Raw genomic sequence first — 288,358 nt, forward strand, 5'->3', positions numbered from 1 at the left:
TCTACTCATTGGTTGATGGCCATTTAGGCTGGTTCCATATTTTTGCAAAATTGAGAATTGTGCTGCTATAAACATGCGTGTGCAAGTATCTTTTTCATATAATAACTTCTTTTCCTCTGAGTAGATACCCAGAAGTGGGATTCCTTAATCAAATGGTAGCTCTACTTTTAATTCTTTAAGGAATCTCTATACTGTTTTCCATAGTGGTTGTAATAGTTTACATTCCCATCAGCAGCGTAAAAGTGTTCCCTTTTTACCACATCCATGCTAAGAGCTTTTATTTTTTTGTTTTTTAATTTTGGCCATTCTTGCTGGAGTAGCCTGCAAGAGGTGGTATCTCATTGTAATTTTAATTTGCATTTCCCTGATAATTAGTAATGTTGAGCATTTTATCATATGTTTGTTGGCCATTTGTATATCTTCTTTTGAGAATTGTCTATTCATGTCCTTCGCCCACTTTTTGATGGAATTTTTTTTTCTTGCTGATTTGAGTTCCTTGTAGACTCTGGATATTAGTATCTTGTTGGATGCATAGTTTACAAATATTTTATCTGCTTACTCTGCTGATTATTTCTTTTGTTGTGCAGAGGCTTTTTAGTTTAATTAGGTTCCATCTATTTATTTTTGTTTTTGTTGCATTTGCTTTTGGGTTCTTGGTCATTAAGTCTTTGCCTAAGCCAATGTCTAGAAGAGATTTTCTGATGTTATCTTCAGAGTTTTTAGGGTTTCAGGTCTTAGATTTAAGTCTTTGATCCATCTTTAGTTGATTTTTATATAAGGTGAAAAATGAGGATTCAGTTTCGTTTTTCTACATGTGGCTGGCCAATTATCCCAGAACCATTTGTTGAATAGGGTATCCTTTTCCCACTTTGTTTTTGTTTGCTTTCCCTGAGATCAGTTGGCTGTTAGTATTTGGCTTTATTTCTGGGTTCTATATTCTGTTCCATTGGTCTACATGCCCATTTTTATGCCACTACTATGCTGTTTTGGTAATAGAGCCTTGTCGTATAGTTTAAAGTCAGACAATGTGATGCCTCCAGATTGGTTCTTTTTGTTTAGTTTTGCTTTGGCTTTGTGGGTTTTTTTTTTAATTTTTGGCTCCATGTGAATTTTAGGAATTGTTTTTACTAGTTATGTGAAGAATAATGATGATATTTTGATGGAAATTGCATTGAATTTGTATATTGCTTTTGACAGTAAAGTCATTTTCACAATATTGATTCTACCCATCCATGAGCATGGGATGTGTTTCCATTTGTTTCTGTCATCTGTGATTTCTTTCTGCAGTGTTTTATAGTTTTTCTTGTAGAAATCTTCCACCTTCTTGGTTGGGTATACTCCTAAGTACTTTTTTTTTTCTTCAGCTGTTATGAAAGGTATTGAGTTCTTGACTTGATTCTCAGCTTGGTTGTTGTTGGTGTATAGCAGTGCTACTGATTTGTAGACATTGATTTTGTATCCTGAAACTTTACTGAATTCATTTACCAAATCTAGGAGCTTTTTAGATAAATCTTTAGGGTTTTCTAGGTATATGATCATATCATCAGTGAACAGTGATAGTTTGACCTACCCTTTACTGATTAGGATGCCTTTTATTTCTTTCTCTTGTCTGATCACTCTGCCTAGGATTTCCAGTACTATGTTGAATAGAAGTGGTGAAAGTGGTCAATCTTATCTTGCTCAGTTCTCAGGGAGAATGCTTTTAACTTATCCCCATTTAGTATGTCGGCTGTGGGCTTGTCATAGATAGCTTTTATTACCTTGAGGTATGTATGTCCCTTACATGCCAATTTTGCTGAGGGGTTTTTATCATAAAGGGGTGCTGGATTTTGTCAAATTTTTTTGCATCTATTAAGGTGACTGTGAGATTTTTGTTTTTAATTATGTTTATATGTTGTATCACATTTATTGACTTGCATAGGTTAAACTATCCCTGCATCCTTGGTATGAAACCCACTTGATCATGCTGTATTATCTTTTTGATATGCTGTTGGATTTGGTTAGCTAGTATTTTGTTGAAGATTTTTGCATCTATGTTCATCAGGGATAGCGGTTTATAGTTTTCTTTTTTGTTATGTTCTTTCCTGGTTTGGGTATTAGGGTGATGCTGGTTTCATAGAATGATTTAGGGAGAATTCTCTCTTTCTCTGTCTTTTGGAATAGTTTCAGCAGGATTGGTACCAGTTCTTCTTTGAATGTCTGATAGAATTCAGCTGTTAATCCATGTGGTCCTGAGCTTTTTTTGTTGGTAATTTGTCTTATTACTGTTTCAATCTTGCCACTTGTTATTGTTCAGAGTTTCTATTTCTTCTTGATCTAATCTAGAAGGGTTGTATATTTTCAGGAATTTATTGATGTCCTCTAGATTTCCTAGTTTGTGTGCATGAAGGTGTTAATAATAGCCTTGTGTATTAGTCTGTTATTATGTGCTAATAAAGACATATCCAAGACTGGGTAATTTATAAAGGAAAGAGGTTTAATTGACTTACAGTTCAGCATGGTTGGGAAAGCCTCAGGAAACTTACAATCATCATGGAAGGGGAAGCAACCATGTCCTCCTTCACGTGGTGGCAGCAAAAAGGAGTGCAGAGTGAAGGTTGGGGGAAGCGCCTTATAAAGCCACCAGATCTCATGAAAACTCACTTGCTATCACGAGAACAGCATGGAGGTAACTTCCCCCCTCATCCAGTTACCTCCCACCAGGTCCCTCCCACAACACCTGTCGATTCTGGGAAATACAATTCAAGATGAGAGTTGGGTGGGGACACAGTCAAATCATATCACCTTGAATGATCTTTTGTATTTCTGTGGTATCAGTTGTAATTGTAATATCTCCCATGTCATTTCTAACCAAGCTTATATGGATCTTCTCTTCTTTTCTTGGTTAATCTCACTAATGGTCCATGCATTTTGTCATGATTTGCAAGTTGGTTGGCCTCCAAAACATAACCAGCTTTTCGTTTCCTTTGTTGTTTGTATTTTTTTGTTTGTCCCAATTTCATTTAGTTCTGCTCTGATCCTTGTTATTTCTTTTATTCTGCTGGGTTTGGGTTTGGTTTGTTATGGGTTTTCTAGTTCCTTAGCCTGTGAACTTAGATTGTCTATTTGTGTTCTTTCAGATTTTTTGATGTAGGCATTTAATGCTCTAAACTTTCCTCTTAGCACCACATTTGCCATATCCCAGAGGTTTCAATAAGTTGTGTCACTATTATTCAGTTCAAGAGATTTTTAAATTTCCATCATGATTTAATTGTTGACCCAAAGATCATTCAAGAGCAGATTATTTAATTTCCATATATTTGTATAGTTTTGAGTGTTCCTTTTGGAGTTAATTTCCAGTTTCATTCCACTATGGTCTGAGGGGATATTTGTTTATAGGTGCCTTCACACTGGATTCCTGTGGGGGAGGCCCCAGCTGTGTCTGCCGTGGAGTGCCAGAGGAGAATAAGGACCCCTTCTCCAAGGCCCTTCACAATCACAGAGGCTGCCTGCCTGTTGGAGTATAGGTGCAGCCTTTCCCTACTGCTTCCGGCATTACAGTTGTGTCTCTGCTGTGAGAAACTACCCACCGGTGGAAAGATCTGGAACTCAGGGCCTGCTGTTCAGATTCTCTTGTCTCACAGGGTGATCCCTTGAGGTGGTGCTCTCACCCTTCCCCTATGGATGGGGCTTCCTGAGAGCCAGACTGCAGTGATTGTTATTGCTCTTCTGAGGGTATAGCCATCTAGCAGGGCTACCAGGCTCCAGGCTGGTGTTGGGGATTGTCTGCAAAGAGTCCTGTGATGTGATCTGATCCATCTTCAGGTCTTTCAACCATAAATACCAGCACCTGCTCTGGTGGTGGTGGGAGGGGAGTGAAGTAGATTCTGTGAGAATCCTTGATTGTAGATATGTTTATGGTGCTGGCTTTCTTAACTGCTGTTTATGCTAGCAGTGAAGTTATCACATGGACAGACTCAGGACCTCTGGTTAGCAAGGATGTTGCAGGCAGTGGTATTAGCTGCTGTTTTCTCCTTCCTGGGGGCATGGCTATTCTGTCATGAGTTGCTGTAATGGCCTGGGTTGGTTGGCCTATAGCCAGAAGGTGGCACTTGCAAGAGAGCACCAGCTGTGGTATTAGCAGTGGGATATAAGCTTGCCCTAAGTTGGCCAAGAAAGGTATTCTGGTTTCTCAGGTGATGGGCAGAGCCATAAAGCTCCCAAGAGTGTATGACTCTTGTGTCAGCTACCAGGGCAGGTAGAGAAATATCGTCATGTTGGGGCAGGGTTAGACAGGTCTACGCTCAGACTCCCCTTGGGCCGGGCTTGCCATGGCCACTGTGGAGGATGGGGGGATAGTTCTCAAGCCAATTGGGTTATGTTCCAGAGAGGATTATGTCTGCCTCTGCCGTGCCATATATTTCACCAGAGAAGTGAGGGATAGCTGGTAGCAAGATATCTCACCCAGCTCCCACTCAGTTGGTAAGGCCGGTCTCACTCCCACAGTGCCCCACTCACAGCACTGAGTTGAGATCCAGGTAGCCTGCACATCTTGTCCCAGGCCTTGTCCCAGGTTTTGGGCTTCCCTGCTGAGCAAGCAAGCTCAGCTTTCAGGCCTCACCTCTCCCCCATCTGCCCACAGTGTTGGCTGTGGCTCCTGTCCCTACCTGAAGCAGTTCTTGTTTCCTCCCCCGCTCCCCACAACCAATAGTACCCAGTCAAAATTATTCTAAAATTTAGTTTGTAGTTTCTTATACCCTCTGACCCTCCCTAATTCCACTGCCTTCCTTCCCCAAGGGTCCCTGTGAGATACAGTCAGGATGGCTTCCCTGGGCTCCAGCTGGAGAATGGGAGTGCCTATAAGCACTGCTGCTTACTTTTATATTTCATCCATTTCAGCTCCAGGTAAGGTTAAAACATTCTGCTGTGATCTGGATTTTCAGATTTCCCAGTGGGAATGTGTATTCAGAGGCAGCTTCTCCCCCCGCTCACATTTTGGGAGCTCTCAGTTTTTCACTTGTCTCATGAAATTTGCAGTGGCATGCAGCTTCTTTCAAAGGATCTGTGAATTCTTCTGGTTTTCCCAGTATGTTCCTGTGCTGGTTCTTGGAGCAAAGGTTTGCAGTGTGACTCTCCACATACTGGTCTGTCCATCCAAGTGGGAGCTAGCTGCACATTAGCTGTCTCCTATCAACCGTCTGTTCCCAGGATCTGCATTCGTTGTTTACAAAGTGATTTGTGGACTAAAGTTTACATTTACTTGTTTACAAAGTGATTTGTGGACTAAAAAGATTGCAGTGAAGTTTGTGTTTCATTTAATCTTTCACAGCTAACATACTATGGTTATTAAAATTTGAACTGTGTTGTTAAGATACCGGTATTATTTAATTAAACATGATCATTGAAATCCATGTATCTCAGCACTATGAAAAATGAGGACTGTGGGTACATTGGTTGTCCAGTTTGCCTTGGAGGACAGATGACCTAAGGTATAGATTGGTAGTGATCCTTAGGCACAATTTGGACATACAGAGACTCAGAAGGAAGGATTTTTGCATATTAGAGATTTGGGGAAAGTTTATGTGGATAGCCCTTTCAAAATAGGCCCAGGGTGAAACAATAATATGTGTGAATGTTCACTGAAGCTCCCCTCTGTAGAACAGTCTCTCAGTAACAGGAACAGGATGATTCATCCCATGTATATTAAGTTATTCTTATTCCCAGTCTCCCTAATGATTGATCAGTAGATTCATGAACAATGTGGTCACAAAAGCAGAAATGTATTTTATGCAACATAAGTTGCTCTCATCAAGGCTGGTCAGATTGTTCCTTCTTCTGGGTAGTCAATATTCTGTAGAAACCAGTATCAAATCCCTGGAGTGCCAGCTAGCTATCTGGTAGAATGCTGATTATATTGCAGCCGTACCTTCATGAAAGAAACATGATTTGTCTTTATGAAATAGATACTTAGGCATTTGGATTTGCCTCACATCACCACCCAAGACTTCTGATGAAAATAACATGCATAACTTCTCCTGTTAGAGTTTTCTGCATGACATACCTTGAGCAAGACACCCATCTTGCTCAAGCAAAAGTGGGCCAGTGGGCTGATCCCCGTGGAGCTCACTATTCTAACCATGTAGCTCATTACCCACATAAAACAAGGTTTATCAAAGAAATAATTATGGTGCCAGCTAGTGGTTAAGACCTTACAAGGTTGGGATGCAGCATAAACTCTGACGAGGGACTGATATGAGATGCTACTTCTCCCACAGTTATAACACATGGGTCTGGAAATCAAGGGGTTGATATAGATGTGACATCTTCCATTATTATATCTTATTAACCACTTGCAAAAATTCATTCCTGTTTCCAAAATTCTGTGTTTCGCTGGTTGGAGAATTTAGCACCCAAAGAATTGCTTTCACAATGGGACATAGCAACCATTGCATTGAATTGGGAGCTGAGACCGATCCCTTGCCATTTGGGGCTTCTTATGCTACTTGACAAATAGAAAGAGAAGGATATCCCACTGCTGCCTGGGTGATTGATCCAGATCAAGGATCTACAATTTTTTTTATGAAAGGACAGATAGTGGAATGTTTTGTGGCTCTGTAGGTCATATGTTCTCTGTCACAATGGCTGCTGTTGTGATCTGAAAGCAACCACAATTAATACTTAAATGAACAGGCTTGGCCATGTCTTTTCCAGATAGGATCAAGGAACAGAATCAGAAAATGAAAGGGTCTCTTCCTCCTTCTGAGTCAGCCTCATTTGATCATATGAGTGTAGGAGTAGACATCCCTTCAAATTATCTGCATTTCTGCATGGCCAATAAAACAAGAATTCCTATCCCCTCAGTTGAATTGGGAAGAAATGTTCTACCATTTATTTACCCATTCTTCATTCATACTTCTCCCCAAAGCTTGAGGAATGTCTGAGCACTGTGCATGTGAATGTCAGCTCCATCTGTCCTCTTTCTGTCATTCAGGGAGTTTCATACCTGTACATTCCTCCAAACACATGCTTTTCTGCTCTGGTCTCTTGTCTGTAGAAATTTAGAGAGAGTCTCAGAGCTTGCAAGGGCAGGTAGTTGTGAAGGTGAGGAAGTCTGCAAATTTGCAGCTGCTTTTGTCTGCAACTTTGGGTAAACTCAGCTTCTACTTTAATATCACTAGTTTGCATGTACCCATTTCTGTTTTATTCCCTGATTTCTCTCTCTTAAACCTCTGCCACATTCCAGGCTAGCCAAGAACAAACTTAAGACTCCTCAAATGATAGTTATCTATAATACCTAAAGTGTCTTGCTATTCTAAATAATAGTTGTTTATATGATTTCTAAATCTCAAGATCAGGAACATCCTTTAGAGCAAGAATGAGAGAAAATAAATTTCCCATGTAATAAGAAGGTCAGGAATTCTGGCAGGCCAGAAACCGAATAACAATTGTTTTGGTTTTTATTCATTGTTCTAGCCAATGAGCCTGAGCACTTTAGATGTATTATTTCATTTAATTCTTATAACAACCTTACAAATTAAATATTACATTCTCACTTTAGATGAAAATTGAGTAACCAGAGATGTTAAGTAATTTAGTATTGTTCACAGAAACTAGTAAGCAGCAAAACCAGAATTTAAAACGGGATGTCTTTGACTCCCAAGCCCATTCTCTTAATCACTGTGCCATATTAGTAAATAGCCAGAAGGGAAACTGTAAATGTAAGCCATGATGTTTTTTGTCTATCTCCTTTCCCAAGACAGGAAATACTTCAAAGTAGCAGAAACTATCCAAGAAGATAGTTTGTTTGTGGCCATTCCTAAATGAGGATGGAAGATTCTGGTGATCAAACATCTTCTGCTTTATAGAAACGTAAACCCAGAAATATTTAAATCATTCCTTACCAGGGATGCAGTTCCTGGCTTTACACAGTACAGTGATCCATTCATGGCTAGCATAACTTATTAATGAACTGACAGGATAAAAGAACAAGAAATGGGATTTTGGTATGAAGAAACCTGAGGAGGGATAGCTTTCATGGTTCAACAGTTCAGTTTCACATCTTACATACTCTCTACAATGTCTGCTTAACGGGCCCCCTGAAAATCCATGATATGTACAGTTTAGCTGATATTCCACAATCTTTTTATACATCTTTTGCTGGCTTAAGTACCCTCCTCCTCCATAGACACTATACCAAACCTTCACTCTCCTCAATAATTTCACACCGAACAAATAACTTCACCTACTCTTACTGAGAACTGAGCCATGTGATATATTTCTTTATTTATCCTCTTCAAAATATCTCTGTCTGAATATCATATCATTAGAGAATTTGCTTTGTAAATCTAGAATATTTACCTTGTAAAATAGAAAGACAAGGGGGGTACACAATAGATAATTACAATGATTTAAGTTACTTTGGTTTATACAGCTAAAAATTTATGTAACAGTTCAGCCATCTGGCTCACACATGGAAGAGAGTAGACTAACTGAATTGGCTGAGAACACAGGAAGAACAATCTGGTCATCCAGCTAACATTGCCTGAGTGCCTACTCTGTGCTAGCAGCTGAAATCAAGGTCAAAGATAATAGTTTGTTCACATCAGGCTCAGTACAAGAAAGGCTTTTCCCAATTGTTTGAATTCTCAGACAGTGAAATAGGCTATCTTGAAAACATACAAATACTTCATTTGTTAACCAAATACTTAATGACCACAGCAGATATAAAGTTTTACTTTTTTCCAACTGCAGAAAAGATTAAAATAATTTAGTTACCTTAAACTCAGTGCTTCCATGGAATGACAATCCTATGTCCTTTTCCCAGTATTTATTTTCTACTCAGCATTTCTTCCACATATTTTAAAAAATGTATCTACTCACAGATTTACCTTTTTGATTATGATGACTCATAAGCAAATGACTCCCAAGTATGACTCCAAGCCAGTCATACTTAGCATACCTACTGGTCATTTCCATTTGGACATCCTGCCGCCTGCCCAAAATTATTTACTCAAACTTGTCTTTAACTTAAAACTAAGTATTATTCCTGAAACCTGCAGTTCTATCAGTAGTACTATTTTATTCTCAGTAATTCTGGCACAAAATCTTGTAGCATCCGTTGATGCACAATGTCTCTCAAGCATTTCGAATTAGTCAATCATCAAATCAGTTGCCTCAATATTTCTAATGCTCTCTTACACAGAGCCCAGAGATAAGGCCACACTCCTACAACCATCTGACCTTTGACAAATATGTCAAAAATAAGCAGTGGGGAAAGGAGTCCCTATTCAAAAAATGGGATAACTGGCTAACCATATGCAGAAGATTGAAACTGGACCTCTTCCTTATGCCATATACAAAAATCAACTCAAGATGGATAAAAGACTTAAAACGTAAAACCCCAAACTATAAAAACCCTGGAAAACAATATAGGCAATATCATTCTGGACATAGGAACTGTCAAGGATTTCATACAAAGATTCCAAAAGCAATTGAAACAAAAGCAAAAATTGACAAATGGGATCTAATTAAACTTAAGAGCTTCTGCACAGCAAAAGAAACTATCAACAGTTAACAGAAAACCTACAGAATGGCAGAAAGTATTTGCAAACTATCCACCTGACAAAGGTCAAATATCCAGCCTCTTAAGGAACTTAAACAAATTTGTAAGAAAATAACAACCCCATTAAAAAGTGGGCAAAGAACATGAACAGATGCTTTTCAAGAAAAGACATACAATGCAGCCATCAAGCAAATGAAAAAAAGCTCAATAACACTGATCATTAGAGAAATGCAAATCAAAACCATAATAAGATAACATCTCACACCAGTCAGAATGGCTATTAGTAAAAAGTCAAATAATAACAGATGCTGGCAAGGTTCCAGGGGAAAAGAAACACCTATACACTGTTGGTGGGAGGATAAATAAATTCAACCATTGTGAAAAACAATGTGACAATTTCTCAAAGAACTGAAAACAGAAGTACCATTTGGCCCAGCAATCACATTAGTGGATATATACCCAAAGGCATATACATCATTTGTCATAAAGACACATGCACATGTATGTTCATTGCAGAGCTATTCACAATAGCAAAGACATGGAATCAACCTAAATGTTCATCAGTGGTAGACTGAATAAAGAAAAAGTGGCACATATACCATGGAATACAATACAGCCATAAAAAGGAATGAGATAATCTCTCTTGTGGGAACATGGGTGGAGCTAGAGGCCATCATCCTTAGCAACTAACACAGGAACAGAAAACCAAATACCGCATGATCTTACTTATAAGTGGGAGCTTAATGATAAGAACACATGGATACAAACAGGTAAACAACAAACCCTGGAGCCTACTTGAGGGTGGAGGATAGGAGGAGGTAGAGGATCAGAAAAATAACTATTGGGTACTAGGGTTAGTACCTGGTTGATGAAATAATCTGTACAACAAACCCCCGTGACACAGAATGTTGCATTTAGTAAATTTGTTCAATAAAGAAACACTAATCTTTTGCTCTGTGAAGGTATTGCTAAAAGAATGAAAAGACAAGCCATATATGGGGAGAGAAGAGTGGCAAATGACATATCTTATTAAGCAATTGTGTCCAGACTACATAAAGAACTCTTACAACTAATAGAAAACAAACAATCCAGTTTTTTAAATAGGCAAAATATTTGAACAGACACTTCACCAAAGGTGACATAATAGCAAATAAGAGATGAAAATATGCTAACAGCATACAAATTAAAACATGATCATATATCACTACATATATATTAGAATGTCTAAAATTAAAAGGACTGACTGTATCACATGTTAGTGAGCATGTGAATAAACTGGAACTCATATCTTTCTGACGTGGATGTAAAATGGTACCATCACTTTGAAAAATAGCTTGTCAGTTTTTAAAAACCCTTAACATACATCTACCATGCAACTTAATCCTTCCACTCCTAGGAATCTCCCCAAGAGAAAGGAAAGCACATGTCCTCACAAAGACTTATACACACATGTTCATAGCAGCTTTTTAGAAAAGCCCAATACTGGAAATGACACAAATGTCCCTAAACTGGTGAATAGATAAACAAATTGTGGTATATTCAAATGTGGAATACTATACAGCAATAAAAAGTAATGAACTAATTATACATATGACAACATAGGTAAGTATTTTTTTTAAATTTTGTGGGTTTTTTTTATATTCTAAAAAAAAAACGGATACATATGCAGAACGTGCAGGTTTGTTACATAGGTATGCATGTGCCATGGTGGTTTGCTACACCTATTGACCTGTCCTCTGAGTTCCCTCCACTCACCCCCCACCCCCCAATAGGCCCTGGTGCATGTTGTTCCCCTCCCTGTGTCCATGTATTCTCATTGTTCAACTCCCACTTAGGAGTGAGAACATGTGGTGTTTGTTTTTCTGTTCCTGTGTTAGTTTGCTGAGGATGATGGCTTCCAGGTTCATCCACGTCCCTGCAAAGGACATGATCTCATTCCTTTTTGTGGCTGCATAGTATTCCATGGTGTATATGTACCACATTTTGTTTATCCAGTTTACTATTGATGGGCATTTGGGCTGGTTCCATGTCTTTGCTATTGTAAACAGTGCTGCAATAAACATACGTGTGCATGTATATAGTAGAATGATTTCTGTTACTTTGGGTATATACCCAGTAATAGGGGTTCTGGGTCAAATGGTACTTTTAGTTCTAGATCCTGGAAGAATCGCCATACTGTCTTCCACAATGGTTAAACTAATTTACATTCCCATCAACAGTGTAAAAGTGTTCCGATTACTCCACAGCCTCACCAGCATCTATTGTTTCCTGACTTTTTATAATTGCCATTCTGACTGGCATGAGATAATATCACATTGTGATTTTGATTTGCATTTCTCTGATGATCAGTGATGTTGAGCTTCTTTTCACATGTTTATTGGCCATGTAAATGTTTTCTTTTGGAAAATATCTGTTCATATTCTTTGCCCACTTTTTGATGGCGTTGACCGTTTCTTGCAAATATGTTTAAGTTTCTTGTAGATTCTGGATATTAGCCCTTTGTCAGATGGGTAAATTGCAAAAATTGTTTCCCATTCTGTATGTTTCCTGTTCACTCTGATAGTTTCTTTTGCTGTGCAGAAGCTCTTTAGTTTAATTAGATCCCATTTGTCAGTTTTGGCTTTTGTTGCAATTGCTTTTGGCATTTTTGTCATGAAGTGTTTGTCCATCCCTGTGTCCTGAATGATGTTGCCTAGGTTTTCTTCTAGGGGTTTTATGGTTTTGGGTTTTACATTAAAATCTTTAATCCATCTTGAGTTAATTTTTGTATAAGGTGCAAGGAAGAGGTCCAGTTTCAATTTCTGCATGTGGTTAGCCAGTTTTTCCAGGACCATTTACTGAATAGGAGATCCTTCCCCCATTGCTTGTTTTTGTCAGGTTTGTCAAAGATCAGATGATTGTAGATATGTGGTGCTATTTCTGAGGTGTCTGTTCTGCTCCATTATTCTACATGTCTGTCTTAGTACCAGTACCATGCTGTTTTGATTACTGTAGCCTTATAGTATAGTTTGAAGTCAGGTAGCGTGATGCCGCCAGCTTTGTTCTTTTTACTTAGGATTGTCTTGGCTATACAAGGTCTTCTTTTGTTCCACATGAAATTTAAGATAGATTTTTCTAATTCTGTGAAGAATGTCAGTGGTCGTTTGATAAGAATAGCATTGAATCTATAAATTACTTTGGGCAGTATGGCCATTTTCACGATATTAATTCTTCCTATCTGTGAGGATGGAATGTTTTTCCATTTATTTGTTTCCTCTCTTATTTCCCTGAGCAGTGGTTTGTAGCTCTCTTTGAAAAGATTCCTCACATTCCTTGTTAGCTGTATTCCTAGGTATTTTATTCTCATTGTAGTGATTATGAATGGGAGTTTATTCATGATTTGGCTCTCTACTTGTCTATTGTTGGTGTAAAGGAATGCTTGTGATTTTTGCACATTGATTTTGTATCCTGAGACTTTGCTGAAATTGATGATCAGTTCAAAAAGTTTTGAAGCTGAGATGATGGGGTTTTCTAATATAAAATCATTTCGATTTTCTATTTGTCATCTGCAAACAGAGACAAGTTGACTTCCTCTCTTCCTATTTGAATACCTTTTCTTTCTATTGCCTGGTTGACCAAGCCAGAACTTCCAATACTGTGTTGAATAGGAGTGGTGAAAGAGGGCATCCTTGTTTTGTACCGGTTTTCAGAGGGAATGCTTCCAGCTTTGTCCATTCAATATGATATTGACTGTAGGTTTGTCATAAAGAATTCTTATTATTTTGAGACATGTTACATCAATATGTGGTTTATTGAGAGTTTTTAACATGAAAGGATGTTGAATTTTATCAAAGGCCTTTTCTGCATCTATTGAGATAATCATGAATCATGTGGTTTGTGTCATTGGTTCTGTTTATGTGATGAATTATGTTTATTGATTCACTTATGTTGAACCAGCCTTACATCCCAGGGATGAAGCCGACTTGATCGTGGTGGATAAGATTTTTGATCTGCTGCTGGATTCTGTTTGCTAGTATTTTATTGTCTATTGATAAGTCTTAATTATGCTGAGTGAAAGAAGACAGATATAAAGAGTATATACCATATCTTTCCATTTATATAAAATTCTAGAAAATGGAAACTAATCTGTAGTGTCAGAAAGCAGATGAGTGTTTGCCTAAGGACAGATGGGGTACAAAGAAAGTTTACAAGGGACTACAAGGAAATTTTTGGAGGTGATGAATATGTTCAATATCTTGACTGTAGTATGATTTTATGGGTGTTTACATATGTTAAACTTTATCAAAATACATTTTAAATATGTGCAGTTCTTTGTATGTCAACTATACCTCAATATAGCTGTAGAAAAAGTAACCAAGAGAAAGGAAGGCGAGAAGAGAAAAAAACCCTACTGTTCGCTGTATTTGAATACACTGATCATGTGAATTAATACAGTCTTAGAGGAAGTCTTGCATGTTTTAAATTAAAAATCTGGTTAAGGATTATTGCCACAAATGTAAGATGGACTTAATTATTCATTCATTTATTTAACATATATTCATTTGGGACTTATTATCATCTAGGCACTATTACAGGTCCTACGAATATATCTGTGAACAATGCAGGTGAAGTTCTCATCCTTTATAGAGATGAGGGAGTCAACAACTGTCCACAGATTACATTTTATGGAGAAAGGGGGAGACAGGCTTACCACAGAGATAAATTGATTCTACGTGATTGTCAGGAAGAGTAAAGCAGAAAAACAAGATAGACAGGAATATTAGGGGAAGGGTTGCTATTTTAGATTGGATGGTCAGGGAAGGCCTGGCAGGTGATATTTTAGCAGAAAACCCTTTTTATAATGTTAATGCTTTTATTTCATATGTGTTAATAATTTTATCTTTTTAAGATTTTGGATAACAAGTAATGATCTGAATAGTAGCTGGTAATTCTTGGACTTTATGTGACTCACCTCCTCAATCTTAAGAAAGAACTTGAGGGGTTCATCGGTGGTTGGGGTGAGCTATGAAGAGTTAAGCAAAATATATATAAATTAAAGGCCTGTGAGATTTCTAAAAGCCAAATACCCATGAGAAAACCAGTTTCAAATTAGAATCATCTCCCATAATTACCACTTTGAAGGGAATTACCTTAACCCCGTAATAGAACATGTAGCTCCCTTTCATTTTGCAGCTGAGCCCAAGTATTCTGTTTTTGATATACCTTTTCTCGTCTGTGCTGATTTTTACATGTGGAAATCAATACAGTCATAGCAATGAATGATGAGGTCATCTCTATATTATCATATTGCCCCATTTATGTTATTATCTGTTCATTCACTCACCCAGCGTGTATTAAGCACCCATTATGTGCTGAACACTGACCACAGCATGAGGCTAGGACAATGAATCAGACATAGACTTTGAATACTTGAATAGCTTATTGTCCACTAGTCATAGACAACCATGAAAATGAATGAGAAAGGAAATTGCAAAAGGCAGTAACTTACGATGTAAAGCAGAAGAAGGAAATCTTGTCAGGACCTCTATTATGGGGTGTCCTCAATAATTTTTTCTGGGAGCTGGAGCTTTTTCTCCTCTCTTTGGAATCCTGGGTCTAGTTCTTTGGAGCCAATTAGATTGGCCAAATCCCTCTTGTACCTTATACTTCAAAGTCTTAGAAAAAATTATGACATATTTTAGATACAAAAAAGTGTAAATAATATAACAATAAACCCAGCTTCAGAAATGAAGCATTATCAACAACAGTTGACATATGCTGTGTATCTGATGCTTGCATCTCCCACCTAGCCATATCGGTTTCCCAAAGAAGTAAATTCCATCTTGATTTTGGCTTCTATCAATCCCATGCATTTCTTTCTAATTTATATATATATACATACATACATATATTTATATATATACATACACACACACACACAAATACATACTACATATGTATGCAATGTTGCTTTTTGTTTTTAAACTTTACGTAAATGATGTCATACTCTAGGTATTCTGGAAACCAGATTTTCCTACAAGTATATAAGATTCTTCCTTGTTGATACGTATAAAGCTAGTTTGGTCACTCCTCTGTTCATGTTCTTCCATCATGTGAGCACTTCATGACTTATTTCTGCTGTGGTTGCTAGACTTTTAACAATGACACTTCAACACCACCACTGTAAACATTCCTATACAGAGTGCCACATGTACATGTGTGAGGGACTCTCAGGAGTATACTTGGAAATGGAATTATTGCATCATCAAATATGCAAAACTTCCATTTTATAGGTGTCACCAAATAGCTCCCCAAAAACTTTATAGCAATGTAAATTTCCACCAGCAGCATATAAATTCCTATCTTCCACATTCCCACTAATTCCTGGCATAATCATATGTAAAAATGCTTTCAAATGAAAGGGTGTGAGATGGTACTTCAATATGGTTTCAATTTATGTTTTCCTTATTACCAGTGGAGTTTAGCATCTTTTCACATGTTTAGTGGTCACTTGGATTTCCTCTTGTGTGAATAATTTTTGCTCATTTCCTCAAAGCATTTTCACATCAGAATAACTCGCTTTTTTATCTTCTCCAATTTAAAATGTATTAAAGTTTTGATAGGATATACTCGAGCTTTTTTGAAATCTTAAATAAAACTTTTCTTACTGCCCTTGTTCCCAAACACCTTGTTTTCCTCTTTGTCATTAACTTTTCTTCAAATTTGAAAACTGAGAGCAATTCATAGAGTAGTTTTTCTTTAATTATGGCTGTGCATTGAGGAAGAGTATAATAGGAAGAGTAAAATTTAGGGTCTTGTGGAAGTTTTTGAAGAGAGAGATCAGAACCAATCAAGAGGCTTTTGTTTCCCTTGAGCAGAGAAAAAAATATAGTTGATGCTGGGAGGTTGCAGAGAAAATTGAGAATGGATGGTTTCAGTCATAGAATGTCTCAGGCTAGGGCTGTTCTTCCATATAGCTGTCTCAGGAGCCATGGTCTTATGAGGTGAACCTGTCTGTCATCATATGGGGTCCTGAACACAAGCTTTACAGAGATGAGGGAGTCAGGACCTTCCCACTAAAAATGTCTTATGAAGCCTGGTCAGTCATGCGTAATGCTGGACATTGCTTTAAGGTTCTCTGACATTACAATACACAATATACTGTATTGTAAAAGTATTTATTCCTTTTTTTATATTTATTAAATGTTTGCTATGTAGAAATTACTTTACACTTTAACTCACTGCATTTCTCAACACTCCCAACAGGTTATTAAACCCATTTCACGGATGAGAAACCTGAGGTTCATCGTGGGAATAACCTACTTATAACCATAGTCCCCCACGCCATCATCCTCAGCCATTCTCCTCTGGATATTGGTAGGGAGAAAAAGGCACTTTTAAATAGCAACCCTCTGTGTTTATCACAGAAACAGTAAGCTCAAGATTTGGGTAAATTGTGAGCAAACACTTTTCATTTCCTAAAGGAACAAAGAAAAAAAGCTAGGTCTGGAATCCTAGCTTTTCATGTGTTAGCCAAAATAATTGTCTCTAGGATTTTCTTCCAGAGCTTCCTAAAATATTCCCAGCTCTTCCAAGGTCTCCACTCTCAGAGGCCATGAGTAGTCTCATGTAACCTCAAATGGCCTAACTCCCAGTGCTTGAAGGTAAATTGCCCCTGCCCCTTGAAGAAGTTTCTCGGATGAAAAACTCAATGTCTTTTATAAAGGAATTAAGCGTTTGTTTTAAAAGGTGATACGTTCCCCCTGAAACACTTTGTGCTTTCAGCAAAATTAGTCCAAGCCAACTTTTTTTATTCCAGTCAAGGGTTTTACTCAACCTTAAAACTCCTATGGCCACTAATCCACAGAAGCTGTTTACTCCTTTGAAGTTTCCTTTTGCTCAGACTTGACACAGTTTTCGCCAAGTTTGTCTTCAGGAGACATTTGGAGATTGTTCTCTCACCAGGTTATGTCCTGTTTGTGTGGTGGTTGAGCCTGAGGCTTAAATTTCATGAGGAGGACTGAGTTGCTCAAGTCCAAGGAAGAGTGGATAAGTACTTCCAGCACAGGGGAAGGTTTGTGAGAGGGTTGTATATGTGTGCGTGCGGGAGTGCGTGTGTGTGTGTGTGTGTTTGATTCGGTTTGGTTTTGCTGAAATGAGCCCATGAGATGCATATTGAAAAAGTTAAATTGTATTTAGTGTGTTCTAAACATTTATATTTATCAGATCTAGAAACAACTTTGTTTCAAAATAGTCACAACTATACAATGGTTATTCTCCTATATCATTATTTTCCAGTGTAATTATTAGCTAACTTGAGATAATGATAAAATGATCTTAGTAAATGGTCTAATAAAAAAAAATCATGTCTGCCAAATTGACTGTGAGCAGCAATGAAAAAGTAGCACATGAAAGTGGTTAAGTGTATTACCCAAAGTTCCCATTACTGTATTCAACCATCTCGCCTTACGATGCACTAATATTTCTCTTAAATAGGGTCATGGACCATTAATTTCCTGGCCTTGAAAAGTCTTATTATTAAAAGTGTTACTTAGCAACTTTTAGACATTGAAGTTAATCCAAATAAGAAAAGCCAAAAGGTCTGTTGGTCTGTTCACTCTTATTGTAAAAAACGATTGATGTCCTGTGCTGGAATATTTTTCATTTGCTTTCTTAGAATTATATTGTCTTGTGTGGGTTAGGGGAAAAAAAGTACAATGTGAGTTTCCTTGGCTCCCATAGATCAGGGAACAAAATTACAAACATTTGGTGTTCATCCCCTATGTCCACCTCACTATTCTTCATATATGAAAATGACTCTCTTCTCTCCTCCAAATGTTGGATTCAGTCTCTGAAACAATACTTGCTACCTATTACCTGGCTAGGGGGTGCAGCAGGCCCAAATAAGTCTATTTCATTTTTTTGCAATTAAGTTAATTTTTTAAATTCATTGTCTGCATTTTTTTGCTAAAAGAAGTCAGATTTATGTTGATCATGCAAATTGGCAGAGCTGCTAGAACTGTCAAGATGAAAGTACCACTTCCATTGTGTTCCTATTATAATTTAATACACATTTCCATTAAGGCATTTACCATCTTGTACTGACTTACATTGGGCTTACGTTCAGGACTCGCTTCCTGGGTTGGTGACTTTTGCATTTGTACAGGACCTATGCTTCACAGGGCTCCAGCCTTGGTTTTATTGCATGCTATGGCTGTCTTTTTTTTTTTTTTATCCTTTAAGTTTTAGGGTACACGTGCACAATGTGCAGGTTTGTTACGTATGTATACATGTGCCATGTTGGTGTGCTGCACCGATTAACTCGTCATTCAGCATTAGGTATATCTCCTAATGCTATCCCTCCCCCCTCCCCCCACCCCACAACAGTCTCTGGAGTGTGATGTTCCCCTTCCTGTGTCCATGTGTTCTCGTTGTTCAGTTCCCACCTATGAGTGAGAACATGTGGTGTTTGGTTTTTTGTCCTTGTGATAGTTTACTGAGAATGATGTTTTCCAGTTTCATCCATGTCCCTACAAAGGACATGAACTCATCCTTTTTTATGGCTGCATAGTATTCCATGGTGTATGTGTGCCACATTTTCTTAATCCAGTGTATTGTTGTTGGACGTTTGGGTTAGTTCCAAGTCTTTGCTATTGTGAATAGTGCCGCAATAAACATACGTGTGCATGTGTCTTTATAGCAGCATGATTTATAGTCCTTTGGGTATATACCCAGTAATGGGATGGCTGGGTCAAATGGTATTTCTAGTTCTATATCCCTGAGGAATCGCCACACTGACTTTCACAATGGTTGAACTAGTTTACAGTCCCACCAACAGTGTAAAAGTGTTCCTATTTCTCCACATCCTCTCCAGCACCTGTTGTCTCCTGACTTTTTAATGATCACCATTCTAACTGGTGTGAATTGATATCTCATTGTGGTTTTGATTTGCATTTCTCTGATGGCCAGTGATGATGAGCATTTTTTCATGTGTTTTTTGGCCGCATAAATGTCTTCTTTTGAAAAGTGTCTGTTCATGTCCTTCGCCCACTTTTTGATGGGGTTGTTTTTTTCTTGTAAATTTGTTTGAGTTCATTGTAGATTCTGGATATTAGCCCTTTGTCAGATGAGTAGGTTGCGAAAATTTTCTCCCATTTTGTAGGTTGCCTGTTCACTCTGATGGTAGTTTCTTTTGCTATGCAGAAGCTCTTTAGTTTAACTAGATCCCATTTGTCAATTTTGGCTTTTGTTGCCATTGCTTTTGGTGTTTTAGACATGAAGTCCTTGCGCATGCCTATGTCCTGAATGGTAATGCCTAGGTTTTCTTCTAGGGTTTTTATGGTTTTAGGTCTAACAGGTAAGTCTTTAATCCATCTTGAATTGATTTTTGTATAAGGTATAAGGAAGGGATCCAGTTTCAGCTCTCTGCATATGGCTAGCTGGTTTTCCCAGCACTATTCATTAAATAGGGAATCCTTTCCCCATTGCTTGTTTTTGTCAGGTTTGTCAAAGATCAGATGGTTGTAGATATGCGGCATTATTTCTGAGGGCTCTGTTCTGTTCCATTGATCTATATCTCTGTTTTAGTACCAATACCATGCTGTTTTGGTTACTGTAGCCTTGTAGTATAGTTTGAAGTCAGGTAGCGTGATGCCTCCAGCTTTGTTCTTTTGGCTTAGGATTGACTTGGCTATGGCTGTCTTGAATTTCCTAATTTTTCAAGAAGGGGCTCGCTATGCATTTTTACTTTGTACTGAGCTCCACAAATTATATAGTTGGTCCTGTTTACGTGTTTATCTTCTCTACTGGAGATGAGTTAATTGAGGGAAGGAATTCTATTCCAGGTCCAGTTTGGTGCATGGAGTGATTAAGCTACATGGACATTTAACAGAAAAGCACTGGAATCAGTTTAAGTATGTAAGAAATGATTTATTTTAAAATAATATCTACATGTTAACATTGGTAAATGTCCGATACAATATGTTTTTAAAATAGTTATAAATCGTATCTAAATCAGTATGATCTCAATCTTATTTTTAATGCATGAAATGAATTAAAAAATAAACACATCAAAATGTTAAAAGTAATGACCTTTTGGAAGAAGAGAGTATAGATACATTTTTTAGCATTTCTGTATTTTAAAATAATAAAATGTCAAAATATTTGTTTTTGATAATTTTAAGAACACTTTCACCTTTATTAAAGGTAACCTCAATTTGCATGCATGTATATCAAAGATTGCATTTCATCTTTAAAACCTCTTGAGTTGTATTTGAAATTTCCAAGAAAAGATGTAATGACACATGAATCTTCAAAAGCAATGATATTGAACATGATATGTGCTTCCTATACTACAGCAGTCTTTCAAAAAATATAGCTTGGGAATCCATATTGTGAGCAAACAATATTGATCCAGCTCTGCAAATCACATTGCACCACCTTGGGGTGCAGTAAAACAACAAATCTTCCCTAGAAGGAGGGCATGAGAGTGGCAAATCCTGCAGAAGTACATTTATAAGACTGTGACTACAGAATTGATAAAATCTCACAATAGAAATGGTGGCAGAATATTTTGTTCATAGCCCTATTTTAGCATTTTGTATTCCAAGTGCCCAAGTGTGCCTTTGCAGCTCTGTTTCAGTTACTTTGATGCTGCTTGAGGGCATGGACTATGTATTTTTTTTGGAGTCTTTCCTCCCAATGTATGGTAAGACCTGGCATACAGTAAGACACCAAAAGTGTTTTGAAAATGAATAAGGAATGTACAAAGTCAAGTTTTATTTATCTTAATCAGGGTCATATTGCTTGACGTTCAATATAGAATATGTTTTATAAATGTTTTTGATGAAATTATTTAAATTAAGCAGAACCACATTTTGATGTCAAAACGTTGAATGAGTTGATAGAAACATGCCTTCCATTTAGTTATGATAGTAATTTAGTCCTGGAGGAAACACATTGTGAGACCTTTTCACAGACCATTTGGCCACCCATTTCAGGTTCAGTTATTGTTGAGCAAACACTAATTGATATATAGTCTTGTATAAAGAAAACTGTAGAACTAGGATAAATTCACTCACTCAACCTCAATTGCCTGTTGTGTAAAATGTAATAGCGCTGCCTGCTTGTTATACCTCACAATTTGTATAGAGGCCAATTTACCAAAAAATATATATTAAACACTGTACATCACTATGGAAATATTACTTATTATATGCAAAATACTATATTAAGTGATCTCGGAAAACAGTGATTTAAACCAAAGAGCCCTGTCTTCAGAGAATTTATCATATAATCTATGTATGAATTCTTCAGTCTAGTAAAAGGAGCAACCAATGGTTTTTTGAATCACAGAGCAGAATTATCACCATAATGAATTTACCAATGCTCCCATCCTATTGTAGACTTTATGCACCTGCACCTTTAGCTGCTGGGACTTTCAGACACTTTAGAAATTTAATTTTGGTTATTTCGCACATTTACCACAGTGACAAGGGGCAAGGATTTTTATTGTTCTTTTTAGTTTGTTCTGCTGTGAATAACATCATTTCCAATGAAAATCATGGAGTCTTACTTCCCCTAAATTGTATTTCTCAAGTTGAAACAGCCAATGAGCAAGCAAAAAGAGAAAGAAAAGGAGAGAAGCAGGGAGTAGAGCATTTGGAGGGAAAGAGAATAGAGCCAAGACCCTTTGGAAAGGCCCCTTTAGCAACTCACTTTCCCCTTTTTTTCCTAGGCCGCAACAATATTCACCACTCAGTTTATTTCCTGGATGAGGACATTTGTTAAAGATTTCAGTATCTTTAGGGGAATAAAAGGGGAATAAAAGTTATAATAATAATCTCTCCCCAAATCATCATCATCAGCAGCAGCAGCAGCATCAATACCAACCAAAAAGAAATGGTGAGATTATATTTAAAAGGTCCACACAGTAGTATAGAATGGACACAGCTAAGAAATCCTGCCACTCTGGGTAAACTCAAACATGCCCAAGATGTAAATTAAATCTGCCTTGAGCTTGGACAATTTGAGTTTTGCCTGGAAGAACACAGAATAAATTGCTCAGGTAATAACAGCCTGGGGATTTATGCAGGGTAGATGTGGGATGCGAGGTAGAGAGTGAATCACTCCTGCCCTTCTTTTATCTGGGCCCCAGTTCCCTGTAGCTCCATTGTCTGGGAAGTCCAGACCAAATTGTGGACTTGCTATAAACTTTACCCAATGTTCAGCTATACTCATTTTTATGTAGTTTCATATTAAATCATCTAAGGCCCTCAGAGAATCGTAGAGTGAGTTTGTGGTAGATTTTCCCCCAAATTATTCTGGGATGTGTTTAAATTGGCATTTGAGTACCAGTTTTATTTGTTACTGAGTATAAATCAAAGAAATAATTTCTGGATAGATTCAGACCCAAATATCTCCAATACAGCACAAGTATATATATATAGCCAGTAGAATGTTATATATTTTAGTTCACTTTGATAAAATATTGTTTGTTCTAACATCAAGAACATGTTTTAAAACAAACAATTTCAGCACTAAACTCAATCAGTATTGTGGAGCAAAAAAAATCATATAATCAGAGAAAATATATTTAATAATTGGTGCCAATTTTTAGATGGTAGTCTTTTGAATTTTCTAAATTTCCTAATTAGGGTGTAGGAAATTTAATGACAAAGAACTACACACAAGCACCTAATTACAGTGGAACACCACCGATATTGAGGAGGTAAAGAAAGGGTAACTAACATACCATCCATTTTGTCTGTTGTTATCCCACAAAACACATCAGAGTTCAAAACTATAAGATGAAACACACTCAGCCAGCCTATTTTCAAAAGCTCAACTGTCTGTTTTTGAAATGCACTAATTTAAATTTAAAGACACATATTTAATGTTTTCCCTTTGTAGGTTTTCAGCAGCATACACACATGGAGTCACCATCTGTTTTCAGCCTGGTTCATTACCAATTCATCCTCCTGCTCTGTATTATCAGATCAAGAGGGTGGACATAAATTTGGCCACCTGGGCACTGGTGTCATTAACGTGCACCGCAGCCACACTCATAAAGTGGTTTTGCTTGGAGCTGTAACTCGGTGGTGCTTCCTTTTTCCATTTGATCAATGTTGAGATTTGTTCAGTAAGCTCTTAATAATATAATTTCAGAACAAACTGGAGGACACTAAGAACTTTCAGGAGTATTTTGCCTAGAAATCCAGGCGAAAACAGCTTCTGTCTTCAGGAACAGACACAGGATGGCAGGACCAAAGGGGCAAGGATAGAATCAGAGAAGAGAGAAGAGAAAGGCAGAAGGAGATATATGAAGACATGAACACAGAGTTAAAGGAATACACATAGGATCATTTACTTATTTTAATGAATGCATGCATGAAAAAGCTCAGAGTGGCTCAGTATCATTCTGAGTATAGCTCATTATTAAATGTGGGTGAGCCCACTTTTTTTCCTTCTTGTGAAGGAAACCTATATTGATTCATCCCAAGTCACTTAGTTCATCACAAAATTGAAGTGTTTTTAAAATTAAAACAGAAGCTTTACTTCCCTAATTAAAACGTTAACTGACCATGTGTCACCTTGCAAACTACACTGGATTGAGAACTCATCTGATAAATATGAAGTAAATTTAAACAGATAAATTGCCCTGGTTCCTCTTTACTATCCCTTTTAAACATTGAGCAAAATCAGATGAGTACATTTAGGTTATAAAAATAATAAGAAGCAATGTATTGTGTAGTAGTCACATCTTTTAGAAAAATTTAATATTATAACTGAAAAATAGTATAAAAAATAAAAAATTGTCTCTGCTGACTCTCAAAGCTTTCTTCTTGGGATTCTGGGCTGATTCAGATTTTAGAAATAACAAAAATAAGAAAGGTCTACAGCCATACCACCCTGAATATGCCTGATCTCACCTGCTCTCAGAAGCTAAGCAGGGTTAGGCCTATTAGTACTTGCGTGGTTGACTGCCTGGAAATAGTAGGTGCTATAGGTTTAAGAAAAGAAATCAGGCCAGGCACAGTAGCTCATGCCTGTAATTCCAGCACTTTGGGAGGCCAAGGCAGCTGGATTACCTGAGGTCAGGAGTTCTAGAACAGCCTGGCCAACGTGGTGAAACCCCATCTCTACTAATAATACAAAAATTAGCTGAGCACCGTGGAGCACACCTGTAATCCCAGCTATTCGGGAAGCTGAGGCAGGAGAATCACTTGAACCCGGAAGGCAGAGGTTGCAGTGAGCTGAGACCATGCCACTACACTCTAGCCTGGGCGAAAAGAGCAAAACTCGGTCTCCAAAAAATAAATTAATTTTTTAAAAATCCAGAAGAAAATATTGAACCATTAGTATCCTTTCAATCAGCCAATAACAAAACCTTTACTTAATTGCTACAATATTTGCGATTTTGAAGAACAAAAAGATGGAACACAAAGCATACAGCTCTCACTTTAAGGGGTTTACAGCTCAGGATGGTGAGATAAGATTATTGAATATAAAAGTTGAAGCATGTTAGTTTTACTAGGTATCAAATTATATTCACTGCAGAAATTCAGAGGAAGATATCAATGATGATAAGTCAGGGCAGTAAGGCCACATGAAGGAGGTGATGGTTCTAGGGAACCTTGTGAAGGATGGTGCATTAGTTTGCTATGGTTTCCATAACAGAAGACCACAGACTGGGTGGTGTAAACAACAGAAATTTATTTCTCATAATTCTGAATGCTGTAAGATCAAGTTGTCATCAGGTTTAGTTTCTCCTGAGACATCTCTCCCTGATTGTGGATGACCATCTACTCACTGTGTCCTCACAAGGCCTTTTCTCCATGCACCCATGCTCATGGTGTCTCTTCCTTTTCTCATAAGAACAACAGTCTTATTGGAAAAGGACGCCATCTTTATGACCTACTTTAGCCTTAATCATTTCCTTAAAGGTCCTATCTCCAAATACAATTGCACTGGGAGTTAGGGCTTCAATAATGGGTTTTGGAGGGTGAAGAAGACAAATCAGTCCATGACAGACGGAATTTGGATGAGGCTATGTTTTGTAGGGAGGGCAGGCAGTGATATGATATGAGAGAATACAAAGATAAGCCTCATTAACAGAATAATTATCAGCCATCACTAATACAATTTTGTAGGTTGCCTACACCTGCTGCATAGAATAGGCACATGGAAAAAACATAGAAATCATGTGTTCCCTTGCTCATCTAATGATATATGAATCTTTAAAGAAGTTTGACAACAATTATATCACTGTTATCAGAATATTTGTGTCTTTCATCAAAATTAGATACTTCATTAAAAATAAATGGCCTTGTTCAAATTCTTTTATGCGTATTGATTATCTGGTGAAATATCCTTTGATTCTTCTGCTATATCTACTGATCAGATTTCAACTAATAAGTCATACAGTTTCTTGATCCCAAGAAAAAGCAAATGGAAAAACTGTAATACAGAGAATGCAAAGCCCTGTATTGGGTTATTAGTTACAAAGGTAACTAATTACTCCAGAATTTCAGTGGCTTAAAATGATAAGCGTGTATTTTTTTGCTCAGAGTTCTATTTGGTTTGGGCAGCCATTCAAGACAACATTTTTTCCTGCAGTAACTTAGAGATCCAAGCTGCTTTCACCCTGTGGTTCTGTCTTTGTGGTCACAGCCAAAGGAGAAAAGAAATCATGTAGAACATGTCCCTGCTCTTAAGTGTCCTAGCCCTGAAGTGACACACATGGTTTCCCATCAAATCCCATTGGTTAAAATCGGTCACAAAGACCCATCTAGTTGCAAAGAGATTGAGAAATGAGATGTTGCTCCGTTGTCAGAGAGGAGAGAAGTGAATGTAAACAAGTACAAGAAGTCTCTGCCATATTTAGTTTTCCCAGATAGTATACAATGGAGACAGGAAACTCAGGTGAAGCATGTGTGATGGAGAAAAAGATTAGGAACATGTTTATTTAATTTAAAAATGAAATGGAAGTACTTAGAGCTTTAGTTTTCCTATTTTACACAGCAAACACTGAGAAAGATACTTTACTACGATCTTGCTTTCCAGTTAAATACCATGATTGCATGTGTGTACAATACCTAACTGTTCAAACACGTATGCCCTCACATCAGAGAGCTGCTACCAAAGTACCTCAGTAATTACAAGTTTAAAAAAGTCCTTGTGTTGAAAATTACAAACCCAAGGACCTATAATTCGCAGAATGCTTGTTTTGTTGTTCACTTGATATATTTTATTAAATTTGAAAGAAAAAAATGTGTAGGGTCATTAGATAATTATTTCATCATAAATGTGGATGACATTGGTAGGTGATATGGTAACCTTAAATTAAGTATCATTAACACATTTATACAAAGAGCCATTTCTAAGGTTTTTGAACATTGAATTATTTTATGTTCTTTCTACCTCAAAACCGTTTTCATGGCGATTATAAACTATTGTTAAGTTTCACTCCTGCACTGTACAATGAGGAAATGAATTTGAGAAGACCAAAACCTGAAGTCATTATAGTTTTTTTCTAATTGTCTTTCACATCTTCTGATACTTTCATTGTAAAATAAAGGGGAAGGCAATTATGTAAGCCTTGAGTCCCAGCTCTTAGTCACTCTTAGTGAGTCCTGGCTCCTGGTTTTCCTCTCTAGACACTTTTTCAATTTCTTTACTAGTGCCTCATTTGCTGGCTGATGTCTAAGCTTTGAGTGTCCCTAAGCCTCTCCCTTGAATATTCTCTCTCTGGGTCATTCCATAAACTTCCATGGTTCTAAGTGTCATCTGCACGCTGCTATATATACCAAAGTCGTATCTGTAGCCCTGATCTTTTCCCTAAACTCCAGATTTATATCCAGCTGCCTTCTTGATATCTCCACATAGATATCCAATAGGCACCTCAAACTTAGCATGGGAAAAATGGATTTATTTATTATCCTTTCTTCCCTGTGTCCCCTGTATACTCGGTTGCTCAGCACAAGAAGCCTAGGAAACTTCTTTGGTTCCTTGTCTTTCTTTACCCCCCATCTACCTCATCAGCAAGTCTCATGGGCTCTTCTGCCAAACTATTTCCTGAATCCAACCACTTCTTTCCTTCTTTACCACCATCAACCAGCTCATGTCACACTAATTCTCATCTGATTATTGCAATAACCTGCCAACTTGTCTTTCTGCCTTCACTGTGAAAACCCACTTTCCACACAGCAGGAAAAGTAAACACAGCATGGGAATCAGCACATTGCTCCCCTGCTTAAAATCCTCCCATGCTTCTCCAAGCCCATAGACCAAATCCAAGTTTTCACTACAGCTTTCATGGCCCTTCATGACCTTAGTTTTGATTACTTCTCACCTCATGTGGGTTCCATTCTCCTCCTAACTATACTCCAGCAACTCTTCCTTTTTGCCTGTACTTTGATCTTGCTGACCCTGTTTGCACTTCAGGACCTTCACACAGGTTGTTTCCAGTGTCTGGACTGTTCTTAGACTTTTATACGTTCATTATTCAGACTTCATGCAAAGTCACACTTCCCCAGAGATGCCTTCCTTGATGCCTTCTCCATCATCACATCACTTATTCTACTGTCTCTGTAGCAGAAGGGCTCAAGATGACACAAAACATTGGCCTAAAAATTACTTAGCAGATGAAATGAACAAGCTAGAAAATGGAGGTACTGCTACCATTATCTACAAGGTTTTACTCTTGAAAGGCATTCAGTGCGTACTCAATTTTCATAGGCTAGGCATAAAATAGGGGCCAGACTCTAATAAGGAAAAGATAAGATAATGGGAAAAACAGGTAAGGAATTACGGATGCCAGAGGAAGTAAGGAAGCCAGAAAGGGCATTCAAATACTTATTTTTTAAAAGAGTTTTCTTGGCTGTGTATGAGTCCATAACCTTAATTCATGTAAATTGGGCTACGAGAGCAAGGGAAGACTGCACCCTGACACATATTACAGAAAGGATGGAGTGGTCTTGATGAAAAAGAGATACAAGCTATTCTCTTATTGGAATGCAGGGGTGTATGGTACACTAAAAGGCAGTGGTACTACTTAATGAAGAAATTAGGAGATAACTTATGCAGAAAAAAAATTCACTTTTTAAATTTTTATCATTTCACTTAAGGTTTGGGCTCAAAACAAATATAATATCTTATGGCCAGGAAGAATCAAAATAAGAACTAGAGACTTCAAGAGTGGCATTATAAAGTTGGAATTTATTTCCATACACAGGGTAGTTAAAATGGCATCTGCATTCAACACAGTTACTGGGCTCCTACCAGAAGCAGAGTGTTTGTAGCTGAGACAGAGTTAGAGATAGGCTTTCACAGTTTGCAAAGACATTTCATGAGCCACCAAGTTATCTTGTACACCAAGGGTCAACAAATCCAGTCTGTGGACCAAATCCAGGCTAGCCACCTATTTTTGCATGGCTGATGAGCTAACAATTTTACACTTTTTAAGTGGTTGCCAAGAGTCAAAAGTATCAGGGGAACCCACCCCCGATAATTAAATGTTATTTCACGTAGGTTCTTTTCCATTTCCCTAAGTTTTGGCCGGTCTGAGAAATAAAGGGAAAGAGTACAAAAGAGAGAAATTTTAAAGCTGGGTATCCGGGGGAGACATCACATGTTGGCAGGTTCCGTGATGCCCCATGAGCCGTAAAACCAGCAAGTTTTTATTAGCAATTTTCTTTTTTTTTTTAATTATACTTTAGGTTTTAGGGTACATGTGCACAATGTGCAGGTTTGTTACATATGTATCCATGTGCCATGTTGTTGTGGTGCACCCATTAACTCGTCATTTAGCATTGGGTATATCTCCTAATGCTGTCCCTCCCCCCTCCCCCCACCCCACAACAGTCCCCAGAGTGTGATGTTCCCCTTCCTGTGTCCATAAGTTCTCATTGTTCAATTCCCACCTATGAGTGAGAACATGCGGTGCTTGGTTTTTTGTCCTTGTGATAGTTTACTGAGAATGATGTTTTCCAGTTTCATCCATGTCCCTACAAAGGACATGAACTCATCAGTTTTTATGGCTGCATAGTATTCCATGGTGTATATGTGCCACATTTTCTTAATCCAGTCTATCGTTGTTGGACATTTGGGTTGGTTCCAAGTCTTTGCTATTGTGAATAGTGCCGCAATAAACATACGTGTGCATGTGTCTTTATAGCAGCATGATTTATAGTCCTTTGGGTATATACCCAGTAATGGGATGGCTGAGTCAAATGGTATTTCTAGTTCTAGATCCTTGAGGAATCGCCACACTGACTTCCACAATTGTTGAACTAGTTTACAGTCCCACCAACAGTGTAAAAGTGTTCCTATTTCTCCACATCCTCTCCAGCACCTGTTGTTTCCTGACTTTTTAATGATGGCCATTCTAACTGGTGTGAGATGGTATCTCATTGTGGTTTTGATTTGCATTTCTCTGATGGCCAGTGATGATGAACATTTTTTCATGTGTTTTTTTGGCTGCATAAATGTCTTCTTTTGAGAAGTGTCTGTTCATGTCCTTCGCCCACTTTTTGATGGGGTTGTTTGTTTTTTTCTTGTAAATTTGTTTGAGTTCATTGTAGATTCTGGATATTAGCCCTTTGTCAGATGAGTAGGTTGCGAAAATTTTCTCCCATTCTGTAGGTTGCCTGTTCACTCTGATGGTAGTTTCTTTTGCTGTGCAGAAGCTCTTTAGTTTAATGAGATCCCATTTGTCAATTTTGGCTTTTGTTGCCATTGTTTTTGGTGTTTCAGACACGAAGTCCTTGCCCACGCCTATGTCCTGAATGGTATTGCCTAGGTTTTCTTGTAGGATTTTAATGGTTTTAGGTCTAACATTTAAGTCTTTAATCCATCTTGAATTAATTTTGTATAAGGTGTAAGGAAGGGATCCAGTTTCAGCTTTCTACATATGGCTAGCCAGTTTTCCCAGCACCATTTATTAAATAGGGAATCCTTTCCCCATTTCTTGCTTTTGTCAGGTTTGTCAAAGATCAGATAGTTGTAGATATGCAGCATTATTTCTGAGGGCTCTGTTTTGTTCCATTGATCTATGTCTGTGTTGTGGTATCAGTACCATGCCCGGCCCACAGGCAGCCAGACTTTATCTCCCTTGTTCCCTGAAAATCGCTGTTATCCTGTTCTTAAGGTGCCCAGATTTCATATTGTTCAAACACACATGCTCTACAAACAATTTGTGCAGTTAATGCAATCATCACAGGGTCCTGAGGTGACATACATCCTCAGCTTACGAAGATGATGGGATTAAGAGATTAAAGTAAAGGCAGGCATAGGAAATCACAAGAGTATTGATTGGGGAAGTGACAAATGTCCATGAAATCTTCACAATTTATGTTCAGAGATTGCAGTAAAGACAGGCTTAAGAAAATATAAATGTATTAATTTGGGGAACTAATAAATGTCCATGAAATCTTCACAATTTATGTTCTTCTGCCATGGCTTCAGCCGGTCCCTCCGTTCAGGGTCCCTGACTTCCCACAACACAAAAGAAGATATTATGACATGAAAGAACTATGAAATTCACATTTAAGTTTAGATAAAGTTGTATTGCAACATAGTCATGCCCATTCATTTACATACTGAATATGGCTGCTTTTCTGCTATAACAGCTGAGTAGCTGCCACTGAGATAGTGTGGTCCACAAAGCCTAAAATATTTACTCTCTGGCCCTTTACAGAAAAAGATTGCTACCTCTTTTCTCAAAAACAGACAGAGGGAAGGCAGCTTGTGACTGAATCATAACTAAAGTAGAAAGGAGGAGAAAGGAAGTCAGTAGAAAAAGAATCAAATTAAAGTTGAATGTGCACCTGGGGAGCCTGAGGTCATAAAACCCAAGGAGGAGTTAGTTGGTAAAGCCATTTGTGAACACTACCAAAGAACTACTGTTCAGCTTCTTAAATGAAGATATGCATTTTTCCAGGGACAAGGAACTACTTGCCAAGGAGTATGTAAAACCTAGGACTGAATAAACATGGAACATCTTCCTGAAATGTGATTTTGCTCCAAGGTTTTTGAAGGGAATGTCAAAGGATAGGGGAATAATTTTGTATTTAAAAATAGCCATTTTATTGAGTAGAATGCAATATTTGCATGAATTATTTTAAAATCAGGATTAAAATGAGGCTGCTTCAGGTTATAATTCCAGAGTTATGAATTTGTTCTTCTCTGCCTGTAAGGATATTAGCGGAAAGGTTTGAAAAATACGTCATGGAGTGCTCCAAAGAGGGTGTCTGGGTGAAGTCACTCTCTAGGGCATTAAGTTGAACCTGGAAAGCAAAAAGTTATAACTCCCCTGTCAATTCCAATCTATTGGTAATGTTTTCTTGGAACACTTTTGTTGGGAAGGATTCTGAATCTACATGTGTTGCTCAGAGGTAGAGAGAGAGTGAGTAACAATGTCTGCTGGAGCAGGAGAAAATGGCACATGGCAGTTTGCTGTAATGATTCATCAGAGATGAATATGGAAATCCATCAAAATCTTTATTCATCACACATTTTTCAGCTTCTTCAACCTCTCAGTCAAGGGAATGCTAGAAGGTAGTGGTGCTACCCACATAAAGGAACCTAGAACTGTATGTAGAAAAAATATTTGCTTTTTGAATGTTTAATAAATATTTCACTTTAGGTTTAGGCCTAAAATAAAGATCTATTTTAATAAGAAGTAAAACAAGAATTGGAGATTTCAAGATTTAATGTTTATCACCTACTTTTTATCAGAAACCAACTCATGCTAATATCATCTACTTTTAAAGCCATGTCTGCCGTTGCATTTCTGTCTTTGTGATTCAAGGGGTATCAACTAATACAGTGAGCATGTCTGAGTTTACCGTCACGGAACCCTTGAAGATTGTACCACAGTCTTCCACCCCATCCAGTCTTTTGTTGATCTCTGTAAGATACACGGGTGAAGATGACATTAAAAGGGCACTGAAGAATTGTAAAATTTTATTCTATAGGGAATGGGAAAGTATTTTTTTAAAAAAAGCAGTAAAAAATTGTTAATAGAAAAATAAGTGGTAGAAATACAAAGGAATAATTGGAGTGAGTGAAGGTGGGGGCAAGAATGATGTCTAGGAAGAGTGGAACAGTCCAGAGAAAGAGACAAAGAGGACCAGCCTTGGGCAAAGAAAGTAAAGGGGTAGGGAGAAAATCAAGAGATATTTCCAAGGTAAACTCATTAGATATTAGTAACTGACTAGATGTAGGGAACAAAGGAAGTAAATGACGAATACAAGAGCCTTTAATCAACTAGGTAAAGAATTAACTGTCCAATGGGAAAAGCAGGAAGGGGAACAGTTGAAGGCCGGTATCAGTGATGATTATGTGGATCATTTGGTTGCTCTTAGATCTACCCGCTGCCCTTCCCTCAGGCTCTTCTGAACCACAGAAAACTCTGTTACCCAGACTCCCTTGCCTACTGGCTTCTGGGCAGCTTTGGGCAACAGCGGGCACTGGTGGAAGACTGGAGGTTGGGAGATAGGGAGAAGCCAGGGTATTTCCTCCTCTATGAATTTGCCTCAAGCAACATTTCTCACAGCAACCAGATCATCTCCAGTATTTTAGCCCCTACCAAACAAGTTTTCTGTCCTCAGTTCCAGCTCCTTCTGTGGTTATAGCTCTAGCCTCCGCTATGGTTCTAAGTCTAGCTGGGCACCCTTGGCTTCTAGATTTTGTAAACTCCACCTCTTCATGTAATCCCTCTTGCATTAGGGGTAAAATAGTGCCTCCTGCTGTTGCTAATCTCTGGGTCATCTTGGCAACATATTTTGGCTTCGTGTCTCCTTTATCAATCACCTGCATAACCAATTCCTGGTGTTAAATTCACCATCTGAAACACCCCGACTAGTTTATTTCCTTGATTGCACCATTATTGATTGATTGATAGAGGAATGAATTCAGTTTTGTGTGTATCTGTGTGTGTATGCTGCTTATATCAGGGAGACTCAGAAATCAAGCAGATGTAAATGTTTTAGCAAATAATGCCCAGGCACCAAGCAATAGATTGATACTTTTCATAAATGTTCTATTTTGTTAATAAGGAGAAATCAATATTTTTAAAAGAATCTAAATATCCAATGAAAGATATAATAGGTGACCAACTTGTATAGTACTTAGTATATAGAATGCTGTGCTGACCATACTTTACACATTTTACCTAATTATATCCTTAAAGTACAACCCTGTATATATTTCCCTGTATATATTTTCATTTGGTCCTTAAAACACAGCCCCTAGAGGCAGATGATAATGTGATCCCCATTTCACAGATAAGGAAACTGAGAGTGGAGGGATTAAGTAATTTTCACAGGCCACTCTCAGTCTGGATTAGAACTTGGGCACTTGGACTCTAGTTTATAGTTATCTAGTTTATCTATAAACTAGTTAGTGTTCTAGATGTAGTTACCAATACAGGTTTTTAAAGATTTGTCTGTCTTTTTTAAAGGGCCGTTATTTTGGGGGTAGAACAAAGTACTGAGTTAGTTATTTCTAAATGTATCTATCTCTAAAGTAAAAAAGAAATCTCCACAAAGAATAATTTTGAAGTTTTTAATGCACAAAAAAGAACATCCCAGGAACAACAGGTATTGACTTATTAACGATGAAGCACTATATAAGGAGACCCCTCCCCCACTTAGTAAATGGGAAAATAGTGTAAATAGACATGAAAGGAGGTAATACTTCAGGATTAAATGCAAACCCTAAAGTTGTATACAACATTCATATGTGGCTTATTATCTCATTGCAATATTTTCATAATGATGTATATGATATTTATCCTTATCAGTAAGATGCTTTTGAATCAAAAGTTAGTTAAACAAAAACACTGAAGAGGTAGTTTTGCCAATGCAAGGTGGAAAAAAAAAAAAAGGCTTTACCTTGCTTTGTTTCGAAATCCACAACCATTATTTTTCTGTTCTAATCTTCTCCTGGATCAGCCAGGAAGATAATAATGCTTTGTGAAAACGCCAATTCACAACCTTCTAAAAACTGGTTCCCCTAAGAGGACAATGATGTGTTTGAAACAACTGCTCTGAAAGTCACCTGGGAAGTTCCCATAGTGTTCCTCTCCATCTTGGATCTGAAACAGATTCTGGCTCAACAGAGACCTGTTAAGATCTGACCGGCAGTCACAGAAATTCATCCTTTTATCTCCTAAAATCCTATGCACAGGCTCATGGTAGTACCTTCTTCAGTGACCCAAGAACATTGGTAGGTGCCTTGTCATTGAAAGTCAGGGATTGCTTTAAATTGGCGGGAAAAAATTGCAGTCAGAAATAATGTTTGGACAATTCTGTAGCTGGCCTGTGAAACCGGCTACAAGTGACTGGATATAGTCCCTCATGTTTTCAGTTGTGTTTCATCAAAGTCATCACATCTTAGACTCAGAGGCAGTTTGGGCTTCTGATTGCCAGATGCCACCTGCTGCTTTATCTCTGTGTGGGACATGTGGAGTGGAGAAGTTCTATCCAATATGCAAACTCTTTGACACTGGTCATTTGATTCTATATACAAAAACTAGTTTATCCTACCCTTACAATGAGAAATAAGCCCACGATGAGGGAAAAAGAAAAAAGTTTCAAGAGGCAACAAAACATGTGTCAATTCCCCAAACTAGAAAAGTCATTTATCAGACAATGGGTTAGGAACCGCTAGAAACAAAGTGACATCATAGTAATCAGGTATGACTTGTTACCCACAAGAAAGCATAAATATACAGTAAATGAGAGCTTTATATGTAGCTCCTGCAGTATATGTACATATTAGGGCTGCTATGAAACTGATCAGGAATTTCCAGAGCGTACTCTCAGCTAAAAGCAGTTTCATCGTACAACAGTGTGAAGGTAACATGCCGAGAATACCATGTGGTAACACTAAGCAGATATCCACATAAACATATCCTTGAAAATGCACAATGTGAAAAATAAAGGTCACGAGTGAATAGCGCATTGCCTGCCAAGCATCTTCTTTCACATAAATAGGCACAAGTCCGTCCTCCAGCGGTGGTCTGCAGCCTCACACCTCTAGCGTGTCCATGGTGCCGGGGACGGATTCTCTCAGCACGCACTGAGCCAAGTCACGGGCTGTGCACTTACTCCTGCCTTCACAGTCTCCGGATTCAAATCAAAGCATAAATAACACAGGGGCCACGCTGGTGGTGCTTCCTTTCACCATGTTACTGGGAGCAGATACTGGGCAAAGCAGCACAAAGGCTGCACACCAGTGTGCAGGAGTGGCGAGTAGCTTTGTGCACAATTGCAAAACAAAAACCCCTAAAAATCTACCGGATCTCTTGTTTTATTGGTTAGCTCTGTCTGTAGCTAGGAAGACGCTGTGTTGCTCCTGGGCCCTTTCTATCAGCTTCCTTTTCTTTTTCTTGTTCCTCTTCTCCTTCGCCTTTGGTGTTCTCTTCCCTACAACGAAGGAAAGAAAGGAAGAGATGTCAGAAATGGCTCGTTCTCTAGGAAAGAAAACACAAAAACATCGGGAGTTTTGCACAAAGCCCGTCTGGAAAACATCACCTATGGAAAAAGCCTCAAAGAGAAAATTGTTCACATTAATTTTGACAGAATAATAATAATTTACTAAATTGGATATGCTGTCTAAAACAGAGACTGATCTTCCTGTTACAGGGAACTGGCATATTGAAAAACCTCCCAGTGGCCTGATCTGTCTTTCAAATATCATCCTGCCACAAAAATTCCATTTATTCCCTCCTACTTTTAACAATGCTACCCTTTACTACACATCTTTACATCTTACTACTGCTCCACATGTCAGTGGGTCAAAAGAAAATAAGCATCTATCTATAGCAAACATACCAGAAGTTTCAAACTCCTCTCTCCCTTCCCCATGGGGGAAAAAGAGTCTTGCTTTTAACATTATTTCCTCCATAGTCCAAATACCAATGTATAAAATGACATATGTGCAATCCTTTATTTTCTATAAAAATTCATGAGGACATCATTCATTATATAACTTATGGCTTCTTATCCAAATCCCCTGGACAAGTTGTTGTTATTAATGGAGAACAAGAAGAATGCTTATTTGTTCTGATGAACCGGTGGTATGTGTCTAACTACCAGACGATCATACCATATTATTCTATTTCTCTTCTTTGCCTTAGCCACTAGGAAGCCCAGGCTACAAGCTAACTAGTTGAGGTTTTCCTCCATCAGGAATTTTTTAAATGCTGTTTTTTTCTTTGCCTCTGCTATATTTTACTTCCTCCATCTGTGGTTATAGTTTTATAGTCTTACTTTATAAGGTCTCAACCTTTCTAAGTATGTATACATAAGATTTTGAGAAAAAAGAATAAAGAACATGAGACATCTGTCCTAGGTCCATCACCCTCTTTGAGTTCTAAACACACGGAAATCAGAGGATTTTTAGAACAGAAAAGGGCTTTAAAGGTCTCCTGCGTTTTACAGAAAGTAAGTCACCCCTACACACCTTCAATACAGGAAGACTTTTGTCTCAACGAACAAGAAAGGATCCTGTTGGCTGTTCTTCCTCTCTTACTTTCCCTACTTCAAATTTTATCTTGTAGTTCTATAAAGCTTAACTTTTCTCTTCCTGTAAGGTGTAGCTTTTGACAGCACAGTAGTCAGTACTACGAATAGGGAACAGGACATTCAGTTTTGTGCTCTTCATCCTTCCCATACCTGTAAAATTACATAACCCAGACCCTTTCATTCCAGGCATATAGCTGGCCAATTTTTCAATCTAGCTTATGGAGAAGGAGGCTGATGTCAAAAATGAAAAGGAAACAGACCAGAGTCTAGGGAGATACATGAATTAGGAAACCAGAGTCATACAAGGTTAAGGAAGACCATGAGATTTCTAAATAAGGTAGATGTTTCTTATTTCTGTTCTTTCTGATCAGAAAGGATCTGTTTTAAGGATGGAAAACAGGCTTACTCTTCAAGACCCTAGCACAGTGACTGGCACTTAGTCAATAGTCAATAAACATTTGCTGAGCAAATGTTTTTACATCTTTTTATCACAAGAAAAAAAGATTTAAAAGAATAACTTGTGTTTAATAGGACATTGCATTAAAACAATGAGAACATGATCATGCCCCCATATTAAATTATAAAGGTCCTTAAAGCTAACTTCTGGTTCTCATTAAATTCTGGCATTAATGTTATAATGGCATTTTGCCATCTTGAAACATAGTTAATCCTACCCAATGAAACCTTAGATCAAGCCATCATTAATCAAAGCATCTGTAAAGTTACAACTATTTAGTAACATTATCTCTAATGATGACACACAACAAAGGAGGGCAGAAAAAATGAAATACTTAATACAAAATATAGCATACTTTAAAAGCTTCAATTATAAAGTGTTATGAAGAAGTTTTTGTTCTGTATTTTCTGTAAACAACAAAATCCTTAGTTTAAAAAATCATTACTGACTACATTTTAAATTCATTTGGTTTATGCTTAATTGATATAAAGCCTGGAGTTTCTTTTAAAAGCAAATTGAAATTAAGTGAATGGAAAAATAAAGCTTATCTTACTAGATTTTAAAAATGTGTTCTGCCAGAATAAAAATAGACTGAATATATGTTAAAGAAAGCTTTTCACATTCACAGGAAAGCTTCGTGTAAATTACGTACTTGCGAGTTAAATATGTACTACTTTCACTAACAGCAAATCCATGCAAAATGACGGGAAAAGCTCATTTTAAGATGGTCAATTTCATGTCACTTACCCAATATATTATACTGAAGTAATTGTCAATATTAAATGGTTTTGGGTTTACTGGCTGATATGATATTGTGTAATAGGGAAGTTACTCAATACTTGCATAAAACAGTTGGTAATCCTGGCCAAAAATTCAGCAATGCTTCTGAAAGCTTACTTATGTAAAATAATTTTTTAACTTGTACAATTACTCTGTTGGCAATAAGCTATATGGTACCAATTCCAACAAGCAATGTTTGGGGGCCCTAATTACAACCCTAAAGATTTTCCTCAGAAGTCTCTCTTGAATGACACCTCTTTGCTATTGTTTGGTTGGTTGGTTTTGCTTTTGGCCAGTCCCATTTCTCACATAAGACATATTGCAAATACCGAGGAATTAAGATGGTTAGCCAAGATTTGACCACAGACAGGCCTAAATTAACTGAAAATATTTTGTGGTCCATACTACGTTGTTCTGACTTCAAGCCCAGCTCAAAGCAGTAAAAGAATACTGAAATACAACAATGTACAGAAAGGGTCTTTCATACATATGCTTTTTTCATGTTCTAAGATTTTCAAACATGAGAAAAGAAATCAGTAAGATTAAAGCTAACAAAAAAATCCTTGTTTTTATCTATATATTTGAAAATAAGTTGTAATAGACATACAAACATGCTAATTTCTGTTTCTGCTTAATTTCTTTACCTCTGTGGATGCGGGATTAGGCTTGGAGAATGACTTCTAGACTTCAATTGCTGCACATTCCCAAGCACATATATGCTATACGGGAAGTATTTAAAGGCAAATATGATGGCAGTCACCCAATGCATAATTCAAGTCATGAATTTAACTTTACTTTTTAGTTCGCAAGAGAAGACTTGGAATAGATACTGCCCAGGATCTTTAGAAAAAAAAAAAAGTTTGAGTTTTATGAGGGGATTGTCAACATCCAACATATCCAATTCTAATGACAAATTTTGCATATCCTTATCCCTAGTGTCTTGAGAATGCAGTGGCCTTGACACATCATAACTAAGGGAATCTCTTCAAAATCAGGTAGAATCAGGTCCACAGGGCAGATCTTTTCAGCACTGTTATGCAGATGCAAGGAGATGACTGGTCCCAATTATTACCGTTTTTAAGGAAGGCAATGCAATGTGGTTTAGAGAAAGGCTACTTCTGGGAAGAAGAAAACCCCGTAGCTAGGCACAGTCTTGTAACTGAGATGTCAGTAAGGCATATGCCCGACTCTTAGTCTCTATGTCTATAGAATGAAAATACTACAGTCATCATTCACTAGAAAGTTATGAGACACTGTGAAAAAGTTGTGGCCCTAGGATGAAAGGAAGATGTGTAGAATATCACTGGCAAGACAAGATTATCCTCAAAACGAACAAAATTAGAAAGATACTATCAAAGCCACATTCTAACTAATGTAATTACATTGACTTGCTCACATGTGGAAATGGTCCAAGAGCATAACCTATCAACTCTTCTGCAGAGAAATATGAACAATTCCTTATGGAAATACTGCTACCATCCAGCTGTGAATTGCTGCTATTAAAATCAGAAATAGGGTAGATTATTTTGAACCAAGATATAGGCAGACTCACAAATTACATGAAGCTGTGCAAATGCCAACTCCACTGCCAGTCAGACAGTGATTTCATACTTTCATAAACTCTCAAAGTCAAAGGTCTTCAAATGCTCTCTCCTCTCACTGGGTATAGGTAAGAATCTTTCCATCACTGGAAAAATGTTTCTTGTACATCCCTCAGAGTAAGGCACAGAGGCTGTCTAGAGTTTCCATAATGCTATGTGTTTTAAGAAAGTCTTTTAATGGAAGAAAACTAAAGAAAAATTACAGTAGCTTCGACTAAAAAAGAGATAAAAGCTTCTCTCTCTCTCTCTCTCTCTATATATATATATATATATGTATATGTAATACATGCACATACCTACATACATACATAAACACACAGCTGCAGAAAGTAAGCCACAATTATGACAAATGTAATTAACTGAAATTACTGTTGTAGCCACAACTGGGACAAAACTAGGACTGAGTTTTACTGATTTTTCAGTTTGTAATGCTCCAACTTGAAACCTGTGCTTCACTGCATTATAAAATTCATCATGGAGATTTTGAAATCACCTCAGAGAGATTCAGTCATTCTTCAAAGCCGCTAAAACTTAGGGACAAGAAGCCTGTGTAACCACCAACCTGGCAGATATTGTCACATTTCAGAGAACACTCTGGAAGCAGAACATGAAATGCTCCTTTCACATCTAAAGTCAGAAGGACTGAGTTGTAAATGATGAGTAGTACTGGACCATTTTTTTTTTCCATATGGGCAACTTGATTTTGCCCAAGAATGAGTAGCAAGAGAGATTTATTTAAGATTAGTGATTGTCTAGAAAACACCAACTGGTTTCTAAAATATTTTTAAAAGTTCATTTAAAAATAGATGAGACCTAAACAATTCATAAAGGAAATAAAAATAGCTAATAAGTATATTTAAACAATCAAATCTCACAATTAAAACTTCCAAATAAGATAAGATGCCACTACAAAGATCCTTAAAAGTAAAAATACCTAACACTTGTAAGAATGTCATGAGACAGCCAACAGGATGCATTGAGAATATAAAATGGATACAGCCTTTCTGAAAAGCCATCTGCCAATGTGTACAAAAGTATTAAAAATATTCTTAACTTTTGACTCAGATCTAGGACTCTATCCCTCAGAACATAATCTAAACTTGGACAAAGATTTATGCACAGGGATCTTTAATACTGAAAAAATTGTAACATACTTAAATGTCCTGACTACACTTTTCATGACCTCTTCTTTTTATGATTACTGAGGGAATAAATTGTGTTTTCAACTATGAATACAAGTATTTTATATTTTAAGTAATAGCAATTAACTTTATATCCAGGAATACTACTGTTGGATATCACTAAAACTTGTCTAAGAAAAAGCCTGTTATACCAAAGCATTCCTACTGTGATGGAAATGATAGTAAGCAGATTCTTTTGCAGAGTGATCACTTGTAATTAGATCTGAAACATAAAAGCTTAAAAACTATTGACCTAAACACTTCAGACACTAAGAATGGAGGTTTGTTAGTTCTTGAAGCTTTCTTCCCTCCAGAAAGCAGTTCAAGTGGGCAAATATGATGAGCAGGACTGGGATCTACCACACTGTGTCCTATGTAGCCTAAGATAAAAATCTTTCTACTGTCCATATAGTTCAGAATAACACATTTATTTTAGTTGACAAATAAAAATTGTATAGTGTATAACGTGATATTGTGATGTATGTACATAATGTGATATGGTTAATCAAGCTAATAATCAAGCGAATTAACAAATCCATCACCTAATATGCTTTTTTCTTGTGTGAGAACATTTTAAATCTACTCTTTGCAATTTTCAAGTATAAGTTACATAAGTAAAACGTACAACAAATACATATTATAAGTAAAATGTATATGTTATATATGTGTATTAAAATGTAAATTTAAAAATTTATTAAAAAATAAATTTACATCTTATTTACATAATGTAAATGGGCATATTTTAATTATTCTTATTTTATTTACATAATGTAAAATGTAAATAAAATAAGAGTTACTTATTTACATCGGCTGTGGAGTCAGAAGTGAGGGTAAGGTGGAAAGAATAAAGGAATCAATTGTGGCTCTTTACTGAAAGCACAAAGTGTCGTTAGTTCCTTTTAAGGCATTTTCAGTAACAATCATTTGGTTTCCTAGAAATGCACCTCTTCTTTTCACTAAAAAGATTTTACAGATAGCTGTGTTTTGAAAGGACTGGCAACATCTAATCTTTCCATAATGGTTTGCCATCATTTTCTTTAAGAAAAAATAATCTAGAGACAAAGCAATAAACGTTAAAGTGTTGAAAATAATAACAAGCCACCTACTAAGGAGAGTTTACTTGAATGTCAAGTAGTAACTTAGAAGATTTTTCAAAGGGTCACTTAGTCATTTCATCTTCATAAAAGAGCATGTGCTTTTAAAATCTACACACGATCTAGAGATAACTTACAAGAGGTGTTCTTCTTGCAAGACTAGTGATAGAGAGTGACAACTGTCCAAAACAAATAACGGACAAAATTTACTTCTCTCAACATACAAATGTGACAATCATTCAGAATATCAGGATTCAGACTACTTACTACCTGCACAGGTTTACACTAATTTGTAAAAGCTATTTCAGTCAGCCAATTTAAATGGGAAGCCTCTGGCTGTTACTGTTCTTTCATCTCTAAAAATGTACCGTATTTTTGATCTAAAATAGTATGAAATGGCTTCTTTAAGACTTCAATTTTTCTCATAGAAGACATTTTATTAGGAGTCAGACCTGTTACCCGTTTTGTTGACAGGAAGTCCTATTTGGTTTTAAAATTTTATTTCATGTTCAAAACGATGGAAATGGAAGAAAAGCTAACCCTGAAGATCACCTGAACCTTTATAAATGAACTGTATTACCACTACGGTTTCCTGCACGTGGTATTTCAAAAATTCTCAGAAATTCCTCATTTTACAGCTCTGAAGAAAATCTGTTCTTCGAGTGTACGACATGGCTTTTAAAGGGGCAGTAAGAATATTCCATAACCTCTTTCAGCTTTCTTGAAGCAATAAGGACTACAACAAGGTAATCTGAATGAGATTTGGGCTTGTTTCTTAAATCTGTAGTCCGTCCAAGAGAAACACAAAACAGTTTGAAGACAGGATTCTGTGGTGTTTCACATAGGTGAGCACAAACAAGAAGAGATCGTTTAAAAACTATCTAAAATTATTTTCATAAATACTTTAGGTTAATTGTAAAGGACAAAGTTTTCAGAGTAGTAGAAACTGTAAAACACAACTATTTGTGTGAAGGAAATAAATGCACAATTCTACCACAAGGGGGCAATAATTCACTTTTACAGTAAGAGTACTGGTTAGGAGATGGTTTTTTAAAACAATGTACAGGGCAACTTTGGGGCTCTAATTTCTTAAATACTTTTTGTTGAAAGCCCATTGGAGGCTTTTGATTTCTTTCTAACCATAGGTAATCTCTTTAGTGGACTAAAGATTAACAAGACCCAAGTACTGCACAAGGTAAAAATATAATTGTACTGCTGTTAAAAAGATATTTGGGCTAATGAGAGAAGAAAAGAAAATTAAGAAGGAAAATCTGCTATTCAAATACTGATTTAGAGAAAAAGCATTATTCACAAATTCTTGTTGTCACTTTCTTATGGGAAAGTTAAACTACCTGCAAATAACAGGTTCTTATCTTGGATTCCTTATTTATAAGAATAGAGATGTAAAACTGCAAATGATCCGCACTATCTTCTGGTGCAGAAAGTCACATAGATTTGACATCAAGGGTAAAAGCTGTTTGGTGGTGATTCCTGACAAGTGGCATTCCAGCACCACAAGTTGTTGGCTGCACTGGTGAGGGTGGAAAGACAGCAAATATACTAGGCATTTGCTAGGCTCTGCTGTAGTCCACTTCTGCAAGGTGGTTTAGCTATGAAGCAACTGAAGCACAGAAGATCTAGAGTGACCCCTACCCATGCTTCTACAGCTAATTAGAAGGGGAAACCTGTGCTCTGAGCCTAGTTTAGCTATTCTCTCATATGCTTTCCCAGTTGTTGTTGTTGTGGTTGTTGTTGTTTTTGAGACGGAGTCTCCCTCTGTCGCCCAGGCTGGAGTGCAGTGGCACGATCTTGGTTCACCGCAACCTCCGCTTCCTGGCTTCAAACGATTCTCCTGCCTCAGCCTCCTGAGTAGCTGGGATTACAGGCACATGCCACCACGGCTGGCTACTTTTTGTATTTTTAGTAGAGACAGGTTTTCACCATGTTGGTCAGGCTGGTCTCAAACTCCTAACCTCGTCATCCTCCTGCCTCGGCCTCTCTAAGTGCTGGGATTATAGGCATGAACCACCATGCCCGGCCACTTTCCCAGCTTTAAAGGTCAATGGATAAGGATAGAGAGTCATTTTTCAAGTTATTGAGTCATTTTGCAAGGAAGGCAAAGAAGCACCGAAGACAGTATTACCCTGACTGAGTTCCACATAAAAAGTCATTGACCTCATCCTAACTCTGAAACCCTGTATGAACAGGTAAATTCTGCATAAATAACAACTTCTCTGTAACTTAGATTTTCTGTAAATTTATACTGCATTGATTCATTGCTTATTCTTTTTCTTACATTTTAGCAAGATGCAGGCTATAAAGTTTCCTGAGTAAGGTGAGATGGTGAACATTCCTACTTTGTACCAGGCCCAGTAAGTGCTTTACATCCATTTTCATTTAATTGAATGTTTTGGGGGAAAAGGTAAGTACTCAAACTGTGCTGCCAGGATGTTGTACAGGTGCCTGCCCTAAATTTACTCAAAATAAATGCAGATAAATATCAAGCTCATCTGGCACTCCTAAATTAAGTCAGAAAAACCATCAGGTTGGCAGAGAAAATGATTCAGCTGTTTTCATTTGATTAGGAGGTATGGGATAACCAGAAAAGAATTAAGTTCCTCCATAGCTGACTTCATACTATAAGGAAAGGTACCTTTTAAGATAATTCCATTAGAACAAGAAGATGTAATACCTTCCTCTTCGTCTTAAATCAATAACCATTAACTAAATGAAAAACAAAAAGTAGTAGCCCAAGAAATGATATTTAAGACCGTCGTCATATGGCAAGCATTTATTTAATTTGGATTCAACACCATTTCTATGGAACTTGACACACAAGTGAAAAGAAAGTAATGGTTTATACGTGGCAGCTATATAAGATAATGAGACTGGGCATGGTACACACCTATAGTCCCAGCTACTCAGGAGCGTAAGGTGGGAGGATTGCTCGAGTCCAGGATTTTGAGGCTGCAGTGAGCTATGATCATGCCACCATACTCCAGCCTGCATGACAAAGCAATACCCTGTCTCTTAAAGAAAACGGTATAGGTTATTGGTCCAAGCCAACAGCTCAGTTAAGTGGCAGGTCTTACATGAACACAGTTAACACAAGATAACATGAGGGGATGTATGCTCCCCAAAGAATCATAAATACATTCCCCACTCTGTGCCCTGTAGCACTTTGAACCTCTCTCATTGTAACATTTACCACCTTCTATTGCAATTTTGTTTGGATGTATATCATGGCTACTAGTTTGTAAATAATTAAAAATAGGTTAGGCATGGTGGCTCATACCTGTAATCCCAGCACTTTGGGAGGCTGAGGTGAGAGGATCACTTGAGGCCAGGAGTTCAAGACCAGCCTGGACAACATAGGGAGATCCCATCTCTATTTTTAAAAAATTTTTAAATATAATTAAAAACAGCTACAATGTAATGTGCCATAGCATCCTGGTTAGAGTCTTTCCAAAAATCGAGTTACAGATATTCAATTACACTCATGTCAACTGAGAGTTGGAGCAAAGATATAAGGGCTACATCTAAACACTGCAAGCGGTCAGGAATGAAAGCCATACTTTGTCATCTACTGTAAAATGAACTCTCCTGTTCTTCCCAGGCTCCCCCACGGCTTCTGGCCTCAACTTCAGCTTTGTACATGGTCTATGTAGGCTACACCCTATCCCTGATAAACCCTGTGACTTTTTTGGCTTACCTCCCTCTTATAATAGCCTCAGTCCTCTTTTGTCTCAACTGCATATTCTCTAGAGAGGAATTCAACATGCCTTAGTCGCCATAGAGCCATGGATGCCTGAACAGCTCTTGGATGGATCACTCCCAGGCCTAACCTGGAGAAGCAGCGGGGTACAACATGATACTAGCCTTGGCAGGCATCTAGAATACAAGGTTAAGAACATGAGTCTGGGGAGTCAGACAGCCCTGGATTCAAAGCAGAGTTATGCCACTTAGAAACTAGAGATCTTGGACTAGACACTTTTTCTAAACTTTAGTTTTCTCAATTCTAAACTGGTAGTAGCAATGATGCCTGCTTCAGCATCTGTATAAGGAGTGAAAGAGAATATGTATAAAATTTCACATATTCCTGGCACACAAACGCTAAATAAATGATAGCACTATATAAGGTGCCCTACTTGTATTATTTCTAATCCTTACAGCAACTTGCAAAGCAAGCATTATTTCTATTTTGCCGATGAGGAAATAGGTTTCGAGAAGTTAAGTAAATAACACAAAATCACATAGCTCAGCAGTGATTCAAACCAACATCTGGCAGATTCTAAAACCTGTACTCTTTCCACTATAGTCTTTGGATCCCTTGTGCCCAGCAAAATGCCTTTGATCTCGTAATCATTTAAATGGCTGCTGAACAAACAAACATACGTAAATACTAGGCTGGAGAAGGGCATCAGCCCCCCTGCTCAATCCCACACAATATCAGGGTCCCCTTGGGTCCCATTAGATCCCTGATGGGCCTGGCCTACAACTCATGTTTCTCAAATCAGTTATTCCCTGGGGTTAAGACATTCAAAGCCTCAGTTTCCCAGAGTCAAGCAACACATTTAGCAGCTCCAACTCAGTATCAACGGTGTGCCTATGGCAAAACTCAAGGAAAAAAACAAAACATACAGGATGCTTATTTTCAGCTGAGTCGAGAAAAGTTTAAACCTGTGGTTCCAAAAGCCAGTTCACAGGCCAGAGGTAAAACAATCCTCCAGGGAACTTAGAAAAGATTCCCTAGCCATGCACCAACTCCTGAAAGCCCAGAATATTTTTTAAGCTTCACAGATGACTTAGTGCAAAGTTAACTGCATGCAATTCTAGAGCATAAAGTACTGCTGAAAGGGTGTGCAAACCTCTTTCTGTCTGGACTCCCTTCCCTGGGATCTATTTGTAGGCAATCCCCCAAGAAGCAAGCAGAAATTAAGCTTCCAGTGTGGGGAGGCACACCCATGGGTACAGACCCAGGGGTAGGGCCCTTATCTTTATGTTCTGGCCAAGGTGGAGCAGGTCACTTGTGCTACAGCAGATCCATCTCTCCTGTGGACATATTCCAGAAACTAGAGTTACTCTACAGAATATCTCTATTCATGAACAGCTTTTTGAAAGCCTGTCTAGTTCATTTGCAAAAATTCTAAAGAGACCAAGAAAATTGCAGTTGAAAAAAAATCAAATTGATAATCAAGTTTGGGGCTTCTGCCTAACTAGGGGATGCAGAGTTGGCACTTCAAAAACTAAAAAGATGAGAAAAGTACCTCTCAGTCCAGGTGACACAAATACCAGTGGTATCAAGATACTTGCTAGATTACAGAAAAAAGGCAAGAAAGTTTTTCTTTTCTTTTAGAAAGATGCTGAGTTTCTTCCAAATTACTAAAATCAAATAAGTATAAGTAGTGTGCCAAGTAGCAAGTGCTGAGCATAACTCATTTCATATTAAAAATATCCCTATGAAATACTTTATTCCTTTTTTATTTTGTAAAGTTTTCTTATTGATACATAAGAGCTGCACATATTTTCATGGTACATGTGATAATTTAACATTCAAATAATCAAAGAAATGTAATTGGGATAAATATTTAAGGTGAAGGATATCTCAACTTTTCGGAAGAATCTGAGGATCAAAGAGGTAAAGTAAACCTAAGATGCCACAGGCAGTAAGTGGTAGAATTGGGATTTGAGCTCATGTAGTCTGGTCCCAAAGCTTACCCTCTTGTCCATTATAAGACTTACATAAGTATAATCCTGAGTGGGAGGAGAGGAAGGAAATGGCCAGTGTTACTCTCTTCCCTTCTGTCATAAACTCCTGCAAACCCCATGAACTGGTCATTCCTTTAAGTGGCTGAATCTTTAAATTCATAAAATGAAGCCTGGGGCCATTATTGCTTTGATACAAGACGAGGATAACCAACGGTGTATTTTGTTATTCTTACAGGACAAAGAAAGTAACAAACATTTGCCAAAATAGTCTCTATCCACAAGACCAGACAAATATTTTGGTCACTTTAGAATCTTTGTCTACTACCCAAGTAGAGGCAATGGATTTCAATTAGGGGAAAAATATTCGAGAAGGAACTCTAACATGTTTGGCATACCTCATGATTATTAAAGACAGCACATTTCCAAAGTTGTAAGAAATCTACAGCCTTGCTGGATTATCTTGATAGTAAATATCTTTGTCTGTAACTACCAAATATTAAAACAGGAGAACATAGTTAATTATCTTTTACAAACAGCCTCATATTTAATGAAATGAGTTCATGTCTCCTCAACGAAAATGGCATTCTACTCTCCAGAAAAAGTATAGAGACTGTGAAACATACAATATAAACTAAAATCAAAGGAAGCTACTACACGTATACACACACATATAAATGCAACAAGTATCTGTAATAAGTTTTCCAAGTATTGCTTATTGTCATGCTTCTATCAGTATGTTCTTGTCAGTTTTACTTAACTCAGGCGTTAAAGCATGAGAAACCAACAGTTTAAAAATAGCATTTAGAAATTTTAAATGTAATGAAAATTATTTAAAATGAATCATCAGTGAATCAGAGGTATCCAAGAAGAGATTCACAATCCAAACTACCATAATTTTAGTAAAAGACATTACCTGGAGATTGACATATAAAGAGTATCAGTGACTTATGATGAATACAAAACAAACTTTCCATGATCTTAGCAGGGCAGGCTCAAGGACCTGTACTGAAACTTGAGCTAAATTGGTGAGTGTCTTTGAGTTGAAGTCTATGCCAGTAACAGTGAACAGGAACTGTAAACATAAGATGGCCACTGAATATTTACTGTGCTCAAATACTGCATTCTATTTGGCTTTCGCTGATTTAAGGCAGCAGATCCAAATAAGAGTTCCAAAAAATCAAAATAATCCTAGGTACTTTGAGAAGACTACAGAGAATGCATTGTCAAGAAATTTAAAAAGATGTCAATGCTCACAGAATAGGTAAAAAAAAAAAAAAATTACCTTTTAACATTTCCATTATAAAAGTAGAAGTGTTTTCTACTGTTTACTATGTCACTAATCAAAAACAGAATTGCAACTACAAAGCTATAACATAGTTATAATAATCCCTTCATGTATTAGAAAAGCTAGACACTGAGTTATTGAGAACAGATGTAAAAAAAAGCTTCCTCCTTTAGAATTTTCAAAAATTAGTTACCTATTTTCATTACAGTAGCTTAGAAATCAGAAGGAATTAATGAATTAAGATACTTCTGGAAATTCCTTCCAATCAGTTTGATTCTAATACAAAACAGACAAAATTTGTGGGTAATAAATTGTAAAGAATATCAATTTGTAAGTGTATTTTATGTGCCTTTGTGTGTTTTCCTAATCTTCCTGTAGAAAAAAAATTAAATTCCAGTAATACAATGCCCTGGGCTCATCATCTAAATGTTTTATTAATAGCCAAATTGGTTCTAACATATATCTTCTTTGAAAGACAACTGCAGCTGTTTTAATGACCTTTCATTGAATCTTAAATTCGGGGTCACTGATAGTTTCAGTGCAATGAAGTAGGCCACCTGAAAAATTATGGAGACTATGCACAATTTCCCTGAGATGTGTATGTTTTCGTGTCTTCATATGTGCATGTGTATCTAAAATATACTTTTCCATAGAACACATCTAGGCACATTGGTGAGAAGACAGTTTACTTCTACATAAATGCGTGTTTATCTTATAGTACAGAATTATATTTTTAGGATTATGACTAACAAATTGCAAATATCCTTAAATATAAAGCCAAAAAACCTGGAGATCTAAAAATTATTGGAGACATCCCATAACTGTAGCCATATTAAAGGGAGTCTGTCTGTAGCTCCATTTTGGGGTGTCTGGGTTAGTGAGTATCCTAGGGTCTGCCAATACCTTCTTCCTTCTCCCGACTGGTTCTGTAGCACCGTGGTGGGGTCTCTGTCTTGGTTTGGTTTCTGGGAGGTCTCAGTTGGCTCTCCCTGACTAGTAGAAAGAGTCTTGGTTTGGGAGACTTCTCAAACAGGAAGATTTCAGGGAGATTTCTCAGATGGAGAATAGGAGGATAGTTTGGAAGGTATACTCTTGGAGTTCTTGGTTAGGGATCTGATTTGGAAGGCCTTCTGTCCTTCTCGTCTTTGTGTGTGTTTGTGTATGTGGAGTGGATCTCAGAAGGAATTGCTGAAAGTCCAGCAGGTCTAACTCAGAGAACCCTCCTTATTTGTCTGGTCACATTCGGTGAGCCCTGAAGAGAGTTCAACAGGCCTGTCTTGGGATGACTATCCACTCTTCGCAGGTGACTAGTGTCTGTTTTGTTATGTGTATTTTGCTGGGATGAAAAATGTTAATTTGGTTCCCCTGTGGCCCACTGGGCAACATCTTGCAAAATATGGTTCCATCAAACAGAAAAGGGTGGGTTTGTCTTTGGGGATCTGGCTTTGCCCTACAGCTGTGTCTACTCATTAGGCCCTAGAAACTGCATGTTTTCCTGGCCCTGTGCTCCAAGAGCTTCACCCTGAAGCCAGGAATCCAACTAAGAAACTGGCAAATGAAAAATTGTACAACTACTATATCTTCTGTCTACTTATATGTGTTGTATATGTGATGTTTATATATAAAAGAGCTCTGATTAATTGGCTTAGAAAAATAAGTTCTTAAATCAAGTATTTTGTCAGAGAAACTTTAATGACTTTTTCTTCATGTGACTTCAAAATGTAGACATTTGGTCTAAATTAAGGTCACATATCACGTTTTCTAAATGCTTTAAGGTCATAAACTGCCTCTGACTTTTAAAAAATTGTTCAATTTACCTACTTTGGAGCACTAGACTCTAGATAAGACCTGGGGACATGTGGAGTTAGCCATGCCCCACCTAGTTACTATCCTGGGAAGAGTCAGACCTTATTTGCCTGATGGCCTAGACTCCATACCTAGTACATAATTAAAATCACTTACTTGTCAGGTTTTCACCAAAAATAAAGGTTGCTAACAGTTAACATTTTAACATGTAATTGAGACTACTGGAGAAACAGTTTTACATACAAAATGCATATGAAAAGTAGAATATGTTTTTGGTAAAAGATTGTAAGAAGGCATGGGAATATGGCTTTTGTTAAAGGAAATGTAATTTTTTCTACTTCAGACAGAGTAACGGAGTAACAGAGTAATGGGACAAAACTGAAGACTTAAGCAAGAGAAAAGGGTTGGTCTTGTAATCAAAGTTCTGTGGGTATGAGCAAGTTGGCTAAGATTTGAAGGGAATTATTTAATTGTGTTTCCATAGGTTAAATATTAAAAGCACACTAATGAGGGGCCAGAATCTCAGTCCATGTGCCCAAATAACATGGTTTTCTTAGAAAATTAATCTGTTGTTTAACAGAAAATTGTAAAGCATCCTAAAAAGTTTATGAAAATGTTACCTTATGGTCAAACTAATTAAAACTGGATAGATTTGTAAAATTTTATTTAAAAACTAGCTTTAGCATTAAAGATGCACTAATGCAAAAATGCCATTTTGTTTTCTGTTTTGAAAGATTTTTATGCGATAATTAAAGATAATGAAAGGTTTTTGTTTGTTTGCCCTTTTGGGTAGATAACAAGGGAAAGAAAGAGGAGAGAGAAGAGACAGATTCCACTGGCCTCATGCTATCTTCATTGGGTCTTGTTTGGAAAGCCAAGTTTCTTCTATCAGAGTAAAGGTTTTTGCCTTTAAAATTTTTTTTGAGGCCAAGCAGGTGGCTCATGCCTGTAATCCCAGCATTTTGGGAGGCCAAGGCAGGCAGATCAGCTGAGGTCAGGAGTTCGAGACCAGGCTGGCCAACATGGTGAAACCCCATCTCTACTAAAAATACAAAAATTAGCTGAGCATGGTGGTGGGTGCCTGTAATCCCAGCTACTTGGGAGGCTGAGGCAGGTGAATCACTTGAACCCAGGAGGTGGAGGCTGCAGTAAGCCAAGATCATACCATTGCACTCCAGCCAAAAAAACAAAATAAAATAATATTGAGTTACCATTTCAGATAAAGGAATAATCTGTGATCCTATTTTGTGATATCCAGTGTTTTAAACCCTTGATATTTGACAAACTTTCCAAAATCAAATTATTAAGTATGTCATTTTCTGGCCTAACTAATCCTTTAGACATTAGGTCCCCTGAAGTCTAAAATCATGTGTTTGCCTTATTTGGTATGAAAGTCATACAGGTAGCATTGTCAAATATGAAATGGTGTTTGGCTTTCTTTCGACTATATTTGTATAAATATGTTACTGGTGTATGTTCCAAAATTATGTGTAACTCCCATAATTCTGATGACTTAGTGTATGTTATTAATAGTTATAATTGTCATGTAAAATTGTTGTATGCCACAGAAGTAACCAAAATTCCTAGTCAATTGTGGCTTTAATAATGGCTGTTTTGTCCTCCACAGACCATTGTTGTCTTGTTTTGTTCCTCTTCAAAAGGTGGTTTAGAATCAGCTATAGGACTTTTTATGGGTGCTATTGAATGCAAGTTTCTAATAACTTTAGAGAATGTGACATTAGAATAGAGAAAAAGACTTTTGGGACTCTCATGGAGAGCTGAAATCTTCATAAATATCAAGTATAATAGGAGTTAATTGAATGGACTGAACTAATAGACAAGTAATATTTTTTAAAAAACTTTTTTGCTTAAAACGTTGTTGATCCTTTTTGTTTTCCAGGGCCAAGAAAATGTCTTTTGAGCTATGTGCAGCTTTTTTAACAATTGAGTAAAATATACTCCTATGAACAAAATTTTGAGCATATTTATTTTTCTCTACCTGATTCTTCCAGAATTTGGAAACTATTTTTGAGTATTCTCAATTTATGGCAGTGTAGTTGTTTGCATAAGTGCAATAATAATCTGTTTTCTTTGTAATGAGACACAATTGGAGAAACTGGTTATTTTACCAAGGCTTTGACTGGAATGGTATGCCTTCTTTAAAGAATCAAAGTTGACTCAGAGTCACTAAGAGCCTCTTGAGACATCTGTCCTCATGTCTTGTCTGTACAGTCCCTGTACAAGGTTCCTGACCTGTGGTAACTAAAGAATATCACTTTCTAACAGACCCAGGAGTCCCAAGTGATCTTAGGACCTCCAGAGGAGAGGAATTTACCCAGCTCATAAGTATTCGAGGATACAAACCCATGGCTGGCCTCAGCTTTTAAAAAGTCTTGTCTGAGATTCCTTATGGAACAGAGTCCCATCACAGCCAATTTTAAAAGCCTATGTGAAAAAATAATTATTCTTGCTGCACTTTATGCACATAATCAGGCCAAGTATAATAAGACTATAGTTAATTTTTTAAACAATTCAGTTCTATCATGATTTGTTTTTAATAGAAAATGGGGACTGGAGAGAGAAAAAAACATGCTTCAAAAGAAAAACTATAGTATATCTGTTGTTAGCTGTTTTTGAATTTTTTCTGCAGTTTGGAGTAAATCCTAAATTCTTTGTGGGCTACAAGTCCCCAAACTAATGCTTTCAAATATTTACTTTTAAAACTGGGAATTGCACTTCTTACCCTAGTCGGTACTAAAACTATAGATAACAATACTATCACCTTTGCCATGTAAGTCTTGGAACCCCAGCCAGGCCTGCATGGGTATGCTCAGACAGTTGTAAAGCAGTTTCACTCCTCTTACCTTGGGGTCAACACCTACCCCCACTATTCCCCTGGTCAGCACAAAGAAGTTACAGCAGTTGTCACCCTTTTTCCACCTTCTTTAGCCAACATATTAAGATTTAAGGTGTTATAAAACCCAAAGGGAGGGATTGAAACTACCACTGCAAAATTATAACTGAGATAGTGAAAGAGATTTGACTTAACCAACTCTGACTTGCTTCTAACCTCCAAGCTGTCTTTGTTTATTCCTGGGCCTAGGCTGAACTAACTTTGGGATGAACTTATAGTTTAAAACAAAGATGATAACAGCCCTTTCACAAAACAAACCTCCCTCTTGACTGGGGACTAGACTGCCTTTGTATGACCAAGAAATTAGCCACAAGATTAGAAATTATGATTTAGGAGTCATGCAGCTGGAAGCTACAAGATTCTGACCCTCTGTAAACTGCTCCTAAGATCAGTGCTTGAGATATTTTGCAGACCCTGCACTTGACGGATCAGCTGGCACCAGCCAGATTGATAAACTGGCTCATCTGACCTTGTGGCCCCCACCCAGGAACTGACTCAGCACAAGATGACAGCTTCGGCTCCCTATTATTTCATCTCTGACCTGACCAATCAGCACTCCTGGCTCACTGGCTTCCTCTCACCCCTCAAGTTGTCCTTAAAAACTCTGATCCCTGAATGCTCTGGGAGACTGATTTGAGTAATAATAAAACTCTACTCCTCTGAAAAGAAAAAGTTATAAGAATTAAAGAAATAAAAATTATAATAAGAGTTGCAAAATTGCTATAGTAAAAGTTTATGGGTTAGAGTCAAAATGAATCACTGCTACTTTTCTGGCTCTGATGAAGAACATTTTTCACTGAACAGAAAAGCTTCAAGGGTCCAGTTTTTTATGCCACACAGAATAAGGTGAAATAAAGTCTATTAGCTAGGGACAGGGCAAGACTTCTCTCTCTCCAAGTTCCTGTATATATGAACAAGATATGGAAATGACCAAAAATCTGGATGAGGCAGGTTATGTGTTAGAAGGAAGAGAGAGAAGGAGGGAAGAATGATGCCTGCCAGATGTAAACAGTTGATTCTCTCTCTTTCTTAAGGATGAGACTTTAATTACTATGGCTACCACCTAAATACACATTGGCTTAGGGGATCATTTTATAAAAACCTTCCCATTTAATAATAATTCTCACTGAGATCACAAATATGGCAGGTAAACATTTTATTCATGATAGGATATGATTTTTGAAGCTACTTGTTAGAGCTTATAAATTGGTATTAAGATTACTTTGTCACTGATCCTATCCAAAAGGTTTCTATAATGCCAATTCCAAAAAAACTAAATCATAAGGAGGTTCTAAAAACATGATCCTCTAGGGAAGTCTGCAATGGAAACATTAAATATGGCAATATTTGGATCATATGCCACTTTAAGTCATTAAAGTAAAAAGAAAAGTAGGATTCAAGCATAAATCCCCTTCCATATTTACTCCATATAACTCCGTAAATGGTGCGTTTCACAATTTGAGTACATTGATTGATTGAAATACTGTGGTTCTTCCATTAAAATCATGAGTGTTTCCCAGTACCAGAAAGACTTTATTTTAGAAGTAGAAATTAGACAAGTTCCCATTAAGGATTATATGAATGCATAATGTTATTCAGGTAAAGAGTTCCTTCCCCAAATGTCACTATGGGAATTTTATATATTATCAATTACAACAGGTACATACCTGTATATGTATACATTCAAACTTAAGTACAAGAAGTTAAAATGTAAAGTAGATTAAAAATACTGAAGTGTTCACGTATACATCTGGTTTAAGTGTAAAATGGTACAACCTGTCTGGAATGCAATAGACAGCTGTTTTAAACTTCTTCAAAAAGTGTGTACCTTTTGATTCTTTTAATGCAATTAGAGGACTAACATGAGAAAAATATTTGAAAGGCAGAAAAGGATGTTAGCACAGATAGTCACTGCAGATTTATGTATATAATTAGACATGGACTCAACCTAGAGGTTAAACACTGAAGGAATTGTCTGGTGGGTACATTATACCCTAAAATAGATTATACAGCTATTAATGTTGTCTGTAGTGACTTTTTAATGACTAGAAAACACACTTCTGATAGAAAATAAGTTTTGAAAAGTTTCTAAGACTATAGAAAATTGTTTTGATTAGATTTTATACACACACACACACACACACACACACACTCCCCTTTAGAAAAAAAGAAGAAAAAATTTATTCTTCCATGATGAGGTAAGAGGCAGTGATGAGTTTTTAAGTTTCTGTACTGTCTAGAATCCATGTAAGAATGTAAGTTATTCTTACATGGATTACTGAATTTTCAACAGTAGAGGCCACAAAATCTAAGTACTGAAAGTAACTATCAACTTAGATTTGTATAACCAGCAAAACTATCTTTTAGGAGTGATGGTAGTATTCCCACTGAAACTATTCCAAAAAAATTGAAGAGGAGGGACTGACTCTTCTCCAACTAATTCTATGAGGCCAGCACCATCCTGATAACAAAACCTGACAACAAAAAAGAGAAAACTTCTGGCCAATATCCTTGAGGAACATTGATGCAAAAATCCTCAACAAAATACTGGCAAACTGAATCCAAAGCATACCAAAAAGCTTATCCACCACAATCAAGTAGCTTTTATCATTGGGATGCAAGGTTGGTTCAACATATGCAAATCAATACCAGTGATTTATCACATAAATGGAACTAAATACAAAAAAAAACATGATTACCTCAATGGATACAGAAAAGGCTTTTAATAAAATTCATTCATTCACAATAAAAACTCAATAAAGTAGGCATTGAAAGAACATACCTCAAAATAATAGGAGCCACCTATGACAAATCCACAGTCAATGTCATACTGAATGGGCAAAAGCTAGAAGCATTCCCCCTGAAAACTGGCACGAGACAAGGATGTCCTCTCTCACCACTTTTATTCAACATACTATTGGAAGTCCTGGCCAGAACAATCAGGCAAGCAAAAGAAATACAGGGCATCCAAATAAAAACAGAGGAAGTCAAACTATCCCTATTTGCAGATGACATGATTCCATACCTAGAAAACCCCATAGCCTCAGCCCTAAAGCTCCTTCACCTGATAAACAACTTTAGAAAAAGTCTCAGGATACAAAATCAATGTACAAAAGTCCACTAGCATTCCTATACGCCAACAGTCAAGCTGAGTGCCCAATCAGGAATACAATCTCATTTACAATAGCCACAAGAAGAATAAAATATCTAGGAATACAGCTAACCATGGAGGTGAAAGATCTACAAAACACTGCTCAGAGAAGTCAGAGATGACAGAAACAAATACAAAAATATTCCATGTTCATGGGTAGAATGGATAGGAAGAATCAATATCATTAAAATGGCCATACTGTCCAAATCAGTTTATAGATTCAATGCTATTCCTATCAAACTACTAATGACATTTTTCATAGAACTAGAAAAAACTATTTTAAAATTCTTATGAAACCAAAAACAGAGCCCAAGTAGACAAGGCAATCCTAAGCAAAAAGAACAAAGCTGGAGGCATCACACTACCTGACTTCAAACTACATTACCATACACTACAGGGCTGCAAACAACATGGTACTGCTACAAAAACATACATGGAAAAATGAACAGAGAGACCCAAAATAAGACTGTACACCTACAAGCATCTGATTTTTTATGAAGCTGACAAAAACAAGCAATGGAGACAGAACTCTAGTCAATAAGTAGGATAATTGGCTAAGCATATGCAGAAGACTGAAACTAGACTCCTTCCTTACAGCATATACAAAAATCAACTCAAGATAAATTAAAGTCTTAAAGGTAAAACTACAAACTGCAAAAACCCTGGAAGACAACCTAGGCATACCATTCTGGACATAGGAACAGGCAAAGATTTCATGAAGACAGGAAAAGCAATTACAACAAAAGTAAAAATTGACAAATGGGATCTAATGAAACTTAGGAGCTTCTGCACAGCAAAAGAAACCATCAACAGAGTAAAATGGAGAACCTCCAGAATAGCAGAAAATATTTGCAAGCATGCATCTGACAAAGGTCTAATATCCAGCATCTATAAGGAAATTAAATTTGTAAGGAAAAAAACAACCCCATTAAAAAGTGGGCAAAGGACATGAACAGATGCTTGTCAAAAGATGACACACATGTGGCCAACAAGCATATGAGAAAAAGCTCAACATCACTGATTAAAGAAATGTAAGTCAAAACCACAATGAGATACCATCTCACACCAGTCAGAATGGCTTTTACTAAAAGGTCAAAAGATATCAGATGCTGGTGAGGTTGTGGATAAAAGGAAACACTTATACACTGTTGGTGGGAGTATAAAGTAATTCAACCATTGTGGAAAGCAGTGTAACGATTCCTCAAAGAGCTAAAAACAAAATTACCATTCAACCCAGCAATCCCATTACTGGGTATATACACCCAAAGAATATAAGTTGTTTCATCATAAAGACACACGCACTCATATGTTTGTTGCAGCACTATTCACAACAGCCAAGACATGGAATCACCCAAAATGCCCGTCAATGATAGACTGGATAAAGAAAATGTAGTACGTATATACCATGGAATACTATGCAGCCATAAAAAAGAACGAGAGCATGTTCTTTGCAAGAACATGGTTGATGCTGGAGGCCATTATCCTTACCAATCTCAGCAGGAACAGAAAACCAAATACCTCATGTTCTCAATTATAAGCGGGAGCTAAATGATGAACACACATGGACACATAGAGGGGAACAGCAGACCCTGGGGCCTATCAGGGGGTTAAGGGTAGAAGGAGGGAGAGAGTCAGGAAAAATAACTAATGGGTACTAGGCTAAGTGCCTGGGTGATTAAATAATCTGTACAAACAACCCCCTTGACACAAGTTTACCCATATAACAAAGTTGCACGTGTACCCCTGAACATACAATTTAAAAAAAAGGCAAAAATGAGTGAATGTAACCAAGATACTTTAAAACATACAAAAACTGAGGTTACTACAAACAAACCCTCACTAATGGGAACATCTGAAGATGTGCTTCAGAAAGTAGGAAATTGGCCACAGAAATAAATTGAGACACAAAAAGGAATGCTGAGGGGGAGGGAGACATGAACATATGGATAAATCAAAACAAGCATTGCCTATATCAAACAATAAAAAATGTGTAATTATGAGGTTAAACATAAGGGGGAACTTAGTACTGCACAATATTAACATATTCTTTGAAAAGAGAGAGGAGGGGATCAGTATTAAACTCTTTGAAAGTCCATATATTGTCTGGAAAATGGATGCAATTCCAATAAAAATTCCTCAAGGCTTTTGTGTACCTCTATTGGTTTTAACATTTTTGTAAAAGATCAAGGAGCCAAAATGGCCAAGATACCTCTGAATTAAAACAAGGTGAGGTGAGGAACCTTGTTCTACCAAATTTTAAATTTATTATTATTAATGTATAGTAATTAACAGCAGTAGGGTACTGATGAAGGGATTGATGAACAAACAAACTGAACAGAAAAGAGACCATACCCATACATATATAGAAACTTCATATGCCAGAGCAGTGGAAAAAGAATAGGATCTTAAATCAGTCATGCTAGGATGTCTGGTTTTCCAAAAAGGAAAGCAAATAAATTGTATCCCCAGCTCTCACCTAACACGCACACACACATACACACACACGCACACACACACACACAAAATCAGTTCTCAAGTAGATTTATGGTTTAAATATGCATGCAAAAAAATGAAAGCTTTTAGCACAAAATACAGGAGAATACAGAGGTAGAGAGGTATTCTTAAAATCTCCATAAAATATCAATATATATAATTATAATAAGATCACTATCCTGCACTCAGATAAACATCATAGCTATCTCCCATTTATAAGTGATAACATATGTTTTTTTTATTCTTGAGTTATAAAGTTGTCTTTTCTGAATGCATTTTTGAATGAATTCAGAGTGATATGATGGATTTAGAGGCTTGGCAGGGGGTTAAGGTTGAGAGGGGGTGTCAGGGGTAAAAGACTACATATGGGAACAGTGTACACTGCTCAGGTGGCAGGCACACTAAAATCTCAGAAATCACCACTCGAGAACTCATCCATGTAACCAAAAACCACCTGTACCCCAAAAACTATTGGAATAAGAAACAACTTTAAAAGAGGTATAAAACAAACTGTGAGAAGGTATTTGAAACACACAAAACTGACAAAGGATTTGTGTTTTTTTTTCTTTTATATATTTATATATATTTTATTATACTTTAAGTTCTAGGGTGCACGTGCGCAACATGCAGGTTTGTTACATATGTATACATGGGCCATGTGGGTGTGCTGCACCCATTAACTCATCATTTACATTAGGTATATCTCCTAATGCTATCCCTGCCCCCTCCTCCCACCCGACATCAGGCCCCGGTGTGTGATGTTCCCCTTCCTGTGTCCAGGTGTTCTCATTGTTCAATTCCCACCTATGAGTGAGAACATGCGGTGTTTGGCTTTTTGTCCTTGCGATAGTTTACTGAGAATGATGGTTTCCAGTTTCATCCATGTCCCTACAAAGGACATGAACTCATCATTTTTTATGGCTGCATAGTATTCCATGGTGTATATGTGCCACATTTTCTTAATCCAGTCTATCATTGTTGGACATTTGGGTTGGTTCCAAGTCTTTGCTATTGTGAGTAGTGCCACAATAAACATACATGTGCATGGGTCTTTTATAGCAGCATGATTTATATTCCTTTGGGTATATACCCAGTAATGGGATGGCTGGGTCAGATGGTATTTCTAGTTCTAGATCCCTGAGGAATCACCACACTGTCTTCCACAATGGTTGAACTAGTTTACAGTCCCACCAACAGTGTAAAAGTGTTCCTATTTCTCCACATCCTCTCCAGCACCTGTTGTTTCCTGACTTTTTAATGATCACCATTCTAACTGGTGTGAGACAATATCTCATTGTGGTTTTGATTTGCATTTCTCTGATGGCCAGTGATGATGAGCATTTTTTCATGTGTCTGTTGGCTGCATAAATGTCTTCTTTTGAGAAGTGTCTGTTCATATCATTTGCCCACTTCTTGATGGGGTTGCTTTTTTCTTGTAAATTTGTTCGAGTTCTTTGTAGATTCTGGGTATTAGCCCTTTGTCAGATGAGTAGATTGCAAAAATTTTCTTCTGTAGGTTGCCTGTTCACTCTGCTGGTGGTTTCTTTTGCTGTGCAGAAGCTCTTTAGTTTAATTAGATCCCATTTGTCAATTTTGGCTTTTGTTGCCATTGCTTTTGGTGTTTTAGACATGAAGTCCTTGCCCATGCCTATGTTCTGAATGGCATTGCCTAGGTTTTCTTCTAGGGTTTTTATGGTTTTAGGCCTAACATTTAAGTCTTTAATCCATCTTAATTTTTGTATAAGGTATAAGAAGGGATCCAGTTTCAGCTTTGTACATATGGCTAGCCAGTTTTCCCAGCACCATTTATTAAATAGGGAATCCTTTCCCCATTTCTTGTTTTTGTCAGGTTTGTCAAAGATCAGTTAGTTGTAGATATGTGGTATTATTTCTGAGGGCTCTGTTCTGTTCCATTGGTCAATATCTCTGTTTTGGTACCAGTACCATGCTGTTTTGGTTACTGTAGCCTTGTAGTATAGTTTGAAGTCAGGTAGCATGATGCCTCCAGCTTTGTTCTTTTGGCTTAGGATTGACTTGGCAATGCGGGCTCTTTTTTGGTTCCATATGAACTTTAAAGTCGTTCTTTCCAACTCTGTGAAGAAATTCATTGGTAGCTTGATGGGGATGGCATTGAATCTATAAATTACCTTGGGCAGTATGGCCACTTTCACGATAGTGATTCTTCCTATCCATGAGCATGGAATGTTCTTCCATTTGTTTGTGTCCTCTTTTATTTCGTTGAGCAGTGGTTTGTAGTTCTCCTTGAAGAGGTCCTTCATATCCCTTGTAAGTTGGATTCCTAGGTATTTTATTCTCTTTGAAGCAATAGTGAATGGGAGTTCAGTCATGATTTGGCTCTCTGTCTGTTATTGGTGTATAAGAATGCTTGTGATTTTTTCACATTGATTTTGTATCCTGAGACTTTGCTGAAGTTGTTTACCAGCTTAAGAAGATTTTGGGCTGAGACAGTGGGGTTTTCTAGATATACAATCATGTCATCTACAAACAGAGACAATTTGACTTCCTCTTTTCCTAATTGAATGCCCTTTATTTCCTTCTCCTGCCTGATTGCCCTGGCCAGAACTTCCAATACTATGTTGAATAGGAGTGGTGAGAGAGGGCATCCCTGTTTTGTGCCAGTTTTCAAAGGGAATGTTTCCAGTTTTTGCCCATTCAGTATGATATTGGCTGTGGGTTTGTCATAAATAGCTCTTATTATTTTGAGATACGTCCCATCAATACCTAATTTATTGAGAGTTTTTAGCATGAAGGACTATGGAATTTTGTCAAAGGCCTTTTCTGCATCTATTCAGATAATCATGTGGTTTTTGTCTTCGATTCTGTTTATATGCTGGATTACGTTTATTGATTTGCGTATGTTGAACCAGCCTTGCATCCCAGGGATGAAGCCCACTTGATCATGGTGGATAAGCTTTTTGATGTGCTGCTGGATTTGGTTTGCCAGTATTTTATTGAGGATTTTTGTATCGATGTTCATCAGAGGCCAGTGATCATTAATTCTATGTTCAAATACTCTGTATTACAGATGTGCAACTAAGGTTTATATAATGGAGAGCAACTCACATGTCCAATTCTGTTTTGTTTACACCAATGGTAACTGGCAAATTCTAAAATCCCTAACTAATCAGAAATATTAAATATAGACCAAAAAAAAATCACTGTGCAGGTAAAGACCTAGAGGGCTCATCTGCTCTATATATATGCCTTAAAATCTGTCTACATGCATTTATCCTGGAAAAAGTATTTTAGAGACCCATGAGAATACTTAAGTATTCTTAATAACCTTAAGTGCTAAGGAGCTCTTGATTATTTGAACTCTGAACCCCCTTCTGTGGTTACTTCAGTAGTTTCTGGGAGAGAAAAATAGCCACCAGGTTCCATATAATCTCTACATTCCTTAAACCTTATTAGATCATCCTTTACCCTTTTAAAAAATATATAGTTAACAGATGCACTGCTTAGCTGACAAAGTTTGAATAATTAGCTTTTTATATAAACACATACTGCCTATTCTTCTTTTGAAATGTCATTTTTATTTTAAACAAAAGACTAAAATTTAGTCTTGCCAAAGTATTACCAGATTACACTGTAAAGACTTCTCCAACACTGTGCTTCTAAGCCTAACCTTTTGATTCCCTTTAGTAAAGGCACTTAGATTACATAAAAGTAACAGAACTGGGAGAAATGCCATTCCAAATTTTGATGTATGGAATGTTTAAAAGTGGTGAGTTACTAAAGTGTACTAAAGTGGATGCTTTCCAACAATCATCTTAATTCAGGAGAGCAATATAACAGACAAGTTTAGAACATGCTCTTTGGAGACTGAGCCTTGGTTTCAGCCTTAGCTCTGCCACTGTAACTTATCCAAAGCTTCATAGCAGGTATCTTCTCTAGGGCTTCAGTTTCTCATCTGTAAAGTGTGAGAAATAGTAGTTCCTACCAGATAAAGTTGGCATTATGATTAAATAAGGAAATTAAGTAAAAGTTTAGTCCAGTTCATGGTGCATTGTGAGCATCAGTACATGTTAGTGGTGGTGGTGATGGTAGTTGGTGCTGATAATAACAATGATAGTGACGGAGAATGTCAATGAGACCAAAAGAACAAGAACATATTTTCTTAGCCTTCCTTAAACCAACCATATAAATCAATCTAACTCAGAGCCAAACCACAAGAAAGGCTGGACCGCAAGCCCTGACACTGTTGCAAGGCCAATGCCATGGCTGCTGCCACAGCTCAGTCACACCATGGACTGTGAGTTGTCTGACTGGTAGTAGAAGTCTCTCTTCCTACCTCTGATGGATGGTAATGGCTGCTTTGGATGGGATCCATTTTACATCCTCTGACTTAAACAGCTTTGCAAAAGTAATTTTTCATTGTTTTGAGAGGATAAGTAACACTACAGAAGTACTCATGTCCAACAAAGTGAGGATCATGCAACAAAAGGAAAACACCCAAAGGAAAACAAATGTGTAGAGGAGATAAATTCACTTCAGGATGGATGTTTACCAAAAAGAAATTACATCCACAATTCTCTCAGTTGGGGACCAATGGTAAGTTACATGCCCCCTGTTTAGCAGCTGAAAGCCAGCCAGATCCTGTGGCTTGGCTCTCTCACAAGCTTTAAATACATGAACTCGCATAACAGCACCCAAGCAAGCAAATAATATGCACACTGCTCTTGGCTAAGAATAGAGAGAGAGGAAGGACAGAGAACTTTTTCAGTAACTACAAGCTTGGAGAGCTTATACAGATAAATGGGTTCAGTTTCTGCTGAGGAAGAAAACATTCAATTAAGACTTCAAAATCGCTGAAGGATACTTTAAAACACAGTGTCAGTGTCTGTCTCTCTCTCTCACCTTAGAACTATCTAGGATACATTATAGAAAACTTAGAACAGATAGAGATTTTAGTTTTTCAGTAACTTCTTTTCTTCTACTTCTTCCACCTATCCAAATAGGTTTTCTACCATGAAGAAAAATGCAAAGCAATTCTGTCTGTATTTATTAACTCTAATTTTTAAAGAAGTAACAGTATAAGGCACAATGTCTGCCAGACTGGATTACCTCACCCCAATTCAGTTCTAGTAGTCATAGAAAAAAATCTATGCATCTATTTGCCTACTTAGTTTAAGATTTTCAGGTGATTCTGATGTTCTCCTTGGTTTAAGAACCACTTCTCTAGATCGGTACCGTTAAGATCATTTTATCTATATTCCTTAGTGGACTGACATTATCAACATCATTGCTAATTACCATTAATATGTGCCCATGTACAACATCAAGCATTTCACATGTATTTACTTACTTGGTATTCATTACAAGTTTTGAGGTAGGTATTATTTTACAAATAAGGAAACTTTTGGGTTTGTAAAGGGTTGGTGAAGTCAATCGCAAAGGTCACGAAGGTACTAAGTAGAGAGGCTTATGAACCCCAAAGATTTCACTCTTTAACGATGTGTTGTATTTCCTTGGTTATATAAGAGCTGAAAGCGTTAGCAATAAGGTATAAATGGAATATAGGGAACTAGGTTTGCAATAAGGTTGAAGATAAAGAGAAATTAAATTTCACAGGCTCTATTAATCAGATCTCTGTCACTATAATGTTCACTACCTCCAGTTCTGAAGCTGCAAGCCTTCCTCAACTGCTGAATAACTGATGAATGTTGTAGGTTTACTCATTCATCTGACCTTTGTTACACCATATTGCCACTAGGATTTTTCATGATATGCAGATACATTCTGAACCACAAGGTTGAATAACACACCAGTGCAATAAAATTATATAGTCATGGTTTTGCAATGATTTCAAAGTATGTAGTTTCATCTCTAAATAAATCATCTAACTCATGATGGGCACTCAATAAAGCCTTATTAAATATACAACTATGATCTCACACTTGGAGAAACTGGATTATTGTCAGAAAGGCACACATACCACCCCCAGATCAACAGTGGAGTCAGGCATTGAGGTTTGCCCAATTACCAGACACTTGGCTTAACCACTGTGTGTCATTTTTCATCCCATGACCATATAATATGGTTCGAATCCTTACTTAACTGACATGCTAAACTATCAAGTAGGATTTTATAATCCAATTTGCTTCTCATCGTTTAGGCAGCTGTTTTAACCAAACTGTGCTAATTTGTTTCAGGGAATACATAAAATCCAGTGTTTTTCTACCCGGGCTGGAAAAATAATATATTTTGCTAGTGAATTTAGAAGTGTAGATTACTGCCATAAAAACGTATGATAGGAAATTAAGCTAATTACAAGACGTAAAATTTAAGGTTTAAACTGCTTAGTAAATTCTTATTAATCTTGCACTAAAAATTGATACTAACAACAGATGAGAGTTACTTTGTGTAAACTAGCTCTCCTCAAATTAGTGCTATTTCTTTTCTAGTTAAAAAGAAGTATTAATATAAAGTGTGTCTTTATTCTCCCCATATCCTCCAAATCATATCAATATCTTTGTAGTACTTCTGGCTCCATGATAGACAAAGTCCAGTAAAGCCCTTGGTAATTTGAGACCTGCAGTACACATTTGACAGAAGCTCCCTTTATTTTCCTTTCCGTCAAAACACATGAATGTTATCACTACATGTTACTTAATGTTTGGACACTTAGTGGTCACAAAATTAACTGAATCATTTGTATCAAGGCACAGGAAGAATTATTGTACTAAAAAAATAGAAAAATAAAATCAAGTAAAATAGAATAAAGTCTGTGGACATCCAGTCACACAAAACTAGGAAGAACTAACATGAAACAACCAACGGATGTAAGTTTCAGAGTATTTAATGGCACTCACTACATAGTAGTTATGTACCATAAGAGCAAGGAAAATCCTAGGTTGTCAAAAGTGCATTCATCTAATTTTCATCATCAAGCAGAGAAATTTCCATATAGCCAGATATTAAATCTTAAGTTCAACTCTGACATTCCTAAGAAGATATTATACACACAAAGGTAAGCTGTTCCTTGTGTTATGTATGGGGTATATTTAATGGAGAGGGGATTAAGAATGACAAAAGACAACCCCATATTATACATTAGCATGTGCATCTACCTCCACTTTGGTTTACTTCATTAACAAGAAATTAACAAGTTACCTGAAAATTTACAGTGAAGTGACCACCATAATAGAATAAATGCAATATATTTTTTTTTAAAGACTATCTCCAAAATACAGTTAATGCTTAAGATTTTGGCAATATGATAAATATAGGTGCACAATTGGTTGTTTCAAGGTAATACCCAGATGAAGTTAAAGATTATAATTTTGCATAATAAATACCTACTCTTCTAGAGTTGGTCTTAGAAAGAAGATCACTGAAGAGACCACTAAAGTAGTCAAGGTAGGCAAAGAGAGGAAAGAGTAGAGCTGGGTTAAGAGAGGAAGAAGCCAACAAGTTGTAAAGGTGGTAGAATCCAGTGGAATTGGTGACCAAATGTATATGGGAAATAAGGATAATCTCAGAGGAGTTTCAGGTGACTTCTGGGTTGTGGCTAAAGTGAGTAGGGAGGTAATGCCACCTTCTAAAATAAGGCATAGCAGGCTGAAGAGCCCATTTGAGCAGATAATTAGATGTTATTTTAGATATTTTGAATTTGAAATACATGTGGAATAACCAGGTGGAAATGTGAAGATTAGGTGCTGGAGTAATGACGACATGCAGAAAGAGCTGGTAGAGAAAAGGAGGAAAGGATAATAAAGAGAAGGTCATAACTAGTAAATAAGATCCTCTTGGAAAAGAAGAGCTAAGGCCTAAGAATGTTTTGGGTAGCCTTAAAAAAGTTTGTCTCTTTCACAAGAAAATACAAGTCGGTACAATATTTAAAGATATACAGATGGGCAGAAAGGTGAGGGCGCTGACTTCCAATTGTCTGTCATAAAGAGAAAACAACATCATCTACTGAAAAGAAACAGTCAAGTTTAGGAATAACTACTGTGCCAAATGAGAAAGAGAGATAGCAAGGTAACCAATCGTTAAGCTGGCCTGAGGGATCAGCTGAAATTGTAAGGACACTCATCCACACAGTCTGTAATTTCTGAAACCTTACACTAAATCTGCATTGGAAAACTTTAATGTACTAGAAGGGGATGGGATAAGAAAGTGGCAGGAAGATAGAGAACTTAGTATGCTTTTCATGTCTACTTTATGTGGGTGGCTGAAGGGACAGATCCTGGAGAGCCTTCTCTCTATCCCTACAGAACACCAAAGCACCAGCCTATCTTCCTTAGCCTGTTTATGTTATTCCATCATAAAAAGACTAATAGCCATGATGCAACTTTCTCATCAACACTGCCTAATGGAGTCTTTCCTTATACATATGTACACCTCTCCAATCTGATGCGAGTTTAAATTAACCATGTCACTATCAGCATAAGAAATCAAATGGCATCATTTTTCTAGCATTACAACCTAGTCCATGCACATGTTGAGCCTGCTATAAAAGTAAAAGAACACAAAAATAGTCAACTTTTGAAAAGTAACTGGCCAAAAGGATTGCATACGAAATATACACATATTTAAATTATCCATTCTCTTTCATTTACTTCTATGCTCATAAAAATGTTGGTCTTAAATTTATCACCCATTTATATATATAAATTTGTCACCCTCTCTCTATATGTGTGTGTGTGTTTATGTAAAAAAATGTTTTAAGTACTACCACATTAACAACGCTAAAAAATGATGAAACCCATGAACAGATTTCTGGTGGAGCACATATGCCAAGTTTTACCTCAGGAATATTTAAAAATTCTTTTTCTTAAAGCAACTTTTCAAAAACAAGTTGACATGTCCTCAATTCTATTTGCCTTAGCTGGCAACACTCAAGACAGAAAGCTTAGAAATCAAGAACAGAAGCTAAAACTATCATTGTACAACACAACAGTCTATAAATTCAGCATTTTTAGTATAACTTTGGATTTATTTCAATCCATCTAAAAATTAAAGACTTTGTACTTGGACTCAATAATCTAGTTTTAAGTTATCCAACTCTGAAAAGTTCAAAGTTCCTTGTCATTGTGGAAGTCTTGGACACTCATCTTAAAAAATAAAATAACCACATTTTTAATATATTTTTTAAACCTGTTAAGGAATGCATGTTCTTTGCCTATGGTGGGCAAGAGTTCCAAAGACAATTCACAAAAAAAGGAAGTGCAACTGGTAAAGAAATGAAAGAGGAATCCTCCTCATTAATAAATAAATATAACTGAAAACAGATCAAGTATTGTTTTATAAAATTATGTTCTACAATACAAAATTTAGTTCTGGCAAGATGTCATAAGTCTAGTACTCACACTGGTAGCATAATGAACACAAGCTTTTTGGAAAGCCATTTGGCAATATAAATATGTTGGCAAAAAATCATATCCTTTTATGCAGTAATTCTACTATTCAATCTATTGTAAGAAAATAATCCAAAATACAGAATGTACTAAAATCTTTAAAAATTTTAGGTATGGCTTAAAAAAAAAAAAAAAAAAGAGACTCATTACATAGAAAGCATCTTCTCATTTCCTTTTTATTTATTTATTTTTTTTAAGACAGAGTTTCACTCTTGTTGCCCAGGCTGGAGTACAATGTCATGATCTCGGCTCACTGCAACCTCCGCCTCCCAGGTTCAAGCCATTCTCCTGCCTCAGCCTCCTAAGTAGCTGGGATTACAGGCATGTGCCACCACACCTGACTAATTTTGTATTTTTAGTAGAGACGGGGTTTCTTCATGTTGGTCAGGCTGGTCTAGAACTCCTGACCTCAGGTGATCTGCCTGCCCCAGCCTCCCAAAGTACTGGGATTACAGGCGTGAGCCACCGTGCCTGGCCCTGTTGCGGGAAGTCAGAGACCCTGAACGGAGGGACCGGCTGACGCTATGGCAGAAGAACATAAATTATGAAGATTTCATGGACATTTATTAGTTCCCCAAATTAATACTTTTATAATTTCTTACACCTGTCTTTACTGCAATCTCTGAACATAAATTGTGAAGATTTCATGGACATTTATCACTTCCCCAATCAATACTCTTACAATTTTCTATGCCTGTCTTTAATCTCTTAATCCCATCATCTTCATAAGCTGAGGATGTATGTTGCCTCAGGATCCTGTGATGATTGCGTTATCTGCACAAATTGTTTGTAGAGCATGTGTGTTTGAACAATATGAAATCTGGGCATTCAAAAGGAACAGGATGGCTGCGATTTTCAGGAAACAAGGGAGATAACCACTGGGCATGACTGCCTGCAAGGCTGGACAGAACAGAATCATATTTCTCTTCTTACAAAAGCGAATAGGAGAAATATCGCTGAATTCTTTTTCTCAGCAAGGAACAGCCCTAAGAGAATGCATTCCCATGGGGAAGTCTCTAAAATGGCTGCTCTAGGAGTGTCTGTCTTATACAGTTGTAGATAAAAATTACATACTACTGTAAATCTTCAAGCTAATTTTTAAACTTTTTTCAGAAGATATATATTAATAACCCAATAGTTATGCATTATGAGATAAGAATAAAATGGATATAATCTAAATATTACCCTAGAATTTTGTAACCTCATGGCTTCCTACTGGGTCCTGTAAAAAATTCTTATCCTCCTGGGAGGATTGTCAGGTATTGGGGAAACCATGGCCAGGTCTCTAACAGAAATTAGAGACAACTGCCCAAGCCAGTGGGGACAGTAAGTCAAGCAGATAGGAAGAATAAGAAGACACGAAGGCTCAGGACAGATGCACCAAAGCCACAAAATCGTGCTCTACTGGAAGGTAAAATGGTACCCTTCATACTTCATGAATAAAGGACCTAGGTTCACTTGTCTAACCAAAGAGCTAGGAATCTGGAACAGTACTACTTTACGGAAACTGAAGAGCTCTAGTGTCTTAGCAAGCTGCTCAGGGTCAGCTGAAAGAGTTGCCACACACTAATTAAATAGCCAGAGGCATTTGGCAAATGGTGCAGACACCATTTTTTTTTAATCGATAATAAAATATTTTACCTATCTATGGGTACATCTGAATATTTGTTACATGCATAGATTGTGTAATGATCAAGTCAGGGTATTTGGGGTATCCAACAACTTGAGTATTTATCATTTCTATGCATTGCTAACACTTCAACCCTCTCTTCTAGCTTCTTTGAAATATACATATTGTTAACTATAGCCACCCTACTCTGCTATCAAATATTGGAGTTTATTTATTCTACCTATGTATATTTTTATACCCACCAACCAAACTCTGTTATCTCCCTTCCTACCCACACATCCTTCCCATCCTCTGGTATCCCATCATTCTATTCTCTATCTCCATGAGATCAATTTTTTAGCTTCTATATATGAGAACATGTGATATTTGTCTTTCTGTGCCTGGTTTATTTTATTTAACATAATGACCTCCAGTTTTAACCATGTTACTGCAAAATGATGATTTCATTTTTTATAGCCAAATAGTATTCCATTGTGTTTATATACCACATTTTCTTTATCCTTTCATCCATCCATCCATCCTTGGGCACTTGGTTTGATTCCTTATCTTTGCTATTGTGAATAGTGCTGCAATAAACACGTGAGTGTTGATTTCTGAAGAAAAGCACACAGAAATCCATTGATATTCTGTATTTTCTTTGAATAAATACCCAGCAGTGGGATTGCTGTGTCATATGGTAGTTTTATTTTTAGTTTTTTGAGAAATCTCCATACCGTTTTCCATAGTGGTTGTATTAATTTACATTTCCACCAGTGGTATAGAAGCATTCCCTTTCTCCATATCCTCACCAGCATCTGTTATTGTCTTTTTAATAATAACCTTTCTAACTAGGGTTAGATCATATCTCATTTTGGATTTTTTATTTTTACATGTTTTTAACTTGTAAATTTAGAGGTATAAGTACAGGTTTGATTTGTATTTTTCTGATGATGAGTAATGTTGGTATTTTTTCATATACCTGTTGGGCATTTGTCTGTCATCTTTTGAGAAATGTCAATTCATGTTCTTGGTCCATTTTCTAATGGATTTATTGTTGTTTGAGATCTTTGCATATTCTGGATATTCGTCTCTTATTGGTCAAATACTTTGCAAATATTTTATCCCTTTCAACAGATCTTCTCTTCACTCTGTTGTTTCCTTGGCTGTGCAGAAGCTTTTTGGCTTAACGTAGTCCCATTTGTCTATTTTTGTTACAGTTGTCTGTACTTTCAAGGTCTTAGTCATGAAATCTTTACCTAGACCAATGCCTTGAACTGTTTTCCCTATTTTTTTACTACTAGTTTTATGGTTTCAGGCCTTAATTTAATTCTTTAATCCATCTCGTTTTTTTTTTTTTTCCTATGGGGAGAGACAAGGTCCAGTTTCATCCTTCTGCATATGGATTCTCAATTTTCCCAGCACCATTTATTGAAGGGGCTCTCCTCTCCCCAGTGTACGCTGTTAGCACTTGTACTGAAAAATCAGTTATCTGTAAGTCTGTGGATTTATTTCTGGACTATTTTGTTCCATTGGTCTATGTGTCTGTTTTTACAGCAATACATGCTATTTGGATTACCATGGACTTGTAACATATTGTGAAGTCAAGTAATGTTAAACCGCACGAGCCTGCAACATCAGTTCCATAATCAGTGTCCACAGTCTCAGAGATGTGTCCAAGTCCACATAGTTATTAAGTGGTAGTCCTGGGGAGAAAATCTGAAGGCATTTTTTTTTCCTCTCTGTACACTGCTTTGCTGCCCTTGCTCTTTTTATTTCTTTGCTATTACAACTTCCATCATTTGAAGGCAAAAAAACAACAACAAAAAAAGAAAAACACCAACAGAAGAAGGTGGCCAGAAGTGGAGCCCCAAGGTGGTGTCAAGATTGGTACAGATTGGCATCAACTAGAGATGCCAGGTCATCAAGGAACTGATCACAAAAGAAGCACCATAATTCTTACCCCAAATATCTAAATTTGCAATTCTACATTATGGCTTTTCTAAAAAGTTACTCTCACCAAAACTTTTAGTAACTGAATGCTTCACCAAATGAATTTGATCCATATACAGGTAGTGCTCCCCATCAATATTTTTAGCAGACCAGTTATGAAAATATACAATTTGCTCATATACACACACTGAACAAATGGGGTATATATAAATATTTCTTGTTAGTCTACTGACAATCCTAAACCTGTCCACAATAATATCTTTGAAATGAAATTTCAGCATAGAAGTGCTGTATCAAATAACACTCTGATAATGTAAAAACTTAGTGACATTAGAGTTTAAATTTCAAGTTAGGATAAAACATTCAACAAAATTAGAAGTCTTATTGCCACATTAAGCTAAAAATTTTAGTTTCGCTACATTTCTTGGCATGTTTATCAAATATTTTGCATCTTTTTAAAGTCTTTGTGAATTTAGAGTTTTTAAAATATTAATACATTAAAATTAACCCAGAAATACTCATGTAATTTCAGCCTTGTGATAGTTCCTAACTATCTACCTTTTCCCAGGCAAATGCTTCAGCCTCCCTCCTTCAAATACGTTATCTTAAATCTTTCATTTATGAATTCCTACAAGAATTACTTAACATATTGAAATAAAAGCTTTTCTTGTCAAAATATACATTCTCTCCGCTCACAACACAAAAGGTCATTTATTAAAGCTGTAATATCCCACCCACTTAGTGAAAATAAATAAATACAATAAAACAGACTGTAATTCCCCAGCCCATCAACCAAGTTGATTAAAAATTGGGTGGCTCACCTGGTGGTGGCTATAGAAACATGTAAAGTATTTGGAAGCTAAACATAAAGCACAGATTCAGTAAAAAGGAGTCCCTCCCAAGAGGCATATAACCTCTGAGGAGACAGGTGACAGATGTGCCTTTGCACCAAAATAAAATAAAGATCTGGCCAGCCAAGCTGGGAAGAAATTTAAACACAACAAAAGCTCATGTTAGCACATGTTGGTGCCAAATGCGTTCTGCAACCATAAAGAGTAAAGCATTTTGATGAACTGAGGCAGTTAAGTCCTGGAATTAAAATGAAAACCTTCCAAACATCAACCTTGGACTGCCTATTACAAATGCTACCCATATTTTGCCGTAGCACAGGCTAACTATGGCAAGAAAAATGAGATTTTTCTTTTATTGTATTTTTAATGAATAGTAGGAATCAAAATAAAGCCTTGAATCAGCACAAAATACATTTTGAACATCCCTCCAAGAGCGAAGCCAGGTGTCAGGAGAGCCTCAAGTATCTACAAAAGATGAGGAAAGGGATTGTGAAGAAAGGAAACATGTTTATGAGCAAAAATAAGATAATTCTTGTTTGTTATTAACTCTGGCCAAGTCTAAACAAACATTTTTTTCCTTCCAGTTATTATTGAGTCATATGGCCACCGGCAGGAACTGTTATCACTTCATTTTCTGCAGAATGTTTCAGAAACTTGAAACCTCCCACACTTTCCCCATGTGAATACTCTGGATTTTTAAACAACCGTGAAGTGTTTTCTTCTAAAATTGAATACATTTAAATGGCCTAGTGGTATAGCTGATTTATCACATGCTGAGAGAACGAGCGAAAAAATACAGAAAAGTTACTAAACCAAAGGGCTCAATGATGAAAAAGTTATTATGGGACCATTATACCAAACGACAATTTAAATAAATTATTATTTTTTTTACATTAAAGCTGTCTCTACTGTGCTTTTGCCTCTGGTTCTGCTGTTCAATAACTTAAAAATGAAGAATATTTGCAAGAGCACAGCTTGAATTGCTGAGAGTAAAGTAGTAACAGCTGAGAAGTTTGTTGTAACATTTATATTACTGACCCCCATAAAGCACCTTCTCAGCTTGTATAGGACCACAGGCAGAAGATGGCAAGTTAAATGCCAAGCGTTTTGCCTGCATTCTGGCAACATAACAAGGAAAAAACATCTAGAATCTCAAAGTCTAGTGTGTGTTACTAGCTTGGTAATTAAAAAAAAAAAAATCCTTGATTTTTCTGGGACTGTCTGGCAAGTAAAATGCCTATTTTAGCTAAGTGTGGTTTATTTTAAACAGTATCTCTCCTAAAAATTTATAGTTGCTTAATATTAATATCATCTTTGAACCAGAGGTAACATCAAGGAAATATCTAATACCAACAGATACAAACTGATGCCCTATAAGTCAACAGAGAAGAACATAGCTTCTTCAAAGTTATAGACTGCAGCCACCCTAGATCCCTTTGATTTTGCTATTATACTATAATCATCAATTTCACCAACCAACAACTTGAAGAAAGTTCTGCCTTTGCCACTGAACTGGCTAAGGGCTTCGTCTCAAGCGGATTTCCTCTCAAACTAGTCTACTTCTTCCTGTGCTGAGGGCTATTTCTTAAATTTTCTCAGAGGTGGTCATTTCTGCTTAGCAGATAAAGTGTTGGATTTTGCCTTAAAGGAACTCAAAATGTAAAACACCAGGTTTCATAACTCCAGCCAAGTTAAGTATGTGTGTTTTATAACAGACACTAGCCAGAAATGCAAATTATTTCTACAAAGTTCTAATCCTGTTATCAACCCCTTGAGACATACCCCCTTACCCTTCCATCCCTCCCCTGGCTATGGTTCTACATTTTTATTGCATGTTTTAAAAAAGAAAAACACTAGTAAAGCTACCCTAGATTCTGGTTTAGGAGTCCCAAGAGATGACACTGAGGTGTGGACTGGAGCAGTTTTCTAATTAAAAAGTCAGATGGTCTGTTTCTCTAAGGAAAGCTTCAACTCCCAGTGAATGCTTGGCTCATAGCTTCTTGGCCCAAGACCATTTAGCATCTGCCTCAACAAACCTCTTCCTGAAGTAGAGTCTAGCAAGCAATGGAGATTCAAGTCCTCAAAAACCAAAGAACTTGGAAAGCTAAAGAACCCCTCCCAAGCACAATTTTGAAAGAAAATTCATTTAATGGAAACAGCTATTTGCAAAATTTTAACCAACAGATGAATGAGGAAAAATTGGAAAAAAGGAACCGTTTTAGCCATTGATGAAAATGTCAATCACAGCTCCCTTTTGATACAGTTTTTTTTCTTTTGTTTTAGAAAGGCTTATTATATTTTCCCCTTATGAACTCCTCAAACAATTGGAATCAGCAGTTTGAGTTCCCTGCTATCAGCATTTGGTTCTTTTTTAAATCTCTGTTGTAGCAGTTTATATACCTTTTCAAATCTTGAATCACTTCATTATCACAGCTCATGGTTTTAAAATATTTGCTATAATGAAAAACCACACATCTTACCCCCCCAAAAAATGTATAGTTCACTGATTTTTTTTCAGGCTGGTGGATCGGCGGGGACCTTATACCAATCATATCCAGACTCTGAAATAATTATTTGAGATTCATCTGGGGCTGTGACACAGTCAGAATCCAGAAATGAGGCTCAGAACAGAGCTGTTAGAAATCACTTTCCTACATTCTTCATTTAGAAATTATCTTCTGTGGTGGCCTTCCTCTAAATCAAACTGCAAGAAGGTCTAGGAACTTGGGTGTTACAACAGACTCATTAGATGCTTTGTCTAGATTACATTGATAACAGACTAATAAATGGGTGCCAAAAAATAGATCATTGCAAAATGTAAATTCTAAAGTCATTTATGTAAAGGCAATTTCTACACCCTATACATAATAAATGTAGACCATTTTTGTGTTTTGGGGCTTCTTCTGTAAAATCCATTAAGATAGCCCCCGGCTAGATATTTACTTAAACATAAATGAAAACTATCATAAATTACTTAAGATATAAAATAAAATGAAATGTATATCACCATAAGAGACCACTCTGACCATGAATAAATCTAACCGGTGAGAGTCAGCATGTTGCTTATCCTGTTCTGTTCACACGCAGAAATCTGCTTGGTTTCACAGTGAGCAGACTTGGTAATGGTGTAATTCTGAAGTGCTTCTTGATTGAACACTCTATAAACAATGTAGTAAAACTATGAAGTGAATTCTTTATAGTTAGTGATTCATAAATCAGGTTAGGCCCACTGAAAACTGACAAAGGAAAAAAACATGAAAAGGGAAAGATTTAAATTAGGTTCTAGAAAGTCTCATGATTGTGTAGAAATCTACATAACTTTCTCCCATGACCACAGAAGTGCCGCCAATTGTCTGCCTTCATATAAACTGCCACCATCTGTAGGAGTTTTAGAAGGGGCACGTTCTGTGCCAGCCTTTGAGGGTCAAGATTCGATAGTAACTTAAGAGAATCAACTCAAACCAGAAAACTGAGATAAGCAGAGAATAATCTCGAAGTGTTCAGACAATGGCCCTGGTCTCCCCAAGAACCTCCAAGGGTGGCGAAACTGCCCATGGTTACCCTAAAAGTAGAGTCTCTTCCAATTCCAGCCCCAGGACAAATTTGATTTAGAAGCCCTGGGGAAAGGAGAAGGTTGCTGACTTCCTATATTAGGAGAGTAAAATGTACTGGCTGAACACCTAAATATCTTATTTCAGCCCATGTTAACATTTTAAAAACCATTTGCAGTGCTATGATCTAATGCCCAAGCCTCTTGAAATTGTCACAATGATCTCCTAAGAGATACAGTGTTATCACATAGTTTCATTATATAAAATTTCAGCAAGCCTAATTTCTTCTACATCTTAAGTATCTAAAATAAAGATTTAAGTTTAGGATATTTTGATTCTCTTATAGCACTGACTTTGTAGCCTGAAATAGCACTAGAAAGTAAAAATTTTAAACTAAATTTCTTTGTTCATAAAATGAAATATCTTGAATTTTAGTATAAAATACTAAAATCATGTTTGCCCCTCTTAGGAAAATCCAGATAACAGGACAGCAAAGCTTTTTTTCTGGTCAACAGGAACTACACATTTGCTTTTTCTAGTTGTTCATGGGTGAAGATACTTTTGGCTAATAACTAACCCTGATTTTATTGTTGTTGTTGTTGTTAAAAGAAACAGATGCTAAAACATTAAAAAAGGTTGTTTCAAAGCTAGCTTGTCCATGCATTCAAAGGTATAAAATGAACTTAAATTATGGTTGCTGTTTTTATTTGACTATCTTTGTTTCTTACTGGGCTTCCAACTCCAGTAGCGGACAAATGCACTAATTTTCTCAATATGGAAAATGCCAGCATTAAAGCCAAATAAAGTTGGGTTTAAGATGATTACAGTAGATTTCATCAAAGCAACTTGGCACTCATCAACATTCAGTCCCAGTTAGCTGATGAGATTTCATCAGGCTGCTTAAGCAGCAGGGAAATAAACAAAAGTGGAGAGACAATGAAAACAATGTGACAACTGACAAACAAAATGCCGAGCCCAACATTGAACATTTCCTTAAATGCAGTGCTGAAAATACTAATGCCCTCTCCTCCCCACACCATGCACACATGCACGCGTACATACACACACACACAATAAATGATCGCATATTTTCAAATTTTCAATCTTTATGCGTTCATTGCATAATACTGATTGTGGAATAATGTTACTAAGTACTGAAAGTTACATAAAATATCAGCATTTTGAGAACTGTATGGTTTTAAAAAACTTTGAAATATGGGTGTTTAAGAGGTCACCACCCTTGCTTGAACTCCTTTGAGCAAGTTCTTAATAAATGTAAGCTATTATAAAAGGAATGGTTCAAATTAGCCTATTACTGATGTTATAGTTTTGCAACTAGACATGCTCACGTGCCATCGCCTGGTGGAGAAATTTCACGTAGCAGTTCTTGGGATATCCAGGTCTTATGTTTCTGATAAAGTAAAAGCAAACTGGTAATGGCAACACAGAGTACACTGCTTCAAACAGAGCTACAGAAGCAACGCAAATAACTCTTAATTCAAAGCATATTTGGTGACTATATTAAGTCAATCTGCGCACTTAGAGTTGACAATTATACCAAATAGAGGAAGATCCGAAATGCAACAGACACTTGACATTTGAGGCTGAAATTACTTTAAATTACTCAAGTTAGCAATACCACTCTCACCAGGTAAAAGACAAGAATACTACAAGGAATCTGTGCACAGATGCAAGACACAGGCATGTGGTTTTCTTCCACAGGTTTTGACATAAGATGAAAAGAAGAAGAGAGGGAGAGGGGGATGGGAGCCTAAATAATACACATCTTACCTGGATTAGTACCCAATTGCTTTTACCATTTCATTTATTTAGAGGTTCATTTCTTTTAGAGTTTTCAAGAAAGTGGTATAAGCACTCAGTATTTTGCAAAATAGACTCTTCAAATAAGCCAGTCTTTTGTATATTTTCTAAGTTTGTGGTAATAATCAAACTTATAATTCAAGTCTCTGGTTTATTATCTTGGAATAGACATTCTAATAACTAAATTAAGATTGCATCAATGACTAATAGGATTGTATCACCAAAAAGTGAGCAGAAAATCTGTGAAAATTTTCTCCTAGGACTAAGGAAACATAATAACTGATGAATAAAATGTTATAGGGGAAATTCAAGATAAAATAAGTTTTGTTGAGGCACATATCATGTGATTATCCACCTTATACTATATTTAAGTATATATAATTTGTATATCCAAATGAAAGATTGTAAGCCACTTAAAAAGATAACTTTTTATTGGTCTATCATAGAATCTTGCAGAGTCTGCCAAAAATAGGAGACATGTTATTGAATTCAGTCCATGCCAAGTTTCATGCTGCTCTTTTGCGAGGAAACACTGCAAAAATAATAGCTTAATCACCACAGTTGTTCTATACCATAACACAAAAAAAATCTTAATTGCATTACATCTGAGCAATTCTCAGGGATTATTATGGGCTGAAAGACAAAGAAGCCATATGGGAGAAAGTGCTCTAGGTTTAACATCAAAGCAAGAATTAAGCTATGCTTTATCATCTACCATCATCATGGGGAATTCACTCTTTCACCTCTGAGCACTTTAGTTTCCAGTCTATAAAGGAAGGGATGCAAATGAGTTCATCTTGAAGTTCTGTTTTTATGGGAAGACATGCTCTTTTTACTCACGCATACAAAATCCCTGAAATGTCAAAGAGAAAAAAAAAAAAACCAAAAACAGAACTACCTTATTCAACCAAGGATGAGAGTCCAGATACCTACCTGCCAGGTCTCTCTCCAAACCCTGAGAAAATCTAGTTTTATCACTTCTGGATCTAGGCCTAGAGTTTCCTTCTCTTCTACAAGCCCCATGCTGTCATTTAAGATTGAATTACTAATATATAATGGTTTAAGGAATTAAATTTCCAAAGGAAAAATATCCTTGTAAATGAATCATCACAAACGGGCAATAACTTTTTCTTCCCTCTGTGAATTCTGTAAACCTCAAATTCTTCTGGAATGGCTAATCTATGAGACTCAATTTGGTAACCAACTCTTACAGATTTTGATTTATCTCCTGAGTTCATTCTTTTTAATTTTTTTTTTTTTTTTTGAGACAGAGTCTCACTCTGTCACCCAGGCTGGAGTGCAGTGGCGCGATCTCGGCTCACTGCAAGCTCCGCCTCCTGGGTTCACACCATCCTCCTGCCTCAGCCTCCTGAGTAGCTGGGACTACAGGTGCCCGCCACCACGCCCGGCTAATTTTTTGTATTTTTAGTAGGGACGGGGTTTCACTGTGTTAGCCAGGATGGTCTCAATCTCCTAACCTGGTGATCTGCCCGCCTTGGCCTCCCAAAGTGCTGGGATTACAGGCACGAGCCAGTGCGCCCGGCCTCTTTTTCCTTATTTCTATTATTTGCCCCAATTTTTATTCTTTTGCTACCTAACACTGCATTGTTTCAACAGGTTCTCCATATTTAAGTAAATGTTAGGCTGTATACATCCCATATTTCATATTTTAGCTCAGTTTATCTTTTCCCTTCACCCTCCTTTTCATTTATTCAATTGTCCAGGTCTATATAGAGACTGTATATAGACTCCAGGTCTATATTCTGAAGTCTCATCTCCTCAGCCACCATTAGCCTGCCCTGTTTATCCTGCAACCCTCATTCGTTTCAACATTCGAGGCTTCCTCTGTTCTAGGCCCTATGCTAATCAGGAGACTCAGTGCCTCTTCCTGCCATTTTTAAAATTTAATGTTTCAATTTTACCGCCTAGATCACACTGTAGATGAGGTGAAACGAATTCACCTTTGTATATGTTGACACATCTGTAGGCTGAAATGCAAATTCATATTTGCTCCCTCTGCCTAACAAAAGTTATAGCAACATTGTAGGTAAAGAGAATTAAAAGTCTTTGAGTAGAGACAATAAAAATGAAGATGTGTGGAGCATTGAGATGTAAGACTGGGTGGGTCGTTATTTAAAGAACTCACATTTGTGATCCTTCACTCTGTGCTAGGCAAAGTCTGAATGATGTCCTTTAATCCTCATAACAGCCCTGTGAAGCAAGCATCTGTTATCCCCGTAACATAGATACTGACACTGAAGTTTAGAGAGATTAAGTAAACTTCTCTGGTTCATACATTTTTAGGTGGTTGGGCAAAGCTTCGACCCCTCATCTGTCTGAATGTGAGGAAAGGATTCAAAGATAGGACTGCGAGCCTGAGTAACTGGAAGACTAGTGATGCCTTTGGAAAGGGGGGCTGTCCCAGGAGAAATGAGGTTTTGCAAAGACAGTTATACTTTAGCTATGCTTAGTTGCGCATGCTGGCAGGACACCTAGGGAGAGGTGCCTACAAATGGTCAAATCTGTGGGACTGGGGCACAGAAGGAAGGTGCATGTCTGAATGATAGTTGAAGCCACAAGGTAGGCCAAAATTAAAGGAGAGTGAAGAGGCAAAAACAGGCCAGCTATAAGAAAGATGCAAAATATTGTATAATTAACAACAGGATTACAACAAAATGTAGCAGAATAGTAACAACTCACCTGTTTGTATGCATGTCCCTTTACTACTCTCAACAATCTTGTTGAGATTACATGTCATACATGACAAAGCTTTGGGAAATAAAATAACTTGTCATTCAACCCGTAAGTGGTCAAGATCGGCCATATACCAAATTTAAAACCCCATTTAAATTTCCTGATTCTGTTTTTTCCAACATACAAATACATCCACCATCACTGAAAGTGAAAAATAAAAGCTAGATGATTATTTGTCGAAGATGTCCAAGTGTGTGCTGTAGGTAAGGTTGGAGAGAAGGCAGCAGGAAGAGTTGTAAGCAGGACAGGTCAAGGGATTCGAATTCAGAGGAATGAATACAAAATACATTGCTTCCCACTTCGTGACACAAACTGCAAATTGATTATTAGCTCCATGGTTTTCTCCAGGAACACAGCATTTAACTCAGAATCCTTTTCAACCCAATGTTCCAGGACACTGCTTTTGCTTAGTCAGTGGCATGCTAGATAAAACCATGTTAGATTATACAGTTCCAATTGAACTTTGTAGGAACATTTTCATCCTTGACCTGAACACTTGATTTGTGTACTTTAAATTTTCAGAGTACTCCAAGCTGGCTGGTACAGGAAACTCATTAGAAGGTTAATATGGCAAGCTAGAAAATAGGAAATACTACATCCAAGGATCTTGGTAAATGGCAGATGAAAGTAGTAGTTAGAAACAAATATAGTTCACTTAGGGTGAAAGCAAATTGTGCCTAGATTTCAAAAAAAGAAAAAGAAAAAACTGTACAACTACAAACTAGGGAATGGCCTGGCTTAGAAAGTTGGCAAAAAGAGATACAGGGGCCACAGTGGATCGCAAGCCAAGGCAAAATTCTCCACTCTTTAGAAAAGCAAACAACAGAAAAAACGCATGAACATCAGAACCCGTAAGTATTCTCTGCTAATTCTCTCATCAGACTCAGACTCTGTTTAATGCTCTGCCCTAAATCAGGGATGTACAGTTGATCCTCTTCCTAACACCTTACCAACACCATTTCAGTCACTTCCATCTTCAGTCAGCTTTCTACTGAAACACCTTCACACTCAAATGTCTCATGGCTTTCCACAGTGTGCAAGGTAAAATTCAAACTCCTTGTCTTCTCCATGGACACATTTCGGTCAGGCTGCAACTTATATTTTTTGCTGTGAGCTTCTGTGACTGCCATTCACAAATTCTGCATTTCGGCCAGGTTCGTTTGCTCACCTCCCTTGGGTGCATGAGACACATTCTGGTCTATCTTTCCTCACAGTGTTCTGTCTGAAATGATCTCCCTTTTTAAACATGGTTTCTACCCACTCCTCCTAATATAATTTATCCTCTTCAGGGACTATTCCTATTCCCTGGCAATGGCAGCTAAAAACAATATCTTTTGTTCTACAGTATCAGAGCCTGTAACAATGTCATCCTTACCTGACACTCAATAATTTAAAAATTAAGCTTTGCCTTTTATCTTTAATGTGCATTTTCTTATTCCGTAACCTGGCTATAAATTCTTGTTTGTATCACTCTCTCCTCCCAATTTTCCCATTTCTTTAGAACATAGGAAGTAATGGATGCTTAATCAATTGATTCGATGGACCTAAAGACACGGCAATAGAAAAATCACAGATTGCTTAAATCCCAGCTCCAACACTGGATTTATCTTGGGGAAGTAGGTTGAAAGAGAAATTGGAAGGCATCCTGTAACATATTTTTTAAAAGTCAATGCAATTCAGTAACCATTTACTCAAAATGTACTTGGTTCTCTCGTAACAAATAGCTTTGACACAGATTAAGATGATCAAAGGCCAGCCTTGGAAAGCAACAACAAAAAATTGCAAAAGGTTATCTAAAAATACGAGTGCAGGCCTTGAGATAATCACCAGAAATAACTCTACACCTAAATATGCAACTCCTGACCTTACTTAAGAATATCTTAAGGCCGAGGCAGGCGGATCCAGAGGTCAGGAGATCAAGACCATCCTGGCTAACACGGTGAAACCCTGTCTCTACTGAAAATACAAAAAAATTAACCAGGCATGGTGGCGGGTGCCTGTAGTCCCAGCTACTCAGGAACCTGAGGCAGGAGAATGGAGTGAACCTGGGAGGCAGAGCTTGCAGTGAGCCAATACCACACCACTGCACTCCAGCCTGGGCAACAGAGCAAGACTCCATCTCAAAAAAAAAAAAAAAAAGAATATGTATTTAGAAAATCCGTGTTTATTGACAAGTTTGAAGAGTAACTGCCCCCTGCAATATAATAGGTCTGCACCTTTTTTTTTGGTTCAAATTTTATTGCATATTGGAAACACCTGGGGAGGTTTTTGTCCCAATAGTTTTTGGGGAACAGGTGGTTTTTGGTTACATGGAATAAGTTATTTAGTGGTGATTTCTGAGATTTTGGTGCACCTGTCACCCAAGAAGTGTACACTGTACTCAATGTGTAGTCTTCTATCCCTCACCCCCTTCCCCCCAAGTCCCCAAAGCTCATTATTTCATTCTTATGCCTTTGTGTCCCCATAGCTTATCTCCTACTTATAAGTGAGAACACACAATATCTGATTTTTTGTTTCTGAGTTAATTCACTTGGAATAATGGTCTCTAACTCCACCCAGGTTGCTGCAAATGCCATTATTTCATTCCTTTTTTATGGCTGAGTGGTATTCCATGGTGTATATACACATTTTCTTTATCCACTCTTTGATGGGTATCTAGGTTGGTTCCATATTTTTTACAATTTCGAATTGTACTGCTATAAACGTAGATCTACACATTTCCTGCATTCACTAGATACCATGAAGTTCCAAAGGCATTCAATATTCACTAAAATAGCCTACTGGGTGATTACAGCAAAAAACAACTGATAAGTCAAAACATTTTGATTCCATGGAACTGGAGGCCATTATCCTAAGTGAAATATCTCAGAAACAGAAAACTCTTATGTTCTCACTTATAACTGGGAGCAAAATAAGAGGTAGACATGGACTTAGAGTATGGAATAATAGAAACTGGAGACTCAGAATTTGGGAAGTTGAGAGGAGGCTAAGGAATAGGAAATTACTTAATGAATACAATGTACATTATTTGGGCAATGGTTACACTAAAAGCCTAACCTTCACCATTATGCAATACACCAACAAACCTGCACTTGTACCCTTTAAATGTATACAATTTTTTAAAAGTCCTGAATCAGTATTACTTATGCCACTATTGAGTCAAGTTCATAATCACACCTTCAGCTTTCATCCAAGGATAAACACCAAGCTGCTTTCTACCTTTTGGAAGCATGTATGTGAATGTGGGTGGTGTGGCGACATCATCCACCATGTGATTCCCCACTTGAAAAGTCTAATACTGCAGAAATGTGTTCAGCATTTGCCTCCCCACTGAGCTTTTTCCTGTAAGAATTTCCTCAATTCCATAAATCCTACCTCCCCGAACACACATGCACACTTTAATGTGTCTGAAATTGGAATAAGTATTTGTATATATGTGCATGTGTGTACATGTACCATACATGTGTAAATACGTATTGTGTACAAACATAGATACATACATATGTGATTTTCCCCTCTAAAAGCTGCTAAGTTGATAGTTTAAAATTAATCACTTATTTTAAATCAACCTAGAACCATGTCTACTTTTTTCCTTTGCCTGGTAGCAAACCTAAAGTCAAATTTTTGGCTCAATTACTTCAACCGACATAGATCCAAATAGCCTATTTTTTCTTTTATTCGGGCCTGAGCTCTTATTCTAATTTAAATTATTCCTAGTTTTAATAGTTTACATTTTTGGGTTTTTTTTTTTTTACCATGTTATCTTATGTCTTTGTACATTAAGTTCTTACTAAATCCTTTGAGTAATGGGCAGGATATATGGACACAGCATCAGTTATTAAACGTCTCTTGACAAGCTCAACTATTTTGCTCCTAGTTTCCAAAGTCCTCAAACACAAGATGATAATATTAACAGAAAGTAACATTAGGTCTGAGTATCATATCAACAGGTCAGTTGTAAAGCAAAAACTACTGCCTTTACATTTTAAGGGTTAATTAACGGTAAAAAAAATTGACACCTCTGTTACACAAAGTAATTTTATCATCTTAACTACTTCTTTATGATGACATGAATCATGCTGAGATTTTAGTAAAATTCTGTTGTTCTTTTCACTAAAATGTTTGACTTCTGATCGTGAAGGATATCTACACATACAGCCCTAGGTTAATCTAGTAGCTAGAGAAGTATTACAGGAAATCTAAATGAGCAAACCGACTGCTTTTTTTATCAACATCATTTAAAGATCCCAGAGAAGTATCTGATGAGGTGATGGGGAGAATAAGTTTTTGTTTTGTTTTGTTTTTTGAGAAGGAGTCTTGCTCTGTCCCCCAGGCTGAGTACAGTGGCACGATTTCAGCTCAGTGCAACCTCCACCTCCTGGGTTCAAGAGATTCTTCTGCCTCAGCCTCCCAAGTAGCTGGGATTACAGGCATGTACCACCACACCCAGATAATTTTTGTATTTTTAGTAGAGTTTCACCACATGTTGGCCAGGCTGGTCTCAAACTTTTGACCTCAGGGGATCTGCCCACCTTGTCCTCCTGTAGTGCTGCGATTACAGGTGTGAGCCACAAGGCCCAACTGAGAATAAGTTGTTCTAAGAAATGATTAGGACATTTATACTTAAGACATTCCTATCTTATAAAAGGGAAAAACGAGTCTCCTGTATGGAGGGGGAAAAATATCTACCACTGACACCATGTGTGTCCTATTAAAGTTGTTTGTATTTTGGAGTGTTGTAAAAATTGTTTTATGTATTTTATATTACCATAAGAGTAGCTTACTGCATAGAACTTTGGGTCTTCATTGGCATACGTAGTTGAGAAATTCTTTTAACAAGTACCCATAAAACAGACTAGTGCGTGCTGCCCTGGACTACATTGAAACGGGGCTGGCAGAGATTCCAGATGGGAAGCTGCAGAGAACAGCACAAAGGTGTGTCTTCCTCCACTAGTTCACTCACTCCCTGCCCCCTAGGCAAGCAAGGCTGGCACTCAGACTGTCTCAAAACGAAACCGAGAAAAGCAGTTGTCTCATGTCCACCCGCTCATCCTCCACATTCTGAGTGTTTTGCACCCCCTTATATTTATGTCTATGGCCATGTCTATGCCCACGACTGTATCTAATTTGGAGACCCCCTTTCTGCCCCCCTCATTTCCTCAGACCCTTACCCTCCAATATGTGAAAATTAGTCAATGTGAAAGAAATCATTCCTTGAAAAGAAAAACTACCACCACCATCACTAGGTGCCAGTGGTTATCCTCGGCCTACTTTCAGGAAACAAGTAAAAATATTTTAAAAAGTGAGGGTGCGCTGGGGAGAGGAAGAGGATTCCTCTTAAGATTCTGTTAAGACCCCTGAAGCAGGAATTTCAGACACCTTAGCTACTGAAAGGAATGTTTGGAGGCAAGTGGATCTTTGTTTAACACCAACTTAATAATTACACATTAACGTTTTCGAAGTGGCAACTTATGGGTTACCCTCCCAGTTTATGATCACTTAAAACACAGACACATGCACGCACGCACACACACACACACACACACACACACACACTATGATTAGCTTCCATGTAGCCAGAGTACCTGGAAAATAGTATAACTTGCTTAATTTAAAATGACTAACACAAATCACTGATTTCTCAGACATTATAACACTTTTAGCATAGCAAACAGAAAGACAATAAGAATTTCCTTTTAGATGCTCTCTTCTTCACATACAAATTTTAATATCGACATTCTTGACAAACTCTAAAAGAAAAGAGGTTCTCTCTTATCTCCTCTCTTCCATACTACTCTTTAGGGTGACATGTATAAAGCAGACCACATAAATTATGATTCAAATGTAAACAAAATGTAGAGAAATAAACAACATATGTCCATCTTATATTTTCTTGATCCTGTCCCATTGAAAAATATGCTTATTTCCTGCTCTGGGGTTAATCTATCACAATCTACAACCATCTTTAGTTATATTACCTAATACGTAGTCCACATGTTGCTGTCAGTTTATACACACACGAAAAAACATAGGTTTGGAGAAGTCTTACTACTACTACTACCTTTTTTAAAGTAGATTTTTGCAGAGATCAAGGTTCTAAGTGGCTAATACTTTCTTTCATTTCCTACCAAGAACCACTTTTGAAGAAAGAAAGAATATTCTAAAATTAAAATAGTATACAGTAGCAGATTTCATACTTAAATTTTAGCACAGTACTAAGAAAATGTGACTGGAGTTTAAAGAACTGCTGTGTGGTTACTAAAAACTGCAGTATCGTGAGTTGAGGCAGCTGTGAGCAAAAGAGGCAGAAAGCTATCCCAGCATATGACAAAGCACCACCTTAATTTCTTTAAGAGTCTGATAGTTGAAATGTGTCAGAAAGAAAAAACATGCCGCACAGAGCCTTCTGATGTGGAGATGGGGATCAGGTTACCCAGGGCTTCTATGTAGGCCAAAGAGCAATGGTCAGAGATGAATGTTGGATGTGGCTCCACACAAGGCAGTCTCCTCTAGAGGGCTGGCTTTGAAAGATTAGGGATGGCAACTACAATCTTGAAGCCACATTTTCCCCCACTACCAACCAAGGACCAATGACTCTAAAGGAGAGTAGGGCCTTCACAGGGCAAGCTGAATCAAAACAAAGCCAGTGGCTCAACACTTTGGCCCTTATGCAATGACCATTGGGATATGTTTCACCAGTGATTCCAAATTGGAAGGGATGGTGATGGCAGGGTTGTTTAAAAGCATTTGTAGAACAAAAGTAAAATGATATTTCTGCATAGAGGGAGAAATGGTTAAAAGTTGGGAAGTTTAATGTTGGACAACCATGGCTTTATCTTTGGTCTTTAAGGAAAAAGCACAGGAAAACAGGTTTCCTAAGCAGCAGGATGATGGTCCTACTCTCGGTTCTACCACTAGTAACTTGTCATGTATCACCTTGGACCAGTCAGAGCCTCCATGGAGCTCAGTTCTTTCCTCTTCCCTAAAATATGGCAGGAGAATCAAGGATGCTCCAAAAAAATTTTCCCTTAAAGCTTCAAAGTATATCCTTCATTTAGATCTCTGATCAAATGTAACTTCCTCAATTTTCCTGATCACTCTACATAACATAGTATACCCTGACCCATTTACTAGCTCCCTGTCCTACTTGTCTCCACAGCCCCTGTCTCCACATGAGATTATGTACCATCACCCACTTCTTTATTGCAGCTATTCCTGCTAGAAAAAGCTCTCTAAGGACTCTTTGAGCAATCCCATGGCTAGACCTATGACTGGCACATAGCAGTGCTCAACAAATATCTGATGAAATAAATTAACAAAATGAGTTGTGATGGGGCTTGACAAAGAAAGCAAGGAGTCCCATACAGATAGGACAGAATATTTCAGATTGAGATCACGATGTTGGTCAATCCTCCTGTGAAAGAATAGAAGACCACAGCCACCTACAGATGACATTTTGTCCTGTACATGAGCATCCTCCAACATAATACCTTAGCAACCACAAATTTGTTCTTCCATGTGTCATTTAAATGTATGACAAAAGGCATATTTATACTTTTGTATTAAGATATTCCCTAATGTACAACACGGCCCAGACTTGAAATTCTTTCCACTTAAAGCTTCAGGTTATATATTCATAAATTGGTCCCAACATGATTTTCTTAATTAGTATACCCAGGGAGAGGGCAAAGGGAGTGGAGACAGTTATATCTGCAATGGATACAGCTTTCATTTTCAAGTCATTCACTCTTTTTTTCACTTGTTTCCTATAGTCAGTGTTCAATATTTTTTCCTCTAATTGTCTTTTTTTTTTTTTTTTTTTTTTTTTTTTTTTTTTGAGACGGAGTCTTGCTCTGTCACCAGGCTGGAGTGCAGTGGCGTGATCTTGGCTCAATGCAACTTCCACCTCCTGGGTTCAAGCCACTCTCCTGCCTCAGCCTCCTGAGTACCTAGGACTACAGGCACCCACCACCATGCCCAGCTAATTTTTGTATTTTTAGGAGAGGCAGGGTTTCACCACATTGGCCAGGATGGTCTCGATCTCTTGACCTCGTGATCTGCCTGCCTTGGCCTCCCAAAGTGCTGGGATTACAGGCGTGAGCCATTGCGCCTGGCCTCTCTTTTTTCCATGGTCTTTTATGCACCCTTTTCTCTTCTGTCATTCTCCATAAATCAGTCTGCTATATTGGTAGCTAAGTCACAGGTCATGTACAGATTTAAAAAGAATCTTGGTTAGTCTTTGAAGGACCAAGCAGAGTCCTCCCTGAAGTAGGAAGCTGAAAGCTGCTGGATGTGGAAGGCTTGGCAAATGCAGGGGGCAGCTACTGGGAAAGTGTTCAGATCCTTCATAGTGAAACTACGCTCCTGGCCTTCCAAGTCTCTTCCTCACCTTCATATGACAGCCACAGAACTTGCCTGCATCTTTTGGCAATTAATCCTAGAATCATCAGATTTTAGAACAGAACAGGACCTCAGAGATCACCTATCCCCCCTAAATCCTCCATTTTACACGTGAGGAAATGGAGGCCAAGAGAGGTTAAGTGACTTCTCAGGGCTCACTGAATTAACAAGTTGACACAACGTGGGGACCCAGATAACTCCAGACCAGGCCCCTGAAGAATGATTGTTGGAAAAGCCCAAGAAACCTTACAGGTTATGCTATCAAAAATGAAAAAACAAGACAACTGATCTAAAGGAAAAGTTTGGGAATGAAGACTGAGTATTTCAAGTGTATATTGATCTACTACTTAAGATATTTCCAGATATTCTTTGATTTTTTTTAAAAAAAAGAAAGCAAATAGACATATAACAGTTAAGGAAAAACTAGGCTAAGCATTACACTGTTTTGTTTTTTTAAAAAAAAACTCTTAAAGCCATTTATGTTTTCATATTTAATAGTTTTCAATGTAATATCTTATATGCATAGTGATGACTATAGCATTACACTGACCTCTAACTTTTGCCTTTCGGTAATAAAAAGCAGCTGATTTTAATGTGCTGCTGCTTTAGTGTGAAGGAGCTTGAGGCTGCGTTTGTGTGCAATCAGGTTAAGATTGGCTTCAACAGGAGAAAAATCCATACATATGTTGCAAAGATCTTAAAAAGGCCTGTATTCCCAACCTGATTACGACTTACATTTTTGCATGGTTTGTCAAAGCAGATCACTGAAATCAAATCAAGATGTAAAAAGGGATAAAGTGGCTTTCTTCTCCATTCTTCCACTAGTCGCCATGACCTATTGAAGAAAGGAACTTTTCTCTCTCTTACCTGAGGCAAGGTAGGATACTTCCCTGGAAGCTACGCCAATTTTTATCAATCGGTGCTCAAGTTACAAAGCCAATTTTGTAGTTTTCATTTCATACATTTGTAAATATAAGTTACTTTATTACAGAATAATTTGCCATTTCTCTCAACAACTATATTTAGTTTCCTTTTAATAAAATAGTAAAAAATGATATAACTTTGATAACCTATTTAAAAGTTATATAAAATTGATTTTATTAAACTGAAAATGTAGATACAAGAATTAGAGCTATAGGTAGTCTTTCCTAATAAGTAAAACTTCAATAAGAATTAAATCAGTCTGTTACTGGTTTGTCAAAAAGAGAATATTAGCAGATGATAGATAAGCATTTGTTCTGGCGTAACTTAAATTGCTGACAGTATCAAGTTGTATTCAGCTAAGACAGTATGTTGTTGTTGATAACATAAAAATACAAATGCAATAAATATTATGGTTAACAATCTAGCTGTTATCTAGAAAATTCTGAAGCCAGACTGTGGCTAGGTCAAAATAAAGAGTTTTGGAGGAGAGAGAAATGTGTTGCCCCTTGTTACACATGAGCATGTTTGTTATAGGAGCATTTTCAGTTTAATTTTTACTATTAATGCAAACCACAATTGGGGGACCACATTGCTGGAAGAGGAATGGGGGAGGGGCTAGTTACATCAACAATATACAACAAAGAAAGTCTTTATTTCCAATACCTGAATACATCAGGTTTGTTTTTAGGGAGAAGGTTGCAGGTTAAATGCTCTCAGCTATCCAAGAAGTGGCTTATTAGTTTTGTAAGAAAACATTTTCTTATATTTTGACTGAAAAATACCTAGTTTAAGTGAACAAAACCATCCTTGTTAGTGAAAAGCAGACCTACAAAAACTTTGTTTCAAAGATCCAGTAAGGAAAAGCAAAACTAGTTCAAGAGGAAAAGCTGCTTTCCTAATAGTAGCTTCTGAATCTGGATCTCATAGTTCTCAAAGGCAGACTGGAGTCTTCGAGTCTTAAAAGTTTTGTCTTTCTCCATGGATCATAGACATTCTCTATGAGGCAGCATAACACGGATATAAACCTGTTTTAAGCAGTTATATATTCTCTTTCTGGGCTACAGTCATAAAGCTGAAAAGCTATGCACCCACAGAAAGAATGAAGGCAAACAAAAGTTTTGATTCTTTTACAGAGCAGTTTTCCAAACACAACTTTCTTCTTTACTCTTCTATTTTGAGCGAATGACAAAGTAGCATCCGCTAGTGATAAAATAAATGTAACCCAGTGATTACTGCTTTAGGGACAGCACAGTGACAGGGCTCAGACCCACATTTCAACTTACTGATTCTGCATCAGCCAGCCACCTCAGCTATGTGCTCTTCCAATTTCTAAATGGGCCTAATCCTGTTATTACAGAATAATTACTGCAAATCAGCACAATTACTACAAAGATTTGAATAAACACACACATACCAGTAGCTGTTTTCTACAAATTATTATCAAAACAGAGAAACGGCTAATTGTGGTAACATTAAGACAATGTTTATTCCTCCCAGTGTTTGGGCAAGTTTATTTTAAGTTGTCATCTTCAACTAGTAACGATGCAGATGATTTTACAGACTCCATAAACCTTTCTAATCTAAACTCTTCTCAACTGAAAGTTGGCTGCTTCCCTCAGAGCAACATCTGCAAAGGCCTGATTTCGTAAGAATAAGCTTTTATGGTACATTTGCAGAAAAAGCCACCAAAACACATTTAGAAATCTCATTTTAGAAAGCTCATTACTAAGGTACTCTCCTATGTTTAAGGTATTATGAAAGTAATAAAATATGCACTTCATGTTTTTCACAACTGAAGCATTTGTTTTAAATAAGTACAACAAAACTTTATCCCCTCACCAATATTATCGGGTTTCATTCAAAGATAAATACTTATTTTTGGAAGGGACGGTGGTTAGGAAGTGGGAGAATTCAGACAGCACACAGCACACAGTAGTGATTATAACCAAACCTACCTCCTGGACAATGCCTCATTGTCATCTTGCATCTCCTGGATTCAGCAATGGTTGGACACGGTATTGTGTCTTTTGCTGGCTTTTTAACAATTTGCCGTGTTCTGGTTTCCAGACCCCATTTAAATCCACATGTGCGATTATTTCTGCTACAAGTTCCCCATTCACTCCAATGACCAACTTCACATCCTTCTAGTAAAGATTTTTAGAAAAAGAAAAAAACACAAGCACATAAGTTAGTATCCATTGGCTTCACTGTCATCAAATTTACATAGCACTGTTCCTTCACTAACCCCACCTTCGGATACCAGCCTTGAAGACCTATACTCGCCTTTTGGGAACTTTAATTTTTTGAACCATAGGACACTTCTATAAAAAAATGCCCCTTAAGTAATTCATAAGCTGTTACTTTCCATGTCTTCAGTTTTTGAAGGATGCTATTGGTCAGTTCTGTTTTTTCCTTCAACTTTTAAGTTCAGGAGTACATGTGCAGGATGTGCAGGTTTGTTACATAGATAAACATGTGCCATGGTGGTTTGCTACACAGATCAACCCATCACCCAGGTATTAAGCCCAGCATCCATTATCTATTCTTCCTGATGCTCTCCCTCCCTGCATCGCCCCCATCCTGACAGGACCTAGTGTGTGTTGTTTCCTGCCATGTGCCCATGTGTTCCCATCATTCAGCTCCCACTTATAAGTGAGAACGTGCGGTGTTTGGTTTTCTGTTCCTGCACTAGTTTGCTGAGCATAATGGCTTCCAATTCCACCCATGTCCCTGCAGAGGACTTGATCTCCTTCTTTTTTATGGCTGCATAGTATTCGATGGTATATATGTACCACATTTTCTTTATCCAGTCTATCAGTGATGAACATTTAGGTTGATCCCATGTCTTTGCTATTATGAATAGTTCTAACGACACTAAAATGTGTAATCTTTAAAAGAGTCAACAGCTAAAACCTAAAGTAGAAGACACTATTTCCTGTCATGACAGAAGACAAAATTTTACAGGCTAGTTCTGAATATGCCTCCACCAAACCCACAAATGCATTTTAGTTGGGAAGCACTTGGTGAAAAAGATGGGGATCTTGCTTTGCATTTTCTGATTTTTTCTGTTCTTTCAACAGATTTCTCAGTTCTTATTCCCCACATTGGCGTTGTACATTACTACAGTTTGAAAAGTAAACAAATGTGATCAGTCATTTGAAAATGTATGTTTTTACTACATATGTAAAAACTTTAGCATCTCCTATGTTAAGTCCACATAGTGGAAAATAGGCTACCCCTCAACTCCCAGGCGAGGGAGAGGAGGAAGTAAAAGGATAAGGGTATACACAAAGCTAAACCTCCTCATCAACTTCACCGTTAAAACTCCTCTTCATGCTAGCGGATGAAGGCTCAGGTCCAGAGTCTGCATACAATTAATATTTCCGTCTTCTAGACATCAATGGGTATCACACAGCTGCTTCTTAGACTTTTCCAAGACATTTAAGATTTTTTATTCAGGGAATGCATAAAACTCTATTTATAATATGTTTATAGTTAAGGATTTCAGCGTTTCCACTAAACATGTGTAATGTGTGTGTCCTGCCTCTCAAAAGCAAATTCAACATTCTGAATATGTTCTTCTAGTGACTTTCTTATTTTAATAGTGGTGCCTATATAAATGTATTAATTCACACATAAGTAGAAACATAAATGCACATATTTCTTCAAAAAACCACTTATTTAAATGTCTTCTCTGCAAGCTCTCAAATACACAATTACAGACTACTTCAGCAATATTTTCATAGAAAAATGTCAAATTTTCTTCTAAGTCTCCATTTTAAGGGATGTAAAGTCCAATACGTAGCTGTGTTGTATATCATATCAGATATATAACATCAAATGAAATTCTGAGGAGGGGGCATGTCAATACATCCATGATTAGATTAAGAGATTCATCATTATGTAGCCAGCCACTGACAGATCTTTACCTTTCAATCAGTGGTATAAGAATGCCAAGGTATTCTACTAACACTCAGAAGATATAAAATTTATAAAATGTGTTACTATTTTCACAAATAATATATATATCAAATTATGCATTCTAGGTATATAAATGTAGTAATTATTTTAATGCATTTGTAACATATAATCAACAAAATATGGCACAAAGAATTTCTTTAAGTTTTTTTTTTTAATACAAACAGCTAAGCAAGCAGTTCTGTAATTTCCACACATAGCAAAAGTAATAGAGTAGCTAGCTGATGTGGTAGTGCTTAAAACTTCTCTTCTGAACAAAACATTTTTCTCTAACAGTTACTAATAATTTATTAAGAAATTGATGTATTACACAGATGATTTAAAAAACCTTGTTAGCACTTAAGTAGATTAACCTAGCAAATGCACAACTAGCAAATTTTACAGCAAGATATGAGACTATCCAATTGTCACGATACTTAAAGTCAGCAAAGAACTTAATTTTCAGTTCTACTGAACAAGAGAACCAATTTGTTTCTTAGTTTAAATATATCTAGCATGCATATTTTTAAGAAACGTGTTAAAATAAAAGTTGCGGTTTGAGAGTTACATTAAAAACTACTCACCCACACATTCCATGGTTTCTTCTAATGGTGCAAAACCATCTGGACATTCATCAAAGCAACGGCCTCTATGCAAATAAAAGCCTACTTTGCACTTGGTACAAAAGTCTTTGCTAAAGCAAGAATCGCAGTTTTCTATTCTGCATCCTAAAAACAATTTTAAAGACAAAAAAGAAAATTTCAGTCAAAGAAATTTACTTGTTTTACAAATAAAATTTTTATAAACTCACAGGTTAGCCCATTTGAAATTCTCATCATCAGAGAAATATTGTTTAACTCATTTGTTTCCTAGCGCCATCTCATTCTAAATCATTCCTGTCTCTTTCAACAGCTTACTACATCAAGAATCCAAGAGAGAATGCCAGCCCAGGGTCCCAGGCGCCATGAGAGCTTTTGGAAATGTTGGTAATCTCCAGATCGGATTAAAACAAAAAATTCAAAAGAAAAAGAAAACACTCCCTCTACAAATTACTTGCTGCCAGTATTGAAATCTGTCCTGCCCTCAAAAGGCCTACAATGGGAACACTGTAATAAGTGTTTGTGTATAGTAAATGAGTGAAGAATTTTAATTTTTAAAATGTTTTAAAATGCATGGTCTATCTTACAGGGCACTAGTCAACGCTAACACCTACATTCATCAGAGGGTGACCTGGGTAGGGCGCGGGGGTGGAAGTTTAGGTCATTTTGTTGAAAACCTACAGTGTGTCAAAGGCTTTACATATATTTCCACTGAATCTTCACAATAATCCTACAGCTGGGCAGTAGAAACTCCATTTTGCAAGTAAGAAATCTGGGACTAACAGAGTAACGGCTGAATTGGTTCTTAAAGCCACCAAACCATCTGCCTTTCAAATCCATTCTCTTTCTCTCTATAACTTGCTCACTGAAGTCCACTAGGAGTTTGTGAAACAGATGTGCTTTCAGGTCTGTTACATCTGGGTGTGAATACCAAGCTCTGCCCTTACCAGCTCTGTAACTTTAGACAACTATATGCCTCTCTGAGCCTCTATTTCCTCCTGTATTAAACAGGGGCATCGCTGACCTTACAAAACTATTGTAAGGTTTTGTAATAATATATGTAAATTGACAGGCTCATAATAGCTAGTCTGCAGATAGAAGCCACAGTGAATTAGAAACATGTATTTTTCCACTAAACCACATACATTACAATAAGGTATAAAAAGAAGCAATAATTTATAAGCTTGTATTCTAGATCACATTCCCTGGTAGGCCAGTAACATCTGGGCCAGAAATCCTTGGCATGCACAGGTGAAAATAGATAAACTCTTAACTACTCTTCAAGGAAAGTAAAGGAGAGAAGTTTGCAGGACCGGTAAATTCCAAGGTCAAGTTTTCAACAGATTGTGGTACATTATTACTTGTAACAGTTTTAACTGACGCAATTGACAGCATGTAAAGTGCTATGAAAACTCTGTGGCATCACATGTATTCATTTTACAAGACTGCAGAACTATACTTCACGCTTTAAGGATTCAGAAAAACTTTAAGACATATAGTTCCTATAGGCAAAGAGATAAAGGGGTAAAAAAAATGTAGCCAAAATGTTAAATCACTGAAGATTTCAGTGATTTAAAGGCTAAATTTGAAGGCTGAAAATAAATTTCATTAAAATAGATCACATAAGAAATGACTGTGTCTAGACCTTTTAAAAATGCTAACTCTTTGCCTTTCAATTTTGAGTCTAAACAGGCTTCTTTGTATTAAATGACCACTATGAAGCAGCTAATGCAACTTCTAAAATGTTACCAAATTTATAAACAGAACACCAAATATGTGTGGGTCAAAGTCCACATACAAATCTACACTACTGCTCCTTTGGTGGGGAGGGAAATGGTGAGCACAGAAGAACAGTTTATCACCCCATAAAAGGTTCATTTGTAGTCTTACATGCTGTAACCTATATTTTAATAAAACCATGGTCCATAGCTGGTCAATAACCTCTTAATCATGGTCAAACTACATGACCATTATGTCCACAAATTGTTAGTTTTCTTGCTATATTTTTTAAAAAACAAGCAGCCCTTCCTGCCGTAGAGTTATTTTCCAAGAAATAGTAATGAGCATTCCAAAGGTTAAAACAGAACTAAAGGGTGAAGAGGAAAAAAAAAAAAAAAAGAGCACTTACACTTAAAGAGGAAAAAAAGGACTTTACACTTCATAAATCAGCTATCATCTACGAGGTCTGACTTCTCTTTAAAATAAAACCACATCAATAAGCTTTTTGGCCAAAAAGTTATAGCAATAAGCATTTGGAATTCATTTTACCAAGCCCTTTGCTGATCTTTATTGTTACTTGTAGCTCCCTTTCCTCATTTCATTCCATGCTCCTAATACCAGTTCACAGAATATGGAATTGCTGAAATACCTATCATTCTCTGTAAAGTCCCTGAGGACTTCTTCAGGTATAAATCATGTTGGATGAAAGCTTAATTATTTGTTCTCAAATTCAAGTAGAATATAAATATGATATGTTCAAATTGTAGAAAACTATAACCATTTAAAAGTACAAGATGAATTATAAGTAATGACCTGGAAAATCCATTGTCAAGTTAAAAACAAAACAAAAAAAAGACAAGTTGGCTGGGCATGGTGGCTCATATCTGTAATTCCAACACTTTGGGAGGCCAAGGCGGATGGATCACTTGAGCTCAGGAGTTCAAGTTCAGCCTAGGCAACATGGTAAAACCCCATCTCTAAGAAATTAGCTGGGCATGGTGGTATGTGCCTGTAGTCCCAGCTACCTGGGGGCTGAAGAAGGAGGATCACTTGAGCCCAGAAAGTCAAGGCTGCAGTGGGCTGTGTTTGCACCACTGCACTCTAGCTTAGGCAACGAAGTGAGACCTTGTCTCAAAAAACAGAAAAAAAAAAACAAAACAAAAGGCAAGTTGCACAATAAAACTACGTATGTGTGCGTGTGTTCATGGGTATGAAGTAGCTTAGGGAAGTTAATTTGGGGAGGGGATATTAGAATTTTGAAATATGTTAGAGTTATTTTTCTGAATCATATCCTTTATAATTACATTTATGTAATTAAAGTATCATAGAAAAAGTTATTACAATATGTATTTGTGACCTACTTAAGTTAACTCAAAAAAGTGCCACTCCATTAACATTGTAAAATTAAGCTCTTTTGATTTTAACAGGCAAGAATAAAGGTATCTATCCCATCTAAAACTTTTTCAGATTTGAGTGCATGAATTATACCCCTGATTTAATAATGTTGAATCTGCTATAACCTTCAACATATACCTTCATTTAGCCATCTCAGTATCTTTTGTTTTCACATGTTCAATAGTGTTGCTTTTCCTTCACTCAAATTGTAAGGTGAAAAAACTAAATAAAATATTGTCTGTGTAATAAAGCATTGCTTTAAAAGCTTTGATCAGTGCCAAGTCCTAGCACCTGAAGCTGTGCTGGCCATCCTGGCCTCATTTGCTCTTTGCCACCACATAAAACCAGCGCAGGTGGCCCATGCATTCAGCAGCCTACACTGACAGAGCTCATCTGCTCACAAACACCTACAAACCCAATACTTTTTATTCATTCATTCATTCATTCATTCATTCATTTGAGACAAAGTTTCACTCTTGTTGCCCAGGCTGGAGTGCAATGGCACAATCTCGGCTCACTGCGACCTCTGCCTCCCGGGTTCAAGTGATTCTCCTGCCTCAGCATCCGAGTAGCTGGGATTACAGGCATGCGCCACCATGCCCAGCTAATTTTGTATTTTTAGTAGAGATGGGGTTTCACCATGTTGGTCAGTCTGGTCTCAAAGTCCCAACCTCAGGTGATCCGCCCACCTCGGCCCCCCAAAGTGTGTGAGCCACCATGCCCAGCCAAACCCAATATTTTTGAAAGCAAGCAGCACCACAAGCCACCTAATCCAGGAGGTCTCCTACTTGACGTGCTTCACAGCCCTTGATGACCTTTCCTCAGCACCCCAGATCCAACTACAACCCCCTGCTCTGTTCAGTCATTTCTCCAGGAGGTAACTCCTCTGCTTTGCGGGGGGTGGGGGGAACTCCTGTGCAGTCTCATAGTCCTATATTTTCTCCCCCAGCTTCTAGCCATTTTCCAAAAACTACTTAAGCATTTTATCCTTAATTGGGATTCATATAAACTCTATTAACTCATTTTTACATAAAAGTAAAACATTCTCATTATAAGTAAAAACTCCAAGCAGTACAGAAGATTTACAGGAAAAAACAGAAATCCTTTTTCTCACCTGAATGACACATCAGGCCTACTCCCCAGAAATAGCCACTGTGTTAACAGTTTCTTCCATACACTTTAGAAAACCTCTATGTAAATCTTATAAATGAGTTAGTCACCATTAAAACACCAGTAGGATCATACAATAGATTGTTAAACCTTAGAAAACTCTATGCTACATAATAGGTATATTAAAATTTACTAGACATAGGCCTTTTCTATAAAAATATGGGTTTTAAGTCCTCGTTCAAATAAAAGACCCTAGTTTGGCCAACTTACATGGTTCTAAATTACAGTGCCTCCTCAAAAATGTAGCCCACCGAATGAGGACCGCCAATATTGGTTTAAGTAAAATTACTGTCCAAGTGAAACTGCATCCAAATGCAGTCTGATGGGGCTGTCATTTGGCAAGAAGGGCTTACCCCTGGCCAAGAAACAGAAAAACAGGCTGAGTACCCTCTCTCCTATCCTCCCACAGTACCCCATACAGCTGTAATATAACATTTTTCAAATTACACCGTAGTCCAGCTTAACAGTTCATTCTCAACATTCTCCAGGAACCTAGTATGTGCCAGACCCTAAGAACCTAAACCCATTCCCTATCCTGGAGGTGCTAGGCCAGAGGGGTCCACGTGGCACTAACACGGCATCACAATGTAACAGGAGATATTAGAGGCATGTCTTGGGTACATTAGAGACAGAAAAGGGACCCATTTCTGTCCTGCCACTCAAGTTTTTTTTTTTTTTTCAATCTGTGAATTCCCCATTCCTAACACAGTATTGGAAACATGGTGGAGTTTTAATGCTTGCTAAGTAAATGAACATGAATGCCATTCAAAAATTCAATTTCTGTAATATTTGCATGCTTAGTGAGAGATTGATTGCACATGCACTGTAAGTATTTCTAATATTAAAAAGCCATACTTGTTGTAAAGAACTGCAAATCATATGGAAGAACCAGCAGTTAAACACCTGAAAACAATTATACTGGAGAATGTAACTATCAAAGGAAGGCGGGTGATGTGTGCTATAAGTTGGAACCTCAGATGAGCAAGTTTTAGGGATACAAGGAGAAGCAGAGTCCTGGCAAGGGTGGCTGCCCTCATCATGAGGCAATAGAGAAAATCCATATGGCAAGTGACGGGTCCAGTGAGGAGTGGCTTGGAGGAAAAGGAGGTTAGGTTATGGGATGGTTACTTGGGTTTAGAGGCTTTGGGTGGGGATTATAAATTATTCATACTTTGAATGGCTTTAAGTATTTCAGTAATAATTAGTATTAATAAAAATGAAACTCAGTTCAAGATTAGGGGTTTGGTCTGACTAGCAGTGAGTAGTCCCTGTAAATTCCGGCCATGAGCATAGCATCACCATGTTTCCTCATTGAGACAGGTAACAGTCCCTATGGGCAACCATCCTGACAGGTACATAGAAGCACAGATGAGAAAACAAGGTCCTTACACCTCAGGATCTTCAGTCCACTGAGGGGAAAGCTCCACAGAGAGGCAATTAGGGAATAAATGACTACTCTAAGCTAGACGTAAAGACAGAGCGAGCTGGGGGGTGAACATTTTCAGAAAGTTAACCGTCCTGAAAGCAGAAGAGAGTAGAGGTCAGAAAAACCATTGGTAGGCTCAACACTCTGGGGAGAGGAATTATAATGAATCCATAAAAGTGACAAACCAAGTGGAAGAGAAGATGGAAAACAGAGAAGCCAAAGACCACGAAACTATCCTCTCTTCCTTTGGTCTCAACTGTGCTTTCAGGGCACTTGGCAAATGGACAGAGTTCCTTTTGTTTCTCTTCCCAGTTAAGATGACAAGAACCATCTCTTAATTGAATATCTCAGCATGGTCAATCAGATAAATGAGAAAAGTAAATCCTTAAAAGCAGAGAAACATCAACCTTTGTTAAATCTAGCTGTCAAAATGTAATTATATATATTACAATCAATTATTGGAGAAAGAGAAGAAGTCAATAAAGTAGAAGGAACCTCAAACACCCCTGGGAATCTGTGTTCTCTTATTTCTTCATGCCCATCAGGGCTGTGGACTTCAGACTGCCTTAGCACACCATAAAAATCCAGTTGCTTGTTGCTCCAACTGCTCTTATTTTAAACTAGCATCTCTGTTCAGAATGTGGCAGTCAATGACAACAAGGCATTTATTTAGTCCCCACGTAGCAGATGAAAGGATCAAAGAACATCAAGCCAACCTCTAGAAACCTCTAGAGATTTCTCTGCCCACTGCGTGCTAAAATTTGAATAGAAATTAAAGGCACAGTTTGTTCCCAAAACATTCAAAATGAGACTTTTAGCAAATTTTCACATGGAAAGCACTAGACTATGGAACTTAATATAAGGTTTTGAAAAATTAGTTTTAGGCTTATCTAACAATTTCAAGTACTATTTAACATTTCCTCTCAAAATTTGCAATGGGGTTATAAATATCCCTAAGTTTTAAGCTTTATGTTATCAAAATCATGCATTTCTAATATGTACCATTACGGTAATTCCATTAGACTATGTATTGATAAAAATTATTATACCTAAAAGCTAAAATTACATTTTTTTGTAATACAGTCAAGTAACACACAGCTTGTTAGAACTTCATTATATTTCAACCTAAATAAAAGATGAATCCAGAAGTTTCAGGATTCCATGTTTTATATTTACAATTAAACTATTTGAGTCATTACATAGAGAACCAGCATTACTAAATTAACAGAAGATCCAGGGTTAAAGTCTATTTATAACCCAGTAGAATGAGTTTAAGTCAAGATTGCCTTAATTAGTTAGGATAGTTGGTATAGAATAAAATTCAACTATGTCAAATGCAGAACAGGACACTTAGAATAAGAGCAAGGGGCAGGAAATAAGAACTATGTGGAGAATATAGTGGCCACTCAAATAGTACAGTGGTTAGCAAATCTGAGGTTAGAATCTTGGACCACTTACTATTTTGTGACTGTGGCCAAGTCAGTGAAGCTCTCTTTGTCTTAATGTCCTCATGTATTTTTTAAAGGTATTATCAGTCTCTATCTTACAGGCTTTTTGAGAGGATTCAGAGGCTTAATCAGTGCAAAGATCTCAGCACAGTACCTGCTGTGTAATTAGTTATTAAAAGTGAGCTTTTATGAGTATAAAAATTTACTACCATGTGATCCAGCAATCCCACTGCTGAGTATATATCCAAAAGAGGGGAAATCAATATATCAAAGAGATATCTTCACTTTCATGTTTATTGCAGCACTATTTATAATAGCCAAGATATGGAATTAACCTGAGTGCCCACCAATGGATGAAAGGATAAAGAAAATATTTTATGTATATACACACAATAGAATGTTATTCAGCTATAAAACTAGAATGAAATCCTGTCATTTCCCACTACATGGATGGAACTGGGGGACATTATGTTAAGTGAAATAAGCCAGGCACAGAAAGACAAATATCAAATATTTTCATTCACCTGTGGGAGCTAAAAAAAGTAGATGGAGATGGAGAGTAGAATGGCGGTTACCACAGACTGGGAACGGAAGGGGATGAAGAGAAGTTAGTCAAGGGCCACAAACAAATAGTCAGATGGAAGGAATAAGTTCTAGTATTCAATAGTACAGTAGGAAAAACTATAGTTAGTAATCATTTATTATATATTTCAAAATAGAAGAATTGTAATGTTCCCAACACAAAAAAATAAAGTTTGAGGTGATGGATATCCTAATTACTCTGATTTAATCATTTCACACGGTATACAGATATCAAAATATCACATGTACTCCTAAAAATACATACAACTATTAAATATAAATAATAAAATAAATTTTAATCTAACAACTAGGACAAAAGGATTGCAGCCCAAGATGGTGAATGGAAGGAAGCTCAAATAGGATACTCCACGTGGAAGAAATAGATATAATTTTAATAAACTGTATATATGATATATATATATATATATATGCACTACTCAAAGGGCATTACCCAATAAAGGGCATTACCCACTGTCTAGAGTAAACTTAGTGGCTTCACCCTTGTTTAGGTCACACAGCTTAACAAACTGATCACAATCATTTGTTGGGCACCTACATGGAAAATCATCTGCTTTGAATATTAGGAACCAGGAGTTAGGAAACCAAGATCTAAAGGCAATTTTACCCTGGGGTGTGGGTACAGATGGTAGAAATCACATTCTCTTTGTGCCCTACTCCCTTAACCATCAGATAAAAAGGGGGAAATACCTGACTTACCTATATCATACAATAAAATCCTGACCTAGGCTGTGATTTAAATCCTCAAGTTCCAATTAGGCAGAATGAATTTCTATCTAGAAATTTACATACTGTTTTTCAGATAGCTACAGAGTTCTATCTTATATGCCACAGTATCTTTTATTTTAACCTCTGAGGATATATATGCTGTCAAAAAATGTATCAGGAAAAAGTACTTAACTTGAAGTGTTGCAACAGTTCACTTTTTAAAAACTCCAAATTCAAACTTTTGCAATATGCTGCTAGTAGCTTCACTGTGACATTTGAATGTTTAAATGTTATATCTTGCCCACCCACATAGAAAAAATATGAAGAAACATTGAGGCTTGTGTAAAATTATGTGGTCAAATAACGAGGAACTCTGAAAATATTGGCTTTATTTCTCATATATTCAAGTGATGCATATTCGAAATCATTCTCAAAACAAATGAAATTAAAACGAACACATTTGCTAAGAACGTTAAATGCTTAAAGAGAATTTTTTTCCCATGGTGGAGGTGTGAAACAGTGGGAGAAGGACAACTACCTCAAAATAAAATAGGAAAGGAATGTGATAGTTATGAAAAGTTTCAAAAACTGTAAACCAAATTAGTATCTCATATCAGATTTTAAATTCCTGCCATTATTAGAACTCTCATCTTGGTTACTTCTTGTGCTTTTCTTTTTTTGGTAACTTGTCACCCTTTTATATTAAGGTAGAACTAGGGTGGTTTAATCAGCTTCAGACCTGCATCTTAGTTGGATTTTTCCAAATGTTGGAAAATGCAGATCTCTCCACCCAACTAAATGGAAAAGCATACGTAAGCTAATATATGTGTTGCCCTCCACTCAACCCCCATCCAAGGAAAACAAGAAGAATCTCTTAATCTCTTTATACTCCAAATAGGCTACAGCAAACTTTTCCTATAATGAGCCAGATAATAAATATTTTAGGCTTTGCAGACCATACAGTATCTGTCTAAACAACTCATGTCTGTCGTAACACAAAATGCAGCCATAGACAATATGTAAATGATTCAACATGGCTGTTTTCCAAAAACACTTTATGAACATTGACATTTAAAAGTTAATATCATTTTCATGTGTCACAAAATATTGTTCTTTCATTTTTTTGTCTTAAAATCTCAATGACTTAAAAATCTACAAGCTATTCTTAGCTTAAGGGCCCTACCGAAAAGATAGCAGTCCAAATTTTGCCCTTGGGTCATAGTTTGCTGACCCCTAGGCCAGAGAATTACTGAAATCCCTGGGATAGAAAAAAAGGAAAAAAAATAGTTTTATTTTGAAAACACCAAATGGCAGCATTTAAGCTTGGGGAGGCATAGTGATGTCTTCCTTATACCATCTGGCTGTGGGCATAAGACAAATATCAGATGAGCATGAGGATGCTGGAATTCAGTTGACATGGGAATACTTTTATTTCAATATTTTTAACTTTATTCACACTGTATTGATAAATCAAGAATGACAACTCCAGATCAGTTGTCAGTGGGTCAATATTCCATTCTTTTTTTCTTTTTTCTTTTTTTTTTGAGACAGAGTCTTGCTCTGTCGCCCAGGCTGGAGTGCAGTGGCACAGTCTCGGCTCACTGCAAGCTCCGCCTCCCAGGTTCACGCCATTCTCCTGCCTCAGCCTCTCCGAGTAGCTGGGACTACAGGCGCCCGCCACCACGCCCGGCTAATTTTTTGTATTTTTAGTAGAGATAGGGTTTCACCGTGGTCTTGATCTCCTGACCTCGTGATCCGCCCGCCTCGGCCTCCCAAAGTGCTGGGATTACAAGCGTGAGCCACCGCGCCCGGCCTCCATTCTATTTTAATAAGTTTCTAATTTCTTGCTTGCTGTGGCACTGACTTTGGAACAAAGTTGCTGGTTGGAAAGAAAGGAAGAGAGAAGAATGTTACAAAGCCATGTGTTTGGGCTGAAACTAGCTTGACATTTATGTCCAGTCCTGAAGTTTGATATTTTTAATTGCTCTGTTTATGAGGGTGGCTTTCTCATGTATGCCAATCTAGTTTGATGATAAAAGTAGACACAGTCTTGGTTGTACCACGCAGTGGCAGGCAACCCTTGGGCCAGTTAGTGGACTTATCAGAACGCCTGTTACCTGCTCTGTAAATGAGGATATTAACTGCCTCACAGGATTTCCAGATGTGATTAAAAGATGCAGGTGAAAGTATTTTAAAAACTAAAGCATTAGGTATATGCTTTATTTACATAAAAACAGCACAAGGTGGCAACTGCCTTGGAAATATAATAGAATGATGTTGCCTAACTTGGGTCTATACTGAAATAGGCTCACTTACAAGAACTACCAAATCCACAAGAAACAAATGTAAGCTTGAAAAATAGAATTACCTCTATTAAATGGAAAGTCAGGACTTTTACTTTCAAACCATTAGTACCATTACTAAAAATAAAAGTAAAATCTTTTGTAAAGAGTATCGAAAATCATATAGCCGTCTTTCTCACAGAGAGAAAAATGTTTATTCTAGCTTTTAGAATATCAATTTGATACAATCTATCTTCTAGGACAAATTAGGAGAAAGAGTACCCTTTGAGTTTTCCATAAACGTTAATGGAATAGAATTAAAACAGGGTCTACATCTCACAACAGGCAGCTACTGCACTGCAACTGTGACCAGTACATTAAACAGTGCACTATGCAGGTGAATAACCATTATTGAAGGTGTTACTATCATCCCTGATCTGGCCTACTGCAATCTTTGATGGTTTATCCATACAGGTGCTACAGATCACAATGACAAAATTAAGATTGCTTTATAGCTGCTACAAGAGGAACACTATGATCTTTCAAAAACACACATTTTTTGTGTCATTTCCCTACTTTAAAATGCTTCAATGGCTCACCTTCACTTGCAGAATCAAGTACAAACCCTTGCTTTTAAAATACAAGATCTTTCTTGCTAGGCATGTCTATCTACCTTCCTAGCCTCATCTCCACATGTACCTTTCACCTTAGTCATGCTCAGTTATATGTGTGAAGTTTCTCGAAAATATCCCCTGCCCTCCCAGCACCCAGACACCTATGATAGTTCTTCCCTCATGGTTTTACCAACTCTGTTGATCACAATCCTCCTATTAAATGTAGAAAACAGAGCCTGTCTTACACTAGTCTGTATTCTTAGGTCCCAGCATGGGGGCCTGACATGACAGATGATGACAGATGTATCTGCTGAATGATTAACAAATTTAATGCTAAATTTCTATCAGTTTAGAATAAACACAGGCCTTTTTTTTTTTTTGAGACAGAGTCTCACTCTGTCACCCAGGATGGAGTGCAGTGGTGCAATCTCAGCTCACTGCAACCTCTGCCTCCCAGGTTCAAGTGATTCTCATGCCTCAGCCTCCCAAGTAGCTGGGATAAAGGTGTCCACCACCATGTCTGGCTAATTTTTGTCCTTTTTGTAGAGACGGAGTTTCATCACGTTGGCCAGGCAGGTCTCGAACTCCTGACCTCCAGTGATCCACCTTCCTTGGCCTCCCAAAGTGCTGGGATTACAGATGTGAGCCACTGTGCCCAGTCCATTTTGTATATTTTAGTGTAATAGCATAATTTTGTAACAAACAAAAATACTTCAGATTATACAGAGCTACATTTTGAAATTAGGCACCAAATTACTAAATATCATGTTAAAGCTTTTATGTCTCATGTTTTGTCTTTAGGAAACAAAAGGTATGCACAGTCCTTAACCATAAACCAAGCAGAGATAAGGGTGGGAGGGAGAGAGTAACATTAAACTAGACTTAAAATACACAGAAAGTCATAAGGTGATCAATACTGTAAAAAGAAACTGCCAATGCCAGATATTACTCTTTTACTGAGATGTTTTCATAGACCCAAGTTACTAGGCTGCTATTATTCCAGAGTGTGTTACATCATTTGTCTAAGCTTACAAAGCTAGTTACTGTCGGAGCTCAAATCAGAGCCCACCGTTTCTTTCAATCCAGTGTTCTTTTGGAGATAGGATTTACCATAATCCGTTCAGAAGATAAAATTGAATGTTTGGATATTTTTTAATGGGATTTGAAACACTTAAACTGACCATTTGTTAAAGAAAAAACTAGCGGCCGAATGCGATGGCTCACGCCTGTAATCCCCGCACTTTGGGAGGCTGAGGCAGGTGGATCACAAGGTCAGGAGATCGAGACCATCCTGGCTAACACAGTGAAACCTCGTCTCTACTAAAAATACAAAAAATTAGCTGGGCGTGGTGGCAGGCACCTGTAGTCTCAGCTACCCAGGAGGCTGAGGCAGGAGTACGGTGTGAACCCGGGAGGCAGAGTTTGCAGTGAGCCGAGATCACGCCACTGCACTCCAGCCTCGGCAACAGAGTGAGACTCCATCTCAAAAAAAAAAAAAAAAAAAAAAAAAAAGGGAGGGAGGGGACAAACTAGCCAACAAAATTCAGGTTTTTCTAATATTTGCATTTATAACTGCGTAGCAGTTTTGTCAGTTTTGTCTGTATGTTTAGACCCTTGCACAATGCAGGTTTGACCTATATCGGTCTGCTTTATGAAAGAAAAAAGAATCTCAGAACTCCAAACTCGCTATGCCAAAGGAAAAGTAAAGCTTGGGAACTGAGTGATACACACACACACACACACACACACACACACACACACAGAACAAGCAAACAACAAAAAAAAGAAAACTGCCTCCCGTTGTTCCAAAACAGCCGTTTTTGGAATTTCACATGCTGACTTTATCTTAGGTAAAATGCGGATTTACTGAGCGTGAGACAAATGAATACTTGACTTTTCCTCCAGCCCTTGAAAGGTATAGATTCACTGAGCGCTACTGAAAGCCTTGCAAGAATATAACCACTTGCCTTATTGCCCATCCCTTCCTTTTTTTCCCCCATGTTCTTCCCTTCCTGTTTGCTCTTTAGTCTTTAAATATCAAAGTCCTCAAAACCCTCTTTGGAAAAAGCATAAGCCACAGATTCTACTGTAACTTGTGTTTCCTTTCCTAAATGCACCCTCAATCTTGGCAAAATACACCCCTAAATCGTTTGAGACCTGCCTCAGTCACTTTTTGGTTTACAACTCATATGAAGATTTTTCAATAAATACTGTAAGCCCTCTGTATTGGCTCATTCCACATCCTCAAACAAACATGGATTGAAAATACTGTATTTGCTGAATGGGTAACCTGCCTACAGGGGTGCCGACACAATATCTGAATTCCACAGGTCTAACTGTTCCAGGGTGGTCCCAGAACTGATCCTCTGCACATACCAAGGAGCAAGGACTATATAATGAAAAGAGCATTCTGACCAGGTGCAGCGGCTTATGCTAGTAATTCCAACACTTTGGGAGGCCGAGGCAGGAGGGTCACACGAGCCCAGGAGTTCAAGACCAGCCTGGGCTATGTGACGATACTCCATCTCTACAAAAAAAAAAAAAAGAAAGAAAGAAAGAAAAAAAAAAAAAAAAAAAAAAAAAAGAAAGAAAGAAAGAAAGAAAAAAAAGAAAAGAAAAATTAGCTGGGCATGGTGGCATGCACCTGTAGTGCCAGCTACTTGGGAGGCTGAGAGATAGGAGGATGGGTTGAGCCTGAGAGGTCGAGGCTGCAGTGAGTTGAAATTGTGCCACTGCACTCCAGTCTGGGCAACAGAGTGAGACCTTGTCTTAACCAAAAGAAAGAAAGAGACAGACAAAGAAAGACTGACACCAGTGCAATATCAGTATTCTTAGATGTCAAGGCCACTCTGCTACTGAGTAATTATGTGACTTTGGAGAAATACTTCCTTTGTAATCTTCAGTATCCACATTTATTGAGGGAAGAGAGGTGGGAGGGAGAGAGACAGGGAGAGAGGGGAGAGGAAAAAGCAGGGAGGGGGGAAGAAGAAGAAAATATAATTAAGTGTCTTCCAGATCTATGTATATAATTTTTAAGTAGTTTAAAGGAACATCTACCTGACAAAGGTCATGCAGGATTGTAAACACACACATACACACACACACACACACACACACACACACACACAGGTTGATCAGTGAAAGTGTTTGTTAATTGAACAAGACATACTCTCCTTTAAGAATTATTTGAAATGTACTGTTCTTTTCTTTGACCGATGCAGTAAGTTACTGCTTATCTTCATCTGAATTCAATCTACAGAATGCAGAGATTTGGTACATTGTCGACTATTTCCTATTAAATAAAAGAATCACCTGATTATCACTGTCCACACCAGCTCACTGAAACAATAACAAAGACATTGAAAAGGGCTGTCCCGTGATAAATAGTGGCCTATCAGGCTGTTCCACCGTACCACCACCTTCCTAGATAATTCATATTTAGTATCCTGTGAGCAAGAGATTCACTTATCTTTACGTGACTTTAAATGCTAAAAGTAGTTAATAAATAGGAATGCCTTCATTAAATGTAAAAATAGTTTCAATTTATAGTTTTTCTCTTCCACAAATTTATAGTGATGTGTGTTTGGAACAAAACTGAAAAGCATTCCAGGAAACTTACAGTTCAGTAACAACAAACATAGGATGTCATCAGCCACACACACACTCTAGTATTAACTCCGCTGCATACTAGTTGACTTTCAATGAGCTATTTAACTTCTCTATGCCTCAGTTCACTTGCCTCTGGTAGTCATGTATCTACTGAATAACTTGTTGAAAGGACTTAGCCCCCAAAGTGCTAAATAAGTGTTTATAAGTGTAGTAAGCCGCGACATAGTATCTGGCACAAAAGAGCAACTAACATAGTGAGCCCTTGCTCCTACTCTCAGGGAGCCCATGCCACCTAGGACATTTTAATCATTCAATTAATATGTACTGAGAACTTATGAGATGCCAAGCCCTTGACTGGCTGGCCTCAATTAAACTGTGGTCCTGATGAGGTCACATTTTTGATATAATCTCCCAAAACTAAAATCAATTGACAAATGTGGGATTTTCTAGATATACAGTTTTATCCCAGTCATAGGTACATCCAAATATAGCCAGCTGTCTTGCAAAGATGGGTTTTCTTCAGGAGAAAGCATAAAAGAACTGAGAGATTCAGCATGTAATAGTATCCAGCTGTCTTCTAATAAGTGGATAGTAGGGTGTCCACCTCGCCAAGTGATGGCCAGGGTATTAACCAGCTGGTAGCCACTCCTGCATAGTGATGTAAAGCCACTTCAGGGCAATGGGCTTTCTCCAGCTGGCAGGAGCCTGTTAACCCATGGAGTGCCTTCTGCAGACTGGGCTGTAGGCAAGGTCCCTTTCAACTTGGGAAAGAAACCAGCACAAAAGAATGCTAAAAGTGTACCAGTTCAAAGTGAAGACCTATCTGTCTCACCTTCTGCCAAAGGGGAAAAAATCCTAACCCTAGCCAATAATGTATTTCTTTTTTATGATGGGCAGTTGAACATGGACCAAATGATGCATTTTTTATTTTGTTTTCTCCAAGAGAAGCTGCATGGTTTAATTAAAGACACACGGGCATTAGAGTTAGAATCCTAGATCCTATTCTTAGCTCTCCATACTGTGTGTGCTTTGGGTAGGTTTGTAAACCTCTCTGAGCTTGTCAGAGTGCAAATGTGCAATGTAAATGTTTACAAAGACTATACAGTAGAATGTAATGCTTAACTATATCGTAGGGTTGTTAGGAGAGTATTAGAATGGCCATTTCTATCTGCAGTTTGAGGAGACAGGCTGGTCTGGAATGTCAAAAGGCAGTAACTTCTGGAAGCATTCATAGAACCACAGAATGTTAGAGCAATGATCTCACAGTCTCTGCTAGTTTTTAGACATGAGGACACAGGGGCTCAGACTATGTAGTTCACTCATTGTTAAAGAGTAAGTTAAGGCACCTGTCCAACCACTAACCTGGAAGCCAGTTGTGGACTGAGCAAGAAGGGAGTCTGGCTGCACGGTCCACCATGATCCCTGTTCTCCTGTCCGCAAACACTCCCCTCCGCTTCCTTTCTTTTAAACTATAGCGTAAAATAAAGCTTTAAAATGATTCTACTTATGTAGAAGCTATAGTTCAATCAGAACTTTATCAACAAAAAACAGAATAGAATAAATTAGTTCTAAGATACAAGACACAATTACAAATTAAAATGCATGTGCCAGAACACATAAAGTAGTGAAAATCTTAGAGAAAGAAGAAACGTGGTATGAGAAAGTACGGGAGGCAGAGAAAAAAGTTAGGGAAAGGGAGAGACAAGCGCAGTGAAAGGCTGTCCCAAAAGCCAGCATATTCTGGGCCGGGCGCGGTGGCTCACGCTTGTAATCCCAGCACTTTGGGAGGCCGAGGCGGGCGGATCACGAGGTCAGGAGATCGAGACCACGGTGAAACCCCGTCTCTACTAAAAAATACAAAAAAATTAGCCGGGCGTGGTGGCGGGCGCCTGTAGTCCCAGCTACTCGGAGAGGCTGAGGCAGGAGAATGGCGTGAACCCGGGAGGCGGAGCTTGCAGTGAGCAGAGATTGCGCCACTGCACTCCAGCCTGGGCGACAGAGCGAGACTCCGTCTCAAAAAAAAAAAAAAAAAAAAAAAAAAAAGAAGCCAGCATATTCTAACACATTCTATCATGATCAGCTCATGATCAGTACAGCCCATAAACAGGTATGTGTGAATGAGAGAAGTGGGGAGAAATACACATTTCCTCATAATATCCTCATATGCTTGGAAGGTACTGAAACTTGTCTGCCATTAAATATGAAGTCTGCTACTCCATAACTAGTGACATAATTATTACACAGTAGCAGTGATTCTTAAAGTGTAGTCTCTGAGCCAGCCAGGTCAGCCACACCTGTGAACTTGTTAAAAATGCAAATTCTCGGGCTCCATCTCAGATCTACTGAATCAGAAACTCTGGGGGTGCAATCTGTGTTTTAACAGGTGGTTCTGATGCACACTTTGAGAACCACTTCATTCTAATATGAAGAGGTTTCAAAGCAGTATGTGTCAACAATGAACAACTCCTATCTTTGGGAATGATGGAGATGGGATAATGATGAAAATACATAGTCAGTAGAAGTGAAAGGGTCATGACCAATAAGAAACATAGGTAAAGTTTGGGGGAGTGGGGCTGAGAGAGACAGAGACCTAAGTAAAAAAACTACACAAATTTTTGTGGGGTGGTCCTATTTGCCATTCACTGTAGAGGAAAATAATTTTCCCAATATATGGCCCTCTGCTTGAAGGACTCTTGGAGGTATCACATATCTTTGCCACAGGTAGATTATGTAGCAGTTTCACTCCCACCAGATTCAGGTTTAGCCATATATTAGCATCCTGGTAAGCATTTAAGCATAATAAATATTCCTGGTAACATCTGCACCTGTGATCAGTATTTTTGATCAGTATTAATAGGATCGTCAGATGTGACAGGATAGCAAGGAGATACTAGATCCTAACTGGCTTTTATCTAAAACAGACTCAGGTATCCAACTCTCCAATGCACATCTCTACACAACTGTGTCATCTCAAGTCAACATTTCTAAACCTGAACTCCTTTTGCTATCAATCAAAACCAAAATCAATAATAATATCCAATAATTCCAATAAATCAACAATAATATCCAATAACCCAATAATAATATCCAATAAACCAGTATTTATACAATTCTTAAAAGCAGAAACCTGGCTGGGCATGGTAGCTCACGCCTGTAATCCCAGCACTTTGGGAAGCCAAGGCAGGAAGATCACCCCAGGTCAGGAGTTGAGACCAGCCTGGCCAACATGGTGAAAACTGTCTCTAATAAAAATACAAAAATTAGCCGGGCATGGTGGTGGGCATCTGTAATCCCAGCTACTTGGGAGGCCGAGGCAGGAGAATTGATTGAACCCAGGAGGCGGAGATTGCCGTGAGCCAAGATTGTGCCATTGCACTCCAGCCTGGGCGACAAAAAAAGAAGAAATGGGGAAAGGATTCCCTATTTAATAAATGGTGCTGGGAAAACTGGCTAGCCATCTGCAGAAAGCTGAAACTGGATCCCTTCCTTACACCTTATACAAAAATTAATTCAAGATGGATTAAAGACTTACATGTTAGACCTAAAACCATAAAAACCCTAGAAGAAAACCTAGGCAATACCATTCAGGACATAGGCGTGGGCAAGGACTTCATGTCTAAAACATCAAAAGCAATGGCAACAAAAGCCAAAATTGACAAATGGGATCTAATTAAACTAAAGAGCTTCTGCACAGCAAAAGAAACCGCCAGCAGAGTGAACAGGCAACCTACAAAATGGGAGAAAATTTTTGCAACCTACTCATCTGACAAAGGGCTAATATCCAGAATCTACAATGAACTCAAACAAATTTACAAGAAAAAAACAAACAACCCCATCAAAAAGTGGGCAAAGGATATGAACAGACACTTCTCAAAAGAAGACATTTATGCAACCAAAAAACACATGAAAAAATGCTCATCATCACTGGCCATCAGAGAAATGCAAATCAAAACCACAATGAGATACCATCTCACACCAGTTAGAATAGTGATCATTAAAAAGTCAGGAAACAACAGGTGCTGGAGAGGATGTGGAGAAATAGGAACACTTTTACACTGTTGGACTGTAAACTAGTTCAACCATTGTGGATGTCAGGGTGGCAATTCCTCAGGGATCTAGAACTAGAAATACCATTTGAACCAGCCATCCCATTACTGGGTATATACTCAAAGGATTATAAATCATGCTGCTATAAAGACACATGCACACGTATGTTTATTGCAGCACTATTCACAATAGCAAAGACTTGGAACCAACCCACATGTCCAACAATGATAGACTGGATTAAGAAAATGTGGCACATATACACCATGGAATACTCTGCAGCCATAAAAAATGATGAGTTCATGTCCTTTGTAGGGACATGGATGAAACTGGAAACCATCATTCTCAGCAAACTATCACAAGGACAAAAAACCAAACACCACATGTTCTCATTCATAGGTGGGAATTGAACAATGAAAACACATGGACACAGGAAGGGGAACATCACACACCGGAGACTGTTGTGGGGTAGGGGGAGGGGAGAGGGATAGCATTAGGAGATATACCTAATGCTAAATGACGAGTTAATGGGTGCAGCACACCAACATGGCACATGTATACGTATGTAACAAACCTGCACGTTGTGCACATGTACCCTAAAACTTAAAGTATAATAATAAAAAAAAAAAGGTAGAAACCTGTGAGTCATTGAGGTCTCTTCCCTCTCTGTTACCCTTGTGTCCAATGAACCACCTTCGGCTGGTTCTATCTTCTAATCTCTTGAATCCGTCTCTTCCTCCCCACCTCAAGTACCACTGCCTTAGCTGAAGTCCTGGTTTCTGGCCTGGGATTACAGCAACAGCCTCCTAATTGGTCTCTGTGCCTCCTCTCTGGCTCTCTGCTCAACCTATTTCCCCTGCTGACATCAGACGATATTCTACAACAAGAGCATTGTATGTCTTCCCAGCTTATAAATCCTCCATCTTCAGCTTCCAAGATTTCATTTCTCACACGTTGCGTTCCAATGCTCAAGTGACTACTCTTTACCCTCTTACTCTTACTCACCCTACTCCTCCTTCAAAATAGTTTTATAACACACTCTTTGGGAAATCTGAAGACTCACCCATCTCCAAGGGCAAGTCAGCTGATGCCCCATGGGTTCCCTGTGCAGCCAGTGTGTCACTCTCACAGTTCTTAGCACATTCAATTCCATTCCATTTTTTTTATATAAAAACACGCATTAGCCCTGCCTAGCATATAAGCAGTAAATGTTTGCTAAACGTGTAAGCTGTATTAAGCAGCCTAAGCCATCCCCTAAATTACAGTCTTCCCCCGTCTTTCCTCATCAGATAAATAGCTACTAATACTGTTGGGAAAACCATGCAAGTGGCTGTTTTCATCAGGCTTCCTTAATTCCAGCACTGCCTGTATTCCAAAATTAAAGAATATTATAGGCTTCTAAAATGTAGCCCTTATTCATGTGCTGGTTTGCTAAAGATTAAGCCTAAAGTAAAATAACTCTAAAACATGATTTAGAACATTTCTGGTTTAAGTGTAATCAGAATACAGTCCCTGAATTTGAATCCTACTAACTTTAGTTGGTCAACATCAATCACCTATCTCCAGGTCTTCTATCAGGTCTTGTCACTGGTCCTTTCACCCCTCATGCTCATGCATTTCCTTTAAACCTAGAATGCCCCTAACTCTTCACAGCCTCGCCACCCAGGTTAGATGGTGAAGGAAGGGAAGGATACAGCTGAGCCCCACAATTTTTCATGACTGTTCTAACCTAACCACTAACTTGTCCTTTCTGTGATCCCTTCTATAACTGTGCAACATACTAACCCCACTGGCCCACTGGGGTTCAGCACCACTTTATGTAATTATGCTATCTAATACTGTTGTCTAATTCTGTATCAGTTTCATATGCAACCTGATGGTCTCCAACCTAATGGTCTAAGTATCCTCCAAATGAAGACATTTGTTATTTTTAATTTTATTTCTCAGTAATCCCAAACATACTGGGGTTACATCAATATATTTGGAAGTCTGTATCTTTATAGATCTTCAAATACATTATATAGAATTTGTGGTACTTAGAATAATTATATGTGTGTCCATAGTTGTCCAGATTTGACTAAAGACATTTCAAATATATTTATATTAATTTTAAATACCTAGATTTTTTTTCCCCAACTGCATCATTAAATTACATTATTCAAGAATGACAGGCGGGGCGCAGTGGCTCATGACTGTAATCTTAGCACTTTGGAGGCCAAGATGGGGGGGATTTCCTGGGCTTAGGATTTCGAGACTGACCTGGGCAATATGGCAAAACTTCATCTCCATTAAAAATACAAAAAAACTTAGCCAGGCATTGTGGCGCGCGCCTGTAGTCCCAGCTACTTGGGGCGCTGAGGCACACGAATTGCTTCAACCCAGGAGGCTGAGGTTACAGTGAGCTGAGACCAAACCACTGCACTCCAGCCTGGGAGACAAAGTGAGACTGTCTCAAAAAAAATGAAAGAAAGCAAGACAAGAAAACAGGTGTTTCTAAAGGCACTCAAACTTGATGACATGTAGTAATTCTTTAAAAACACCTAAATAGTGATCTTGGAGTTCACAAATTAAAAGATGATATTTAACTTTGGGTTTTCTTATATGTTAAAAATTACTAGTTTTTAAAACCTGTGTCATTTCATTTCAAAAGCAAAATGTAGCAGCTCACACCCGTAATCTCAACTACTTGCGAGGCTGAAGTGGGAGGATTGTTTCAGGCCAGGAGTTAGAAACCAGCCAACATGGCAAGACCTCATCTCTAAAAATATTTAAATAAATAAATAACAGCCAGACATCTCTAATAATATATTTTTTAAAAAATTAGCTGGCTGTAGTGGCACATGCCTGTAGTCCCAGCTACTGGGGAGGCTGTAGTGGGATGATCCCTTCAGCACAGAAGGGATTGAGGCTTCAGTGAGCTATGACTGTGCAACAACAACAACAAAAAAAAAAAAAAAAAAAAAGGAAGGAAAGAAAGGAGAAAAAAAAAAGGAAACAAAACATTGTGTTTTCCTAGCCTAAATACATATTTCACAAAATGTCAAAACAAGGGTAGAATCATAAAATGTAGCAGAAATGGTTAAAATGTAGCAAATTCATGGATCTAAAATTATAAAACATGTCATTTCTGTATTTGTTTACAGATGATTTTTCAAAGTACTATTTCTGGCAAAGTATATTGTTTTCTTGTACATAAATTTGGAGGTTAAAAAAGTTTACTGCTTTTTCCTTAATTTCAGCATATTTCTGATACCTTCCTGGTACATGACAAAAAAGAATCCTTAACCTTGATTGACATGAGGTAGATACTTCATAACTTGCTGAATAAATGTTTGTCCAAGGCTAATTTTCCCACCTATATTTTGGACTCTATCCTCTTCTGTCCCTTCAGTGATCTTGTTTCTTCATTATTTTTTGTCTATCCTTCTCAGCTGGCTCTTTCCTAGTTATGTCTCCTGTCACTCGCAGACACACACACACACACATAAACACACAGACACACACCCCAACTTCCCCATCTGTGTGAGCCTTCCAGTTATCAGATTCTCTTTTTAAATACACTTAGAGGAAGAAGAGAATGAGTGTATATAATCACTGGCTGCTTTCCTATGACTCCATGTACTCCCCAAAACCATAGCAATCAGGATAGCCACCCAACAAAAACAATGAAATGGCTCATATGAAGGTCAACAACTCTATTGTTTAAACAGTGCAACATTGACATTGACCATGTGCTTCTTCTCAAGCCTTCCCACTTCTGCTTTTGGGACATCATCTGCTCTGTTTTCCTAGTGACTTAGTCACAGCCTCCTCCACTGGCTTTTACTTGCTTTCTGTTAAATGTCAATATTAATATACTATATTTTTTAGGTATTGTATTGTTTGGACATTTGAGTTGTTTCCAACTTGTAATTAGTTTAAATAGTGTTGGCTCCCTCAGCGCCTACCGGTGGCTCTTGGGGTGCAGAGAGGGGCCGCAGTCTCCTCGGTTGCGTCGCGCTCCCCTGCAGTCCCCTCCATGTTCCCCGGCATCACTACTCCCCTTCCTAAGGCTGCCGCTTACCCCAGGGTCTATGGAAGTAATGAAGGACCCCTCAACCTGGCTCATCAATAGAGCAGATGAGCAGACTGTTTATTAGCTGCAGGCAAATACGAAGAGGCTATTTCTTGTCACAAAAAGGCTGCAGCGTATCTTTCTGAAGCCATGAAGCTGACACAGTCTGAGCAGGCTCATCTTTCACTGGAATTGCAAAGGGATAGCTATATGAAACAGCTCCTCCTCATCCAAGAGAGATGGAAAAGGGCCCAGCATGAAAAAAGATTGAAAGCCCAGCAGAACACAGACAAGGATGTAGCTGCCCATCTTCAGGCATCTCACAAACCCTCTGCAGAGGATGCAGAGGGCCAGAGTCCCCTTTCTCAGAAGTACAGCCCTTCCACGGGGAAATGCCTGCCTGAGATTCAGGGGATCTTTGACAGGGATCCAGACACACTACTATATTTACTTCAGCAAAAGAGTGAGCCAGCAGAGCCATGTATTGGAAGCAAAGCCCCAAAAGATGATAAAACAATTATAGAGGAGCAGGCAACCAAAATTGCAGATTTGAAGAGGCACGTGGAATTCCTTGTGGCAGAGAATGAAAGATTAAGGGAAGAAAATAAACAACTAAAGGCTGAAAAGGCCAGACTTCTAAAAGGTCCAATAGAAAAGGAGCTGGATGTAGATGCTGATTTTGTAGAAACATCAGAGTTATGGAGCTTGCCACCACATTCAGAAACTGCTACAGCCTCCTCAACCTGGCAGAAGTTCGCAGCAAATACCGGGAAAGCCAAGGACATTCCTGTCCCCAATCTTCCGCCCTTGGATTTTCCATCTCCAGAACTTCCTCTTATGGAGCTCTCTGAGGATATTCTGAAAGGATTTATGAATAATTGAAATGGAAGGCCACAGAAAAGGGGAAAAGAGGAAATAATACAGTAATCGTTAATCCAGCAAAAAAAAAAAAAAAAATGAAAAGGGAAAACCACATAGAAGGGTCATCCCGGAGATGCTTCATCTGGTGGACTGTGGGAGCAGAGGCATTGCCAGGACTTGGGAAACAGTGACTGTGAAATGCGCAGCGTATCTCATTCACTCACTTGGGCTAATGATTCTGACTTGGCAGACGCTAAACTCATGGAGGTTCGGTTTCTCCTGATCCAAACCAAATGGCTACCTGGAATAATTTCTTTCAAGCAACAGTTATTTTTCTTATCTTCAGGGTTAAAATGTATAAAAGTTATGTGTAATTAATCTATAATGCCATAAATGATAATGCAAAACCTAAATAATATGATGGCCGGAGGGACTGCCTTATATTTGAAACATGCTTTCTATCATGCATTAACTGTATGCATTTTGTTAACGCACATTTTGTTTGTTTAAGGTGTATAAGATACGCATCCTTCTAGATGAAACTATATGTGCCACACTTTGCACTACGCATAATGATAACCTCAAGACTATCAGAAGAAATATTTAAATTTCCATTTTATGAAGAAAGGAACCAAATTATTATGCTTTTTTAAACAAATTACCAGCTTACATAATTAATCAGGGTGCATTTCAAGTTCTAACTTTGTTTATTGTATAATGCATATTTGAAAATACCAAGGAGGAAATACCCTTTGTTTTTAATGATGCAAGAGTGGAAGTAATGCTAGTTGGCGGTATTTGATTGTAAGAAATCAATAAAGTAATTGTGTTTAAAAAAAAATAGTGTTGCCAAGAATAATGTTTTATATGTGTTTTGTTTACAAGTCAGGATGGTAGTTATGCCAAAGGAGAAGACAGTAGTGAATGGGAAGTTAGTGAGTGGGTAGTACTAACATTCTTTCTTGACATCAGTGGGAGTTAAATGTATCTACTTTGTAATAGTTCATTAAACACTCCATTTATTATTTGTGAATTTAGAATTCTGCATGATACTTCAAAAAGTTTATTTTTTAATTACTAAAAACATGACAGTTGTGCAAATAGAAAAAAGAGGGGCAGTGACTCTGGTAAACATCCTACAATGCCAATATTCAAGTGACAAATACGTGTTCAGCTTCATTTGTATCAAAGAAAAAGCATATTAAGACAAAAATGAAGTTTTATACTTGTTATTAATAGCCAGATGCAAGTGAAAATGACCACTGTTAGTGAAGATGTAAACTGATACAACTTTTCTAGAAATCCATTTGGCAATATATATCTTTAAAACATATATTATGTTTAAAAGTTTATCTTATAAAAATAAGCCATGCAAATGTGTAAAAATATGTGTATGAGAAAGAATTTATGTATAAGAATAGTTTTCATAGAACTGCTTATAATCATGAAAAACTAAAAGCAAATTTCAATAGGCAATTAACTAAATATAGTATAACCATTCAGCAGAATATTTGCAGCCATATTTAATGGCATGAAAATATGTTCATAATTCATTAAAACAAGTTACAAAACACAATGACACATTTGTAAGGTGAGGATAATGACAAATACTCATAGAAACAAAAATGTCAAGAACAGAAGACAAAATGGTTTTTGTTATCTTTTGTTAACTGTTGTTATCTTTGAGAGAAGTGTTTGCTTTTGCTTTTTTTTTTTTAGGCCTGGGTACTTTTCTAAGTTTTCTACAAGGACTATTTAGAACAATTTAAAAAATAAAGTTTTATGTAAATGGTTTCATTAATGAATGAGAAAAAATACTAGTGAAATAACATCTAACATAGTATCAGGGACAATGGCAGCTTCTAGTGTCTGTTAGTACATGTATTCACAGAATTACTCAGATAGTTGTTGAATTGGTTTCCATAAGTATGGTTGAATTTTATAAGCTTCATACGGTCTGTACCAAGAAGCCAACCTCAGACAACTTTTCAGAGAGCAAATCTTCCTTCAAAAGAAGGATATTGCATTACATTGGAAATCATACTCTAGTGATTAGGAAACAGATGAGCAAATTTCACTTACAAGATTTTTTAGGCTACTATTGCTAAAATAATAATTTTCTTCTCTACTATTGAGCAATAATCTTTTAAGGAAGCGAAAAGTGGATATGATTTCAAATTCTAAGTCTGTGACAGCTTTTCTAATTTAAGTCTTTCTCATCCCCTGAACTAAATACAAATATCAATGCAATATGTGCAAACTAGTCATGAAAAACAGCAAATAATTGGCATGAAAGAAACATGATTATCCAAAGTCATATACTGATAAGAAATAATTTTCCATTTTTCATTTTGCTCTAATGGGGTCTTGTTAATAGCACTTCCTGCTTGTACCAGGTAATGATTTCCTCTAGGTCAGTAAACTCCAACATTGATTGTATTCACTTACAAGAAGTCTATCCACAGCAAACCCTTTCTCATATGCAGATTTTCTTTCTAAGGCTGATTTACAGTCACTGCTCTCCTTTCCATTTCTGAGAAAACTAAGCCAAAATGTGCTATTAACTCCTGCCTGAGAGTATCTAAGGAAGACTCCATTGATATACTACAAAGTATTGCTCAGGTGACCATTCATACCAGTTTGCACAGGATAGTCCTGGTTTACATCCAATCTCCCTGCATAGTTGTTAATGGCAGCCCCTTTCATTTCCCAGTGTTCCACATTGAGTAATACATTATATGGCCACCCTATTGTCCATATACAGTACATACAATGCTAGCCCTAGAACTTGGAATAAATGTTTCTATCCATCTACACTCTTGCCTTGTCTTCCTTGTGCACTAATAGTCTGGAAGGAAACACATAAAGTTGTGGACTCAAACCACCCCCGCATAGGTAGTCTAAAGCAATCTGAACAGGAATCCTTTCCAAGGTGGAACCTATCTTCCTCTGGAAGTTTATAAACTATGAGAAATAAATTATCAGGTAGCCTAAATCATATGCCATAAGAACAAAATTCATATTTGCAGACATATTTGCAAGCCAGTCTATAACTGGTGGGGAGGTGTTTCCTTTAAATATTAATCCAAACAATTCCATGAAATGAAGGTAGATCCAAGTTTCCTCTAAGCCTAAATATTTCTAACTCTGCTAACGACATAATTTCATCCAGTACTTTAGCTAGAAGACCTTAGGATCAAGTTTGATTCTTTCTCTTAGCCCTGTCCAGTTAGTTACCAGGCCCCACTGGTTCTATTTTTAAAGCCTCTGCAATTCATTACCCACAAAAAATAAATCATCAGAACAAGATTTCTAATCTGCAATCATTATAATAGTCTTTCTCTACTTTTTGCTCCTCTCCAATTCATCTCCCTCACTTCTGCTAGAATTATCTTAAAGCAATCTCTTTAGTTCACTGCCTACTCAGTACCCTCAGATAATACCAAGACTTCTTAGCCTGGCAGGAAACACCTTTATCAGTTGCACTGCAGCCTCCCTTTCCTTCCTCAATTCCAACCACACCTCCCACTAGGCACATGCTCTTCAATGGTTTTCATCCAGCTACTGTACTGCTCTTCCAGGAAGTGTTTAAAAATGTTTGGGGACAAGTTTTGCTTATAATAGTAGTGAAGACACAAATGACATTTAATGGGCAGGGACCAAGGACACTAAATATCAAGCAATGTAGGACAGGTCCCATGAAACAGAGAACTGCATTGCCAAAATGCCAAATAACACTCCAGGTGAGAGTTCTTGTTCCCCAAACACATTGTTTTTACATATATGTGGTTCCTTCATTCTAGAATTTATTTAACCAGCCCCTGCTAGTCCTGCCACCTTCCAAAATAATATTGTCCTTGGATGATGTAATTCAAACTCTTCTCATCTAAAGACTGTCTTGCCTGAATAGTCACATACACAGTGTGTTAATGGGAGATCATTAAATCACTCTCATAAATATGAGATTTAATTATCTCACATATATATATGACAGTGATTTAATGATTACTGACACAGCACTTAATATATTAAATTATGAATAACCTGCTTACCATTTGTCATTTTATTCTGTGGTCCCCTTTTTCTTATCCCTTCTATCCCCTAAAATTTGAGTTCCTTAAAGAAAGGGATGTTCCTTTGGTATCTCATTTATTTTTTTAAACCACAACTTCTATGGCTGACCTAGAAGATGAGACTCATTCTGTAAGTGATTTTTGGATTAAAAGATTAAAAATTGCACCCTCATTCCTATGTACAAAATGCCATTCCTTAAACTTTTTAAAATAGTTGTTAAACTTATAACTCAGATTACTTTAAAATAACCTAAACATTTTAGTTATATCAGTAATGGTACTTTAAAAAAACACCTTTACCACATATTTAATTGCAGGTTAGACTAACGAAGGATTACCAACTCAGATAAAGAGAGAAAAAGAAGTTATAGAAATTAGTAAATCAGAGAGATTGTTCTCAGCATGAAGTACTTAAATTCCTTTGTGGTTTGATTTTTTTTATAAGCACTGAGTAGGTACTCCTTACAAAAATCTGTCAAACAAGATTGTACTTGAGATCCTTGTGATTAAAAAACTACTTACATAATCTAAAATAAAGTGTGTATGTGTGATTGTGTCTTACAGTTCTATACAAAATATAAAGTAAAAGTGCTCTTATCCTACCACACTCATTTTTTCCAAGTTTGAGCTTAGACTCTTTTTTTTGAGATGACATCTCACTCTGTTGCCCAGGCTAGAGCACAGCGGTGCTATCTCAGCTCACTGCAACCTCCGCCTCCCAGGTTCAAGCGATTCTGGTGCTTCAGCTATCCCAGTAGCTGGGATTACAGGTGTGCACCACCACCATGCCTGGCTAATTTTTGTATTTTTAGTAGAGGTGGGGATTCCTCATGTTGGCCAGACTGGTCTCCAACTCCTGGCCTCAAGTGATCCACCTACCTTGGCCTCCCAAAGTGCTGGGATTACAGGCATGACCCACCACACCCAGCAAGCTTAAACTATTTCTATCACCTATTACAAATACATTTTTTTAAAAAAAATCAGTCAAAATCTTCAACTTAGCTCCTCTCCTAAGTTGCATACCCAGCAATACAGGATAGACAAAGCCAAATGCTCACTTGCACATCTGTTCATATCTGGGGCTCGGTGTCCATAGTACCCGGATGGGCAGGAATGCAGGCACTCTCCATACTGGCGCATCCCTTCTCTTCGAAGGAAGAAGAACAACTTCTGTTGACATCGGCTGCACCCATTGTCCTTTGAACAAGACAAACAACCCTTGCAAATGGGATTTGATACATAACTAGCTGTAAAAGAAAAACAAAAATTGTGTTTAATTATGAGTATAATCAGACTTTTGGTAAATACACCCTGCTGAAAAGACAAATGTTTCTTTTCTCTCTGCTATACTCACATAGAAATACTAAATAAAATATCCCTCCCCTTCTTCCCTCTACCTCCCCCACCCAAAAAGTTGTTAATACACAACCAACCTTAGAAACAAAGAGGAAACTCAGAGGCAGAGTTGAGGCCAGAAGCTAAAGCTGAATGGCTCATGGGGATGTCAGACCAGACAAAGGTAGAATTTAGGGCAAGGTCCTCAACCCAGGCCAAGAAATATTTATGTGAAGATCTAGCACTTAGCTCCCCTTATGTAGATGGAGTCAAGGGGGCTGTTTGTCCATGATCCCCTCCCTAACTGGCTAGAGCAGAGGATTCTGACCCTAGCTTGGGTAAGCACAAGAGAAAATATAATTCATGAGACATCAGAACACCAAGTCCACAAGGCTGGGATCCAAATTAAAATTATCATTGTAGTATGGGGTCTATATGGTGCTGACAAGTTAAAATAAAAATTTGTCCAGATCCAGGAAAACCCAGAAAGAAAAAATAAATAAATATAGAACTACTTTCCAGATATTTTCTACAATCCTGAGACCTAGACTTTCATGAAATGCTACCTTAACATCAAAATGAACAAATCACATGAGTAAGTAAACCTTCATGAGGAACAGTCATCAATATCAGTAACAAGAAAACTTCACACCTGAGCAACCAGAAATAAGGACATTCTAAAGGAGTCTTTAAAATTAATATCTACAGAATATCAGAAGAGATAAAGGGATAACTAGAAATCACATGGGAAAAAGCAAGAATGTGCACATTACAATGAAATGAAAATTCTAAAACTTAACAAAAATATTCTATGGACAAATGGAATGGTAGAAGAGAATGACATAACCAAAAACACTTTTAAATAATTAGCACAAAACAAGATAAAAAGGTACTAAGCATGTAAGAAAAAAAAACAGGAACGTTCCAATACATGATTAGTAGTTACTACAGAAGGAAAGAGTAAAGAGAATGAATAAAACACACCTTAAACTGAGATGCAACTTCAGCAAAGTCTCAGGATACAAAATCAACATGCAAAAATCACTAGCACTCCTACACATCAACAGCAGTCAAGCCAAGAGTCAAATCACAAACAAACTTTCATTTACAATTGCCACAAAAATAATAAAATACCTAGGAATACAAGTAACTAAGGAGATGAAAGATCTCTATAAAGAGAACAACAAAAGACTGCCCAAGAAATCAGAGATAACACAAACAAATGGAAAAACCTTCCATGCTCATGGATAGAAGAATCAATATTATTAAAATAGCCATACCGCCCAAAGCAATTTGTAGATTAATGCTATTTCCATTAAACTACTGTTGTCATTTTTCACAGAACTGGAAAAAACTATGTTAAAATTCACATGGAACCAAAAAGAGCCCAAATAGCCAAGGCAATAATAAGCAAAAATAACAAAGCTGGAGGCATCACGCTACCTGACTTCAAACTATACTACAGAGCTACAGTAGCCAAAACAGCATGGTACTGGTACAATAACAGACAGATAGGCCAATGGAACAGAATAGAGTACCCAGAAATAAGACCACACATCTACAACTGTCGGATCTTTGACAAACCTGACCAAAACAAGCAATGGGGGGCTGGGTGCGGTGGCTCACGCCTGTAATCCCAGCACTTTGGGAGGCCGAGGCAGGCAGATCACCTGAGGTCGGGAGTTCGAGATCAGCCTGACCAACACCAAGAAACCCCATCTCTACAAATAATAAATAAATAAACAAAATACAAAATTAGCTGGGCATGGTAGTGAATGCCTGTAATTCCAGCTACTTGGGAGTCTAAGCCAGGAGAACTGCCTGAACCTGGGAGGCAGACGTTGTGGTGAGCTGAGATCGTGCCATTGCACTCCAGCCTGGGCAACAAGAGCGAAACTCCATCTCAACACACACACACACACACACACACACACACACGCACACACACGCAATGGGGAAAAGATTCACTATTCAATAAATGATGCTGGGATAACTGGCTAGCCATATGCAAAAGACTGAAACTGGACCCCTTCCTTATGCTATATATAAAAATTAACTCAAGATGCATTAAAGACTTAAAGGTAAAACCCAGAACTATAAAGACCCTGGAAGAAAACCTAGGTAATACTATTTAGTACATAGGCACAGGCAAAGATTTCATGACAAAGATGCCAAAAGCAATTGCAACAAAAGCAAAAATTGATAAGTGGGATCTAATTAAAGAGCTTCTGTACAGCAAAAGAAAATATCATGAGACTGAACAGGCAACCTACAGAATGGGAGAAAATATTTGCAAACTATGCATCTGACAAAGGTCTAATATTTAGCATCTATAAAGATCTTAAATTCACAAGGAAAAAAAATCATTAACAAGCAGGCAAAGGATATGAACAGACACTTCTCAAAGGAAGACACACATGTGGCCAACAATTATATGAAAAAACTCAACATCACTGAATATTAAATAAATGCAAATAAGAAATCACAATGAGATACCATCTCACACCAGTCAGAATAGCTATTATTAAAAAGTCAAAAAATAACAGATGCTGAGAGGTTGTGGAGAAAAAGAAATGCTTATATACTGTTTGTGATAATGTACATTATTTCAACCATTATGGAAGACAGTGTGGCAATTCCACAAAAACCTAAAGACAGAAAAACCATTCAACCCAGTAATCCCATTACTGGGTATATACCCAGAGGAATATAAATCCTTCTATTATAAAGACACATACACACATATGTTCATTGCAGCACTATTCTCAATAGCAAAGACATGGAATCAACTTAGATACCCATCAACAACTGACTGAATAAAGAAAATGTGATACACACACACACACACACACACACACACACACACACACCATGGAATACTATACAGCCATAAAAAAGAATGAGATCATGTCCTTTGCAGGGACATGGATGGAGCTGGAAGCCATTATCCTTAGCAAACTAACACAGAAACAGAAAACAAAATACCCCATGTTCTCACTTATAAGTGGGAGCTTAATGATGAGAACACATGGACACATAGAGGGAAACAACAGACCCTGGTGCCTACTGGAGGGCAGAGGATGAGAGGAAGAAGAGGATGAGGAAAAATAACTAATGGGTACTAGCCTTAATACCTGGGTGATGAAATTATCTGTACAGAAAACCCCCATGACACAAGTTTACCTATGTAACAAACCTGCACTTGTACCCCTGAACTTAAAAATATATATTAAAAAAGGAATAAAACAAACTATTCAAAGAGATAATGGCTGATTAATTTCCAGGATAAAGACATAAGTTCTTAGATTAAAAATTAAGAGACCGAACAGAACAAGTCTACATCTAAATACAGTACATTTACATGCCATGAGAATAAAGTCAAGCCAGAGAGGAATAGCAGATTATCTAGAGAGGGATAAAACTTTGACAGCAGACTTAGAAAAAAATAAAGGTTAGATAGCCCTGAGATACTATCTTCAACATGTCGAGGAAAAATTATCAAACTATAATTCTATAAGCAGTTATAGTTTAACGAGGTGAGCAAAATGAAGATATTTTAGCCAAAGTAAAGGCAAATAACTTAATTTTTTTAAAAGCATTAACTAAAAGATTAAACTCTGAATATTGGGGAAAATAAAACGGAACCCAGAGGAAGTAGAATGCAACAAGCAATAGTGATCACACCAATTGAAAAACATGTTCATGTCTCTATACAAAAGCATAGCATGTAAAAAACATATGATTTTCAAGTTTTGAAACTAAATATCTTATATTCACAAAGATAACACAGAAGACTTGAGAAGGAAGCCAAAGTTAAACCATTCACAGTTTCCGCATTATCAGTGAGGAAGACTAATGTAAATTACAATGTAATTACTATAACTTTAAGTTCCTAACTACAAAAACAATAACAGAATCTATAACTTCTAAACCAGTGACAGCTACAAAAGATGTAATATATGTATAAAATATGGGTAGGAAGAAACAACCCAAATATCTATGAACAGAATAGACAAATTACGGTATATTCAAACTATTTGAATTTTACTCAGTAATAAAAAGGATAATACAGATACACATGACATGAATGAAATTCACATACATTATGCTGATCAAAAGAATCCAAACAGATACAAAAAAGAGCATGCTGCAGATAATTTCATTTATGTTAAGGTCAAAGGCAGACACGGCTAATCTATAGTGATAGAAATAAGACTACTACATGCCTTTGAGGATTGAGGACTGACTGGAAAGGGGCATAATAGAATTTGCAGGGGATGGAGGAGGTATATTAGTTTCCTTGGGCTGCTGTAACAAATGACCACAATTTGGTGGCTTAAACAACAGGAATTTATTATCTCAATTCTAGAGACTAGAAATCTGAAATCCCAACATCGTATCAGCAGGGCATGCTTCCTCTCAAGGACTCTGGCAAATCCTTTCTTGCTTCTTCCAGCCTTTGGTAGCCCAAGGCATTCTTTGGCTCATAGTTACATAAAGTCAATCCCTGCCTCCATTGTCTTATGCCTTCTTCTCTTGTATCTCTGTGTCTTTTTCTGTCTCTTACATTGACACTCTCATTGGATTTAAGGCCCATCTTTATCCCACAATCCCATAGAATCTCATCTTCATCCTTATCTTCATTGCATCTGCAAAGACCCTGTTTCCAAAAAAGGTCACCTTCTAAATTTCCAGGAGGATATGAGTTGGGGTGGTCGGGTGAATATTGGACAAAATAAAACAGAAAACTCCCATGACACAAGTTTACCTATGCACTAGTCAATTCGCTAAAGGGGGTGATGGAAATGTGCTATATCTTGCCTGGATATTGGTTACACAAATGTATACATTTGCAAAACTCAAAACTATGCATTTATCTAAGTATATTTGTACATTTTTACAATTAATGTGCATAATTTACAAGTAAATTATATCTCATTTAAAAAGTAAAGCATATAAAGGCTATGTGCTAATTTCAGTACAATGTACTTACTTACATCTCTTTTGAAGATTCCATAAATTATATTACTCACCAATAAGATATTATTTACTTTTATTTTCAAACAGAAATATGGGACATGATGGGAGAAAACAGTACTAAGCAAATGTTGAAATAGTATCTAAGATAAGTTAATACCTGAACCATATGAAGTTCACTGCTTCTGATGGGGACAATGGTACCTTAAAAGAAAAGATGCAAAATACTCTTTCCTATAGCTGGTATAAAATGTAGAAAGGATACAATCTGAAATATTATAATTTCTAAAATATTAAAAATTCATGTAACTTTTAGTTTTCACTACACCAAGCAAGGTTATAAATACAACAGAATACATGAGGCCACAATGACTTCATTTTATTGAGTTAACCCAAAAAAGAATTAAGGGAGAATAAATAGAAAACTCATCAATTATTGAAACTTTTAGCTTTGAGACTACATATTGCTTACCCTCCATATAATCATTCTTGCACATAAAACTAATATCAAGCAATAAGTGGTCAGACTGGCAGCTATACAGAGTACATTGTATACCATGTCATTCCTTTATTTATAATAATTTAATGGCCATTATGTTTATAGCAACTTGTAGCAAATCTATATAGATTTTAGATCCACAAGAGAGTCTTCCTTCTTCCCCAAAGCTTCCCACAGTCTCTCATCTAGGGAAGTCCCAAAACCAGGGCTTACTCTACCAAAGGGGCCAAACAACAAACAAGGCCCTTCAGGATCAGGAATCAAGGCCAATATAACATCTTGAATTGGCCAGAAAGATCTACTTCTTCACATCTATTCTAGGACTCTTATCTATCAACTGTTCTCTTTTATCTGCATGTTGAATCTATTTCATGGACATTCTCTCACTTGAAAACCTATCTATGCTTTCCAAATAATTCTCATTTAATACTTTATTTCCCTAAATCTGCAATTATTGGGGGGGCAGAGCTAGGGAACCAATTGTGATGAAAAATCATCCCCTCACAGATACAGTTACCAATAAAATTCCAGGCAAGCAACTTTCCAAATATTCCTTTATATGTATATGCATGTATACAATATATAATTTGTGTTTTTCATACACATGATACTATACCTGTTGGGTCATAACTTGTTCAATTTCAGCTAAGTTGTTAGCATCTTTCCATAACAATGAACCAAACCAATGTCACCGTCACATTTCTTCAAAGTGTCAGTTAAACCCGTTGCCTCTACTTATCACCATCCTCTGCTGAATTATCTCTAAAACTGCTTTTATGAAGACCACAACCATTTTTCTCATCCTTCATTCAAGATCTCATTCTCAATTTCTGATCCTCACAATTCCAATAGCCTAGTTGCTGAAGGTTTGCTTCCTCCTCTAGCTTCTATGATAATATCTTCTCCTACAGATTTGATTCCGACTCTCACCCTTGTCATTTCCACGAATCTTCTCATAATTCAGGCCTTTATCACTTCTCATTTGGATAGTTATGAAGTCCCAACCCTAGACCTACCTCTCCCTACTTCACTCTACATTCTATTGCTCAATTTTCCTGCTTTTATACTCACTATGGTATTTTGTTACATATTGCCAGATAATTATGATTTGTAAATCATTTGCATAGCTGACCAAAAATAAGCTTATACTATCTACAATTTCTCCAGCTGCCTTCTGAAGAGGTTTTATTCTGGTATCATTCTTAGTATACTGAGTAGGGTGTAAGTGAGTGAGGTTCAAAAAATTAGGATATCGTTTAACTTCTCTGTGCCTGAAAGGGTAAAAAATTGAGGGAGATGGGAAAAGCGGAGAAGAGCAATGAAACTGGGAATACTGACAGGCTGTGTGAGGAAATGGCTATGGTGGAGGAAAAGGTAGCCAGAGAGAATCTAACTCTTGTTCATTTTCAGGGTTGTCCAAGATTGTAACCCATCTTAACCATGAAGACCCTGTGGAATGATATTTAGAGAAACAATTTATGACTTTCACAAAAAAGCCATCCCTTTAACATGAACAACTGAGAGACCAAGGCAAGGGCAGGGGTTGCTGGCTGTAGCTACATCAGAAGTAGCCCCACACTACAGGGCCCTCTGAAACATACTGACGACCTTCTGCTCTAGAATTTATACACAGATTTGAAAAACCAAGATCAAGCAATTGCCCAAGGAAATATCCAACCCAAACCTAGCTTTATAAATAAAAGGAGATTCTGGAAGGTTTACAAGTACACAGCAGAATGGTTTAAGGAGGAGGTTCACTGTCCTATAGTCATCACATGCTAAAGTTGAAGCTATACTTTCAGTTCAAAAGTTAAACCAAAGCTCTTTATCACCATAAATCACGCTCTACAGTAAGAAGTATAGAGAAAAGAGAATTACAGAACCAAGAGAATCAACACAAATTAAAGGCTTTTTGTTTTGTTTTTATGTATCAGAAGCCAACTTTCATCTTGACCACAAAGATCTCAGAGTCAACAAACTGTGCCCTACATTTTTTAAAAAAGGTATTATTAAAAGCATTGCTTTATTTACTTGAACCTCAACAGACTTAAACAATGAAAATGAATTAGGGAATACTTACCCAAGTCCATATCTTAGGTATCTTTATAACCCTACACACGAGGAATTCTCTTAAAGCAAAAGGGATGTGAACCACACCTAACCTGAGTACTCTCTCCCCCCTTTCTCCAATCTTCAATCATGATGCTGCTCAATGCTGAAGGACAAGAGCCCATGTGATTTTTACAATTTGAAGCTTCTTGCCCCAAACCTAAAACAGATATTTCCATTTAATTCACCATTGTCCACTATTTTAGTGGTCTTTTCCCTGTTGTAAATCAATAGCTTAGTAATTCCACAAGAACTTCTCCATCTACCATATGGTCACTACACCAACCTCTGTGTCTAAACACAGGCAAAAAAAGATGTTTAAACATGACTAGAGTAATTTATTTTGTCAGGATCTTCATAAATTGAATGGCTCTGCCCATTGCTCTGAGATTTAATTCAAGTGTGCAGGTGGATAAACAGATCTTAATTCTCAGCTTTGATGACCATGTTTATTTACACTCTCTGTGAGCTTCAACTTTTCCAACCCTAAAGCCCGCTGAGATCCAGAGCCTCATCATTCCAACCAAAACAGTTTTCTAAATCTAGACCCACCCAAAATTCTAAAGATGAAATATATCTCATAAAACATGGAAAATCCTAAAAATAGTCATAAACAGTGATTCTAGCACACACCCACACATATCCCCTTGATGGGAAAAGGAATATTATAGAGATTTAGCAAACAAGAAAAACCATGAGGCTGAAACAAGGTAACAATACCTAGATCACAAACAGTTATATCAAGAGAGAAAAAAAGCAGCATAAGTATTACTCTTTATTATTAATTCTAATTAGTTGATTTGTGTTCCCCTTAAATTACAAAGTAAGTTTAGCCTTTTTATGAATTCTGGTATTCTAAAGTCTGGCCCTTTGTTAAATCCAGTTATTCACATTTATCTCATAGAGCATTTTATGTAGGTGTTGAATGCCCATGTGTTTCTAATATACTCCTGACTTTTAAAAAAATGTGTTCCGTTGTTTCTGCAGTTAGCTCTTGCCAAGCAAGAAGAAATCTGAATTCCTTCTAGGTGAAGGCATCCATCCTGACAAAGGTACAGATTTCTAATTCTGAAAATAATAAGACTGAACAGTGGGCTGTTGGCATCTCAGCCTCACTCTGTATTTGCTGGTCAAATAATGTTGCAAGTTCAACAAATTTTTAAATGAACAATTAATATTAACTTCATCAATTAATATCACAAAATTGCTAATGTATGCCTCTTCTTAACCTCAAGTTCAAGATATGTATTTAAGGAAGAAAAAAACCCATAGAAGGAGCAGGATTGAGAGAGGTAGGGGGGAAACCCACCTCTGGCACCGATAACAGGGAACTTGCATGCGGATGCTATACAAGTCAAGTTGGATACATTCTCCCCACTAGATCTTGGCAGCAGTGGTATAAAAATCCTGTAATCATGTATACTACCAAGCTCAAACTCAACTAAGCAATCAATGTAATGAATTAATGTGCCACACAAGATTTGACCAAAATGGCAAATGCCTATCTTAAGATACTTTGCTTAGTTTTATATAAAATTATAAATATTTAAATATCAAACCCAGTAGTCTGATTGTGAATGTAAAGACAACAAATTTTAATGCTAGACCATCACCATTATAAGCATCATGCCTTAGATAGAAAATAAATACCACAATCAAAAATGTTAATAAAGCTTAAAGGTAAATTTCTAAATTTCCTTTAATATTTAGAAGGGCTATATTAACATAAATTTAATCTAGAAAAAAACTGATAATCAAGAGCAAAGCTTGTATCAAAAATTTCAAAATTCTAGAACTCCTAGAATTAAACTGTATTTATGGCTGGGCAATGGTGGCTCACGTCTGTAATCCCAGCACTTTAGGAGGCGGAGGCGGGCCGATCACCTAGAGGTCAGGTGTTCAAGACCAGCTTGGCTAAGATGGTGAAACCCCATCTCTACTAAAAATACAAAATTAGCTGGGCATGGTGGCACATGCCTGTAATCCCAGCTACTCAGGAGGCTGAGACAGGAGAATTGCTTGAGCCTGGGAAGCAGAAGTTGCAGTGAGTTGGGATCATGCACCACTGTACTCCAGTCAGTAAGACTCCATCTCAAAAAAAAAAAAAAAAAACAAAAAAAAAAAACCATATTTTCTCAGAATCTTTTTATCTTTTCTTGATTTCTTTAATAGAGAATGATATTTTTAGGTACAAGGCTTACAAAGCTTTAACTTCCCAAGAAGCATTAACTTTGAGAAACTCATTGTTACCTAATATTAAAAATTAATAAATCACATCAATTAGGAATGAAAGATTGGACGTATAATTGTCTAGGAGTATTTCCTTGGGAAAATGGTATTTATAAACATTTGTAAGCCTCTCAAATATGGAAATCATCTCTACAAATGAGTATTTTTAATGACTTCAGGATTAAAGGTCTTTAATCAGATCATTTGGCTTCTCCTATTAAAATACGTATTTCACTGTACAAAAACTCAAAGCTAGGAGAAACTAGGAGTTTTCGTTTGTTTTGAGACAAAGTCTTACTGTGTCACCCAGGTTGGAGTGCAGTGGCACAATCTTGGCTCACTGCAACCTCCACCTCCAGGGTTCAAGTGGTTCTCGTGCCTCAGCTTCCCGAGTAGTTGGGACTACAGGCTTGTGCCACCACACCCAGCTAATTTTTGTATTTTTAGTAGAGACGAAATTTCGTCGCATTGGCCAGGCTGGTCTCGAACTCCTGGCCTCAAATGATCTGCCTGCCTCAGCCTCCCAAAGTGCTGAAATTACAGGCATGAGCCACCGCACCCAACCAAACCTAGGAGTTTTTAAATATTGGGGGAGAGAGTTAGAGTCACAGATCTATTTTTAACACATGAAGTGCTAATATCTTCCAAAAAAAAAAATGAAGAAAATTACCAGAACTATTAGCCCTTAAATACTCTCCAGTGCCAGCACCATTCCAGTTGTAATCCTCATACACTGGCACCTCCGAAGGACATTCACAACCTGGATTAACTATGGCCATAGCGTGGGTCACTGGAAAAATATATATATTTAACACAGCACAAAAGAAACAGAAAGGATCTATGAGGTACGTGTCATGAATGCTTCAAAGTCTGATTTAATTAAGATGTCACAGGGCAGCTCAGAATACTCAATAACTATGGTTCAAGGAAAGACGATGAACTGAGGTATGGTTGCAAAATAAATGTGGAGTCTTAGGTGGTTCTGTTTGAGGGCACAATGGACCTGCACAGAACATGATAAACACATTCTCATTCTAACAATTTACAGACATCATTAACATTCGAGATAATCTGTCAAACTGGAGGAGATTTAAAGGATACAGACCAAAGCAAATAATCACGGTGGTCATCAGAAGAAAAATAACTTTGGTTCAATACATTTTACCTTGAAACAAAGCAGTGTCCCTTCAACATTTCCCACCCAAAACATAAGCAGCACATGTGGCTTGTGCATCTGGTGGGGGAGTCAGAGATATTCCAAAGGAGCTGCTGATGTATATCAATGGCAATGAAAGGTACTTTTGAGAAATATTTTTGTGGGGGACACATCAATAGCAATGCAAGATACTTTTGAGAGTTTTGTGTTTTTTGTTTGAGTTTTTTTAAATCATGGGCTTAGCACTACAGAGAGAGGCTCAAGGAAAGCTAAATGTAGCACTTTGTCAAGCCAGTTCTATGCCCTGGCCAACTGAGAAACAGTCAGAGTGAGAAGTTCAAGTAAAACAAGATTCAATTGAAATAAGTGGGACTTAGAAATTCTCCAGGGAACTCCCTGGCACGGTGGCTCATGCCTGTAATCCCAGCACTTTGGGAGGCCAAGGCGGGCAGATCACCAGGTTAGGAGATTGAGACCATCCTGGCTAACACAATGAAACCCCGTCTCTACTAAAAATACAAAAAAATTAGCCAGGCGTGGTGGCGGGCGCCTGTAGTCCCAGCTACTCAGGAGGCTGAGGCAGGAGAATGGCGTGAATCCGGGAGGTGGAGCTTGCAGTGAGCTGAGATCGCGCCCCTACACTCCAGCCTGGGCGACAGAGCAAGACTCCATCTCAAAAAAAGGAAAGAAATTCTCCAGGGAACATTTCCAAAAACAGTCATGAATACCCCAAATCAAGTAAAAAGACAAAACACAAGAAAAAAGTTATCTGTGGGCCCCAGTAAGAAATTAAAATCCTGAGACCTCAATTTAGCATAAACAATTCCCCAAATGATGAAGCCCTTCCCATGATTAACACTTTGGGAAACCAAGCCCTATAAGAATTACTCCCCCTTTTCCCCCTAGAAACTCTTTTGACAGAAAAATCTTAATGCATATCCCTACACTAGACATTAATTCTCACAGGTAATGAAAAAAAGTGTACAATTAAGGATCACAACACATGCATCAGAAAACTGAACTATTTAAGTGGGAAAATATGCTACCAGAATCACGAGCTCCTCAATTTGTACAACTGCTAACACCAATAACATTAATTAGTTGATGAATTAGAAGTAAAACATAGGATGGTTGGGTGTTGCTCATTTTTCCAGAAAAAGATGATGTTTTTGAAACAAGGGAAAAATCACATCCTAAGTTCTATAAAATAAGCCACCTGCTTGAATCAGTGAGAGAAAAAAAAAATGTACTCCATAAAATTCTTCTAATACCAAAAGAAAAGTATGCTTAAAGTTAGCATGTGTGTGTTGAACAACGAGAACACATGGACACAGGGAGGGGAGCATCACACACCAGGGCCTGTCCGGCGGGGGGTTGGGGCAAGGAGACGGGTAGCATTAGGAGAAACACCTAATGCATGTGGGGCTTAAAACCTAGACGACTGGTTGATGGGTGCAGCAAACCAACATGGGACATATATACCTATGTAACAAACATGCACATTCTGCACATGTATCCCAGAATTTAAAGTATAATAAAAAAAGTTAGCATGCGTGCTATCCTATAAGCCTTAGCTTGAAACTGCTGTGTTGTACAGATTACTTATGCCAAGTGTTGGCTGGAGCTTTCACAACATACTTAAAAGACCCTGTGGAAATGTTGACAGACTGCTAGTGCTAATGGTAACCCCAGCATGAGCAGATCTAAATATATACATTTATGAAGATTGCAAAACCACCAGCCTCACATGGTTCCATGTTTATACAGGGAGATAATCCAATTATTTAAATAGAAGAAAACAAACTGCTCACAAACAGAGCCAGATTTTTGTTCCATAAAGTACTTAAATACTTCTTATACTAACACAATTTAAAAACGGTTTTGCATACTTCCTAAGAAATGGAATGTAAGTGCCATAGTGTCTGACCTATCCAACTGCCTGTTGGATAATCTTCCCCTCCTGCCTATCCAAAATTAAATTGTTTTTTTAAAAAAGAGGGGTAGGATGGACTCTATTTAATGTATAATTCTCACCGTGTTTAAGTTATTCAATTATCCCTCATATACCACCTGCTTCCTAGAATAGAAACTAGTTGGTCACTCCTGCTTACATCACTGTCTTAATATTAAAAACAATAAATGGAAACAAACTAGATGACTTATTTGGTGTCATAAACACAGCCCTCAAGAAGAATCAGTGTCATAACTAACCAGATCAAAGACTCCATGTGTTTTAAATGTGGAAACTTCCATGGGTTTTACCACTGTGTTTTAAAATTGAGAATGGCCACTCTTGTTAACTATACTATTTAGAGAAAGGTTTCTTTAAACAAAGATAATTTTTTTAATTGCCTTAATAAAAAGCACATTAACAGACACCTAAAGTTTACAAATGTTATTATGGAATACTATACTATCATGCGAAAAAAGTGAGTTTTCTACAATGTAGTTCACTGTTGGTAAAAGTCACATGTTAACAAAAATCAGAATGATTACTGAATCTCCAGACTTGCACAGAATTTAAACCGCAATAATTTTTTTTTTTTTTTTGAGACGGAGTTTCATTCTTGTTGCCCAGGCTGGAGTGCAGTGGTGTGATCTCGGCTCACCACAACCTCTACCTCTCGGGTTCAAGTAATTCTCCTGCCTCAGCCTCCCAAGTAGCTGGGATTACAGGCATGCACCACCACACCTGGCTAATTGTGTGTGTGTGTGTGTGTGTGCGTGTGTGTGTGTGTGTGTGTGTATATATATATTTAAGTAGAGACAGGGTTTCTCCATGTTGGTCAGGCTGGTCTCAAACTCCTGGCCTTGGGTGATCCGCCAGCCTCTGGTGATCCTCTGGCCTCAGCCTCCCAAAGTGCTGGGATTACAGGTGTGAGTCACCGTGCCCGGCCTAACCACTGGTCTGCATTTAACATTTATAAGCAGGTTATTTTGACATGCTTTGTTGATTTGCTAACTTCACAGCAATCCATACCTTAGACCCAGTTTGAAATCTAATTGCTTAACTATCCTTACTCTAACAAGGTTCTGTCTATTACGAATAAGAAGAAATTAAAAAATAGCAAAGTCAAAATAAGGGTTAAAAAGAAAAAAAATTAACCCCGGGGAACATGCTACAGGACAGATTGCAGGCTACATGCTTTCACAATTTTTGAAAGTAATTCTTCTTGTGTATAATTTTCATTTATCAAAGTGAATAAACAGATCACAGAGTTTTAAAAAATCTTTCCAAGATCATAGTTTGTGACAAATTTGAATGCAGTTCTGACCTTTAACTTCAAAATCCTGGCTGTTTATTTCCTCATTAAACAATATATGTACAGCAACTAGGGGAAAAAATGCATTATACCATAATTTAAATTGCGAGAACTTTCTTTCAAATTGGGCCATACCCTCATAATTCGTTCGCTGTTTCTTTCCTCCGTTTTTAGCTACAACAAAATAATCAAAGTTCCTTTGGATGATTAGTCACTAAAAATACTATGCTAATTTTTCCTAATACAACTAGAACTATAAACCAACAAAATTAAGATATCACCCACAAAAACACTTCAGAGTAAAACTGCTGATCCATCAAAAAGGATAATGGGGGAAACTGAGTTACAAGTTTCCTCTGGCGGAGGTTAAAGAAAAATCTTCAGAATTATAAATGGAAAGTCTTTTACTGTTTGGGCATTCAGCAAAAGGCCAGCACTTTTTAAAGAGGGATCTCTACTTGACAAGTTCAAAGAAAACAAAAATCACCCCCAAACCATGCAATTTCCTGCAAATGGGCCACTCTCCTCACTGTCTTTGAAGATAGATCCTGCCCTGGCTAAGGGGCCTTTGAAGTAACACAGCAAGCATACCTATGTAATTAGAAAGCCTGAGTATACCACTCAAATGATCAAAACTAGACTTTACAAATGCATGAAAGCCAGAGGAATGAAGTGAACAGTTTTGGAGAGGAATTTGTCACTGCTTATTGACCATGAGTCTCCTCCAACTTCTCCAATTCTTGGAAACCGAAAGCAACCTGCATCTACATTCATGGAAAACTGTAAATGGTACTTGATCACTCTCAAAAAGTGGCAAAACTATACGTGTATGTATATGTAGCCAGATATGTATATAGACATGTAGGTTTATACATATGTAATATATGTGTGTACACAAATGTATACATATGATTTTCTGAGTCATTTAATTTACAGATATTCTGCCCTCTTATCTCTAAATTTTTCCGTAATCAGTACGTATTTCCAAAAACAAAGACATTGCTTTACATCAACCATATTTGATATACTATCTTTTAATCCTCACTCTATAATTATGCCAACAATGTCCTTTATAGTTCTTTATTTTTTTCCTACATTAGAATCCCTTTTAAGATAATGTATCATATTAGGTTTGAAATCTAACCCAATATGATGGGTTTGAAAATCATGTCTCCAAGTCTCCTTTAATCTGGAGTTCTTTCATGAGCTTAACAGTTTTTAAGAGAACAGGTCAGTGATTTACAACATGTCTGTCTGGGTTTGTCTGATGTTCCCTCATGATTGGTCGTATATTTGGGGGATAATGTATGAAGCAATGTTTTTTCCTGTGCATCATGTTAAGAGGCACACAATGCATTTTGGTCCCATTACTGGTGATGCTAACTTTGATCGCTTGGTTAAGGTGATGTCTGCTAGGTTATACTGTAAAGTTGCTATTTTTTTCTGTAATTGGTAAGTATTCTGAGAGGTGACATAGTAAAACTGTATAAATATCCTGCTATTCAAACTTTCACACACTGGTTTTGGCGTCCAAGAATTGATGATTCTTGCCTAAATAAACTATTGCTGTCAGGTTGTCAAAGGTGATTCTTTAACTCCGTCATTTCCTCCCCATTTATTAGTGGGAATGCTAGTTTTAGGGAGGCCTTCCCCTTCTCGCTCGTTTGTCTGTCTGCTTGTTTGTTACGTCAAACAAGCAGACAGAAAAGTACTCGTGAATTTTATTCAATGGGCTATAGGCTGTTACTGTCTTTAATACTCAGATTATTCTAGATTTGTTCAGTAAGAGCTCTCCAAAATGTTGTAGTTTTTAAGTTGTATTTTATGTGCATACTATCAAGTGCTTTGGGGTAAAAGAGGAGGAGATGTAATTTATCCTGAAAGAGCTAAGAAATAGGGAGTAACACGACTTGGGTCTTGAAGAGAATACAAAAGTTTGCCTGATGGAACAAGATTTCCAAGTCTAAGGTACAGCATGTACATAAACATACAGATGTATGCACAGGATTGGGGAATGCAAGGATAGAAAGTTTACTATGCCTGATACACCTTGGCTGATTGTATTGGCCATTTATCTTTCACATAAATAGCAAAAATGAAAGGAGTCACTCAATACTTGAACACAAGGAAGAACTGTTAATACAGAAATTAAATGTTATCATGGGCCTTTTTAGAATAGCATATAGAAACTGTGATCCTAGAAGTATAATCCCATACTTTAAGAATGTAATTTTAAAAGTTCAGAAGAAACAGGTTTTTGTTTGCAGCCAAAGTTTCTAAATTAGAATCCAAATTAGAAGGACATTTACAAAATAAGAACATCTTTATATAGTCCCAGAGGGGAAAAGAAGAGTGATATTCTAGAGAATTCAACACAGTTGCATAGGAAGTTCTCTGATGAATTCAAACATTTTAAACAACATGTACAAAAGGATATATTCAGGGGAAAAATAATATCAAAAGAAATGTGAAGGTTAAAATTTCCTAATATTTATGAAAAATTATTTTTAAAGCAAGTTTAATTTTAAAAAATTAAGTTCACTTACTAAGTTATAATGTAATATTAGATGAATGAAGTAGGAAGACTATGGGGTTTTTGGTCTATTAAAAATAGGGACCTTCAAAGTGAAAAGGAAAAGATCAAGCATAGCTTAAGAAGAAGATATTAAAATATAAGACAGACAAGAAGGCTCTAATTATTTACATTTTTATAGATTTTTAATACTGGCAAATTGATTCTGAAAAAAAAAGAGGAATTCAAGAAGAAAGAAGGATAAATGTCTGATTTTCAATATGTTGGGAAAAGTGAACTTTACAAACTCTGAATTCTGAAAGAGATTGTAGGACACCACGATTGTAAACACTGTATAAACACCTTACCTGGTGTAAGTCACTAAGTCATATCAAAACTATCATTATTTAAAAAATAATTTCCCCTGCATTCTCTCCCTCTGTATGTGTCAACATTTATATTTGTTTATATCTACATACACACAGATCTAAAGGTAGAGATGAAAATGCACACACCGAATTGTTTTGGTGAACTATTTGAAAGTAAATTGCAGACATCGCAATACGTCACCCTATATTCTTCAGCATGTACCTTCTAAAAATAAGAACACTGTTTTACATAACCACAATACCATTGCCAGATCTCAGACATTAAACATGGACTTAAAGTATTACGAATATGTTGCCTATATTCCTATTTCTTCATTTCTCCCCAAAAATATTGTGTTTTTCCCACCTATCTTTAGAAGCCTATCAAGGGCCATGCATTGTATTCGGTTTAGTCTCGTTTAATTTAGAGCAGTTCCTCCACAATTTTTTGCCTCTCTTGACACTGAGATTTTCAGACTCCAGGCTAGTTGTCTTGTAAAATATTCTACAATCCACAATTGAATGATTGCGGCCACATAGATTCACCATTTTGCCATCACTAATGTAATAACTTAATTCAGACAGAGATCATCACCATCCAAATACCATTTGGTGAAAGTTTGTTGGGAAAAAATATACCACCCAAGAGATTATGTATTAATCACAAATGAGAAAAGTTGCCTTTATAATGGAGAGATTCGGCCAAACTTACATTAACCAAGTGATCAAAACTAGAATCACCAATAATGGGACAAACTGCCTTACACGCCTGCTGATGTGATGCAACAGAGAGTACACGTCTGCAGAAAAGTCTTGTCAAAGACACATTCTTGCAGTTACTTCATAATCACAAAGTCTCCAATTTCATCTTCAGGCAACCAGAACTTGACACTGTAGAAACCCCATTTCTTCCTCTTTAAAAACTCTTCATTTTTGTTCAGAGTACCCCCAAGAACAATGTATTTCAAAAAAAGAATGTGGCAGAAGGAGAAAATAGCCAGTAAATAAAGACTGTGAAGAGCTTGAGTTTAGCTCAACTTCAGAGCTAATCAAGTTGTGCACATGCCTGTAGTCTCAGCTACTCCGGAGGCTGAGGCAGGAGGGTCACTTGAGCCCAAGAGTTTGAGGCTGCAGCACACCATAATCAGGCCTCTGAATAGCCACTGCACTCCAGACTGAGCAACATTTTGAGACCCCATATCTATAAAAAAAAAATTAAAAATACACCTTGCCTGTCTCAAAAAAAAAAAAAAAACAGAGCTAATCACTAGGTTCATACACATAGGCATTCACGTATGCAGTACACACATGCCTGCACACACATACACCCAAGGGAGTGTAGTAAAAGGAGAAATCAGCTATTCTCTGGAAAGATCAGTTCATTGTCTTGGTATATAAACATTTCTAGGGCCACCGTATATGTTTATGCACTACAGAGCTCAATTTTGTTTTATCTGCACCATTTTTTTCCCTCTAGAAAAATTTTAATGTGAAAACCCAAATTTCTTGCTTTTTTTCTAATAATCAGATGGCATGGCCCACATTCCTGCTTGATAATCATTAACCAGAGCCGAGTAGCAGCTGCCTGCTTTAGAATCCATCTATTTAACACAGAGTTCATCACTGTTGGGTAGCCTGTGGCCTTCCTTACTCACAGAAGTACCTAACTGCCTGGCCTCTGAGGATTCAGCTCCACAAAGGGCACAAGACACCACAGCTCATATTATCACAGACAACCTCTTACTAACATCCAGCTCACTCAACTCATGGAGAGGTTGCAATCATCTTACAAACCACTGCAATCTCCTCACTGTGAATTATTAATCATGAAATGGCATAAAAATATTGATGTTATCATATAAGTAATATGCTTAAATTATATGTATTAATACATATTAAGCTATTATAAACACATTTAAAATGTACCCTAGTTTCATAATATATCAAATATACTTTGTACAATGGTTTGCTCAATGTAAGTCTATGTTCATAGCGTAATTTAAGAGTCTCCTGAAAGGCTATCTAAAAGGGTCATAAACTGCAAAAAAAAAAATAAAGACAGAAAAAGGTAAATTTGACTGAAACAACAAACTTCTTTGCAAGAAAGTACATAAACTAGAAAAGGTCATTGAAACATACAATAATGGTAAATTTTTTTGTATAAAGAACACTGGCAAATCAAAATGAAGAAAAGTCCTTTCAGAAAAGGAAGTAAAAATATAAATAAGCTAGTGAACAAAAGTAGAAATTAATTAGACATGAAAAGATGTATAATATATCCAATCTCATTATTGACAAAATGCAAATCAAAATAAAGAGTCGCCCCTACACAAAATTAAGGTTTAAGGGACTGAGGATTTTAACAATTGGTAAGCATTCAGGAAATTAACATCTTATATACTGCTGGTGGTAATGTAAGTTGGTATAAATCCCTAGAATTGGAACTATTGAACTTTTCCTTTGTAATATTACTTCTATGAAATATGAATTTCATAGAAATTTCATGTGAATTTCATAATATTACTTCTAGGAATCTAGCAAAGAATTGGATAAATTCAGAAATACATACAATTTATATCATAGCATTTGCTTTTATAGTGAAAGGACAGTAAACAGCCTAAATGTCCATGAATAAAATACTGAATAACTTACATTAGGTATAAAATATTGACTACAAAGAACCACTGATTATGCGCAGCAGTGTTAGTTAATATATAGACAAGGCTCTATATATAATGGGGGGTAGATTATAAAAACAGTGTAGGATCCTATTTTAAAAAGTCACACACATTACATGTGATTAAATAATATTTGAATATTAACTGATAATTTTAAAATTTATTTTTAGCTCTTAGCTTTTTCTTCATTCAAATGCTCAAGTGGAATTCACTGGCTCAAAGGAAAGTTTCTCAAGAAAAAGAAGTACAAATGCTCAAATTTTGAGTTTCCAAACAGAATTTTAAAACTCTTGGAAGAGACAAAAATTTTCTCTTTCCTTTAATTTTATCACATTATAAGACACTGAATAGGCTGGATGCGGTGGCTCACACCTGTAATCCCAGCACTTTGGGAGGTTAAGGTGGGCATATCACTTGATTCCAGGAGTTCAAGACAAGCCTGGATGACATGGCAAAACTCCGTCTCTACAAAAATACCAAAATTAGTCAGGTGTGGTGGCACATGCTTGTAGTCCCAGCTACTTGCAAGGCTGAGGCAGGAGGATCACTTGAGCTTGGGAGGCGGAGGCTGCAGTGAGCTAAGATTGTGCCGCTGCACTCCAGCCTGGGCAACAGAATAAGGCCCTGTCTCAGAAAATAAAAATTTTAAAAAAATTAAGAACAAAAAAGATACAGAATTGAGTATCAAAAACCAGAGACAAAAAAAGACTCAGAGCAAAAGTTTTTCATAAGCATAAAGGGCTAAGTAATCTTTCACAGCCAATTATCTGCTTAGACAAATAAAGACCCCATGAGTCAGCAGCGGAGTAGGGAGAGAAGAAAACACTGAGTTCTGGTTGAGTGGGTCTCTACAAAGGTACACGTGCTATAACCTTTGGGAAATGGAACAAAAGATAATGCATATCCTGCCCTGACAAATGTGGGAAACAAAACAAGAAGATAGCTGCAAAGCCCAAGGAAGCGGCAGGATCCAGGGATGCTCCTTCATCCCAGACATTAAATGAGCAGGATGCGAGACATGGTAGTAAGATGTTCGGGGCAAAGAGGGCCTGAGATGTCCTCTTGAGCCCGAAGCAGTATAGTAGGCCATCCAAAATATCTTACACTCCAAGAAGAGTTCAGAAGTGGCTTAGAGAGTGAGCAAGAAGACAACTTCACAGTCAGGACAGAGATGCAGAGAGCCTGGACACATGAACAGAGCCCTCATGAATGTGTGATATGCAGGGGTTGACGTGGGGGTAGATGCAGAAGAGTGAAGATCAGTAAGGTCAGCACATTGCAGGGGACAGGAGCATCAGGATGATATGAGGTCTCCATCGCTTTCCCTCCCCTGGCAAAACTTGATGCAAGCCTTGGTGAAAAGGCAGGGAAGGAAGGAAGAGCACACCCAGAAATAAAAATGAGAAAACATTTCATTAACAAGACACAAGATTTACCAGAATTCATTTTCCATGACTAAGAGAAAGAAAGACCAAGATAGAAACTAATTCAAGTTTAGAATGTAAAGTGCCAGCCTGAGTAATATAGTGTGACCTTGTCTCCACACACACAAAAAATTTAAATTAGTGGGGCATGGTAGTGTACATCTATAGTCCCAGCTACTCAGGAGGATGAAGTGGGAGGATCGCTTGAGCCCAGGAGGCAGAGGTTGCAGTGAATCGAGATCGCGCCATTGCACTCCAGCCTGGGTGACATAGTGAGACTCCATCCAAGAAAGAAAGAAAGGAAAGAAAGGAAAGAAAGAAAGGAAAGGAAAGAAAGGAAAGAAAGAAAGGAAAGGAAAGGAGAAAAGAAAAGAGAAAAGGAGAGGGGAGGGGAGGGGAGGGAGAGGAGAGGAGAGGAGAGGAGAGGAGAGGAGAGGAGAGGAGAGGAGAGGAGAGGAGAGGAAAGGAAAGAAGAGAAAAGAAAGTAAAGTGACTTGGTTGCGCCCATAGGTACGTGTCTTAGAGGACATTTCTAATCTTTTACATACACACAAAAAATCGTAAATTATATTTATATTTTTAAAAAGTCTTGCAAAAAAGACAAAAATATTAACAGTGATTACTACAAGGTAGTATGAATCAGTTTTCTTTATTGTGTTTGGCACTTCATAAATGTCTTGCAATGAACTCATATTGCTTTAATAGAGAACAGAGTGATTTTGCAATAAAAGGTAAATGACAATTATTCTCTCTTCAAATGTTTTAAAGAAGAATAATTTGGCTTTTAAAATAATTTTGGTACCAAAGTACACGGATTATTTCTTAGTTTTTGCTTTAAAAGTTGTCCAGCATTTCATATATGGCAATTGAGAAAAGAAAAAGTTCTTAGCTTAAATCCATGACTTACCTGAAAGAACAAAGTAGAATGTGTGCCGTTTGAACCACATGCATGGAATGCACAAGGTTATCCATGCAGAGGAAATAATTGGGCAGGGAAGAGTTACTGTCTCTTTAAAAAACACATAAAGCCTTAATTTGCTTAAAATACAAGAACCCAAAGGCCTTAATAACCTTAATTACAATTTCCTCCAAGTAGAACATTCATAAGCCTTAAATCCCTTTAATGAGTTTTACTGCCAGTAATTAAGCAAAGTACGCAGAGCTGAAAGAGTACGTGTGTTTAATAGAATCAAGAAACATTTATGTCATTTAAGCCTCCATTTTTCAATACAAAATGGAAATAAGAAAAAGAGAAAGAGCTGGGAAGAATACAGAATAGGTGGAAAGAAAATATTTCTGGACGAATTCAACATCCAAATAACTATAGTATTTGGATCCTGTTCATATAAATAATTTGTTTTCATTATTCCTTTACCTTTCCAAAAACATAGTTAATGGAAAAGCTGAAACCAAGACTGGTGTTTTAAACTACAGCACTAAGTTGGCAAGCAATGCTTTAAAGTCTTGCTATACAAAACATGGTCCTCAAACCTGCAGCATCAACATCACCTAGAAGCTGAATCTCAGACCTTCTTCATCCCACACCTTGCGTATTGCAGAATCACGGGCCTCACTCTACTGGTGAATCCAAATCTGCTTTTGAACGAGATTCTCAGTTGATCCCTACACATTGCTGTAAGGCAATTCAGATCTAAGTTTTGAATTCAGCCCTTCTCCCTCAAAATAGTAAGGAAAACAGATAATCTGCACCCAAAAACCCTAAAATTACATGTGTGTTTTCCTACATATAGATGAAAATCCATTCAAATGGAATTTCAAATATCTTTCTGTTAGAAAAGTCAAGAATCATAACTGAAGTAGAAACTTCTTTTATAATCTCAAACTGCAAATTGAAAATGGATGTTGTGTAAGAGAAATTCCAAAAGTAGGGGCTCTATTCCTATGGTAATTAATTGATCCTATTCAACCTATAGTATGGGAAACTACTAGTTCAAGAAGTATCACTATAGTCAAGTACAGGATATATAATAAAAAGATCTTCCAAGAAAGTTTAAGCTTTAAGAGCACACTACGTAAATGAGAATTAACAAAGATTAGAAAATATAAAAGTTAAGGTTTTCAAGTTTTCATTCATTGACATTTACAACCCTCATGTTGGAATTTATTCTAAATTTACAACCCACACAAACCTGGCACAGATCAGAGCCTAACGGGTCTTGCCACATTGGATCAGGCTCCCAATTCTTGCTGTCCAGGTTTCTGAAGATGGCACTAAGGGATATGCTGTGGGAAGAATGGCTGTTCTTTGATGTCAACCCCAAAGGTTAGGAGTGAACCCAAAACATCCTAGCTCCCTGCAATAACCCATTATGGATCTGTCATCTACAAATTTAGTTAAATCATTTTTGAGGTTATTTGTATTGTCCACCCCTACTTCCTCTTAGAGTAATTGGTTCCATAAGTTCACACTCATTGAATAAGGTGATACTTTCTAGTCCCACTGCTCACCAAATCTTAGAATAAGGGTAATATTCTTACTATCAATACTATTTATATCATCTGTAATGTCAAAAACAAGTGACCATATCTCCTTATAGAACTGTTTCTACATAAATTCCTATTGTTTTCCTTTTCTCCTCACAAGCAGGTACCTCCTTATCCTGTTTTAGAATCCTCTGTCTTCTCCAATTCCATTATATGTATTTTTAGGGGATTATCAGTCTATTACAAGGAGAAGGTATACTATTAATTTATTCAACGATAACAATGTTCTCTACATGATTTCAAAATTGATTTCCTGATGAGTCAAAACTCAATCAATGCATAAAGAAAATGTGGTACAGATAGAAAATGGAATATTATGCAGCCATAAAAAAGAACAAGATCACATCCTTTGCAGCAATATGAGTGGAGCTGCAGGTCATTGTCCTAAGTGAACTAATACAGGAACAGAAAACCAAACACCACATGATCACATTATAAGTGGGAGCTAAACATTGAGAACACAGGGACACAAAGGAAAGAATAACAGACACCAGGGCCTACTTGAGTGGGGAGAGTGGAAGGGGATCAAAACACTACCTACAAGTACTATGCTTATCACCTGGATGACAGAACAATCTGTACGCCAAACCCCCATGACATGCAATTACCATACATAACAAACCTACACAAGTACCCCCGAACCTAAAATAAAATTTAAAAAAAAAAAAAAAGAAAACCTCAAAATTCTCAGGGATGCTGTAATCCCTGATCAATACTAGCAACTTAAACTAGAAACTTAACTTCTCATATTTATAGATTTGCTCTTTCTTTTTCTATTTTTGGTTGGTTTTTGTACTCACCCTTATACTTTTTCACCACTGTTAATAAATTCATCAGCCTGTTTCTGTTTCTTTACACTCAAGCAAGCTCAAGGCTTGCCCTAAAATTTCTCCCTATTGGATTGGGTTTCTACCATTCAGTAGAGATTAGTATTAGCCAAAAGCAAAACCTGCTGCATACTCTTTCAAAATAGTAAACTGACTTAAGACTACACTAATCATTATCAAAACAGATATATAGGCCAAAGGAACAGAACAGAGGCCTCAGAAATAATACCACACATCTACAACAATCTGATCTTTGACAAACCTGACAAAAACAAGCAATGGGGAAAGGATTCTCTATTTAATAAATGGTGTTGGGAAAACTGGCTAGCCATATACAGAAAACTGAAATTGGAACCCTTCCTTATACCTTATATAAAAATTAACTCAAGATAGATTAAAGACTTAAACTTAAAACCCAAGACCATGAAAACCCTAGAAGAAAACCTAGGCAATACCATTCAGGACATAGGCATGGGCAACGACTTCATAACTAAAACACCAAAAGCAATGGCAACAAAAGCCAAATTGACAAATGGGATCTAAAAAAACTAAAGAGCTTCTGCACAGCAAAAGAAATTATCATCAGAGTGAACAGGCAATCTACAGAATAGGAGAAAATTTTTGCAATCTATCCATCTGACAAAGGGCTAATATCCAGAATCTACAAAGAACTTAAATTTACAAGAAAAAAAAAACTCCATCAAAAAGTGGGTGAAGGATAGGAACAGACATTCTCAAAAGAAGACATTTATGCGGCCAACAAACATATGAAAAAAACCTCATCATCACTGGTCATTAGAGAAATGCAAATCAAAACCACAATAAGATATACCATCTCACATCAGTTAGAATGGTGATCATTAAAAAGTCAGGAAACAACAGAGGCTGGAGAGGATGTGGAGAAATATGAACACTTTTACACTGTTGGTGGGAGTGTAAATTAGTTCAACCATTGTGGAAGAAAGTGTGGCGATTCCTCAAGGATCTAGAACCAGAAATAACCATTTGACCCAGCAATCCCATTACTGGGTATATACCCAAAGGACTATAACTCATTCTATTATAAAGACACATGCACACGTATGCTTATTGCAGTACTGTTCACAATAGCAAAGACTTGGGACCAACCTAAATGCCCATCAATGATAGACTGGATAAAGAAAATGTAGCACATATACACTATGGAATACTATGCAGCCATAAAAAAGAATGAGTTCATGTCCTTTGCAGGGACATGGATGAAGCTGGAAACCATCATTCTCAGCAAATTAACACATGAACAGAAAACTAAACACCACATGTTCTCATTCATAAGTGGGAGTTGAACAATGAGAACACATGGACACAGGGAGGGGAACACCACACACTGGGGCCTGTCAGGTGGTGGGGGGGCTAGGGGAGGGATAGCATTAGGAGAAATACCTAATGTAGATGACGGGTTGATGAGTGCAGCAAACCACCATGGCACATGTATACCTATGTAACAAACCTGCACATTCTGCACATATGTCCCAGAACTTAAAGCATAATTAAAAAAAAAAAAAAAGAAAAGAAAATTCGGTAGATTGGAATAAGTTAGGAATGATGGAGTATTTGGGAGGAAAAAATAACACTGCAGAAAAGCATGCAAATGTGAAACAAATAAATTATAAGCTCCTGGAAAGACTAAGGGCCATATAAGAATTAAAGTATAATATAGCCCACTTCTTGATTAAAAAGAAATGCTTAACTTGCTACATATTTCCTTTGTAGAAAAATACCCCATATTACACCTGTGATTCATACGTTGGTTTCTTGGCCATAATAGAAGGAGCATAAGTATATCCTCTAATTCTATAGTGATAAAGTATTTTAGACATAAAGTTATATCACATTCTTGTGATGTATATACATATTTAGATTATTTAATCTGGTTAATGGCTGGGCATAACTAGCCTTAGGGGAAAAAATAACCCATATCACCATTCTCCTGAGCAGGTTATGTAAATGTCAACAGTACCACCATTTATCTCATGTTCTAATCATACGTCATGCACACACAAATAAACAACACTAGTATGAAAAGTGTCACAAACCCTATCTTGAGAATTTTTGCTAACACCTGAACACATGTGGTATGGTCACTTGAACCACGGCAAAGACTCTCTCCTTGAGCAAACAGTAGTCAGGTTCCTCTGAGCCCTCTTCTCTGGACTAGGCTTCAACTGTGACCCCTGTCCTTGTTGGGCCTACCTAGCAAGAATCCCGCTAAGTTAGCCAGAATCCCCCATCCTGAATTTCTGATCACTCTTGATATCTGATCAAATGCCTCACCCCCAACCCTTGATATCTGATCTTAAGTCAGATTAGCAAGAATCCCCCTACCCTTAATGTCTCCTCTTAGTAATTTTCCATCCAAACACCGCCACACCAGCCCCACTCCTTATGTATAATTCCCCACTTTTTGTTGTGTATTTCAAATACAGCCCAGTTCTATACTGAGGTATCTTTCCTCCTATTGCAATAATTTCTGGATAAAATCTGTTTTTAATCACTTTCACTACTGTCTGGCTCTGGTATTCTTTGACAGCCACCAAGAAAAATAAGACACCAACTATCGGCACCTATGATAACTTTTGAAGGTGAGGAAGAGAGAATGCAGAGAAAGGAAAGATACTATTCCAGTGGAGGCACAAGCCCCTAACTTCCACCACCCACTTGGGTGCTGGAGAAGAATAGGGAGGAAATTAGGAGTCAGATGTAACAAACGCTAGAGGAGCGCACATCCGGAGGTTGAAAGCTGGGAGAGAGGATATGGCTACAAAAAAATCTCTGGTAAGAATCCAAGACCATCCAAAATAGTCAACTGCAAAGCAGAATAAAGACATTTTCTGGCATATAGGCTCTCAAATATATATATCCCAGGTATCTTTTCTTGGTAAGCTACTAAAGGATATATGCTCCACAAAAATGGAAGTAAACAAAAACAGTAAAAGAATCCAGGCAACAGAGTATTCAACACAAGTTAGAGGCAGAAGGAATTCCCCAAGATTATGCTGACAGGAAATCCCAAGTAAACACCTGTGAAGCAGGCTATAAAGCAGCCAGACTAGACTGCTGCAGACCAGCAATGCTGAAAGGTGTTTCTCCAAAAGGATAAAATAAGATAGCTAATACATTCAAACATACTAGGAAGGAATTTAGCAAACTGAAGAGCATTTAGAGTTGAATTTGAGAAGCACACACAGAGAAAAAAACCACGTTCAGAGAAAACAATAACTATATAGGATAGGAAATCTAACCAATATTTAACATATACACACACTATGTGGCTCAGCTTTGGATAATCTTCGCAAGGTTGACATGGTTTGGATGTGTGTCTCCACCAAATCTGACATTTAAATGTAATCCCTAGTTGTTGGAGGTGGGGCCTAGTGGGCGGTGCAGATTCTTCATGGCTTGGAGCTGTCCTGGCAATAGGAAGTTCTCATAAGATGTGGTTGTTAAAAGTGTGTGGCACCTCTTACCAACTCTCTGTCTCGCTCCTGCTCTGGCCATGTGATGTACCTGCTCCCACTTCACCTTCCACCATGAGTAAAATCTTCCTAAGGCCTCCCCAGAAGCTGAGCAGATGCCAGAACCATGCTTCCCATAAATCCTACAAAACCACGAGCCAATTAAACCTCCTTTTAAAAAAAATAAATTACCCAGTCTCAGGTATTTCTTTTTTTTTTTTTTTTTTTTTTTTTGAGGCAGAGTCTCACTCTGTTGCCTAGGCTGGAGTGCAGTGGCGCAATCTCAGCTCCCGGGTTCATGCCATTCTCCTGCCTCAGCCTCCCGAGTAGCTGGGACTACAGGTGCCCACCACCATGCCCAGTTAATTTTTTTGTATTTTTAGTAGAGACGGGGTTTCACCGTGTTAGCCAAGACGGTCTCAATATCATGACCTCGTGATCTGTCCGCCTCAGCCTCTCAAAGTGCTGGGATTACAGGCTTGAGCCACCGCGTCTGGCCAGATATTTCTTTACAGCAGTGCAAGAATGACCTAATACAATGGTTACAAGAATATAAATGCCAATTATTCATCCCTACAAAATGACAATATAACTCTACTAGGAGGATGGGGAAAAGAAGTGGGCTCTTGTGTAGTCAGGAAGGGAAACAGTGGAAGTAAGCTAAATACTTCTCTTCCATAGCAGCAATTCAGTAGATAATGCCCCAAACTAAAAAGCAGAGAAGAAGCAATAAAAGCATGTTATGGAAAGTTATAAACATAAATACCCAAAGGTTCTAAAAGTAGTCAAGGGGGGATGGGGAAGTAACAAGAAAGCATTGGAATGGAACAGTTTTTCATTACAGGCCTGACAGAACCATCTGTCTCCAAACAATGTATGGTACAACTTTAATAAAAACAAAATTTTAAAACAAAGAATATGGTTATTTCATTTTAATATTAGTGATGAACAATTTGCCAATCTAGAGAAAATTTCAACCTTATGGAAATAAAGAAATTTCTAGCTAAAGATTCAATTACATGGAATCTCCAAAAATCAAAGAGAGGGAAATATACAGCTGAATGTTAGTAGTCTGTGGGCTGTCAGCACTTAACATTACAATCTTCAAGTTCCTGGATTTGTTTTCCTAATTTCTACCAAAATAAAAGCCTTCCTAAAATTTGAAGTCTCAGTCTACAGAATCTTGCATCATTCAGCAATTAAGCAAAACTTAACTTGTTTGATGTAGAAAGAAAATAAATTATTTTGCGTAATATTTTTATTCACTTAATGGCAGATAAAACTATACCCTCAATTCATATTTATACTTTCTTGCTAAAAGGGGACCTCACTTAAATCTGGCAGAAAACAAGAATCAGAGTTAAGACAGAAAAATTCACCTCATTCTAAGGTGAGCCCTTTTGGGGAGTCTCTTACTTTACCCAGGAAAAATAAGAAAATTAATCCTAGTTATCATGACACATTCTTACATAAAGGATTGGTTTACAAGGGGAAGAATGCCTATAGTAATGACACATGGCACTTGTAATAAATCCTTCTCACACTGTGGTATATTAACCAATATTTCCCAAACCTTCCCTAGGTCAACACAGGAGACCTCAAGCAGCCAACCAGTTTAACTGAGACCACATCAAGTAAAATCAGGCCACAGACAAGTACTTTCCTACATAAGAGACAAAACAATACATGTACGATTTTAATAGTTTAAGCTATTCCAGCATTGGCTAAAATGTACATCTTTCCAGACTTAGCAAAACTACAGACATTATCCAGGCCTAAGGAGTTTCATATTCAGTAAGAATTAAATCTCTTTGTTCCTCTTTGCCAAATGTCTTAAATAGGAACAGAAAAGCAGGAGGCACATGATAGAAAACCTGGATAAATATTAAAAATAAATGCGCAGTGGAAGTAAGCTAAATACTTCCAAATATTTCCAAATGCTAAGATATTTTTTCTGTAAACACCCATAGTTAAAAGTGCCAGTACTCCGAATTTCATATCAAATTTGGCCTTTATATTTAATGATTCATATTTTAAGAAAATGATGTTCATGCCAGCCTAAGAACTGCATGTATGTTATTGCATAGATGCTTGATAGAGTTTTAAAACCTGTCTTGTAGCACTATATGTATGTGTGGCTAATACAACATAGATCATTCTAAAGATGAATACTAAAAAGATGTATATAGAAGCAAACTTGGTAGAAGATTATTTTATTTCTGATCCGTGAATCACATAGTCTCGAATATATCCAAGTTTAATAAAATGAATTCTACTCAAAACTCTGAACTACCTAACACTGATTCTTATTTTTTTAAAAAAACACAGCCTGGCCAACATGGCAAAACCCCATCTCTACTTTAATACAAAAATTATCTGGCTGTGGTGGTGCATGTCTCTAATTCCAGCTACTCAGGAGGCTGAGACACGAGATTGCTTGAACTCGGGAGATGGAGGTTGCAGCGAGCTGAGATAACACCACCGTACTCCAGCTTGGGTGACAGACCAAGACTCCAACTCAAAAAAATAGTAATAAATTAAGGTAAAAAAATTAAAATTCACACACACACACACACACATGACCCATAAAACCCTTTCCCATTTCTATGTTTATCTGATCTTCTGCAAAGCTGACCCATTCTCCAAGGTAGGCATTCTGCTTTGAGGGTTTCTGTCAGCCTTTCAGTCTGAGCCAATTTTCAGTCACATGTTTACATGCTGCTTTTAAACTTTCCTTTAATGGTTTTTTTTTTAAACTTTGCCCTCTAATCAAGCTGGGTGAGAAAGACCACAATTGCCCCCCTTCTCTTTTTTTTTCCTTTTTTTGTTAACCTGTGTGACAAGAACACTAGTCAGTCTTAGAAACTGCCAAAGTACCTGCTGATTGAGTGCTTTTTAAAGAAATAATAGTGACATTTTTCTGACAAATATGGTAGTCCCTTATGGGGATATGATGGTTTTTTCCAAATGTTCTTTAAAAGGGTAGACTTTGTGCTCTGGTTTAGTGCTACTAGCAGTAGTAAGACTAACAGGTAACTTGGTGTCAGACATTACTAGTGGCTGCTCTTCCTTCAGGACTAATTCTCTTCAGGGCAGCAACATGCCTGACAGAAAAAAATACTGCTTTCCCAGACCTTCTGGCAGTTAGGAGGCATTTGTTGCAGAGCGCCATAGACAGGAATGTGGTGTATGCCAGTTGATCTATTTTGTTCATAAAAAAATACAAAAAAAAAAAAAAAAAAGAGGAAGAAGAAACAGTAGCTTTTCCAGAAGCCCTCTCCAGGAGATGCCTTCTTACCTCTCAGGGAACAAAAACTTCTCGTCCATCTCAGAGTCTCATCCCCTAACCAAAGTCAGCAGCTCTTATCAGTCGTCATTCTCCAAATTATCTTTCACTCTGTTCTCTCTTCTGCATTTTTATCACCACATTTCTCCCTCTAGAACTTGGGCAACTCTACCAACCTACATGCCTTTCATGCTCCCAACTCTCACATCCATCTAATTCATTCTCCACTACACTATCACCAGGATTTCTTTAAAAAATTAAATAAAATCCTATTGCTTTGGCTGTTTAAAAATCCACTGTATTCCCTACTACCTAAAGAACAAAGTCTAGTCTCAAGTCTGAGCTATGTCTCATCTGTGCACATAACAGCAGTCTCAAACTCGAGTGTGTTTCTGCTCATCACTACCCATGCCTAGAATACCTCTACCTGCAGTGTCCTTATTTTTTTTAGTTTTTCCTCATAATTCAAACTCATTTGAATTCTTTTTCATACATCTGTTTATTCATTTACCAACATTTATGATTACTCGCTATGTCCTACACATTAGGAACATAATAATAAGTATAAAAATGATATACAATTCCCTAATCTATAAAGGAACATGCAATCTCCTCCAGGAAGCCTTCCCTGATACTCTAATCACTTTTAAGGGCTAAGGGCCACTGTAGTGTCACCCTGAGGCATGCTGGAGTCTTCTATTTCTATATTTGTTACATTATAAAATTACCTAGCTATATGTATGTCTTCCCCAGTAGACAGTAAGATATCACACCTCCTATACATTTTCATGTCCACTTCAGTACTTGGCGTCAAGTATAGACATTTGCTACTGTGCAAGAACATATTGCTAAAATAAAGTTCCTTTCAATTAGCAACTTTTAGCACATACTTTTACTTGGCTCCTTAGAAAATGAAATAATGTTCCTGGTCTCCAGGAACATACAGTCTAACTTAACAAGATATTTATGCAGAATATCCCCAATTTAGTGCAACATTAATAAAGAAAAAAATCCCTAAGGCTTGGTCTCAACCATTTTGAACAATTTTATGTTATATAAATCATTGACTTGAAAAGCAAATCAATTGTACTTCTCTGCCAAACAAACCATTAACTAATTTACTGAGACAGTCTGACTCACTGGGATATGTAAATAAATGAACTTTTTTCTCAAAACCTTTCCCCTTTTGCTACCCTGAGCCCCTACTTCCCAGATGGGTATCAGTGACCTAAGTAGAATGAGCAGATTCTATGAATGAAAGCAAGTAGGAATTTAATATAGCCCTTCCTACATACTTAAGGCCCATTCCTTTTCAGTTTAAAGCATCAATGTAAACTGAATGCAAAACCTCTCCTCTTGGCAACACAGGTGGGAAACGTCTGATTCCAAACAGCTTGGGGAACATGGGGATTGAAGGGATGTGCTAATACTCTCCAGTGTGCTAGAGAGGAAAAGGGGGCATATCTTCCACCTAAAAGGTGAAGACTTAACCCTCTCCTTGGTGGCCCTAATGGTCTCATTGCCAATGGGCTAAGAAAGAAAAAATGATGTCATAAGTGGGAGTTGAACGACAAGAACACGTGGACACAGGGAGGGGAACATCACACACTGGGGCCTGGCGGCGGTGGTTGGTTGGGGGCAAAGGGAGGTATAGCATTAGGAGAAATACCTAATGCATGTGGGGCTTAAAACCTAGATGATGGGTTGATGGGTGCAGCAAACCACCATGGCACATGTATACCTACGTAACAAACCTGCACATTCCACACATGTATCCCAGAACTTAAAATATAATTTAAAAAAAAAAGCAAGAAAAAGTGATGGCTTCATCACTTCTATCATCAAAAAGGAGAGAGGAACTGCCATCTGTGATGACTTCCATAGGCCTTGGCTGACCATTAACAAAACTCCCACATCTTCTAGCTAACACACAGCTAGCTGGCAGTACTGACACTTTATCCCTCCGGTATGTGCTTTAGGTGGTCACCTCCCCACACCATGCTACAAAAGTCCTATCAAGACTATAATCCCACATGGCACATGTATACATATGTAACAAACCTGCACATTGTGCACATGTACCCTAAAACTTAAAGTATAATAATAATTTTTAAAAAAGAAAAAAGAGGGTCTGAACTTAAAAAAAATCATTTTCATATTCAATAAACTTCAAATATCCTCATTTTTCAAACAAACAAACAAAAAGACTATAATCCCCAATCTCACCCACCCTGTAGTCAAACAGCCACACTCCATCTTTAGTACCTTCCAGAGGCAGTCCCCATCTCATAACATCTCATTTCTCTTTTTCAAATAGCACAGAGAGAGCAACAGTTACATTGTCTAAGCAGGTCTCCAACAACAGAAGGAATGGCTATTCTCCCCTTTCTAATAGTTGCACCAAAATTTAGGAGTAATTTTCTTAAAGTCATCAACCTGGCCTCTGGAGAAGAAAAACATCTCCCCTTAATCTCCAAGTCCCCAAACACATATGAGAGTTTATATGTGCCTGTAGGTATAAACACAAGAAAATACCAGAAATTTATATTCTCATTTCTCTTAACTCACATAACTATGGAAAGTGATGGCTATGTAAATCTGTTTGAGTAATCATTTTGCTCTGTATTTATATATCAAAACATGTTGAACATCTTAAATACAAACAATAAGTTTAAAAACACAGTAGTTGCGCTGGGCATGGTGGTTCATGCCTGTAATCTCAGCACTTTGGGAGGCCGAGGTGGGCGGATCACCTGAGGTTGGGAGTTCCAGACCAGCCTGACCAACATGGAGAAACCCCATCTCTACTAAAAATACAAAATTAGCTGGGAGTGGTGGCGCATGCCTGTAATCTCAGCTACTCAGGAGGCTGAGGCAGGAGAATCATTTGAACCCGGGAGGCAGAGCTTGCTGTGAGCTGAGATTGCACCATTGCACTCCAGCCTGGGCAACAAGAGCAAAACTGTCAAAACAAAAAAAAAAACACACACACAGTAGTTGCATCTGGAGAAGGGAAATAAAGGAGACCCAAGAGAGATGCTTTTTATTCTCTCTGCCCCACACACCTAAGGATATATTTATGTATTACAAGTGTAACTAAAATAAGAATGAAGAGAGAGGAAGAGATAGAGGGAGATTCATTGATTGATTTCTTATAATAAAATGACTCAATCAAGTTTTCAAATTAAACTCCTTTAGCATTCATACTGCTATTAGTTTACTCTTCAGAAATACTAAGAACAATCTCTCTTCATAGTTATTTAAGGGAATAAAATTATATCACTTTAAGCAAATTCAGGAAATTCCACATTGAGAAAAATGTCCCAGTATTTAAGCATCCCTGGAGAGCATGCCGCATTACCCCCAGAACCCATTCAAATACAGAGCTTAGAAAGCACCAGCTTCTGGTTAAAGTCAATCCACCCAGAAACAAGAGCGTCTTTGTCAAGGAAACCCGAGTTCAAGTGCATGAGGATCAGATAAAACACAACACATGGCATCTGAACTAAAATGATATGCTTTGATTTTCGATTCAGAGTTAAGAAACCAACAGAATGTGAATACAAGAGAAAGGATGTAAAAATAAAATTAAGATTGGCTTCCTCTTAGGTAGTGAGAGTTGAATAGAAAAGTGGGGTTACTGAAGGTGTTGCAGAGCAGCTCTGTAAATATCCTTATTTGTAAATCCATAATATATATGGCTCTATTCATAAATAGGACACTCTGTTATGGCCACAGGTAATAGATATTAGACAAACAAGTGTTTGGGAAATATATTGTCTCTAAGGCTACTGACAATAAAAGAGCAAGTATTAATTTGGAGAAGTAGATGGCCAGGCTTGTGTTCTTTAAGGCCTGTATCCTGTATGGGGAGGAGGAAGTGGTGGATGGAAGGAGTTATGCAGAGTTGTGTCTCAGTTACAGCTATAAAACCAGTTACCCAAATTCTTTTAGAACCTCTCGTTAGAAGCCACTCAGATTACCTAAGATAATGAAAAGCCAGGAAGCATAAGGGCTCTTTTGACCACACATTAAACATGAATTAAATTACTGAAATTTCATGGTGTGTTGTCCAAATATGGTGCCTCCCTGTATTTAAAAGTAGGGGAATTTGACAATTTTATTCCAAAGGTATTCAAAAGAAATAAAAGAAGTTACTTCCAAAGAAATAAAAAAACAGTTGACATATATATAACTCCAATTCTCTCCAAGGACAACTTGAAAAAAAGTTGAATTGAGTTGCTTCACTGAAATAAAAATATTAACCTGAAAATACACTTGGTACAAAGTTATTCTTTGCAGTCTGCACTTGCAAACTCCTGGAAGCAACCTAAATGCCCATACACAGGAGAGTAATTAGATAAGTTGTGGTACTTCCATGCAGTATAGTACACTGCAACCAAAGCCACTAAAAAATAATGAGGAAAATCTACAAACTGATATGGAGTTATTTCCAACATATACTGTTAAGTAAAAAAAAGCTCAGTGCAAATGAGTATCTAATGTATGTTACCCTTGATAGCAGAACAAAAGGGAAATAAAATATACACATCTATTAATTTGTACAAAAAGATATCTAAGATGAATAAACGAGAAACAAAAGAAATTGGTTACCTACAGTGGACAGGTGGAAACAGAGTGAGAGATAGGCAAATGTGAACAGCGTAGAAAGGATGGGGTATGGAAAGTACACACACCTCTTTCTATTGTTCTGATCTTCAGAATCATGTTAATATTTTACGTACTCAACAAATAATAAACACAACAAGGATAGGCTGGGCATGGTGGCTCACGCCTGTAATCCCAGCACTTTGGGAGGCCAAGGTGGGTGGATTGCTTGAGTCTGGAAGTTTGAGACCAGCTTGCGTGACATGGAAAAACACAATCTCTACTAAAAACACAAAAATTAGCCAGGTGTGGTGGCACACATCTGTAGTTCCAGCTACTTGGGAGGCTAAGGTAGGAGGACTGCTTGAGCCCAGGAGGCAGAGGGGCAGCGAGCCGAGATCATGCCACTGTACTCCAGTCTGGGTGACAAGAAAGAACCTGTCTCAAAAAAGCAAGGATAGGGAAGAAGCAACTCAAAAATGGAATAAAAGCAGAAACAAATTTATAAGTGTATATATGTATAAATGTGTATACACACACACACACACACACACACACACAAGCAAACATACATATACACACCTATACTTCCTAGCTGTTTGCTGAGAAGGCATACAAGTAATAACACTCCAATAGTAATGAGCATATCCAGCAACTAGATTTTGTTTTCTAAATACCATTCTCAATTAAAAGGAGCTCCTTGGAGAAATGCTTATTCCAAGACTAGGTCAGAGAATGTAAAAATCCACCTAAAACACATTGTGCCAGAGAGAACCGAAGTGTTCAAAAGAATGATGGAACATGTCAAACAGAGAAGTTTAAAGGAGGTCCCAGTGTTCCATGTCCATCCTGGGACAATGTGAGCAACAGAATAAATAGCAGTAAGAGATTATAATCCATTGAATAAAATAAACCATGAATCTATACTGCTATAAATAAATAAACAAGGACAAGGAAAAGCTCTTCCTGATTTTTTTATTCTTTGAGATATATCTCATTCTGTCCCTCTGGCTGGAGTACAGTGGCATAATCACAAGCTCACTGCGGCCTCAACCTCCTGGGCTCAAGCAATCCTCCCACCTCAGCCTCCAAAATAGCTGAGACTATGGATGCATCCCACCACACTTGGCTGATTTTTTTTAAAGAAAGAGGATCTTACTATGTTGCCCAGGCTGGTCTCAAACTCCTGGGCTCAAGCAATCCTTCCACTTTAGCCTCCCAAGGTGGTGGAGACGTGAGCCACTACACCTGGCCAAAAACTCTTCCTTGCAGAAGTCCAGTTAATGAATGAGAATTCCTTGCAGAATTCCAGTTAATAAATATAAAATTAATGAGAAATTAGAAGACCACCACTTGGCAATCATTATAGTAATAATTATTTCAGGCACTAGCTAAAACCATTGAGTAAATATACAATGAGAAACAAGATTTTATATCATATCAAAGTATCTCCCACAAGATACTTATTCCACAGGGAAATCTAGTAACTTTACAAACAAGAAACCTTAACATAGTGATCAAAGTTAATATCACTAGAATGTGCTTCCTGCTATGAGGCACTGAAAAGAACACAATAGCATGTTTGTTGTATCCCTGGCAAAAACACAGAACTTCAATCAAATCATGAAGAAACAGCAGACAAATCCAAGTTGAGGAATACTGTACAGAATAACTGGCCAGGATTCTTCAAATGTCAAGGTCATAAAAGACAAAGAATGGCTGAAGAATTGGTCCAAATTAAAGAAGAGTAAAGCATGACCACTAAATGCAATCTATGATCTTGAATTAGATATAAAACATTTTTTCTTTCACTACAAAAAACAGAGGTGCAATTGGCAAAATTTGAATGTTATCTAGACTAGATAACAGTATTATATCAGTGCTAGGTTCCTTATTTTAATAAATTCATTGTGGTTATAAATGAGGTCCTTTTTGTTTTTAGGAAATGTGCACTGATATTGAGAATCATGTCTCCGACTTATAACATTTCAGAAAAAATAGAGAAATAGATAATATAGCAAGTATGAAGTGTGGTAAAATACTAACAAGGCCAGGAGTGGTGGCTCATGCCTTTAATCCCAGCACTTTGGGAGGCCGAGGTGGGCGGATCACTTAAGGTCAGGAGTTTGAGAACAGCCTGTCCAATATGTTGAAACCCATGTCTACTAAAAATAAAAAATCAGCCAGGCATGGTGGCAGATGCCTGTAGTCCCAGCTACTTGGGAGACTGAGGCAGGAGAATCGCTTGAACCCGGGAGACAGAGGTTGCAGTGAGCCGAGATCATGCCACTGCACTCCAGCCTGTGTGACAGAGCAAGACTCCATCTCAAAAAAAAAAAAAAAAAAATTAACAATTAAGGAACCTGGATAAATGGCATGCAAGAATTATGTGCATAATTTAACTTCTCTGTAAAGTCTGAAGTTATTTCAAAGTAAAAAAGTAAACAATATAGTCAATCCAAGTATAGGCGGGAAAAGCAATAACCAACCAATCCATTTCAAAATAATTGACAGAATTTCCTTTAAGAATCTATAGCAATTAATATGAAGTAGTTTTGTGAAACTTCTGGTTTTTTCAAATCATCAGATTTCTACATCACTTCTATATTACATAAAACTTCTGATTACGTAAGTTCAACTTCTGATATTTCTTAAATAATAAAGCTCATCATTTAAAAGACAAACATGCTCAAACATGTCACATTTTCCTCTTGGGATGCTCAGTAGTTAGATTTATCCAACTGATTAACTCATTAACAAGTAGTTATTGAATGAAAGACATTGTCTAGATGCTTAAACTGAATACATCTACATCTGGTTCATTCCGTCTGTTAGTTCAGTGCCAATAACAAGCCACCATACAAGCTTTACCCAGTGGGCTTTTCCAAATGAAGTATCTATCTGGTACAATGACCAGACTCGGTGTAACGTACAAGAATGATAATGAAAACAATCCTTAAGTAAAAATTTCAAGAAACTTACTAGAAATGCATTCTTTATTACCAAAGCATTTTTGTTTGGGAAAACACAAGAGCAAAGTATATTTTTTTAAAAAAAGTTCAATTATAGAATTATTCATTCCAAGCCAACAGTATCCATTAGAATGAACATACTAGGATAGTTTTGGGGATTGAATTCTAAATAACTCTTTTTCAGAGCCTGATGGGAAAATAAAAAGGGATTGATAATTATTTAATATTTCATCTTTCTCAAAAAGAGAATACATCTCAATATTTTCTTTCACCCCTAATATGTTCTCCACTGGTTTTATATTAAACAGTCCCCGAGCTTCTTTCGTTTCCTACTCTAAGAGTCAATGTAACCTTCATACCTTTCAAAAACCTTCAGTGGTTCCCAATGTCTATTAACAGCTTTTGGCCTCTCACCTTTCATTCCCAGCTTAGTGACTCACCTCAGGAAGTAACGATATCAAGAAGTTCAGGGTGTGGTAACTTTGACCAGCCCTACATGAAGCCATTCTACATATTCTACCACTCAACGAATGGGAGTTCCAAGTTCTTAGGCTGACACTCAAGAGACCGACCATCTGGTTCACCCAGGACTGGGGAATTCCCAGGATGTGGGATCTTCACTACTGATACCCAGAGTCTTAGGCAAATCAGGACATTTGGTCACCTTAAATCTGACCTAGCAATTGACCTTCTTGACCTCCCTAAACTGCTCTGTGCTTCTGACATTTCCTTTCTCTGGCTTATCTTACCCCCTCACCTCACATATCCAAGTGAAGATGGTTCAAGAACGTGTCCGAATGCCACCTTCTCTGTCAATTGCTTCCTTTTCTCCAATCCTGGAAGTAATTTCTCTTTACTGTAAATCCCAAAGCAACTTAGTTATTCTCTCCCTTCTACTGCTTGCTCTACATCGCACAGGAGGAGGCAGGACACTTTCTCTTCACTCCTGATCTTTCCTTAATGGGGAATGGACACCTGTTCACATATTATTCACATTCTCCTCCCTCTCACTGATGTTTCTAAAGGGGAGGAGAGTTCTCTGTGTGGGAACTTTGGAACAAGGAACTGTGCATGGTAGACCAGCAGCTCTCTCCATCCTTCTTAGGAATTTGCTTGCCATTTCTGAAGTGTTACAGAAGCTGGCCTCCATGTGGAGTCCTGTAGTTGTCTACACTGTCTGTGCCTAACTGGACCAGCCTGTCTCATTTGTAGTAGTATGTTCTCTATTACCAACTTTACAGGTAAGAAAAGTGTTCATTTGTCATCCAGAAATCGTGATGCCTTGTCATCCTTCATAACTTGGGCAAGTGAGAGGAATGCTGTTCATTGACTACCTCTCCCTGTAAACTATAGGAAGCTATAAACTTAGCCTGTATCACTTTCATAGCACATTGTACAGGGCCTTGCAGGTATCAAACATTCATAACTGAGTGAACAAATGTAAATATCTTACTGATTTTTTATTTGAATCATGACGTGAAGTCAGTTCAAATTCTAGTGCTGGTACTTACTAGAGCAGGGTAAACTTGGGTAACTGTTAACATGAGTTTTTTTTTTTTGGTTTTGTTTTTGTTTTTTTGCCTAAAAAGGAAATCATCTGCATCAAGGATTAGCAAACTACAACCAACCAGCCAAATCCGGCCCACCACATGTTTTTAAGTAAAATGTTGTTATCTGAATACAGCTATACTTATTCCTTTACATATTGTTTGTGTCTGCTTTTGCACTACAATGGCAGAATTGAGGAGTTGCCACAGAGATCATATGATCTTCAAAGCCTAAAATATTTCCTCTCCGGCCCTTTACAAAGTGATCCAACCCCCTTCTAAGGGTTGCTGCAAGGATTATGGATAGATGCTGTTTATTGCTAACACCTAGCACATAAGTGGCTGTTATCGATTTAAATACCATAGCAAAATGCAAATTAATATTTTTGAAAGTAAATTCCTGTAGGCATACAAAATCAACAGCTAAGATGCACTCTACTCATATATTCCACACCTAGAAGAGTGGGGCAGAAAGCCCACAAAAATCATTTTTAATTTGCTACAAATTTGGAGGCCCAGGAAGCATCACCTACCACAAAGCTCTTACACTGCAAAGAATCTGCAAGACAACATTTATCACAGCATTCCCAAGAAGAACAATGATGACTCAAGGGAAATAAAAGATGCACCAAACATTTTTTCCACTAAAAGGAGTCCGGAAATAGAACTTGAGCAATATTTACATATTTAATATTCTTTAGTGGATGCGAAGAGGGTACCGAAAGGAGTTATTACAGCTTGAAATGAGTTGTGAAAACTATTAAGTCTGACTGAGACATTGCAATAATTCTTCCTTCAATTAATTTTGACTCTTTTAACATTGTCTTAAGTGCCAGGCATCAAAGATAAAGATAGTCCTTGTCCTTGTAAAGTTCAGAATCTAGTGAAGAACACAAGTATGTATTTAAAACTGTTACCTAATTTCTAACAGCCAGAGTTCAAACATTTTTTTTTTAATAACAGAAATGACCCTCTCCTTTCATCTCAGCTCCATATCAATTTTGTTTGGTACCTGGGTTGTAGAAAGAAGTTTTGAAAGTAGGGTCCTGGGATAGATTGGAAAAAAAAAAAAAAAGCTACGCATATGATGTTAGCCAGGCCCTCTGGATTTGATTTCAGTTCCAATCTAGGAGGGTGAGAAACTGCAGCTGGATGAGCTGGTTGAGGACACACTCTGGTGGAGAAACCCAAGTAGTATTCATTCATGTGACCAAACTACAGCTTCAAGTTTCGGAGGGTGCCAGTGTCTCTGACTCTATCTGGAAGCCAGCATGGCCCTGGCATTAGCAACTTGGGACATTTCAGAAGCTAGACTCTGGTCTTGCCTGCCTGGTATCTGTAATATATAAGCAGTGGCCATGATGCTGCTCCCCTAAATGACTTCATGGGCCACAGACATTGACTAGTGGATGCCCAGGCAAGGGAGGAAAGCCATAATGACTGCCATGTGGTGACTGCATGTGATGCCCAGAAATTACTGGGGAAATTAACTAGAGGTAGAACACACACCATCCTTTAATCATCCATCTGCTGGCTTAAATATGCCTTATTCACTTAGATTCCTATGAAAATAAAACCAAAATGCTGGGTAAGTGCTATGGTAAAGGTGTATCCAAGCATCTGTGGGAAGTCAGTGGGTCCAGGGGTGGAGGGAGGGACTCCTAATCCAGCCAGTTGAAGAAAATCAGAACCCTAAGAAAGCCCAATTAAAACTCATAAGAAAAGCCATTCCATTTTATGAAATTGTTCCTTTTCTTATATTTCTGTTAACCACTGAGTTTGCTTCCTTCAGAAGGTATAGTATTACAATAGGATGCATTTTATCTAGCATATTTCACATTCATTGAAATCACTGAAGGCTGTCCAAGGTCCCTGAAAAAAATGGCAAATATATTGCCACTGATGATTATACTACTGGATTAATATTCTTTAAGGATCAAGATGACTACTTTATACAAGCAGGGAGAGAAAGTTTCTCCCATTGATTGATTTTGTTCAGGTTCAATCAATTCCATTTTTAAATTATTCTTGTGTCTCACAGGATATGCATCTCAGTTATATTTCTAAACCGGAACAAGCATAATTTGAACCAATCTATTTATAAATCATGGTGTTATAGGTTCGAACCTACCACCAGATTAATCTTCCTTCAAATAGTGGCTATAAAGAGGGTACTTAAAAGATCCCAAAGATCTTACATCACTAATGGATCACCATTACACGGTGCAGAAAACGTGACTCAGGAAGTTGTAAGAGTAAACAGATGGAGTCCATTATGGGTTTTCCTTTCTTGTAGTGTAACTAAATGGCCTTATTATGCTACCAACTTTTTAAAAAATTATAATGGTTATTACTGATCATTAAAAATTCTATACATCCCATGCACTTTGAAAAACTCAAAAAGTAGACTGTCAATTCATTTTTTAAAAGACTAAAACTTTACGTTTGCAAAAGCTCTTTCAAGATAAGATAAATGTAAGCATTAAGTATCACCTGGGTGAGATTACATAAAAAATAAAATGGTAAAAGGCCATAACTTCATACACTCAACATTTAATATCAACCAAAAATTAATAGATTAAAAACAATGTTTACTGATACTGGGAATGTTAAAGTTTGAAATTTTGGCTAGTGAACTTTGTTTCTCATTTGTTTCTCTCTGTAAGTGGAGGAGGGAAAAAATGACCTTAAACAGGAGCTGCATCAATCTGCAGAGGTTATTTGCAATCTTTTGGATATAGTGACTAGCTTTCTCCATTTCTAGCACAAGTAGAAAAGAGGAGGAAAAAAAAGAAAAGGAATAGAATAGGATTGATGCCCCCACACCTTACCTGTAACACAATTAGTTGTCCCACCAGCTGGCAATGGTGGCTTAGATTGGCAGGGAACAGTAGGGGGCAGAGGGAAAGGAAGGTAGTCAGCCAATACATCTTCACACAGTTTGTACAGATTGTAGCCACAGCTACAGCTATGGCTGGACCACAGGCATATAGACCAAATACAAGCTCTGACCCTATCCTGCCCCTTAAATTCAACAACTTCAGTATAACATCTTGCACACTTATCCTACTATAATGTTAAGATTTTTAAAAAAGAAAAAAATAGAATATGAAAACAAGAATAGAAAAGGAAAGCAAAGAAGAGGAAAGGAAGGTTCAGAAAAAACATCTATTGAGTCTACCAAATTTAGAAATCACTATACATAAACATTTAATAACACATACAGTTCCCAGATTGTCTATCCAAGGATCCATTCATTTGTCTTTGTTCTCACTAAATGATGAACTCCTTGAGAGTAAACACTCTTAAATTTTTCTCTCTGTCACCTTAATACAGTTTCTGGTACATTAATGTAGTTATATAAATGAAGAAATGGATAAATGGCTTTACTTATCTTCCAAATCAATAATTCCAGTTTCTATTTTGTGTCCTAGCCACATATCCTAGATACATATTGAATATTTCCCCTTGTCTATTACTTCAAAATTAAGATATTAGAATAAATAAAAATCAACCTCCCCCTACCAAACTACTGTCTCTTTTCAGAAGCATAATAAGCCAGGTTTTTTTTTTCTTTTTCCTTTTTTAAGAGGCAGGGCCTCACTCTGTCACCCAGGCTGAAGTATAGTAGTGTCATCATAGCTCACTGCAGCCTCAAACTCCTGGGCTCAAGCAGTCCTCTTGCCTCAGCCTCCTGAGTAGCTATGACTATAGGATTATACTACCATGTCTAGCTAATTTTTAAAATTTTTTACTTTGGGAGGCTGAGGCAGGCGGATCACAAGTTCAGGAGATCGAGACCATCCTGGCTAACATGGTGAAACCCCATCTCTACTAAAAATTAGGCAGGTGTGGTGGCGGGCACCTGTAATCCCAGCTACTTGGGAGGCTGAGGCAGGAGAATGGCGTGAACCCAGGAGGCGGAGCTTGCAGTGAGCCGAGATCGCACCACTGCACTCTAGCCTGGACAACACAGCAAGACTCCATCTCAAAAAAAAAAAATTTGTAGATACGGGGTCTCGCTATGTTACCCAAGCTGGTATCGAACTCCTAGCCCCAAGCAATTCACCCACCTCAGCCACCCAAAGTGTTGAGATTACAAGTGTGAGCCACTATGCCCAGTCTAGCATTTCTTATTGTATACTGCAGCAAAAAATTATTGATCACCACCACCTTCTTTCATCTCCAAGGTCCAGTATGTCATCAATGTGAACGGATATTTCTAAAGCTTTCCAGCATCTCCTCTTGATGCCCAATGCCATGACCCCAGTCCAGCTGCTAATTAACTTGTGCCTGAATCACTGTAAGAATATCTATCTGGCCTCTCAGATTCTACCTTCCTCCCCTCTAAGCCACTAATCTTCTCCATAACCTGTGTTCATCCCTCCGTGTAAGATAAGCATGCCTGAGAGGCAGGTGCCATGTCTTTTTCACGTCAGAGTGTCCTCTCACATATTTGGAATAAAAATATTCAATTACCCCAGAGACTGAGGTGCCATATGGGCATCAATTTATTTTCAAAAGTAGACCTCTTTGGAGTCACTGAATTATATTTTTTAAGTATAGCCTTACAAGTCTTCGTGATGACAAGAGAACTGAGAGCTTCTTATTAAAAAGCAGCTCTTGCTATGGAGTTTTTACAATTTACTTGTATACTGTGCTTTCCAGACTCTTCAATGTCTTGGAAAGGAGGCTGGGCACGCTTGGTGCTGGTGGCCATGTGTGGAAAGAAAGGCATGGGGAGTGGAAAAAACGCAACATCAAGTTGTACATTCTTTGTGCAATTCCATCATATCTGAAAACTAAAAACTACAACCCACTGGCAACACCCTTTGCTGAGTCACTGTATTCTTTGTGTGCATTTTTCTAGAGCAATCAAAACAGTAATTGCAGGACTAACTTTAGAACGTGAAATCATGGCATCTGTGCTGACATGGAATGCAATGTAAAAAGTAATCTCTCATTAAACCAGAAACTGTGGTTTACATTGTTTAAAAAGTGCATCGGATCGCTCATTCTCAGGGGATAATCATAATGCTCCTTAAGGACAGAAAATTGAAAGAAAGTATTAGTTCCTTCCACAAAATATTTAAGAAATCCCATGAGATTCTGGGTTTTTTTCCCCTCCTTACTTGTTCTAATTACATTAGGAATAAAGTATTCTTTAAATATGTCTTTAAAATGTCCTTTTCCCCACCTAAAATTCTGATTCAAATAAACTATTTTAAACACACACACACACATATCTGAAACAGTCTGAGAAATTTGGTTGCAGTGGGTATTCAGTGACACTGAGGAATTACTGTTAATTTTTATAGTAAGTGTTACGATGGCATCGTGGTTGTAAAAGAACATTGTATACATAAAGAAGGAAGTATGTTAGGATAAAGTACATGATATCAGAGATTTGCTTTAAAATGCTTTGCCTGGGACAAAAGGGAGAGGACAGATGAAGCATATACAGAAAAACATTTTAAAACATTGAATCTGAGTGATGGGTGTAGGAGGTATCTCTTATTTGTGGTTTGACTGAAATATTTCATAATAAAATTCTCAATTCCTGTTTTGTCCCTTCTATTTAAGACTCAGAATAACCCTATCAAAAAGTGGGCGAAGGACATGAACAGACGCTTCTCAAAAGAAGACATTTATGCAGCCAAAAAACACATGAAAAAATGTTCATCATCACTGGCCATCAGAGAAATGCAAATCAAAACCACAATGAGATACCATCTCACACCAGTTAGAATGGCGATCATTAAAAAGTCAGGAAACAACAGGTGCTGGAGAGGATGTGGAGAAATAGGAACACTTTTACACTGTTGGTGGGACTGTAAACTAGTTCAACCATTGTGGAAGTCAGTGTGGCAATTCCTCAGGGATCTAGAACTAGAAATACCATTTGACCCAGCCATCCCATTACTGGGTATATACCCAAAGGACGACACATGCACACATATGTTTATTGCAGCACTATTCACAATAGCAAAGACTCGGAACCAACCCAAATGTCCAACAATGATAGACTGGATTAAGAAAATGTGGCACATATACACCATGGAATACTATGCAGCCATAAAATAGGATGAGTTCATGTCCTTTGTAGGGACATGGATGAAACTGGAAATCATCATTCTCAGTGAACTATCACAAGGACAAAAAACCAAACACCACATGTTCTCACTCATAGGTGGGAATTGAACGAGAACACATGGACACAGGAAGGGGAACATCACACTCCAGGGACTGTTGTGGGGTGGGGGGAGCGGGGAGGGATAGCATTAGGAGATATACCTAATGCTAAATGACGAGTTAATGGGTACAGCACACCAACATGGCACATGGATACATATGTAACAAACCTGCACATTGTGCACATGTACCCTAAAACTTAAAGCATAATAATTAAAAAAAAACCTCAGAATAACAATTACAGAGGCCCAGCCAAGAAGTTGTGAGTCCACAGTAGCATCAAAATAGGAGATTTTGCTGTGCCCTGGTTGTGGTCAAAGCTATGTGATAATCAAATTGTGAAATGGCCAGTCTGTGAAGTGCACTAAATATCAAGAAAAGATGGGTATGCATGCACAGAACACTTAATCTTGTGATAACCTGTGACCAGTCGCACTCCTACACAGAAGCTAAGCTTTATTATCTTCATGATTTGAGCAATATTACCAACTGTTTTCCCTAAATACTGTTTTGCTTTCCATCCTAACACATAAATGTTTTATATTAACTAATAAAATCGATTGAAAGTTCTTTCCAGGGAAATACATCTTCCAAGTTTTGACCTTTGCTTATTTAGTAGGAAGAGAAAAAAGAGCTGGGGAACAGAGAGATTGAATCCTTTTCCAAGGAAACAATATAATAGAGACAAAAGACCAAATGATTACCCGAGTATCTAGAAGTAGCAATAGAGCTTTAGAATGCTTTTCTGAATTGTACTATTATCTTTGAATTACTGTCTCTTATAGCTCCTTCTTAGTATAAGTAAGCCACCAGGTAAGAACAAGTCAACAATTTGGTGAGACTTCCTACGGTGCATCAACTCTTTTTTGGGGGGGTTTCTTAATATGTTTAGTCTCACCTTTGGGTATGAATTCATAGTAACACAGACACAATTAGTAGTTTCCACATTGGTAGCACAAGTTTATAGTGAATGTTGATTCCTCACCAGTTCTTTGTTTTGTTTTGTTTTGTTTTGTTTTTGAGGCGGAGTCTCGCTCTGTTGCCCAGGCTGGAGTGCAGTGGCGCCATCTTGGCTCACTGCAAGCTCCGCCTCCCGAGTTCATACCATTCTCCTGCCTCGGCCTCCCAAGTAGCTGGGACTACAGCCACCCACCACCATGCCCGGCTAATTTTTTTGTATTTCTAGTAGAGACGAGGTTTCACCATGTTAGCCAGGATGGTCTCGATCTCCTGACCTCATGATCTGCCCGACTCAGCCTTCCAAAGTGCTGGGATTACAGGCGATTCCCCACTAGTTCTTAAATTTTTGATTCCTAGACACAGAATCTGAGATTGCCCCAGAAGAGACTGTTTCAGTTTCCCTGGATTGGGAACTGGGCTCTCGAGTCACCAAATGCTCCCTGGGTTACTTTCACCATTTTCAGGTTTGGGAACCACCAAGTCTGTCTATATGCTGGCTAATAAAAACATTTTTCATGATTTTGGTAAATACATTACAAAGATAGAGACCCAGAGGCATCTTATGAATCTAGGCATACTGTCCTCTAAGTATTAGACAGCAACTTTTCAGTTTGTTCTAAAATCCAAAAGTATTTTTTTGAAAACTTGGTAGAATTAGAAATGGGCATTTCCTTCATGCCAGGTAAACCAATACAGGTGATTTGCTATCCTTAGGGATATTAAGCAAATAAAACCCAAAACCTAAACAACACTCAACTTCAGGCTGACCCTCATTAGGAATGCAGCTGGTGACTTTAAATGAAACCAATGCTTATTTACCACTCCAAAAATCCTAGATCCCTTAAGAATTATGCTAAATCTATTCCGCCTGTGTGCTATAAATGGAGCAGCAAAGCCTGCATAACAACACATCTGTTTACAGCATGGTTTACTGAAAATATGCTAACATCTATAGCAAAAGATCCTCTCTGCCCCCTCTGCAAAACTCTGACCATCTTTCAAGTTTCTGCACCTATGACAACCATTTCTGTCAAGACCTCAACTGTCATTCAGGCAAGGAAGCCTATGGCACATCATAAAGACCTGTGTGACACCTGTGTCCATGGCGCTTTTCAATGTTAGGCTGTAGCTATACACATTTACCCATTTGTCCCACAAGTTTGAACATTCCAAAAACAAAGACCACGTGTTACAAAAATATCTCATTTTCTTGCATTTCACTTTATTGTGCTTCACAGATATTGCAGGATTCTTGCTGGGGGTGAGGTGGGAAGAAGGTTGTTGTTTTATATATTGAAAGTTTCTGGCAACCTTACGTCAAAGTCTATTGGCACCACTCTTCCAACAGCTTGAGCTCCCTTCTTCTGTCACATTTTAGTAATGCTTGCAATATTTAAAATTTTTCATTATTAAACTGTTATGGTAATCTGTGATCAGTGATCTTTGATGTTACTTTTGTAATTGTTTTGGGGCACCAAAAACTGCACCCACATAAGATGGCAAACTTGATCAATAAATGTGTGTTCTGACTGCTCCACTAACTGTTGCTATCTCTCCCTCTCTCCTCAGGCCTCCCTATACCCTGCGGTACAACAATATTGAAATTAAGACAATTAATAACCCTATAGTGGCCTCTAAGTATTCAAGAGGAGGAGTCCTATATCTCTCACTTTAAATCAAAAACTAGATGTGATTAAGCTTAGTGAGCAGGGCATGTTAAAAGCCGAGACAGGTCAAAAGCTAGGCCCCTCAAGCTGCGAATGCAAAGGAAAAGTTCTTGAAGAACACTAAAAGTGCTATTCTAGTGAAAACACAGATAGGTGTGACAGCCTTATTACTGATGTGGAGAAAGTTTTAGAAGTCTGAATAGAAGAGTAAACCAGCCAGAACATTCCTTTAAGCCGAAGCCTAATCCAGAGCAAGACCCTAACTCTCTTTAACTCTACAAAGACTGAGAGAGATGAGGAAGCTGCAGAAGATGAATTTGAAGCTAGCAGAGGTTGGTTCATGAGGTTTAAGGAAAGAAGTCATCTCCATAACATAAAAGTGCAAAGTGAAACAGCAAGTATTGATGTAGAAGCTACAGCAAGTTGTGTAGAAGATTTAATGAAGAAATGAAGGTGGCTACACTAAAAAACAGATTTTTAAATGTAGATAAAATAGCCTGCTATTGGAAGAAGATGACACCCAGGACTTTCATAGCTAGAGAGACGTGAATGTCTAACTTCAAAGAACAGGCTGACTCTCTTGTTAGGGGCTAATGCAGCCAGTGACTTGAAGTGGAGGCCAATGCTCCTTTACACCTTGAAAATCTTACGGCCCTTAAAAATTATGCTAGCTCTACTCTGCCTGTGCTCTATAAATGGAATAACAAAACCTCCATGACAGCACATCTCTTTACAGCATGGTTTACTGAAGATTTTAAGCCCACTGTTGAGACCTACTACTCATTAACAATGCACCCGGGTCAACCAAGAGCTCTGATGGAGATGTACAAGGAGATTAATGTTTTCATGCCTGCTAACACAAGATCCATTATGTAGCCAATGGATCAAGGAGTAATTTCAACTTTCAAGTCTTATTATTTCAGAAATATTTCATAAGGTTACAGCTGCCATATATAGTGCTTCCTCTAATAAATCTGGGAAAAGTAAATTGAAAACCCCCAGGAAAGGGTTCACCATTCTAGATGCCATTAAGAACATTAGTGATTCACGAGAGAAGGTCAAAATATCAACATTATCAGGAGTTACATAGATTCCAGCCCTCATGTATAACTTCAGGGGTTCAAAACTTCAGTGGAGCGAGTAACTGCAGACATGGTGGAAATGGCAAGAGAACTAGATTGAGAAGTGAAGCCTGAAGATGTGACTGAATTGCTATAATTTCATGATAAAACTTGAATGGATGAGGAGTTGCTTCTTATGGATAAGAAAAGAAAGTAGTTTCTTGAGATGGAATCCACTCCTGGTGAGAATGCTATAAACATCATGGAAACAACAACAGATGATTTAGAATATTACATAAACATAGTTGATTAATTAAAGCAGTGGCAAGGTTTGACAGGATTGACTCCTATTCTAAAAGAAGTGCTACTATGGATCAGACATTATCAAACAGCATCACAATGCTACAAATAAACATTTCATGAAAGGAAGAGTCCATCAATGTGGCAAACATTGTTGTCTTCTTTCAAAAAAATTGCCACCAGCACCCCAAACTTCAGCAACCACCACCCTGATCAGTCAGCTGCCATCAACATCAAAGCAAGACCCTCTACTAGCAAACAGATTATGATTCAGTGAAGGCTCAGATGATTGTTAGTGGGTTTTTGTTTTAGCAATAAAGTACTTTTTAATTAAAGAATGTACATTGTTTATGATATAAGGCTATTGCCCACTTAATAGACTACAGCATAGTGTAAACATATGCACTAAGAAACCAAAAATTTGTGTGACTCACTTTATTGTGGTGGTCTGAAACACAACCCACAATGTCTCTGAAGTATGCCTGTATTTATATTATCAGTACCTAGGAAGTGATTTGATAAATGCTTTGCTAAGTGTCTAGTAGACATCACAAATTAGTATCCACATTTTGAACGGCTTAAATAATTAAATGAGTAGATCAGTCTTCTAGTGTATATGACAACAAAACAAACACAAGGCTAGATTGAATAATTTTTCCTGACATTTCCATTTATTCTATCTTTCACTATGCTCTGTATTTTACAAGTTCCTAGATCAGTGACTCTCATCTTCATATATTACCACAACACTTTAATAATCTGGAAAACTAATTAGAAATTACAAGTTCTAATACCTACCCCTTTTACTTGCAGCAATTCCTCACTACTTAATAGTAATATTAATTCCCAGTAATTGAGAATATACCACATGCCATACTGTTTTAAATGCTTGTTTTAGAGGTATTAACTCATTTAGTATTCATAAGCATCTTATGAGGTACTATTATTTCAATTATACAAGGTGTGAAAATGAAGCACAGAGAATTCCGTTTCTTACCCAACATCACCCAGCTACTAAGTAGTAAATCCAGGATTCCAACCCAGGCAATCTGGCTTTAGTGCTTAGAATAAAAGAATGCTTAAAGTGTATTTTCATAAATACATATATGAATTTATAAAAGGAAAACAATGTTTGAAAGGTGGTTTATCTTAAGATACCTTTCAAAAGGGTAAACAAAGCCAGATAATGAACAGGCCCCCAACCCATCCAGCCTCCACTCTGGGCTGGTCTCAACTCTGTCTCTTCCCATCAACCTTAGGAGCATCCCAGTGACAACTGAGCTGTCAAGCACATGTATCCTCTGTTATAGACCAGATGCTTGTGTCCCCTAAGTTCATATTCTTAAGACCTAACCCCGAATGTGATGGTATCTGAAGGTAGGTAAATCAGGTCACGAAGGTAGATCTCTCATGAATGGGATTAGTGCCCCTAGAAGAAGAGGCCAGAGAGTGAGTTAGCGGTCTTTCTGCCATGTGAGGATACAATGAGAAGTTGGCAGTCTACAAACCAAGATGTCCCTCACCAGAGACTGACTATACTGGCACCCCAATTTTGGACTTCTGTGCCTCCAGAATTGTAAGAAATAAGTTTCTGCTGCTTACAAGCCACCTAGTCTATGGTACTTTGTTACAGTAGCCTGAATAAAGACATCTTTTCTCACTGTCAAATAATAAATAGTATAACCAAGGAGTTAATCAAGAAAAATAATACTACACACCAATTTCTAGAAGGCTCTGAGAAATAAGAAAATAGATAAGGTTGAAGTCCTCGAAAAGCAACCAACCAGAAGGTTGTATAAACAGACATTAAAATAGCTACATTAACAGACAGTGTGTTATAAATATTGAAATTCCCTATTTTAATCCATGAACTTCTCCACTGAAGGCATCTAGACCGGGTCTTACAGGCTAGACTTCAAAAAGCAGAAGGGAGATGAAGAGAAGGAAAGACACTTTAGACAAGAAAAAAAACATGAACGCAAAAGGTACAGCGGAAGAAAACCCAAGGCAGGCTTGGGAATAGTAAGTGCTGCAGTTCAGCCAATGTGCAGAGTAAATCCCCGATAGTTTCAGAAAAAAAGTTGTAGATTGGGTCCAGACCAGGCAGAACATGAAATATCACACTGAAAATGAGAATTATCTTCAGGCACTGAAAAGATCCAAAATCTGAGTAAGAGAACAACATGACCAAAGAGTAATCAGATGATGACTAATGTGGTTTGAGGTGTAAAACTAATGGAGGAAGGGAGCTGACAAATACAGAGGAAAATTAGTTACGAGCCTTTTGCAATAATCATGGCTAAAATATTGATCTGGGCAGGAGTGTTGATAATGTGAAATTTGGCAAAGGGTGGATTTGATTCCTCATGAACCAAAACATAGAAGGTGTTGGTAACAGATGGAGTGTGGAGGTCTAAAACAGAATATTTGAAGATGTCAAATTGCCCACCTGTAGAAAAGAACTGAGGTATCACTCAAATCAACAGCAAATTCAAATGTTGAGCCAGACAGTAATTTGGAGACATGGGTTTTCACATTTGTTTAGTTTTGGCTGGGGCAGGGTGTACAGAAAAGAAATCATTTTAGGACTAGTTGGCCAAGTACATTGAGCTTTCCAGCATCAAAGGAAAATGCGGGGCTTGTCTAGAGAGATTTGAAAGTTAAACAGTTGAGAAGGACATCCCTGAAATATGAACAAAAATCAGGTTTTTTCTCCTCACAGCATTTTAGAAAGAGCTAAACAAAAAAAGTGGTAAAAAAAAAAAAAAAAAAAAAAAAGAGCCCTACGATGATAATTTTCCCCCTCAAGTAATTGGACAAGGAAAAGAATGGTAAGAGCCAATATGCTGCATTTTAGGGGCTGTAGAGTCAAAGGACATTTTTATTTAACATATGACATTAAGAATACCTAAAACTCTTTGAAAACAAAAAAGCAGATGGTGCTGGGGAATGAGAGAAGATATACATGGAAGAGATCATATCCAAGAACAAGGTTTAGAAGAGAAACTGAGACCAACAGCAAAAGCAACAGGCCCCACCTTCATCTGAAAGGAAGAAAAAAATAAATTTAGAAGAATTGATGAATAAAGCAGCTTTTAAGAAGACAGTGGGGTATGCCAACAGCAAATTACAAGTGTGGTGGGAATGAGAGAAAAGATCAGTGGGCTTTCAGTGAACATCTTTAATCTTATTAGTAAGTTAAGTGACAGGGTTGTTATCAGAGTGATAAAAGACACCATAGAATAAAGATCAATACTGCAGAAAACCATCCGGAAGAGTCACTACTGGGGAAATGCAATAAAGAGTCCAAAACCAATGATAGAAAAAGAGGCTCCAAGGAGAATAAATCCCAACTGAGACCAAAAAGCACACTAAACCTCCCTAGGCAGCAGGGGGTTGGCATCACAACAGGTCAAAGGGGAAGGCAGTAGGATAATAAAGATGGCAGCCTGAAAGATGACTGTGGGTCCATTTAGAATCCTGGGTCTACCAATATCTAACAGTGTTTAAAAAAATAGTAAAAATAATAAATAACCAGAAGGAAATTTAAGGACCTGTAGTTACAACAAGGCCAAAGAACAAGTGCATCTAAGGGACGGTAAGGAACAGTTGAACAATGTAAATTATATTCAAGAGGAGACACAAATTTCAGAATTGAGAGATTGAAGGGTCTCAAGGTCACTTCGTCAGGTAATTGAGAAGAAAAGAAAATCAAGGACAAGCTCTCCTGAGTCACCCACATGGTACTTACTGGTGCTGAGTTTAGAGAAATCCTATTGAGCTAAGGGTGAGGAAGTTAAAGGAGGATCATGAAGGAAGACCCCAAAGGTCTGTGGACTGGTGATAACGTGGGGGAAGACAGCATGAATGAATGCAGTAGACTACAAAGAGACTGTCCAATAATGACAGTGGGCAATAACGACTAAGCAGGGCTAGAGAGTAATGAAGCCCTTCCCTTCAAGGAAATCTGGAGATACGAGAGGAGCAGTCTTCACAAGAGGAAGATTTCAGAAAAGAGTCATGATTACCTGCAACCCAAGTCTCATTACAGCTCAATACCCGTGCTCATTAACTGCCGAGTTAATTAGAATGGCAATAAGATGGACGAACTAGCTGTAAAAAAAAAAAAAAAAAAAAAAAGAATTGAAGCAACTTTGTGATTAACATAGCTGACACCTAGGGAACCCAAATGACAAAGTGGGGAGCTTGGAGAAGGAGCCAATGAGTGCTTCAGGAGGATTCACTAGTGGTAAGTGCAGGATGGCTTTATGGCTGGGGCCATACAATGGCCCAACAATGAAGGGTCACAGATGAAGGATGCATGAAACTGGTAGATGAGCAAGCAGCACAAAACTGGGAAACTGGGAATCAAAGGCTTTGTTTGGAGTCAGGCCCAGCTTTAGACCCTCATTCCTTCACATGATAGCTGTAAGAGCTTCTCACCTCACATCTTTGCTCCTTTAACCCCTTGCCTATGAGCTTCATACTCGTACCAACTACATACTGCTGTTGCAAGGAGCAAATGAAATAAACACTTATAAAGGACACGGCTAAAACATCCTGAGTATACACACACAAAAAAAAAAAAACTACAAAAATAAATAGTTGTATTACTACTGGATGGGGAAGAGGCATTATATAGCCTCAGATAGAGGCTGTGAAACTGCAAACAGCCTCAGGCAGCTTGTAAGTGAGGAAGAGTGGAAGATAAGAGCAATTATGGAACAGCAAGTGCCTTGATAAATGGGGCTTTTAAACCTTGAGGGTAAGTGTACTCAATTTGTAGTGGGAAGTTTGTTTTGATTGAAATACTTGCTCTGTTTACATAGAATGTTAATGTTTTGTCACTTTAAAATCCTGCATGTTTTTTAGCACAAGCCTCAGAGAGATAAAAGCAGGAGCAGCAATTCAGTGAGAGGCACTGGTCTGCCCATATAGAGATCTCCATTGTGGTCTTTCTGGGTCTGGCAAGGTAAAGGATTACATTTCATCTGTTTTATTTCTCTAACAGTGCCAAAGAAGTCATACTTGGTTCATACTAAGGAACAAAAGAGAAATTATTTTTAAAATTGTGTCTACTCTTTTGCTAAGTTGCTACAGAACGGTTAATTTGGTTCTGTTTTTTACTCATATACTTTGGGGGAAAAAAGTATCTTGGAAAAAAACCAAAAGATAGTCTTAGCACCTCTCGTCCTGAGGCATGCCAACATTCTCTCATTCCACGTTTAATCTGAAAGAAAATTAAAGAGATACCCATGGCAACTTGGCTGAACTTTACAACTGTGATAGCCAGGCAAGAAGCAAAGGAATGTAAAAGTTCTGCAGGCTGGTTCTGGCTGTCCGAGCAGGGATGAGGAAAGGAAAGAAGTCTCTGGGGGGCAAGAACAGTGAAATGAAAGAGTCCCTTGTGCAAAACATTGTCTTAATGACCAGGAATTATTATCAAACTCAGCTTTAGAAATAAGTTTTTTAAAACCTCAGTTTTCTACTTTAAAAAAAAAAAGTCAATACAAAAGCAATGTTTTTACTGGCTTATAAATAATAATAGTAATAATAATCACTTCTAGCACAATGCCTGACACCCAGTAGGAGTGTAACAGATTTTTTGTTCTATGAATCCAAGTTCCATGAAAAGCTTATAGGTCCCAATGGTTATGCCACTATCCGACCTAAAGTGGGTTTACAGTCATAAAATATCACTGATTCTGTAGTCTTAAAAAAAAAAAGCTAAGTGCATTTATTTAGGAAGTGATCAGGATGGGAAGAAGCCTTTTCGGGGGGAGAGGTTTTGTGTTTTTTTGTAATTATTTTAAATTCAGGGGATACACACACAGGTTTGTTATATGCATATATTGTATGATGCTGATGTTTGGGGTACAAATAATCCCATCACACAGGTAGTGAGCATAGTACCCAACAGGTAATTTTTCAATTACCTCCCCTCTCTCTGCACTGTCATAGTCCCGTCTTCATGTCCATGTGTACCCAATATTCTCACTTTTAAGTAAGAACGTGCAATATTTGGTTTTTTGTCTCTGCATTAACTCGCATAGGATAACAGCCTAAAGCTGCATCCATATTCCTGCAAAGGACATTATTTTATTCCTTTTTATGGCTCTGTAGTATTACATGGTATATATGTACCATATTTTCTTTATTCAATTCACCAGTGATGGGCATCTAGGTTGATTCCATGTCTTTGTTATTATGAGTAGTGCTGCAATGAACATACATGTGCATGTGTCTTTTTTGCAGTTATTTTTCTTTGGGTATATACCCGGTAATGATATTATTGGGTCAAATGACAGTTCTGTTTTAAGCTATTTGAGAAATCTCCAAACTGCTTTCCACAGTGGCTAAACTAATTTACACTCCCATCAGTGTAGAAGCGTTCCCTACTCAATAAATGATGCTGGATAGCTGGTTAGCTATATGCAGAAGGATGAAACTGGACCCCCTACCTTTCACCATATACAAAAGTTAGCTCAAGATAGATTAAAGGTTTAAATGTAAGACCTTAAACTATAAGAATCCTCAAAGAACCTAGGAAATACTGTTCTGGACATCAGCCTTGGCAAAGAATTTATGACTAAGGCCTCAAAAGCAATTGTAACAAAAACAAAAATTGACCAGTAGGACCTAATTAAACTAAAGAGCCTCTGCAGAGAAAAAGAAACTATCAACAGAGTAAACAGACAGCCTACAGAATGGGAGAAAATACTCACAAACTACACATCTGACAAAGACCAAATATCTAGAATCTATGAGGAACTTAAACAATTTAACAAGCAAAAAACAAATAACTCCATTAAAAAATGGGCAAAGGATACGAACAGACACTTCTCAAAAGAAGACATAAGCGGCCAACATGAAAAAATGCTCCCTATCACTCATCATCAGAGAAATATAAATCAAAACCACAAAGAGATACCATCTCACATCAGTCAGAATGGCTATGACTAAAAAGTCAAAATTCCTGTATAGGTCAAGAAATAACATTAATATTTTTATTAGACCATTTTTAATAAAATAGATTAGTCCATGTATTAGACACTTGGGTTCAAAATTCAAACATTCTGAGAACATTAGTTCCTTTCTCCATTTATTACATAACATGATACATTCAGGAGTATAAAGAAGTATGTTTCATTCACTATCCACAAATACTGAAACTCACAAGTATTACAACATTTTTGTTGGGAGGGCAGATATGTCTGAGCCATATGTAGCTGCAACACAAGGTTAACTGAGTAATGTTCACCTTTTCTGGACATTAAAAGATAGCCATCTTGTCTGTATATGTTACACTGATACATACATCTGAAACGACTTTTACATTAGTGTGTTGCAGGGGAAAACATGTGAACAATTTGCTAACTGTTTACTGCATTCAGCCTGCCACAGAGTCGACACTCCAGGATATATCTCCAACCATGTATATGGTTGGAATTAAACTGCGTAATATAAAACATAGCTACTTTTTAGGTCTTTTCCTTTTTACCTTGTCAACTTTATTCACTGAATTGGAGAATCTCTACATCTCAGGCATACATAAGTAAATATTCAATAAAACGTGAGACACCTCTTAGAGAGGCAAAAAGCCAAGACAGGTATCGTTAAATGCTAAATGACCCAGTACTACTCCAGACAATGCAAATGATAGCTGCTGCTGCTTGAATAAGGCTTGCCCACACACATTTCCGAGTATGGAAACCATTTGTTAATGAGCAGCTATAATTTAGGCCTATGGCTTTATGAAAAGAAAACGTTTATACATTTGTAGAACAGTGTAATAAGAGTTCACAAATGCAAAGATAAAATGTGCTATCATTTATCTTGGCTTATAATATCTGGGGTTTGATTGCCTTGTGAAATGTCCAAATCAAGAACAATTATAGATTTTTCTCACACCACATACACCATGAAACATTTAACAAGTACTTCTTTTAGACTATTCAAAAGATTAGAAAGGAAGAAAATTATGTATTCAGTGGTAGACTAAACCATTAAGATGTGAATATGATATGATATAAAGGGGAAAAATAAAGAGAGCTAAGACTAGCAAAGAAAATGGTCACTGACCATTTTTTTAAGCCATCCATTTAGGGAAAGAATAATCTTGTAACATATCCAGCTATGTGAACTTTTCTCTTGGGCTGAAATTGGGCACCTTGAAACAAAAGCATCATTTGCAAACAAACAAACAAAAAACTGCTCTATTAACTACACAGGCACACCAGTGGTTTGAAACAGTGCATGCTTCAAGTCCATACTTCAAGTCATATCAGGGTATGCAATTTTGCCAAGATACACATGAAATAAACAAGAATTTAAACATTCACCCTATTAATTCCCCCTCCCAACACAATTGTTAAGGGCAATTCACAGTACAGGTTTTCTAAAAATAAAATAAACCATTCAGTTGTGCAGGCAAAACACCTTTTACCTAGTCAGAAGATATAACTGAAAAAATAAATATATATAGTAATCATTCCCAAGGACAATAGTTGATTCCAAGTATCTGAAGTGGGAAAAAGTCAAGAAAGGTTAAAGAGAGAAAAAGGAGAAAATCATAAAAATGAGCCTAGAAGCTCCATGAGTCAGAAGCAGAAAGTAGCACATAGAGGCATGAGTGGTAAGCAGGGCTGAGCTGCCAGAAAGCCATTCCCTTGCCAGTGGTCACTCTAAAGAAGCAGGACTAGCAACTGGTAATATTTTTATCACCTTCCTGCTCTTCATTATATTACTTGTTATGAGCATTATCCAGGATATGAAGTATTATTAATGAATGCGACATTTAATCATGTAACAGAAGACATTACTCAAAGCTTTCAATCCTGTTACACATATTTAAGCAATTCTTAATCCTTCATATGTCAGAGGCCATGCCTAGTATATGCAAAGAAACTCTGGGGATTTTGTGACTTTATGTCTTAAAAGAAGTGCTATCTTGTGATAATGATGAAGAATTGGCACACTTTACAATATATGCTCTTCAAAACACCTTAGGAAAATTATTTAATAAAATTAAAGTTGTATAGAGATATGCTCAGGAAAATTCTTGAAAGGCTGCTGAGCAGTGCTTCTATTCATTCAAGTGAAGTGGATGCCTTTTGGAAGCCTCTGGTCAGGCATGGTGGCTCACGCTTGTAATCCCAGCACTTTCGGAGGCCAAGGCAGGTGGACCATTTGAGGTCAGGAGTTCAAGATCACCCTGACCAATATGGTGAAACCCTGTCTCTATTAAAAATATCAAAAAAATTAGCCAGGCATGGTGGCGCATACCTGTAGTCCCAGCTATTCGGAAGGCTGAGGCAGGAGAATTGCTTGAACCCGGGAGGCAGAGGTTGCAGTGAACCAAGATCACGCCACTGCACTCCAGCCTGGGTGACAGAGCAAGACTCCGGCTCAGGAAAAAAAAAAAAAAAAAAAAAAAAAAAAGCAGCAGCAGCAGCAGCAGCAGCCTGTGATCCTACTGTGTCTATAATATTCATTCAAGGTAATGGGGCAAGTTAAGAGATTGACACAAATAATTTTTCTCCATTCTTTGGAGAACAAATTATGTGAAAGGGACCTGCTTTGGTGTATTTGTTAAATAATCCTGAAGAAGATTCTTAACAGAACTTTTTGCCTTTATTATGTGCTAAGTACTATGCCGCGTGCTTCTTAGGCATTGCTATTGAATCCTCACAATTATCCTAAGGAGGTAGGTACTACTTGCCTTCATTCAGCAGGTTGGAAAATTAAGGCCAAGAGAGGTTGAGCAACTTCCTAAAGGCACACAGCTGTGACCTAGGATGCTATCCAATAAGCACCTTGCCTCTCATTATGTGTTTCACATCAACTTGTAAGAAAGTCATGGGGGACTCTTAAGAAAGCCAACTCCAGAACACTGACAAGGGGCAGTAGAGCTAAGCTGTCAACCTCTACTGCCCTTTGCATCCCTCACTAAGTTGCATGATAGCATGATACCTGCAACTAGATATAACAAAGTCACAAAGCAATCTCAATTATTCTTACCCTCATGTATTGAAACCATAGCACTTTAGTAATGTTAAGAAAATTGACGTGTTTCTTAAAGTTCCAACACTTAAAATATTCATTTTCTGTGGGATCAGTGGCGATATCTCCTTTATCATTTTTTATTGCGTCTATTTGATTCTTCTCTCTTTTCTTCTTTATTAGTCTTGCTAGTGGTCTATCAATTTTGTTGATCTTTTCAAAAAACCAGCTCCTGGATTCATTGATTTTTTTGAAGGGTGTTTTGTGTCTCTATCTCCTTCAGTTCTGCTCTGATCTTAGTTATTTCTTGCCTTCTGCTAGCTTGTGAATGTGTTTGCTCTTGCTTCTCTAGTTCTTTTAACTGTGATGTTAGGATATCGATTTTAGATCTTTCCTGCTTTCTCTTGTGGGCATTTAGTGCTATAAATTTCCCTCTACTCACCTCTTTAAATGTGTCCCAGAGATTCTGGTACATTGTGTCTTTGTTCCCATTGTTTTCAAAGAGCGTCTTTACTTCTGCCTTCATTTCATTGTTTAGCCAATAGTCATTCCGGAGCAAGTTGTTCAGTTTCCATGTAGTTGTGTGATTTTGAGTGAATTTCTTAATCCTGAGTTCTAATTTGATTGCACTGTGGTCTGAGAGACAGTTTGTTGTGATTTTTGTTCTTTTACATTTGCTGAGGAGTGCTTTACTTCCAAGGCCTGTCGGAGGGTGGGGGACTGGGGAAGGGATAGCATTAGCAGAAATACCTAATATAAATGATGAGTTGATGGGTGCAGCAAACCAATATGGCACATGTATACCTATGTATCAAACCTGCACATTGTGCACATGTACCCTAGAACTTACAGGTATAATAAAAGAATAAAATAAATAAAATAACATCAGCCCAACCACACTATATATTCATTTTCATCTACCTGGAATCTTAGCTTTCCAAAATGACCCTTGTTGTTTGGCTGGGACTTTTTTTTTTTTTTTTTTAAAGAATACACACATCATTTTTTTTAAAAAAATTTAAGTTCTGGGATACATATGCAGAACATGCAGGTTTGTTACATAGGTATACATGTGCCATGGTGGTTTGCTGCACCTATTAACTCATTATCTAGGCTTTAAGCCCCACATGCATTAGGTATTTGTCCTCATGCTCTCCCTCCCCTTGCCCCCACACTGACAGGCCCCAGCGTGTGATGTTCCCCTCCCTGTGTCCATGTGTTCTCATTGTTCAACTCCCACTTATGGGTGAGAACATGCGGTGTTTGGTTTTCTGTTCCTATGTTAATTTGCTGAGAATGATGGCTTCCAGGTTCATCCATGTCCCTGCAAAGGACATGAACTCATCCTTTTTTATGGCTACATAGCATTCCATGGTGTATATGTGCCACATTTTCTTTATACAGTCTGTCATTAATGGGCATGTGGGTTGGTTCCAAGTCTTTGCTATTGTAAACAGTGTTGCAATAAACATACATCTGCATGTGTCTTTACAGAATGATTTATAATCCTTTGGGCAAAATGACACATTCTATAGACTTACATATATCTTAGGCTTTACTGTACCTTTAAAATCCTAACATTTAGAAAGAACCCCCCAAAACTATTTCCATCCTGTTTCTTTTTTACCCTAAGCTTGGAATGCTAAAACTTAAATTCTCTCTAATATGTATATAATTCCATAATCTCATGCAGGAGGGGTTGGGGGGAATCACTAGACCACTCACTGTTCTACTTTTTCTACTATAATTAGTCAACATTAGGAAATCTTCAGTATCCTTCAAACCACTTTTGTTTCTAGGATCTATTTGTTTTATACCTATTGCATTTTCAGACTTTCCACAGTCCTAGAAAAAGCCTCCCAATGAAAATAAGTTGCTGGAATATTGGCTATCATAAGATTTTGGACTTGAGATATGGATCGGTTAATTATAACAATGCTTAATTTTAGAAGAGTTTGTGCAAGAGTGAGATTTATCATTTTGAATAATCTCCTGTTTCTTTCATAGGATAGTTCTAAATATCTATAGTTTACCTGTTAAAAATGAGTAATGAAGGTATGTATATATAGATTGATAAAGTAAATATGGAAATATATTAATTTTTTTATTCTAGACCATAAGTATGTAGATTTTTATTTTACTATTCTATGTTCCTGGTTATTTCCAGTTTAACAAAAAGAAAACCTCACTTTTAATTTTGAAGTAACAAAGGGAGGCAAGGTGGCATTAATAAAATCCCATTTGGAATGAACAAAGCAAAGAAATAAGTTGCAAGCATGAATAAATGAAACAGTCTGCAGGGAAAACTGCTGCCACTATCTAGCAAATGTTGAACAAGACCTGAAATCTGGCTCCATCTCACCACCCTCCACGTTGGTGGTGGGGAGGGTGAGGCAGCGAAAGAGGTGGCAGAATATGCTCTTCAAGATCAGAGAGAAAGACTACCTCCAACTCCAAGGACAAAAGAATCCTCTGGGTTGGGGGGAAGTGTTGCTAAGCTACTTGTTCCTGGGTTCACTTTTTTTAATTGACTTGAACCTTCAGATTTCTTCCTGGGAGATTAATTACAGTGATGGCTACAGCAAGATGCCACAAATGAGTCAAGAAGTGAAAAACCCTCTTATACCATAAAATCAAAACCATGTGTAAGGATGTATGCAACAGCTGAAGAATACTGCAGGGCTTTAAGCAATGAGCAAAATCTTCTCTAGCCCCACTGTACCCTTTAATTTCAAAATTAATGCATTTGGTGAAGAAAGAGAAAAGCTAATTGAAATTGTAAGGGAGGGAATAAAGCTAGTTGACTTTTTAAAAGCTCATCTAAATGTTAATTTAGGATGCTTATTACTATAAAATAATCTGGAATGCATGCCACTGGCAGTCACCAAGTTGAGAGTGAGCATGACAAAGGTAGCTGGAGGGGAGAGGAAGGGGTAGCAATCAAGACTCCAAATTTGGCATAGTGAAGGTTTGAGGTTATGCAGTTCCACCAGCAGGGAGGAAAAACGGCTATAAAAAATGTTTTCTTTGGAACTGGCTGCTTTCTGCAGTGTCAGAAGATGTGTAGACTAGAAGTCAAATCATTTAAAAGAAATGTTAAGAACACTACCAATTACCTAAAAGCCTAAGCAATAAAAATAGCAATGCATGAATGGTTTGAGAGCAGGGCAGAAGACTCAGGGTCTTATCAGAACTGGGATATAAGATATTGTGAAAGGACAAGTGGAGCATCTAAATGAAATAGTTCTGAATACCATTCTAGTAAATAAACACAGACAGTGAATATTCAGGAACAGGAGAGGCAGTATAAATCCAATACTCAGATCCATTCCTTCAACATGAGGCCCAGAAATATTCCAAGACTATAGTCATGATGACAGCTGACTGCCATCTGGGACTCCAGCTCAAGACTCTTGTCTCTGAAGTCTGCACTTTCAATTAAACTATCACCAAAGAACTCAAATCACATGCACAACCAGGGTTAAGTAAATTTGTTTCTTAAGGGGTTTGGCACGGGTTGGAGGGTGGTGGAGGCAGGGGCATTTCCATCCTAGTTCATTGGTAACTTGTACCAAACTAAGCAATGCACATGTTATATTGGTTTGTATGTATATTTAAGTAATGAAAATGCTATGATAATAACTATGAAAAGAAAACTTTTGGCTTTTTCAGCTCGTGGAGTATCTCTAAAATGACGCATTCTCCCAGTGAAACAGACCTATTTATATCAAGCTAGATCATACAGAAACTGGATCATATAGAAAGCCAGGAAATTAAACATATGCAGACTTAGAGTTCTAGATTTGCATGTTTCTATGAACGGATTACTTTTTATAAAGTGTATTTTATACCTTAGCTAGCAAAATTTGGCCTCTCTATACATGCACAGTTTCTATTCTTCACCAGAAGCAGCCAGTTTAAAAGTAAAAGCTCATTCTTGTGAGAAACTCAAACTTACCTATGATTTTGACACAGACTTCCAACAGGGATGTATTCCTCAGAATCATGATCAATATATGCTTTATTAATACTTAATATTTTATCAACATTAATAAAATTATACCTTTTCTCTAATTCCTACATATTTTAGAAGTATTACTTTAATAATTCATTGGAAGTAGAATGAATTTTAAAGTGTTTCAGGGAATCTTTCCAAAGCATGGAGAATTTATTAATAACCTACCATGGGAAGCAAATATGAGCAAGAAAATGTCCACAGACTAAGCAACTGGGAAATTAAACTAGCAGCAGCTAATGGTCACTGCACACTTGCCATGTTCCAAGGGCTTGGCACACACCATCCAATTAATTCTCACGACAAAATTATAAACTAGATAACTACTATTACTCCCATTTTAAAAGCAGGAAAACTGAGGTACAGAGATATGAAATAATCAGATCAACATTACACAATAATTAAGAGATGGAAGATTTTTAAATAAGTGTGAACATCTGGACCAAATGATGAATAGAAATATGAATTTTATTGGTAGAACGGCTCTTGGGATCATTTAGTCCAACCTTTTATTTTAAATAGGCAGGAAACATGGTAAAAAGGTGGCTTTAAGTTATCTCTCTTACACACATATATACAGTTTGCGGCAGAGCTAGTGAAGAGTTTGTTTGAGCTAACCTAGGTAGGGCATTATTTTACCAGTGACTTCAGGATATGAGTAGGAATAAAGGTCTTGGATTTTATGTATTCTAGGTCTCAACTGGGGGACTGAGTGTATCTTGATCTGATAGCTAGTACAACCTCAGTTACCTGCTGCCACTCCACAATCTGTCCTCACATGGCTTGCAGGAGAGCTTCTTGGGGAAAAGGCACCCACAGTTAGCAGTGATGCACTCCATACACCCACCCACCCAGAAACTTCATCAGCAGAAGTCCTCATCTCCTCTGGCCTGTCTTCCTCCATACCTAGAATCTCAAGACTTCCAAGAAATTAAAAACAGTTTCTCTTCTTAAAAGAGTTGGAAATCCTTCCTCTTGACCAAAAATCCTTCCCATCAACAGTTCAATGTCAAATAATGCCCTCCCCTTAGAGCCCACAGATATTCCTAGAAGGAATGCAACCAAGCCCCATCTAACGTTTCTATAACTAGGCAAGCAAAGCAAGCTAGTGAATCTTGAAAAAGCCAATGATTGGATATTGAGCCAAGATGGCCGAATAGGAACAGCTCTGGTCTACAACTCCCAGCATGAGCAACACAGAAGACAGGTGATTTCTGCATTTCCATCTGAGGTACTGGGTTCATCTCACCAGGAAGTGTCAGACAGTGGGTGCAGGGCAGTGGGTGCAGGGCACAGTGCCTCACTCGGGAAGCACAAGGGGTCAGGGAGTTCCCTTTCCTGGTTAAAGAAAGGGGTGACAGATGACAGCTGGAAAATCAGGTCACTCCCACCCTAATACTGCGCTTTTCCAATGGGCTTTAAAAACAGCACACCAGGAGATTATATCCCGCACCTGGCTCGGAGGGTCCTACGCCCACGGAGTCTCGCTGATTGCTAGGACAGCAGTCTGAGATCAAACTGCAAGGGGGCAGCCAGGCTGGGGGAGGGGCGCCTGCCATTGCCCAGGCTTGATTAGGTAAACAAAGCAGCCAGGAAGCTCAAACTGAGCAGAGCCCACCACAGCTCAAGGAGGCCTGCCTGCCTGCCTCTGTAGGCTCCACCTCTGGGGGCAGGGCACAGACAAACAAAAAGACAGCAGCAATCTCTGCAGACTAAAATGTCCCTGTCTGACAGCTTTGAAGAGAGTAGTGGTTCTCCCAGCATGCAGCTGGGGATCTGAGAATGGGCAGACTGCCTCCTCAAGTGGGTCCCCAAGCTCCTGAGCAGCATAACTGGGAGGCACTCCCCAGTAGGGGCAGACTGACACCTCACACGGCCAGGTACTCCTCTGAGACAAAACTTCCAGAGGAACAATCAGGCAGCAGCATTTGCGGATCACCAATATCCGCTGTTCTACAGCCACCACTGTTCTGCAGCCACTGCTGCTGGTGCCCAGACAAACAGGGTCTGGAGTGGACCTCTAGCAAACTCCAACAGACCTGCAGCTGAGGGTCCTGTCTGGTAGAAGGAAAACTAACAAACAGAAAGGACATCCACACCAAAAACCCTTCTATACGTCACCATCATCAAAGACCAAAAGTAGATAAAACCACAAAGATGGGGAAAAAACAGAGCAGAAAAACTGGAAACTCTAAAAAGCAGAGCACCTCTCCTCCTCCAAAGGAATGCAGCTCCTTACCAGCAATGGAACAAAGCTGGACAGAGAATGACTTTGACGAATTGAGAGAAGAAGGCTTCAGACGATTAAACTACCCCGAGCTACAGGAGGAAATTCAAACCAATGGCAAAGAAGTTAAAAACTGTGAAAAAAAATTAGATGAATGGATAACTAGAATAACCAATGCAGAGAAGTCCTTAAAGGAGGTGATGGAGCTGAAAGCCAAGGCTCAAGAATTATGTGAAGAATGCAGAAGCCTCAGGAGCCCATGTGATCAACTGGAAGAAAGGGTACCAGTGATGGAAGACGAAATGAATGAAATGAAGTGAGAAGGGAAGTTTAGAGAAAAAAGAATAAAAAGAAACAAAGCCTCCAAGAAATATGGGACTATGTGAAAAGACCAAATCTACGTCTGATTGGTGTACCTGAAAGTGACAGGGAGAATGGAACCAAGTTGGACAACACTCTGCAGGATATTATCCAGGAGAACTTCATCAATATAGCAAGGCAGGCCAACATTCAGATTCAGGAAATACAGAGAATGCCACAAAGATACTCCTCGAGAAGAGCAACTCCAAGACACATAATTGTCAGATTCACCAAAGTTGAAATGAAGGAAAAAATGTTAAGGGCAGCCGGAGAGAAAGGTTGGGTTACCCCACCGTCTGGGAAGTGAGGAGCGCCTCTGCCCAGCCACCTATCGTCTGGGAAGTGAGGAGCGCCTCTGCCCGGCCGCCCCGTCTGGGAAGTGAGGAGAGCCTCTGCCCGGCCACCCATTGTCTGGGAAGTGAGGAGCGCCTCTGCCCAGCCACCCACCGTCTGGGAAGTCAGGAGCGCCTCTGCCCGGCCACCCACCGTCTGGGAAGTGAGGAGCGCCTCTGCCCGGCCACCCACAGTCTGGGAAATGAGGAGCGCCTCTGCCCGGCCACCCACCGTCTGGGAAGTGAGGAGCGCCTCTGCCCGGCCACCCACCATCTGGGAAGTGAGGAATGCCTCTGCCCGGCCACCCCATCTGGGAAGTGAGGAGCGCCTCTGCCCGGCTGCCCCATCTGGGAAGTGAGGAGCGCCTCTGCCCGGCCACCCATCGTCTGGGAAGTGAGGAGCGCCTCTGCCCGGCCACCCATCATCTGGGAAGTGAGGAGCGCCTCTGCCCGGCCACCCATCGTCTGGGAGGTGAGGAGCGCCTCTGCCTGGCCACGTATCGTCTGGGAGGTGAGGAGCGCCTCTGCCCGGCCGCCCCGTCTGGGAAGAAGTGAGGAGCGCCTCTGCCCGGACGCCCCGTCTGGGAAGTGAGGAGAGCCTCTGCCCGGCCACCCATCGTCTGGGAAGTGAGGAGCGCCTCTGCCCGGCCACCCCATCTGGGAAGTGAGGAGCGCCTCTGCCCGGCCGCCCCGTCGGGAAGAAGTGTGGAGCGCCTCTGCCCAGCCGCCCCATCTGGGAAATGAGGAGAGCCTCTGCCCGGCCACCCATTGTCTGGGAAGTGAGGAGCGCCTCTGCCCGGCCACCTATCGTCTGGGAAGTGAGGAGCGCCTCTGCCCGGCTGCCCCGTCTGGGAAGTGAGGAGCGCCTCTGCCTGGCCACCCATTGTCTGGGAAGTGAGGAATGCCTCAGCCCGGCCGCCCCATCTGGGAAGTGAGGAATGCCTCTGCCCGGCCACCCATCGTCTGGGAAGTGAGGGGTGCCTCTGCCCGGCCGCCTATCGTCTGGGAAGAAGTGAGGAGCGTCTCTGCCTGGCCACCCCGTCTGGGAAGTGAGGAGCGCCTCTGCCCGGCCGCCCCGTGTCTGGGAAGAAGTGAGGAGCGCCTCTGCCCGGCCGCTCCATCTGGGAGGTCTACCACGGAGGCCAGAAGCAATGTGGGGGCTGGACGTGGTGGCTCACGCCTGTGGTCCCGGCACTCTGGGGGGCGAGGCGGGTTGATCACTTTGGGCTAGGAGTTCGAGACCAGTCTGGCCAACTTGGCGAAACATGAAAAATACAACAGACAAACCAACCAACCAACTCAGTGACAACAAAACAGGTCTACCCTGGAGTCATACTCTAATTTTTTCTATTTTCCTCCCTTTCTGATCCTTTATCCCACTTTCTTTTTCTTCCTCTTCCTTCTCCCTCTTCTTTGGCAAATAGAGGATTGAGTTATTATCACTGATCCATATAAAGTCCCTCTCTCATTTATTTTAACTCCCATCCCCCATTTCTATTCCCCAACTTCCCATGTGTAACCTTCCTAATATGTTTGATACGCATCTTTTTGTTTGTATGTATTTTTAGAAAATATTTATTGTTTTTGTGTGCAAAAAAAATTAATAAAAATAAAAAAATAAAAAAAAAGGTTGGGTTACCCATAAAGGGAAGCCCATTAGACTAACAGCAGATCTCAACAGAAACTCTACAAGCCAGAAGAAAGTGGGGGCCAATATTCAACATTCTTAAAGAATTTTCAACCAAGAATTTCATATCCAGCCAAACTAAGCTTCATAAGTGAAGGAGAAATAAAATACTTTACAGACAAGCAAATGCTGAGAGATTTTGTCACCACCAGGCCTGCCCTACAAGAGCTCCTGAAGGAAGCACTAAACATGGAAAGGAACAACCAGTACCAGCCACTGCAAAAGCATGCCAAATTGTAAAGACCATCGAGGCTAGGAAGAAACTGCATCAACTAACGAGCAAAATAAACAGCTAACATCATAATGACAGGACCAATTCATACATAACAATATTAACTTTAAATGTAAATGGGCTAAATGCTCCAATTAAAAGACACAGACTGGCAAATTGGATAAAGAGTCAAGACCCATCAGTGTGCTGTATTCAGGAAACCTATCTCACATGCAGAGACACACATAGGCTCAAAATAAAGGGATGGAGGAAGATCTATCAAGCAAATGGAAAACAAAAAAAGGCAGGGGTTGCAATCCTGGTCTCTGATAAAACAGACTTTAAACCAACAAAGATCAAAAGAGACAAAGAAGGCCATTACATAATGGTAAAGGGATCAATTCAACAAGAAGAGCTAACTATCCTAAATATATATGCACCCAATACAGGAGCACCCAGATTCATAAAGCAAGTCCTTAGGGACATACAAAGAGACTTAGACTCCTACACAATAATAATGGGAGAGTTTAACACCCCACTGTCAACATTAGACAGATCAATGAGACAGAAAGTTAACAAGGATATCCAGGAATTGAACTCAGCTCTGCACCAAACAGACCTAATAGACATCTACAGACCTCTCAACCCAAATCAACAGAATATATATTTTTTTCAGCACCACGCCACACCTATTCCAAAATTGACCACATAGTTGCAAGTAAAGCACTCCTCAGCAAATGTAAAAGAACAGAAATTATAACAAACTGTCTCTCAGACCACAGTGCAATCAAACTAGAACTCAGGATTAAGAAACTCACTCAAAACCAGTCAACTACATGGAAACTGAACAACCTGCTCCTGAATGACTACTGGGTACGTAACGAAATCAAGGCAGAAATAAAGATGTTCTTTGAAACCAACCAGAACAAAGACACAGCATACCAGAATCTCTGGGACACGTTCAAAGCAGTGTGTAGAGGGAAATTTATAGCACTAAATGCCCAAAAGAGAAAGCAGGAAAGATCTAAAATTGACACCCTAACATCACAATTAAAAGAACTAGAGAAACAAGAGCAAACACACTCAAAAGCTAGAAGAAGGCAAGAAATAACTAAGATCAGAGCAGAACTGAAGGAGATAGAGACACAAAAAACCCTTCAAAAATTTAATGAATCCAGGAGCTGGTTTTTTGAAAAGATCAACAAAATTGATAGACTGCTAGCAAGACTAATAAAGAAGAAAAGAGAGAAGAATCAAATAGACATAATAAAAAATGATGAAGAGGATATCACCACCAATCCCACAGAAATACAAACTACCATCAGAGAATACTATAAACACCTCTATGCAAATAAACTAGAAAATCTAGAAGAAATGCATAAATTCCTGGACACATACACCCTCCCACGACTAAACCAGGAAGAAGTTAAATCCCTGAGTAGACCAATAACAGGCTCTGAAATTGAGGCAATAATAGCCTAGCAACCAAAAAAAGTCCAGGACTAGATGGATTCACAGCCGAATTCTACCAGAGGTACAAGGAGGAGTTGGTACCATTCCCTTTGAAATTATTCGAATCAATAGAAAAAGAGGGAATACTCCCTAACTCATTTTATGAGGCCAGCATCATCCTGATATCAAAGTCTGGCAGAGACACAACGAAAAAGGAATTTTAGACCAATATCCCAATGAATGTTGATGCAAAAATCCTCAATAAAATACTGGCAAACCGAATCCAGCAGCACATCAAAAAGTTTATCCACCATCATCAAGTGGGCTTCATCACTGGGATGCAAGGCTGGTTCAACATACGCAAATCAATAAATGTAATCCAGCATATAAACAGAACCAAAGACAAAAACCACATGATTATCTCAATAGATGCAGAAAAGGCCTTTGACAAAATTCAACAGCCCTTCATGCTAAAAACTCTCAATAAATTAGGTATTGATGGGACGTATCTCAAAATAATAAGAGCTATTTATGATAAACCCACAGCCAATATCATACTGAATGGGCAAAAATTGGAAGCATTCCCTTTGAAAACTGGCACAAGACAGTGAGACCTCTCTCACCACTCCTATTCAACATAGTGTTGGAAGTTCTGGCCAGGGCAATCAGGCAGGAGAAAGAAATAAAGGGTATTCAATTAGGAAAAGAGGAAGTCAAATTGTCCCTGTTTGCAGATGACATGACCGTATATCTAGGAAACCCCATCTTCTCAGCCCAAAATCTCCTGAAGCTGAAAAGCAACTTCAGCAAAGACTCAGGACACAAAATCAATGTACAAAAATCACAAGCATTCTTATACACCAATAACAGACAAACAGAGAGCCAAATCATGAATGAACTCCCATTCACCATTGCTTCAAAGAGAATAAAATACCTAGGAATCCAACTTACAAGGGATGTGAAGGACCTCTTCAAGGAGAACTACAAACCACTACTCAATGAAATAAAAGAGGATACAAACAAATGGAAGAACATTCCATGCTCATGGGTAGGAAGAATCAATGTCATGAAAATGGCCATACTGCCCAAGGTAATTTATAGATTCAATGCCATCCCCATCAAGCTACCAATGACTTTCTTCACAGAATTGGAAAAAACTACTTTAAAGTTCATATGGAACCAAAAAAGAGCCTGCATCGCCAAGTCAATCCTAAGCCAAAAGAACAAAGCTGGAGGCATCATGCTACCTGACTTCAAAGTATACTACAAGGCTACAGTAACCAAAACAGCATGGTACTGGTACCAAAACAGAGATATGGATCAATGGAACAGAACAGAGCCCTCAGAAATAATACCACACATCTGCAACCATCTGATCTTTGACAAACCTGACAAAAACAAGAAATGGGGGAAGGATTCCCTATTTAATAAATGGTGCTGGGAAAACTGGCTAGCCATATGTAGAAAGCTGAAACTGGATCCCCTCCTTATACCTTATACAAAAATTAATTCAAGATGGATTAAGGACTTAAATGTTAGACCTAAAATCATAAAAACCCTAGAAGAAAACCTGGGCAATACCATTCAGGACATAGGCATGGGCAAGGACTTCAAGTCTAAAACACCAAAAGCAATGGCAACAAAAGCCAAAATTGACAAGTGGGATCTAATTAAACTAAAGAGCTTCTGCACAGCAAAAGAAACTACCAGCAGAGTGAAACAGGCAACCTACAGAATGGGAGAAAATTTTTGCAATCTACTCATCTGACAAAGGGCTAATATCCAGAATCTACAAAAAACTCAAACAAATTTACAAGAAAAAAACAACCCTATCACAAAGTGGGCAAAGGATATGAACAGACACTTCTGAAAGGAAGACATTTTTATAGCCAACAGACACATGAAAAAATGCTCATCATCACTGGCCATCAGAGAAATGCAAATCAAAACCACAATGAGATACCATCTCACACCAGTTAGAATGGCCATCATTAAAAAGTCAGGAAACAACAGGTGCTGGAGAGGATGTGCAGAAATAGGAACACTTTTACACTGTTGGTGGGACTGTAAACTAGTTCAACCATTGTGGAAGTCAGTGTGGTGATTCCTCAGGGATCTAGAACTAGAAATACCAGTTGACCCAGTCATCTCATTACTGGGTATATACCCAAAGGACTATAAATCATGCTGCTATAAAGACACATGCACATGTATGTTTATTGCGGCACTATTCACAATAGCAAAGACTTGGAACCAACCCAAATGTCCATCAATGATAGACTGGACTAAGAAAATGTGGCACATATACACCATGGAATACTATGCAGCCATAAAAAAATGATGATTTCATGTCCTTTGTAGGGACATAGATGAAGCTGGAAACCATCATTCTCAGCAAACTATCGCAAGGACAAAAAACCAAACACCGCATGTTCTCACTCATAGGTGGGAAGTGAACAATGAGAACACTTGGACACAGGAAGGGGAACATCACACACCGGGGCCTTTTGTGGGGTGGGGGGAAGGGGGAGGGATAGCATTAGGAGATATACCTAATGTAAATGATGAGTTAATGGATGCAGCACACCAACATGGCCCATGTATACATATGTAACAAACCTGCACATTGTGCACATGTACCCTAGAACTTAAAAAGAGTACTACAATACCTAGATGACGTGTTAATAGGTGCAGCAAACCACACAGCACATGTATACCTATGTAACAAACCTGTACGTTCTGCACATGTATCCCAGAAATTTAAAAAAAAAAAAAAAAAAAAGTACTACGAAGGCACTTTACTAGTAAGAAAAGCAGACACCTCCAGTGTTGTCTTACTCCAGCAAGAGTTTTATGAGCCACGTATTAAATGTTGTATATTCATAATACTTACAGTCAAAATGTATAACGAGCCCTTTAATCCTCTCAATAGGCATTTGTGTGAATTAAATTTTTTACTTCACTGGATAGTAAAACTGTTAAATGTACATATTATGTGTATCTTTCAACAGGTCATACAAAAACTATGCCAATAGTAATGATTCAAAGCAATGAGCTAAGTTTTTAAACGAAATAAAGGAAAGGTTTCTGTAATTAGAAAGAGCCAGCTGCACCTGATAAGCAGAAGGAATAATTTAAAAAAAAAAAAAAACTTCACCGTCCCTGGCCCACAGAAGACATGTAATCCTAGGCCCTTTCTTTATATGTTAAGTTAAAGACTGCACAGCAGGCTGGGCGTGGTAGCTCACGTCTGTAATCCCAGCACTTTGGGAGGCAAAGGTGGGCAGATCACCTGAGATCAGGAGTTCGATACCAGCCTGGCCAACATGGTGAAACCCCATCTCTACTAAAAATACAAAAATTAGCTGGGCATGGTGGTGAGTGCCTGTAATCCCAGCTTCTTGGGAGGCTGAAGCAGGAGAATCGCTTGAACCCAGGAGGCAGAGGTTACAGTGAGCAGAGATCATGCCATTGCACTCCAGCCTGGGCAACAAAAAGCAAAACTCCACCTCAAAAAAAAAAAAAAAAAAAAAAAAAAGAAAAGAAAAGATAAGATAAGACTGCACAGCAACAGACAAGCCTGATGGGTTACAAAGGCCAAATCTAAGTGGCTAGCTGCCATTCAAGATAAGCTTTGAGAAAACTTAATCCTTCTCAGGTGACGTTACTTGTATTCTACAACATCCAGTTGATCTCCTTAAATATTTTCCTTCCTCTCCTCTCTAAGCCTTCCAGAGAGTGTTTAAAGTAGCAGAAAGTACTGTTTTTCCATCCAATGAGCCTCAGATTACACCATACTGAAGCTACTGTATGTTCAACTCAGTAGCTTCTCTGAAAGCTATTAACAGAAAACATTATCAGAAGATGTATAATCGAATTCAGGTTTCCAGAAGGTTTGCATTTCATTCCTGTTGGCAAAAACCAAGAAGTCTTTTTTTTTAATGTCATTTTACTACTACTGTTTCAGTAAGCGGAAACTGTTGGAAGACTTCTCCTCCATCTGACAGGGAATGGCTTGACACAAATAAAAGCACTTTATTCACTTACATGAAGCTCACCCACTGTCCCAGCTAAACACGTATCAACTCTCTTTCCTAAGAATCAGCAATTAAAATGGAAGAAAATAAGCTTATCATCTGCTTTACCTGTAAGAATTGTGTTTCATAGTACAAAAATATCTATAGCTGAAAAAGGAACAGTTTTTAATAGAAAATTTTCAGCTAATAAGTGTAGTAAGAATTAGAAAAAAAATCACTATTTTGCAACCCCTAATGAAACTGTTAATTCAGACAAATATCATTAAAATGGAGGGTGATTGGGCTGGTACCACATGAACCCACTGGTTAATCTCAGCAAGACTAAGAATGGCACGACGAGACATTGTGTGCCTCCTGGTGTGATGTAATATAAAGCACTCAACATCACCTGCACGGTGTTCCAGCCAAAAAAGTTGAACCTGAATCTAATCCAACCTTCAAGGAGAACTTCTAGTTCACAGAAATTGTGGAAGATTGAGGAACAAGTTAAACAACCCCAACAGGAGAACACATGGAAAGATGTGAGATATTCTGCAGAAAATTGACTTTTCTTTTTCAATAAGTCAATGGCATTGAAAAATGAGTGGGAAGGAAGTACTACCCTAGAATCAAAGAAACTGTAGGTACATACCCACCAAGTGCAATGAGTGGGTGTTATTTCAATGCTGATTCAAGCATAGCCACTGTATAAAGACATTTTTGAAGCAATTGGGGAAATCCATTACATACCGATTATTAAGAGGTGCTATCAGGAAATAACTAATTTTGTCAGGTAGATGAATGACATTGAAGTTTGGAAAGAAAATCAATATTTGTAAGAAATACACTCAGAAATATGTAGGGTGAAATGATGTAATATCTGATTTTCTTTACAACATTTCAGCCAATACAAAGTAAAACAGAAAATAAAGAATAAATAAAGTCAGTGTGGCAAAATGTCATTATTTGTTCAGTCTGAGTGAGGGATATGTAGGGATTCATCACATCACTTTTTTACATTTCAAAAATTTCACAATAGCTTTAAAAGAATGTTCTTACTAGCCCTTTATGTGCAGCACACAAGCACGAATAGATCAAGCGCCTTGGCAACGCCAGCATTTGACACTATTCAAAATCAGAGAAGACTAGTTTAAGACACTCTAACACCAGAAGCCATGCATAGTAGGCAATATTGAGATTTCACTAATGCTCCATAAAGAGTGCTAACAGCTCTTAGAGGACAGAAAACTTCTTCAATAAAAACAGCTAAGGCCGGGCGCGGTGGCTCACACCTGTAATCCCAGCACTTTGGAAGGCTGAGGCAGGCAGATCACAAAGATCAGGAGTTCGAGACCAGCCCTGTCTCTACTAAAAATACAAAAATTAGCCAGGTGTGGTGGCACGCACCTGTAGTCCCAGCTACTTGGGAGGCTGAGGCGGGAGAATCTCTTGAACCTGGGAGGCAGAGGTTGCAGTGAGCTGAGACCATGCCATTGCACTCCAGCCTGGGTGACAGAGTGAGACGCCGTCCCAAAAACAAACTAACAAAAAACAGCTAAACTCAATGTTCAGCTTCAGCTGATAGAGATGAACAGCAAGAAGCCAAGTTGATGCACAGATTTGTTTGAAAAAGTAATAAAGATGCTGTAATAAGTAATAAAGAGGTGACTCTTTGGGTTTGGGTAGTTTCACACAACTTTAGAGGCAGAAAGGAACTTTGAGGTTACATACTCCAAACACCATACACTTATAAACCATGTCTAAAGCATCCCCACCCTCAGGGCCATGGTATGCACAAGTCCAGGGAGTGCCATTAATATTCTTGCTTTATGTCCAATATACAGTCTGTAGCTATATGCAGTGATCCTACCTCTACTAAGTATTCCACTTCTATTACCACTACTTGTTATACTAATAATATTATGGTATAATTAATAATATTCCACAGGGTTGTTATGAAAATAAGGATTTAAAAGACTACAGGGTATGATGCAAATGGTATTTGTTATGGGTTGCATTGTGTACTCAAAGAAGATATGTTGAAGTCCTAATTCCCAGTGCCTGTGAATGTGGCCTTATTTGCAAATAGGGTTTTTGCAGATGTAATCAAGTTAACATTAGGTTATTAAGGTGGACCCTAATCTAATAGAACTGGCTTTCTGACAAAAGAAATAAAACCAGAGGTAAGACAGCCACGTGAAAATAGAAGCAGAGATTGGAATGCTACTGTTACAAGTCAAGGAACACCTGAGGCTACCAGAGGCTGGAAGAAACAAGGAAGGCTCCTCCCCTAGTCTCAAAGAGAGCATGAACTTCCTTGCATCTTGATTTTGGACTTTTAGCCTCCAGATGGTGAGAAAAGATATTTCTGCTGTTTCACACCATCCAGTTTGTGGTACTTTGTCACGGCAGTCCTAGGAAATTAATACTGTGTAATAATGTGTGCTGCCAATGCACTTCTTAAAGTAATGACTCTAGAAAAGAATACAAGATAGGCTAAGAGCCTTCATCTAGTTTATTCTTGAATATAGATAAATATTTCTCTTAATGCAACCAATTCTTTTTGCAATTACATTACATTATAACCTCAGAGTAAGTCAAAAATCAATGAGAAAACCTTGTGTCCAGCATCCTATTCTTCCATTGTTGGTGTATATATGTATGTATGTGTGAATACACACACACACACACACACACACACACAAACACACACACACAGAGTCTCGCTCTGTCGCCCAGGCAGGAGTGCAGTGGTGCAATCTCAGCTCACTGCATCCTCCGCCTCCCGGGTTCAAGCGATTCTCCTGCCTCAGCCTCCCAAGTAGCTAGGACTACAGGCATGTACCACCCTGCCCAGCTAATTTTTGTATTTTTAGCAGAAACGGGGTTTCACCATGTTGGCCAGGATGGTCTCGATCTCTTGACCTTGTGATCTGCCCGCCTCAGCCTCCCACAGTGCTGGGATTACAGGTGTGAGCCACTACGCCCGGCTAATTCTTTCATTTTAAAGAGTAAACTCTACGTGTTTCTGGTTAAGATTTCATTTGTAAATTCATCCTGTCATTCCTAGCCATTGAGATCTTTTTGTAACCAGTCATCCCACATCCTAAATGTCCTGTTCAACTTCATATTATGCAAAAGTGTGGTTAACCTACCACCTGTCTTCAATGAAATCATTAAGAAAATATTGTTTCAGACAAGGCTGAAGACGGGTTCCTTCTGTATACCCAGGATCCCCATAGAGTAGACATCAATCCATTACTCACCACTCTCTACCAAATGTAACTCACGAAAGTAACTTAAGATGATATACTTGCCTTTCTCTACCTTGTCTGAATGGGTTTTTAAGCCTATTATGCCTTCATAGGTGTGCCAGATAGTATTAATAAAATTTTGTCTAATACTTGTCTTCCAGTCTAGCAACCTATTAAAGAAAGCAAAATATCTGTATGGTATAACCCATGCTGATTATAGTTATATTGAAATCTCAAAATTTCTTATAATGAAACATCCTACAAATTAGCATCATGGTCATGTAAGAATTGAGGTATACACCTTTTAGAAATTCATATTGAATGTCAATATCTAGCATATTACTGAAGTTTACAATAATGATGCAGAAGCATATGGTGCAGAATCTCAAGAAGCAATTTTAGCTGAGAGTGGTGGCACATGCCTGTCATCTCAGCTACTCAGGAAGCTAAGGTGGGAGGATCGCTTGAGCCCAGCCTGGGCAACACAGCAAGACCCCATCTCTTGAAGTAGTTTTGTTTAGTGTCCTCTCTTCAGGAAGGCAAGAGTCTTGTAATTTGAATTCAAGCAGCTGTCAACAAGACTTTATATTTAACTACCTATTAGATACCACATGCATTACAGATAGCTGTGGGGTGGCTCTTACAGTGTGAAAGGTCCTTAGAGTTCACTCTTGAGAGTGTTGTCAAGTCACCAGCTTTAAAACACTCTCACGAGATGCTCTCTGCTGTTGGAAAGAGGCAGCTTCCAAAGTCAAAATTCCAAAGAAGGGTCTCTTCCATTAGTGGATAATTTTCTAAATATAAACTTTAATCTTCCTTTTCATAAAATACTTTCATTTTTATTTAATTCCAAAAATAAATCACATTCGTTTTTCACATGATCGACCTCAAGTTTGAGGAAATGATCTTGTTCCTGCTCTTTCCTTTCCCTCGGTCCAGCCTGTCGCATTTCTTAAACTTTTCTCTCTGAATTCAACAACAACAAAAAATGACTGCTTGATATGCAGAAGCTTGCCAAGCCTCCTGAACAGTTATTCATTTGAGTCATTTTCAAATATAAATCATGTTGAGATCACCCATAGTAGCTGCAAAGAACTAATTCCCCTCTGCATAGAGAACAATTAAATTACACCAAACTCATGATTTGGGAAATCAGTTTTCAAGGGGCAGTTTCCAAAGCTCTAGATCAATTTTTGGGATAATATTATTTAAATGAGGGAAAAAAGAACTTTCATAATTGACAGGATTCAGTCAAGAATCATATCAGCCACTGCTGATTTAACTTACTGACCACCAGGAGTGGTGCAAATGGCTTCTCTATCACCACAACAAACTAACCTCAACCCACTAATAGTGCTTCTGGGAACCACTGCTGTACATTTATCAGACACCAGTGGTTTTTCAAATTACGTAGTTTCTTGACCCTAACAAAGTTTCTCAATTACACTATGCTGGGTGAAGGAGGGTGGCCATGAGATATCTTTCATCAGTGGAAGGAATGCTATGGATAGGACAGCTCTGATTTTTCTGAAGTCATCAGATACCAAGATCCTTGGATAAGTAAAAAATATTAAGCTAGTTTCTTCATTCCAGTTACCCAACCTAAAGCTATTCTCCCCCACTTCCTCATATCTCCTTAGAAGAGCCCAGAACTAACAAGCAAGAGTTTCTCAAAATTCCCTTAAACACACACACATCCGAAGAAGTGAACCTCTAGAACGTCATCAAGAAGCAAGTATCAAAATAAACATAAGTTCTTGTAGACGTTCTTCCACCTACTAGAACTACCCAGAAGACATGACAAGTCAAAGACCAGGATTCTCTTCTTTTAATGTCTGCTTAGGTATGGTAACATGGGAGCTGCAGGAACAACTCTTCCCAATACACTAGACCAGCAAGGTCTCTCATCCAGGGCAGAGTTTTTAAAGACCATCTAATGACAGTAAAAGAGCAGGGAATGACAGATACCATAGTTACCCCCGAAGAGTTATATTTTGGGGGGTGAGCAGATAATATGTCGTTTGGTCATAGGATATTAATCCCCTATGATTCAGTTAAACTTCATGGGGATTGCAGAGAAGGTCTGCCAGCTGAATCAACAGGGCAAAGTAAGTCTTCAAAATCTTGGAAGAGGAAAGAGTGAATAACTAAACATGAAGTTTAATGATGACACAGCACAGATCATTCAACATTAAAAGCCTGTTTTTGACTACCAGGAAGAGGCATGAGAACACAGCATGTGAGGTGAAAAAAAGTGAGATGCCAGAGAACTTTTTTTTTTTTTTTTTTTTTTGAGACACTGTCTCGCTCTGTCACCCAGGCTGCAGTGCAGTGGCGCGATCTCGGCTCACTGCAAGCTCCGCCTCCTGGGTTCACGCCATTCTCCTGCCTCAGCCTCCAGAGTAGCTGGGACTACAGGCACCTGCCAACACGCCTGGCTAATGTTTTTTATTTTTTGTATTTTTAGTAGAGACGGGGTTTCACCGTGTTAGCCAGGATAGTCTCGATCTCCTGACCTCGTGATCCGCCTGCCTCGGCCTCTCAAAGTGCTGGGATTACAGGCATAAGCCACCGTGCCCAGCCGATGCCAGAGAATTTTTAAGCCCCAAGTCATACTTTATTACACAAGGGGGAATAAGAACTTAAAAATACTTTGGCTGGGCGACAGAGCGAGACTCAGTCTCAAAAAAATAATAACTTTGGATTTTCAGAATATTAGACAATTTTTACAATTCTCAAAGGGCCAAAGTATGAGAGAAGCACCGAAATAAATAGGTCTCTCTATAAAGATTAAAGAATTTGAAAAACAATTAATTGGGAAGTATTAATTTGGAGTCATTTGGGCAACTCCCAACTTTACCAGTTGCTTAAATTTTAGGGCATTCATCTTACGGAAAACATCTGAATTTTAAAAATAAAATAAAACCCACTGATGTTTTTCAAAGTGGCTGCAGAAGCTGGAACCTACCTGCATGTTAATTAAATCTGTAGCTTTCACATCTGTGTCTCACAGATACTAAAACAGTGAGGTTGGTTCAGTTTGCCTCTTGGTGAGGTCTTGTCAAAAGGAGATTAGCGATCAAAACCAGAAATTCTCAGTAAGACTGAAAGTTCTTTTTATTTTTTCCTTTGTTCTCTCTGTGATGACATCAAGATGATCACAGTGTCCATGGGGAGAGCAGAGCAGGTTTCGCCCCTGAACCAATAGAGCAAAGCAAAGGAAGCACAAATCCCACGAAATTTCAGAGAACAAAGCACAGGGAAAAGAATGCAAAGTGTGCCCTCTATTGGTCCATGTGTTTTCATTGCTGAGGTTTTTAGTTGGCAATTGCATCCAGCAACAGGGGAGAGACTAAGGCCATCATGATACAAAAATTCTAAAATGTGCTGACACAGAAACAAAGATCTAGCAGGAGCCCTCTTGGCCAGAATTGAAGAGTGCTAAGCCCCAGTTCTGGCCATTCTGTGAACTGGCAGCATGATGCCTCAAGTCAGATCAATGCCAGCACCACATGTCACCAGCTGGAAAGCTACAACAGCTATTTCTAAAACTATATATTAACTGTTTTCTTAATGAGATAAAAGTTAGATCACATGAGAAGTTTTAACAAAACCCCTATACTGTATATTTGTGTTGTACTTTTATAAACTCTTTAGTGGAATTGAGAGAATTTAACAACTATTGTCTTTGAGTAAGGAATTACTTGCCAAGTAATTATTTACTGAAATAAATCTTGAGACAGTGCTTGCAATGTGGCTTCATATTGTTAAATATAAACATAGCAAATGGCTGAAAACTCACACAAGGAAAATAAACTTTCAGAAAACAATTATCACTTTGAAGCAGTCACTTGGCATCATGCTAATTTGGAAGGTCCACCTCCTATTTTTTAAGCCAATGCTTCTTAACCTATTGAAGGAAAGAGATGAAACTTGGACCTCTTTGAGACTTTAGTCTCAAAGCTCTATATCATCCCTCTACACCACAAAAAGCAACAGAAAATGTTTTTGCTTCTAATTTCAGGAAGCTTACAAAAACCCTAGCCCTACCTCTGGACCCCAAGTTAAGAAACCCTTCTCAAAACAAACGTGCTGAACTGGATAACTTCTATTTTATAAGTGCTCTTAATATCTTTCAGCAAGAGATGAAAATTGAAAAAGTCTTAAGTAAATTGTAAAAGGTTTTCTCCAAATGACTAGATGAGAAAGGCTACCTATAATCACTTTCTCTACATTTTAGAGTAAAAAATAAGAAATATTTAATAACTGCTCTAACCTTTACTATTCTAACATGTGTTAAACACAAAATACACATACACACCCATACACACATACATGAACACATGTACAGGCAAGTACACACATGCACACACACATTTGTTCTGGCTATTACAATACTAGAAATGTTTCTATAATTCATATTCAAAAATAATTTTAAAAATTACCAATGCAAGTATGCAAATTTTTACTAAAACATACTTATGGTCCTACCCCTCAATTACTCCACCCCTCAGCCTTCAGTTATTTAATATTCATTACTTTATTAGCATAATTATGAGTTGTAGGAAGTTCTGGGGCTCAATAAAAGTCTGTGGTCCGAAGAACTTTTGAATGGGTTCAAAGGGAATTTCTTTTCTTTGAATTAATGTTTATGTTGAAACATACTGTGTACAGGAAAACCCAGTGAATTCAGGAAAGTTAAATCCTAGCTCTATTCTCTTCCTCTTAACTGTGAGTTTTAAAACTACACATTTCTGTAAGCAGCTCACCTTCTGTATAAGTCAAACAGGTCCCACTTCATTCAAAGGACGGTGAAATGTCAGTGTTCTCCTGGAAGGCACTACACAGAAATACGTGGTCTCTTCATACTTAGAGAACTTGTTCTAAAATACACACACATCTGTATCTCTCATGGGTATGTCCACATAGCTATATTTATTATACTAAAATCATAAATATAATAACTAGGATTAAATTTTTTCCTGTACTAACTTATACTATTAATATGAGTATTTTTTAGAAGGCAAATAACACTTTCTTTTATTTTCTCCTAAATTATTATTCATTCATAAGGTCAAAGTGTTTGGGCATAAAAATCCTTTATTGCTCTTTTCTATACAATAAGTATTTTTTAAAATATGGGTTACCAGCCATGCATGGTGGCTCACGCCTGTAATCCCAGCACTTTGGGAGGCCAAGGCAGGAGAATCACCTGAGGTCAGGAGGTCAAGACAAGCCTGACCGACATGGCAAAACCCCGTCTCTACTAAAAATACAAAAATTAGCTGGGCATGGTATTGGGCATCGATAATCCCAGCTACTTGGGAAGCTGAGGCAGGAGAATCACTTGGACCCAGGAGGCGGAGGTTCAGTGAGTCAAGATCACACCATTGTACTCCAGGCTGGGTGACAAGAGCGAAATTCCGTCTCACAAAAAAAGGGGGGGAGTGACCCCACTACCACCAGTTTTCCCTACCCCCACAAATCACCTGTCACTTGGAATACTCAATCATTCAAATAACAAACAAGTGTACAGATACACAGACACTAGTGTACTCAGAGAAATTCTGAAATAATCAGAAGAGACTTCAGAATGAGTACTGGGCCGGGGATGATTTTATACCTCAGTTTTTTAAAAATTTTTCTCTCAACTATAAAGAATTATAAATAATGAGAATACCCATAATAATCATTCAACGTCAACTATGTGCAAAGAACTTCAATTAAAAAAAAACACCATTTCTCATTAAGTCACCAAAATAATTTTAAGGGCAAACAAAAATCTCATATACAATGACTGTTCCACTACATTTTGTGGAGAAAGCACTCTAAAAGGTCTAGTTTGAAGAGTACAAAGATAAACATACCATAGTTCTGCCTAAGAGACGCTTAAAATATGATGATACATAAGGCAAGATAACCAGAAAAAAAGGAAAAATAAGAGTCCTTTAAGAATAGCCCAGAAAGCAAAGAAACTATGAGGGAATAATTGATTTTGGCTTTAGAAAGGAAGGCAGAAAATTCCAGGAAGGCTTCACAGAAGCAGTGGCATTTTAGGTGGGCACCACGCACATGCTCAACAGCGCAAGAGCTTGAAAACACATGGCATGCCTGGAAATGAAGTTATCTGGGATAGCTTAAGCGAAGTGTGCTTTCAAGGTGGTAGAAGGTTGAAAGCAGGCTGTGGTCAGATGATGGGGAACGCTGACTGCTACAGAAGAGGCTGGTGTTTATTCTGCAGTCAATATGGAGGCCTGGGAGGTTTGGGGTTTATTATGAGAAGTAATATGATCAGATCTGTGGTGGAGAAAAATGGAATGTGGCAGCATTGTAAGGGATGGAGCATCGTAAGTGGATTGAAGTAGATGCTGGAGGATGAGGAGTCTATGAGGGCCTGAGCTAGGAAATACCTTTGGGAATGGAAAGGATGAGATGGATATAAACTCACTAATCCGATATAGTTTAGGCAAGAATAAACTGATACGAGGCAACAGAACAGTCAAAGACTATAGCAAGGCTCCCAGCCTTGGCACCCAGAACTCCATGGATAAAAAAAGAATACAAGCAGAGGAACACATTTGGGAGGGGGCACAGAAGAGAAAGTGAATTGTCAAGTTTGAGTATGCATGGAATATCTACCCATATTGGCAGTAGTTGGGTGATCTGAGTGTAGGATAATCTGAAGCTAAAAACAAAAGAAAAAAAAGTAAAATTGAGCCTAGAATTAAAGGACTTTATGTAGAAATGACAGTTCGAGAAACAGGGATGGGTAAAATTCCCCAAGGAAATGAATAAAGGTGAAGAAACACTAGTCTACATTCTCAGTGAGGGAAGCAAAGAAGAGAACGGACAGAAAATAGGAGGTAAAACCAGTGTAGTGTCACTAGCCAAAGGAAAGAAGTGATAAGATATCGCCATAGGAACAAGTCCCAGAGAACCGTACCAATGCTGGACTTGGCAATGAGGGGAGTATGACTGGCCATTAAGAAACCCCTTTCTAAAATCTCTGTACCTTCCATTCAATTTCGCTGTGAACCTAAAAGCGCTCTAAAAAATAAGTCTAATGTTTATAAACTTTTAGTATTTTTCTTTTTTGTTAATTTCTTTAAAGAAAAGAAAATCTTTTTATTAAACGGGTGAAGGTAGAAGCCAAATAGTAACAGATTGAAGAGTGAATGAAACAGGATTATCAAGCCAGAGAAGGGAAGGGAAGAAGTGAAGGAAAGCAGAAGAGATTGGAAAGCAGTGTGAAGAGGGAGGAAATGAACAATTTTGGGATTGGAGGAACAGCAGCATGCTTGAAATAAATGTGACTGATCCAGAAGGGTCCTAGAGGAGAGAAGAACAGGTGGAAGGTGGGCTTTGGAAAGAGTAAAAACACTATCCCTACCCAATCTGATTCTCATTCTCTCCCTCCCACCCCCTTTCCCACCCACTCCCATCTTTTCATCTTGTCAAAGAGAAAGATGAAAAGGACTAGAAAAAAATGAGTGAAAATCTTTTAGTTCTGAAATCCCGATCCTCCATAATTATACCATCCTCATCGCTTTCCCTACACACACACCCATACATACAGGTATGCATATATACCTTCCCCAATATATATAATATACATTGTGTATACAATTTAGTATTAATTAGCATGTTATCTATTTATTCTGGATGAACATATGAAAATGTATAAATATAGATACGCAACACTGTCTTCACCTGATCAGTCTTTGATTGCCGCAGTTAATGGAGAAAAAATAAGCTTCATGTCATCTTAAATACAGAAATTTTAAAACTTTGTCATCCCAGAGTTTATCACCTCCTTTTAGCAGAGTAGTTATCAAGCTTATGTCAAATAAAATCTGTCTGTCCCCTATTTCCTGGACTTGGGATGGATAAGGATACATATTTCCAAAAGAAATAGTTTAAAGGCAGTCAGTTGGAAGGAAAGAAGTACCCTGGATATTCCACAAACTGGCCAGTTTGTCCCTAAATAAGAAGTGGTTTTGCATTAAGGAACTAGAAGTGTCATTTCCAACTTGTGATTTCTGCGAATATTGGATTCTAGCCAAGCTGGATTTTAAAAGCAAATAAAGAAAGCCCAGGGCCTAGGGGAATGTCACCTATTCTGAATCACTTCCAAATTTCTGTGGCAAAATAAGATGTTAGTTTGAGCACAGCAACTTTCTGACCTCTCTGTACTGGTAAGACCCTGCCTTAAAAAATTATGCAGTTATGTTGGAAGAGAAAGCAGCCAATCAAAAAAGAGAAAAGAAAAGAACATGTTTATGTTGCAAAGTTAAACATCACTTCAGCTTTTCTGAAATACTTTGGAACTTAAAGTAAGCAAGCGTACAAAATGTGTTTTGAAACTTTTTCATTTAACTGTAGGTTACTATGTTCCATGTGTCATTTTGTATTTTGAAAGAATATCAGGAGAAGTAAACTATTTAGAAAGTCCTTGTAAAAAAAAAATCTCCGAATCTCTTCATTAAATTTTTAAGAACACAAACACAAATTAATTTAGCTCTATAAGGTTTAAGAGAAAATGTTTGCTTTTTCTGGCCTCAGTTACCAGAAACATGCCACAATATTTGTGATAAACCCTTCCTTTTTATGGAAGAAACTATGTCTAATTTTGTGAAACAAGGAGTTATTAGAGGAAGGAGAAGCTGAGGATTCAGTATGGAAAAGGCTACAGCAGGAAACACTAGTCATAGCACGCCCCCTGCCATCAGACCACCAGAAACATGAATTATACATTTGGAAACCTTGCTGCATTGAGAATTTTATCAAGAAGTTTTCATAAATCCCTGGTTAAAATATCACAAGGTATAAAAACAGAATGAGGGAGATATAAGATCAAGTCATTACATGCCACGCTCGAGAAATTCCAGGAGACCACAATAAAGCTATGATTTGTCTATTCACCTTTCAGTAATTCAGTCTGAAATGTGGCTTACAACCATTCCAAAAAATGAACGTAATCAAATAACTCCACTTAACATATAAATCAATCATAAGTGGGCTCAAGACCAAGACAGGTAGTAGGGGTTAACGATAGCCAATCATGACTATTTTGAAGGGGGAGACAGGGAGACAAATCTTAATATGTTACATGGAGAGAAAAATAAGAGTTATTAATCAGCTTTTCAAAATGTTGGCATGTGTCTCCCCTCTAAAAGATATTCATTGTCAGTATTGTATTGTGTTTGTGTCTAATTAATTTTTTAAAATTATTGCAACCAGGCCCCATTAGTGACTATCAAATGCATTTTGATAATTTTTCAAAATAAGGGGAAGAAAATGTGGTAGATAGGTAGTGTTATTGTTCGTGGCGATCTCCCCCATTTGAAGTTTTGTCCAAAAGTAGAGATGGCCAAAATTCTATTTTCTCAATCTTCTGGCTATATTTTGAAATAAAATATACCATTAAATGACATATTTGCTCTCCATTCCAAACTGGATGCAATTGATTTTAACTGACTAAATTATCTAATCTCTGCCAAGAATTTTATTTCATTAAGAAAATGATATTATGGAGCATGTGAGATCATAGAGCAGACTAAACATAATGCCAAAGGAGTTCGGAGAATGCTTCACAGTGAAGGTTTGATTATTTGCAGATGGAATATGGAAAAAAAAAAAAAAAGAATCAGGTCCCAGGGGTAAGCCTAACCAATCCTGGTACCACTGCCACCTACTTGTAGCACAAAGCCAAGAAAATAACTAATCTTCCAAGCTACAACACCTTTTTTAAAAAATACCAGTTACTTTTCTTCCTGGAAAATAATATTTAACTGACACTATCCAAAACAAAGGGGAAAAAGGGAAATGTTGGTATCACATAGGCCCTAGCATGTCAACTGTCACTGCTGACATGACTTGGCCAGTAGTCAAGCATTCACTGAGGAACTAATTGAAATCAATCTTTTTGGGCAAAGCCAATTGTTTGGTATGCACAACAATTGGTGTAGGATCAATCAGTGGACATGAGATCAATTAAAACCAGCTTAAGTTTGTGAAGAGGGACAATTCACACAACTTGAGTTAGATCTCTATTCATTTCAATACTCTCACAATGCAATCCTTAAGCTTCCTTGCAAAGTAGAAAAGCTACTATCGCCCTACACTGTCTGGCCAGCCCTTTAAGTAGTTCCACTTTTAATTAAAAACACAGTACACCCTTTGTTGGTACAGATAGTGTGGTCACTTTTAAGGACCACAGTTATTCTAGCCAGAAACTTGGGATTTGTAAAGGGACATCTGTTGAGAAGAAGAAAAAAATTTTTGATTTTTTTTACACCCTTACCAATTTACATGTTCTTGAAAGCATTTGAATTTTATTAAATCGAAAGGTTGATTTGGCATAAGTTACTATTGCACAATTTAGAGTTAGACTGTCAGTGCTTTGGGATGTGGATGGTAATCGTTACAAGAGATTTTGCTAAAAGCAAGCTTTGAAATAAATAGGTTCTGCTTCAGATACCTAAGAAGGCATAGGCAGATTCTTAGAGATGGCACTGCAGAGAAGGCATGCAGTATCCCTTCTGGCCGCAGGAGTGCTGTAATGTCCTTTTCCACCAAACAGCATCTCTGCATTAAGTTCTACTAAAACAATATGCTTGGTTCTTCCCCACTCAACCACAATGGGATAGGCAGTGTGGATCAGAAAGCTATCACTGAATTAGCAAGTCATCTAATAAGGATCTGGCAAAGGATTTTAGACATTTCTGTATTTTGCAGACTTCAAGCACTTTAGTTTTTCTAAGTAGACTGCAGCTTTGACTTATAAAAAGAGGAAAAGCCTCTCCAAACACTTTTGACCATAGTGTAATCAAAAATTGCTGGCTCTGCCGAATACTCTAAAGAAAGTACTGGGATGGAGAAAGGAATCAGTCAGAAGGGGAGGAGAGAGGAGATAAAAAGGGACTTTTTCAAGACAAGTATCAATATCAAACGCTCATGGCCTTTGGGAAGAAATTTCTCTCTAGTATTTTTAAGTAGAATAATTTCTGAAAATAAACGATTTCCAAAAGTCAGAAATCGAGGGAGAGGGAGGGAGAGAAGTTGGAGACGGTTTCTTCTTACAAGCCGCAGATACAGAGACAATTGAAGCGCAGGGACTACAGAAGTCGCACACCATCAGTTATTTGGAGCTCTGCGCTCAGGTGGGCCAATCTCTAGCTCTACCCCTAGGTGAGAACAGCTTAACAATGTCCTAAAAAGCCATCAAAAAATAAGGTTCGGAAAGTCCTCCTCAAAATCTGGATGCAGGAGCGGAGATTACATACAATGAGTTATAAACAAATCACATCACAGGTCGAGTGAGATGTTTACATCTTGGAGAAAAAGAAAAAGTCAACATTCATGAACATTCATGCGACAAATTCTAATTGCGCAAAAGTCCAAAGTGCCGGATGAAATAGACAGCTCTCACCAGGTCCCTGGGAAGGGGCTGCTGTGCACCCTTCCTGCGCGGGTAATTCGATGTGCGTGTAGTGAGTGGTTTATGTCTAAATCCACCCAGAAAATTGAATCGTGTCTAGCCGCCCTTCTTCTAAAATGCAGTTGGATTAGTTGCATCTCCAGCGGACTCCGAGACAGAAATACGCACTAAATCTGCAGGAAAGCGAGTTCCCCGAAACCTTTCTGGAGGCTTCCACCCGCCTTCTCCGCTACGCACAAGTGATGGAGAGGGAGGGAGTAGTTAAAAAGCCGCAAGTGAATTTCATTGAGAACGGAAGCCTCCACCGGTGTAGCTGCTTTTGCAAAGCAAACGGAGAGAGCAAAGTGGGGCCTGTTTTAAAAACAAACCTCTGGAGGCGAGGACTCCCCAGAAAACCAGCGCGGGAACTGCTGCTCAATTCAGAAAGTTCCCATCTCATCGCAGGTTCCAGAAAAAAGAGATCTATGTTGGCCTTTCTCTGGAAATAGAGGTCATCCCCCTCGACTTGGTACCCCTCCCAAGCTCTGGAATACAGACACACGCTTGGGGACACACACACACCACACACACACTATACTAGGTCAAGTCCAAAGAGATCTGAGGCCGGGTTTGGGGCGCACGTGGGTGGGGAAGGTAAAACAAATGAGCTACAGGGAAGATGGTTAGGAGGACAGAGAGAAGAACAACAACGACAAAAAAAAATGCATGCCAGATAAAAAATACGTCCTAAAGAGACAAGTTCAGGTGAGGAGGTGGGGCGGCGAACATGAGTGCGGACCGCACGACTTAGCCCTGAGCGCCCGAGTGGCGCCCGGCTCGCCGAGCTCCCAGCGCGTCTCGCTCCGGCTCCCCGCGCCTCTAGGGTACAGAAAACAGAGTGTTCTGTAGAGCTCCGGGGTCCTAAAGGTGGGGAGTGGGGACCCGCAAAAGCTGGGGCGGAGAGCACAGCCCTGCCCATCTGAGCCCCCGGAGCCAGGGCACGAGTGAGCGCCGCCACACGCCACCCCTGAAGCCCACCACGCACCTTTGGCAGAGAGGGACCTACCTCGCTTACTGCGTCTCCAACGGTTGCCTTGGCAGTGGCTGTAATCCATGCAGTTCAGAATGATGAGGGCAAAGGAGAAAAGGCGAAACTGCATCTGGGCGGTCGGGCGGGGGAGAGACGCCTCTCAAAGTCTAGGAACTGGAGGGTTCGCCCAAAGAGCCGGCGCCGGCCGCGCTGCTGGGGAGGACTCAGAGGGAGACTCGCCACTCACCCCCGGGCCGCACCGGTCAGTTCAGCGCGATCAGCATCTCTCCGCCACGAACCTGAGAGACAAGAAGCGAAAACAGGGTGTTGGGAGTGGGGCGGGGGGGGATGGAGAGAGCTCCGGAGAGGCAACTGCGCCTTCGCGCGTCCCAATTTAAAGAAGAGAGGAAAGGAGGAAGCGAACCCACTGCCTAGCACAAGCCGCGAAGCGGCTTAATCCAGAGCGGGCAGCTGCGGAAGAGTTGGAGAGGAAGGTGATTATAATCAGTGAATTAGCAACCTCTGCCGAGCCCTAAGCTCCGACCCGGGGGCATAAGGCGTTGTGTGGGCGCCTCGGGTAAAGGAAAGAACTCTAAAGGCACTGAGAACGCAGGGCTAAAAGAACGCTCTCAGACCATTTGGAGCCCACGGCGGTGTACCCAAGCGCCGCAGCTGCCGCTGCCTTGGTGTGGGTTGCCTACCGTGCGCACTTCTCGGGCGACGCGGCCTCCCTAGGCGCGGTGCTCTATCCCGGGCTCGGGAAGCGAGCCGCTTGGTTAGCACGTGGGCTGGGGAAAAGTTTGCCGAGACCGGCTGGGAGCGCCTGGCAGCTCTGGAATTCCAGCGGCCGCCGCGGGGTTGGCGACGCCGGGCAGAAGCGCGGAGCGGCGGGTGCAGCCACTGGGATGCCCCGTCCCCGCCCGCGAGCGCGGTCCCCGGGCAAGGGGTGCGCCCGCTCTCACTCTCTGCGTCCCTAACCAATTGTGTCGCTTCCTGCGCTTTCTCCACGGTCACTTCACAGCTAAGATTTCTTTCTTTCCGAGCTGTAGAAGGCAGAACGCTCTCGGGAGGACGAAGTGATCCGAAGGGATGTGGCGAGCGCACTTTCCGATGGAGATGCAGACCGGCTGAGGCTCGGGATGCTTCTATAAGTAGGTGGTGCTGTGGTCCAAGGCATCTAAGTCTAGGCTGCCTCGGAGTTCCTGGGTCCTAAAGCCAGAAACGTCCCGGTTTCCCTGAGGTCCTAAAGAACGTTGACAGCCAACAGCGCGCCTAACTTGGAGCGAATCCTCTTCGGGCTTTCCAAAGTGCGGAGGATAGATAAAGAGTAGCTGGGGAGACGCCCCCTGACCTTGCTGGGTCCCAGAACCCGGCTGCTCACCCCCAAGGAGTCCTCTCCAGCGCTCTAGGGTCAGTTCCAACCTCAGCGCCAACCTTTCTGCAGGAGATCTGACTGAAGGACTGATGACTCCCTTTAAACTTTTGCAATATGCCACACCTCTGCCACTTTTTAATTTACATCTTGTCTATGTTTTGCAGGAAGGTATGTTAGCCGGCTGAAATTATTCATAAAACGCGCCCCCATTTTGAGGAGTGAAATGGGTATTCCCAATAGCTTTTGCTCATCCTCAGAACTGTTACTTAATTTGTTTCTTCTCCAATAAAACAAAAACCTGTGATCCGTTACCTGAAGTACTGAAGAAGTTGGGTCCTTTAAAAATAATTTTAAAAAGTTCACTTCCCACTAAAGTATTTTTCATTCTTAATCCTCCTCTCTCCTCCTCTCATTTCCAAAGTCTCCTGAATTAAACTTTTAGGTGCTTTGGGTTTGGAGAAAATATTCTGTTTAACAAAGTGTTACATTAAATAGACTTGATGCCGTCCAATTTCATTCTGGTGAAATCTGTCCTGCATTCACTACTGTAGGAAAAAATGTATTTATTCCTTAAGTAAAATATAAGAATTTATGCCACTAACCGTGGCAGTATGAATGTCTATAGATATGCCCACAGTTACCATATTATTATGATAGCATTTTATACTATTTAAATTCCCTTTTCTATTCCTTCAGTTTCAGAAGATGTTCAGAAATTCGTGACTTAAAAGACAATCATATAAAAAGAATATTGCAATACTCATTTATTAACTATTCCATTGTTGCCTATTCATAACTATTTTACAGGCTCACTTTTACATAGCGGTATTTATGTGCTAAGAATTTCAGCAGTATGCCTTTGATGCATGCCTGAGAACACCCAAGTAAATCTGAGTTTAGGTCATTGGTCCCATTTCATAGATAAGAAAATCCATGCCTGAGACTGGCCCACAGGGCACAAATAGCGTTCACAAAACACATTTCAGAAAGAGTGGATCTGTTTCTTGACTTTTGAGCCTTTGATTTTTATCACAGAATTTGGAAACAAATGGAAACATTTCAGTGTAGGGAGTGGCCCCAGTGTTTGGCATAACTTGATACTTCTTGATCATCTTGATATGCTGCTGAATATCTCTTCAGCACCATAAATACTACTTCTTTCCAAATATAGTCATATATGCACACAACAAATGAATTATACTTATAAAGGAGTTAAATCTATGGGAGAAAGGAAGTCTTCCCTAAGTAAGCCCCCCTGCCTCCTTGCAAAGCTTTGAGATCCATTCAAGATCAGTGGTCATCAGTGTCCTTTAAAATATTTAAAGGCAAAAGTAAACACAAGACCAAGCAGATGTAGCACTACCATTAATCACCTGGGTCACTTTGGGCAATTTTCTTGGTCTCAGTTTCCTTGGCAGTATTTTTAGTAAATCTGTCCAAGGTCTCTTTCACTTCTACATCTTCTGGTTTACAATCAATTTTCTATTTTTACTAGGAAGTTTGCTGTGGTATCTAACCAGTGTAAGGGCAAACTTATCAGTGATGGGTTCTTTGTGTAGAAAGAAGAGGGTTAGCCACTGCCTTCCTTAGTTAAATTTACAGACCACTTTCACCCTTATCCCTTCAAAGACAACTTTCCATAATTTTAATTTTAATCCTTTATGTTGTACAGTTGGTGCATTTTTAGCCAGAGATGCTTTTCAGTTTAGTGAACCCCCAGATTCAGTTCATGAGGAAGAATTTTGACAGTACCACTTCTGTAGAAAATTGGTTAATGTGTTTAGTAAGAAAAGAATAGGCTCTGGACGAAAGGAAAATTCTTAATTCCTTCTTTTGCTCCCTCCTGGTCTATCTCTGCCTCTTAAAAGACATCAGTGAACCTTAAAACTCTGTCAGACTTAGTTCTTGGGGTACTTGGAGTCTCACACTTAATCACTTTGGGGCTAATTTGTTGATAATGCAGACTTTTTTTTTTACATTCACTGAATATTTTTCCTGACTTCAAAATCCCAGGAATGTTCTTGCTACTAAAAAATACAACCCTAACGGATCCTAGACTATCATTAACTTTAATCCCATATCTCTGCTTCCTTTCATTTCTAAACTCAGAATGTGGTGTTGTTGAGGCTCACAGCTCACAGTTTCTCCATCTTGGAGACTCAATGGACTTTTTCATCAAACTGAGTTTATATAGTGGTTTCATTAAACTGGCTTTGTAAATAGACTTGTGCCTGAGTTCTGTTTACAGAGAAGTATACTGAGGAGGTTGACTTTATACCACTCATTGGTGATAGGGAAAGTTAACTCAGGGCAGAAGTGGGGGATGATGTTATAGATAGGAGATAACTTCGGTATTTTATTTTTTGACTTGTAATTCATTCATACAACTCAAAATTCAATCCTTACAAAACAGCGTAACAGGGCAAAGTCTCTCCTACCTCCTTCTCTCAGGAATCCAGTTCTCCTTAGAGTCAAGCAGTTATTCTTTTTCAAGTGTTCAAGGTTTTTGGTATACTTCAGGAGATGTTTGGTGCTTATCAAACCAGTAACTTGATAATCTTTTTGCTTATCAAGCAAGGAAAGAAGGAAGAATGTATTATATATTTGTACATGCACATATATAGGCCTATATATAATATGTGCATATACATATATAATACAATCTTCCTTCTCTGTTTTATAATATATTCTTCCTCTCTTTTATGCAATTAGTAGAATACTGTATTCACTAATCTGTACCTTGAGGTTTTTTTTTTTTTTTTTTTTTGAGATGGAGTCTTGCTCTGTCACCAAGCTGGAGTGCAGTGGCATGATCTGGGCTCACTGTAACCTCCGACTCCCTGGTTCAAGCGATTCTCCTGCCTCAGCCTCCCAAGTAGCTGCGATTACAGGCACACGCGACCACACCCAGCTAATTTTTGTATTTTTAGCAGAGACGAGGTTTCACCGTTTTAGCCAGGATGGTCTTGGTCTCCGGACCTCGTGATCCTCCTGCCTCGGCCTCCCAAAGTGCTGGGATTACAGGCGTGAACCACCATGGCATCAGTTCATAGAGAACTGTCCTGTTCTTTTTATACAGTCACATATTGTTTCATTGTATGGCTGTATTTAGCCAGCCTCCCTACCAATAGACATTTAGATTGTTTTCATACTTTTTATATCTTAAGCAATGCTTCAGTTAACTTTTTCATGTGTCATTTTACCTTTCCATTATAAATTCTTAAAAGTAGAAAAGTTAAATCAAACAGTTGGATATATGTGTGTGTGTTCTGCAAATTGCCTTTCACAAAGTTTCTTTCATATTACACCATGTGAAAATGCCTATCTCTAGATGCCGACCAACACTTTTTGACTTTTGACACTTATAGGCAAAAAGTCGTATCTCAATAAAGTGTTAATTTGTATTTCTTTTCTTTTAAATGAAATTTTGTGTGTCTTTAGTATGCCCAATCCATTTGTATTTTCTTTTCCATGAACTCTCTGAAGATATAATTTGCCTATTTTTCTATTGTGTTCTTGGTCATTTGTTTTTGTTTGTAGAATTTGCATGTATTGATATATATTGTCTTTTGTGATTTGAGTTGCATATTTTTCCAAGTTTCTTATTTATCTTTTGACTTTGTTTTTGATGTATACTAATATGTAAAAAAATTGTAAATACTTTTACACAGTGCAGTTTGCCAGTCTTATCTTTTATAGCTTCTCTGCGTTATACTTGAAAAAGCTCTTCCTCGCTGTTTATGACAAACCCACAGCCAATATCATCCTGAATGGGCAAAAGCAGGAAGCATTGCCTTTGAAAACCAGCACAAGACAAGGATGCCCTCTCTCACCACTCCTATTCAACATAGTATTGGAAGTTCTGGCCAGGGCAATCAGGCAAGAGAAATAAATAAAGCATATTCAAATAGGAAGAGAGGAAGTCAAATTGTCTCTGTCTGCAGATGACATGATCCTATATTTAGAAAACCCCATTGTCTCGGCCCAAAATCTCCTTAAGCTGATAAGTAACTTCAGCAAAATCTCAGGATACAAAATAAATGTGCAAAAATCACAAGCATTCCTATACAACAATAATAGGCAAACAGAGAGCCAAATCATGAGAGAACTCCCATTCACAATTGCTACAAAGAGAATAAAATACCTAGGAATACAACTGACAAGGGATGTGAAGGACCTCTTCAAGGAGAACTACAAATCACTGCTCAAGGAAACCAGAGAGGACACAAAGAAATGGAAAAAACATTCCATGCTGATGGATAGGAAGAATCAATATCATGATAATGGCCATACTGCCCAAAGTAATTTATAGATTCAATGCTATCCCCATCAAGCTACCATTGACTTTCTTCACAGAATTAGGAAAAACTACTTTGAATTGGATATGGGACCAAAAAAAAGAGCCCATATGGCCAAGACAATCCTAAGCAAAAAGAACAAAGCTGGAGGCATCATGCTACCTGACTTCAGACTATACTACAAGGCTACAGTAACCAAAACAGCATGGTACTGGTATCAAAACAGATATATAGACCAATGGAACAGAACAGAGGCCTCAGAAATAAGGCCACACATCTACAACCATATGATTTTTGACAAACCTGACAAAAGCAATGGGGAAAGGATCCCCTATTTAATAAATTGTGTTGGAAAACTGGGTAGCCACAGGCAAAAAACTGAAACTGGACCCCTTTCTTACACCTTATAGAAAAATTAACTCAAGATGAATTAAAGACTTAAACATAAGATCTAAAACCATAAAAACCTTAGAAGAAAACTTAGCCAATACCATTCAGGACATAGGCATGGGTAAAGAATTCATGACTAAAACACCAAAAGCAATGGCAACAAAAGCCAAAATTGACAAATGGGATCTAATTAAACTAAAAAGCTTCTGCACAACAGAAGAAACCATCATCAGAGTGAACAGGCAACCTACAGAATGAGAGAAAATTTTTGCAATCTATCCATCTAACTAAGGGCAAATATCCAGAATCTACAAAGAACTTAAACAAATTTACAAGAAAAAAACAACCCCATCAAAAAGTGGGCAAAGGATACGAACAGACCCTTCTCAACACAAGACATTTATGCAGCCAACAAACGTATGAAAAAAAGCTCATTATCACTGGTCATTAGAGAAATGCAAATCAAAACCACAATGAGATACCATCTCATGCCAGTTAGAATGGTGTTCATTAAAAAGTCAGGAAACAACAGACCCTGGAGAGGATGTGGAGAAATAGGAACGCTTTTACATTGTTGGTGAGAGTGTAAATTAGTTCAACCATTGTGGAAGACAGTGTGGTGATTCCTCAAGGGTCTAGAACCAGAAATACCATTTGACTCACCAATCTCATTACTGGGTATATACCCAAATAATTATAAATCGTTCCACTATTAAGACACATGCACACATATGTTTATTGTGGCACTATTGACAACAGCAAAGACTTGGAACCAACCCAAATGTCCATCAGTGATAGACTGGATAAAGAAAATGTGGCACATATACACCATGGAATACTATGCAGCCATAAAAAAGGAAGAGTTCATGTCCTTTGCAGGGATATGGTTGAAGCTGGAAACCATCATTCTCAGCAAACTAACACAGGAACAGAAAACCAAACACCGCATGTTCTCACTTATAAGTGGGTGTGGAACAATGAGAAGGCATGGACACAGGGAGGGGAATATCACACACCAGGGCCTGTTGGGGGGTTGGGGGCTAGGGGAGGGATAGCATTAGGAGAAATACCTAATGTAGATGATGGGTTGATGGGTGCAGCAAACCACCATGGCACATGTATACCTATGTGACAAACCTGCACATTCTGCATGTGTATCCCAGAACTTAAAGTATAATTTTAAAAAAGAGAAAGAAAAAGCTCTTCCTTGTGCCATTCTTTTTAGATTTTCATTTAGGAATTTTCTAATGTATTTTTTCAATGTTAACACTGATAGGATGCTGGTGATTTTATGACTGTACAGTGTGGGCTACAGTAGAATAGATTTAAAGTTTTCTGAATCTTTCATAAGCATTTATGCTTATAGATTTGGTTGACTTTGGCACTGATTCTTGTTTTCATTAGCTAATTGATTTAGAGTTCTCTTATCTTTTATGTTATCTGATATTCATTCTCAGATTTAAAATTTCTCACAATCTTTTTATTCATTGTTGATATTTGTTGTATGTACTCTTCCAGTGTAGAATTTATCCTTTAATTGCTTTGGAACAAATTATGGCATTTTTGCCATTGTGCTACTATTGATAGTTTTTTCCTGTTAAATATAAGCAGAAAGTCTGTTTCGCTAGTTGCATGTGATAGCCCATGTTCATTTATTATATTTTGTATGAAGTAATTATATTAATATGAAAGGTCGTCAACAAGGTCACTGACCAGTCCTTATCTAGGCTAATTTGTTGTTTTAAAAAGCCACATCATAATTACTTATTTAACATTTTAAAAATGTGTAAATATTTGACTCCTCCAAATGTTAATATCATCTTCTGCCATTTGAGAACTTGTCTGTGGACTGATGTGATGAATCCTATTTCTCATTTTGTGCTTCATCCCCATGGAAGAAATCCAGGAGGCAGCTTTGTTGACTTCAAAGGAAGTCCAACACAGACCAGCTCAAAAGAGAAAACTCAAGAGCTGACCCGAAGTTTTCAAATAATTTCCCTTATTTAATTTTGTGTGCCCTGAACTCTTTTGAACTAAAGTAATATGGGTCATTTCCATTCTTTGTGGTGTGAATGTGGTTGCTAGAAGGAACTATTACTCCACACAATTAACAAAAGATTCTCAGTTTTCTTAAAAATCTGGCTAAGTTTTCATTAAATGAATAGAAGGTCTGCTTTTACTGTATTCATGGACACTCAGCTTGCTATGCTAATAGAAGTAAACAATAGAACAGGTAATTCCTAAAGGCAGGAAATACCCTCCTCTGAAGTTTTTTCTGTACTGGTATCCAAAATAGATATGCCTCCCCTAATCATTCCATTTGTCTTTAACTTACAGTTGTAATGAATTGTGTTACTGCTCAAGAACAAATTTGTCAGCCACCCTCAGCAAATGAACAAAAATTTATATCACACATTTTATGTACTAGTTTTATTTCTTGCTCCATTTTAAATTTCTAGCCTTATTTTCCCTTTCCCACATTTTCCTCAGCTATTTGCAATGTATTTTACTTTGCTACTTCGCGGTATCACATGCATCTCTAGAAGCCCTTTTAACCTTGGAACAGTGTGGAAAAATTTTGTTACAGATAAAAGAAAAAATATATACACAGGTCAGAGAACAAATGTGGGAATTCTTCTAGTTGCTAAACATGTCTATGCTAACTATTCACTCCAAAAGTGAAGAAATAAACATGGGGTAGGTTTGGGGATCAACTAAGCCCACTAGGGCATAGGCTCAAGCCAATAATCCAGAAATCATCCAGTCTTCATAAGCCTCTCTAATGTTGTGAATCACAATGACATTTTGGGCATTAAGAAACTAAGGTCAGTTTAGAATTAATGTCCAGTCATCCCCAAAGGTCCAGTTAGTTCCCCTTCCCACAAACACAGTCATCTGAGTAAATGGACTGAGGTCCTATTGTGGAAGACCAGGAAAAAGATTTACAATGAGGATGCTGGTTCCAGAGACTTGACCTCTTCATTCAACTAGCTCTGGGGCTATGAACTGGCTCAAGTCTGGAACTGGTTAAGGAGCTGTGGCTCTCTGTTGCAGTGACTCAAGTGATACCTCTGTTAGCCAGAAAGGAAATACTTCTGCTATACAAATCAAGAAAAGCATTAGTAAACTGCTCATCTATTTCAGTCCTAGAGAAAAAAATAAGTTATAAATACCAGCTACAGGCCGGGTGCAGTGGCTCATGCCTGTAATCCCAGCACTTTGGGAGGCTGAGGTTGGTGGATCACCTGAGGCCAGGAGTTCGAGACCAGCCTGGCCAACATAGTGAAATCCAGTCTCTACTAAAAATACAAAAATTAGCCAGGTGTGTTGGTATGTGCCTGTAGTCCCAGCTACTTGGAAGGCTGAGGCTGGAGAATCGCTTGAACCCGGGAGGCGGAGGTTGCAGTGAGCCAAGATCGCGCCACTGCACTCCAGCCTGGGTGACAAAGCGAGACTCTGTCTCAAAATAAATAAATAAATACCAGCTACAATCATATGACTAGTTGCAAAACACAGACTATAGTAGTTATAAGTATTTCCTCCTTGATTTAAAATGAATATCAAATATCAATATTTTTCATCTCATATTCCTCTATTATCTAACATAAGACGTGTTAACTGTAGTTAACCTTATATCTCCATATTTAAACTATAGAATATGAAATAGCAAGTGTGACTCAGATAAAAGAATGAATATTACCCCAGGATGAATAAATGGGCATGTGAGACTTTGTGTATTTCCTTTTGGGAAGAAAGTCAGTATGTTTTTGTGTGGGTAAGTATGACATGTTATGTGGAAACACAAATTCGAGAATTAAATGTGGTTAAAAGAGGCATGGGTTGGGTGCCAGACTGTCAAGGGATGGACTGTTGTGATTTACAGTGTGCCCCCTGGGGTCAGTTGGGAATTGTATTTCCCAAAGCCCCTGCTGTATAACGATTTTGTGTTAGAGTTGGATAAAAGAGGAATTACATGAAGTTTGGTGGGGTAGAGATGCAAAAATAAAACAGTTGTTAAGCCTTTCAGAAAGTCTTTTCACAGTAAGATAATGAGGGACACAGCAGAGGTCTACAGCCAGTAGCAGCTCGTAACTCATTCTCTGCATGATGTCCACCTCTTCCTCCTGACTAATGGCCCTGGGGACCTCAGAGAGAGCCCAGGCCTACCACCATCTAATTATAGAGTCAATATCTTTCCAAAGACCTCTCCAAAAATTTCTCTGTCGCCATCACACTATGGTGGCTGGGCATGCTTGGCTTCTCAGACATGTCAGTGGCTCCTCTGATCCTCCCGTTCCCTTTTCAGAACTTTACTTCCTCAGCTGTAAGATCTCGTTCCTATCGTAAATCCATTATTTATAACCCCCAGTGACTCTGTTCCCCTGACTGAATCATGATGGACACAAATATTATATATTGATTTCTCCCGCTTCTTCCCTATCCACCCTCCTCCCATTCTTCAAATATGGTTAGATCAATATTAAGTGGTTCTATTATTATGACTAAATATGTTATTCAGAGCTGAGTCATGTAGGAAACTGTGACTACAGTTACTTTTCTGGCAACTTTTTGTTTTCTCTGGAATTATCATCACCTGGTTTTCTCCTTTGCAGAGTTTTTTTTTTTTTACCAGAAATTCAACCCAAACTTTCTTCAGGTCATTTTAATTACCTCTTAATACGTTCATTCACACCACGTAGGCCATCAATTTCATCTTCTTAACATCCCTTTTAAAGCTCTAGCATGCTTCAGCTAGACTATTTCACCTTTGTGCCTGATACACAGTTTTCATTCTGGGATGTCCCGTCACCATCTTCCTAAGGATTCCCTTTCTCTCTCACCTCTGGTGGACTTTGTTTCCTGTGTCTCATATCTTCCTTTTTCCTAATCCTTTTTTGTGATGAAGAATATTATCCAAGAGTTTCCTAAAAATTTTGCATATGGATAAATATTTTGAAATTTTGCACATTCAAAATATGTCCCTATTCTACCCTCACAACTGATTGTTTGACTGTATAAAATTCGAGATTGAAATCATTCTCCTTCAGTATTTTGAAGGCATTTCTTCATGGCTTTTTACCTTCCAATATTGCTTGGCAGAAGGCAAAAACCACTCTAATTACTGACTCTCTTTTATGTTCCTTGTCGCAGAAGCTTAGAGGCCTGAAATTTCACTAAAAGTACTTAGGTGTGGATCTTTTTTCATTGACTTTGCTAGAAGTTTGATGACCTTTTACATCTGCAAATTTATGTCTTTCCAGTCTTGAAATATTCTTGAGTTGTTTTGTGGATGATTTTTCTCCCCTTCATTTTCTTTCCTCTTTTTTTTTTTTTTTTTGAACACCTATTGTTCAAATACTGGACTGTATAGAATGGTCCTCTAATTTTTCTACACTTTCTCTCCTATTTTTCAACTCTTTGTCTCTTTTTCTCTAAGTCTTGGAATATTCTCTCAATTTTATCCTCCAAATCTTCTAATGCATTTTTCATTGCTTTTCTCATTTTGTTAAAATGCAAGAGGTCTCTTTTTCTTTATACAAATTTCTCTTCTGTATATTAGTCTGTTTCTTCCAAGCTGCTTTTCTCTGTATTTGTGTCTTTACCTTTCATCTTTAAGGATTTGAGGATTTTCTTGATATGTGGTAATCCTTAGATATTTGCTTATATTTAGAAGTGAGATAAAAGGCTGATTAATAACTCATCACACTTGGGTGATGCTTTTCAACTTGAGCTTTACCATATGGTAAAAATGTACCATAAGTAAACTGACTGAGAAATTTATTAGGGGAATCCAAATATAATTTATTTAATTGTTTTCACCGGTTGGTCAGATTTCCCAGAGAAATGTTTGCCAGGATTCTTCCAAAAGAGTAACTTCTGGAGGAACAGGGAGGGTTGGGGGTGGATAGTGATTGTTTTCTCTTTTATTCTTCTTTTCCTTGTAGACTCTTCCCCTTTTGAAAAAAAAAAAAAAGTATTTTGCTGAAGATTTAATGGAGTTTCTAGAAAGAGCAAAAGTAGAAGCATGAAAGTCTGTTCTATTGTTGTTTTTCTTCATGTGTTTTGCCTTTTTTCATTCAACAAATATTTAATGATGTCCTTTATATTGACATTGTTAGGGTGCTAAGGATACAGCAGTGAGAAAGGAAGACAAGATCTTTCCCCTTATGAAACTTACATCCCAACTGAGAAGAGTTAAAAAATAAAAAGTAAATAAATAAACAATAGATTGTCTTTGACTTTCAAGGTTTTTATTTTATTTTAGTACTTTTTATTCTGTCTGATACAATATTTAAAACTCCCAAATAGCCATTACCAAATATCACCAGTTACTTAAAATTTACTTCTTTCCTTTATCATTTACTTTATAGCTATGCATTTGAAAAATATAAACCATTGATGAGTAAACTTTAAACATGGTCTGTTACTCTTAAATACTTCAGTGTACACTTCCTGAGACAGTAACACCTACTTAAATAACCTCAATATTATGAAAATTAGAAAACTTAATATTGATGTAACATTATTATCTAATCCAAAGTCTATATTCAAACATTCTGAGCTGTCCAATATGTCCAATAAGTTACAAACTTGTTCTCCAAACCAGGATTGAGTCAAGAATTATATACTATACCAGTTGTCATGCTTTTTTGTCCCCTTTAGCCTAGAACTGTTCTTCAGGCTTACTTTGTCATTCATGTCCTTGATGTTTTTCAAAAGCACCGTTCATTTTTTCAGTGTCCTTTAGTTTGGCTTCTGATGTTTCTTCATAACTAGATTGAGCTTATGCTTTCTTTAGGAGAAATGCTGTGGAATTGATGTGGTATTTGCCATAGGACATCACATCAAAAGGAACATGATGTTGGTCTGTCCCATCATGTCAAGAAGAAGAGGACATTGATCTGTTCCACTACCCAGTACTTGGTTAAGATGTTGTCTGTCGGCACCTGGAAAATCGGGTCATTCCCACACTAATACGGCGATTTTCCAATGGGCTTAAAAAATGGCACACTAGGAGATTATATCCCGCACCTGGCTCAGAGGGTCCTACGCCCATGGAGTCTCACTGATTGCTAGCACAGCAGTCTGAAATCAAACTGCAAGGCAGCACCGAGGCTGGAGGAGGGGTGCCTGCCATTGCCCAGGCTTGATTATGTAAACAAAGCAGCCAGGAAGCTTGAACTGGGTGGAGCCCACCATAGCTCAAGGAGGCCTGCTTGCCTCTGTAGGTTCCACCTCTGGGGGCAGGGCACAGACAAACAAAAAGAGAGCAGTAATCTCTGCAGAGTTAAATATCCCTGTCTGACAGCTTTGAAGAGAGTAGTGGTTCTCCCAGCACACAGCTGGAGATCTGAGAACGGGCAGACTGCCTCCTCAAGTGGGTCCCTGACCCCCAAGCAGCAGAACTGGAAGGCACCCCTCGTAGGGGCAGAATGACACCTCACACGGCCAGGTACTCCTCTGAGACAAAACTTCCAGAGGAACAATCAGGCAGCAGTGTTTGCGGATCACCAATATCCGCTGTTCTACAGCAACCACTGTTCTGCAGCCACCACTGCTGGTACCCAGACAAACAGGGTCTGGAGTGGACCTCTAGCAAACTCCAACAGACCTGCAGCTGAGGGTCCTGTCTGGTAGAAGGAAAATTAACAAACAGAAAGCACATCCACACCAAAAACCCATCTGTACATCATCATCATCAAAGACCAAAGTAGATAAAATCACAAAGATGGGGAAAAAACAGAGCAGAAAAACTGGAAACTCTAAAAAGCAGAGCACGTCTCCTCCTCCAAAGGAACGCAGCTCCTCACCAGCAACGGAACAAAGCTGGACGGAGAATGACTTTGATGAGCTGACAGAAGAAGGCTTCAGACGATCAAACTACTCCGAGCCACAGGAGGAAATTCAAACCAATGGCAAAGAAGTTAAAAACTTTGTAAAAATTAGATGAATGGATACCTAGAATAACCAATGCAGAGAAGTCCTTAAAGGAGCTGATGGAGCTGAAAGCCAAGGCTCGAGAACTACGTGAAGAATGCAGAAGCCTCAGTAGGCGATGCAATCAACTGGAAGAAAGGGTATCAGTGATGGAAGATGAAATGAATGAATGAAGCGAGAAGGGAAGTTTAGAGAAAAAAGAATAAAAAGAAACAAACAAAGCCTAGAAGAAATATGGGACTATGTGAAAATACCAAAACTACGTCTGATTGGTGTACCTGAAAGTGACGGGGAGAATGGAACCAAGTTGAAAAACACTCTACAGGATATTATCCAGGAGAACTTCCCCAATCTAGCAAGGCAGGCCAACATTCAGATTCAGGAAATACAGAGAATGCCACAAAGATACTCCTCGAGAAGAGCAACCCCAAGACACATAATTGTCAGATTCACCAAAGTTGAAATGAAGGAAAAAATGTTAAGGGCAGCCAGAGAGAAAGGTCGGGTTACCCACAAAGGGAAGCCCATCAGACTAACAGCTGATCTCTCGGCAGAAACTCTACAAGTCAGAAGAAAGTGGGGGCCAATATTCAACATTCTTAAAGAATTTTCAACCCAGAATTTCATATCCAGCCAAACTAATCTGCATAAGTGAAGGAGAAATAAAATACTTTACAGACAAGCAAATGCTGAGAGATTTTGTCACCACCAGGCCTGCCCTACAAGAGCTCCTGAAGGAAGCACTAAACATGGAAAGGAACAACCGGTACCAGCCACTGCAAAAACATGCCAAAATGTAAAGACCATCAAGGCTAGGAAGAAACTGCATCAACTAACGAGCAAAATAACCAGCTAACATCATAAAGACAGGACCAAATTCACACATAACAATGTTAACTTTAAATGTAAATGGGCTAAATGCTCCAATTAAAAGACACAGACTGGCAAATTGGATAAAGAGTCAAGACCCATCAGTGTGCTGTATTCAGGAGACCCATCTCACATGCAGAGACACACGTAGGCTCAAAATAAAGGGATGGAGGAAGATCTACCAAGCAAATGGAAAACAAAGAAAGGCAGGGGTTGCAATCCTAGTCTCTGATAAAACAGACTTTAAACCAACAAAGATCAAAAGAGACAAAGAAGGCTATTACATAATGGTAAAGGGATCAATTCAACAAGAAGAGCTAACTATCCTAAATATATATGCACCCAACACAGGAGCACCCAGATTCATAAAGCAAGTCCTTAGGGGCCTACAAAAAGACTTAGACTCCCACACAATAATAATGGGAGATTTTAACAGCCCACTGTCAACATTAGACAGATCAAAGAGACAGAAAGTTAACAAGGATATCCAGGAATGGAACTCAGCTCTGCACCAAGCAGATCTAGTAGACATCTACAGAACTCTCCACCCCAAATCAACAGGATATACATTTTTTTCAGCACCACACCACACCTATTCCAAAATTGACCACATAGTTGGAAGTAAAGCACTCCTCAGCAAATGCAAAAGAAGAGAAATTATAACAAACTGTCTCTCAGACCACAGTGCAATCAAACTAGAACTCAGGATTAAGAAACTCACTCAAAACCGCTCAACTACATGGAAACTAAACAACTTGCTCCTGAATGACTACTGGGTACGTAACGAAATCAAGGCAGAAATAAAGATGTTCTTGAAACCAAAGAGAACAAAGACACATCATACCAGAATCTCTGGGACACATTCAAAGCAGTGTGTTAGAGGGAAATTTATAGCACTAAATGCCCACAAGAGAAAGCAGGAAAGATCTAAAATTGACACCCTAACATCACAATTAAAAGAACTAGAAAATCAAGAGCAAACACATTCAAAAGCTAGCAGAAGGCAAGAAATAACTAAAATCAGAGCAGAACTGAAGGAAATAAAGACACAAAAAACCCTTCAAAAAATTAATGAATCCAGGAGCTGGTTTTTTGAAAACATCAACAAAATTGATAGATTGCTAGCAAGACTAATAAAGAAGAAAAGAGAGAAGAATCAAATAGACACAATAAAAGATGATAAAGGGGATATCACCACTGATCCCACAGAAATACAAACTACCATCAGAGAATACTACAAACACCTCTACGCAAATAAACTACAAAATCTAGAAGAAATGGATAAATTCCTCGACACATACACCCTGCCAAGACTAAACCAGGAAGAAGTTGAATCTCTGAATAGACCAATAACAGGCTCTGAAATCGTGGCAATAATCAATACGATACCAACCAAAAAAATTCCAGGACCAGATGGATTCACAGCCGAATTCTACCAGACGTACAAGGAGGAACTGGTACCATTCCTTCTGAAACTATTCCAATCAATAGAAAAAGAGAGAATCCTCCCTAATTCATTTTATGAGGCCAGCATCATCCTGATACCAAACCATGGCAGAGACACAACAAAAAAAGAGAATTTTAGACCAATATCCTTGATGAACATTGACGCAAAAATCCTCAATAAAATACTGGCAAACTGAATCCAGCAGCACATCAAAAATCTTATACTCCATGATCAAGTGGGCTTCATCACTGGGATGCAAGGCTGGTTCAACATATGCAAATCAATAAATGTAATCCAGCATATAAACAGAACCAAAGACAAAAACCACATGATTATCTCAATAGATGCAGAAAAGGCCTTTGACAAAATTCAGCAACCCCTCATGCTAAAAACTCTCAATAAATTAGGTATTGATGGGACATATCTCAAAATAATAAGAGCTATCTATGACTAACCCACAGCCAATATCATACTGAATGGGCAAAAACTGGAAGCATTCCCTTTGAACACTGGCACAAGACAGGGATGCCTTCTCTCACCACTCCTATTCAATATAGTGTTGGAAGTTCTGGCCAGAGCAATCAGGCAGGAGAAGGAAATAAAGGGTATTCAATTAGGAAAAGAGGAAGTCAAATTGTCCCTGTTTGCAGATGACATGATTGTATATCTAGAAAACCCCATTGTCTCAGCCCAAAATCTCCTTAAGCTGATAAGCAACTTCACCAAAGTCTCAGGATACAAAATCAATGTACAAAAATCACAAGCATTCTTGTACAACAATCACAGACAAACAGAGAGCCAAATCATGATTGAACTACCATTCACCATTGCTTCAAAGAGAATAAAATACCTAGGAATCCAACTTACAAGGGACGTGAAGGACCTCTTCAAGGAGAACTACAAACCACTGCTCAATGAAATAAAAGAGGACACAAACAAATGGAAGAACATTCCATGCTCATGGGTAGGAAGAACCAATGTCGTGAAAATGGCCATACTGCCCAAGGTAATTTATAGATTCAATGCCATCCCCATCAAGCTACCAATGACTTTCTTCACAGAATTGGAAAAAACTACTTTAAAGTTCATATGGAACCAAAAAAGAGCCCGCATCACCAAGTCAATCCTAAGCCAGAAGAACAAAGCCAGAGGCATCACGCTACCTGACTTCAAACTATACTACAAGGCTACAGTAACCAAAACAGCATGGTATTGGTACCAAAACAGAGATATAGATCAATGGAACAGAACAGAGCCCTCAGAAATAACACTGCATATCTACAGCCATCTGATCTTTGACAAACCTGACAAAAACAAGCAATGAGGAAAGGATTCCCTATTTAATAAATGGTGCTGGGAAAACTGGCTAGCCATATGTAGAAAGCTGAAACTGGATCCCTTCCTTACACGTTATACAAAAATTAATTCAAGATGGATTAAAGACTTAAATGTTAGACCTAAAACCATGAAAACCCTAGAAGAAAACCTAGGCAATACCATTCAGGACATAGGCATGGGCAAGGATTTCATGTCTAAAACACCAAAAGCAATGGCAACAAAAACCAAAATTGACAAATGGGATCTAATTAAACTCAAGAGCTTCTGCACAGCAAAAGAAACTGCCATCAGAGTGAACAGGCAACCTACAGAATGGGAGAAAATTTTTGCAACCTGCTCATCTGACAAAGGGCTAATATCCAGAATCTACAATGAACTCCAACAAATTTACAGGAAAAAAACAAACAACCCCATCAAAAAGTGGGTGAAGGATATGAACAGACACTTCTCAAAAGAAGACATTTACGCAGCCAAAAAACACATGAAAAAATGTTCATCATCACTGGCCATCAGAGAAATGCAAATTGAAACCACAATGAGATATTGTCTCACACCAGTTAGAATGGTGATCATTAAAAAGTCAGGAAACAACAGGTGCTGGAGAGGATGTGGAGAAATAGGAACAGTTTTACACTGTTGGTGGGACTGTAAACTAGTTCAACCATTGTGAAAGACAGTGTGGTGATTCCTCAGGTTCTAGAACTAAAAATACCATTTGACCCAGCCATCCCATTACTGGGTATATACCCAAAGGACTATAAATCATGTTGCTATAAAGACACATGCACATGTATGTTTATTGCAGCACTATTCACAATAGCAAAGACTTGGAACCAACCCAAATGTCCAACAACGATAGACTGGATTAAGAAAATGTGGCACATATACAAATATGTAACATATACAAATATGTAACAAACCTGCACATTGTGCACATGTACCCTAAAACTTAAAGTATAATAATAAGAAGAAGAAAAGAAGAAAAAAAAGAATTTAGTAATAACAAATAAGGAATAAATAAGACAGTAAACCAGCTAATGTATGTAAAGTACTCAGCATTTAATAAAACTAAACAAATGATTGCAAAAAAAGAAAAGAAAATTTGGCACATATACACCATGGAATACTATGCAGCCATAAAAAATGATGAGTTCATGTCCTTTGTAGGGACATGGATGAAACTGGAAACCATCGTTCTCAGCAAACTATCACAAGGACAAAAACCCAAACACTGCATGTTCTCACTCATAGGTGGGAATTGAACAATGAGAACACATGGACACAGGAAGGAGAACATCACACTCCGGGGACTGTTGTGGGGTGGGGGGAGGGCGGAGGGATAGCATTAGGAGATATACCTAATGCTAAATGAGGAGTTAATGGGTGCAGCACAGCAACATGGCACATGTACACATATGTAACAAACCTGCACGTTGTGCACATGTACCCTAAAACTTAAAGTATAATAAGAATAAAATTTAAAAATAAAGATGTTGTCTGTCAGGATTTTACATGGTAAAGTCACTATTTTTCCTATTGACATTAATAATTAATGTATGGAAAACACTTTGGAAGTATGTAAATGTTCTCGTTCTCATTAAAATTTCACCCACTAATTTTGGTATCTATTAGTAATTTTTGTCTGATCAATTATTACTCTGATGTTTGCCAAATGGTAACTTTCTGACTACATTATTTTTTCCACAATTCTTAGTTGTCATTTTACTGTAAGAAAGAGCTTTTTCAGTTGGGCTCAGTGGCTCATTCTTGCAATCTCACCACTTTTGGAGGCCAAGGAAGGAGGATCACTTGTGGCCAAGAATTTGAGACCAGCCTTGGCAATATAGTGAGACCCTGTCTCTATCAAAAAATAGAATAAAAAAATAAAATAAATTTTAAAAAATAGCCGGGCATGATGATGTGTGTCTGTAGTTCTAGGTACTTGGGAGGATGAAGTGGGAGGATCACCTGAGCCCAGGAGTTGGCGGTTGCAGTGAGCTATGATCAGGGAGGGAGGGAAGGAAGGAGGGAGGGAGGGAGAGAGGGAAGGAGGGAGGGAGGGGAGGAAGGAAGGAAGGAAGGAAGGAAGGAAGGAAGGGGAGGAAGCTTTCTCTTTTCTAAGAATGCTTAATTGGTATCAGTCTGGATCCATAGATTCTTATTTTGTTTAATGAGTTATATTGTGTTATTATATTTATTTTGATGCTTGATTTGTCCCAGATTTGGCCTGTGAGGAAATTTTAAACTAGGTTCTGTGTACTTCTGGTATGTTCTCAACATATTTTGAATACATTTTTACTTTTTTGTACAACCATAACTTCCAGACTCATCTTGTATTTTTCCTCTTCAAGCCTTGGAATGTGTCTTTTCTCCAGGCAGTCTTGGCTTCTTTTAGTGGAGAATTATATTATGAAATGAAAATCTGGATGCTGAGTGTATACATTGCTGCTGTAGTGTCATAGCTTCTAGCTCGTTTAAGTGTCAGAGTTAAAACCATGAGTTCTTTATGTACTCCCCTATTCCAATCCACCACTAAGTTTATTCTAGCCTTTCCCCTTCCCATATTTGTAACTACCTCTGCAACAGTGATAAATGCGAACTGGAAATAAATATAAAGAGCCATTACTTCTTTTGTGTAAGTGTCAAGAAAAGCATTACAGAGATGATATATGAGCTTGGTCTTGAAGGCTGAGTAGGATTTTGTCAGAGAAGTTAGAAAGAGTATTTAAGTCAAAAGTGATAGAAGAGGGAAAACAGAGAGCTATAAAGTCACATAGTTGTCTAACTGACCAATGTGCTATTTGGGTGTGGCACAGAGTGAAGGAGGGAAGATGAAAGTTTAGACTGGCAAAGTAGATAAGTGAACTGGACTTCCATGCAAACAAATATAAATTTTATATTCAATGCATTGCAGATTTTCAGTTTTAAGTAGGACTTGTAACATATTCGATTCTACATTAAAAAGATAATTACTTCGGCAATACTGAGAATGCATTGAAAGAAAACCAATTAAGAGGTTGGTTACGGCCGGGCGCGGTGGCTCACGCTTGTAATCCCAGCACTTTGGGAGGCCGAGGCAGGCGGATCACGAGGTCAGGAGATCGAGACCACGGTGAAACCCCATCTCTACTAAAAATACAAAAAATTAGCCGGGCGTGGTGGCGGGCGCCTGTAGTCCCAGCTACTCAGAGAGGCTGAGGCAGGAGAATGGTGTGAACCCAGGAGGCGGAGCTTGCAGTGAGCCGAGATCGCGCCACTGCACTCCAGCCTGGGCGACAGAGTGAGACTCCGTCTCAAAAAAAAAAAAAAAGAGGTTGGTTACAAAAACTGTATATACACACATGTATATAATAATATGATTCATTATATATTATACGACCATATTATATATTATATATATATACACATACATTACAGTTGATTCTTATTATTTATGATGGATATGTTCTATAAAATCACTATGAACACTGAATCAGTGAATACTGGAACATTGTTCCTATGAGAAATACAGCCTTAGGTTCCTACAAGCCTTTGATCACAACATTTTCATCAACTAATCATTACATAATCTTGTTTTATGTATGCTTCTGTTTAAAGACACTTTATTTAATATATATTGTTAATACATTAACACCAAACTCATGGCAACAGTACTATGTCTCATGCCTGTAGGAAGCTTATTTAACACATGTATTTTCTTCCATAAAGCACATGACATTCTTCTTGCACTTAGGAATACTAGACAGTACTTTGACACCTCAGCTGGGAATGATTTTAAAGAATGAAACCATCAGCCAGGCACGGAAGCTCATGCCTGTAATACCAGCACTTTGGGAGGCCGAGGTGGGCAGATCACCTTAGGTCGGGAGTTTGAGACCAGCCTGACCAACATGGAGAAACCCTGTCTCTACTAAAAATACAAAACTAGCCAGGTGTGGTGGCGCATGCCTGTAATCCTAGCTACTCAGGAGGCTGACGCAGGAGAATCACTTGAACTTGGGAAGTGGAGGTTGTGGTTATCCGAAATCGTGCCATTACACTCCAGCCTGGGCAACGAAAGCGAAACTCCATCAAAAAAAAGAAAAGAAAGAAAGAGAGAAAGAGAGAAAGAAAGAAAGAAAGAAAGAAAGAAAGAAAGAAAGAAAGAAAGAAAGAAAGAAAGAAAGAAAGAGGAAAGAAAGAAAGAGAAAGAAAGAAAAGAAAGAAAAAAAGAAAGAAAGAAAGAAGGAAAGAAAGAAAGAAAGAAAGAAAGAAAGAAAGAAAGAAAGAAAGAAAGAAAGAAAGAAAGGGAGAGAGAGAAACAATCAACAAAAGCCCACAAATGTAAAAAGGCTGGAGCTAAACAGATTGCAAAAAGGACACTCGTTTGCAGTATGAAAGCTGAAACAAGAAGGCAGAACAGCATCTTATCAACACACTGGAAATGTGCACACTGAAAGTCTCAAATTTTTCAACACTCTGTGAATGTCCATGATTCCCTGTGAAAGTGCCACAAATATTAATTTTGGGGTTACATGTACAGAGGACATGTACAGCAGAGCAATTAATGGACCTCAGATACCTTTGTTGTTCCAAGTTAGAGGGCAAATTTGCAAATACGGAATCTGAATAATGAGTATCAACTGTATATACAGAAATACTACATACATATGAAACTAAACCAGTGCAATGTTAGTGGAAATGAAAAGGAAGATGACCGGTTCAATATGGGAGTAGGAGAGGCAGAAAACAAAGATGATGCTGAAGTTTCTATTTTGGAAGACTGGGTAAATGTTGATGTTATTACCAAAAAAAACACAATCCTAAAGATTAGGAGTGTCTTAGGGGTCTTAGGAGAAAGAAAGAATACAATTTTAGAAATGTAGAATTTTGGAACATGAACAGCATCCTCATAGAAATACCAAGAAATCATTTGGGAATAATGTGGAACTGAAGCACCTTGCAGAAGCCATAACTAGAGATATAAAATTTAATTATGAAGTGCACATATAATACAATGAGGCTGTGAAAATGGAAGAGGTTGTCTTGGTATGGAGGCAAAATCCAAAGAGAAAACCTTGAAAAAACAATTAAATGTAAGAGACCTACAGGAAGAGAAGGAGTGAATAAGCCAAGGAGAAAATCGAGAGGAAATAACTCAAATCTAAAGAACTTAAAAGGACAATAACAAGTAAAGAAGGCTGGCCAATGTTTCCTAAGAAGGGTAGAAAGTAAAGGAAATATTTTACATGCAAACATGTATGTAATACAATTCTAACTATGTAACATTATTTGTATCTTTGCCTGTGTCACACTAATTTTTATCATGCTTCCAGATCGTAGAAATGATATAAGATTAGAAAGGCAGGTATTCCCAAAGCATACCAGAGTTCAAATGGACCAATGCAATAGTGTATTGTGGAAATCAGAAGCAACTTGTTACTATCAATCCGAAGACAGAGAAAGAAAGATACACATCGAAGATCATGAAAATTTGATTCATGAAGCCACATTAAGAAACAGAGCTTTGAGTATCTCATCCTAGCAGGGCCTATCCACAAGCAGAGTATGATGAGAGAATAGGGGCAGAAAACTGGGAAAGAAGACAACAGAAAGAGAAGATCAGGCATGATGAAGAATAGGCCAGAACTTCCAGAGAGAAGACTTCTAGATCCCAGAAATGGTAAGCTAGACTATTTGAACCAACCCACCTGCTGAAAACAACTAAAAATGATGAACATAATATTAATAAACAGCCAAGGAAGCATTAATGTAATAAGGAAATTACAGGCCAAACAAGACCCTAGGAAGGTAAGTAAGCACAAAAGCTACTTTCATCCTGAGGGTATTTGCCCAACTTACGAATTTTGAATTTTAATTTTCTCAAGACGAAGAAAGTCCATTGTGGCAAGAGAAATAGAAGCACACACCAATTGAGGAATAAACTAGAAGACCTGTCTCATAATAAACTGGTACAATAGTTATACCCTCAGCATCAAGGTAGCTCAGTAGTAAATCAGTCCTCATCACATCTTACATCCCATATTTACATCATTTGGGTGGTTTAGGGACCCTGAAGCATTGAATTTAAATTAAGGCGATCCTAGACTGATAGTGTCCACAGGTGCTGGCAGAAGCAAATTCAAAACCTGTCTGGGAATAAAGTAATTCCATCTTGGACTCCATTATTCCTGCAAATAATTTTTCAAACACAATGACTAGCATAAAATAAAGGATAATCAGATACATACACACAAAAAGCACTGTGGGTAAGAAATAACAAACAAACTAAAAAGATCCATGAAGATCCCAAATGTTGGTGTAATCAGAAATACTATAAAACAGTCATGCTTTAATGTATTTAAAGAAGTAAAAATGAAGCTTGATGATATCTACAGGGAATAGATTTGGCAGCAAATAAGATAGAAAGAAAAGGCTAAGGACAATAAGGTTTTGGGAAGAGAAGAAAGGATTTTCTTTGCATCCATACATGCCTATATAATGAATAGAAGCAATAACATCATTTTAATCAAAATGCATTAGTAAGCCCCTGCTATGTAGCAGATATCCGTTGCTTTTGCATGTCTACTTTCCATTGCCCCTTCCTCTAAAAAAGCAATCTTATTTTCCTTAAAGTTACTCATCCAACTCCATCCATTTATAAGTAAAGCTTACCTTTCTGTAGCCCACAAGAGTGGTAACATGACCCCAGCCTGACCAATTAAAACATTCCATTTTCATTGTCACTGTGATTGATTCAGGAGTGAGACTGTTTCCCAAGACAAACCAATGAAAGTAGAACTGTTGATGGAACACCTGAGAGAACTGGAACTGCTGAGGTTACTAAACTGGTAGGTTATGAGTCTGGTGGCTATCTTGAAGCCATGAGGAAAGAGCTTGCCTGTTGTATTAGCTCATTTTCACACTGCTATAAAGAAATTCCCACAACTGGGTAATTTATAAAAGAAAGAGGTTTACTTGACTCACAGTTCTGCATGGCTGGGGTGGCCTCAGGAAACTTACAATCATGGCAGAAGGGGAATTGGGCATCTTCTTCACAAGGTGACAGGAGGGAGAGAGAGAGAGAAGGAAAGAGGGAAGAGCCCCTTATTAAACCATCAGTTCTAGTGAGATCTCAGTCACTATCATGAGAACAGCATGGGGGATACTGCCCCCTCCACACCTGGGGTTTACAATTCAAGATGAAATTTGCATGGGAACACAAAGCCTAACCATATCACCTGTGAACACCAAAACCAGAAAAAGAAAAGCTGAAAAAGAAAAACAGATTCCTGATGACATCCTTTCTAGATTCTATGTCTAAATACCTGACACATTTCCATTTTATGAGCCAGTACATTTCCTTCTCTTACTTAAACCAGCTTGAATTGAGTCCCTGTAAATTGCAAACAAAATAGTCCTGGTATAGAAGAACTATATTCAGAGCCCATGGCTAGGCACCACGGGTGAAACACCTGAAAAAGACAGAAAGAGTTTGTCAATGAAGGAGAAAGAAAATTTTAAAAGAGGAAACGATTAGAAAATTTAAATAATGAGACTGATATATTGCCAACCTATCCTAAAATAATCTTCTTCTTCTGAATTTTCATAGCACCTTACGAATTACCCTTTCCTGTCCTTTAAAACAGTTTACTTTGTAGGCCAGGCACAGTGGCTCCTGTCTTGTAATCCCAGTGCTTTAGGAGGCTGAGATGGGAAGATTGTTTGAGGCCAAGAGTTTGAGACCAGCCTGGACAATATAGTGAGACCCTGTCTCCACAAAATCAAATAAAAACGTTTACTTTGTATCGTAGCTTACTTTCTATATCTTTATGCTACAAATCTACATGCCTTTGGGAGCAAATAATCATATGGATTCAGAGTTATAAAGTACCTTGAACACACTTACTAGGACTTCTAATTTCATAAACTGAGGTAGGGACCATGTCAGTTTTGTCTTGATATCCCAGATGTATCCAGGAGGTAACATCAATTGAATAAAGGAGTGAATTTACTGAAATGAAAAGAGAAGAGGAAATAACAAAGAAAATAAATTGAGAAAAAGTAAGAAATACAGTAAAGAAAATTTTTGTATTTTGGGGAAGGGAGAAGAAGAGGTTGGAATGCAGAGAAAGAAAGTGAAAAAGAATAAGAGAAGGTGGAAAAATTTGAAAACTTTAAGCAATATTTGGGGAATTGTGAATGCCTGCAGTTGTGGGCTACATTATAATGCTTTCTTTTAGAATACTGACATTTCCAGTTTTTTTCTGCTTATGCAAATAATAAGATTTATTTTTTAAATATTCTGAGTACACATCAAACAACAGGAGGAGAGAACTATGGATGTGTTCCTCATAGTGGGTAAGTTCTGATTTAAATCATGAAAACAAGTTGGAGGCTGGAAGCACCCTAGACTGACTGGTAATGGGCTTATAGAAGTTCTTGATCATTCTGGTAGATTGTACTGTGGTTCTTAAGTATTTACTCCCCATTTTCTTTAGAGTAATTGTTAATCTTACTCATTGCCATGGAACTTAGCAGTGTCTTCTTATGGGAGAAACATAGTTTCCTGCCTCATTGGTACGTTTTGGCCATGCAACTTGCTTTGGTCAGCAGCATGTGAGACCCATGCCACATCCAAGCAGAAGCTTTAAGAACATAAAGTGTTTTTCTTGCCCTTTTCTTTAGGTGTAAGAATGACATGTTGTTATTCTATCCTGGATCCTGGAATTAAGAGGACATGTACAGCAGAGCCACTGATGGACCTCAGATACCTTTGTTGTTCCAAGTTATTGAGACTGGGGGATCATTTGTTACAACAGCAAAGCTGACTCATATATAATTAAATTGTCTTTGAGGCATGAATACCAATTTTTTTTAAGTAAACTCCTGAATTGCTTTCCTTCCAGGACTACATGCTCTGAAATTAAATTGGTTCAGGAAAAAAAAATGCAATATTTGAAATATAATTTTGTCTATCTATATAAACATTTTTTATTTCTCAATACCCATGTTGTACATTAAAGAGAATGCCAAAAAATCCATTATTCATGTGCACAATTCACAGATCTACAATGCCTGAGAATGTTAAAAAAAAAAAAAAAAAAGAATCACCATAACTTCTCCCAGCAAAGACTTAGATTGCTTTGCTCTCATTGCAGGAAAGATAGACTTTACTTATAAATGTTAAAAAAAAAAAAAAAAAAAAAAAAAAAAAAAAGAGACTGGGGACCTGGGCAAGATAGCTGAATAGGAACAACTCCAGTCTGCAGCTGCCAGCAAGATCAACACAGAAGGTGGGCAATTTCTGCATTTCCAACTGAGGTACCCAGCTCATCTCATTTGGACTGGTTAAACAGTAGGTGCAGCCCACAGAGGGTGAGCAGAAGCAGGGTGGGGCCTTGCCTCACCCTAGAAGTTCGAGGGGTTGGGGAACTCCCTTCCCTAGCAAAGGAAAGCTATGGGGGACTGTGCTGAGAGGAACTGTGCATTCTGGCCCAGATACTATGCTTTTTTCACAGTCTTCACAACCCTCAGATCAGGAGATTCCCTCAGGTGCCTATATCACCAGGGCCCTGAGTTTCAAGCAAAAAACTGGGAGGCCATTTGGGAAGACACCGAGCTAGCTGCAGGAGTTTTATTTTTCTTACCCCAGTGGCTCCTGGAATGCCAGCAAGACAGAGCCATTCACTGCCCTGGAAAAAGGGCTGAAGCCAGGGAGTCAAGTGGTCCAGCTCAGCAGATCCCACCCAGCAAGCTAAGATTGACTGGGTTGAAATTCTCGCTGCCAGCGCAGCAGTCTGAAGTCAACCTGGGGCACTCGAGCTTGGTGCGGGGAGGGGCATCCACCATCACTGAGGCTTGAGTAGACAGTTTTCCCCTCACAGTGTAAACAAAGCCACCTCAAAGTTCGAACTGGGCAGAGCCCACCACAGCTCTGCAAAGCCACTGTAGGCAGACTGCCTCTCTAGATTCCCCCTCTCTGGGGAGGGCATTTCTGAAAGAGGGGCAGCAGCTCCAGTCAGGGGCTTATAGATAAAGCTCCCATCTCCTTGAGTCAAATTACCTGGTGGAAGGGGCGGCTGTGGGGGCAGCTGTGGGGGTGGCTGTGGGAGCACCTTCAGCAGACTTAAACATTCCTGCCTGCCAGCTCTGAAGACAGCAGCAGATCTCCCAGCACAGTGCTCAAGCTCTGCTAAGGGACAGACTGCCTCCTCAAGTGGGTCCCTGACCCCTGTGCCTCCTGACTGGGAGAAACCTTCCAGCAGTGGTTGACAGACACCTCATACAAGAGAGCTCTGGCTGGCATCTGGCCAGTGCCCCTCTGGGACTAAGCATCCAGATGAAAGAACAGGCAGCAATCTTTGCTGTTCTGCAGCCTCCACTGGTGATGCCCATGAAAACAGGGTCTGGAGTGGACCTCCAGCAAACTCCACCAGACCTGCAGCAGAGGGGCCTGACTGTTAGAAGGAAAACTAACAAACAGAAAGGAATAGCACCAACATCAACAAAAAGGATGTCCACACAGAAACCCCATTCGAAGGTCACCAACATCAAAGACTAAAGGTAGATAAATCCACGAAGATGAGGAAAACCAGCACAAAAAGATTGAAAATTCCAAAAACCAGAATGCCTCTTCTCCTCCAAAGGATCACAACTCCTCACCAGCAAGGGAACAAAACTGGATGGAGAATGAGTTTGACAAATTGACAGAAGTAGGCTTCAGAAGGTGGGTAATAATGAACTCCTCCAAGCTAAAGGAGCATGCTCTAATCCCATGCAAGGAAGCTAAGAATCTTGAAAAAAGCTTAGAGGAGGCCTGTAATCCTGGCACTTCGGGAGGCTGAGGAGTTTGAGACCAGCCTGGGCAACATGGTGAAACCCTGTCTCTACTAAAATACAAAAAAATTAGCAAGCCATGGTGGCATGCATCTGTAGTCCCAGCTAATTGGGAGGCCGAGGCAGGAGAATTACTTGAACCTGGGAGGCAGAAGTTGCAGTGAACCGAGATCACACCACTGCACTCCAGCCTGGGTGACACAGCAAAACTCCATCTCTTAAAAAACAAAAACAAAACAAAAAAAAGCAAACACACACACACATACACACACACACACACACACATACACGCACAAAAGAAAAAAGGTTGGAGGAAATGCTAACTAGAACAAACAGTTTAGAGAAGAATATAATTGATCTGATGGAGCTGAAAAACACAGCACGAGAACTTTAGGAAGCATACACAAGTATCAAAGGCTGAATCAATCAAGCAGAAGAGAGGATATCAGAGATTGAAGATCAACTTAATGAAAAAAAGCATGAAGACAATATTAGAGAAAAAAAGAATGAAAAGGAATGAACAAAGCCTCGAAAAAGATATGGAACTATGTGAAAAGACCAAGCCTATGTTTAATTGGTGTACCTGAAAGTGATGGGGAGAATGGAACCAAGTTGGAAAACACACTTCAGGATATTATCCAGGAGAACTTCCCCAACATAGCAAGACAGGCCAACAATCAAATTCAGAAAATATGTAGAACACCACAAAGATACTCCTCGAGAAGAGCAACCCCAAGACGATAATGGTCAGATTCGCCAAGGTCAAAATGAAGTAAAAAAAATGTTAAGGTCAGCTAGAGAAAAAGATCGGGTTACCCACAAAGGGAAGCCCATCAGACTAACAGCAGATCTCTCTGCAGAAACCGTACAACCAGAGGAGAATGGGGGCCAATATTCAACATTCTTAAAGAAAAGAATTTTCAACCCAGAATTTCATATCCAGCCAAACTAAGCTTCATAAGCGAAGTAGAGATAAAATCCTTTACAAACAAGCAATAGCTGAGAGATTTTTGTCATCACCAGGCCTGCCCTACAAGAGCCACTGAAAGAAGCACTAAATATGGAAAGAAAAAACCTGTACCAGCCACTGCAAAAACATACCAAATCTTAAAGACCGTCGACACTATGAAGAAACCTCATCAACTAACAGAAAAAATAACCAGCTAGCATCATAATGGCAGGGTAAAATTCACACATAACAATAGAACCTTAATTGTAAACAGACTAAATGCCCCATTTAAAAGACACAGACTGACAAATTGGATAGAGTCAAGACCCATTGGTGTGCTGTATTCAGGAGACCCATCTCATGTGCAAAGATACACAAAGGCTCAAAATAAAGGGATGGAGGAAGATTTACCAAGCAAATGGAAAGCAAAAAAAAAAAAAAAAAAGCAGGGGTTACAGTCCCTGTCTCTGATAAAACAGACTTTAAACCAAGAAAAATCAAAAAAGACAAAGAAGGGCATTACGTAATGGTAAATGGATCAATGCAACAAGAAGACCTAACTATCCTAAATATATATGCACCCAATACAGGAGCACCCAGATTCATAAAGCAAGTTCTTCGAGACCTACAGACTTAGGCTCCCAGACAATAATAGTGGGAGACTTTAACACCCAACTGTCAATATTAGACAGATCAACAAGACAAAATTAACAAGGATATTCAGGACTTGAACTCAGCTCTGGACCAAGCAGACCTAATGGACATCTACAGAACTCTCCACCCCATATCAACAGAATACACATTCTTCTCAGCACTACATGACACTTATTCCAAAATTGACCACATAATTGGAAGTAAAACATTCCTCAGCAAATGCAAAAGAAAAGAAATCATAACAAATGGTCCCTCAGACCACAGTGCAATCAAATTGGGACTCAGGATTAAGAAACTCACTCAAAACCACACAACTACATGGAAACTTAACAACCTGCTCCTTAATGACTACTGGGTAAATAATAAAATTAAGGCAGAAATAAATAAGTCCTTTGAAACCAATGGGAACAAAGACAATGTACCAGAATCCCTGGGACACAGCTAAAGCAGTGTTTACAGGGAACTTATTAGCACTAAATGCCCACAGGAGAAAGCGGGAAAGATTTAAAATCGACACACTAATACCACAATTAAAAGAACTAGAGAATCAAGAGCAAACAAATTGAAAACCTAGCAGAAGACAAAAAATAACTAAGATCAGAGCAGAACTGAAGGAGATAGAGGAACGAAAAACACTTCAAAAAATCAACAAATCCAGGAGCTGTTTTTTTGAAAAGATTAACAAAATAGATAGACTGTTAGCAAGACTAATAAAGAGGAAAAGAGAGAAGAATCAAATAGACACAATAAAAAAAGATAAAGGGGATATCACCACTGATCCCACAGAAATACAAAGTACCATCAGAGAATTCTATAAACACTTCTATGCAAATAAACAAGAAAACCTAGAAGAAATGGATAAATTCCTGGACACACACACCCTCCCAAGACTAAACCAGGAAGAAGTCGAATCCCTGAATAGACAAATAACAAGTTCTGAAATTGAGGCAGTAATTAATAGCCTACTAACCCAAAAAAGCCCAGGACCAGACAGATTCAAAGCCGAATTCTACCACAGGTACAAAGAGGAGCTCGTACCATTGCTTCTGAAAATATTCCAAACCACAGAAAAAGAGGGACTCCTCCCTAACTCGTTTTTTGAGGCCAGCATCACCCTGATACCAAAACCTGGCAGAGACACAACAACAAAAAATTTCAGGCCAATATCCCTGATGAATACCAATGCAAAAATCCTCAATAAAATACTGGCAAACCAAATCCAGCAGCATATCAAAAAGCTTCTCCACCATGATCAAGTTGGCTTCATCTCTGGGATGCAAGGCTGGTTCAACATATGCAAATCAATAAATGTAATTCATCACATAAACAGAATCAATGACAAAAACCACATGATTATCTCAATAGATACAGAAAAGGCCTTCAATAAAATTCAACACCACTTCATGCTAAAAACTCTCAATAAACTAGGTATTGATGGAATGTATCTCAAAATCATAAGAGCTATTTATGACAAACTCACACTGAATGGGCAAAAGCTGGAAGCAATGCCTTTGAAAAATGGCAGAAGACAAGGATGCCCTCTCTCACCACTCCTATTCAACATAGAAGTTCTAGCTAGGGCGATGAGGCAAGAGAAATAAATAAAGGGTATTCAAATAGGAAGAGAGGAAGTCCAATTGTCTCTGTTTGCAGACGACATAATTGGATATTTAGAAAATCCCATCGTCTCAGCCCAAAATCTCCTTAAGCTGATAAGCAACTTCAGCTTATCAGGATACAAAATCAATGTGCAACAATCACAAGCATTCCTATATACCAATAACAGACAAACAGAGAGCCAAATCATGAGAGAACTCCCATTCACACTTGCTACAAAGAGAATAAAATACTTAGGAATACAACTTACAAGGGATGTGAAGGACCTCTTCAAGGAGAACTACAAACCACTGCTCAAGGAAATCAGAGAGGACACAAGCAAATGAAAAAACATTTCATGCTCATGGATAGAAAGAATTAATATTGTGAAAATGGCCATACTCCCCAAAGTAATTTATAGATTCAATGCTATGCCCATCAAGCTACCATTGACTTTCTTCACAGAATTAGAAAAAACTACTTTAAATTTCATATGCAATCAAAAAGAGCCCACATAGCCAAGACAATCCTAAGCAAAAAGAACAAAGCTGGAGGCATCATGCTACCTAACTTCAAACTATGCTACAAGGCTACAGTAACCAAAACAGCATGGTACTGGTATCAAAACAGATATATAGACCAATGGAATGGAACAGGGGCCTCAGAAATAATGCCACACATCTCCAACCATCTGATCTTTGACAAACCTGACAAAAAAAAGCAATGGGGAAAGGATTCCCTATTTCATAAATGGTGTTGGGAAAACTGGGTAGCCATAGGCAGAAAACTGGAACTGGACCCGTTCTTTACATCTTATACAAAAATTAACCCAAGATGGATTAAAGACTTAAACTTAAGACCTAAAACCATAAAAATCCGAGAAGAAAACTTAGGCAATACCATTCAGGACATACACATGGGCAAAGACTTCATGACCAAAACACCAAATGCAATGGCAACAAAAGCCAAAATTGACAAATGGGATCTAATTAAACTAAAGAGCATCTGCACAGCAAAAGAAACTGTCATCAGAATGATCAGGCAACCTACAGAATGGGAGAAAAATTTTGCAATCTAAGCATCTGACAAAGGACTAATATCCAGAATCTCCAACAAACCTAAACAAATTTACAAGAAAAAAACAAAACCCCATCAAATAATGGCAATGGATATGAACAGACCTTCTCAAAACAAGACATTTATGTGGCAAATAAACATGAAAAAAAGCTCATCATCACTGGTCATTATAGAAATGCAAATCAAAACCACAATGAGATACCATCTCATGCCAGTTAGAATGGCAATCATTAAAAAGTCAGGAAACAACAGATGCTGGAGAAGATGTGGAGAAATAGAAACGCTTTTACATTGTTGGTGGGAGTGTAAATTAGTTCAGCCACTGTGGAAGAAAGTGTGGCAATTCCTCAAGGATCTAGAACCAGAAATACCTTTTGACCCAGCAATGCCATTACTGGGTTTATACCCAAAGAATTATAAATCATTCTGCTACAAAGACACATGCACACATATGTTTATTGTGGCACTGTTCACAATAGCAAAGACTTGGAAACAACCCAAATGCGCATCATTGAGACAGTGGATAAAGAAAATGTGGCACATATACACCACGGAATACTATGCAGCCATAAAAAATGATGAGCTCATGTCCTTTGCAGGGACATGGATGAAGCTGGAAACCATCATTCTCAGCAAACTCACATAGGAACAGAAAACCAAACACTGCATGTTCTCACTTATAAGTGGGAGCTGAACAATGAGAACACATGGACGTAAGGAGAGGAACATCACATACAGGGGCCTGTCAGTGGGTGGGGGTTGGGGAGGGATAGCATTAGAATAAATACCTAATGTAGATTACAGGTTGATGGGTGAAAAACCACCATGGCCCATGTATACCTATGTAACAAACCTGCACATTCTGTACATGTATCCCAGAACTTAAAGTATAATTTTTAAAAAATCATAAGGGAGTCTGTGTATAGGAGAGACCACTCCTTTCTTTACCACTATCACCATAAAAATATTTACAGACTATAAATATCTTGGTTTCAGGACCCAACTGGTCATCTGATAGTTTAGTTATGGTCTCAGTGCAGAAAGAAAAATATGTTTCTTGGTTTTAGAGGAAAGAAAAGGAAAACAACTCAGATGGTTGCATTTTTTAATTCCAAGTTGCAAAGGAAATGTTTTCTTTCACGAAAAACCAATGAAGCAAGACTCCTCTGAATTTTTATGTAAAGATAAAAAAAAGTAATATTATTTCAGAAAATGTGGGGTTCTCATTTGAAAAGATAATGATGAGTTCATATCCTTTGTAGGGACATGGATGAAACTGGAAAACATCATTCTCAGTAAACTATCGCAAGGACAAAAAACCAAACACCGCATGTTCTCACTCATAGGTGGGAATTGAACAATGAGAACTCATGGACACAGGAAGGGGAACATCACACTCCGGGGACTGTTGTGGGGTTGGGGGAGTGGGGAGGGACAGCATTAGGAGATATACCTAATGCTAAATGACGAGTTTATGGGTGCAGGAAATCAACGTGGCACATGGATAGATATGTAACAAACCTGCACATTGTGCACATGTACCCTAAAACCTAAAGTATAATAAAAAAAAAGAAAAGATAATGATATTAAGTCAGAGTACCACGAGCAATACAGCATGTAGATGAATGTAGATGAATGTGTATAGATGTAGCCAACCTGCTACACAGCTTTCCTACTTTAAAAAAATCAAAATTACTTTTCTCCTAAATCTAAGAAAGAGTAAATTTCCCCCTGCCCCCTGCTTTTTATATTACAGTATAGAAGAAAGTGAGAACTAGAGAAAACATGAAGGGATGGTGTTTGTAATTCATTTGAGTTTCAGTTCCAGGGACGTTTTTCTATTTTTTTCTCCAAAAATCTAAATACACATAAAAAATAATAAGAAAAATATGCTGCTCACTGCATCCTGAATCCTCATTTTTCAAACTGGACCTGTTTATGAGTGTCAGTTAGAGCCTGCCAACTGTAGAAGCTGTATTCCTGCTGGAAACTCCTAGTGCAAGAATATCATATTTCTTCCAGAGCATAACCATTGCAATTTGCTAATATTCTTAAGGTAAGAGGGAAAACTCAGTTTGCTAGCTGTACCCACCAAGTTGGTGTTAGAAGATGATGATTGTTGGGTGCACAGAGAAAGATTTAATTTTTTTAGATTCCAAATGTTTTCTATTTGTTTGTTGTTGTTTTTGCTTTTTAAAGACATACTCATCCATCAAATGAGTAGGTTAAGATTTTCTTTCTTGTTTGGGAAAGAATCTGTTCTTTCCCCCTTTTTTGTGGCAATTTGTTATATTTACAAGATTGATCACTGGCTATAAATCTCATGTGTCAAAGGTACTTGGCCTGTTCTTTGCTGCATCATTGTGAAATATTAGTAAATCTAATATAACAGATTGTGTCATCCAATGTGTGTGTTTCTGAAAGTGGAAGCCAAATGTAAGTAAATTGAATTGGCTGACTTCTAAGAACCAGAGAGCTGTATGAGGTAGTTTGGACTGAGTACAATCTCAGTCCTCTCTCATTGTACTCCTTCCACTTCAGTAACCAAGTTCTCTAACTGCAAACCCCTGGTTTTGGAAAGGCTAGTGTTTGTTTACAATGATGCACCATTACGCAGCAAAGTGAAATGGAATTTGGAATCTTCCATCCCTTCATCTCTCAGCGCACAAATAGTTGTATCAGCTTTGCCTCCAAATTCACTCATGCTGCAGGTGTGTGGTCCTTCCAACTACAACCACATCAGGTCCAATTAGACTTCTCACAGTATTTTTGGAAGAGAAGAAGATATCCCCCTTCTTTCCCATATGCCCCCTCTTCTTTTTTGTTTTAACCAGGTTATCATCTGGTGCAAGGGTCACAAACTCAACCATTAGGGATTTGATAGGTCACATAAATGAGGAAATTGAGTAGGTGGGAACTATGGTGAATTAGAGATTGCATATCCTATTTATAGAGGGAAGTCACTACTTTATTCTAACCAAATTTTTTTCACATAAGTATTTGAACTCCTGCAGCCAAATCTTTCCATTTTTCAAGAGAAATGGTCTATCATTCAAGATTCAGTCAAGAGAACTATGCAAATCCAAATTTTATGATATATCCGCATTTCTACATGTAGCCAACTAACAGCTTTTTTGTATTTGTTATTGATATATGATAGCTGTACACATTTTGGGGGTACATGTGATATTTTTATACATGTATACGATGTGTAATGATCAAATCAGGTTAAAGACATACACACATACATGCCCCGCTTACCAATTAAGCCAGTGGGGCTCCAATTTATGATAGTATTATAACGATATTTCTGTAGACACATCAGTGAATAAAATTAGCCTCAAAATATTTTACTGAAGTTATAATCTCAACCTTCTCAGAATTGTAGGACACATTCAGCTCAGCAACTGCAGGCCACTTAATTTTGTGATCATTCATCTATTTACTCATTTATCCACCAAACATTTACAGAGTGTCTACGCTGGAGGAAGGGTGTGTAGAGAGAAATAAGACATTGTACTTGTCTTTAAGGAGCTTATAAACTACCCAGGAGGTCTGACCTGTAAACTGAATTAGGCCAGGCACAGTGGCTCATGCCTGTAATCCCAGCACTTTGGGAGGCTGAGAGACAGGTGGATTACTTGAGGTCAGGAGTTGGAGACCATCCTGGGCAACATGGTGAAACTCTTTTTCTATCACAAAATACAGAAAAAATTAGCTGGGCCTGGTGATGTGGCCTGTGGGCCCAGCTACTTGGGAGGTGGGAGGATTGCTTAAGCCAGGGAAACAGAGGTTGCAGTGAGCCAAGATTGCACCACTGCACTCTAGCCTGGGCAACAGAGTGAGACTCTGTCTCAAAAACAAAAAACAAAAAACACTAAACTAAATTAAATTAATATGTGCATTAACAGCTTATTACAGGAATTTATTTAGTGCAAAGAAACAAACTTGGGTCATTTAAAAATCAGTTGTCAAAACCACAGTTCTGCTTACCCTTCCCCCAATCTCCCATGCACAATTCTCCCCACCTAATCTGCATGTCACATATGCTAATTATTGTATAGACTGAAGGAGCTGGGAATATTTGCTGGCTGTTTCACACTTATTACTCACTAAATTTCATTACTCTACCAAACTGTGCATGCCAAGAAGCCAGTTACACAGTCCACCTTCTCAGACACTCTGTATATGGGACTGGACGTATATAACTTAAGATGGAAGAGAAATAAAGACTGTTCCTTGTTGTTTTAACTTTTCTCATCTTAATTTCTCCCTTATCCCCTAAACCTCCTAATCCCCTCACCTTAATATTCATTTCTATGTATAGGTAGAACATAGCAAAATACTTGGCATAATTTTTATCCAACAGAAAATAATGGAATAAGATTTAATCTCTCTTTAAAAAAAAATGAAAGTATGTCATTTGCCTTTGAGACTTCCTACCTTAAGCCCTACAGTGTAAATAGGTATCCAAACATACTGGACTGAGGAAGGGAGTTACAATAGTAGGGTTTTCAGAGTTTTGGAATCATTCAAATTAGAATCATACAATTGGCTGCTGTAATGTGTAACTGAGTTTGGGGGGTCCCCATACATTTCTTTTGATTCATAGAATAGAAACTATTTACATCCTCTAGAATAAATTATAAGCTATATTTAAAGGATAGATTTTATTTATTGAGCATCTTCTACGTTTTAGGCACTATGTTAGATTTACTGTTGAATTTAATATTTACAATTACTAGGTAGTGTTACCACATTTCCAGATAAAGAAACAGACCTGAGAAAATAGAGTAACTTGTGCAAAAGGACACACTAGTCAGTGACAGTGTCAGGGTAGACATACAGATTTGTCTAACCCTGGGCCTTGCTCCTCTCACTAAACCACACTGTTACCCTGAAGTATATCCTTGTTCACTTGGTCATGATTTCACGTTTATAGATTCCCTTAGCTGCCACTTGATCTTTAAGCCAAAGAAGTAAAAGAAAGCCAGAGAACAGTTAACAATTTCAAATACAGCTGTACCTGTCCAATTTTCTTAACAAGGCCACAATCTGATTTCAGCCATGGTCGTAGCAAATACACTAGGTAAAATGCTTGTGAATTGGCTTCCCTGGTAATAAGTAGGATCTGGTAACAAGTACAAACATAAGATAATATTGGTTATTCTCTTGTAATTTATTGTGGGAGTGGATTGGCTTCACTGAGACTGAAGATAGATAAATTTAATATATGCCATTTTACAATGCATAGAGACAAATTGTCATTGGTTGCTATTGACATCGACCATTAATGTAACGGTGCTGTTCAGTTTCCCTAAAGTCCCTCTTGGCCTAGCTGCCTATTTACCCTCACCAATTAGATATATTGTATGCATTAATAAATGCATATGCTGAAGTAGTTATGTGTGCTTGTTGTATGCTTTACACATAGTAATTTTCATTCCTCTATCAAATTGAGCATGCAAATAAGCCAATTATATGCCACTGTATTGGTCTGCTTTCACATTGCTATAAAGAACTGCCCAAGACTGGGTAATTTATAAAGAAAAGAAATTTAATTGACACACAATTCCACAATGGCTGGGGAGGCCTCAGGAAACTTACAATCATGGTGGAAGGGGAAGCAGGCACATCTTACATGGCAGCAGGCAAGAGAAGAAGTGCAAAAGAGGAACTTCCAAACACTTATAAAACCCATCAGATCTTATGAAAACTCACTCACTATCATGAGAACAGCATGAGGGAAACTGCCCCCATGAACCAACCACCTCCCTCTCTTGATATGTGGGGATTACGATTTGAGATGTAATTTAATGTGAGATGTAAAGTACAAATACAATTTGAGATGAGATTTGGGTGAGGACACAGAGCCAAACCATATCAGCCACCTTCTCAGATTCTCAAATCTATGACTGTAGAGTCAACCAGAAGGTTGAAGAGGGTCTAGTGTGAATCAGGTTCCCTCTTACCCACCCACCAGCCAATCTTATCAATCTATAATCTAGAACTCTAATGAGGTAGGTCCTGGACATCTCCTCTGCAACCACAGAAAGAACTAGGAGAGTAAATATTAAGCATTAATTTCTAGTGTAAATAGTCTAGGAAGGAAAAAAATCAGGGCAAAAACAGAGCCTCATGCCACTTTCCCTACTGCTCTGAGCCAGTCCCTAACTCAAGCTTTTTTCCAGATCCCAAAACTCTTCCATTCAAGGTTATTTCACCACTCCCTCCACATGTGTGTTCACTAACTTTTACTATTTAGGATAAATCCAGGTACATGATGAGCCTTTGTTTTCCTTTCTAAAGGAGCCCATGGTGATGGGAGAATCTGCTTCCTACCTAGTGTGACTACATTTGCCATTGGACATTCTGCTTCCAAACTGTAAGAATCTGTGCTAGTGAAAGAGATTCTCCATGAAATTTCCCTGATCCATTCCATGGTGCCCCATTCTTTAATAGCCCTGGCCCCTCAAAATTAGGGGATGTCTATAGTATTTTTTTCTAGGATATTTGTCCATTTACTCTGTGAAATTACTCTACTTTATTAAAAGGGAAGTTTGTAGATCCCTTAATAATTTTTTAAATTTAATCCCATCTGCAATTAGTCTAGCAAATTTATTAAAGCTTATAGCATATAGATGACCTTCTTCCAAATTTCATGTACAACTTCTCTATTTCTGTATTCTTTTATTCTTTTTAGTTGAGGGTAGGAGGAGTCTATCATACCAGTGTTCATGCTTCCATTTTCCCAGTCTTTCATTGAGACTTCTACGTTTATTTATTTAGAATGCCATACTCAACTTCCCCCTATTCTGGAATTTTGATTAAAATACTAATTTTCATCCACGGGAGTTTTCTGATGCTCAGTGAGGTCTTTTGTGCCCAGAAAAGACTATTTAGAATTATGTATGTTTTAAATATTCTATGTAATGAATTTCCCAACTAAAAACACAAATTTTCCTTAAGCCTTAAAAAGTTATTTTATCTATAAATGTAGCAAATTTTATACAAAACAAGAACAATAATTTTCATGAGGTTCTTTACTTAATGTTTGGCTAACTAGAGTAGAATAAATTCCACATAAATGTTCAATTTATGGACTTAATTAATTTTTCTAAGTATTTTAAAGTCCACTTTTTAGATTAGTATATTTTATTTCCTTTTGAGGAACTTTAAATGCTTGGGTAGGCAAGCACACAGTACTACTAAGAAAATCCTTTCTAGAACTTATACAACTCATTTGTCTAATAAATTGTGTGTGTTTTTATGTGTGTGCGTAAGAAGAAAGAATGAATTAATCTTAAGTTCTTAATACAAATACTCCAATAGTGTTTTAAAATTTAGGCAAATTATCTTAACTTTCAACTTAAAGTCACAAACTTAATATCAATTACTTTTTTAAACCTGGAATCACAGGATTCAGCTTACAAATTCTCTAAAATTTCAAATTCCCTTTAACATCATAAACTAGTTATATAACATATATACATATTATTCTTAGTTCAGCACAAAATGATTTAAGCTATGGGCTTAATTTCCTCATCATTTGAATAATATAATTAACAAGATGAACTCAAGAGCTACAACTCAAACTTCAGATCTTCAAAACTGAGACTGTACATTCTTTTCAAACAACAATGGAACGCTGACAAAAACTGACTATATACCAAGCAACGAAAAAAAAATCTTGAATAAGTTTTACAGAGCATGTAAACAGACCATGTAACATTGCCAAAATATTACAAAATTCAAAAAGAATACTAAAGAACAAATGAAAGAAATCCATTGATTTGGACATTTAAAAATATTTCAGTAAAAATTAAAACATAATTAAATCATATTTTTAATAACAATACTGGATACCAACACATAATCATTGGCAATATTCCTTACTGAACTTCCTTGCAGCTACCATCTACCTTTTGATTAGTCTTTCTTATTCTGAAGCACATTAGTACTGGGCTCACCATTTTCATCTCCAGTATTTATTCTCATCATTCTTGGTAAAGTTAAATTTATATAGACAATTTATCCACGATCTTGAAAGTTCAAGTTCTAGACTTCCTCAATTGCAAAGTGGCTTCTTCCACAGCTAAAGAAAGAATATTTCTTTAAATTTTTATTGGAAATTTGTTACCAGAGTATCCTCACAGTATTATATTATTCATTCCATAATAACTACTCTACTAAGATATAGTTTATATATGTCCTATAAGGTTGCCCAACTCCATCATTTATCTAATTATTCTATTTTAACACTGACTACTGAAAGTACAAGTATTCCTAAAAGTATAACAAAATATAATAAAATTAAGTACCAAGATGTAACTGAAAAGACTCTTGGCAACCATTTTAAAACAAATACATTTTTAAAACCCATATGCAGGGATCTGATTTCTAGTGTCACAATGAAACTATTCCAAACTCCCTCAAACTGGTATGATGCCTACTATGGTGGACACATAGTTCATATTATTATAGAGTTATTGGATGATTGATGTAATTTATTTCAATAGCATTTGCACAATATTTATTAGACTCCTCAAACAATGTCTAAGAAGAATAGTGATGAAATATAAATAAAGACACTTAAAATCACATCCATCTACAAAGCAATAATATCTAGTTGGAAAGAGAAAATTAACAAAGATGAAAGAAAAAGAGAATAATTGATTTATGGTATGATACTGACTCTGATATATGTCAGTATTAGATAAAAATTGTATTAAACTGTATAGATTATCCACTGACCTATCGTGAATTACCCAATAGCAGTTTATATTCCTTATATAAAAAGAAACATATGGCTATAGATAAGCAGAACAGGGCTGGGACAGGAGCTCCATGATGTTATCAACATCCCAGCTTCCTTCCCTCTTTCCATTTTGTCATGGTTAGCATTTAGCTTTCATTCCTTTGTTTATTTTGTAAACATAAAATGACAGCTCCATCTGCAACTTCAGGTTTAGATGCTAGAAGGAATATAAAGGAAGCACCAAGGAGGAAAAGTGGTGCCAGGTCTATACTGGGAGAACAATTCCTAGAAACTCACTTATGTTTCAGTTGCCAGAAAATTAACATCCTTGCTCAAAAAAAGAAAAAAGAAAAGAAAAGAAAAGCTGGCCAGAATAAAAGGGATTCTATAAGAAGAAAGAAAAGGAGAGAGGATGTTAGGTGGATGATCATTTCTGTCTGCAATCTTGAGAGTTGGAAGAAGGGAGAAAATTCTTGGTAAGTATTACTGGAAAAGGTTTCATGGAGGAAGTGGAACAAGAGGTTGATCTTAAGAGATGGCAGCATTTAGATACCAAGAAGATGGAGTTTTTCCAGTAGTACGAACAGCATAAAGAAAAGTGAAAGGTAAGTTTGAATAATTAATCTGACATATTTAGAGAACAGATTATACTGGAGACAGTTCCAAGGAGCAACGAATTGGTGGAGACTTCAAATCATGGTGCTCTTTGACAGAAAGACTTTTTGTGCTTGACATGGAGTACATGAGGAATCTGTCTGGAAGTGTGAAGCAAGGGGAAGAATGTATTTAACTAATAGTTTAACAAAGCTTGCTGTGGTTGCTGAATGTGGTATAGATTAAAATGGAAAGAAACTGGACCTATGAAGTCATGAATAACATTCAAGTGCTTTTGCTGCAACAGTTACGGTTGTTGCCCAACTCAAAGTCTTAGCCTTATCATAACACAGTGTTTCCTGACTGATGATTCATAAACTGTCAGTTGTCCATGACGTGCTCTCTGATCCTCTCAGAAAATGTACTATTCGTTCTTGAGACTTCACTAACAGTCATTATCAGAACAATATTGTTAGTATATTTTTCAACATATGAGATATATTCTACATTGGATTGCTGCAATTGAGCTTTGGAGGAGCAAATATAAGTGGCGATTTTTTAAAAGAGGCCATTTTCATTTTGGTCAACATGTTTAAAGTTAAGTGTTGACGGCATCCATGTGTGGAGAAGTGTGTGAAGACTAATTTTTATGGCAGTGTCCTTTTCAAACACTGTGCATCGAGTCTGGTTTAATGGTCTGGCTGACTCACTCTCCACTCCTTACCCCAACCCTCCACTCCCCATCCCTGGGGCAACTCAAATTTCTGCTGCAGGAGTTGAACCCCACCCCCAGCTTGGAGACCAATCTTGCTTTCTTCTATAAGAGGAGGAATTCTGAAACCATAAGCAAGTAGCTCAGTGACTCAGCAACACAGCATGAAGTCAGCTTTGCTTCTGGACAGGGTTAATCTTTGCATCTCTTTCCGATAATTAGGTTTTTCCTTCTTGAACACCCTATTGTGATGGTGACTCAATGTCCTCTTTTTCCAGAGCCAAAGTCTCATCTGAATGCTGTTGGTCATCCTGAAGCCAGTGTTCTACCCGAGTCCTATCAATCCACTCTCTGGCAATTCTTCCTCATGCTTCCTACCTTCTTGACATTTCTAGCTATTTCTAGTTATCAAATTCCCAGGAGCTCAGATGCCAGTATTTATTGCCTATTTTGTATTGCTTAGAGTTGTCTGGTCTCCTGAGTCAAGCCATTCAGACTTGCCCTTCACTTTTATAAATGTTTACATCTCAGAGTCAGTCTATCAGCCTTTAATTTGTAGAAGGATTTTCCACCCAACTAATAATACATTTTTATTTCTTATATTTTCCCTTCCCCATTTCAAGCAGATAGCCAGGCCCTTACTATTTCCTTGGCTCAGATAATTTTGCTGAGAAGAAGGCAGAAAAGAAACTGCTTGATGAAGATGAATTTTTTTTGTGGCTTTAGAAAAACTTGCTGAAGAGTTAATGTTAAATATTTTAAATGGGTGGAAGAAAGAAATATAGACCAGGCAGTTTCTTCATAGTGTTGATGGTCTTTACAATTTGGTATGCTTTTGCAGTGGCTGGTACCAGTTTTTCCATCCCATATTTAGTGCTTCCTTCAGGAGCTCTTGTAAGGCAGGCCTGGTGGTGGTAAAAACCTCTCAGCATTTGCTCGTCTGTAAAGGATTTTATTGCCCCTTCATTTATGAAGCTTAGTTTGGCTGGATATGAAATTCTGGGTTGAATATTCTTTTCTTTAAGAATGTTGAATATTGGCCCCCACTCTCTTCTGGCTTGTAGGATTTCTGCAGAGAGATCTGCTGTTAGTCTGATGCACTTTTGTTTGTGGGTAACCTGACCTTTCTCTCTGGTTGCCCTTAACATTTTTTCCTTCATTTCAACCTTGGTGAATCTGATGAATACGTGTCTTGAGGTTGCTTTTCTCGAGGATATCTTTGTGATGTTCCCTGTATTTCCTGAATTTGAATGTTGGCCTGTTTTGCTAGGTTGGAGTTCTCCTGGATAATATCCTAAAGAGTGTTTTCGAACTTGGTTCGTTTGTCCCCATCACTTTCAGGTACACCAATCGAACTAGGTTTGGTCTTTTCACATAGTCCTATATTTCTTGGAGGCTTTGTTCGTTCCTTTTCATGATGTTTTCTCTAATCGTGTCTTCAGGCTTTATTTCATTAAGTTGATCTTCAATCTCTGATATCCTTTCTTCTACTTGATCAATTCAGCTATTGAACTGTGCTGGGAGATCCCCTGCTGTCTTCAGAGCCAGCAGGCAGGAACATTTAAGTCTGCTAAAGCTGCAACCACAGCTGCCCCTTCCCCCAGGTGCTCTGTCCCAGGGAGATGGGAGTTTTATCTATAAACTCCTGACTGGGGCAACTGCCTTTCTTTCAGAGATGCCCTGCCCAGAGAGGAGGAATCTAGAGAGGCAGTCTGGCTACTGTGGCTTTGCGGAGCTGCGGTGGGCTCGGCTCGGTTCGAACTTCCGGGCAGCTTTGTTTACACTATGAGGGGAAAACCGCCTACTCAACCCTCAGTGATGGTGGACTCCCCTCCCCCCACCAAGCTCGAGTGTCCCAGGTCAACTTCAGACTGCTGTGCTGGCAGTGAGAATTTCAACCCAATCAATCTTAGCTTGCTGGGCACCGTGGGGGAGGGATCCGCTGAGCTACACCACTTGGCTCCCTGGCTTCAGCCCCCCTTGTAGGGGAGTGAATGGTTCTATCTTGCTGGTGTTCCAGGAGCCACTGGGGTATGAAGAAAAACTCCTGCAGCTAACTCGGTGTCTGCCCAAATGGCCGCCCAGTTTTGTGTTTGAAAACCAGGACCCTGGTGGTACAGGCACCCGAGGGAATCTCCTGGTCTGAGGGTTGAGAAGACCTTGGGAAAAGTGTAGGAACTGGGCTGGAATGCACAGTTCCTCATAGCACAGCCCTTCACAGCTTCCTCTGGCTAGGGGAGGGAGTTCCCTGAACACTTGCACTTCCCAGGAGAGACAACGTCCCACCCTGCTTGAGCTCGCCCTCCATGGGCTGCACCCACTGTTTAACCAGTCCAATGAGATGAGCCTGGTACCTCAGTGGAAATGCAAAATCACCCACCTTCTGCATTGATCTCGCTGGGAGCTAAAGACCGGAGTTTTCCTATTAGGCCACCTTGCCAGCATCAACTAGTGGGCAAAATGACCAGCTAGCATCATAATGACAGGACCAAATTCACACATACCAATATTAACCTTAAATGTAAATGGGCTAAATTCCCTAATTAAAAGACACAGACTGGCAAATTGGATAAAAAGTCAGGGCCCATCCATGTGCTACATACAAGAGACCCATCTCATGTGCAAAGACACGCATAGGCTCAAAGTAAAGGGATAAAAGAATATTTACGAAGTAAATGGAAAGCAAAAAAAAGCAGGGATTAAAATCCTAGTCTCTGATAAAACAGACTTTAAACCAACAAAGATCAAAAAAGACAAAGAAGGATATTACATAATGGTAAACGGATCAATGCAACAAGAAGACCTAATTATCCTAAATATATACTCACTCAATACAGGAGCACGCAGATTCATAAAGCAAGTTCTTAGAGACCTACAGAGAGACTTAGACTCCCACACAATAATAGTGGGAGATTTTAACACCGCACTGTCAGTATTAGACAGATCAATGAGACATAAAATTAACAAGGATATTCAGGACTTGAACTCACCTATGGACCAAGCAGACCTAATAGACATCTAAAGAACTCTCCACCCCAAATCAAGAGAATACATATTCTTCTCAGCCCTACATCACACTTATTCTAAAATTGAACACATAATTGGATGTAAAACACTCCTCAGCAAATGCAAAAGAACAGAGATCATAACAAACAGTCTCTTAGACCACAGTGCAATTAAACTGGAACTCAGGATTAAGAAACTCACTCAAAACCACACAACTACATGGAAACTTAACAACCTGCTCCTGAATGACTACTGGGTAAACAATGAAATTAAGGTAGAAATAAATAAGTTCTTTGAAACCAATAACAACAAAGACACAATGTACCAAAATCTCTGGGACACAGCTAAAACAGTGTTTAGATGGAAATTTATAGAATTCAGTGCCCACAGGAGAAAGCAGGAAAGATCTAAAATTGACACCCTAACATCACAATTAAAAGAACTAGAGAATCAAGAGCAAACAAATTGAAAACCTAGCAGAAGACAAGAAATAACTAAGATCAGAGCAGAACTGAAGGAGATAGAGGCACGAAAAACCCTTCAAAAAATCAACGAATCCAGGAGCTGGTTTTTTGAAAACATTAACAAAATAGATAGACCAATATCCAGACTAATAAAGAAGAAAAGAGAGAACAATCAAATAGATACAATAAAAAAATGATAAAGGGGATATCACCACTGATCCCACAGAAATACAAAATACCATCAGAGAATACTATAAACACCTTTACGCAAATAAACAAGAAAACCTGGAAGAAATGGATAAATTCCTGGATGCACACACCCTCCCAAGACTAAACCAAGAAGAAGTCAAATCTCTGAATGAAACAATAACAAGTTGCGAAATTGAGGCAGTAATTAATAGCCTACCAACCCAAAAAAGTCCAGGACCAGACAGATTCACAGCTGAATTCTATAAGAGGTACAAAGAGGAACTGGTACCATTCCTTCTGAAACTATTCCAAACAATAGAAAAAGAGGGACTCCTCCCTAACTCACTTTATGAGGCCAGCATCATTCTGATACCAAAACCTGGCAGAGACAAACAAAAAAAGAAAAATCAGGCCAATAACCCTGATGAGCATTGATGCAAAAATCCTCAATAAAATACTGGCAAACTGAATCCAGCAACATATCAAAAAGCTTCTCCACCACGATCAAGTTGGCTTCATCCCTGGGATGCAAGGCTGGTTCAACATATGCAATTCAATAAACATAATCCATCACATAAACAGAACCAATGACAAAAACCACACGATTATCTCAATAGATGCAGAAAAGGCCTTCAAGAAAATTCAACACCACTTCATGCTAAAAACTCTCAATAAACTAGGTATCGATAGACTGTATCTCAAAATAATAAGAGGTATTTATGACAAACTCACAGCCAATACCATACTGAATGGGCAAAAGCTGGAAGCATTGCATTTGAAAACTAGCAGAAGACAAGGATGCCCTCTCTCACCACTCCTATTCATCATAATATTGGAAGATGTGGTCAGGGCAACCAGGCAGGAGAAAGAAATACAGGGTATTCAAATAGGAAGAGAAGAAGTCAAATTGTTGCTGTTTGCACATGACATAATTGGATATTTAGAAAACCCCATCGTCTCAGCCCAAAATCTCCTTAAGCTGATAAGCAACTTCAGCAAAGTCTCAGGATACAAAATCAATGTGAAAAATCACAAGCATTCTGATATACCAATAATAGACAGAGAGCCAAATCTTAAGTGAACTCCCATTCACACTTGCTGCAAAGAGAATAAAATACCTAGGAATACAACGTACAAGGGATGTGAAGGACCTCTTCAAGGTGAACTACAAACCACTGCTCAAGGAAATAAGAGAGGACACAAACAAATGGAAAAACTTCCATGCTCATGGATAGGAAGAATCAATATCATGAAAATGGCCATACCGCCCAAAGTAATTTATAGATTCAATGCTATCCCCATCAAGCTACCACTGACTTTCTTCACAGAATTAGAAAAAACTAATTTAAATTTCGTATGCAATCAAAAAGAGGCCATACAGCCAAGACAATCCTCAGCAAAAAGAACAAAGCTGGAGGCATCACGCTACCTGACTTCAAACTATACTACAAGGCTACAGTAACCAAAACAGCAAGATACTGGTACCAAAACAGATATATAGACCAATGGAACAGAACAGAGCCCTCAGAAATAATGCCACATATCTCCAAACATCTGATCTTTGACAAACCTGACAAAAACAAGCAATGGGAAAAGGATTCCCTATTTAATAAGTGGTGTTGGGAAAACTGGCTAGCTATATGCAGAAAACTGAAACTGGACCCCTTCCTTACACCTTATACAAAAACTAACTGAAGATAGATTACAGATTTAAAAGCAAGACCTAAAACCATAAATAACCCTAGAAGAAATCGTAGGCAATACCATTCAGGACAGAGGCATGGGCAAAGACTTCATGAGTAAAACACCAAAAGCAATGGCAACAAAAGCCAAAATCGACAAATATGATCTAATTCAACTAAAGAGCATCTGCACAGCAAAAGAAACTATCATCAGAGTGCACAGGCCTACAGAATGGGAGAAAATATTTGCATCTATCCATCTGACATAGGTCTAATATCCAGAGTCTACAAAGAACTGAAACAAATTTACAAGAAAAAACAAACAACCCCATCAGAAAGTGGTCAATGGATATGAACAGCCCCTTCTCAAAAGAAGACATTGAGGCAGTCAACAAACATATGAAAAAAATCTCATTATCATTGGTCATTACAGAAATGCAAATCAAAACCACTATGAGCTAACATCTGACACCAGTTAGAATGGTGATCATGAAAAAGTCAGGAAACAACAGATGCTGGAGAGGATGTGGAGAAATAGGAACACTTACATTGTTGGTGGGAGTGTGAATTAGTTCAACCACTGTGGAAGAAAGTGTGGCAATTCCTCAAGGATCTAGAACCAGAAATACCATTTGACCCAGCATTCCCATTACTGGGTATATACCCAAAGGATTATAAATTATTCTACTATAAAGCCACATGCACACATATGTTTATTGTGGCACTGTTCATGATAGCAAAGACTTGGAACCAACCCAAATGCCCATCAATGAGAGGCTGGATAAAGAAAATGTGGCATATATACACCATGGAATACTATGCAGCCATAAAAAAGGATGAGTTCATGTTCTTTGCAGGGACATGGATGATGCTGGAAACCATCATTCTCAGCATGCTAACAAGGGAACAGAAAACCAAACACTGCATGTTCTCACTCATAAGTGGAAATTGAACAATGAGAACACATGCACACAGGGAGGGGAACATCACACACTGGGGCCTGTCAGGGGGTGGGGGGCTAGGGAGAGATAGCATTAGGAGAAATACCCAATGTGCATGACATTTTGATGGGTGCAGCAAACCACCATGGCACGTGTATACCTGTGTAACAAACCTGCATGTTCTGCACATGTATCCCAGAACTAAAAGTATAATTTTAAAAAAAAAGAAAAGAAAAGAAATGTAGGCAAGGCACAGTGGCTACCCCATGTAATCACAGCACTTTGGGAGGCCAAGGTGTGTGGATCACTTGAGCCCAGAAATTCAAGGCCATTCTGGGCAACATAGAGAAACCTCTTTCTACAAAAAATACAAAAATTAGCTAGGCGTGGTGGTGCATGCTTGTATCCCAGTTACTTGGAAGTTTGAGGTGCAAAGATTGCTTGAGCTGAGGAATTCAAGGCTGCAGTGAGCCATAATTTTGTCACTGCACTCCAACCTGGGCAACAGAATAAGACCTTGTCTCAAGAAAAAAAAAAAAAAAAAAGAAGGAGGGAGAGAGGGAGGGAGGGAGGGAGGGAAGGAAGGAAGGAAGGAAGGAAGGAAGGAAGGAAGGAAGGAAGGAAGGAAGGAAGGAAGGAAGGAAAAAAGATGATCGGGTGAAAAAGAAAGAAAAGAAAAAGGAAAGTAACGGAACGGAAAGGAAAAGAAAAGAAAAGGAAGGAGAAGAGAAGAGAAAAGAAAAAAGAAAAGAAGTCTATGGAAAGTAAACTCATCTTAGGTCAGTCTCCCTGGGAGTTAATAAGACCAGAGCGGGTAGCTGTATGGGATACCAAGAAGCCTAGGCCCAGAAACCCCCCATGCCCAAACTTCCCACACTTCGGGAGCGGTACAGACTGGACACAGCTTCAGAAACGGAAAGGGCCAGTCCAGCTAGAACAAGATTGTCATGGCAGTGAGTGGATGGGAGGTGAGCATAGGAATGAGACTGATCATCCTTCTAGCCTACTGCAGTTGGGGTTCAAAGATGGACTCAACTTAATTTTTTAAAAATAATTTTATAGGCTGGGCGCAGTGGCTCACGCCTGTAATCCCAGCACTTTGGGAGGCCGAGGTGGGTGGATCATGACATCAGGAGATTGAGACCATCCTAGCTAACATGGTGAAACCCCGTCTCTACTAAAAATTAAAAAATTAGCTGGGCGTGATGGCAGGTGCATGTAGTCCCAGCTACTCGGGAGGCTGAGGGAGGAGAATGGCGTGAACCCGGGAGGCGGAGTTTGCAGTGAGCCAAGATCGTGCCACTGCACTCCAGCCTGGGTGACAGAGCAAGACTCCATCGCAAAAAACAATAATAATAATAATAAAATAATTTTATAAGACATCAATTATTATAAAATCAATAATTTTATAAGACAGTAATATAAATAAAATATGAACTCTGCCTTTGAGGAATTTTAAGATCAATATGGAAAATATGACAAGGTCATTAATACATTATAAATAAATAGGCCAGACATGGTGGTACACACCTGTAATCCCAACACTTTGGGATGGTAAGGCAGGAGTATTGCCTGAGCCCAGGAGGTCGAGGCTGCAGTGAGCTATAATAGTGCCACTGCACTCTACCCTGGGTGACAGAGTGGGACCCTGTCTCAAATAAATAAATAAATAATAACATAACATAGCATAGCATAACAACATAATATCTGTGTCATTAAAGATGTAAAAAAATTACCTCTGATTAGAAGGATCAATAACATCCTCATAGAGAACTGAAAAAAAAAACTGATACAACATAGGAAAGAATAGTGAAACCCCATCTATACTAAAAATACAAAAGTTAGCCAGATACGGTGGCACATACCTGTAGTACCAGCTGCTCAGGAGGCTGAGGCAGGAGAATCGCTTGAACCAAGGAGGCAGAGGTTGCAGTGAGCCAAGATCACACCACTGCACTCCAGCTTGGGCGACAGTGAGACTCCTTCTGTAAAACAAACAAAAAAACATAAGAAAGAAAAGGCTGGGTGTGGTGGCTCATGCCTGCAATCCCAGCACTTTGGGAGGCCGAGGAAGGTGGATAACCTGAAGTCAGGAGTTTGAGACCAGCCTGGCTAAAATGGTGAAACCCTGTCTCTACTAAAAATACAAAAAAAAAAAAAAAATAGCCAGGTGTGGTGGCGTGTGCCTGTGATCCCTGCTACTTAGGAGGATGAGGCAGGAGAATCGCTTGAACCTGGGAGATGGAGGCTTCAGTGAGCCGAGATCATGCCACTGCACTCCAGCCTGGGTGACAGTGAGACTCCATCAAAAAAAAAAAAATAAGAGAGAGAGAGAGGAGAGAGAGAGAGAGAAGAAGAAAGAAAGAAAGAGAAAGAAAGAAAGAAAGAAAGAAAGAAAGAAAGAAAGAAAGAAAGAAAGAAAGAAAAGGAAGGAAGGAAAGAAGAAAGAGGAAGGAAGGAAGGAAGGAAGGAAGGAAGGAAGGAAGGAAGGAAAGAAGGAAGGAAAGAAGGAAGGAGGAAGGAAGAAGGAAGCAAGGAAGGAAGGAAAGAAAGAAGAAAGAAAGAAAGAAGAAAGAAAGAAAGAAAGAAAGAAAGAAAGAAAGAAAGAAAGAAAGAAAGAAAGAAAGAAAGAAAGACAGACCTCAAGTTGGGAAAGCAACATTCAATAGGCAGTCTATTTGACTGGAACACACAACATCTAAAGTGTCCTGGGAAGTGATAAAGTTAGAGATGAAAGAGGACATGTTCACGCTCTGAACAGAGCATCCAAAGGGATCCAAAGAGCTGCCTTAGCAATGTAGGAGACTCACTCCTGATGCAGTGCCATCCTGCAGAGTGTCAAGAATTAGCTAGGACATAAATACAAGCTACTCTTTTGTCCCCTTATAACATATGGTAGAATCAGTCAACCTAAAATAAGATTGGCAACAGTTAAAGTGTGAGATCTTCAATTTTACCTGTGAGCATTAGACTTAGTAAAAATATGGGTCCAAAGGGGGTTAAAAACATAGAAATGAAAGAAGCCATATTTGACAATACTATATATGGAAAAAAGAACTCACTGATGAATCAACTTTTATTACAAAGTTTTCACAGGAAAAAAGATCTCAACAAAAGTAAGAAAATAAGAATGAAAATGGAAATATTAGAAGTGGTTTCACTGTACTCTGCAGAAAAGTGATCAGAAATTAAATTGATTTGGTGCAATTCACTCCAGAAAAAAAAAAAACATTTTTTCAGCAAAAAATGCATTGCTGTGGAATAATTAGGATGAAATTCTCCACACTAGCACTACACCATGAGAATGGAAGCACTGCCCTAAAGCAGGGATTTTGTTTTATTCATTGCTGAATCATCAGTGTCTAACCCAGTACAGGTCTCAGACTGACTTTTCCCATTTTATTTTACTGGGTATGTTCAACAGTTATTTACTGAGTCCTCACTGGGTAGCAAGTCTTCAATAATTATCATGGATAGAGCTATGAACAACAGCTATGAACAGCTCACTCTGCCTTTGAGCTCAAATCTGGCAGTGTCTCAGAATCCCCCAGGAAATCTTCCAAACATGTTTTGCTATCTAGAGAAGTCCACTAGGATTCTGAATCCACTTTATGTTCCTCTAATTCTCAACATATTAAAGCTGAAGCCACCTGCTCCAACTCAAGCATTGCAATGAGCAATGTAGACCAAGTCTTCATAATTGATTTGGTCTTTTCAAAATTCTCCTTTTTTACACTTATTTACAAAAACAAAAAAAAAAGCTTCAGTCTTTATTAAACAAAGGAAGTAGAAGACAGCTAAGGGAACAGGTCAGGACCGCTCCTTTCCCCTACACATATGCAGACTTACAAACACAGACGCGCCCGAGTGAATGTCAGGGACCATCAGGGGACAGACTGATGGGCAGAAGGAGGCAGAACCCTCCGAGAATGGGCCTGGATCCCAGGGTGGGCTGAGACCTGGGCCAGGGGCAGCCGTTGTAAGGGGTTATGCCTGAGCAGCTTGGAGATGAGGTCCTGGGGTTCTCAGGGGCACAGAAGGGGGAATTTTAGGGCCACCTTGACGATTCGCCCATAGGCCTCATTGTGTGTGGGGTTCCCCACCAGCGGCTCATAGCCGAGTACTCCGATGTACCACAGATCCACATTCTCGGTGTGCGCGCGCCCCTCAATTGTCTCTGGGGACAGGTAGTCCAGGGTGCCACACATTTGTCTTCCTCCTCAGTGAGGGGGCGTGCACAGGGCAGCCGAAGTCGGCAACTTTCAGCTCTCCCTCAAGCCCTGAGAGCAGATTCTCTGGCTTTATGTCTGGGAGTCACCTTCTTCCCGTGGCAGTGCATCAGAGCACCTGCCACCTCCCCCATGATGGTGGCTGTTTGCTTCTTGTCAAAGGTGCGGCTCTTTCGCAGCTCCTGGTACAGCTCCTCCGGGTTAGGGGTGGCGGGGGCGTGCTCTAGAATCCAGTAGATTTTTCTCAGGTCATAAAAATAGTTGTAGAGACTCAATATGTTGGGATGCTGAAGGGGGGCCTGGATTTCCATCTGCCTGGGCAGCTGGTGCTCCCCACGCCCTCCTCTATCTGAGACTTGAAGGCCTTGAGGGCCACGATGAAATGGCTTGTCTTCTTTCGAGCCAAGTACACATGTGCAAAATTGTCTTCGCCCAGGGGACGCCCAGTCTCAAGGTCGTCGACCAGGAAGGGCCGCGTTAAGATGCTGCGCGTCCCACAACTGTTCTCTACCACCTCATGGTCAGGGGCCACTGCGGGCTGTGGGTCCGCGCAGCTCACGCGCTGCTTCGGTGGGAATCCTCGGGAGGACTCGCGGGGACAGGGTACTCGGGCCGGCTGGAGCCGTCTGCTTGCCATAGGGCCAGGGGTAACTTTTCTCCTTCTGGGCCATCCTTGGAGGGAAAGCAGGAGGAAAGCTGAGGCCCGAGGCACAGCTGCTCTCCCAGCCACCACAAACGATGGAAATCTGCCTTAAAAAAAAAAAACAAAAAACAACTGGCAGCATTTTCATCATTTTTTCTCACTCTGGAAGTATTAAGCACAACTGTTTATAAAATTATTCTGACGCCCGACTTAGTAAAAAGCTTGAAAAATGACTTTACAACAACTAAATCAGAATTCAGGAGTTCAAGCATAGCTCCAGTAAGAATGTAGGTAAGCACGCCACACATTCAGAAATCATGATCCTAACTATAATTGTGTATTTTGTCATTTAAAAGCAATTATATTATTTTTCATAATTAAAATCAAGGCAGGTGGAGCTACAACTAGGAAAAAAAATAAAATGAAGGCAATCCTCTTTTATCATCTCATATATTTCTCAAAAATGTTCTTTTCTTCTTGTTTACTGAAATATGGTTTCTGGGCCCGAGAAATAAGAGGTTTCTCTTCACACCCTTGGGGGTAGTTCTGAGAAGAAACCTGTCCAGGGACCATTGCTGACCACTGCTGATTCACATGACTGTGTCACGAAAATAGAAGATGTCATTGGGTTTGGGTTCCTCTTGGAACACCAAAATAAACACAGATTGAAATTCTCTCAAAAATACTCCCCAACCATTTTAGCACAGAGAAAGGGTGTTCTCCATGTGGACATGTTGAACATATTCTGACTGTTCAAGCCAGGATCTCAAAGGATTTGGTGGGTGGAGACAGCAGAGCAGGTTATGACACCAGCTTTGTCTTCCCACATGTGGATCACCATTCTTTTCCTCGCTCTCTCCCAGCCCTTTGCACCCATATCCACTGTTTCCCCAAATCCCAGATCATCCATTTAACATGCATTCACTGGGCACCTACATCAGTAAGAATGTTTGTCACTGAAGGGAAAATACACTTATTCATCTTCTGTTCCCCTTATCAAGGGCATCTGCTGTTTTGTGTGTGAGGAGTTAGGGGAGTGTAGGCATGACACAGAGTCTGGGGGGACCTGTGAGCTTGCCCATCACTGTGCATCAGGAGAGTGCTAAAAGGCCCACAAGAAAAGTAAAGCAACTTAACAAACTGTCCCTTCTCTATTCTTCATAAGTTGCCACATCACAGTGTTTTAAGGTGCCAGATCATGCCTTTTATTAATCTCATTACCAAGACTCAGTCCCTTCAGAGCAAGAGCTAAATCCCACCCCAGATGTGACACAACAGAATTCTCAGAAGCAAAAACTTCTTAGGGAAAGAGCAATAAATCAGGATGCAGCACCTCCTCCCTGTATCTTCTCCAGCAAAAGTTATATTTTTCAGGCAAATAGGATCAAGCAGCAAAAAATAAGTGCACTCAGGTTTCTCTGTGATGTGATTACTACCCTGTGGGAGGGAGAGGACGGTAGATGGAGTGAAAATTTGACCCTACCTTGGATTTTTTTTCAAGCTGGCATTTTGGCAGTCTATCTACAAGTGCTTTCAGAATGCCAAGTCCACTGTAGAGCCCAGCCAGAAACAGAGACCTCAGGTGCCTTGTGATAAGCCACTGTTTCACTCGCTCTGCTTTTCCAGGGTGTCGGGTGAACAGAGCCTTGTGCTGCAACCTTAGAACTGGGCGAACAGTGGCTTCGAAGCACCCAAACACCCCCACCACCACGGTGCCGCACCACCAGGCTGGGAGAGGAGGAGGCCCAGCTTTCTTCTTTTTAAAGAAAGATCTTGCTACTTTGCCCCTGTTCTTAACCTTCCCTTTTCTGCCATATACTCTACTCAGGCTTATCAGTCAGTGAGCCCAAGTGAACCAGCTCCTGCCACAACTTTGCCCAGGCTGTTATACCCTCAGGGCTTTTCAAGGGTGGAGAGCACCTGGCTTCTCCATCATCCATCCTTCCTTTATGCTTTGCAGAGTATCAGGAGCACTGGCTTGGGAGACCAACAAACCAGGCTTGGACTTCGGCTGTGCATTCTTGGGTAACATGCTTAACATCTCCGAACCTCAGTTTCCTCATCTGTAAAATGAGGATCATTATATCTGCCCTTCGGTGCCTTGTTAGGGATTAATAAGAGAATACATAAAACACTTACAATAAGGTCTAACATGCACCAAGCACTTGCACAGCAGGTAGCAAATGAAGGTATGTGCATAGCAGGTATGCAAAAACACAGATTTTATTTTACCAGGAAGATGCCTTAAATGCCATTACTTCTTTTGATAATTCCCCCTTGTTCATTTGACCCTCTTACTGAACCATCAGGATTCAACCCAAGTCTCTTTGACCCCAGAAAAATTTTTCCCAACTTTGTAGAGTTCAGTGTGTCTTGGTCCATGTTCTCAAAGCAAATTGTTTGAGCATCTTCACTGCAGCAATTCCTGGAATGTTGAATGTAGTCATCTCCTTGTCTATCAGTCCCATCCTGCCATACCCTCAACACTTGGAAGGTAAAGGAGAGATTGTTTGGTGTGAGGGTTTAGGTACAGAATTCTGAAGCCAGACTGCCTGGGACCACATCCCATCCTTCTTTTGCCAGTTAACTCTGTGCCTCAGGATTCTCCCTCAAACCAGGAGTGAGAATCACAGTACCTACCTCCCAAAGTTAACTTAGAAGTGTGCCCAGCACATAGTAGTCACCATAGAAGTGTTAGCTTTCATTTATTTAATTCTTCTTTGAGTCTTCAGGTTCTGGGAGATACCAGGTGTTTGATACAGAGGGGTTGGAGAAACCAGGGTACCACTGCAAATTACAAGGAGAATGAGTCTGGCATTTCATTCAGGGCAACACATCACGTAATGATTCAAAAATAATGAAACTGGTATCCAAAAGATTTGAAAACAGGATCTCAAAGAGATATTTGCACACCCATGTTCATTGCAACATTGTTCACAATAACCACAATGTATCCATCCAAAGATAAATGGGTACACAAAATATGGTATATACATATAATGGGACATTATTCAGCTTTAAGAAAGAAGGAAATCCTGCCATTTGCTACAGCATTATGAACCTTGAGGACATTGTGCTAAGCCAATCACAAAATGACAAATACTGCTTGATTCCACTCATATGAGGTTGCTAAAGTAATCAAACTCATACAAACAATGAGTAGAATGGTGGTTTCCAGGGGCTGGGGGTAGGGGAAAAGAGGAAATCGTTATTCAATGGGCAAGAGTTGTGTCATGCAAGAGGAAAAAGTTCTTGAGGTCTGCTGTATCACAAAGGGCATATACTTAACAATTCTGTAATATACACATAAAAAATTGTTAAGTAAGTAAATCTATGGTATGTGTTTTTAACCACAATTAAAAATTTTTTTAATTTAAAAATTTAAAGCCAAAAATAACTACACTTAACTAGTGTCAAGCTCAACACCATAAACTTATTTCTGTTCACTCCCACCTCAGGTGACTGCTGGTCTGCAAGAGACAGTCAATTCTTAGTAAAAACTAAAAGTGGGTCATGGTTCTTTTTTTTATGACATATACCTATGTCTCTATGTCTGCGCCAATGTGTTTATTTTTACTGAACACACACTGACATCATTTGAAAGTCTTGAGGCAATTAGGGAAAAACTATATGGAATGAATGTTACCTGACATTTTAATGCTTTACTTTCTCTCTACCCAAGGAGTAGTTTGCTTTCCAAACAAGTTTTCTACTAGATAGCCTGTTTTATTTTTCTTCATAGTACTTATTTCACTGGCACTATACAATATAGTGGGCTATTGATCTACTTCATGATAGTATAATTTAATTCCATGAGAGCACAAATTTGGTTTTTTTACTACTATATCCTCAGCATGTGGAAGAGTTTCCAGCACATAGTAGGTGCTCAATTAACACTTGTTGAATTAATGAATAATTCCTCTGATAGTGGGAAGGACAAGAAAAAAATAGATTGGTCCAAGCTTAGCCATCAAAGTAAATGTGCTTACATTGAATAGAAATTGTCTTTGGAAGGATAGAATTCTTTGATCTTTTTGCTTGCATTATTTTATGCCTTTGAGTCAGGGGATGAAAGCCTTAGTGCAGCTCTGCAACCCAGCAAATACGAACGTAGTTATGATTCTTTAACTAGATATGCCTAGAGCACAGTGAACTTTATAGACTTCTTAACCACCAGATAATTCCAGGAATTGAATTTAGTGACAAGAATTCTTTAGATGTAGGAAGAGATAGTGAGAGAATCACTCAGGTGGGACCAAGAAGACAAGTATAATTATATCTTGAGCCATTTTAATACACTACCAGATAACATTACTTGAAACTCTTTAGGAGCAAAAAGAGGGAGGTATCCGAAACACACAGACTTAGAGTATTACCCAGGCATTCATTTAATCAGCCTTCAAACTTGAGTCCTCACCCGGAGTTAAAGCTTTTCCTCTTTGTGTCTTTTTGAAGCTAGCGAAATTTTCTACCAAAGATGTCTGCCAGCTTTTTATGGCTTAGGATCTTCGATTGCAGAGTCATTCTTTAGGTACCTGATGCCTTCTTCACATGCTTTTTAAGAGGATAAACCACATTTTTCTTATTCTGACCAGAGAAGATCCTGTGTCTATAATCATCAAAGAGGTACTGCTCAAACCAAAGCTTCAATTCCTTTGAGCCAGCATTCAGTTTGTAGCATCTAATGTCATTCCTTCTGTTGGCCCACAGAAGATTATTTTTATATATTCATTTGGGTTTTCTTATGGAATCCTGAGTCAGTACTCTCTCCAGAATGATGGTTGGGGAAGCTACCATAGCTTCAGAGGGAGAAGGTACAAACAACATTTTCTCTCTCTTTTTTTTTTCTTTGAAACAATCCCAGAGAAGAAGTTTGAGGGAAACTTGGTTGGATTTATAATCCTCCTACATCAGAAAACAGCAACGAAAACTTCCAGTAGCTGACTTTGCACAGCAGTTTCAAAACCAGAAACCAAAATAAACTGCCAATAGGAGCCCATCGATGGCAAGATTTCATGCACTTTTTCCTGTTGTGTAACCTAGCCTCCATTTCACCTTCCCTCCCAGAGATCATTCAATGCAGAGGGATCAGTCCTCCTTTCCTGCCCCAAGCAAGTGGCCAATGAATGCATCTGCAGTTTATAAGATTCCTCAGTCAGATTGGATGTGACAGAAAAAGACTTTGGCAGGATCTGGGGTTTTTGGGTGACAAGGATCTGGGACTGTGATTTCTCTGCCACCCTTACTCCTGATTAGGGAGGGTGGCTCAAGGAGGGCTCAAAGTTCAGGGAACATATATGTAAAAAAGTGAGCACTTGGTTACAAGTAAAATCTAGATTAGAAGTGAAATTGTTTGCAGCATTCAAGAGTGAGTGGAGTCAAGAAAGGTCAGCAGGTTGCTGCCAACAGATATGAGTGAAAAATGAATGATTAAGTCTTAGCAGTGGCAGTGGGACCCACTGAATAGTAGTATGCATGTGACTTTAACGTTTATAATAACAAGAGTAGAATAAAAATAGCTACCATTTGACTAAGCACCTGCCATGCCCCACTGTGGCAAGTTTTTCCCATCTATTAACTCAGGCACAATACCATGTATTCAATCCTTTTAACTCCATCTCTCAGATGAGGGCCTCAAGAAGCAGGAAGGTTAATAGATTGAGCATGGTCATTTAGTTGCAAAAGAAAGAAGAAGAGCTGGAATTTCAACTAAGGTCTATCTGACTCCAACTTAGCCATCCTTGCCTCCTGTGCAAGGCTGCTGTAATGGGAGCTTTGGAATGGCCTCTGGATGGAGGGTTCAAGCTTTGACTTGTGTCCTCCTTCACAGCTATTTGCCAGTCATGCTATTGCATAAGGGGAAAGGAAGGAAAAGAGGGGAGGTGATTCCTACTTTATTCCTCTCTTGGGAGTGGCTTCGCTCTATTCCTAGAAATGGGGCAAACGGATCTTTTCTATGGGATGATGAATAGCAAAGAGAAGCCCATAGACAGGCATCTTGCCACACCCTCCACCACCATATATCTACCCCAGGGCCCCTGGATCCACATGGTACCCACCTGGACCTGATCTTGATTGCTTTATTTTCCTGCCGGAAAACTCAACTCGTTAGTAATTCCTCTGTTTCTAATAACACTTCATCCAGGCTCAGTGTTTGATGACTCTTCACATGCCTCTCCGCGAGTATGGCTTCCTTCAGCTGCCAGCGTGGAGAGTAGCTGCAGGGACACCAGGAAGCCCCAGGACCATGGCTTCCTTGGCAGCATCTCCAAAGAACACAAATATTCCCATTTTTCTTTTTGGCAGAAGTGGTGGATAAGTGCATTAACCAAAACAGGAATATGAAAAAGGGAGGCTGAGAAGAAAGGGGTGAAGAGGAGAAACTCCTGATCAAATAAGAAGTCCACAGGGAGCTCATCCCCTGTGCTGCTGGGTGGTCTGGATTGTGTGTTTTAGACTCATGCAGATGACAGTCTTATCTCCTGTGTTCTCAGCAGTTACTACCACATTGTCAGAGCTCCACACATTTTGGTTTTCCGTGGTGGTGACAAAAACACTTCTCTTACCCACAGCTAACTATAAAAATAATAATGACGCCTGTGATGATAGCTATCATGTATATGACCCTGTGCTCAATGCATTACAGGATGGTGATGATAATTCACACTTTTATAGTTTACTATGTACCAGCAATGTTCTAAGTGATCATCAACAGACAGACAGGTTAACTCATATGTCAATATATGAGTTAACATATTAATCCTTACTGCAAAACTATGAAGTTGGTACTATTATCCTATTTTACAGAATAGAAACTGAAGAACAAAGAGTTAAGTGACTTGCCCAAGGTCATGAATCTGAAAAGTGGCTATTTATCCCCCAGGAAACTAAGGTTCAGAGGGGCTAAGTCACCTGCTCAAGGTCACATAGTGAGAAAGTGGTAAAACTGAGTCTCAAACCAAATCTGCAGGAATCCAAAGTAAATACTATTAACTGCTATGCTAGATTAACTCTCTCTATACACACAACCACATACACACATATATATGTAGATACACATATGCACATACATCCTAGAAAACTAGAAGTTTTTATCCAAAAATTTGGGACTCTTGGATTCTAAGACAGTATTTTTTTATTGCCTCCAAAAATTGTATATCTTGGTATACATAGAAAAGCATTACATTTGAAGGTGACTTGGGCTACACAGAAAAGGCACCTTGAGGCCCTTTTTGACCCTGACCTGTGAGCTGAAAGATCAGTATTTTGGCACACTTGAAATCCACTTTGTTCAGAAAGTTCTGCCTTAGAGAAATGTTCCAGTCATGAAAGCAAGAAGTGAGTTGAGAACCTACCCCATCGTCCCCCTCTCACCTCTCTCATTTCTCTGCTCCTTCACTTGCTCTGCATTTCACTGTACCCAGGAATAAGAAGAAATATGTTGAATAAAGTCAGTTTCACTAAAAACAAACAAATATGGTCCACCACCTGAAAGATTCCCATTTCAACTCTCCTTTTCCTTTCTTATTCCTCCAGGAAAGCACAATGATAGTAATTAAAATGGAAGCATGAAGAGGCCCTGGGCATGTTGCAAACACCATTTGCCTAAAAGACTTCCAAGCTGCAGAATCCACTTTTTTCCCCCGTGAATGAGCAGCAACTACTGTCCTGCCATGCTGTCATCAAAACTTGCCTGCTGGATGTGCAGCGCAGGCATGTGAAGGCGCTGGGTTTCCCTCTGAGCCAAAGCAGCGGGAGCTGCCCCCACTTGGGGCTTTTTTTTTTTTTTTTTTTGCCAGAAAGAATAAACATTAGCACACATATCATTGGGGCAGGGGTGCCCTGGCAGAAGGGCACCTTGTGTGACTGGCAGCCGGCCCTCTCTGACTTTCAGTTTTATATTTCTCAATTTCTAATTGACTTGCAGCCGCACTGGGAGGAGTTTTGCTTCATTTCTATATTACATAAGATTGGACGGCCTGAGGGCATAAGGGCTGTGGACTTCTCTGGAGCCAGGCTTGGAGTGAGTAGAGCTATTCCCAAAGCTGCCTTTATGCATGAAGAGGGGAGAAAAGAGGACAGCAACTGTAAGCCTTCTCCTCTTCTCTGCCATTTTCCCTCAGAGGTTGTGCAGTGAAAGATGCTCCATAGACCCTGTTCCTCCTAATGCCAGATGCAAAGCACATGTGTTGTCAAACTAGGATTAGTTTGTTATTTCTCCTTTAAGTAGGTTAAGCTTTTTAAAGCAGGGGTAATTAAGATTATGACTAGACAATGAATGAAAGAAATCATGCGGCTTAATGAGGGTACTGTAGTTACCCTAGAATGGAAACGATAACAAGTTTGCTTTTATTGGTATGAGAAAAGGAAAAGGAAAAAAGAGATGGCAATAAAAGATACATATATATATATATATCATATATATATATGATATATACAAATATATATATCATATATATATATGAGATATATATATATAGCTTCATCCACACTAACACCTAGTAGAATTGGGAGCACACCTGACCATTAATATAACTCACTGCTCACTTTGGGAACTGTTTTTATAAGAAAAAAGGGTTTTCTCTGCGCATATTCCCACTGCTTGTTGATTCCTTAACTTTTCTGTGGTTACTAATTTCAAAATATTAAAAACATATTCTAGCCCTGAAAGATAAAGGTGGTCATGATGTAAGCACACATCCTTTCTGATCATAGGCTCTAGGTATCTCCCAAAAGCAGCATAGTGGAAAACAGAAAGGCACGGGAGAAGAAACAAGAGCAGTCAGAAAGGCTGTGCAAATCCTTTCTCAGTTGATTATATTTGTAAACTCTTCTAATCTGTCTTCTGCTCCCAGTGCACATTGCTGGTACTTTCAGCAGCTCTCACTGTCTCTCTCCTGAAGAAATCAAGAGACTCTTGACCAGTCTCTTGCTTCTAATTGCTCCTTCCTCCGCTCCATCCTTCACACAGCTGCCAGATTCATAGCTCTAAAAGGCCAGCTTGTTCATGCCTTTCCTCTTTCAATTATTTCCTAGAGGCACAAAAATTCCACTTGAAGAAGGATCTCCTGTAATATCTACATGTTTTGAATACAAAAATATTCAAATCAGCAGTGTTTATTGACTATAACATATTTAATGTCTATCATTAGTTAACTGGTTAAATAAGACATGGTTCAACTACATAATTTGAAAACATGGAGCTGTGGGAAAGAATAAGATAGATCTAAATGTGCTGATACGGACCAATCTCAAGATACAAAGCAAGAGTTGTATAGTATCCTCCTTTGCATGCAACAAAGGATAAAGAAGATGTTTATACCTACACTATTTCCGCAAAGATACATAAGTAGTGAATGATCGTAGGTGTTTCCTGGGAGGGAAGCTATGGAACTGAATATCTGGCATGGCTTTTTTATTGTATGCTCTTTGTAGATTTTAAAATCACACATAGGTGCTACTTTCATAATAAGAAACACTAATTTAAAAAACAAAAACAAAGTCTTCCATGTAATAAAAGCACATCACCTGGCTAAGTGATGAGGGCACTTCATCACCTGGATCCAACCTACCTTTGATGCCTCCGATGTTGACTGGAGGTCACATCACGCCATTCGCCATTGCCTGACCTGCTCATGCTACCCAAGAGTATTCCACACATGTGCACGCAGCTGGGTTTCTTCATCTATATACTGAGGATTATAACAGCACCCATTTCACAGTTTTTTAGAGCGAGAATTAAATGAGATAAAACATAACAGGTGCTTATAACAATGCCTAGCAAATAAGTTCTCAGTAAATGTCAGTTGCTATTATTATTTTATATGAAGGTGGCACCTCTTTATAGAAAGGCCTTTGCTCCATTCTCTGCCTGGTGAAAGGCTACTTACACACTAAGGCTTAGCTCAAATATCATCCTTTCTGTGTTCTTCACAACCTCCGAGCTCTGAGCACTTTGTTCATACCCTTGTTTGGTGCCTTTCATATTCTATCATAATAAATACCGTACCAGTCTACTTCTAGCTACCCCTTATAAGGTACATTGAGCAAGGACTATGATATGTATCTTTTTTGAGTCTAATATAGCTTTTCAGTAATTATTTAGAGAATTTAGTGCAATTAAGGCAATTAAAAAAAATCCCCAGGAAATGTAGCATGTATGCATTGCAGCAATCCAAATCTTCTCGCAGTGTGTCTGCTAACGGTTTCCTCACTGTGTGACACTAAAGGAACCTTCTGGGAAATAGAGATTAGCATTAGTGCCAAGATTCCCCCAAAGGTGATCTAAGCACTTCACACCATTTTGGTTGTCAAGCCTCACTCTTCACAGCTCATCTTTCTTGCCAGAATGCTAGGCCAGCTTTTAGTACTTAGCAATATAGATTGTGAGCTAACGCTTGGCTGATGTCTAATTTAAAAGATTGACTGTGCGTTAAAAGCCCTAGCAGGCTTTAAAAAGAAAAGACTTAAACCATTGCAAAAGGAATATCTTGGCTGATTTTGCTTTGGATTTGATATTGGATTTAATATTAACACAATAGCATATTCGATTTTCCTCTGTGCTCATGTGAGAAATAATATATTATTCATAGGTTTAAAACACAATTCCAGAGTTAAAAGATCTGAGGGGGAAAAGGTTATTCAGACTGATATTTCTCCATGGATCATGTGTTATCAGCATCAACTGGAGGTACTTAAGACTCAGGTTCTCAAAGTCTACCTAAGGCAATGAGGACCCTAGAGTCTGCTTTTGCATATAGGATGCCCTGGTGATTCTTAAATACATGAAACTTGGGAGCCACTGATTCATAATGGCATTCAGATAAGATTCTTGAGGCTGGGAGCAGTGACTCCCTCCTATAATTGCAGCATTTTGGGAGGCTGAGGCGGGAGGATTGCTTGAAGCCAGAATGTAAAGATTAGCCTGGCAACATAGTGAGACCCCATCTACAAACACACACACACACACACACACACACACACACACACACACAAATTAGCTAAGCATGGTGGTGTACCTGTAGTCCCAGCTACTCTGGAGGCTGAGGCAGGAGGATCCCTTTAGCTCAGGGGTTCAAGGCTACAGTGAGCTGTGATCACACCACCACACTCCAGCCTGGGTGATGGAGCGACAGCCTGTCTCCAAAAAAAGAAAGAAAGAAAATGAAAGAGAAAAATCAGCTTGAATAAGAAAGTATAGCAAATGTAAAAATCTCATGAAACAAGCTTCACCAAGTCACCAAATACCTGCTTTGTGCTGCTGCCCACCTTATGTACCTTTTAAGCATGGATTCTGTATCCTTGGTTGCCTACATGACACCATGCTTGGAAAGAAATCAAGGATATAGTGTGGTTTGGATGACAATGGAGATTTGAAATGTGGTTACTTAGTGACTGATTCCCTTTCTTCTTAGGCTCCACCTTGAGTTTCTCAATTCTAATCAGAGCTACACTTTCCTAGGTTTAAGGCCTGACCGGGGACAACGGTCACGAGGAGGAGAAGAAAAGCATCGACAGTGTTCAGGGTGATCTTAGCAAATTGCTAAGTAGCGTTCAGGGTGATCTCAGCAAATTGCTTTTTTGGTCTTTGAATTATTCCTTCTCATTTGTCTACTGCATTTTTTAGTTATATCCTTACTCTAGCAATTGATCACATACTGCCTCATGTAGTGTTCAGGGTGATCTTATCAAAAAACATGGTGTGCCTTTGGTCTCAAGTAATGGGGAACACAATGAAAATGAATCAAAATCCTTCTTTACCCTTTGTGACCCCTTGCTTTTCATTTTTAAGTACCTTCTGAGTGCAGTCAGTTCCCTTTCTAGTCCTCTTTACACCAAGCACAGGACACAAAGGTAATCATCAAAAGCGACATACTCCACTAAGTATGTTCTTTTTCCCCCACAGTATACAAGTCAGCTCAGTGTGGTTTGGGAGTCATTGAGCTTTGTAAGTGAATCTATATGTTAACAGAGATGTATGGCAAAGCTATGGTGTCTAGTAGAAAGAGCATTTGTTTTCCAGTCAGTATCTAGGTTTAAGACCCATTTTACCTTTACTTACGTGTACAACCCTAATTAAGCAAGTCACTCCTTGCTCAACCATAGTTTTCGTGTCCACAAAATGAAAATGAGAATTCCTACTTCAGATTGCTGTTAAAAGGATAAGAGAAATAATATCAAAACAACACTTAAAATACTGTCTTGCACATAGTAGGTATTTAATAATATGTCATTAGTTTAATCATCAAATATCAAAGTGGCTATAGATTTCTGCTATGGGGTATCAAAAGAACTGTGTTGCTATGGGAAATACTAAGAGTAGTACAGATCATGCTTAAGTTATTGTGATGCTTGTCAATGAGATAAAAAATAGAAACACATAAATGATAGCAAAATTATTTAAAAGTTATTTAAGTAATATAAAATATATCATGAGACAGTATGTGATCAATTGCTAGAGTAAGGATATAACTAAAAAATGCAGTAGACAAATGAGAAGGAATAACTCAAAGACCAAATGAGCAATTTGCTAAAATCACCCTGAACACTACTGAAGCATTTGTGAAAGTATAGCTTTATTCATTTGTCAAATGTCTCCTGAGTGCCTACTCCAACCAGGCACTGTTCTAGACCCTGAGATGCAGTGACAGACAAGACAGAAAAGATCCCTCTGTCCATAGAGCCTATATTTAAGTGGCAGAAGACAGACAAAAAGAGATTAAGTTCATGTTAAGACTACTATAATTTCAGGTAGTTTGTCATACGTTCTATGAAGAAGAATGAAGTGGGGTAAGGGATTAGAGTGGGACTAGCTGACAGTTATTTGAGAAATAGAGAATCAAGGGAGCCCTCTCTTAAGGGGGAATGGTGATCAGAGATATGAATGAAGTAAGAGAGTGAACCAAGGAAAGATCAGAGGGAAGACAAGGGAGAAGCAAGTGCAAAAGCAGGAATGAACTTGGTGTCCAAGATCCTGCAGGAGAACCAGTGTGGCTGGAGTGAGGTGAACCTGCAGGGCAGTGGCAGGAGACAAGAGGGGAGAGAAAAGTGAGGGCCAGATCATGTGGGACCCTCTTGGCCATCAAAAGAGGGAATTTTACTCTAAGTTGTGATGTAAGCCTATTGCAGGATTTTAAGCAAGAGAGTAGCATAATTTATTTCCTTAACAATTATCATGGGGGGAGAACAAAGAATAAATATGAGGCCAATTATGGGTTAATACATTGGTAAAGAAAAGACGACAATGGCTTAAGCTATTAGAGACCAGAAAGGAAATCAGAATATAGTTATTTTAAAGGGTCATTAAAGAGATTCTCAAAAGGAGAAATGATGAGGAAATATGAAAAGATGGCAGATGATATAAAATGGCAAGGTAAAGAAGATAAAGAAAACCAGAAAGTTCAGAAAAAGATTATTTAGGTTACAAAGTATAAAGACCTGGTATCTGGAGCCAGCACACTTGAATTTGAATCTCAAGTTTATGACTTACTACTCATGTGCCTTTAGAAGTGTTACTTAACCTTTCTCCAGTTTCCTCATTTATAAAATAAGAATAATGAGATCTACATCATAGAGTTGTGAGTCAGATAAGAAAACATATCAACTTTCTGGCAGGTAGTAGGTTCTCCAAAAATATTTGTTCTTTACCTTCTATCCCTGGTTGAATTTATACTTTTTTCACCAGCTTATGATAACAACAAACTTATAAATTTCATCTTCATCATTTAGAAGCATGTGTAACTTCCTCATGGAGACTTTGTTTCATCAGATTAATTATTACAGTTTATTTTTGTTAATTATTGTATTCTCCAATAATATAAGTTCTGAAAACTGGCCCAGCATTATGGCAAGAAGGGAGATTTCCAGGCAAACGATGTGGTGTGGTCAGATCACCTTAAGGAAAGAAGCCCTGTGCCAAACGCTATTTACCAGATGGCTCGGTCTTGGGCCCACTGCAACTGAACTGTTAGCAGGCACATTGTGGGGCGATTTTGATTGTCTGGGACAAGTATAGCGGGAGGCAGGCTTTAAGGTAATCAAAGCATAAACTGTATAGGGCTTTATGGATTAAGGTCACAGCCCCTCAATGAATACATAATGCCCTAAAGATGATTCCCATTTGCTCATGCAAAAGGAGAAATGGAACAATAGAAGGGAGATGACTTTTATTTCCATTGTTTTGTATTAAGTGACTCCAGGACTCACTGCAATTCCCACTTAGGACCTCCCTTGTAGGAGAGCTTCCTATTCATCCTGTGGCATGTAGGAAAAATTGAACGGTTTTCTAAAAATTAGAATGTACTCCATCAAGCAACTGAAGGTGAAATGTTGAGTTAGAGTCTCCAGGTATGAAATACAGCTCAAGGCTTGGGTTTTAATATCGTCAGAAGTACTTTATGGATATCCTAGGTACTAATGTGTACTATTCGGTCCTAGGGGACAATTCCTCAGAGCAAAAGGAAGGGGCTTTAGGGAGAGTTTCCTGCAAGGAGGAAAGCAGAGTCCCCATTCAATGTGTCAGCAAACTCATCAAGGTGCTAGTTGGTGCTCAGAACCATGCAGAGTGCCAGGGTTACAGAGCACTATGTTTTACTATATGACCTCAGTGGTTTAGAGTCTGATGCATGGGTTTAAACGCTGGAGGGTTTTACCCTCGGTTTGCATGCTGGAAACTGACTGTACATGTAACAAGAAGGTAAGTGTCCTTTCCTACCCTGTCCTGTCTGGCTGCCTTCCTCTTACCCCTTGCACTCCCATATCTCACTGTCCAGATCACCCCATGTGCCTTCCTGTCTTTCCTTCTTCTCCCAACCCATCAAATGTATTTGTTCATCATTACATTTTATGTGTCTTGCTCTTCTAGAATTCAGCTGAACTCTGTTATTTACCTACTGTGTGCTTTCTCCCTACAGGTAACAAGTGGTCTTACCTCCCATAAAAATGTACATGGTATACGCAGTTCTGTCTGGTCATCTGTAACGTGGACTAAACTTTCCGTTGTTCTGCAGAGTCTAAGTTTATAGTATTATTCAGTATAGTTCCTTTCTTCAGGCACTTTTGGAAGTATCAAGAGTAGAATAAAATTTAGGTTTTCAGTTAACAAATAAATTGATAAATATTTTCTTTTCCTCTGTAGTAACATTTCAAATACTTTTATATTGTTTTACAATCCATACGAAGGCATCTGTAGACTACACAAACTTCACTCATTGAATAAATATTCATAAGCTTCTATTATATGATTAGGTGATAGAAATACAAAGATAAAAGAATATCATGCATGTCCTCAAGGACCCTAACTTATAGTAGACAGAAATTAAATTGGTTTTAGGGAAACTGCCAGATAAAGATCCATAAAGGCAAGAACCACCGAATCACCACACAGCAGATTTGTTTTTTTGTTTATTTGTTTGTTTGTTTGTTTGTTTTGAGACAGAGGCTCATTCTGTCACCCAGGCCGGAGTTCAATGGCACGATCTCAGTGCCAACCTCAATCTCAGTGGTGCAACCTCCACCTCCCAGGTTCAAGTGATTCTCATGCCTCAGCCTCCTGAGTAGCTGGGACTACAGGCATGCACCATCATGTCCGGTTAATTTTTGTATTTATAGTAGAGACTTGAGTTTTTCCATGTTGGCCATGCTGGTCTCAAACTCCCGGCCTCAAGTGTTCCACCCAACTTGGCCTCCCAAAGTGCTGGGATTACAGAAATGCACCACTGTGCCTGGCCCCAGATTTTTTTTTTAAACTGAAGAATCATTTGAGTATAATGACCTAATTATAAAAATATAGATCTGGGAAGAAGCCATTGCCCTAATCTAAAGGCAATGGAGAGTACTATGGTCGCCAAGGTAGAGATTCTTTACATTGTCCATTAAGAGGCAGAGCTCCTTGCTAACTAGTAGACGCCAATGGTCACAAAGAGCCCAGAACTTTCTGGGAGGGAAGGAACCAACATGCCAACATCAGCACCAAAGATACAAAGGTAGGAAGTGCCAGTCCTGGGTGTCTCTGACTAAGGGTCACAAATAGAGTACCTCTGGAGGGCAGTAAGAAACACAGTTTCAGCACAAGGGCCTAAACCTTCATGGGGAGAAATACAACCTGGAAAACCATCTTACTGAAGTCCCCTAGAGTACATCAGTGACAAAGGAGCAAGACAGTTGAGGGGAAAGTACAAAATTCATACAGCAGCCCAAAAACTAGGGTCTGAAAGCAACACTGCTTTTAGCGCCAAATGCGGACAGCAGAGATTATTTATCTTCCCTAATCACTGTCAGTGTTCTCTCCCCCAACCACTGATGCTGGCAATCATAATTTGAGGTTCTCAGATAATCTATAGTCATATCACTCCAAGAGTGCTTCTTAAGTATGGGACCTAAGTGGGTTGTAATCCTGAGGGATAACATTCTTTCTTCAACTTTGTGGATTAACTGTTGTGCTTTGTATCAAGATAGTGCTAATTTAATTTTTAACATTGTGAATACTGTGACTATATTTTCTAAGAGTGTTGCAGCAAATCCATATGGGTCTGCAGCAACCTCAATTATTGTTTCCTCACAAGAAAGAATTTGGCTGAGGGTCATAAGGCAGAAGACGAGACTGAGGCAAGCTTTAGAGCAGGAAGGCAAAGAAAGTAAAGTACACTTGGGAGAGGAACAAGTGGACATCTTGTTCAAGGTCCATTTGAGCTTAGACTTACGTAGGGTTTTATATGCGGGCCTACTTCCAGTGTCATGCATCCAGTTTCCCTTGATTATTCCCTTAGGGTGAGCTGCCTGCATGCACAGTGGCCTGCTAGCACTTGGGAGGTGAGAATGCGCAGTGTTACTGGAGTTGTCTGTATGCTTACTTGAGGCGTACTTCCCTGTCCTGGTGGAATGCCCCCAGAAGGTCATATACCAGTTAAACTCCACCATTTTGCCTCTTAATGTGCATGCTCAAGCCCACTCACCCAGTTCCTGAGATCTTCTTGGGAAGCTGCTGATTAGCAGTTTCAGGTGTTTGTACCTATTGGGAAACTGCCTTTCCCTGGTGCTGCCTGTGACCTATTACTATTTTAGAGAGACATTTAACATCTGCCTGACTATCAGCTGATGGTTATCTGACTTTCCTGGTGGGGTGCGAGAGAGCCCTCGCCTGCCCTGCTCATGCCCTGCCCTGACTAGCTACCTACTGTAACAAGAGGTCAGATAGTGGAAATGAGATTGATTACATTATCTCCAGCATAATCCAGACATCAGTGAAAAAATAAGGCTAAGTGACTATGTTATTTAAATGACAGATGAAAGCATACAGGCAAGTGGTTTGGGGAGATAAATAACCAAAACAGCATACTGTTGGTACAGTATCAGTATAACATGCAGAAAAGGATTTGAGACTGGATATGGTAGAGAAAGAGAAGTGAAAGCACATATGGAGGCTAAATCTCACAAGTCCAGGAAGAAACAGCCATGTACCTCTAAATCAATTAAAAGTTTTTTCATCTCCCCAAAGATACCGATACTCAGTGGAAAACAGTGGCTATTGGTACTGAGCCCCTGGCGGGAGGAGCAGCCATTGTCTCTATAGATCAGCAGACTTAGTCTTTGCCCTTGCTGGCTCTGAGGAATTTGGGCAGTCCAGGTGAGTGGGATTCCTCTCAGCGCAGTGCACCCCCTCCACCAAGGGCAGCCAGTATTTCATTAAGCAGGTCCCAGATCCCATGCCTCCTGACTGGGTAAGACCCCCTAACAGGGGTTGCCAGACACCTTATGCAGGAGCATTCCTGCTGGCATCAGGTCAGTGCTCCTCTGGGACAAAGATCCCAGAGGAAGGAACAGGCAGCCATGTTTGCTGTTCTGCAGCCTCCACTGGTGAAACCACCAGGTGTGGGAGAGACCCAGGAGAATAGGGTCTGGAGTGGACCCCCAGAAAACCACAGCATTCCTACAGAAGAGGGGCTTGACTGTTAAAAGAAAAGCAAGCAAACAGAAAGGAACAACAACAGCATCAACAAAAAAGTCCCCATAAAAAAACCCAACCAAAGGTCAGCAGCCTCAAAGATCGAAGCTAGACAAACTCAAAAAAATGAGAAAGAATCAGCAAAAAAACACTGAAAACTCAAAAAGCAAGAGTGCCTCTTCTCCTCCAAATGGTTTCAACACCTCTCCAGCAAGGGCAAAGAACTAGGTGGAGGCTGAAATTGATGAACTGACAGAAGTAGGCTTCAGAAGGTGGGTAATAACAAACTTCCTTAAACTAAAGGATCATGTTCTAACCCAATCCTAAGAAGCTAAGAACCAGATAAAACATTACAGGAGCTGTTAACCAGAATAACCAGTTTAGAGAGGAATATAAACGACCTGATGGAGCTGAAAAACAGAACACGAGAACTTCACAATGCAACCACAAGTATCAATAACCAAATAGACCAAGCAGAGGAAAGAATTCTGGAGCTTGAAGACTATCTTGCTGAAATAAGACAGGCAGACAAGATTAGAGGAAGGAGAATGAAAAGGAATGAACAAAACCTCCAAGAACTATGGGATTATGTAAAAAGACTGAACCTACAACTGATTGGGGTGCCAGAAAGAGATGGGGAGAACAGAACCAAGTTGAAAAACAAACTTCAGAATATCATCCAGGAGACCTTCCTCAACCTAACAAGACAGGCCAACATTCAAATTCAGGAAATCTAGAGAACCCTAGTGAGATATTCCATGAGAAGATCAACCCAAAGACACATAATTATCAGATTCTCCAAGGTTGAAATGAAGGAAAAAATGTTAAGGGCAGCCAGAAAGAAAGGCCAGGTCACCTATAAAGGGAAGCCCATCAGACTAACAGCAGACCTCTCAGATGAAACTCTACAAGCCAGAAGAGACAGAGGGCCAATATTCAACATTGTTAAAGAATTTCCAACCCAGAATTTCATATCTGGCCAAACTAAGTTTCTCATAAGCGAAGGAGAAAAAAAATCCTTTTCAGACAAACAAATGCTGAAGGAATTTGTCACTACCAGTCCTGCCTTGCAAGAGCTCCTGAAGGAAGCACTAACTATGGAAAGGAAAAACCGTTACCAGCCACTGCAAAAACCCACTGAAGTGTAAAGAA

General features: G+C 38.4%; 1 protein-coding gene and 3 pseudogenes across 1 annotated transcript; 2 read left to right on the top strand and 2 right to left on the bottom strand.

The window, feature by feature from the left end:
* The first annotated feature begins 24,412 nt into the window (after window positions 1-24,412).
* On the top strand, window positions 24,413-24,530 carry LOC115830705 (annotated as a pseudogene).
* Window positions 24,531-34,073: 9,543 nt separating this feature from the next.
* Window positions 34,074-216,487, bottom strand: RSPO2 (R-spondin 2). Its single transcript, XM_003256103.2, has 6 exons — window positions 215,999-216,487; window positions 215,334-215,596; window positions 124,382-124,570; window positions 95,306-95,449; window positions 92,720-92,908; window positions 34,074-35,952 (listed from the first exon to the last, which is right to left on the bottom strand). Exons 2-6 carry the CDS (start codon window positions 215,425-215,427, stop codon window positions 35,837-35,839), a joined length of 732 nt encoding a protein of 243 aa, XP_003256151.1. The 5' UTR covers window positions 215,428-215,596; window positions 215,999-216,487; the 3' UTR covers window positions 34,074-35,836.
* LOC101178646 lies at window positions 118,354-119,448 on the top strand (annotated as a pseudogene).
* Window positions 216,488-268,277: 51,790 nt separating the features above from the next.
* LOC100600091 lies at window positions 268,278-269,293 on the bottom strand (annotated as a pseudogene).
* Window positions 269,294-288,358: the final 19,065 nt, after the last annotated feature.

This window comes from Nomascus leucogenys, chromosome 16 (genome assembly GCF_006542625.1).
Source record: "Nomascus leucogenys isolate Asia chromosome 16, Asia_NLE_v1, whole genome shotgun sequence".
Taxonomy (NCBI): Eukaryota; Metazoa; Chordata; class Mammalia; order Primates; family Hylobatidae; genus Nomascus; species Nomascus leucogenys.

Excerpts from the sequence above, each read along its gene's own strand:
- RSPO2 (XM_003256103.2), bottom strand. The coding sequence starts at position 215,427 with ATGCAGTTTCGCCTTTTCTCCTTTGCCCTCATCATTCTGAACTGCATG. Across the intron at positions 92,909-95,305 it reads AGAAACCATGGAATGTGTGG|AAGGATGTGAAGTTGGTCAT; the intron begins GTGAGTAGTTTT and ends AATCTTTACTAG. Across the intron at positions 35,953-92,719 it reads AATGAGGCATTGTCCAGGAG|GGAAGAGAACACCAAAGGCG; the intron begins GTAGGTTTGGTT and ends CCTTCGTTGTAG.